General features: G+C 36.8%; 2 protein-coding genes across 5 annotated transcripts; both read right to left on the bottom strand.

Moving 5' to 3' along the window:
• Positions 1–52,112: 52,112 nt before the first annotated feature.
• On the bottom strand, positions 52,113–276,815 carry LOC122734301 (synuclein alpha interacting protein). 4 transcript variants are annotated; one of them, XM_043975013.1, is made up of 12 exons: positions 276,300–276,815; positions 169,052–169,154; positions 138,213–138,285; positions 106,402–107,267; positions 103,356–103,535; positions 93,108–93,221; positions 78,354–78,479; positions 75,393–75,562; positions 68,374–68,466; positions 66,079–67,144; positions 63,981–64,054; positions 52,116–52,651 (listed from the first exon to the last, which is right to left on the bottom strand). In XM_043975013.1, exons 2-12 carry the CDS (start codon positions 169,106–169,108, stop codon positions 52,567–52,569), a joined length of 2,904 nt encoding a protein of 967 aa, XP_043830948.1. In that variant the 5' UTR covers positions 169,109–169,154; positions 276,300–276,815; the 3' UTR covers positions 52,116–52,566. The 4 variants fall into 4 exon arrangements, with proteins under 4 accessions (XP_043830949.1, XP_043830950.1, XP_043830948.1 ...); XM_043975014.1 differs by lacking the exon at positions 63,981–64,054 and having other exon boundaries at positions 52,113–52,651; XM_043975015.1 differs by lacking the exon at positions 103,356–103,535 and having other exon boundaries at positions 52,115–52,651.
• Positions 191,044–192,018, bottom strand: LOC122751024. The gene has a single exon (XM_043997932.1). It carries the CDS (start codon positions 192,016–192,018, stop codon positions 191,044–191,046), a length of 975 nt encoding a protein of 324 aa, XP_043853867.1.
• Positions 276,816–288,358: the final 11,543 nt, after the last annotated feature.

Genomic DNA, 288,358 nt, shown 5'->3' with positions numbered 1-288,358 from the left:
CACAAAGCAGGAAGTGATGGTAAATTAGGTGACACAGTGAGAATTCAAGAAAACAAATCTAAAGAGATTAGATTGATAGGTCAAAGGTAACATGAAACATAATAGAAATAAAGCAAAGTTCTACAACTGGATTAGAAAATCAACTTCAGGAGCAGCTAGGTGGCACAGTGGATAGAGCACCGGCCCTGGATTCAGGAGTACCTGAGTTCAAATCTGGCCTCAGACACTTAACACTTACTAGCTGTGTGACCCTGGGCAAGCCACTTAACCCCAATTGCCTCCCTAAAATAAAAAAGAAAAAGAAAAAAAGAAAATCAACTTCACAAGTGCTAGCTTGGGAAGATGAGGCTAGACAAGTTCACATGAAAAATATCTGATGACTCCAAGCTCAATATGAGTAAATAGTGCAAGAGGACAAGCAAAGCAGCTAAAGTTATCTTGGGCAGTAAAAGATTCATGGTAAACACAATATGTACTTTACCCTGGCCACAGCATACTCTGCTGAATTCTACATGTCGCCTTTTAGAAAGGACACTGAGAAGCTGGAATATGTCTAGATATTGACTAGCATGGTAAAGGGTATCAAGAAAAATGGAGAAGATGTAGCCTAAAGAAAAGAAAACTTATGGGGAGGGAGGCATGATAGTTGTCTTCAAATATTAGAAGGGTTATTTATTTGGTAAAAGGTTCTGATTTTTTTCTTATTGCCCTAAGAGGGCAGAATTTGGAATAGGAGACAAAGTTAAAGAGAGGCAGATTTAGGATTATATAAAGAAAAATTTTTAAATGTAATACCCACTCTCACCTAGGCAAAGTAGGAGAGGGATAGCCTGATGTTTTGTAGATCAAGTGGTGGTTGCTGAATGGAGGGAAGGGAAAGGAGAGAGAGAAGATGGGAGAGGGAGAGAGAGAGAGGAGGAGAAGAGGGGGAGGAGAAGGAGAGGGGGGAGAGGGGGACAGAGGGGGACAGAGGGGGAGAGAGGGGAAAAGAGAGAGACAGAGAGAGGAGAACCTAGGAAACAAATTGCATCATCTCTTGCCCTCCAGAGCTTGTTACTCTAGAACTCACCTGGCTGAGTTCATTCTCTCTCCTAGTTTAATATGAGATCTTATCTTGCTGTTAGCTGAAGAGCTCATTGACATTTGTATATTCTTTCACATACTTTATTCTGTAGAATTTCTTCTACTTCTCTTGGATCTAATTTGCTTGGATAAATGGGCTTACTCATTATTTGCTCTTCAGGATGGTCTTTTACTTAACCAGCTTTTGGTGGAAAGGGTCTAACTCAGAGAATGTTAGCTAAAGTCTAATTTCTCCCTTAAGAATAATTTTTTGGGGGTGTGGGGAGCAGCTAGGTTGTGCAGTGGATAAAGCAGGGGCCCTGGATTCAGGAGTACCTGAGTTCAAATCCGTCCTCAGACACTTGACACTTACTAGCTGTGTGACCCTGGGCAAGTCACTTAACCCTCATAGCCCTGCCCCCTCCCCCCCCAAAAAAGAGTAATTTGGGAAACAGCTTTCCTTCTAAACCCAGACTCATATCCCAAGAGTAGAGGTATTTGAGGGGTCATAGATAGAAAGAATTAGATATAAGTATAGTTTGATGGTCCTCTTGGATCCTGAAGGAGAGATCAGTTGGTCTTGGCAGTCCTGGACCTTGCCTGCCCACCTCCCCATTTAGGCTGGTAGTAGGGCTCATATGGCACTTACTTCACCCTCCCAATCCCCCAACTTCCAAAGGAAGAAAAACAGTGCTTCTCAAGATGGGCTAGGCCAGATAGGATCTTTGATCACACAATCACCTGTGATATGCTCATCCTACTCTAAACAAGCAGAGCTATTCAAAGATGGAAGGGGCTGTTTTGGGAGGTAGGAAGTTTCCCTTCTTTGTAGATTTTTATGTGATGGCTGAATGAATCACTTTTTGGAGATGATGTAAATGTTGGGATTCTGTGAAATGTAAACTTATTCATCATCTCTCTGAATCCTGTATAAAGTGATGGAGTTGAGCTCTTTGGTACATCTCTGATATTCTATAATCTAGGTTATTGGACCCAGAAAAAACCTTCTTGAACCCAATGATGGATTACAGGAATTTCTACAACCTCTAGAGAGAAAAGTATAATTGACATTAGGATGTTTAAGTATTTGGATTCCTCTTGCAAATTCATATTGTTAGAATTTATGAAATTAATAGCATCAATGAAACTTACCACACAAGACACTTTGGTAGAGAAGATAGCCCAGTTTCTTTTGTTGCCCCTTTTGCATCATTATACATTACTTTTTTGTGAAAGAGAGCAAATCTAAAGTCCTTTGGCAGAAATTTTTGTGCCTTTAAAAATACATAGAATATGTAGTGGTTGTTCAAACCCTCTCCCTTATTTAAAAAGTCCTATTTATTTCTCCCACTTGTCCCCTTTAGGGAACTATGGAATACTCTACTAGCTATATTGTTACTATACTAACAACTTGCTCGTGTCAAGAATCACTTTCAGAATATAATAAATGTTTGCTTTCCAATACGTTTGGAATATGAAAAATTTGAGAAAACTCTATTTTGCTGCAATGTGAATAAGTGACAAAATATGGAAACATCCCAACTTTTTACCCAAAGGACTGATTTTTTTTGAGATGTGGGTCCACTTGGAAAGCAGATTACATACTACTGAATAAATTATAATTTGTTGTGCAGCACAGAAGTTAAGGTACTTGTGAAGAAAATATGGAAGAATGTATTCACTGAACTTTCCTGGTTTTGACTGCTTTTCCCTCCTGCTTCCATTCTTTTCTTCATCTAACATTTATTATGCACCTACGATGCCCAAAGCACAGTAGGCAGTCAGGGAGATTAAAAAAAATAGTTCCTGCCCTCATGTAGTTTGCAGTCATGAATCCTGGTAACTTTTGTTTGTCTTTGGTGAGGAAATGGAGGGGAGCAAAAATTAGAGGAATGGAAGATGGCTTTGACCCAAGAAACACTCTGAAAATGGTATCTTGATTTGGGGAATCAGCGATAAGCTGAAAAGAAAACTAAAGATCATTTAGAAACCAAAAATTAGAATGAGAGTCTGTGGGTATGGGAGAGGATATATAATATGCCTTTCTGAGCACAGAAGAAGAGAGAATTCCATCTACATCTTTTTCTGATTCTTCTTTTGGGTCAGATTCATAATGGCATAGTAACTCCTGACAACATTACTGTATCTTAATAAAGAAGTGGGAGATGCTCTGATATCTGTGTGTCGTGGAGTTCAGGTATCAGATAGGTATCAAGGAATGGGGTGAAAGGTGGGAGAAAGAACTGGAGATAAGAGATCAGAAAGTTGACCATAACTTCTATTGGGACAGGAGAAAAGTCCTGGCTATTATCCACTTGTAAATAAACTATATAGTCAAGATAATGTCACAAGGAAAACATTTTGGTTGCTTTTTGGTTAAATTCATTGGGTTGCAAATGCAGTATGAATTTAGATGGTGCGATCTTCCTGAGCAATGCCTTTTTCAGACTTTGAATGGTCTTGGATTTAAATGATTTCCCTTAGATATAGTGCCTGATCAGAATGGTAGTTTATAACTCACTCATAAATATTTGAAATATGATTCTAAGAGATATAGACAGAGACAAAGAAAGACACAAAGAGAAATGAAAGATAAAGGAACTAAAGAAAAATAAGTTGCCATCTCTGAGCTTTACAGAACAAACATGCACCTAACTACAATACTGAAACCTAACTTGACTCTCTTCTGCAATTGTAACCCATTTTTAGTTAATAATCATCTTATTCCAATCATTTAAAAAAACCCACAGCCATTTATTCTTCATCAAGTCTAGATGTCTAGCTCCAAAAAAAGTATAACTGAATAATAGAATTTTAGAGCTGGAAGAGATTTGAGATCAATTATTTCAATAAATAATAGATTAAAGAACTTTATAGGAGATTACAGCTAATGTATATTAATCTTTATGTTACTTTAAATTATCTTTAAGTCTTTTAATATTAATCCATCAATCATTTATCTATCTACATTTCTACACAGCTGAAAAGGGGTAAATATATTAGTATATGCCTTCATTTTTCATTTACTGTTATTGTATACACACACCCATATATTTCTATGTACCCACATACTTTTCTTTTTAATACCATTATATTTAATCTTTGTGTTAATATTATCATTAGCACAAATGGTTCTATTATTGGACATTTGGGTTATTTCCACCTGGTTTTGTCATTATAAATAATATTTCTATGAATGTTTTTGCATAAATAACCTTTTATTTCCTTTAGTAACCCCCTAATTTTGTTGATGAAGAAACTGGGGCCCATAAAAATAAGGTTAAATGAGAGACCCAAGGTCAAATGGCTAATTAGTAGCACAATCAAGACTACAACTGAAGCTTTCTTACTTCTAATTCAATGTCTTTCCTACTACATCAACCTTCCTACCCTGCTTTAAGAACATTTCTTAAAAGACAAGAATATTGGCCTCTAGTATTTCAGTGAAAAAAAGAGGCTACTGTCCCACAATGAAGGACAATATCTCCCTCTGCTGGCTGAAAAGGGAAATTGAAAAGCTCCATCCTCTGACAAAATAAGAATTCAAAGGTGGAAATGAATGTGAAGCTGTAGACACTATTATTAATGTACAATGAAGAGCTTTGTGTATATAGCTAAATATCTAGAGAACACTCTGTTTGCTTTTTAGTTGCTTTTTTCTCTCCCTCCACCCCAACCCCCAACTGACTCCTTGCTCACTGATCATTTGGAGGAGCATCAGACTTCGATTTTACAACCCCATTAGGAGAGAGCGAACCATAGAAATGCAAATAGAAGGATTGGAAAGTTGGAACTCCAGTCCAAATTCTTTCTCTCATCTGTATTCCACTGAATTGTTTCTACAACAGAAGAGATCAGGAACCCAGGAAGAGTGTCCTTAATGCATTCAATCAAGCAATCAAGTATTTATTAAGCACTTATATGTCAGTACTATTCTATGTGCTAGGGATACAAAGGCCAGGCAAAACAGTTACTCCTTTTACAGTTTAATAGGAGAGACAGCATGTACATATATAGGCATGCACAAAACATATGTAAAGGAGAAACAAAATAACTTGGAAAAGGAAGACACTGGAAGCCAGGGGGATCAGGAAGGGCCTTATTTTGATGGTAGCACTTGAGCTGAGGCTTGATGGAAACCAGGAATTACAAGAGATGAGAAGTGAACAGGGAGAGACTTTTAGACATGAGGACAGTGTTAAAGCACAGGGATGGGAAACCAAGTGGCAAGCATGAAAAATGCAAGGAGGCTAGTTTGTCTGGATAATTGAGCACATGGAGGGAGGCCATATCTTAAAATATTGGAAAGATAAAGAGGGGGCCAGTGTGTGAAGAAATTTAGATGTTTAAAAAGCTAATTGAGAGCCACTGGGATTTACTGTGTTGGAGAAGAGACATGTTCAAATCTGTACTTTACGAAAATCACTTTGGCCACTCTGTGTAGGATGGTTTGGAATGGGGAGAGACTTTAGGCAAGAGGATCAATTAGAAGGTTATTGCAATAGTCCAGATTGTGGATGATGAGGTTTTGAACTAGACTATGTGAGCAGAGAGAAGTGATAAGATGTGAGAGATTCAGTGAGGTTAAAGTTGCTGACCCGAGTGACTGTAAGGATGATGATGCTCTCGAATGTAACAAATTCAGAAGAAAGTCAGGTTTTGGAAAAAAATTATGAATTCTAGGGGGCAGCTACATGGCACAGTGGATAAAGCACCAGCCCTGGATTCAGGAGGACCTGAGTTCAAATCCGGTCTCAGACACTTGACACTTACTAGGTGTTTGACCCTGGGCCAGTCACTTAACCCTCATTGCCCTGAAAAAAGAAAAACAAACAAACAAACAAACAAAAGAAAACTTATGAATTCTATTTTGGACCCATTGAGTTTGAGATACCTATGGGGTATCTAGTTCAAGATATTCAGCAGCTAGTTGGTGATGCTAGAATAAGAATGTATACATCTGGGAGTTATCTGCATTGAAATAATAATGGAAAGTATGAGAATTGATAAGGTCACCAAATGTTAGTGTCTAGGCTGTCTAGGACATAATCTCTGGGGGTATACCCACAGTTAGAGTGATGAATAATAATCCATCAAAAGAGACTGAAAAAGAGTGGTTAGATAGGTAGGAGAACTAAGAGAAAAGAAATGAAAAGTAGTGTAAAGAAGCCTGGAAAAAAGAGAATATCCAGGAGGAGAGGGTCATCAAAAGTGTCAAGTGCTATAGAGAGGTCAAGAAAATTAGTACTGAGGAATGGCCAGTAGATTTGGCAATTAAGAGACCAATTAAGAGGTAAATTAAGAGAAAGAGCAGTTTCATCTCAGTGATAAGGTGAGAAGCCAGATTTTCAAAAGTTTGAAAAGAGAATGAGAGGAGAAGAAGGGGAAACGATGAGTGTAGATAGCTTTGTCTAGAAGTTTATCTAAGAAAGTAGGGAAAGATTTAGGATAATTATTAGAAGTAGTGGTAGGATCCAATCAGTTTATTTCTTTTTAATGGATGAGGGAGATATGGGTTTATTTGTCACCATTATGGAAGAAGCCAATAGATAAGGAAAGATTGATTATTAGAGAGAGGAGGGTGACGAAAATGGTGGCAATCTTCTGAACAAGATGAGATGAGATGGGATTAGGTATACATGTAAAGGGTTTGGCTATGTTAAGAAAAACTTCTATATGAATGTAATGGAATACTATTGTGCTGTAAGAAATGATAAGCAGATGGATTTCAGAAAAACCTGGAAAGACTTACATGAATTGATGCTGAGTGAAATGAGCAGAACCAAGAGAACATTGTACATAGTATCAACAACATTGTGTAATGATCAACCATGATAGACTTAGTTCTTCTGTGAGAGCCAAACTTAATATATGGAGAGTTAATTGAGTGGCTCACTGTAATATTGGGGTCCAGGAAATAATGAGGGACCTCTAGGTCTAAAGCTCATCCCCTCTGAACTGCCTCTTTAGATATTTCTCCCAGGCCGATAAGAAAGGAGCCTAACAGCCTCTTTTTCACAAACTAATCAGGTTTTATTAATAGGAATAAAATAAACAGCAAAGGTGAAATTAATAAAAATCAAAGATAAGGGAATAGGGAAAAAGAAATACAGATAATCCTCCTAACTCTAACCTAAGTCTATACTATCCCCAAACTCACTTCCAGTTCAGCTAATTCAAAAGGAAGCAGGGCTTTTATGTTAACTCACCACCTGGGGCTCATAGTTTCAATGAAAAAAACAGCTCATAGCCAGGGCCCGAAGGACTCCTCTGCTCCTGCTGCTACTCATGTCACCTGGAGGAAAGTGACTCCAGAAGGGACGGAACTCCCCTCAGCAAGCATTTAATTTTCCTCCCCCCAAAAAGGGAGGTCGTTCAAAACTGCCTGAGGAGAGTGATTTCTCCTTCTGATATCATTTCAGGGCAGGGCAGGTGTGGCTCATTCAATCACAGAGCCAAATTCTAATAATCTTACCACACTTCTCAGCAATACAGTGATCCAAGACAATGCCAAAAGGTTCATGATGGAAAATGCTCTCCACATTCAGAAAAAGAACTATGGCATCTGAATGAAGCATACTATTTTCACTTTTGTTGTTGCTTTTTTGTCATTCTTGTTTATTCCTTCTTGCATTCCTCCCCACTTTGTTCTGATTCTTCTCTTACAACATAACTAATGTGGAAATATGTTTAACATGATTCTCATGTATAACCTATATCAGATTACTTGCTGGTTTCAGGAGCAGGGAGGAAAGAGAAGGTAGGAGAAAAATTTGGAACTCAAAAATATCTTCACATGTAATTGGAAAAAATTTAAAAAGAAAATTAAAAAAATGTAAGAAGACCCCTTTATCAGAGTCTGGAGTAAGGAAGAGATAATAAGGGAAGATGTCAAAGGGATGTGAGGTGAGGAAAAGGAAAGAAGAGGGAGCTCTGAGTGAATAGCCTTGATTTTTATCTCATTAAGTATTAGGTGAGGTCCTAAAAACAGAAAGTTGGAAGTAGGGAATGCTGTAGGAGTCTTGAGAAGTTTTGAAACAATCTCTGCATCAAGTTGGATAGCAAAGAAGCCATCCAACTTGGCTCCTTTTCACTAAATCCTGGTTACACAAAGAATCACAAATAGAAAGTAAATCCATTCAAGCAAAACAGCAAACAGAAATAGAGAAGTTCTACAGGTTAGAATCAATTATGGAAGAGTAAAAGGGTTGCATTGCTACAATGATGGGCCCAGTTGAGTTTAGAAAGCATAAATTTGTAGGAGACCCAGTCAGCATGGTTAAATTACTTTTGTCATGCCTACTCATGGAGGCTTACCATTTACATACTCTTTTGAATCTTTTTTCATAGTTAAAGATGGGAGTAGTTTTCAGGTGGCAATGCTTAATAATATCAGGAGTTCTTCAGGAAGAGGAAGGAGAACTGGATTTATAGAATTTCTGTTTCTACAGACTTCTAGAAAGTAAAAGAGTAACTCCTAGCACATAGATGTAAGAGGTATATGTCTGTGTAAGATGGGTGGGTCTCCATGAGTTATCTAAATATATAAACATATGACTTGTGGTTATCACAGACAGATATCTCTGGAATCTGGCCCACCTTTCTCCAAATCAAATTATATTTTCCACCTTGAAGGATTAGGAAAAGGCCTGTAGCTAGGTACTTGTTCTTTCCCTTGCCTCCAAGAAGGTTATCAGGCTGGATTTATAGCTACCTGACTCCCTCATATAACTCTGGCATAGGGGTATGATTTTTTGGAGGGGTCTACAACAAGTTACTACCCTGGATGTTTGTAAATGGGAGAATAGAACCAAGATTACACCTACCAGCTTGGCTCTTTTCCACTAAATGCTAGTTACACAAAGATACAAGGAGTGAATATCAGGCAAAACAAACCACATAAGCAACACAACAAACAGAAATTAGAGAGGTTCTTCAGAATATACCAGTAAATGTACTAGAATGAATGGGCTGTTTAGATGTGAATGAGATAAGATATTAGTTCAGCCAAAGGAGAGGCCCAGTCTCACCCAAGGGAAATTTTCCCAGAGTCTCTAGGAAAGCAAGCTAGAAATCTGAGATATGTTGAGGAGCTGGCTTCTCCTTCACATATGTGGTTTCCAAAATCTTTTTATTTATCTTTCTCCCAATAATGTCTGGAATTAGGTTGCATCTCTCTGAAGAAGTTTTCCTATTATCTTTGCTCCTCATGGAAGTCCAGAGTGAACAGTTAGTTTTTTCTTCTTAATTACAAGCCATATCTCCTCCTGCAAATGAAGCAGCATGTAAAATATCCCAGAAATGTTCGTCAAGCCTGCTTATATACAATTACTATTTTTTCCTCAGATAGGGCTGTTGGGTCTTAGAGTTAGTGGGTATACAAAGTAAGAGAAAGCAAAAGCAAAAACAAAAGTCTCAATTCTAAAGGAATCTAATGAGAGAGACAGCATGTAGGTATAAACAAGATATATTCAAAATAAATTGGACATGATCAGCAGAGGGAAGGCCAGTGCATTAAGGGGGATTAGGAAAGGCTACTTGCAGAAGGTGAGATTTTAGCTGTGTTAAGGGCTAAAATTCTAGCTACTCTGTCTAAAATATCTAATGAGTGGTTGCCAATAAATTATAAGCTTTAGCAAGAGTTAGACTTTTAGGCATTTATTAAGGAGAATAAGAATTTGGTAAAGAGAGAAGGAAAGGCCTAGATTCCTATCATTAAAGGGAGAGCACATTTCTAGATCTGCTCTCCACCAGAGTCCAAAGGAAAGAGAGGGAGACCGAGCGCCAGCCTCTTCCTTCTTCCTCCCACTAGCCAACGTCACTTCCTGATGCCAAAGAAAAGACTCCTGGTCTTGCCCTCAAAGACCTTTTCTTCATGGGCAGAACTCTTCTACAGTAAGTTTCCAGCAGGTGGCGTCATTCCAATCGTTACAGTTGGAACTTGAAGTCAAGAGGTAAAGATGATGGAAGAGAGAATTCCAGGCATTGGAGTCAGTCAGTAAAAATGCACGGAGTAGAGAGTTCAAAGATCTTGTACAAAGAATAACAAGGAGACCAGTATTACTGAATTGCAGAGTCCATGGTGGGGGATCTGGGAGGCAGGGTGAGTATGCATATGCAGAAGTAATGGAATGATTTTTTTTTTCCTGACACATACAGAGAGCTTTACCTCATAAGGTAGAGAATTGCCAGGATGCATATCCGTGAACTTTTTTGGAGAGAAACTCTGAAAGACTGTATGGATAAATAGATGACTGTAGTTGGTCTCCTAAGCATTCAGAGAAGGAGAAATTAGAAAATGAGAAGTATTTTGAGAGGATATGCCTTGTAAGGCAGTGTTGCACATAAATATCAGTTGGGTCTCAAAAAAAAATCAGAAATCCAGAGCAAAAAATTTAGATATGTTTCTCTTATTTATTTTCAATTTGGTAAACATTTATTAAGTGCCTACTATGTGCCAGGTACTTTGCTAACCACTGGAGATACAAAGAAGAAAAAAAGAGATTGCCCCTACCCTTAAGGAGCTTATAACCTAATGGAGAAGAAAACACGCAAAAAGTTGAAAAGTGGGTGGGGGGACAAGGAAGGTGCCCTGACATTTTTTCCATAGAGTTGAAGCCAAGCAGAACTGCTGATGGAAAATGGAGTTACCAGAAAGGTTGTGAGCCCTCTATAAAGGAAGGTTTTGGGAGGAATTTAGTGCTTCACCCTCCAGAGAACTGAACTCTGAGAGTGAGTATCAAAATCTGTGCCATTCTTCGTAGTCATGAGATTTCAGGTGATAGGTTTATCTTGGAAGGGAGGTCATGTAGCTCTGTGGTAATGAAGCCAAGCAGAGCTGCTGATTGAAAATGTTTATGATAAAGAAATTAATTTTCAATAAAGAGGGTCTCACCACTCTTGTGTCCCTCCCTCCACCCTACCTTTTTGGTACAGAGACTCATGTGAGGAAAAGAAAATCAGAAAAGGGATCTATAAAAATTTAGCAAGACGGCACAAAAACCCTTTGGAAATAACGATTGGAAATTAATGACATAATGAAGAAATCAAACATTTCTTGGCATTTGATTTGCTAGAATAATCCAAAGGTGATAGCTTGTTCTTAATTCAACTCAGGCCATCATTTCCACCTCCATCAGAACCTTAAGCTCTATCCCCTAAAATAATCTGGGGTTCTGATAGACCAGTTTTGGTCTTATTTTGACCAATTCCAGATCTATGACATACTTTCCAACCAAATCCAGACTAATGCAGTATGTACTGGGGCCACCAGTTGAGTATAAGTAGGTACTACACCGACTCTTTTATTTTCTAGTATTTTTTTAAATTCAGTGTCTTCCTCCATTAGAATGTAACACTCTCTGAGTAAAAAAATATCTTTCTTGATTGTATTTGTACCCCCCAGTGCTTATATGTGTATCCTACAGTGCCTGTATAGTAAGCACTTAATAAATGCTTTATCTATCAATTCATCAATCAATCTATCTCCTATTGTATGAAAAGCATTGTGATAAGTGAAAAGTAATTTAAATTGTGGGGGAATTGTTTGCATTCATTCAATTAGTGTGTATCTAGGAGTGAGAATGTGAGGAGAGATATGACTAACTTGCCTCAGTTGATCTCAGTTTTCCTTTTACAGTGTAACCATCTTTCCCATCTCAGTGTGACTTTAAACTTGCCTCTTCATCATACCTACACAGACTGTTCATTCATTCCCCTTAGGCTGGGAGAACTAATAGACAGTTTTAGTTGACTTTTCTATCATTCCTAGTTATCTAGAGGGCCCTTGATGTACTCCTTTTGACTACCTTGTGTCTCTCTTGCCTCATGGTAACTCAGGAAAAAGAAAGTTAGGTAGTGATATGATCACTCTTTAATAAATTACAATCATGTGTGAAGCCCTTTTAGGTATATTCCATCCCCCTCTAATCATCAATTTTCCTTCCAAAAAATACTGCCTTTTCCCTCCTTTTATTTCAGTAGAATTCCTAGTTCCACCCTCCCTCCTAATCAATACTTAGCTGGGTATAATGAAAAATAAAATTTACATTAAATTGTTTCCATAACAATTCCCTCAAACCTATCTGCTTTCTCATACAGACTATCTCCTTTTACAGAGAACAAATCCCCTTTCTTATTACAATTTTTATTGCACCTGATGGGTGCTTTATAATGAGAGTAAGTAGGACATAAATGGACAGAGTTGGTCTTAGAACTGTTAACACCTAGGTTCAAATACCACATCTTCTACATGAGGGGCAAACCATTTAGCTTCTCAATGTCCTGGAAACTAGTTAAGACTATACATTTCAGAGAAGGTGCTGATGTATGGCGGGGAGATTTTCTCATATGGGATTCCCTGTACTAATTAAAATCATAAGCTCAAGTTCTTATTTCTAAGGATAATTTAAGGTATTCTTGAGGGTTAATTTTGGATACGTTTGTCTTGTCCACTGACTATAGAACCTAGCCATCATGTAAGATATGACTCCAGTGTACTTGTTTATTACTTTAACGTGTAGACAAACTTACAAAGCTTTCTTTTTCATCTCATTATATGCTCACTAATGTATAATATCCTTGAAGACAGAAGCAATTTATTTTTTTCTTCCCCAAACCTTCCAGAGTATCTTATACATAGTAGGTGCTTACTAAATCTTGGCTAAATTGAATTTAAATCAGCTCAATTGTAGTGCTGCTAAAATTTCAGTACGAACTAAACTGTTGGTGGTACTCTTGGGCCGTAATGTTATCATGAAAAGACTGAGTCAAGGACTCTCTTCCCTACTAGAAGAGTGTATGTCCTTTCTGGTGTATGAGATAAAAGTTATAGACTCTGGGATGGGGAGGATCTGGAGGCTCCCAAACAGTATATAAGATTACTTGAAAGAGCTCTACCAAAGAATACAGAGAGGAACACAAGCAATGCATGATTCTTTAATTAAGTGTCATGAATTATAGAGAGGAGAGTACTACTACAAAATCCTGGTATTCAGGGAAACCACAAAATACAGGACTGCTGAAGACCTACTCAATATCAAGTAGTTGAAAGAGTGAATGATCTGATAGTCTACAAGAGACCCAGAGAATGTTCTGGGATTTGTAAAGCTCTGCCAGCCATAAAGGAGTCAGCCTCTCTGTCAAAGAGAAGGACAAGTATCATGGAAAGCTGAGGCGCTAAGTAGGACTTAAACATTAGTTGCAGATAGAAACGTGGTTCCAAGGGAACTATAGGGGGAGGATTTGGATCAAGATCCATTTGAAGAGAAAACTGTATGTTGGTACCCGCCTGGAGGTTGCAGAAAATGTCTAAAACTGCCATGACTTGAGATAAACCTCTGTACAATTTGGGGGGAGGGGTGCTTGAATCCAGAGTATATTTCTTTCCTGCTTTATATTCTGTGGAAGCTCCAAGGGAACAGAAATCTCCCCCTCCCCCCCCTACCACTTTTACTTCCCCCCTGTCAATATAGTCCTTTTTTTTTTTTTGGTGGGGCATTGAGGGTTAAGTGACTTGCCCAGGGTCACACAGCTAATAAGTGTCAAGTGTTTGAGGCCGGATTTGAACCCAGGTCCTCCTGAATCCAAGTCCAGTGCTTTATCCACTGTGCCACCTAGCTGCCCACTCCTGTCAATATAGAGAGTCTGATCATCAGGGACTGGAGATAACACCATTCAGCCAGGGCCATTTACGGTCCAGAAAGGGTATTGTAAGCTAGAAGGAATGAGATATGGAGACTGAGGAGAGAGGTGGACAGATATGATAGTGAGTCCTCAAAGAAGTACTAGTACTATCCAACTAGTGACTAAGCTACCATATGAAATTATGAGGGGTAATAAGAGAAGATATTATGGTGGTGTTAATTTTAGAATTCCATGTAATCGAGCTGTATTCATTAATGGTGTATATATATATATATATATATATATATATATATATATAATATATTTTGTAAGAAATCATTGGATCATAGATTTAGAGCTAATGGGAACCTTAAAGACTCTTTATTCCAACCCTTCCATGTTAAAGATGAATAAAGAAGTCTAGAAAAGGTAAGAAAAAAGTCACACTATTATTAAGTGCTGGGGTATGAATTTTGTCTACAGTGGTCAGTGGGCTTAATAATAAATTAAGAGCCTATGATTAATACTTTTGTCTGTTATTCCTCTCATTTTTCTTATTTTCTTATTCATTCTTGCCCCAATTAAATGTTTTCCTATTTCAATGCTGCATGCTTAGGTCCATTAGGACACTCATTAAATACCTAGATTAATTAATTAATTCCAATTAATTTAATAATTCCAAGTTGTTGTTGTTGTTTTAACTGGGTTGAGGGGAAGGAACTGAAATAGATGAATTACTATTAAAGATGCCCAATTTAAGCTAAAATCTGAAAAGGTCAAGGGCAAGGTAAGGCCTGGTAGTTTACAATAATACTACTTGATACTGTTAGTGGACCTCTGAATTGGTCCAGTCATTCTGGAAAGCAATTTGGAGTTCTAAGAAGTGACTTACCCTCTGACCCAGAGATCCCATTGCTAGACAACGATTTGAAAAACCCATATACTCCAAAATAAATATATCAGAATTCTTAGCAGTAGTAAAGAAGAGGGAACACAATAGAAACTCATTGCTTGGGAATAGCTAAACAAGTTGTAGTACATGAATGAATGTGTTGGACTATTACTACACAATAAGAAATGATAAACGATGGGTGAATGAAGAGATGGCCTGATGTTCATCCCTCATCCCTCCCAGGATGCTGCCTTTCTTTATGCTCAAGGGTTGTAGGGGCAGGCTTTCCAGTTTCCTCTCTAGTTCATTTACTCCAAAGTATCCTCAATCTTACCAAGGGAAAACATAAACAAACCTCAACTTTTTTCCATTCATTAACTGAGTGTAGTCTCTTGATTATTTGAACAATGGGCATAAAAGACCTTGCCTTGGTCTTGGACTAATGCTAGAACCCTCTAATTTATATATAATGTAAATCATAGACATAGATCTAGAAGTGACCTCAGCAGCCATCTAGACTTCTATTTTATGGGTAAGGAAACTGAGGCCTAAAATTCAGTGACTTGCCCAGGGTATCTAAGGATTCAGGTTGAAATTCAACAATTTTTCTAATTTGAATTCAGTCATGAATGGTTTGGCATTTCCTCCCTCCAGCTCATTTTACAAATGAAGGAACTGAGGCAAATAAGCTTAAGTGACTTGCCCAGGGTCACATGGCTTCAGGTTGAAATTCAATAATTTTCTAATTTGAACACCATGTCAAGGGCAAAATGTGAAATCACTTAAGTTCCAAATTAACTGTGGGAATTTCTCCTTTTCTATGGTACAGGAACAAGTGCCCATGCCATTAAAAATCTATTCAAATTCATTAAGAGGTTTATAAATCTCTTCCTTTAAAATTTTGAGACCCTATAGACTAAGCTCAATAGCCTAGTCAAGGTAGTCCTTCAAACTCACATAACTCTAGATTATTTCCTAGTTGAATAATGCACAGCATAAATGCAATTATACCTCTGCCAATATATATGGACAGGTGGAGGTCAGAAACCAGAGATTTTGAGATGCTACAAACTAACCTTCTACAAACTAACTCTGAGGGACACAAGGGATGGAATATCTGATATTATATGCTTTATATCCCCTCAAAAAAAAAAAAACTAGGTGAAAAAATCCTGTTGGCTATTTCTATGGATCTGTTGTTTTGTTTGTCATCTTCCTTCCTTTTCTCATTAAATGTTGCATTAGATGTTGCCTCTAATTCATAGCAGAAACATCATGTAGATGATCTTATCTCATTAGAGTCCAAGAAAGACATTCTTGAGATGTTCCACATTTTCCTGGCTTTGCAAATCCTCAAAGCCTCACATCATCTGTCCTTACCCCTTATGATAAACTTTCCAAGGTCTGAAAGGGCCACACCCTCACACAAATAAAATAGAAAATGAGACTGAGAAACTACTTTCTTTTTCCCATTTGAACTCTTCTATAGCTTTTTTTTTGTGGGGCAATGAGGGTTAAGTGACTTGCCTAGGGTCACACAGCTAGCAAGTGCCAAGTGTCTGAGGCCAGATGTGAACTCAGGTCCTCCTGAATCCAGGGCCGGTGCTTTATCCACTGCACCACCTAACTGCCCCTCTGTAGTATGCCCTTAAACACAATCTAGGCATATAAGCAAAATCACAATTGTCACAAATCTACTCAGGCAAAACATAAGTCATATCATCAGAAGATACCACTTTAAAAAAAAAGTTGGAAAGGAGGCAAGGAGGAGGGATTTTGAGCTAATTAACTGAGAAAAAAAGAAAGACAGAGGAAAAGAATTAGATATCTAAAGTAACATTTAAACAAGAAATTAATAAAGTTAAATAAAATTTCAAAAAATGCAGAAAGGATTGACAAGTAGGAGACAGCATTGGGCTAAGGGGAAGCCTTTGGTAATAGGATTGCATCAAAATTAGATAAAGTAAAGCTAATCATGGGGCAAAGTAGTGACAAAAGACAAAAGGGGAAAAACTCAATTAAATTAATAGCTAGCATTTATATATAGCACTATAAAGTTTACAAACACTTTATAAATATGATCCCATTTTATTCCTACAACACTGGGAGTTAGGTACTATTATTAATCCCATTTTGAAGATGAGAAAACTGAGGCAGGCAGAAGTTCCTTGTCCATGATCACATAGTAAGTGTTTGAGGCAGGATATAAATTCAGATCTTTCTAATTCTAGGTCCTATGCTTTAGACATTGTATATCACCTAGCTGCTTCAAATACTAGAGAAACAAATAAACCTAAATCTGACTCTCATAGCTTTAAAGGTGAAGAGATTAAACAATCCAATGAAATGAGAGGGACAAATTGGATCAGAGAATAAACTCTATTATTTATTGCTTATGACATATATCTAAAATTAAATGACAATAAGTAGAATAAAAATGAGGGCCTAGAATAAAATTTTACTATGTATCAAGTAAATCCAAAAAAGCAGGAGTTGAAAACATGCTATCAAAGCAAAAAAAAATTTAAAAATCACACTATAAACAGATAAGCAAGAAAATTACATTGTGCTTAAAGGAACCAATAAACTATAAAGCAACATTAATATTGAATTTATTTATTCCATATGGTATAAGGGAAATTAACTGAATTATAAGAAGCTATAGATAATAACATAAAAATAATAGGATATTTAAATGCCCCTTTCTCAGAACTGGACAAGTTTAAAAGATATCAAAAGTGAAACATAGAAATGAACAAATTATTAAAGAATTTAGAGCTAATAGACTTAGGGAATATTTTGAATGGGACCACTAAGGAATATACATATTTTAATAGCAAATGGTAGTTTTACAAAAATAAACCATATACTATGTCACAAAAATATTTTAAATAAATGTAAAAGGGCAGCAATTCTTAACATATACTTTATAGACCATAATGCAATGAAATAGTAATCAATTCAGGAAACACAAACAAAATATTCAATCTTAAGTACAGAACTTAATAATGAAAACCTAAAAAATAATTAGGTCATAGAACAAATTATAGAATTAACAATTATGTTAAAGACAAAAATAATGATAGGACATATGGAAATTTATAGAATATAGGTAAAACAGTCCTCAGAAGAAAAATCACATCCGTAGAATAGATTAATAACAGAAAAAAAGATTAATTAACCCAGTAAATATTAATCCAAGATAAGCACAAATGTAAATCTTGAAAATTAAAGGAGAAATAAATAAATTGGAAGCAAAAACTATAAGAATTATAAACAAAACTAAAATGTGGTTCTTTGAAACACCTAACCAAATATTTAACCCACATGATCAAAAAGCAATCAGAAAACTAACTCATCAATAAAAAATAAACAAGGTAAAATAAAAAACAAGCAAAAAAGAATCCAGGAGAAATAAAAAGAATTATCAGAAACTACTACAAACATTTATATGTGGCAACAAAACTGAGAACACAAAAGAAATAGAGGGTTACCTTCAAAAAATATAAAGTATACAAACTTTATCAAATGCCAAGTAAGGGTTTTAAACAATCCAATTACCGAAGAGAAAATTGAACTAAATCAACTACTGAAAGAAAAAAAAAATTCTGATGTTGATGGATTAATAGAATTCTATCAAATTCTTAAAGAATAGTTAATACCAACACTACTCAGATTTTTTAAGGATCAGTTTTGCTATTTTTTTCTTTCTTTTTAATCCTTTATTATAAAGAATGGCTCTCTTAGAGGAAGGAAGGGGCAGGCTACAGGAGAAATTTAGGTGATGTAAAAAACAAAAGATTTCAACAAAAATCCATTTAAAATGAAGAAAATACTGAAGAAGTTATTGCATGGGGGGGAGATAAGGGCCTGAAATTGAATGTTGAACAAATGAGTGTAGAAAAATGAGTAGATTGTGAAAGGTGTTTGTAGAGGTGGAATGGATGAGACTTGGTGATTATTTAGATAAATAATACTTGCATTAACTTTTTCACACGATTGCTGTGAAGAAAACTTTTTGTATTTAAGGTATAACATAAATGAGTCATTCATTCTTCTTTGCCTTTTTCTTCTGAAAATATTTATTTAGTGTTGGTTTCATATTTAATGTTTCCTGTCAAATACCACAGGGAGAATATGTGATCTATTGCTGTTTAAACCAGAAATTGCTATCTTTCTCTAAAACTTATGGTAGTTTCCAAGCATTAGGAAGAAAAAAAAAAAAAAGAAACCCGATTTACTTTGTATAGAATGGAACAGCCTAGAATATTTAAAGCTCTGTCTCCCTCTGGTGATCATTGTTATCATCTTTTGGTTCCCTTTACACAAGAGGGAATTATCAGTCCTTTTTTTTCTCTCCTCTTTTTTTTTTTTTTTTGGTTTTGACTAGAAAGTAAGAGTTAAGTTCAACTTATGAAAACTGCTTACTCATTTTACTTTTGAAGATTTCAACACAATTATCATTCTTGTTAATAGTATCTCACCCCAATTCTGAGTCATTCTAAGGGATTTGGGATTATGCTGAAAATGGCTTTGCACCCTGATGGTTTCAAATCAGAGCCCAGACTGTTCAAATCTCATTACCCAGTAAGAGACTGTGTCATGACATTTGAGATTTTAAAGCTCCTTCAATCCATCTCACTATTAACAACCTTCAGGTGCCCATATCTCACATAGAGAGAGCCCGCCTATAGGAAATGTTTTACTCTTGGAACATTATCAGATATTTAATCACTCAGGGCTCAGCTGACTTTAATCCAGGCTGGACTCTGCTTTCTGGGAATTGTTGAGCCTTGTGCCAAGCAGGGAAGCCTGGGCGGAGATTTTGAAGGAGAGTTGAAATGGGAGGAAGAAAACACATTCCTCTTAAAGGTGCCTTTTCATGAAATCACAACCTGCTGGAGTTTCTTTGTGCCTTCTCATAAACTTTGTAGAGGGGCAAATACCAGGACCAGTTTCCAGAAAGCAAGCGGCTTTGAAGCCCTGCTTCTGGCAACAGGATGTGGGAGAACAACAGGCCAAGAAGGCAGAATTCCCACTGTCTGGTTTTATGAATGGTGATGCCCCTTGAGCTCAGGACATTTGGGTTTTACCCTCTCCCCCAAGTTTGGCTTTGTCATGTGGGCACAGTGGTTTTTAACTGAGATGTAGTATCATCCCCCAGGTGTTTAGGGTCTTGGAGCAAATCCCAATATGTTCTCTTTCTTTCTACCCCAAGCATTGTGAACAAAACAAGGCCTGAATGATGACTGTGTTGGTACCTCCTAAATTATTTCTAGGTAAACTTGGGCAATTCACTAGAGCACACCGGAATAATGTGAAATCCCAGGTTTTCCAAGATTCCCTCCTCTACCTTATCTTCAGCCTTTTATTTCTTATTGCTTGAGGCCTCATAAGCCCAGGGAAAAGGCAATTAGACTGGTTCCTACAACAAAATTTGCTTTGGGAGATAGCCAAAAGCAGGCTTTTCTGCTGGTGAATAAAATTAAAAAATAAATATTTAGGGGCTTACTGTGTGCACAGCCCTATGCTAGGTCCTATGATTGTAACTCTAGTAATATATGTGGGTTATTTTGAATCCTCACAAATGTAATGTGGATAGTTATAGTGGGGCCCCATCTAATAGGGGTCTTAATGTCTACACTATGAGTGAGTCAGTTTTTCATGGAGGCCTGTGAAATACATATCTTTTATGACTTCTTTTGGTTACCTATGACCCTTAAAAGGGTATTGAGAAAATGTTAGCTCTTGATTTGAATAGAAGTACTCTTTAAGGCAGAGAACTGCAAAGCTCTTCAAACTGGCTATCTTTGGGTTATACAGACTAGCCCAGATAGTTATTTACTTAATTAGATGCTGTGCTATTCAACCTAAATCGAGCTGACAGAAATATGGCTCCCTTATCTCTCCACCAGCTGGTGTCTTGTCTAACTTGGGATGGTGCTGCCCTGACTAGGCCTGTTCCTTTTTATTTGTCACTCTCTTGGTTAGGATTGCCCTTTCTTGAGAGAATCTTAGTCTTAACACTAGCTTCAAACCCAATTAGACTCACTCTCTGGACTGCTTCACCTCTCCAATAGCCTTGCCCCCAATCTTTCTTCCCACTCCCACCTCCTACTTTCTAGCTCCCCTTTGTATTTTCTTATTCCCTTATTAGAATATAAAGTCCTTGAGAGAAGGCACCATCTTGTTTTCTTGTATTTGTAGCCACAGTTAGCAGAGATCCTGGCCCATAGTAAATTAGTAAATGAGTAATAAATCTTCCTTTCCTTCCTTTCTTTTCTCCCTTCCTTCCTCCCTTTCTTTGCTTTTCCCACTCAAGCTAGAGGTGGCATCAGAGAGTAGCAAGGCCTTATCACAGGCTTCATCTTTCTCCCACTCTAGCTAACACTGAAGGGCCATGGCTCTCATGTGAGCCCTTCACCAGTGAAATCAATTCTCTGATGTTAGGAATCACCCAAGGGAAGACTTTTATCATTTGATTGCTTCTAAGTGTCATACCTCCCATAGAGTAGCTTTTCAGTCTCAAGGTTGTATCTTCAACTCTTCTTCCTCCTGATGCTCTGCTTTGCTGTACTTTTCCCATGCTCAGTGGCTTAAATGATAACTTCCTGACTCACAGAGATTCAAATTTTATGTTAAATTACAAGTAATCAAATTTTCCCTAACAAATTGATAGTTCTTTTAAAAATCATACCTAATTCTCCAAATGTTTATATAATTCTTCATTTTTTAAAAAGACTTAATGATCAAACATGTAAATATGCCACTTAGGGAAGGTATCCATTAAGCTTCCAGTTCTGAAATGTCCAAATAAGTCCTCCATATCTTCAATGCCCTTGAAATTGTGTTTCTTTTCAACCGCATTTTTCTATTTTTAAAAATAAATAAAAGAGCTTTCTCTGACTCTTCATAACACTGAATTATTCCCATACAAATGAGACAACATTCCACCTTAACAAAGAAATCTAATTCTTCAAATCTCTGCCACAAATCACTATTTTTCTCCAAAACTTTCCATATCCCATCTGAAAAGAGTATTTCTTCATACACAGATTTTAGTAGCAGATACTCAAACAAAGGGTTTTTTTCCTACTAGCATTCTGTATCAAAATGTTCCTAACAGTAGCAGTTAATATGAATCTCCTCCTTTACACAAAAATACTTTTTTGCCCTTTTCATCATCAATTATTTCTTTTTAAAAGACCTTGAAGGGAGAGTGGATCTCTTTCTTTTTTTGTGGGGCAATGAGGGTTAAGTGATTTGCCCAGGGTCACACAGCTAGTAAGTGTCAAGTGTCTGAGGCCAGATTTGAACTTAGTTCCTCCTGAATCCAGAGCCAGTGCTTTATCCACTGTGCCACCTAGCTGCCCTGAGAGAGTGCATCTCACATGGGGCATACAAGAGCAACATAAGATAGTCAATTAAATTAAGTAAAAATTCAACAAGCATTTTTTATATGAAAGGCACTTAGACATTAAAGGCTGCAAGAAGATGAATAAAAATGTGTCTCTATACTCAAGGAGTTTATAATCTAGTAAAAGGAAAAAGAAAGTAATCAAATAAACCTAATACAAAGAAGTACAATGTGCTACAAGAAGAAAAGCATCAACTCTGGCTGAGGGTGGTGGGCTTAAGGCAAGGCTTCATGGAAGAGATGGACCCTGAATGTGAGGTAGGATTTCAGGTAGTCGAAATGTGTTTGGAGAATAGTCTTGGTATACAGAAGAGAATGATCAAAAGCACAAAGATGGGAAAACATAGGATATGGTTAGGCAACTGTAAATGTTGAAAGTCCTGTTTATTTATAGCAGAGGGACAGGTAAAACACTGAAAGAATCAAGATTTTTTAAAAACAGCTTCACAAGTACAAGAAGGGGAATGTGTGGATAGATAACTGTTCTTATGGGAGAGAAGTGAGTGTTTTAGTAGATGGCAATCAGCTAGAAAGGAGTTAAAGTACCAAGGAACTACACTTAGGATCACACAATAATCAAAAAGGCAAAAGAGATAGGTTTACAACCAAGAATAATTAATTTAGCAAAACTGAGCATAAATCTCTGGGATAAAAACATGTATCTTTAATGGGAAATATGACTTTTCAGAATTTCTGATGAAAAGACCTAAGTTGGGGAAGAATTTTGAAATATAAAATAGTCCAAAGAAACACTACAAAGGAAAATTGAGCAATTAGAAGGATTTGGGTGATAATGTCGTCCTGTCCTTACAAGAGAAGGAGAAAAACAAGTGTATCCTCAGAACATTAATATCTTCAAAGGGTATTGAGGGAATTAAATAGAAAAAAAAACAACCAAATCCCAAGGAGTTGATTGATTTTTTTCTCAGAGCATGAAGAGGGGAAGGAGAAGGGAGAGTAAGAAGAAGAATACACTATTATAGGAAAGAGAAAGAAGGGCATGGAACATGCTGTTTTTCATAGCTGGTATGTATAAGAATGTAAATGTAAAGTTGAAGACACACAAACAGTCTGGTCAAGAAATACCTTAACCCGAACAAAGAAACAAGAAAGCAAGGGTTGGACAATGAGAGGGAGGATAAAACTGGGGAGGGAATGGTTACAAGCAAAACAAACTTCTTGAACTAAAAGGGAGAATCAAAAGGGGGTAAAAAGAAAAAAAAAACATAGAATCTAAGCAGATGTCTTAAAATACCTCTTAGACAATTCAAGAATGGTTGAGAAATTTGTGCTATATGTAACTGCAAGGGAATATCATTGTGCCATATGAAATGATGAAAGAGATGATGTCTTTGGGACATATGAATTTATGCAGAGTAAATTGAACAAAATAAGAACAATTTATACCAGGCCAAAAACATTGTAAAACAACAATTTTAAAGGCTTTAGAAATTTAATCAAAACAAGGACCAACTATGTTTCTGGAGGACCTATAATGAAATATGTCATCAATTTCCTGATGGAGAGGTAGACACAAGGCTCACTCAGAGGCATACTATATGTTTAACTATGCTTATTTATTACAAGGATCATACCCCTACCTTTATATTGGTTAATGGAGATGGGAATGGCATCAAAGGAAAAAGAGAGAGAGATTAGAATACAGGCATACTTTGTTTTATTGCTCTTTGCAGATAATTGTATTTTTATAAATTGAAGGTTTGTGGCAACCTTGTGTCAAATATGTTTATTGGCACCATTTCCCCCCAAAAAGCATATGGTTACAGTGATCTCTGATCAGTGATCTTTGATGTTACTATTGTAATTGTTTTGGGGCATCACAAACTGAGCCCTTATAAGACTGTGAACTTAATTAATAAATGCTGTGTGTTCTGGCTGCTCTATCAACTGGCTCTTCTTTTCTCTCTTTCTCCTCAGGCCTTGCTATTCCCTGAGATACAACAATATTGAAATTAGGCCAATTAATAACTCTACCATGGCCCCTAAGTGTTGAAAGGAAGAGTCAACTGATGAGGCAACTTTCATTGTTGTCTTATTTTAAGAAATTGCCATAGCCACCCCAACCTTCAGTAACTATTCCTCTGATTAGTCAGTAGCCATCAACATTAAAACAAGACCCACCACCAGCAAAAAGATTATGACACATTGAAGGTTGAAGATGATTATCATTTTTAGCAATAAAGTATTTTAATTAAGGTATATACATGGTGTGGGTTTTTTTTCTTTTTAGAAAAGATACGATCACACACTTAATATACTCTAGTATGGCATAAATATGATTTTTATATGCACTAGGAAACAAAAAAATTAATGTGACTTGCTATATTGAATGCTTTATTGTCTGGAACCAAACTCACAATAGCTATGAGGTGTGGCTGTACTTGTATAATTGAATAGGAGAAAGCACAAGTAAGTTCAGATCACAGATAAGGGGAGGGGCATAATCAACCTGGCTGAGTGAAATGCCACCATTGTTAAACCTCCTCCAAAAGCTCTCCTTAAAAATTAAAATTGCTCAACTGGAAGCTACTGATTTCATGAGACATCAAGAAACAATTTTAAAAAGTCAAGAGTGAAAACATTAGAAGAAAATGTGAAATATCTCATAGAAAAACAACTAGCCTAGAAAATAGCTGGAGGAGAGACAATTTAAGAATTATTGAACTACCTGAAAACCATGGGGGGAAAGGGGCTTAGATATCATATTTCAAGAAATTATAAAGTCAAACTTCCCAGATATCTTAGAACCAGAGGACAAAGTAGAAATAGAAAGAATCCAGTGGTCACTTCCTGAAAAGGAAATCCTAAAATTAAAATGCCCAGGAATACTATATCCAAAATCCAGAGCTTCCAGATCAAGAAGGAAATACTGCAAACAGCTAGAAAGAAATAATTCAAATGTTATTGAACCACAGTTAGGATCTGTTGAAATTTAGCACCTACCATTATAGAAAAGTGGAAGGCTTAGAATATGCTCTTCTAGAAGATAAAGGAGCTAGGATTACAACCAAGAATAAACTGCTTGGCAAAACTGAGTATAATCCTACAGGGGAAAAATGAAATTTAATGAAATAGAGGACTTTTGAGCATTCCTGATGAAATGACCAGAGCTCAGTAGAAAATAATTATATTCAAATAGAAGAGCCAAGAAAAGGATAAAAGGTCAAACAGTGAGAAATCATAAGGGATATAACAAGGTTAAACTCTATATTCCCATATGGGAAGATGATCATGCATCCTCTAATAACATTATCATCATGGATCTATTATGTTGGGATGATCACAAAATAAGAATGGAAGAGTGAAAAAGAGGGACGCACTGGGAAAGAGGGAAGAGAGAAGAAAAATGAGGAAAATTATCTTCAAGAAAGAGGTTTTGCAATAGAGAGGAAAATATTGGGGGAAAGTGGGCAATGCTTGAACTCACTGTCATTTCAGCTGGTTCAAAGAGGGAAGAGTACACACACACACACACACACACACACACACACACACACACACACACAGAGTTAGGTATAGAAATTCATATTACCATAGGAGGATAAGGGGCTAAGAGAAGGGGGGTAGTGGTGATAGGAGGAAGTGTAGATTTTTTTTTTGGTGAGGCAATTGGGGTTAAGTGACTTGCCTAGGGTCACACAGCTAGTTAAGTGTTAAGTGTCTGAGGCCAGATTTGAACTTGGGTCCTCCTGACTCCAGGGCTGGTGCTCTATCCACTGTGCCACCTAGCTGCCCCAGGAAGTGTAGATTAAGGAAGGCAGTGATCAGTAAGAAAACAGACTTTTGAGGAGAGGATAGGGTAAAAAAAGAAAAGGTTAAATAAAAGAGAATGAAATGGGAAATACACAGTTAGAAATTGTAGCTTTGAATTTGAATGGGATGAACTCATCTGTAAAATGGAAGAGAATAGCAGAATAGATAGGAACCAAAATCCAACAATGTTGTTTACAAGAGATATACTTGAAATCTAAAGACATACACAGAGTTAAAATAAGAAGCTAGAGCAAAATCCATTATTCTTCAGCTGAAGTAAAAAAGGGCATATTTAGCAATCATGATCTTAGGAAAAGCAAAAGCAAAAATAGACCTTAATTAGGTATTTAGTGAAACTACATTTTGCTAAAAGGTTCCACAGACAATAAATTAATGCAATACTGAACATATATGCATCAAACAGCATAGCATCCAGATTCTTGAAGAAAAAGTTAAATGAACTATAGAAGGAAATAGTAAAATTGTACTAGTAGGGGACTTCAATTTATCCATCTTAGAGCTAGAGAAAGCTAATTATGATACAAAAAAGAAAGAGAATAAAGAGATGGATTGAATTGAAGAAAAAATATAAATATAATAGGCATTTGGAGAACACTGAATGGGAATTGAAAGGAATACGTTTCTTATCTGTGCATTACATGCTCACAAAAATTGACCATGTATTAGGGCTTTATAAACCTTATAAATAAATTCAGAAATCCAGAAATATTAAATATATCCCTTTTAGACTGTAGTGCAAAAAAATTCAATACACGGTCTTTGAAGCATACATTAAAAGTTAATTGGAGGGGCAACTAGGTGGTGCAGTTGATAGAGCACTGGCCCTGGATTCAGGAGGACCTGAGTTCAAATCTGGCCTCAGACACGTAACACTTACTAGCTGTGTGACCCTGGGCAAGTCACTTAACCCCAATTGACACCCCCCCACACACACACACACACAAAGTTAAAAAAAGGTAATTGGAAACTAAACAATCTTATCCTAAGCATGTGTCAAAGAACAAATAATAAAAACAATAATTTCATTAAAGATAATGGCTGCAATGACACCACACACCAAAATTTTTGTAATGTAGCCAAAGCAGAACTTAGGGGAAAATGTATATCTCTGAATGCTTGCATCAATAAAAGGAAGAAAAAGCAGACCAAATTGGACATACAACAGAAGGAATTACAGATTAGCAGGGCAGTTTTGAAAATAACATGTAGAATGTATTATATACTTAAAAAAACAAGTGGTGTGAAATAGAGAGTCATGCTATCATGTAGAATTTTCTTTTTTATATTCTCATATGTATAAAAATGCCATTTATGATGTCAAACTTCAAAATTTTTAAAAAATTAATGGGAGGTAGAATTGACATGGGAAGTAATGAAGAGAGAGGAGTCAGAGATTACATTGAGGATTTGAACAGAAGTACATAGGAGAATGGTAATGTGATAAATAGAAATAGGGAAAGTCAGGAGGAGGAAAACAATTTGATGGAATAATGATGAATTCAATTTTAGATGTGTTGAATTTAGGGTGCTGGTAGAAATTTACAGTATAAAAGTTGGGGAAAATGAGACTGAAAATATTTAGTAAGGGGAAGTTAGTCAATAGAACAGAATAAATTACAAAGGACATGGCATATATAGAGGGAAAAGGCCTTAGCCTTAGCCTTGGAGAGCACTTACTTTAATGGGGTAGAAGAAAGAGGAACCACCAAAAGATAAAGGATTGATTAAAGAAGAAGGAGGAGAACCAAGTTAATAAATATCATGGAAACCAAAGGAGAGAAGTTTGACATTAACAGGAACTTTTTCAAATGCAGTGCCACTCTTCTTAGAGAGCAATGTTTTTCATTGTTTGGCAATATCAGTTACAGATCAAGAAATCTTTCTACTCTAACCATAGACTCTAAGAACTTAAGTCAGTCTTGTTTTTCCATGGACAAGTGGCTTCTCTATGAAAATCATCTCTATTTCTGCCATCAGTCTGGGTAGCCTGTGAAGGCTGTCCATTTGGGTATTGATCATTAAGCACAGATTGTACTGTACTGTCTCTAGACTTCCTCCAGTTCTGGTTCTGGTTCAGGTATGAAAATTGAAGGCAAAGCCCACGAAGTAGTATATTTCAGGTAACCATATTCCTAGCCAAACAACAGGGGATGACACAAGGGGATACTTCAATTCTAATTCTTTAGTGTTGGCAGACCAGTATTATGAGAATATCTTAGAGCAGTAATTTGTTGGACTGGAATGTGACAGTTTTTTTTTTTTTACACTGCTCACCCTCTATGGCCTCCTTCATTTCCCTTACTAGGTTGGTGCTCTATTGTCAACAACTGAATCAATTGAATAAATTGACATTTTCAGAAATGTATTGGCTCTACTTCTAATTCCCTGTTTGGTTGATGAATGAAAATAATCTCATTCTAATTTACTGGCTTCAATTTTAATTTACCTTCTCTCCTAAAGCAGAGTTTAGAATGCCACCCTACCCCCAGTGCAATAGCATGTTTGTGAAGCCTTGTTGTGTTGCTTACAGTATATTACTTAGAGCATGATAGAAGTGGCTTTTAGATGGCGTAACTATTTTATCATGAACATGAAAATGCCCTGCATTCTCCTGTCTGTGTGTCTTTTCTCAGAATGCTTGCTGTGCCTAGAATTCTTCTCTTCCCCTCTATACTAGTTAATTCCTTTATTTTTCATACTAATTATTCAATCTATTTTTAATATTTATTATTTATTTTGGACATTCCTTTCTTTATAAAGTTTGAGTTACAGATACTCTCCCTGTTTTCAACCCCTCCTTAACTCACTAAGAAAGCAAACAATTATATCAATTAGATATGTGAAATCATACAAAACAGATTTCCATAGTAGCCATATAACAAAAAAAACCCAAAACCCAAACAAAAAAAATGTAAAAAAAGTGACAAAAGTATAGTTCAATTTATATTCTTTTCTCTCTGGAGGTGGATAGCATTTTATTATTATTTTAATCAGGAGTCCTTTGAAATTGTCTTGTAATTCTGTGTTGATCAGAGTAACAAAGTCTTTCACAATTGATCATCATTAATAGTTACTATTATTGTTACTTGTGTTACTGTTCATGGTAATCTCTAGGTTCTTCTCACTTCATTTTGCATCAGTTCATATAGATTGTGGAAATTAATTTTGATTTGGGGACCCTACCTTTAGGCTGAGATTAGAAAGCCTTAGGCCCTCAGGGTCTCTCCCTCTCCTCCTCAGCTTCAGCTGAGTGAAAAAGCCCCGTGGGCTATACAAGACGCCAGGTCAGACAGCTGGGGGGGAAAAAAAGCCCCCAGCTCCCTCCGACCTGAGCGGAGCTATCTGAAAGATAGCCTGTGCTGAGGCAAGTGAAATGGGTGTGCACCCCCTCCCCCCAACCAGCTGCAGCCCTGGCTGGCAGATTAGCTTGGTCTGTAGGGGCGTAGGAAGCCCTGAGATTTGAGTAGAGAGAAGAAAAGGTTATATATAGACCTGGGAGTGAGACAGGAGGGAGGTCAGGCTGGAAGGCTGACTAGAGCAAGGAGGGATTAGATAGAGAGACAAGATTAAGGAGAGGGGCTGACTAGAGGATGGACTAGAAAGACTAGAGGGGAGAGGACAGAAAAAAAAAGGAGGGAGGACAGACTAAAGATGGACTGGGGGGACGGACTAAAGAAGCAGTGAAGAGACGGACTAGATAAAGAAGGACAGACTAGAGGACGGGCTGAGGACGGACTAGATAGACAAGACTCAGGGGTTCGGAGGGACAAGAAGAGGTCAAGAGGCGGCTGAGGAGACGGCAAAGATTGGAGACTAGAGACGGGGCTACGAGGACACAGGAGAATATGAGAAGGAGTAGGAGCAGGCAAAAGAGAGGCCGAAGGGCAAACTGACAGAGCAGACAGACAGAAGGTTACAGGCCTTAACACAAACCAGGGAAAGTGTAACGTGCCCTGAGGCCGGAGGTGGCTAAGGCCCTTATTGTATTCAAGAAGTTCCAAGCGCAGCAGGTGCGAAAGAGACACAGTAGAAAGAGACCGCAGGAAAACAGTCAAGTTCTACTTTATTTCCCTGTATTCCTAATTTGAAATAGTATCTCATAAATAAACTCTGCTTTGATTATTTGGTTAAGAGGCTTCTTAATCTTTAGTCTATCAGTTTGGGAGCAGTGTGGTGGAACTTTATAAACAGCCCACATTAAATTAACGAAGTCAGATAGCCAAATAGTCACAAGTCCCCAGATTAATCCTCCAGTCAGATTAGTCCCCCCAAAATTAGCCCTAATTAAAAAATATTTCTACATTTGAATGGCAACCATGGCAGGACTTACGGCCCAATTATAATTTTTCTAAATTTATCATTTTTCATATAATCATAATTTTTCATAAATCCAATTATGTATAAATTTCCAGGTCAGTTATAGTTATTAATAATTAATTTTTGTAGAAGATCTTGCCTTGTTTTTTTTTAATTTCTGAAACCACATCCTATGTAATTTCTTATAGCACAATAATACTCCATTACAATCATGTGACACAGCTTGGTCAGTCATTTCCCGCAACTGATGGGCATTCCTTCAATGGGCAATCCCTTCAAATTTCCAATTCTTTGCCACCACAAAGAGAACTGTTATAAATATTTTTGTCCAAGTAGGTACTTTTCCTTTTTCTTTGTTCTCTTTGGGATATAGACCTAGGAGTGATATTGTTGAGTCAAAGGATATATCTTTATAGCCCTTTGGGCCTAGTTCCAGATTATTATCCAGAATGGATGGACCAGTTCACTACTATACCAACAATTTTTAGTGTACCTATTTTTCCTCATCTCTGTCAGAATTTGTCATTTCTGATAGTTGTGAAGTGGTACCTCAGAGTGTTTTAATTTTCCTTTCTATAATCAATAATGATTGAAAGAATTTTTTCATATGATTATAGATAGCTTTGATTTCTTCTGAAAACTGCCAGTTCATATTCTTTGACTAATATCAATTAGAGAATAGTTCTTATTTTTATAAAATTGACTCAGTTCCCTACATATTTGAGAAATGAGGCCTTTATCAGAGAAACTTGATATACATTTTTATATTACTAATTGCCTGTGGTACTTTTCAGGAAAATATAGTTTTGCTGGTTATCCCTTTTAATTCCGTCTAATTTTCCTTTTGATTTGTTTGAGATCATGATTATTTGCTTGTCCTTTTCACTTCAGCTGAAGCATAATAGACTCTTCTCTAGCCCTTCATTTTAATTCTGTGTGTGTCTTTTCTGTCTCAAGTGCATCTCTTCTACACAATACATTGTTGGATTTTGGTTTCCAATATATTCTGCTTAATGCATCTATTCTATGAGTTAGTTCATCCCATTCACATTCACAGTTATGGTCACTAGCTGTGCATTTCGCTCCATCCCATTTTCTTCTTTTTATCCTTCTCTATTTCTTTTTATCTTTTCCCCTCTCAAAAGTCTGTATTGTTTCTGACTACTGCCTCCCCAAATTGCTCTCCCCTTCATCATCTCTACTTCCCTCCATGTACCTTATTCCCTTTCTGTCATATCTCCCTATTGGGTAAGATAGATTTCTATACCCAACAGAGTATGTATACATATGTGTGTATATGTATGTATGTTTATATATACATATACATATGCACACATACACACATATGTGTATTGTGGCATATAAATTATATGTAGTCACCTTATTTCTGTCCCAAGTTTAGGGAAAATTAGCTGGGGTTTCTAATATATTTGTCACTTATAAATTAGAAACTTTAGCACCAGTTTTGGGCATTAAGCATTTATTAAAGCATACCAAATATTAGTAAAGAGAGAACACGGCTCAGAAAGTTAAGAAAAAGGGGCAGCTAGGTGGTACAGTAGATAAAGCACTGGCCCTGGATTCAGGAGGACCTGAGTTTAAATCCAGCCTCAGACACTTGACACTTACTAGCTGTGTGACCCTGGGCAAGTCACTTAACCCTCATTACCCCGCAAAAAAAAAAAAGTTATGTAAAAGCCTATCTAGCCTAGAGCTCAGCCTGGCCTGCTTCTATATCCAAGTCCTCCTCCACAACCCCAACTGAGAGCCTGTCTGAGAGTGGAAGCTTCCTCTGGGTCCGGAGGAGAGGTGGCCCTTCCACACTGCTCAAAGCTAATTGGCTAGCATCATAGATTTTTGTTGGTTTACTGGACTTGAGGGTGCTCCATGAGCAGAAGGTGCCAAGGGCAGAGTTCAGAGAACACCCACCCCCCCCCACCCCCCCCCCCCCCCCCCCCCCCCCCCCCCCCCCCCCCCCCCCCCCCCCCGCTGAGGGCCAGGTCTTCAGATAGATGTGGTTCCAATCAAGTTAACTCCAAGTGAGCCAAACAGCAAAGTCAATTCAATCAAACTTAATATAATCTCCTTGGGGGGGGGCGGGGGCTAGGAGTCCCAGAACCCATTATTTTCTCATAGTATATATGTGTGTATAATTCTGGAGGATCAAGCATTGCCCACCACCTTTTTACCATTTCCCCCTGCACTATAAAAGATGTCTCTTGTGCACCTTCCTTATGTGAGAAAATTTGCCCCATTCTACTTCTCCCTTCACTCTTATTGCAGGGAATCTCTCTTGGATATCATCCCAACATAATTGACTCACACTCATGCCTTCTATGTAGACTCCTTCTAAGTACCCTAATAATGATATAGTTCTTAGGAGTTACATGTATCATCCTTCCATATAAGAATGTAACTCCATTGACTCACTTATGATTACTCTTTTATATTTACTTTTCTGTGTTTCTCTTGTGTCTTCTGTTTGAATGTCAAATTCTCTACTCAGCTCTAGTCTTTTTATCAGGAATGCTTGAAATTCCTTTATTTCATTAAATATCCATTTCCCCCTCCTGAAGGATTATATTCAGTTTTGCTAGATAGGTTATTTTTGGTTGTTATCCTAGCTCATTTGCCCTCTGGAATATATATATTCCAAGCCCTCCACTCTTTTAACACAGAAGATGCTAAATTGTGTGATCCTGAATGTGGATTCTTGATAGTCTTTCTTGCTGCTTGTAATATTTTTCCTTGACCTGGGAGCTCTGGAATTGGGCTATAAAATTCCTGGGAGTTTTCATTTGGGATCTCTTGGAGGAGGTAATCAGTGGATTATTTAAATTTATATTTTACCCTCTGGATCTTAGATGTTGGGGCAGTTTTCCTTTATAATTTCTTGAAATATGAAGTCTGGCCTTTTTAAAAATCATGACTTTTGTGGGGCAATGGGGGTTAAGTGACTTGCCCAAGGTCACACAGCTAGTAAGTGTCAAGTGTTTGAGGCTGGATTTGAACTCAGGTACTCCTGAATCCAGGGTCACTGCTTTATCCACTGTGCCACCTAGCTACCCCAGTCCAATAATTCTTAAATTATCCTTCTTCCATCTATTTTCCAGGTCAAATTTTTTTCTATTTTTTCATTCTTTTGACTTTGTTTTATTGTTTTTTGGAGTCATTAATCTATACTTGTTTAATTCTAATTTCAAGGAATTCTTTTCTTCAGTGAATTTGCGTACCTCCTTTTCCATTTTGCCTATTCTGCTTTTTAAGGTGATTTTTTTTCCAGAATTTTTTGTGTCTCTTTTACCAATATGTTAATCCTCATTTCACAATTTTCTTTCATCACTTTCATTTCTTTTCCTAATATTTTCCTCTACCATTCTCATCTCTTTCTTTAACTCTTTCAGGAATTGTCACTGGCCTTGTGTCCAATTGGCATTTTTCTTTCAGGCTTGGCTTATACCTGCTTTCACAATATCATCTCCTTTTAAGTTTATGTCTTGGTATTCCCTGCCACTGCAGTAATTTTTCATCAAGTTCTTTCTTTTGTTTGTTTCTTTGCTCATTTCCTCAGTCTATTTCTTGACTTTGAACTTTATAATAAATCTGGGCTCTGTTCATCTCAGGGTGGGGAGTTACTGTGCCAATCTTTAGGCTTTTTTGTGTTGCTGCTTTCAGAGCCAGTTCTGGGGGTCTGCAAGTTTTGCTTCTAAGGTGGTATTATCCTGAGAGAGGTGTGGTCACTGTTTTATTAGTCTGCATTTTGCTATTTACCAGGAAGCATCCTGCTGTCCTGCAGCTGCAAATTCTAGCACTCGTCTTGGTCCAGTAAGTGTAACCAGGGCTACTGCTCCCTTCTGAGTAAACAGACATGCTTCTCTCTATCCTAGAACTGCAAACCAGAATTGCTTATGGGCAATAGAGTTGTCAATCAGTGCCAGCAGTACCCAGTCCCGTCAAAGGGGCTTCTGTAATCTTTCTGACCAGTGGTCAGACCCCTTTACCATCTCTGGGCTGAGAATTCCTGAAGCTGCTGCTGCTGCTGCCGCCATCATGGTTGCTTCCAAGGCCCATTGTTGGTGTTGCTTTCACTGGGCCTGTGCCCACCTGCCTGTTAAAGGCCTCTCCTGTGAACCTCCTAAGTTGTTTTAGGCTAGCAAAGTCACTCCTCATGAACTTTTGTTGGCTCTTCCATGCCAAAATTTGATTTGAGGTATTATTTTAAAGGTGTTTGGAGGGGAATATTGGGAGAGTCCAACCTGTTCTTCACCAGTTTGGCTCTCCATTATTGGCTTTTTCCCTATGCATTTTTTTGCGGGGCAATGAGGGTTAAGTGATTTGCCCAAGGTCACATAGCTAGTAAGTGTTAAGTGTCTGAGGCTGGATTTGAACTCAGGTCCTCCTGAATCCAGGGCCAGTGCTTTATCCACTGTGTCACCTAGCTGCCCCCCCCAAGCATTTTAAAAGTCCAGTTTAAACATCATTTTCTTCAGGAAGCCTTCCCTAATGTTCCCCAGATGGTAATGACCTTCACCTCCAGACTTTATATAGCACTTTATTTTCACCTGTGTAGTGAACATGTCGTGTCATGTACATTATAGTCATTTGTATACCATTCCCCTAACAACAATAGAAAGAATTTATTAAACACCTGCTGTGCTCCAGGCTGTGTGCTAGGTGGTTGAGATATACAAAGGAGTAGTCCCTGACGTCATGGAAGTTATATTCAACCTATTAGATGCCTTGTGAGAGCAGTTGGAAAGGTCTTTTCTAAATTTTCAGTGGTTACGGTTAGAGCACAGTGCTGCACACACAGAAGATACTTAATGTATATTTGTTGAATATAGTGAACAAATTATTAGCTAGGCCCTGTCAGAATTCTAGAAAATTAATTGAACTAGAATGGTAAAATGCAATAGATCTGCTCAGTCCTCATCTCAACCCCATATACTCAGACATGCACTCCCAGGTGAGAAGGAATATTCTCCCCCCACAAACTTTGCATTTTATAGTACAAAAGAAATCTATTAAGTAATCTAATTAAAATATTAACTAATCTAACTAAACTAATTAATTTCTGATTATATTGGGAACGCTGGGAGATGTATTTTTCAATAGAGGCCATCATATGTTCCTTGTATTCTTAAGACATTTAGATATACAACCTCTGACTTTTTTCCTATGATAGACCAATTCTATCACTTCTTAACTTTTTTTTTCCAGTCATCAAAAATCTGCCATCTCCCACTCACACTGGCCCCTCTAATTGAGAACCAAAGAAAAACAAATTCCATATTACAAATATCCATAGACAGACAACAAAAAAGAAATTTTTGTACTGCTCAGGTTCAAAAGAAAGGAGAAAAAAATTGTGTGTGTGTGTGTGTGTGTGTGTGTGAGAGAGAGAGAGAGAGAGAGAGAGAGAGAGAGAGAGAGAGAGAGAGAGAGAGATTCTTTACTTACCTTTCAATCAGGAGGTAGGTAGCATATTTCATTAGTCCTCTGAAATTGATAATTATGATTGATTAGAGTTCCAAAGATTTTGGCTTTACAATATTATTCTTTTTATAAATTTTTTCCTGTTTTTTCTCACTTCCCAGGTTTTCTAGAAATCATTTCCCATTCTTCCCAGATTTTCTTGAAATCATTCCTTTCATCATGTCTTATAGCACAGTACTACATAAGATTCCATCACATTTATATACCACAATTCATTCAGCTATTCCCCAATTGATGACCACCCCCATCATATTTGAATTCTTTACCACCTCAAAAAAGAGTTACAAATAATTTCATGCCTCTTTAGTGTTAGTTTGTTTTGCTTGGTTGTGTTTTGCTACCCTCCATCTAATTCTCCTTTCACTTCTTTTTCTCCTATTTTTTTGATGAGTGAAATGTATTTCTGCACCCATTTCTCAATGTGTGCGTCTACATTCTTTCTTCCTTTACATGAGAGTGAGGTTCAAATGTCAGCCATTTCCCCCACCTACTTCCTGGTTTGTATAGACTTTCTCCTTATGCAGCAGAGTTATGTGAGATAATTTTCCCTGCCCCTACATCAAGTGTATTCTTCTTCCCCTTCCTTTCCATTTTCCTTGTAACACCATTAAGACATAATATGACCATTTCCAGGGCCTCTGTCTAATTCAACTCCTTTTATGATCACTGATGATAATGGGGATCAGAGGGGACATAGAACATCTCACCATATTCAAATTTAAGCAGTTTATCCTTATTTAGTACCTTAAGGTTTATGTTTATGTTTTCCTTTTCACATTGCACTTTAGTTCTTTGTCTTAACTTCAATGAAATGTTGGTCTTTTGATCAAGACTAAACCCTGTATGACCATATTCAGGCTTTATATTGGGCTAGAAGCTAGAAATGACAGCTTAATCTGCTCCTAGTGTCTGAATGAGCCACCATGCTACTGCTTGAATTTAAACATCTTCCTTGCTTGGTACACAAGCTAGAGCCTGGGTCTTCTCCTTAACCCCAGGCCCCTTCTCAGTCTAACCTGTATTTGTGACCAAGAGCTGGTAATAGCTGACAAAACAGACAATTGGTACCCATTCCCTTACCTTATACATAATAGCTTACATATAGGTTGGGAATCAGGACTTCATCTTTTTTCCTTTCCTTGTTCTAGAGTGTTCTACATGGCATGCTTTTGACCAGACACCATCCCCAGGGTCCACAAGATGCTCTATTTTTTTCGATATGCTGACCTTGATTGGACAAATAGCTCACTGTGACTTTTTTTGCATTTCTTGATCAGGATTGTCTGTTGCATTTTCTATGTTTGGAGAAGTTTTGAGAGGAATTTGCTGTACTTCTTCCTGCTATTCTACCATCTTGACTCCACTTTCTGCTCTGATTTTAAGCACTTTTCTTGATATTAATGGACAAAGGCTAAAGGTGAGGTTCTCCAGAGTGAAGTAGGGGTCATTTTTCTTCTGGGTAGTGAATAAGAGCTATGCCCTCTGGGAATTTTCTAACAATCTGCTTGTAGCTTTACCTTGCTCTGTCCTTCCCTCTAAAACTGAAGGATTTACCTTCAGGACTACCAGGCGAATATCCAGTTATAAGCATTGGCAACAAAGATCAGTCAGAAAGAGTAGAAAAGGACAGAATGTTTCATGTTCAATGGACATGGAAGAAAACCAATTTCTCCCTCAGAGATTCAACTTTACTTTGCAGAATATTGGTGTGGAAACAGACTTCTCTGTGATTCCATAAACACAGATCCTTTAAGTGCTCTCTAAGCATCATATGTCCACATAAAGCCCCCTTTTGTATCCAACTTTTCAGCCTTCCCTTTCAAGGGTAAGTCTGAGATAGAGATGTCCTGGCTTGCAGTTTTAATGAGTGGTATTATTAAAATGTCCTTCTGAATTAACCTCCCTTGCTTCTACCCTTCATGTCCTAAGCTCTGTTTATATATGTTTGCCGTTCATGGAATAGTGGTCCAGATAAGCTCTTTAGATATGTTCCAGATTTATTGTTTTTTATGGCCTGGTGTCTTATGTGTGCCCTTTGTCAGATGTCAGACATTGGGGACATATATGTCTGTTCTTCTCCTGTGTTTAGATTTCCCATTCCACAGTTCTATGAATCAGGGAGGCCAAGTTAGAGGTATTACTGCTTCTGGCGCTGGAATGTGATTTCTGAAACATAACTCAGGTCAGCTGAAGTGTTAGAGTTTATTACTTCTCTTCAAAAAACCCAAAGCCTGCCAACCCAAAGGAAAGAAGGCAATTTGGAGACAGATGGGCTTGATGCTCAAATTCCACATTTGTTGACATTTTACTGTTCATTGTAATGTCTCCAGAAGCTGCAGGGCATTTTGTATAATGGCATTCCTGGAAACAATGTGGTGAGTCTTTAAAAAAAAAAAGTTGTATTGATGCCTTTTCTTTTTATAACACAGTTATTTCTAGTTATAGCCCTCCACTTCCATCTTCCCAGCATTGAGCTTTCCCTTCAAAGCTGGCAAAGTTAAGCAAAAGTTAAGCAAAAGTTAAGCAAGAGAACCAATACAGTGATAGTGTATACAACATTCTATTTCTATAGTCCCTCACTTCTCTTCCTGAGGCAGCTCAGGGCTAGGGTGGATAAAATGCTGACCAGGCTATTATGAGTCAGGTAGACCTGAGTTCAAATCTGCCTCAGAAACTGACCGATTTTATAAGCCTATGCAAGTCATTTAACCTTTCCCAGCTTTCGTTTCATCATTTGTTAAATGAAGGGGGTTAGATTTAATGACATTTAAGTTTCCTTTTAGATCCAAATATATTGATTTAATGATCCTATGTATGGCTCATCACCTGTTTTCTAGGAGGAAAGCTATGTGGTGAACCTGCCCTTTAGGGCAGGTGGGGCTTGTAAACCTTGACAGGCAACCCACCTAGGGGAAGGAAACCCTGATTTCAAACCTCCATTGCCTTGCGGCTATACCCATATATGGGAAAGGCTTTGGGAATTAATCCCGAGGAAAAATCAGGAGTCAGAGTCCCTTAGGCAGTTGGATGTTGGACATCACATCCCTCTAGCAACTCCCGGGGCAGCACTGGTGCCAAACTGTATTAGCTCTGCCTCTCCTTTGGATCCACCAGTGTTGGGGAGAGGGAAAACTTGCTGCATGGGCAACAACTTGTTTTCCATATTGATCTGCCCAGGCCAGCACCCTGGAGAGGACACTCCAGCTACTCCTCATGGGGTATATACAACATGGGATGTGGCAGTTACCAGTTATAAGTCACTCGGGAGCTGTGACTCCCGTATCGGACTGCACAGCCACACTGTGGCCTGTGGCTCTTCAGTGTGCTGATCCATGGTTGAGACTGGTGGAGGCCTACTGAACCTTCAAAGCAGGCATTATATTTTAGCAGCAACTCTCCAACTTGAGTTGGAGGGAGTCATATTTAAGATCCTGTGCAAGTTGGAAAAATTTACATGAATACTCATTTTTTGTTAACAAAGAAAATAAGACATGTTGTATTAGCTGGTTCTTTCAGCTATCCCACACACTAACATGAAAATAAATTATAATTTAAATGTAATGGGCAATTTTCTTTTGGGAAAATATAGTCCTATCTAAAATAGATTTGAGTTGTACTATATTAAATGCATATAAGGGAACCTACTGTGTGTCTTACTAATTCAAGGAATTGGGGACCTACAATTGCATTTGCCACTGAAAAGTGGCTTTCTTGGTCAAATGTCCCAAGTATTATGCTATTTATTACTGTAAACTGTATTGTTGTAAATTAACATATGAATTTAATTTTTTCCCTTCATACTACCTTTCTGTTGTTTTACTGTCCATTAGTGCTTCAAGTTTAAGGGTAAAGAGCAATTTAGTACAATTATTATTTTTATAGGTCTACAGAGTTGTTCAACTTCAGTTTTTTGTAAATCAATGAAAAAAAACTTAGCTTATCAAGAATATGATTAACTAAACATATTCATCTAAGAGACTGGTTTCCTGAAAACAATCCAGGGTTTGGTAGATCTATGATTTTAGTCTAACTCTTAGGAAGAAATATCTGGCTATGATGGTTGTAATATTCCAGAAGTAGCTACCAAGACGGGTTGTGGTATTTCCTTCTTTAGAGCTGTTTATAAGTAGATTAGACAATCATTTGTCTGGGATGATCTAAGTGTGGTCTTGCCAGAAAGCAAGTGGTGATCAGAGAGCCCTCCAAGGTCTTTTAACGTTCTGTGACTCTTTGAACCCTCACTTGACTTTATAGCCTAAGAAAACAGGAAGGCATACTCATAAAAAAGAAATAAGAGAAAAATATTTCATAATGATCATTTCTGATAATATTGGCAGTGGCATGCTTCACTGAACACAAATACAGATTGTGCGTATCCCTATGCTAAGACCACATCTCTCTTTTCACTCATCTCTTTTTACTATGAGAAGACAGCTTATTTTCCAGAAGTAAAGCCTAGCAAGCAAGCTGTGCCTTGAGCTTGGCATAACAAAAATCCTTTGCACTCACCTTCTAGATGAACTCTGCTGCAGCTAAATCAAAGAATTTGCTCTAGCCAGCCCCAGGTAGTCCCTGAACTCCAGTGCCCACAGGAACCACATTCTGGTTATGAAGCCCTGTTATGAATAGACTTTTTTCATTAGGCAAATGCCTCATTGTTGCTGTTACCCCTTCCTGCTATGCCTTTACCTCACTGCTCAGTTCTTTGTCTAGCCACAACTATATGTATCAAGGCTTAGCCTTGCTGCCTTGGGTCTCCATGCATGTCCACTTTCTCTTCTCCAATGGAGTAAAGAAAGCTTTTTGCTTATAATCCCTGTAGCTCTTTGGTTTTATTTTGTTTTTCAGAGTTGACAGTTGGTATAAAACCTTTTCTATAACCTCTGTGGGTCTTTGGTAAGAGTTGATAGTTGGTATGATAACCTCTGTGCTTTGGTTTATTTTATTTCATTTTTCAGGGTTAGGAGTTGGTGTACAGCCTTTGTGAGCTCTTTGGTATTTTTGGAGTTAACAATTGTTGCATAACCTCTGTGGCTCTTTGGTCATTTATTTTCAGAGTTTGACAAGATCAAGGTGAGCATTAAAAGGTAATCAAGGCAGATGCAGGGTAGATTGGGGATCAGGGTTCTAAACCTGCTTCTCAGAAAAAGTTATATCTGACAGTTGTTTTCTAAATAATCATTGCACAACAGAAAACATTAACCTTGCTTTCTAACTTCTTTTCTTTTTCTTTTGTGGGATTTCATAAAGAGCTCAATATTATTTTAACTTAGTTTCCCAGAGGCAAGACAAATTACTTAATTAGATGGCCAAATAAAGAAAATCAGTTGCTCAGCATTTTTTATATTGTTGGCCAAGTGGTTCTATTTTCTGCCTTAAGGGCATGTGACTTATACTTAAGGAAAATTACTTTGGTAGTTGGAAAGATAGAATGGAGAACAAAGACCTGTCCAGGAAGCTATTGTCATAATACAGTTGAGAGCTACTTAGGTTCCTGTCTCTGTGAATGAGAAAAGGGACTTTTTCTTACACATTATTCTTCTTGACCTCTCTATGGAGAGGTCTCTGGAAGTGTCCATCACCTTATTCTCCTTGATACTCTTTTCTCTCTAGGTTTTCAGGATGTTAATTGCTCTTGATTCTTCTCCGACATATCTAAAACCCCTCCTTCTCAGTCTCCTTTGGCTCTTTCTCCAGGTCACGATTGCTAACCATGGGTATCCCTCATGGATCTATTCTGGGCTTTCTTCTCTTCACCCTCTATCCTCTGTCACTTGGTGATTTTGAGTTCCCATGGAATCATTTATCATTGCCATGTTGATAATACTCAAATCGATTTATTTACCTCCCTACCTAGTCTTTGAACTGCAATTATAAGAAATCTCAAACTTGACCTATAAGACATCTAACTCAACATGTACAAAACTGAGCTCATTATCTTCCTCCCCACCTTCACTACAGACTCTTCCCCTTTCTGAATTTCTCTGTAACTGTCAAAAAGACCATCATTTTTCCAGTACCTAGAGCTCACAATCTAGGTCTAATGTTCTACTTTCTCTCACCTACCATATCCAATCTATTGCTAAGACCTGTTGGTTTTACCTTTAAAACCTATTGTAATTCCCTTTCCCTCCTCTGATGCTGCCACTACCCTTGTACAAACCCTCATCATCTCATGCCAGGACTATTGCAATAGCCTATTGCTTAGTCTTTCTGCCAACAAGTCTCCGTACTCCAGTACACCCTTAACTAAACTCAGTTATCTTCCAAAAGTACAGATTTGACCATATTACCCACCTCCTCTCCCTCCCCACCTTGACTCCATAAACTCCCTATCACCTCCGGAATCCAATATGAAAAGCCTCTGTCATTTAAATCCTCCATAACCTAGCACCTCTTACTTTCTAGTCTTCTTAAGACTCATAACCCTCTTCCCCAATATACACTGAAGCTGAGCTCCTTGATAATCCACAAACAAGATACTCTATCCCCTGACAAGGACAATCTTTGGTCTTTCACCTTTTTTTTGTATCCCCAATGATTAGCACAGTGACCAAAAAATCTGAGAGATATAAAGGTAAAAATGACAATATTTGGCAACAGTATACAATCACTGTGTATGTGAGGTGAAGGATAATGAAGAATCAAGGATTGACGTGGCAGAGAACAAAACCTAGAACTGAAATAACTTAGAAAAAAGTTTATTAAGTAGTCTGGCAGAGAGGAAAGCTGAGAAAGGGGTTGCTCATTCTCCCTGAGTATCTAAGCTACACATTATTTAGGGCCCAAAGAAAGGAACAAGGGAACTGTAGCTTATTGGCCATCAGGGAGGCAATTTCTAGATAAGACACCATGGTTTTATCTGGATGTATAGCAGGAGGAAACTTCTTACATCAGTTTTCAGATAGGAAATGTTTCTGGTCAGCATAACCTAGGTCCTGCCTTAAGCATTAAACAAGTCTGGTTTCTAAGCAATAGATCTGCATTCTCAGCCTTGGAGAGCTAAGTTCAAATGATGCATAAAATTTTCCCACAGGATGCTGTTGCTGTTGTCATCCTGGGTACCCTAGAATGATGGTCATGCCCACAACAGTGACAGAGAAGTTTGAAATGAGATCAGTGATGCAAACTGCAACCCATGCATGCCTGCTCATCCTGTGCAACTCACTCTGACCCATGGAAACTAAAAAAAAAATTGGGGGGAGGATGGAGGACCTTACTGGCTCCTGCCATGGGGTAAAGATCCTTCCTCCAAAGTGTATTAAAGGAACTCTCCTATATATAGTTTTCCAATTTATCAAACTCTCTATCCGAATGTGCTATGCAAAATACAGGCAGTGTGAGAAAATAAGTATTGATGGTGGATTTGTTGAGGGACACGGGGACCCAGTCTTTGGTTGGCCTTCTACCCTCCCATTTCAGAGATCAGTTTTTAGGAGGGAGCTCTAATCCTGTGCAGAGAGTACAATAGAGGTGGAGAATAGACTCTTAAATCATACCTATCTGAATTCCCCTTTTCCCTCAGAGGGTTTTTCCCCTTAGAGCTTGATGTCATCATGCTAGAGCTCATTTTAATATGGAACACCCTCAGGTCATGTCAATGAATGGAATTGAATGATGCTGACCAATTGGCTTTGATCAATGGGTAAGGAGCCACCTATATGGAAGGAAGAAGGGGACTTGACTACAAGAGGCTTACTCTCTTTTTTCTGTGACTCTCTTGAGCTCACCATGCACCCTCTACTCACCCTCTTGGCCAAATGCACTGGGTATGTAGTTGTTTAGGCCTGTAATCCTGTGACTAGTGAAGAAATTAGGGAAATGCTTTGTGGTCAATTGTTTACTAATATTTAATATACTTTAATAATAAATACTTACTACTTAAATTGGTGTAGTGACCATTGACTTACAAGTAGCAATATTTTAGAAAAACCCAGTCTAGTTCCCCAATAATTATGTAGAAACAGCTAGTCCCACAATAATTTAAAAAATATAGCAGTCTCTAACTTACAAAAAAAAACCCCCACAGCTGTGCATGGCGGGGGGGGGGGGCAGAGATGCTAAAAACCCTGGATTCTTTCCCCTTTCCTATTAATCTTTGTTCCTCAAAATAATACCCAGAAAGGGTAATTTCTCTTAAGCAGTTATACAGAGATTTAACAAGTTACTGGAGGAAGCAGATGTTTATTCTTTAAGAAATGATCATGAAATGATGGTGGGAGAGCATCCCCTTGAGTAAAGAAATGTTTTGCATGCCTCTACATGTATAATCTATATCAAACTGTTTGCATTCTCCAGGAGCATAGAGGAGGAAGGAAGAAAATTTGGGACAAAAAAAAAGAATGTTAAAATTTTTTGTTTACATGTAATTAAAAAAAACAAAAACCAAGGGCAGCTAGGTGGCTCAGTGGATAAAGCACCAGCCCTGGATTCAGGAGGACCTGAATTCAAATCCGGCCTCAGTCACTTGACACTTACTAGCTGTGTGACCCTGGGAAAGTCACTTAACCCTAATTGCCTTGCAAAAATGCAAAAAAACCCCAAAATAAACATGTTCTAAAAAAAGTAGACTTGTCTTGACCAAGCTAAAAATGAAGAATGATGCCTTTTGGTCAGTATAGGCAGAAAGGTGTCAGGTAGGGAGGGTTTTGACATTTTTCTGTATTACTAGACTTGCCTGTGAGGTCTAACAAGGGAGTTGAAAGGGTGTTGATTAGTTATGAAGGCAGGACTAGCAGAAGAGGGATAATACTCAACCCATCTAAGGAAGAAGCCACAGCAGTAGGTGACAGTTTCAGCAGATGGTAGAAGTAAGAGAAGAAAAACAAAGAATGGCCACTTTAGAGGCAGAGAGGAATAGTTCGGCCAGACCCTCCCCTCCACATGCACAGCTATTAATTACACTAAATAAATGTTAGGTCTATCTTCAAAAGTCAGCGTTGGGGATGAATCTCTCACTCACTATGGTACATAGTACTTACCACTGAATTTTCTTTATTAACTATTCCTTTGAGAAATTATGTGGTGCATTTAATGATAGAAACTCCTAATTGCTGGAGAAGCCCATGGAGTTCTCATATTTAAATCTCCCAAATAACAGCTTAGGTTCAAGGCATGGAGAAACAAACATAAAAAACCACAGTTCATAAGCTACTACTGATGTTTTTCTTTTGCCATCCAACCAAAAAATAAATTCAAACAAAAGCCGTTTAATGAAATAGTAAGTGGAGCAACAAGGATTACTCTCACCATATATATATATATATGTATATATCTATCTCTAGATAGATATATAAAGAGGCCTGCTCTCCAAAGATTAGCATACTGCCAGAAATATGGTTCAAGTATAATAGAGCAGTCCTCTTTCTTTTTATTTCATATTTACTCTAATTTGATAAACCTTGCACCAAGAATTAGCCATCCTAAATACAAGTTGTTACTAGCTTACAAACTGCTTGTGGTGGGAGTCAGGTATGTCAGAGTCCCTAAATTTCATTCTCTCCTCCACCTTTCTTTGTTCCCCAAAACCTAGAGTTGGGTGGGAAATGCTTGACATGGAAAGGCTGACTTCTCTTAGGCAGATGCTGAGGGTTAGAGAGTTAACAAGATAATGGTATTCAGGAAAATTTTTCTTCTTAAGAGAGCCCCTGTCGGGGCAGCTAGGTGGCACAGTGGATAAAGCACTGCCCTTGAATTCAGGAGGACCTGAGTTCAAATATGGCCTCAGACACTTGACACTTACTAACTGTGTGACCATGGGCAAGTCACTTAACCCCAGTTGCCTTACCAAAAAAAAAAAAAAAAGGGAGCCCCTGTCTCTGATGCCATTGTGGGACATGGGGGAGAGGATGGAGTATATGTTCCTAGGTGACATTAAGGCTACATTTTCCTACAGAGCAATGTTACATATGCTGATTAGGATTACTATTAATAAGATATTTCAAATATATTAAGGGTTAGGTAGTATGATAAAATAACAGGATTTGGAATTGATTGAATTGGGTGAGACTGAGAGACTGTGAACCTAGTTAAGGTTGATTAAATTGAGACCACACGTGGCCAACCCTGAGTAGAGTGTGTTCTCAGAAGCCAAGGACTTTGAACTCAACTCAAGACCACTTTCAAGTCCAGTGAACTAATGGATTTGGATGAAGCTGACCAATCAGCTTGAAGCAGTGTGTAAGGACCGCCTAGGCTCCAGACCTATAAAAAGCTTCCACACTCAGTTTGAGGGGAGTTGGTGGTTGAAGCAGGTTCATGGCAGAGGACTTGAGGAAGAGCCAGACCAGGCTGGAACTCTAGGATAGATAGGCCTTTTCTTAACTCTACATGTTCTCTTTTTTTTCTAATACCTGGTATGTTTTAATAAATGCTTGATGCCCAAAAGACTGGTGCTAAAGCTTCTAATTTAAGGCAACCATACATTTATATTTTTAAACATTACAGTAAGTTTCTATGGGTTGACTTATAGAATCTATGTACTTAAATATGTAATATCATCTCTAATGGAAAATACATTTCTAGTTTCAGACAACTGACTAATAATTTAGGGGATACAATTAAATTGAGGATTGCCTATACTGAGACTATGTCTTCTTTCTCACCTCTCAGAGACATTTTAAACAAGGTGATAATCTTCAAGATCATTTTGATTAGCATCTTGTTTTCCACTTTGTAGCATACTCTATGGGATATCAACCCACCTGCACTCATCTTCAAAGTCTGGATTCCCCAGAGGGTAGATATTTTTAGTAAATGTTTTAAGACTGATCCTGTGGGAGCTCCTAACACTGGAGTTTCTGAGACTCCACTAGTGAGTTTTCCATTAACAATCAGCCAATAGATTTAATTCACTTTTAGCAAAAACATTTACTAAAGATAGTATGGTAAGAACAATTGAATAAAACAGTCATTAGACTTTCCCCATCTGTTTGTCATTGGTGTGTCTCTCCACTTCCAATGTAGGAGCTTCCATAGTTGTTCACTCCTGTTGCAGTAGGCATTATTATCACTGCTACAGCCATAAACCTTCATACCCTTTAAAATTCATGAGGTCTCTATCTGAACACTTTCATCTCAGGCTACTTGTTCACCTAAGATCAGGAAAGAACACAAAGAGAGTTGGCAATGTGTACATAGCCATCACAGAAATGTGGGAGACAAAGAAGCTCTGGGAATGCAGCCCAAAGTAGTCATTCCTTACTCACAGCTACAAAGGAGTGACTGAGGGATAGGTCACCCCTTTTGTATACCCACTGAGTTTTGGCTCAGCAACCCCTGAGTCATTCCTTTGGAAAGCTCAGCAGCCAATTAGAGAAATCCTATTTATCACACAGTATAGGCCCCTCAGTTACACATGACTGGAAGCAGGCCCCTAAAGTTCCATATTGTAGACTAGAACTTTGTAGGGAATATGAATGCATGCTTGGTATAAAGGGATAATAATCAAAGCATGCTCGACGTGGGAAGAAGAGTGTGATAGAAGCATGGAACATGCTGCCCTGGGGATTCAAACTGTCAGTGTGAATGTAAATTGGGGGAGTTAACACAGAAGGGGTACTATTTGCTTTCAAACAGATGACATGGCCAGGGTTTGGACTTTGGTTGTGACAGATGTTCTTCATTTAAGCAACAGTACACAAAGCCGTTTTGTATTAGGTTTATTGTGAGACACTCAGTTGAATTCAAGTTTCCAAGAACCACAACTAGCCCAGGTTCTCATTGGAAGAGAGGTGGGTAAACCCTATGTTTTTCCCCAAAATTGATGTGCACTTGGAAATCCAGTCTAGAGAAGAAAGATAATGGCAGTTATGTATGTATGTATGTATGTATTTATTTTAGTGAGGCAATTGGGGTTAAGTGACTTGCCCAGGGTCACACAGCTAGTAAGTGTTAAGTGTCTGAGGCCGGATTTGAACTCAGGTACTCCTGAATCCAGGGCTGGTGCTCTATCCACTGCACCACCTAGCTGCCCCCGATAATGGCAGTTATAAGACAGTAAATAGCACTATGAAGTCTAGACACCTGCTGGTAGGCGTAACATTGAGGGAAAGAAGAGGGGAGAGTGGGTACAATATACACATTCAATGAATATTATTTGGGTTGAAAGTTTGACTTTAATATTCTTACCAGAATAATGTCAATACAACCTATTTAGCATGGGGAGTTAGAGCTTCTTATCATTTATAAGATCTATTCTTAATTTCATGTGTTGGACTTTGAAAATAATATCCTTTTAGTTATGGAAAAGAAATCAGCCTTGAAAATATTATGGCAACTGTCTTTTTGTTTTGTGGGGCAATGGGGGTTAAGTGATTTGCCCAGGGTCACACAGCTAGTAAGTGTCAAGTGGCTGAGGCCACTTTTGAACTCAGATCCTCCTGAATCCAGGGCCAGCACTTTATCCACTGTGCCACCTAGCTGCCCCTGACGACTGTCTTGATATATTTTACAATGGAGTGAATTTTCTCATTCTGTTGTCTGAAGTGAATAGAAAATTTGACTTTCAAATACAGGACCCTGCAGAAGCATAAAAAGGTAAACAGGAAAAAGACTTCATGAGGGATATTAAAAGATCAAATTGCTGACAATAATTATGTATGGAGATAGACCTTTATTTAGTTTACTATCTTCCACAGCTTGGATTACTAAGAGAAAATTCATTCTCTTTCTTCTCTATCATTCCTCAAAAAATAGTCACACTTAAAAATACACAGAAGAAATATCACTTAAATAATTTTATATTACATGGGAAAATAAATACTATAAAATTATCCATACAGGTATTTATTGCTAGGACAATTATTTCTACCACCTCTAAGCAAACATAACCTGATCTTAAGAAATCTGAAAAATATGTGAATTTATTATAGAAACATGTTTTTCTACTGTTACCCTCATGATATCATTATTTTCAGGACTCAGTGTCTTCCAAGGAAGCTGATCTATAATTACGACTTTCCCCTCTGTTTTAATATTTTTCTTCCTGAACCTTAGCACTTACTGCACTGGCATATCTGCAATGCTAATGGCACATCCGATTGTTTGCATCATTGGATTGTCAGGGTTTGGTCAGAGATTTAGCATCATCTTTCCTTTCAAACACTTGAACTTTCCTATTTTCTGTTCAATCACCTTTTCCACAGCTGGCTTGTAAAAGCTTTGCAGGTATTCTTCGCTCCATAGCTTTAAAGTTTAAATATATAATCTAAGGATGAAAAGAGAACATTTAGGGAACAGGGAAAGTACATTCTTAATGCCAGCCTCCTTTCGTAGTGCTCTCCACATACACATCCTTTCCTCAGTGGTTTATTGGGTGCATCCCTCTATTATCTTTCTTGCCCAGCCCTCTCTGTACCACTAAATAGGAGAGATGGCCCAGCTCAGAGTGTAAGAGACTTTATTTAGGCTCTCTCTGACTTCCAAGGCAGGGCACTACATTGTACCTGCCACTGTCACATTTTACATCATACCTGTAAACAGTAAGAACTTTGTGGTAGGAAATAGAATCAAGGGACGGATCAGGAGGGGAAGAGGCTAGATTTATGTTTTCATTGGCATAGGTAGAGAAAAATTCCTTGAACAATGGATGTCAGGACTTTGTCTGGAAGTTATGGTCTTAGGCCCTGGGACACTGAAGTGACTTGTTCAGGGGTGTGCAACCATAATGTGTCAGAGGTAGGTCTTGAACACAAGTCTTTTTGATTTCAAGTTTGTCTATTTATGCTTTTTAGAATGGTGGGGAGAAAGATGTAGCTCCTGAATATGCATCGATAGATGAATGTGATCTTAATAATACCTGGCTTTTATATAGTGCTTTAAAGTTTGCAAAGTGCTTTACAAATGTTATCTTATTTTATTCTCAGTGGATGGGAGGTAGATGCTATTAATATCTTCATTTTACAGATGAGGAAACTGAGGCAGATAGTTTAAGGGACTTGCCTGTGGTCATATAGTTAGATTTGAACTCTAGTCTTCCTGACTCTAGGTCTAGCATTCCAGTCATGGTACCACAGATGAGTGTTATCTTGGGAAGGGATAGCATCACTGTTTTCTGCTCTGAGTGGACTACACTGGGGTACTGTTTTCTGTACTGGGCACCACATTTTCAGAAAAATAGTGCCAATGTCCAGAAGAGGATGACCACATTGGTAAAAAGATCTAGAGTTCATAACATGAAAATCAGTTGAAGAAGATAGAACTCTTAAAGAGAAGGGAGTGTGTGTGTGTGTGTGTGTGTGTGTGTGTGTGTGTGTGTTGGGGGTGGGAGTGGGAGTGACAATTGCCTTTCATAACTGACTCTAATCAGCCAATGGACATAACTAACCCAGAGCAAAAGCATTTAATGGATGACATACCATCACTAGGAGTACCAAAAAGCTTCCCAATTTTTTGTTGGTAGGGTCCACTATACCACAAATACATACAATGTTGGAGGGAAGAGGGGACACACATAGCATTCACCAGTGGGTTGGCACATACACAGGGAACACTCGTGGTCAGGGCACATGTGAGGAGAGGCAATTCATGCCTCCACTGATGCAGGGCTGCTGCTGTCTTTTTATTATTCCTGCCGATCTTGGTCTTGTAGCCTCCTCCACATGATGCTCTCCCAGATTCTGTTAGATGCTACTTTGGTGACTTGGTAGTTACTACCACCTCTCAGTTTGGGCTAAGCTGATGTCCTGACACTCGATTGAAGCTGGACTCCTAAACAGCGTTGACGTCTTTGCTTTTAAACTCTCAATCTCTCACATTTGTTTACATCAGTAAGTGGGCAAAGCTACAGGTTGACCTGTTGTCCTTGCTAAAAACTCAGATCTTTTCTAACCTTTTCACATGCAAGAAAGCCACCAAAATTTTAAATATTTGAATGGGATGCTCAGATGTTTGAAAAAGAACAATCTGAAAGAGGCTTTTCCAATAACACCTAGAATTTTTATAGCACCTAGAGGTACTATGCTAAGCAGTTTGCAAACATTGTCTCGTTTAACGCTCACAACAACCCTGGATGTAGGTGTTATTATTATCTCAATTTTACAGTTGAGGAAATTGAGACAAACAGAGGTTAAGTGACTTGCTGAGTGAGGGTCAGAGTTAAGAAGAGTCTAAGGTTGAATTTGAACTCAGGTCTTCCAGATTCCAGGCCCAGTGCTCCATCTGCTATGCCACCTAGCTGTCTTATGCATCTATAGTAGGTGCTTAATAAATTTTTATTGCCTTTACTAGAACTAAAATCCAGGTTTCCTTTACTTCCAGTTCAGTGCTCTTTTTATTGCATTAACTAACTCTCCTCATGCAGTTTTTCTTCCCAGGATTTGCTGGATACCTCACATACACAGGGTTATCTTATTTTGGTGCATTATCAGCTTTGCAGGAAATATAAGGGCCATGTATTTGAGCCCAGACACTAACTTCAATGTGTATTAGTGCACAATACTTTCCCTTTCTCAGAGTACTCCATTGGTCAGCTTGTATTTTGCACTGCCCAAAATGAAATGGGATAGCCCTTCCATTGCAGTCGTGCATGTAGAAACTCTTGGTGGTTCCAGAAACTTTTTTTTTACATGATGAAAGAAGGGTTTTATGGAACTTTTTCCTTATATGAGACATAGTAAAAATGATTTGTTGCCACTAGGAAGTATCAGAAATCCTGCTCTTGGAAATTATTCTCACTGTGAACTTCGGCTCCACACTGTCTACTTTAGGGATTAGAAACCCCTTGTCAAATGTTAGCAGCAGATCAAAGTGTTCTAAGAAGGGGATATATCCTCAGGTGCCATTAGTACATTCCCATGCCAACTTGGGGAATTGAGAAGGCAGAAACAATCGACTTTCTTTCCACTTGTCTGATTACCAAAAACTGGAACATATGAATGCTTGTATTTGATTCCATATAGAGAAATGTTTGAACTGGGCAGTTTGTACTCGGATGTTCTTATTCCTTCTTGCTTCAAATGATCACATTGCATGTTCTCAGTAGAATGTATTCTCCTTGAGGACAAATACTTTTTTTATCTTTGTTACTCTAGGGCTTAGTAGAGTGTGTGTCATATAGAAGGTGCTTAATAAATGTAAATGGAAAGAACAAAAACACCCAGTGGAATGCTATGTGATTATAAAGACCAGGCTTGGACCTAGAGAAGAGATGAGAAAATGCATTTCCTTTCCTTCTTGGTAGAAGTCAGATGTTATGGTATGGAACATAGGAAATACTGTCAGACTTGGTTGATACGTAGATTAGTTTGGCCAAACTCTTTTTTTCTTCTTCCATTTTTATTATTCATTAAATGGGATTGATCATTGGCTTGGGAAAGGGCAGGGAGGTATTCAGCAATGAAGGCAATGTTAAAAAAAAGATTTCAATGAAAATTAATTAAAAAGTATTGTTGGATTGATGTGATATCTAAAGTCAAAAACAGAAATAATCTAAAAGTTCTTTAGAAATCAAAATATTACAAGTTTATTGGAAAGGGAGGCACTCAGAGATTAGAGATGGCTGTTAATGTTTTATTTCCTTTTACAAAAAGTAGAAATGAGAGACAAATTATACTTGACAAAAAATAAAATAAAACCACTGGTCTTAAAGGACCTGAGCCCAAATGATTTATGTCTCAGGGAGAGGGAAGACCAATTAATACTTATATACTCATGCACCTGATGAAAACAAAATGGAATCAGTGGTCAGATGAACACTCTGGAGTTTTGTTGTATCCTTTACATGGTTTAAAAAATTGTTTGTTCAATCATGCCTTTAAACCATACATCTTTAAAAACAAGTTATATATACACATAGTGTAAAAAAAGATTTCTTATATAGTCTAACTGCTACAAATTTAAGGCATCCTATTAATCCATTCTTTTGCTGGTGAGGATTCTTTCTCAAGGTCCTGTTTCCACAAAGGATATTTAAGGGATTTCCAACTGTGTCCAAAGGTCAGCAGTAAGACATGATGAGGTGTGATTACAAGAAGAGTTCCTGTAGCTCTGGCTCATCAACACTCTCTTTGCTTTGAGATTTCTCAATTTTCTGATTTATGTCATTATGCCTGAAGAGAAAAGAATGCACATGGCCAAAATTAGATAAAATTGTTGTTACTTTACCAAATAGCCCTATGCACAAACCAATTTGCCCCAAATGTAAATTAATTGTTTTCATATAAACCACACAGTATACATTCCAGTAACCAAGTTACTTTTTTCATATAAACTTTTTAAACGATAAAAATAAGAGCCATACAACAATGCATATTTCATTAAGCATCCTAGAAGCACTTTCCCAATCTTACAAACAGGAATTCCAGCTCCCAATATTCAAATTAGCCCTCTTCAGAACAACAAGACAGGATATGTGTAACAATGCAGTCTGTTATGTCTAGTTGAAACCAGAATAACTCAGACAGTGTCTACATGGCACAGATTCACTGGTGAAGCCTTAAATTTTCAAGGAAACTTGGCTCCCATTATGAGATAATTGGAAATCAATTAGTCAATAAGAATTTATTAAGTCATGCTCTGTGCAAAACTTGTGGATACAAAGAGAGGCAACAATGGTCCCTGCACTCAGAGAGATTAAATTTTAGTGTGTGGGACAACAGATAAATAATTAGGAAGATATATCATATAGAGTAGATAGAAGAGAACCCCAAGAATGCTCTAGCATCTGGGGGGAATGTTTTGGGATGAGCCTGATTCAGGCTCAGGAGTTTGATATTGGAACAAAATGAGGCACTCAATAGGTCATGCCCATCAAAGAGTCAATAAAAAAATATTTAATTAGCAGTAGTACAAGAAGGTTATTCAACAAGGATAGGCACTGAGGACATCTTGAGTTGATTCCCTTGAGTGGAACTCCTTTGTCTGAGTTACTCATTGTGGTCCACCAGCCAAGTATAAATGTGCCTCTGGCTGCCTTGTACCCATGAGATGAGGAAATGATGCCAGCAGTCTGAGTCTTTAATCTCCTGAGCCAATCAAGTCTTGGGGAAATGTCTCAGTATTTTTAAAGGAAAAATTAGCTTCATTTGTATAGGAAGGAGGGGTTAGGATACTGCTTCTACCATAGAGGACCATCTGTGGGAATTAAGAAAGGTATCCTGTAGATGGTGGCATTTGGACTACATCTTGAAGGGACATGAAGAGGCTGAGCATTCTAGGCATAGAAAATAGAATATGTGAGAATTAGCAAATAGTACAGCATGGTTGGATTATAGAAAAGGTGGAAGGAAGAAAATTGTAAGAAGGATGGAAAGGTAGAAAGGGATCAGGTTGAGAAGAATTTGAAACAATACTTTGCAAACTTTAAAATGTTATGTAAATAAGAGTCATTAACCAGAAAGCCTGGTACAGTAGAATAACTGGTGCTGGAAGCAGAAGACCTGGATACAAAGTTTAATCTCTGCAATTTATTTTATCTTATTTTTAAATTTATTTTTATTAATTAATTTATTTTTTGTGCAGGGCAATGAGGGTTAAGTGACTTGCCCAGGGTCACATAGCCAGTAAGTGTCAAGTGTCTGAGGCTAGATTTGAACTCAGTTCCTCCTGAATCCAGGGCCAGGGCTTTATCAACTGTGCCACCTAGATGCCCCCATCTCTGCAATTGATTGATGAAACAATCTGAGGCAAGTCATTAAGCCCCTCTGAGAATGGAAACAAGAATATTTTCCTGCTCCCGTCAGAGGGCTGTTATAAAGATCAGAGTCAATGTCTGCAACTTTTCAAGGTGTATCACATAGAATATTGTCACTATACAGAAAATAGAAGGGGAGTGCAGTGAAATTTAAAAAATGACTCAGGTTCTCTTCAAAGAGGCAAATAAAGAAGTCAGTGAAATTGGTATTATTCTGATATCCAAAAGCAATGAGAAATCTTTCATGAGACACTTGAAACTCTGAGAACATTTTTTTGTTAGAGTAACAATGAACCTAAATGCCAAATTAGAAGAATAAAAGTGAGAAAATAAGATGTGTAATTAGCACAGCTCTAACATTTCCATTTAACAAGCTGCTGGCATTAAAAATAAGTAATGGATGAAATAAGGACACAGAGATGAACTATTGTTATTTCTAAAGGATGTTTAACTAAATAAACCAATCACCTAGAGAGCCAAGAAAACCCAGAAACTGCCTAGAAATGCTGACTCTCTTTGCTAAACAGAGAGCTACAGCAGCCAAGGGAACAGCATTTTAGAATATAAACTTGTATAAAATCTTATGGAGGAGTACAGCAGAAGATTATGAGTGTATTGTTTCAAGAAACAATAAGAAGCAATGGAGGAAAAGCAAGTTCGGTGAGAGGTGCAGCTACATCAAATAATTTGTGAGCGTTTAAAGATGAAGCTAGAAGGATAATGGAATGAACTAAACAAGGGAAGAAAGAATTGTCAAGAGTTCCATAACAAACCTGTTTCTACATGAGTAACAGAGGAGCAAGCATGTTTGAATGCTAACATTGTAGCCCTTAGCATACTGCATGAGGAAAAAGAAATCACAAAAAAACAAAGCTATTCATTCTACCTTTGAGCAGCTATCCTAGACCAAGATTTATGTACCAAAGGCAACACAAGTTTTAAGATGGTGAGAGATGGATTCTAAATATATCTGAAAGATGAGTAGGCATATTGGAAAAAAAATCATGAGTTTTGTTGTTCCTGGGGAAAAGGAAATAAGGCAAATATTAATAATTGTCTCATGTCTAAAAAAAGCTTAGAATAATGTACATGCATAATGAGGGTATTGCTGAGAACAGAGGCTTTCACAAAGAATATTATAGAAAAACCACATATTTATAGTAACAAATGACTGAAAGGTCAAGATCCCTTGCTATTGATTAAAAAAACAAGCAAATAGAATTTGACAGAGGAATTGTGGAAAGATGGCAGTGTGTTAGGAACTAGAGGAGACTGGTGCCCTACAAATACCCTTGCAAAAGCTTTTTTTTTTTTCCTGCAAAAGCTTTTAAAATGAACCAGAAGGAACAATGATTAAGAAAACCAAAGAGAAAAAGCTATAAGCTGCTTCATCTGGTCTAGGACTACACAAAAAAGACTGTCAGAATCCTGTAGAAGCTCAGAGCAGAGACACAAGGAAGGAAACAGTGAAGGAGCCAAAACCAAAACCTGAGTGGAGCTGTAGAAGACTGAGCCAGGGAGATTTACAACTGAATTCTATCAGACATTCAAAAACCAAATTGATTCCAATTTTACATATAAATAAGGAAAGAAGGGATCTTTCCAATTTTGTCTATGACACAAATATGGTCTTGATATTTAAACCCAAGAGACAAAACAGAGAAAGAAAATATAGACAAATATCCCTAACAAGCATCAATGCAAAAATATTAAATAAAATATTACCAGAGTCTACAACAATATGTTTAAAATATTATACGCTATGACCGGGTTTAATTTATTAACAGGAATTTAGATTTGTTTCAATATAAGGAAAACTGTAAGCATAATAAACCATATTGGTGGCAAAAATAATAAAACAAAATGATTTTTGACAAAATAACACCCACTTCTGTTAAGAATACTAGAAAATGGGGACAGTTAGGTGGTGCAGTGGATAAAGCACTAGCCCTGGATTCAGGGGGACCTTGAATTCAAATCCAGCCTCAGACACTTGACACTTACTAGCTGTGTGACCCTGGGAAAGTCACTTAACCCTCATTGCCCCACAAAACAACAACAACAAAGCAACCAAAAAACAAAACAAAACAAAAGAATATTAGAAAACTTTTAGATGAATGGGCCTTCTTTAGTATGAGAAGTAGTACCTATCTAAAACCAAAAGACAAAAACATATGTAATGGAGAAAGGTAAAAAGCCCTTCCAGAAAGATGAGGGATAAAGCAATGTGCTAGAAATTCTAGCTATAGCAATAAGATATAATATATAGGTATAATAGAATGATAATGAAAGATATAATATAGCAACAAGGAAAAGAAATTGAGGAAGCAAATATAAGCAAAGAAACAAAATTACAACTTTTTGCAAATGATACATACTCCCCTACTTATGCATATGTCAAAATCAGAAAATTTCATGATTCAATGGAACTTTCTTCTACAACTGTATGATTATAAATATCACGTGAGGTATAAAATAGAGGCATATGCTTGACAAACATGTTTGCTGTTGTCATGGAGAGTAAAATAGGGATTCCGTATAGTTGGCAAGGTTCTCCAGATGTTCCCATTTGTACTTGACATTAAGCTTATCACAGTAAGCCCCAGAACACTGTGGAACCTCTCAAATGAAAGCCATACTTAGTCAAGGGTATGGCTTAACTAATCACTTGGAAAATAACGAGTGGTTAAAGAATAGTCATTTCCCATATTATGACATGAAACCCACAGGGATAATTGATGAGTACATATATCTTAGAAAGATGCTGCAAGTATACAGAGAACTGGACTATAATTGGATAGAATGGAGAGAATGGTAGCATTATGTTTGGGAAACCGCCACACAATGATCTCAAGCTTCTCTTTTATATTAAATCCCATCCTCTCAACACTAATTACCTTCTAGTGAAACTCAATGGCTGAGAATCAAGGACTTAAGGAATCAGATTGTGGAATCCCCAAAGAGCAATGGAGAGAGGCAAAGTGGAATAGAAGACTTTACTTATTAAAATATATTATATTTTAAATTAAAAGATATCAGAGAGAGATACATGATCAGAAAAAGACATGAATGCACTTATTATGCCCCTTTTGAGAGCAAGGGATTATAGATAGACTACTCATGTGCTGGTCTGGTTCTCATGTATTTGCAAGAGAAATACAAGAAGGCCCCCAGCACATTGGGTGAACCCCTCACAAACACACACGATGGAAGATTTATTGGTAAACATGGACAAGAGTCACACAGGATAAGAAGCATCACAATCTGTACAAGTGAAGGGAGAGATTATCACTCCATTTAGCTATACATATACACTTGGCTCACACTGACAGCTGTTCTACAATGAAATCCAGTGAAGTGCCTGTGATCAATGTAAGATCACCCCATTAAGGATGTAGGTGGACACAGTCTCACTAAACTCATTTTTACAGACTAGAATTTTAGAAAAGATAGGTGACTCAATTGTTCTACCTTGGTAAGGGATTGTGGGGAACAGATGTTATGGTAGCCTGACAACATCAATGCTTTTTGTGGATAAGTGTGGGTTATTCTATGCAGAAATTCAGTCAGTCTTAACCCCATGGGTTTTGGCATTATGGGAAGACCCGGAAAGTGGCACAATGAAAACTTGAGCTTTTCAACTTTTCGGCCCCATCCAAACTGCAATGTCCTGATACTCATTCCCTAGGAGGGAAAGAGGATTTTTCTGAAGATGAAAACAATGGGGAGACAGCAGGAAGACTAGTTCTGCATTGGAAGGTTTGGAGTGGGCATAATCCACCCTCCAACTTCTGCTGACTGTCTCCAAACTTGACTATTACAGGAAATAAAATACATATAAATGACTTCAAATCAATATGTTGAACTTGAAACTATGGTTTTTTAAATAGTCTTTAATGCTTATGGTCTTTCTTGAGTACTCTGTGGTCTCTAGGCTCATAGAAGACCACACATTCAATAATTTGTAGCTGGAAGATAGCTTGGAAATCTCCTCATTGTATGAAGAAAAAACACAAGGAGGGTGTGACTTGTTCAAAGCCACATGGTTCTTAGAACAATGTCTGGGACAATTTTTGGTGCTTAATAAATGCTTTTGTACTTGATTTGAACCAAAACAAGTAGCAGAGTCCATACCTGAAGCCAGATTTTCTGACTCCAAATCCAGCACTCTGGATTATACCAGATTTCTGCACCACACCTTTATTTTTTTTTAAATTTAACATTCCTAATTCTGTTTTATTTATGGTTCTTATTCTTTATATACTTATTCTTTAAAGGATCTAATTTTAAAGGGTAATTTTCTAGAAAATTTTATGAACATTTTACAACACAAATAACTGACAACAGTGACTATCTCTAGGTCCGGAATAGAAGTCTTTGCAAATTGGTTGGATCTCCCGGAGCTTATGCTCTAACGACTCAGTTTTTGAGAATTCAGACATTTAACAAATGTCTGTTGGATTTATTTAAGGAACTCCATCCTGGTCACTAACCCATGGACATGCTTCACCTTGGCACCATCCTTCCTAAAAATGACAAAAAGGACTGAAATCAATACTCCAGATGTGATCTGACCAGGGAAGAGCACAGTCAATTGGTCACCCTTATTAAACTTGCAGTCTACTAAGAATCCCAGATATATTTTTAGTGAGGCAATTGGGGCCAAGTGACTTGCCCAGGGTCACACAGCTAGTAAGTGTCAAGTGTCTGATTTGAACTCAGGTACTCCTGACTCCAGGGCCAATGCTCTATCCACTGCGCCACCTAGCTGCCCCAGATGATCTGCTGTCCAGTCACATCTCCCACATTTTATGCTGGCAAAATTTGATTTTTTTTCAACTATAGTATGACTTCACATTCATCTCTATTAAATTTCATGTTAAATTTTGGCCCAGTGCTCTAGTCTGTCAAGATCATCTTGAATCTCATCATTCAAAGTGTTAGTTACCCTTTCCAGATTTGCATCATCTGCACATTTTATAAGACTATCACTTGTGCCTTTATCCAAATCACTGGAAAACATAGCACAGACCCAAGCAGAGATCCCTGGGGTACTTCATTAGAGATTTGCTTCCAAGTTGACATTGAACTATCAATAACCACTCTTTGATCTGGGCCATTCAACCAGTCCTAAACCCACCCAAGTGTACTATTAACTAGCTCATCTCTGCCTTTTCTACAAGAACAGTCCAAAAGACTGTCAAGAGCTTTGGAAAGCATACTAGTTTTGGAGTTAGAGGACCTGAGGACTCTGAGCAAGTGACTTCTTTAGGCTTCATTTGTAAAATGGGAATACAGTACCTTCCTCACAGGGAAGGAAATGAGGATGTAAAGACTAGAGAAGAGAAGACTTTAACAAGAGGCAAAAATCATAAAACTAAAGAGCTGTCACAGGGAAGAGTTAGTAGACTTATTTTTTTCCTGCTTACTGAGGACAGAGCCAGGAACCAGGAGGAAGTTTGCAAAAAAGTTAAATTTTGGTTGAAAATAAGGCTGGGGGGGGGGGGTTGAGGGGGGAAGGGACTAACTTCCTAACAGTTAGAGCTATGGAAATTGTAATGGTCCAACTTTAGAGGTAGTAAGCTTTCTGTTATTGTAGTTCTTCAGGTGGAGGCTTGATAACCACTTGTTGGAGAAATTGTAGAGGGGTTTTTTCTTCAGGTATAGGTTTAAAGATATGCTTTCTAAGGTCCCTTCCAACTAGAATATTCTTTGATTCTACAATTCTGTGTGAATCTTCCAATGTCTTGGGGTCAATTATTCAGTGATCATCAAATGATCATTAGAAGGGATTGCAAATATGGATTTATAAGGTGTAGATGACAGACCTGAATTGGTGGTGAAATTAAAAAATGCACCAGTCTGGGGCATGGGGAGAAGTGGCATAGAACTCTAGCATCAGCTTTTCTTTTCTCTTGTCTTCTGAGAGTCAAATATCAAGGGGGAAAAATACAACATTAAATGGGGATGTGGGGCAGTGGTTCCATTAGTTGGGCATCAATTAAGAATTTATTGTAGGGGCATCTAGGTGGCACAGTGGATAAAACATAGACCATGGATTCAGGAGCATCTGGGTTCAAACCTAGCCTTAGACACTTGACATTTACTAGCTATGTGACCCTAGACAAATATTTAACCCCTATTGCCCCACAAAAAAGAATTTATTTATTTATTGTGCCTTAAGAATGGTCCAGTATTTTTTTATAAAAGAAGTAGATCACTATCACCAAATACCACTACTAGACAATTTGAGGCTGTTGGCAAAGACAGGCTTGTTCAATGGGATTAGGATCACCTTTTGATGACACTTTTTCTAAAATATTCTCGGGGAGCAGATTTCAGCCATGCCCACATTCCAGTCTTTTCCCGCATCCTCCCCAAACCACTACACTTTAATCTACTTTCCATTGAATTGTTCTGACAATACTTCTCAGAGTATGAATATATGCATCTATATATGTAACACACATAAATATATGTAGACATACATGCACATATATATGTATGTGTGTATATGTATGCATACATGCATGTATCTCTCTCCCATGTGTATCAGCGGAGAACTTCCTGACACCCTCAAATCATCACCCCTTTCTTGATATTACTGTTGATCAGACTTTAATATCTATGAATAATAATGGATAGTCTAAGTCTTGGCTCTGGCTGCATAATTCCAAATGTGGCTAATTTCTTGGCAGGAAAATCAACTCCACTGATGCCCACTACTTAATGAAAATGCCTTTTAAAATACTGCACAATTAACTGCTTGGTGCTGGGATGAGGGATTTCTGAATATTAAATTCTTGGGTATGGTACTGAAGCTGTGCCCTCAAGAGAGAAAGAAACCTAGTGGCCAAGGTTTAATGCTAAACTTCTTATCAGTAACAGGAATTGGCACTCATTTTAAATAGGTCACAGACTGACTTAAACTGTATTAAATCAATGTTTCACTGGCATTTGAAGAAAAAGGTAATTGCCAACATTCCTTTTAAATTGTAATAATACAAAGCCAACTTGTTCTTTTAGAAAACAAAACACAAAAAGATTTATCTGCTCATTGTAAAAGTCATCCTCTGAAATTGAAACATACTGTAGTTATTCAATTGTAAAGTTGAATCGAATTCTAAAGGGTAAAGAGACTTTTTCCTCTGTTCTCAAGCTGTGAGCAATTTAGAAAAAATAAAAAGCAAACAAAAACCTCCTCACGGAGCTGACATTACTTTTAATTGTATATTCATTGTCCTTCTGACAGTCAGATACAGGGTATCTGTCTTCTTTTAACAGAGATGTTCTTGGGAACATCAAGTCCAATTCAAGTGCACTCCTGGAAGAGGGTCCCCCACTGATAATTCCTTCTCTTGGTTACAGTAAAGATTTTCACTAGAGTGACTGCACAGTGGGCTTAATTCAACTTCCATGTTCGAGGGGAATCCGAGTTTGAAAGCTGCTTCTCCCCAGCCTCCCTTCCTCCTCTTCCAGATCACGCTAATAACCACATTCTTCTGTATTTTGGTATTTTATACAGTATTTATCTCTACTACCAAATCATGAGAAAAGAGTCACTGGTCTTGCCCTGGCTTTCTAAATCCATAGGATTTTTTTTTTTTTAATTTAGAAAAATTTACCATGGAAATCCAGAAGATCTTCATTAACTGCAGCCATTTTAGCCATCATCTGAGGCCCATAGGCACGAGGCACATCACTAGGTGGATAGAAATGGCTATTTCTTCCTACTGCCTCGGGGCAGGTGTTCACAGGCAAAATGAAGCTGAGAAGTGAATGAATCATTTGATTTATTCTTTCTCAATTCCCCACTTTGGCTTGAACTCCTCTGAAAAATCTCCCATTCATCTTGGAACACAAAGCTTCCTCTAACCTGTATCTAACTAAGGCAATGTTCCCTTTCTTTCAGCGGGATTCTAAGAACAAGCCTGGGAAACTCTTTCTTTTGGGCAGGATTCAGTCATAAGAGCCTAACTCATCCTTCTCTAGCGGTTCCAACTATGGAGATGAGAAAACCATTCTTCCAACTTTCTAAGTAAAAGTTTTAGGAAGCTTAAAGGCTGAAATGAATCCCTTAAGAATCAAGAGTCCAGATGGGAACTGAGGAATAATTTAGCATAGAGAATGATGTATAATGTCTGGGAAATGCTTTATCTCCCCTCCCCTGCTCTTCATATCTCTCCTCATTTTTGTTCATGAAGAGAAACTGGGCCTTTTTCCAAAGAGTTGGAACTACAGTGAGTATTTTCTGGCTTTCCAGCCACCAGGAGGTGACAGAGTCACAGTGGATAGAAGCATAAACATTTTCCTTTGCTCCAAATATTTTTTCTGGAAGAGTGAAACTCAATTTTTTATGAGAACATATGTATTTTGATTAAAAATATTTCTTATGGGATATTTCTCTCCTTTATTATAAAAAAGTGCCTGGCATATAGTAAGTGATTTAATACATTTTTCTTGGTTGAATGAATTAATAGGCTTAGCTTCAGCTTCAGCCAATCAATAAACACTTATTAATCACCTACTATGTACCAGACACTGTGCTAAGTAAGCACTGGGGCTAAAAAACAGGCAAAAGACAGTCTCAAGGAGCTTATAATTATAATTAATTATATAATAATTATAATCTTATAATCAACATGCAAACAAATATATAACACACTATATACGAGATAAATAGGAAATAATTTATAAAGGGAAAGCATTAGAATTAGGAGGGGTTAGGGGAAGGCTTCCAATAAAAAATAGGATTTTAGCTGGGATTTAAAGGAAGTCAGAGACGTCAGTAGTAGATGTTCCAGGCATAGAGGATGACCAGACAGTATTCATGGAGCTGAGAGATGGTTTCTTGCTTGTGGAACAGCCAGGAAGCCAATGAATCACTGGATCAAAGAATACAAAGAATAATACAAGGTTCCTTGTCTATAAAAGGAGAGAATTGGACTAGATGACCTCTGAGGTTCTGTTTTAGCTCTAAAGCTTTATGGTTTGGTTCCTAATCTTAATGCATATAGCAAAAGAGGTTAGTCATTATGGTGTGGACCTCTAGGGAGCTGGCAGTAGAGTCAGCAAGACCAGTGTTTAAAGGCCTACCTCTGATACACACTGCCTACTTGGCCTTGAGCAAGTCAATTAGCACCCCCAAGTAACTTGAAGACCAAACTGCAGAATTGTTGAAGATCTACATTGGTAAAAAAAAAAAAAAAAGTTTTCTTACTGGAAGCTCTCTAGAACTTTGAAACCAATGATCCGGAAAAAAAATTGGGGAAAAAAACCCATTTTAATATAACAAAGGCTTTGTTGCTCCTTAAGATGGCATCATTGTGAGAAAACACTTCCAATCTTTAACTGGCAATCAAATAAACACAGCCTTTTTTTGAAAGTTCTGGTTCTGACTTGAGCCTGGCTCACTTCATGCATGACAGGAAATTTAATTTCCATACTCATCTGGCCCATGACTCTCTTTCATCAGAGACTGAAAATTTTGCCAAAAGCAACTAAGCAACAGAGATGATTTACGAACCAGGTTGCTTTCTGTGCAGCCTGTGCCCGGTGACAGCCTCAACTAAGCCTCTTTGCTCAGTCATTTGCAACCTTGATCAAAGCTTGATTGGCAGTTCTACATTTGTTTGGGGCTAATACAGTTGTCATTGATCTTTCTCCAGGATGGTTTGTTAAGAGCTCATGCAATTCAAAATTAAGGCGAGAGAAAAGTGAGCGATTTCATTTCATAATGCACATACCATGCATAGTTACGCAGGTGTTCTTCAAGCAGCAAGTTAGAAGAAAGATTGGTACAGCTGCTGCTGTGAGTCCCCTAGAGAAGTATAATGTCAAAGTCAGTGAAAACATGCAATGATCTGAGCACATGCACAAAACTCAGGGAGCTTTGAATGTGATGCACAAAGTTGAAAGGTCAGGAGGCACATGCTTAATAGTGGAAATAGAAGCTTTTTTGGAGATATCATTTGCTACCAAGGGACATAAACCTATAAGTTACTAGGATAAATACCATTTTAAAGTGTCTTAAGTTTTGATGCAACATTTAGGCAAAGACAAAAAGTCTGTTTGGGACCATTTCAAGGAATGTGTTATTATTTCACATTAATTAAAATTCAAGAAAAATTCCAACACATGATGTACAAATCTACACCTTAAGAGACTTTCCAGGCTCCAGTCAATGGGTTATTTAGAACAATAGTCAACGTGACTCAATTCATTACAAACAAATGCAGTCTTTTACCTTAAACAATAATTTGGAAAGCTGACAACCAGTTATTCAGGATCTGACTATTCAATTAATGTTTATTTAGATCCTTTGATTTCCCATTTCTTCCTTGTCTTACCTCCCCTTCAGTGCCCCTGTTACTGTCAGACTTCTCTACTCCGGATACCTCATTTCTCCTTAACAGGTCCACCAAATTTGGGCAGGGACAAGAACAGAAGGTGAAATACTAACAGGTTCTGGTGAATGTGGGTGGCATAGGTTGCTACCAGAATTTCAAATGATATCAGGCTGATTTCAGCTAAATGTGTTATCTAGACTTTCTGCTATTATAAGTTGATTGTATTGCTTGAATTTAATTTTTATCCTTTTTTTCCTCTCCAGTGGTATATACAGAGGGTTCAGAGAATGTTTTCTAACAGAATGTTCAAGATCTCAAACCTTTCTTTCTCTCTAGCCTCTCCTTCAACACAATATATACAAGAATCTATTCTAACACACTGACATGTCCCCAAAGTCTCAGTGCAATTTAAAGTGCACCCCTCCCCAAAGTTTAAATAGCCTTAAATCTGAACTCAGATTTTTAGGACACCCTATACTATATTTGTTTGTTTTTTGTTTTTTGGGGGGGCAATGGGGGTTAAGTGACTTGCCCAAGGTCACACAGCTAGTAAGTGTCAAGTGTCTGAGGCCAGATTTGAACTCAGGAACTCCTGAATCCAGGGCCAGTGCTTTATCCACTGAGCCACCTAGCCGCCCCCTATATTTGTTTTTAACAAAGTGTTTTTAAAATGCAGATTGTAGATCATTGCTTCAATTCCATATTATGCAGGCACTTTAGGAATATATATATATATGTGTGTAAATATATAAATATCTATATATTTATTAAAATGATAGATACATGTTTATATATAACCAATAAATATTATATAAAATAAATAAATAAATATAAATTTGCTAAATAATGTTCATTATTATATATTTATTAATACATATAAAATATATTTATGGGGTTATATATTTATTCCCTCAAAAGCCATACCCAAGTTTAGCAGGCAATTCTTTAGAAACTAAATTTCTACTTGTGTTCTCATATATTGGACTTAAGAGTCAATTGATCATGTAAAGGAGGATTCAGTGTCAGAAAGACAGCTTTCATGGGTAGGCAGTTTAGACTCTAAGTTCCATGAAGTCAGAGAATATGTCTTATCTAAGTTTGGTAGCTTTTCCAGCAGCTATAACACTGCACTGCACCCAGTAGGCTTTTAATAAATGTTGATGAATTGAATGTGTGGTATTCTTGGGAAGAATGCTCATAACTTCCCTGGAATCATGCCATTTTAGTAGACTAGAGAATATGAATCTGATTTCTGATGAATTTACTTGCTCTCTTTCAGAACATTCGCCAAAAAGGAATTTTTTAAAAAAGCAAAAACAAACATTCCCCTCCCCCGCCCCCAAAGAATTATACTTTATCTGTTTATATCCTTGTCTTGTTATCAAATTCTTTAAGGATTCCCTCAATGTAACGCAGGACAAGAAAGCTGCTCCATGCTGAATAAGAAACAAGATGTTAATCAAAGAGTGAAAGAGATTTTCCACATAGCACTCACTGCCTTATTCTTTCCTTTGCTAGCAGAGCTCACTGAATTTCCCTTGGCTTCTGCAGCTTTCCTTCCTAGTGAGGTAAAGGGCAGTGTTGATGATGAGGTCTTGGTCTGGTTGACCATCTGGTAGTTATTGTTATTGTTCTGGTTGCCGCTTAGTGTCTCCATTATGGACCTGAAAGTCCCAAAGGGCCTTTTCAGTTGATCGCTTGTCTCATTATTTGGGGGAAGTCGCTGAAGGACCTTACCCCGATCTTTGTCCTTTTCCCCATTAGGTTCAAGCTCGATTTGCTCCACCTGCACCACTGGCTCCTCAAAGGTTACTCGGAGTTTCAAGTTTTGGGAAGTTCGGCGCTTGGAAGATGGAGACTTGAGGGCACTTTTGGGGCTAGTAGCGACCTTTTGAGCAGTAGTACTGTCAGGGGGAGACTGTGTGATATCCCCAGGTGACTGGCCCTGAGGTGTACTCCCAGACGATGGGTACTGGGTTTCTACGTCTAGATCACTACTTTCTGAAGTAGGGGATGGGCTGTGGCCATCCACAGACTTGGAGGCCCTCATGCTAAAAGGAAACCTGCGTCCTGAGGCCAAGGTATGCTTTTTGATCATCAGGTGTAGGCTTTCAGCACTTTCCACACTTTCCACAATGGGCTGTGGCCTTGGTTTGTCAGTCCTTCTCACAGGAGTGTTCTTAAGATCCTCCGAATTGTTTGAGTCTGTATCAGACTCACTCAGTGACCTCTGCATCAGCTGCCTCAGTCGGGCAAGTTTCATCTCTCTCTTCTCTGGAGGAATCTTTTTCGTATTCCTTGAGGATGCCTGAGCATCCTGGAATTCCAAGGACAGCTTTTCCTGGGTACAGACATTCTCTGAAATTTCTTTTCCCAGTAATTGTCGGAGGATTTTATCTGAGTCTTCATCTTTTGCCCTGAATTTGGTACGGTTGGAGGCTGATATGCTTCCAAGAACCTGAATCCCATCTTGGGTGTTTGGCTTGTTTTTTGTAATACACAATTCATCTGCATCACCTGACTTCCACTGGGATTTTCCAGAAGCTGGGGAAGATGGGGAACTAAAAGGGAAGGCAAAAGAAAAAAGAGGTGTGATATATTAACTGTGAATTACAATGACTCATGTTAAGGACATTGAGTGCCTCTTTCTGTTGGAATAAGAAAAGGCAATGAAAATTAAAGCATTTTGCCAGTATAGCATAATACTAGCTATTCTTTTGACTACTCCCTATGAAAAATGAAGCAAAATAGGACCAAGGTTTTCCACCTTTTCTACTTCCTCATCCAGAAATCAATCAGTGTGAGAAATCTTGGGCAAGATTTACCTAGCTATGAAGGCTAGGATCTAATAAAAGACAGTAAAGAAATTCAAAGTTTAGGAAATGGCTGGATTCCTGCTCCTAGTGTTTACTTAAACAGGTCTGGGAAAATGTGGATTCTCCCTTTTGTTAGACCGGTGATACGGGTGTTGATAAGCCTCATAGATCAAAAACTGGGTGCTTAGTGTTACATACCTTAAGACCTTCATTGGAATAAGCCCACTTCTCATTATAATATTTCTTCTCTCATTACTTGTTAACCAATAAGTTGATTTTCACCATTAGGTGTATTCCCTTTTCAAAAGAATATAAATATTGAAGGTTTCACAGGCTTAGTCTCTAGTCTCTGCCAACTGAGGGGAACAATGAACCTGTTTTGTTGACTATTTTCTAGATGTAATCAACAAAATTGATTATAATTTTCCCATGAACTCTTGTCTCTTGGAAATTTTCAATCGTCATCAACCTAAGACTGGAATAATATTGTATAAACTTTGGGTTTCTTGTTGACTTCTGAAAAAGGTAACTGTAGAGACTGATAGTTTTAAACACTGTTTCTTTCCTTCTTTACAAAAAGAAATTTGCCTATCATTGTAATTTTTAAAGAAGTAAAGGACAAGGTGAAAAGAAGGGATTTAAAATAAAATGTCTGTATGAATTTGGGGCAGCTAGGTGGCATGTTGGATAGAGTGTTGGGCTTGACGTCAGGAAGACGCATTTTCCTGAGATCAAATATGGCCACAGACACTGACTGGCTGTGTGACTCTGGGCCAGTCACTTAACCCAAGTTACCTCAGCTCCACATCTGTCAGTTTCTCATCTGTAAAACGAGTTAGAGAAGGAAATGGCAAATCACTTCAGTATCTTTGCCAAGAAAACCCAAACTAGAGTCACAAAGAGTTGGACAAGACTCTTTGTAATGAACAACACACAACAAAAGTATTCCAAACACCAACATTTTTTGCTATTACCTGGGGGAAGAAAGGATGGATTTGCCCTCTGATCTCTGTGCTTCTAAAAGCTGCTGGAGTTGGTTCTGAAGTGTGACACGTTCCATTGTTTGCCTGAAATTAAAAAAAAAAAGTGCTGTTTTGAACTTTTCCTCTATGGTACTTGATATTCTCTCACTTAGAGGAAAACACAGTGTTGAACCATATTATTTCCTGCCTTGGCAAAAAGGATATCAGGAATTCTCTTCAAGTTAAGAGATGCAGGGAAGCCACTGGTTATAAGAAATTAAATCAATCTTTGAATAGTTTTATCACATCATATTAAGTACCATAAAATACGGTACTTGAACTAAATGAACCAGACTGATTGTGGTTGGGCAGGAATACTCAGTCTACTGATCTGGCTCATCAGTATTAGAAGGGAAAGCATGGAGTCAGGAGCATCTGAGTTAAAGTATGGCCTCAGAGACTTACTAGCTGTATGACCCTGGGCAAGTTACTTAACCCTGATTGCCTCAAAAAAAAAAAATGAAAACAGTTCAAACAGTGCAAAGTAAATGGCAAAAAAACCATACCAAGAAATGGCAGCTTCTCTGGGTATCTCCAGCACAAGGTATCTCCACTTGCATGTCTTGTAGGGACCTAAAACCCAACATGCTCAACCCCAACAACATTTCAATTTTATTCCTAAATGTGCTTCTCATCTGCCTCTTCCTCTTCCTCTTCCTCCTCCTCCTCATTATTATTATTATTATTATTATTATTATTATTATACTATTTTGGCAAATGGTATCACCTTGTATTCTGGAATCAACATTTGAAAACTTAGCATTACCTCTTTCTTTACCCTCACTTCTAATAACTAACCAGATACCAAGTCATCTTCATTTCAGATCTGCAACGTCTCTTACAACTCTCTTCTGTATTCCTACTGTCATCCCCCTAAGAGAAACCCTGAAAACAACTCTCTTTGTTTATTATAATAGCCACATAAAATATGCTCATCCCTGCCCATTTCTAATTCTAATCTTTAATGTTGTGGCTAAACTGACCTTCCTTAGGCACAGATTTCTGCATGAAATAACAACAACAACCCTTCAAATGCTTTTTATTGACCATCCAATGTAGTTAAACTCTCCTAGTATTGAATTTTAAGACCCTTCCCAATCTAAACCAACCTACTTTTCTAGTCTGATCTCACTTGACCGTCCTACCATTTATTTGTTGGCTCAGACAAACTGGATTGTCACACATATTCTACCTTGCCACTGGGCCTTTGCTCATGTCCCTTACCACTTCTTTTTTTTTTTCTGGGCAATGGGGGTTAAGTGACTTGCCCAGGGTCACACAGCTAGTAAGTGTTAAGTGTCTGAGGCCGGATTTGAACTTAGGTCCTCCTGAATCCAGTGCCGGTGCTTTATCCACTATGCCACCTAGCTGCCCCTCCCTTTCCACTTCTTGTAGCTATGTTTTAAAGACCAATTCAAATGTCACCTTCTATAGGCAGCCTTTCCCCTGGTCAGCAATGATCCTTCCTTCCTTGGTACTTACACAGAACTCCATACATCTTTGATGCACATTTATAATTATTATATGTTTATGCTATATTCCTCCACTAGAACATACTCCATGAGGGCAGTCATTGTTTTAAATGTAGTGCAAACTATGAAGCTACTTACCTTACACTGTTAAGTAGGGTCCCCATAAGGTGGCTACTATATCTCCTGTCAGGTTCTTGGGGAAGCCTGAGGTTCTGGGAGATGACTTGCTAGTATTATAGATTTTAAGCCCTCACTGGTGTGCTTCCCCCATTGATTATCAGTTTATATGAGTCAGCTAGATTTAATTAGCTTTTAGAAACAAAAATGGCACAAAACATCCCTCCAAACTCTATAAGATACTTTCCCATGGCAATATAGAGTACAAGGGGGAAATGCATTCAAAATTATAGAAGCACATCTGGCAAAGGGGTAACTCAAAAGTACTGATTTCTGTAAGTCCTTTTCCTCCTTTGTAGGGTATTCATGAAGGTTTCCTTAGATATGTAGTAGTTTTCTGCTACTGTTCTTTTTTTTTTTTAAATAGATTCTCTATAAAAGGTAGGCGACCACTACTACAATTACATACATAAAGAGAGGCACTTTAGACATTTTTTTTTTTCCTGAGTAGCATGGCTTTGCTGCTCATGTTAAAGTCTTTTTTTTTTTTTTGGTGAGGCAATTGGGGTTAAGTGACTTGCCCAAGGTCACACAGCGAGTATGAGTCAAGTGTCTGAGGCCAGATTTGAACTCAGGTCTTCCTGACTGCAGGATCAGTACTCTATCCACTGCGTCACCTAGCTGCCCCCATGTTAAAATCTTTAAGTTACTTTTCTTCAGTGTCTAGTTTGCCCTCAGCTCCCCATGTAGATACTGTTATCAGTTGCTGCTGATCCAGGAACATTGCTAGGATACTGCTGAGAAGTACAAATCATCTAACCCTCTGATGTTTATAAGCTCTTACTTTCCTTAAGGAGGGATAGAGAGGTAACAAAGTATCTCCCCTCCTTTCCCAGCTCCCCAGAAATTCCATCTCAGGGGCTTGGCTATTCTCTATGCTGTTAGATGGGCCAATGCTTGAAGATTTTGAATAGGATTCCTATTTTATATAAGACTCACATTATGCGAATGAGTTTCTTTAGGCAATCTAAATACAATTCCTGTACAGAATCACTCCATTTCCTCCAGTAGCTTTCTTTCAAAGACTCCTCAAATCTAGACTAAATGTCTTTGGTTCAATTATCATAACTACTTTGAAGGTTGGGAGAGTGACTGATTCAATAGAGATATCTAGGTCTTGTTTATACCTAGCTGATGCCTCTGATTGATTTGGCTGAAAAATCAGTGATTCCCATTCTTACACTACAACACAATTGGTATTTAATAAATGTTTATTGAACTGAAGTATTCCTATCCCCAGGATCAGTGAGGATTGATGTGTTATAATGGGAAGAACCCTGGACTTGAAATCAGAGAGTCTGGATTCAAATTGCCTCTCTATAAAATGAGGGGTTTGAAGTGGATGATCCCTAAGGCCCTTCCTGGTGTTAAATGTGTATGCGTGTCACTTTCTGAAGGTTCACACAATCAGTGATACCAGGGCATGAATCCAAGCTTTCTGATTCAAATCAAGTGCTTCTTCTACACTGCTCTTCTAAAACACAAAAGCCTTCCCTGGGGAAAAATGCTTTTTCTCACTTTCCTAGTGGCTAACTTTAGACCCTGTCTTTTTAAAGGCCACTTTTCTCTCTGTTCTAAAGCCAATATATGTGAACACTAAAGGCTGGTTCCCCAAACCTAATGCCATAAAAGCTAACCTAATGAACACAACCCCACAGCAATGTCACTATTCTTCTCCAGAGTTAGTGAGTCTGAGTTTGTCCCAGTAATGAAGGATTAAGAAGAGTATGGGGAGCAGCTAGGTGGCACAGTGGATAAAGCACTGGCCTTGGATTCAGGAGGAGCTGAGTTCAAATCCAGCCTCAGACACTTGACAGTTAACTAGCTGTGTGACCCTGAACAAGTCACTTAATCCTCATTGCCGTGCAAAAAACCCCAAAAAACCCACCAAAAACCAAAAGAAGAGTATGGACTTATTCTCATTTTCTCCTATTTGTTCTGTCAAGGCCATCTGCTGCTGGAGCAAAGGTGAAAACCTAATTGGTTAAAGAAAGGACAGAAGGTCAGCGAAAGCCTGAGAGGATAATGCTTTCTCTTTAAATCCTTTATTGCTGAGTGGTGATAGACAAGAGGCTTGGTAGAAAAAATGTGTAATGAGTGAATAAGGTAGGGAGCTTCAGTTCTGCTTTCAAAGGGTCTATTAGGTAGCTCTTTGGAGGTTGTGACTCTCTGAAAGAAGTAGTCAGAAATAATTGTGTTCAGTTGTACCATGGTATCTAAAGAGATGGGCTAAACCTTATGAAGGAATGACAGTCTTTACTCAGTTTTTCCATCTGAAAAAAGAGTATTTAAAAGGGACTAATATAGTTAATTACAAATGGACAAAAGAAAACCCTTGACAGAAAAAGCATTGTGCTTATGCATCAAGTTTTTGGCAAAACAGAAGGTTACCATTTCAAACTATCACTTCCATTCATTTAAAAAAAATTAAATTTTATTTTGTGGGGCAATGAGGGTTAAGTGACTTGCCCAGGGTCACACAGCTAATAAATGCCAAGTGTCCAAGGCTGGATTTGAACACTTCCATTCATTTTTAATTCTTGTTCCCCACAATTTGTGCCCCCATTCTGATAACTCTGGACTTTGAGGACTCAGAGCAACTCAGACATAAATATTTGGTAGTTTTATTCCCTGGAACTGGTTTCAGGGAAGGAGGCCAGTATGTGCTTCTAAATACAACTCAACTTTCTTTATCCATATAACACTATTCTCAAGCCCATACAGATACCACCTCCCTCATCTTTTTGTCTCTCTCTACCCTTTTTATGTTAACCACTCCTTGATAGATCCAATTTCCTCACAAAGTCAAATTCCCTTACAGAGTCCAGTTATCCTTAAGTTTAAGTTCCCTTACAAATTGCTAGGAACTTATAATAAGAGACTACAGCTTATCTACTGTTTTGTATGATATATTGCCCATTGAAAACCTGCTATGTGCCAAGCTGAACTTGGTCCACTTAATCCTATCTCAAAATTGAGATTCCCCATGCTCCTTAGGGATCTTGGTCCTAATCCTTTCACAGTATTAAAACCTACTCTGTGAATAAGAGGTTCTTGGCCTCTCCCCAAACTGATTTATGAGTTGTATTTCTTAAATAGGCTAAGTTGAGTGGGGGATGGTCATCTAGTAGAAAAATAATAGCCACACACATCCTTTCCCTTGACTCTAGTCCCTTCCCCTTGTTTGGACTTCCATCAATCTCTTTTATAGGAAAAGTTGAACCTCTCCCTCTCTTTCTTTCCTGCTTCCCCCTCCCCAACATGCCAGGTTATTTATTGGGTCTATGGGAACTAAAGGAAAGAGATAGCCAACTACAGCACTTGTGCAACAGATCAAGAAAAAAACAAGGCCACAGGGACTGAAGCTATGCCCATTAAGCTGAACCCTTTAAGTCATTTCATGTTTCCCAAACTTGACTTGTAGTATACTGTAATAAAACTATTCATCTAGAGAAGGCCCTGGGGTCATCACAGAGCCTCTTTTATTGATTTATCATAACATTAGCTACATTCACTTAAATACTTTTATTAAGCTGTTCTCACCAACAAGATCTGAGGGGAATTGAAGGGCTGCAGCACATTAGTGTGCATATATATTTTAGCCTAGGGCCATCAACAAAAGCCTGTAGCTGAATTACTGAACGTTGGCCATTTGCCAAAAAAAAAGAAAAGTTGAAGGCATCCCTGAATTCTTTAGTAGGTGATTTCTGTGTACCATATACTCTGAAGATCAGTCTAAAGAAGACACTAAAGAGAAATTGTCACTCTGACGCTTATTTTTCTTACCAATCTTGCTAAAGAAAATGGATGAATTCTTTTATGTATTTATTTGTCAGGAGGACCTATGCATGGAATTCTAAAAGCCACAATCAATAGTTCACTGTTCTATTCTCATTCTATTCTATTTGTCTGACCATTCTATGTGTGTGTGTGTATGTGTTTTGCAGGGCAATGGGGGTTAAGTGACTTGCCCAGGGTCACACAGCTAGTAAGTGTTAGTGTCTGAGGCTGGATTTGAACTCAGGTCCTCCTGAATCCAGGACTGGTGCTTTATCCTCTGTGCCACCTAGCTGCCCCCATTTTTGTTTTTCTTTGAGAGTTTATAGTCTTTCTTCTACCTCTTAAGTGTGAGTATCCCCAAGGTTCTGTGCCTGTCACCCACTATATACTTTCATTCTTGGTACTATCTAGCTACTCTCATAACTTCTATCACTGCTATTCAAAAGACTCCCAGAGTCTCTCATTTTCCAGTTCTAAAAGTCTATATTCACTACAATTTTTTGAAGGGCTGATGCAGTCCTGAATATTAGGAAAGTTGGGCAAACTCTCTGTGTATTTGTGTGTAATTTTGTCTAGTTTGCCTAGCTAAAATTAGCTTGACATATTAAATGCCAAATTTGTATTTTTCCTCTCCTTTGAACTTGTTACATGTAAAAAATTATGCATTTAAAGAAGAATAATGCCTGAATATGGAAAAGATCTTTGATTTGTAGTAAAGGGAACTGATAAGTCCTAGAAAGTGGTCTGAGCCACATAGAGGTTAAGTGACTGATTTGCCAAGGTTACACAGCTTTGAAACGAGTTCTTATTGATTTCAAACATAGAATTTTCTCCACTCTACTACTGCTTTAAAATTATTATGCATTTAAACTCACCCAGTCACTGTAAGAAAAAAACAACACTAATGGGTGAAGATTGTGGAAAACTTGTCTTCCAATTATTCTTGTAACCTCACCAGAATAATTTGGTGATCTATTACAGAGTTGTTTCCTTGCATTTTTAAAGGTTTGAATATGGGGAATGAATTGGGCAATTAATGCAGTATAAGCCTGAGTAAGATGTGGTAAGGCAGAAAGAGAACTTGGAAAGAGTGGACCTTGGTAAGTCACTGATTTTTTTGGCCTCAGTTTCCATCTTTAAAAAACTATAGAGGGGGCAGCTAGGTTACGCAGTGGATAGAGCATTGGCCCTAGATTCAGGAGGACCTGAGTTCAAATCCAGATTCAGACACTTGACATTTACTAGCTGTGTGACCCTGGGCAAGTCACTTAACCCTCATTGTCCCCCCAAAAACAAAATAAACAAAAAAAATTACAGAGAAAGTATTGACCAGCATTCATATGGTGATTTTCCTGTGTAACTCCATGTAGGTAAAATCACAGGTCTACTCTCTATCCCTTAATATAAAACCATACAAAAAATGAAAAAGATCCTAGAAATTAGCCACATGACCCATAAGAGGAAAAAGCACTCCAATAACACTTCAGATCAGTACTTCAGAAAGATCTATTTTTTCCTACTTGAAAAGGAAACAAAACTCACTCCTTCAGCTGCTTGGTTAACTTCACAACCTGAGATGCTAGAGACATGCAAGTCTCTACCACCACTAGGTAACGGGAACACATGGTATGCCCATGCCGCTCAGCACTCTGGGAGGGTTTCTCTCCTGCATGATTCTGCATGGTGACATTTGCTCCATATTCAACCAAAGTCTGCCAAAAAAAATCAGAGAAATTTATTTGGAAAAGTATTGTCAAAACTTTCTTGTTTTCATCACCATGATTGCCATTTGTCAACAACTACTGCCATCTGACATTAGGTATGGGATTGTCCTAGTTCATTTAAGGACCCCTGAACATGCCATAATTTTTCTATTTGCCAAACAAAACTTCTGGTTTCTAAATTCTTAGAGTGCTTAAAATCAAAGCTCATTAAGGGAAAATATTTTCTCTCTCAAGTTTATGATCATCCACTAGGCAAAGGGGAACCCAACAATTGCCACCCAACTACTTCACAGGAGTATTCAGGAAAGAATGAGCAACGGTCGACAGAATTCCCTACTGATTCTGACCTCAGCATTTTTCATCCTAGCACTTTCTTTCTCATCTTTGTCTATTTTCTTGGTTACTCTCTTTCCCCTTTTGCTCTCTTTTTCTCTCCTACCATCTGGAAACCTCTTCTTCTCAGACTATTCTATTACTGCTATTTTCTATAACTTGAGGACTAGTTATTATATATTTCAAGAAGAGAAATGTTTTCTCTTTGGTGATGATTAATCTTAAATTTTGCTAAAGAGCAAATAGACTATATCTAACAGGTAATACCACTTTATTCCCTTTGTATTTCATCTCTTGATAATTTTATTAAAGATTATAGGAAGTATGCCTATAATTCACTACAATTTTTTGAAGGGCTGATGCAGTGTTTGGTTCCTTTCCAATTCTACTTTCATTCATATGTCACATCCAGTCAGTTAACAAAGTATAATCTCTATGCACATCACAACAACTCTAGTTTAAGCTTTCATCACCCCTACCCTTAATTCCTACAATAGCTTCCCGATTTGGATCATATGCATCCAGTCTCTTCCTTCTCTAATATATCTTCCACTCAGTAAGTAGGCTGATATTCCATTCTAGTAGTAAGTAGTATTCTATTCTAGTAGTAAGTAGTATTCTAGTAGTAAGTGGGCCTCTCCATTCCTCTAATTAGAAGCTTCAGTATTTCCCTATTGCCTCTAGGATAAAATACAAATTTCTTTGTTTGGCATTTTAATCCTATCACAGTCTGGCTCCTGCCTACCTCTGGGGGCTAATCTCATGTTATTCCTCCTAATATACTCTTCTAACAAAATAGGTATACCTTTTGTTCCTCCTACATGACATTACATCTTGCTACTCCATGCCTTTGCAAGGCTCTATCCCATGTCTGAAGTGCTCTTCCTTCCTACCATCTCTTGGAGCTCTTGCCTCCCTACAAGGTTCGTCTCCAGTGCCACCTCCTTCATTAGGTTTTTCTTCCTGTCCATGATTGTTAGTAACCTCCTCACTTCTACCCAAAATAATCATGTATTTATTGTGTATGTGTGCACCACATGCATGTTCATGTACCTGTGAATGTGTGTATACCTATGCATTTACACATACAATATAGTACACATATACATGTACATATACTTACAATACACATATACACACATACATACACACACTCCAGCCCCCTCACTATTTGAGTTCAGAATTGTACTGACTTTGTCTTTGTACCACTCCTATCCTACCTCCCTGCATTGCACAGTGCCAGACAAAGTAAGCACTTATTACCTGCTTGTTGATTGATTGATGAGCCCTCAACCTCTCCCTACTTCTCTTCTCTATATTCTTCCTAATTTCTTGACATTCCTTTTAAAATGTAGTGTCCCAATGTAAAAGCAATAAATAATTGGAACTGTAATAGGAAGATGACTAAAATGTTTGCATATTTTATTCCAGATATGATTTAGCATCAGGCTAGCTTTGCTATAGCCATACTTAACACCACATTCTATTAAGGTACTTAGATTTCCTGCCACCTTACATTTTGCCTAACCATTTATTTGTTGTTGTGCTGTTTAGTTATTTTTCACTGGTGTCTGACTCTTTTTCACCCTTTTTTGGGTTTTCTTGGCAAAGATACTGGAGTGGTATGCTATTTCCTCCTCCAGCTCATTTTTCAGATGAATCAACCAAGGTAAAATTGGTTAAATAGCTTGCCAAGGGTCACATAGCTAGTCAATGTCTGAGGCCAGATTTGAACTCATGAAGATGTCTTCCTAACTTGAGATCTGGCACTCTATCTGCTGTGCCATCTAACTGCCCTAATCATTTATTACTTTATATAATATCACAAGTAGATTTTTGTGTACTCTGTTTTTCTTCTCTAGGTATAATTCTCCTCTATTATTTCAAACAGCTCTCCCTTACTGAACTTTATTATACTTATGACAGAGAATGAGTGAGTTATTACTTGTTTAGGGAAATATCCTATTATCCATATAATTTAATGTGTATACAATCCATTATGCATATATGCACATGGTTCAATACAATAATATACAGATTATTCTAGGCATTATGCATATATGTGGATATCACATGTATAGATTTGAAGTGATCTGCATCAAATGCTCTACTGACTATTGTAATGCTTGCTAGGGAACATTAATTTAACCCAGATATTCTCCCTTCATCCTTATGTTACCTATTTGCTTGTTATTATCAACACAGACTTTCACTATTTGACAGATTTTATTTTATTTATTTATTTATTTTTTGCGGGGCAATGAGGGGTTAAGTTACTTGCCCAGGGTCACACAGCTAGTAAGTGTCAAGTGTCTGAGGCTGGATTTGAACTCAGGTCCTCCTGAATCCAGGGCTGGTGCTTTATCTACTGTGCCACCTAGCTGCCCCCAGATTTTTCTCCCCCTCCAAGAAACTCTGAAGCTAGTGGAGTGAGAACCTAGCCTACCTGTATGCATCCTAGGTACCCGTGCTGTGACGTTACATGAACTGCACTGTTACCGTCTTGGTCAACTTCATCCAAAGAGATCCCCTGCTCTTGCATAAACTGAAGAAGCCACAGAAGGATTTTTTCCTACAAAATAACAAATCCCATGGAAATTATTAAAATTGCATGTAAAGAAAATATATGGAAATAATTGAAAAGGAAAAATAAAAGTCCAGGTAGAGAAGCTTAGAAACAAGTTTTGTTTCACAAAAGAACATTCTTATCAGGTTGGAATTGCAAATCAGTCAAACATTTTTTTTTTTTAAGTGAGGCATTTGGGGTTAAGTGACTTGCCCAGGGTCACACAGCTAGTTAAGTATTAAGTGTCTGAGGCCAGATTTGAACTCAGGTACTCCTGACTCCAGGGCCAGTGCTCTATCCACTGCACCATCTAGCTGCCCCTCAGTCAAACCTTTATTTAAGAGAGTTAAAGAGGCCTGTTACTCCTGTTTGAATAAATAAGAAATTAAGAAAAATTCCCAACTAAAAACCTGAGAAGGAATTTTAGTGCTAGAAGAGATATCAGAATTTATCTTGTTTAATTCCTTTATTTTACAAATGAAGAAACAAATGGAAGCCCCCAGAAGCAGGATAATTTGCCCAAGGTCACATTCTTGCTAGTAGGAGAGCTAGCCTAAAATCTAGGGATCCTGGTTTCTAGTTCTTAGTTTTCCAACTACTTCAAAATAGCCTTTAGAATTTTCTGTCATTACAAAATGTGAAAAATTAAGTAGCAAATACTATTTTGATGAATTCCATTTAAATTGTAAATACATTACACTTGAAATTCACCTCCATTTCTTCCCACTGTCAGTAGGAATACTAGAAGAGGTAGTAACAGAATGTCTTGGAGAAACAGGTTATGTAAGAAATCACTAGGGATATCAAATTAGAATCCCTTGTGGTTTCACTAGACTGAATGTCAGTGTTATTTTAAGGGTTATTTTTACTTTTTTTTTCCTTTCCATTATGAAATAGGTTAAAACTAAGCTATGAACACTGACCTCCATAGGCCAAGAGGTAAGATGGCAAGAATGCTTTGCTACAGCCCATTTCTGTGTTATTCTCATGTTATATTTGGCTCTGGGAGAAAGTAGGGGAATGAGAGTATATTACATTGGTTTAAAATAGAAAAATTCAATATAAAGTTTAAATAAATATAAAAGGGACAAGAACAACAGTCCACATTTGAGTGGGTGCAGTTTGACATTTAAAAAGATTGTGCATTTGAAACAACCTTGAACTTCTTTTTACTTTTGGGTTCTTCTCTGTCTATTCCCTCCCACCCCATTATTTGTTCTTACTGGTCATGAACTTTTATACTTTTCTGGATTAAATTTGTCTTCACCTTCAGCACATGCCAACTAATCTGCTAAAGGAATGTTGGATGAAAACAGCAAACTCCTTTAAAGTCATTTATGCAGGGGAATGGGGCAGTGTTTGAAAAGGGGCAAAACATCAAAAATGGACTGAACATTTCTGCACTGGAATTTTTCCAAATGAGCAAGTGGGAAGTGAGGTCCCCTACAGAGAAAGAAAATCATAATGAGTTCAACAGTACAGAAAACCTGCTATGAATGTACACAAAGAGAGTTAAGTGTTTGTAAGCCAAAAAAAAAAAAAGACGCAGAAAATGCTGCTGCCCTCCTGGGACCCTTTGGAGGTCAGGTGGAGGTGAGGTGAAAGGGCCTAGAGACTGGAGTTTGAAGAACAGTTAGAAAAGGGATCACAAGCTTAAACCTTCCTTTCTTCAGTGGCAAGGCAGAAATAATTTATTTTGGTCTGGACCAGGTGATAGCTAACAAACATGCATGGGGAGGGAGAGAATTTTTCCTAGGGTATCTTTATGTAATGATTCCTTTTCGTCTCTTTTGGGAATACTCTGGTTTGACAGCCAGTATTTATATGATAGGATCACTAGCTTCTGGGAAATAAGAATCGCAGCATCTTTGAACTCAACTCAGAAATCATTAGATTTACCCCAAATCTAATAGGACTCTACACTATAGCACCTCTATCACCATCACCATCATCACTAACAGTGATATGCGTTTTAAGGTTTGCAAAGTGATATATATATATATATATATATAGTCATTTAATCTTCACAAGAGAATGATGCTACTATTAACCTCTTAACTCATAATCCATAATCTATTTATGTTTCCTGTTCCACGTTTAGACATATGGCTTCCCTCTAATTTTGGGGAAGCTTTTCATTATACTCAATCTTACCTTCTTATGTAATTTCATTCCTTATTGGCTTTCTCCTTATATTAAATCACAGATTCACCGAGATAGAAGAGACCTTAGAGATCATACATTCATAGGATCTCAGCTCCTCCACTTAATGAGCTGTGTAATATTCCGTAAGTCATTTAACTTCTCTGAATTTTAGTTTTTTCCACCCAGAAAAGTAAGATAATGTTGTGAGGAAAATACTGAAAAGAATGGTGGAAATGACTGTGGAACCACTGTCATTAATAACTGAAAGACCATGGAAAATGGGAAAGATACCACAAGAGAACAGTCTATGAACTATAACGATAGCAGCTAGCATTCATGTAGTGATTTTAAGGTTTGCAAATCACTTTACATATGTTATCTCATTTGCTCCTAACTATGACCCTGGAGGGTAGGTGCTACTATTATTTACATTTTACAGATGGGGAAACTGAGGTACAAAGAGGTTAAATGGCTTGCCCAGCCATTAAATCACAAAGCTAGGATTCAAACTCAGGCCACCTGTAGGCCAGCAAGCTTGATTTCTAGGAAAATTCTAGGTGGGATCATTAATGAAATAGTTGATGAATATCCAGAAAGAGAAGTGACCATTTCAAAGAAGCAGCATGGTTTCCAACAAGAACAGGTCATGGCAGATTAAAATGATTTATTTTTCTTTCTTTTTTCCTTCCTTCCTTCCTTCCTTCCTTCCTTCCTTCCTTCCTTCCTTCCTTCCTTCCTTCCTTCCTTCCTTCCTTCCTTCCTTCCTTCCTTCCTTCCTTCCTTCCTTCCTCCCTCCCTCCCTCCCTCCCTCCCTCCCTCCCTTTCCTTCCTTCCTTCCTTCCTTCCTTCCTTCCTTCCTTCCTTCCTTCCTTCCTTCCTTCCTTCCTTCCTTCCTTCCTTCCTTCCTTCCTTCCTTCCTTCCTTCCTTCCTTCCTTCCTTCCTTCCTTCCTTCCTTCCTTCTTTTTGACAGGATTACTAACTAGTAGTGGATGAGGGGAATACTGTGGGTATAGTTACCTAGAGTTTAGCCACATTTTTGTTAAAGTATCACAAACTGTTCTTGTGGAGGAAATGTAGAAATATAGATAGGGGTTTGGAATTGATCGCATGGTCAGGCTCAGAGGAGTTAGTTATTAATGTTGCAGGAGGCCTCCACTGGAGTGTCCCTAATATCTGTGCTTAGACATGTGCTCTAAATGGTATACTCATCAAATCTCCAGATGAAACTAAGCTGGGAAGGATAATTAACATGTTGGATGAGAATCAAGATCCAAAAGGACCTTGGCAGCCCAGCTTCTTAAACTGTGGGTCATGATCCCACATGGGGTCATGTAACTAAATGTGGGGGTTGTGAAAATTTGCCATACACACATACAAAATTAGGTATACATAACCTATTTTATATACCTGGGGTCATGTAAAAAATTCTTAAGCAAAAAGGGGTCATGAGTGGAAAATGTTTAAGAAGCCCTGTGCTACAGCATTGAGGTAGATCTAAAACAATGAAATTTAATAGGGGTAAATATAAAATCTCATACATGGGTCCAAAACTACATTTCACTAGAACATAGTTAGATATCAGTTGTTGTAAACATGACTTGGGGGTGTTAGTAGGCTGTAAGTTCAAAATAAGTCAGCAATATGATGGGGGTAGGCAAAAAATAAACATGGTCTTGGGCTGCATTAAGAGAGACATAGCTTCCCTGTGGAAAAAAAAAGGAGGTAATAGTCCTTCTGTACTCTGTCCTTGTCAGACCTTATTTAGAATATTAGGTTTAATTCTGGGTAATCCAGAATATTGGTAAACTGGAGAGCAATTGGAATGATAAAGGGTTTTGAGTTCATTTAATATTAACATCTGTTGAAGGAACTGGACATGTTTAGTCTGGAAAAATGAGAACTGATAGTAGTGAGAAGGGGGTGGTGGTCCCCAATAACTGTCTTCAAATACACAAAAGGCTATCATGTGGAGCAGGGATTAGACTTGTTCTGTTTGTCTCTCCAAGGCAGAACCAGGAGCGATGGAGAAAAGTTGTCAAGGGCCACATTTGGCTTGAAATTAAGAAAAGCTTTTAGAACTGTCCCAAAGTGAAATGGGCTACCTCGGGAAGTGGGAAGTGTAATGGGTGACCTCTCTTGAGTTCTTTCAGGTAGAGACTGGATGAGCAATTGTTAGGGATGTTATAGTGGGGATTCTTTTCACCTATAGGTTAGATAAGAAGACTATTAAATTTCTTTCCAACTCCTGAATTCTGTGACTCTGACTTTATCTTTTACCAAGCTAAGGGGGTGGTGTGGGGATGCATATCTTTTTTTTTTTTTTTTTGGCAGGGCAATGAAAGTTAAATGACTTGCCCAGTGTCACACAGCTAGAACCTGTCAAGTGTCTGACTCAGACACTTGTTTTGAACTCAGGTCCTCCTGAATCGAGGGCCAGTGCTTTATCCACTGCGCTGCCCCAGATGCAAAATCTTTTGCAACTCAATTACTCCCCACTTCTGCCAAGTAATTATAAGGAAGCTGAACATTCATTTTGCCACTGTCATTAGTGTTTAAAATAGATTTATCAGTCCCCATCTAGTATCACAATGGTTGTGTCTATTCCACATTTTTAAAGTCCATCTGAAGAATTTGCCATTTTTTTTGAGGCAATTGGGGTTAAGTGACTTGCCCAGGGTCACACAGCTAGTAAGTTGTCAAGTGTCTGAGGCCAGATCTGAACTCAGGTCCTCCTGACTCCAGGGCTGGTGCACTATCTACTGCTTCACATAGCTGTCCCTTGTTTGTTTGTTTGTTTGTTTTTATAAAGGAAATAGCACATTACCCTTTATAGTAAGTTTTTTTATATGCCATGGATATATCTAGTGAGCTCTTATATTTGAGATTAAAATATGCCCCAGGTTATCCTAGCTAGACATTTATTTAAAATGTCTAGTTGAGGGGCAGCTAGGTGGCGCAGTGGATAGAGCACCGGCCCTGGAGTCAGGAGTACCTGAGTTCAGATCTGGCCTCAGACACTTAACACTTACTAGCTGTGTGACCCTGGGCAGGTCACTTGACCCCAGTTGCCTCACTAAAAAAAATAAATAAATAAAATGTCTAGTTGAACCCATTCATAAGGCCTAGTAATAATTATTATTTAAGATTTAATGTTCCCAAATAGAAATGGCTACCAGTAGTCAGAAAGCTTTACAATGTTCCTAGTCTTGGTTACAAAACAACAAAACAAAAAAACCTTAAGAATTGGCTTTATGTTTAATATGTATAAATGTTGAGAAAGTCAGGGTCTCTGATAGGAAATGTAATAGTGCAAATTTTAAACACTATGGGCATTTAAGAACATTATTTTGTTGACAGGTACTAATAATGAAGTACAGAAAAAGAGCTCATTTCACATTATTAGCATTGATGAAAGAATTACAAATGAGGTTCTATTTAATCAGGGTAGTAATTGTTCTTCCTTCCTAGGTACCTTAGCCTCAACATGTAAGTGAAGATTGATCAATGTATTCATTAGTTAGGGTTTTTACTTAAACCGTAAATTCTAGTCATTTGTTTATTTTAACTAAATTATCATGCTCTAATTGTTGAATTGCTAATTGTTTGTCCCTCTTTCTAGGTATTAACTGAATTTATACATAGTATTTATTTAAACCCTATACTTATAAATAGCAGACCAGATGTTTGGAACATATCATAACCTTAGTGCAGGAGCTCAGATTCAGTAGCTTGTTAGATAAAATGATTTGGCTATACTGCAATTGAACCATAAAGCATATTTTAAAAAGTCATAATAATTACAAAAAATCATTATCATGATTTTTCTTTTTTAGCATTTTACTTTATAATTTCTTTTAATGCAAACCATAAAGTATTATATGAATGCCATAAATCTATTATTAGTATCATTAGCATTAGCATTCATATTACATTTTAATGTTTCTATTTTATTTTCACAACAACATGGGTGCTATTATTATCCCCATTTTTCTGATGAAGAAATTGTGATAGAGGTTAAGTGACTTGTCCAAGGTCACATGGATGGTGTCTGATGCCAGATTTAAACTCAGGTTTTCCTGACTCTGGGCACAGCTCTAAGTATATGGAAAGAGAAAGATGAAGATAGAGGTATGTAATGTATAATGCATAAGTATGTGTATGTATACAGGGGTTTGGGGGCAGGGAGAGGTTTAGAGAAGGAACTAATTCATTAGGAGTCAAACTGATTGGTTCTTCTGGGTTCCTGCTATGCCTTCATAAATACCACAGCAATGTTATTCCAGGCAGAGCATAAAGCTATTACAAAGAAAGATGAGACAGTGATGTTGGGGAACTGACTTGCATTGTAATTAACTAGTATAAAATACTAGTCTTAATGTATAATTTGGGCATGGTCAAATCTACAGCAACAGTTGTAGAAGGTGTTGCCCTTCCCTCCCCCCACCAAAAAACCCACCCAACCAAACAAACCCAAGGCTTTTTTTTTTTTCAGGGCAGTGAGGGTTAAGTAACTTTCCCAGGGTCACACAGCTACTAAGTGTCAAGTGTCTGAGGCCGAATTTGAACTCAGGTCCTCCTGAATCCAGGGCCAGTGCTTTATCCACTGTGCCACCTAGCTACCTCCACCATGCATTTTAAACAAAGTGGGAGGTTTATCTTCTCAAGGCAGCTACAGAAAGATTAATAACTTCTCATCAAAAAGGAAGAAGAGAACTGATAGATATTTTTAGAACAAACGATAGGCTAAAATTTTATGGCTGTTGTTGTTTGTCCTTCATTCTCGAAGAGGACCAATGACATCTGGAAGGTGATGTCTTGACTTCAAGTGAATTGGATTTAAGTGAGGCAGGGCTGTGCAAAGTCACCAGTCTCACTTTTTTCCATCTGGGTCCAGTGGCAACACATACATCAGGATGACTGGAGATGACCCTGGATTCAGTGGGAGACCTTGGCCTTTTTAAGCTAAGGTCTTTCCCAGGTTTCAGTTTGTCTGAGACAAGACCCATCCAGTGATTAAAGCTGGGTAAGAAAAGAGGCAAAAAAGGCAAAAGAGAACTCTTTTATCTTCTAAAAAGAATTAAAATTAAAAAACAAGGATCAATCTGGGAGGGGAATACCCTCAAGGTTTCTGGCCAGAAGAGAAACAATTGCTATTTACAGTCACTCTGAGTCAACAAAACCCAAACAATGACTAACAGAGGCTTGGGCCAGGATTTATTATTGCCCAATAAGTGAAAGCCAGATTGCTTTGGGTTTAAGGCAGTCAAGTAGCTCCATTTGAATCCCGATGGTTTTGTTAATGCCTAGTTTTCCAGAGCTCTATTCCAAGAAATTTATATTTCTTCTAAGGTCCTTCCAAGGTCTCAGTTTGTCTGAAGCAACACCCATTCACTGATTAAGGCTGGATAAGAAATGAGGCAAAAGACAGCCTCGTTTAGCTACTTAAAAAAATCTGTTTGGGAGGTTAAGACACTGGGTTTCTATCAGAACAGAAACAATTGCTATTTACATTCTAGGCCATCAAAACCCAAATTGTGACCAACAAAGTCTCAGGCTGGGACAGCTATATGTTTTAACAAACAATCCTCTCTTCATCCAGTAATAATAAAGGCTGCTGCTGGATTCACTGGATGTAATTAAAAGGAGTTTATCTCCAAATAGAACTTAGGAATAGCTAGGAACCAAAACCAGAATCATAGGGTGCTTCCATGTACACCAACAAAATGTTGACGCAGAAGTTTAAAACAAATGACTGAATCATACTGACTTGTTTATAGAAATGGAAGGGTTTACAATGGTGATTAAGGATCACATTGTCACCAACAGAAATTAAAGAAAAGTTATGCTTATAGAACTTGTATTTATCAATCAGTGCAAATTACAGTTGTTGTTTGTCCTTCATTTTTTTTTTGGGGGGGTGAGACAATGGGAGTTAAGTGACTTGCCCAGGGTCACACAGCTAGTACGTGTCAAGTGTCTAAGGCTGGATTTGAACTCATGTAACGAGTGGAATGACGCCACCTGCTGGATACTTACTGTAGAAGAGTTCTGCCCATGAAGCAAAGGTCTTTGAGGGCAAGACCAGGCTTCAGGAAGTGACGCGGACTAGTGGGAGGAGGGAGGAAGAGACTGGCGCTCAGTCTCGCTCTCTTTTCCTCTGGACTCTGGTGAAGAAGGGAGCTAGAAATGTGCTCTCCCTTTAATAGATAGAAATCTAGGCCTTTTTCTCTCTCTTTACCAAATTCTTATTCTCCTTAATAAATGCTTAAAAGTCTAACTCTTGCTAAAGCTTATAATTTATTGGCGACCACTCATTAGATATTTTAGACAGACTAGCTAGAATTTTAGCCCTTAACACTCAGGCACTCCTGAATCCAGGGCTGGTGCTTTATCCACTGCTCCACCTAGCTGCCCCCTTGTCCTTCATTCTTGAAGAGGACCATAACATTGGTGTGATGTCATGGCTTGAAGTGGGAGAGGGCTGTGCAAGGTCACAAACTCTCTTCCAGAACCATCTGGGTCCAGTGGCAAGATATATACCAGAATGACTGGAGATGGCTCTGGATGTTTAAGGCAATTGGGGTAGTGGTAGATATTGTATAACATAACTGCAGGTTCTAAAAATGTAGAATATAATGAATACTTAGAGAGACACGATTAGGCACCTAAGGGTTTTACAACAGAAGCTCACTGTCTTTTCTAAATGAACAAAAAAGAACCCCCCCATATTACAAATCTCCCCATCCCCCCAAAATATACTTGTGAATTTAGCAAATGAAATGTACTGGACTTGTAGCATCATTAGAGGTCCAACTGTTATCCACAACTTCCCAGACATAACATGCATTCTTAAAAATTTTAAAAACAATGTTCATTCACCAAACTGCATACTCACAAATACATGGAATAAAAGACTATCAAAATATAGAGGCCTACCAGAAGAGATTAAAATGATGTGGAGACAAAGTCTGTCATCCCTGTTGTCCTATCTGCATTCTGAAGATGCTTTTAGTGACTACAGAGGATGAGCTTTCATGCCAATACACTTATTCAGCCATAAAGAGTGGTCATTTTAATTTACCTGCACAATAATATGTGGATCGTTTAATATAAATTAATATTAAAAGCACCTTGCCTTTAGGTTGTTTTTAAGTATCATCAGAAAAGATAAAAATGAGATGTTGCTGTTGATAATAACACATTTATAGTATTTAAAGATTTGCAAAGCATTATGTACACATACATATATGTATATAGTATAATATATTCTCTCATTTGATCTTTGCAACAATTCTGTGAGGTAGATGCTATTATTATCTTTATTTTACAGATAAGGAAACTGAGGCTCAGAGGGGTTAAGTGACTATCCATGTGACTCTGGACAAGGGATTTAATCTTTCTGGGCTTCAGTTTAATCATCTTCAAAATGGGGAATGAGGGTTGGACCAACAGTTGGACCCAGTGACTTCTAATGTACCTCCAAGCTCTAAATCTACGATCCTATGATTTACCTAGAGTCACATAGCTAATAAGTGTTTGAAGTGGGTTTTGATTTCTTAACTTTAAGTCTGGCAATCTAACCACCATATCATGATGTTATGTATCTACCCATTTGCATGAATATATGGATAGAATGTCATGTGTATATTAATATGTAATCTCATGTGTATATTAAAGAAGAGGTACTAGAAATAGCAATAATAAACAACCTCACACAGACTCTGTCAGTCCACATAAATGGCACTGTTACTACCCTTTGATAATTAACTGCAGAAGACAGTTTTCCCTTCCTGACTCCCTGGAACACAGGAATCACACTTGACTGCCCTGTCAGCCTTTGGATCCACAAAACTTTGTGAATTATGATTCCTGAAAAACTTGTCCTTGAAGATTAGAAGTGCTCATACATTAATCAAAAGATGATTCTTACTCTAGCTTTATATGTAATATAAACATTTGCAGCATTATTGATTTATGCCTGAAATGTGACCATGAAACAGTATAAAGAAGTGTTTCCTTTTTTTATAAGCTATCAAAAAAAATCCATGACCTATTTGTGGACAAATCCCTCATATCCCTATCATTCCCTATGATTACTAGGAAGGAATATTAAGTTTTTCCTTTGCTGACATGCCCTCCATCAGGGTAGCATAATAGAGTAGGGGGAAAAAAAGTAAAACAAGGAAATAGTTTTTAAAAATCCTCTTTGAATCTCAGATCTGATACTTACTAGACCATGGCCTAGCCTATGAGTTCTATATTCTTCATTCTTTAAATGGAGATAATAATATTTACACTATTTTCCTCAAAAGTTTGTTGTAAGCAAAGTGTGTATAATGTACTATAGAAACAGGAATTACCCTTTTCAATATTAAAACAAACTGCAAAAAGGAAAAATTGATTTTGTTAAATCATTAATCCTCTGATATAAATCTTGTTTAGTTACTTAGAGGCATAATGGATGAAAAACTAGGCTTGGAGTCAGGAAGACCTAAATTCAAATCCAACTTTCTACATTTACTAGCTATGGGATCCTGGACAAGTCATCTAACTTCTATCTCAGTTTCCTCAAGTTTAAAATGCAGATAACAATAGCACCTTACTCCTAGGGTTAGTGTCCTGAAGATCAAATGAGATAAAATTTGTAAAGGGTTTAAACACAGTGCCTTCAAAGGCATTTAGTAAATGCTTGTTTCCTTCCTTCCTTAGAATAAATATGACAGACAATTAATATTTCTGAGTTAGATTTTGTGGAATAGTAAGAGAATATAATATGGAGGACATATCTTTCTACTAAATTTATCAAAATGTTCCCTGAAAGAGCTATCAGGGTTAGTAAATATTATCAGCCATTAGTTTGTCTACTCTCCCAATGAAGATTTTAAGGAAGATTGGGACATTTCTGAAGGAGATATTCTAATAGCAGGAAGAAGTTAAAGTCACAGAATGGTAGAGGTATTAGGGACTTTATAGATTATCCAACCAAAATCTCTTATTTTATAGGTAAGAAAATAGGCCCAGAGAGCTAATGTGACTTTCTAAATATAACAATTAGTGGCAGAGCAGGGATCCAGGTATCCTAGGTCCCAGTTCATTGTGTTCTTGTACTCTCCCTGCCATGCTGCAAATATAGTCATGAGTATGAGGCCTGCATAAACTTAAACTGTGTAATGATTCATGATTCATCGGTTAGTAGACTCAATCAACTAAAGTGGCTTTTGTCCCAATTGTTTGGTCAACCGACAGCATCTCAAGGGACACAGATAATGTAAAGTGGGAAAAACTAGTAAAGAGTACTGTCTACTTGTTCCTTGAATGCTCTTAGAAGTTCTTGCTTTCACATCCCTTTTGGCTAGTTCCGCTCTGTACAAGCAGGCGATGAAGTAATTGCATCCTTTGAGACATCATCTGTCAAGATGAGGGAAATCAGTTGCCATCAACCAGCAGATGAGTCACAGCAGATCACTAAAAACTATTAGCTACTCCATGTGTAAACACCATGGAGTCTATAAAGCTAATTTTTATAAAGATACAAATCAGGTCTAGTCAGTTCTTTAAGAATATATATATGATGGGCAGAGAACCAGTAAAATAAATGAAGAAAGGAATTTTCCCCTGTACTATCTCTTAGAGAAGTAATTATTAAAAAAATAAAATCTGAAGGAGCACATTGAAATGCCTGCTTGTTGTAGAAAGAACCTCCGTAAGTTGAATCCATTAGAAAATTGCCCAAGAATAATCTTTGTGAAAATATTTCCTTTATTCTCTTTCCAATGAGAGAACATTTCCACAGATTATCTAGTGCATAAATGACTGTTTAGTTAGACTGGTTGAACAAAATTCACTAATGTAACAGGGCCTCTTATTTTCTCCTTTCATATTTTTTTCATAGAAATGACCCTTCCAAAATATTTATATACTCTGTTCCAGACTAATTTATGGTGTAAGGAGCCTTAATGTTTTTGAGTTCAAATGAAATAATATTTATAAAGTGCTTAGCACAATGCTTAGAACATAGTAGGTGCTTAATAAATGCTTGTTCCCTTCTCTTCCCTTCCCTGTAAAGCAACAACCTGAAAATTGATAGTCTGAAGCAAAGAAGAAAACAAAAAGAATCTCTTCAATGAGGCTTTTGATTTCAGTATTTCCCTAAATCAAGCCAAAGATGTTTCACCCATTACCCAACTAGTCTCAAAAAATATATTTTCTTTCCATTCCTTCCCAGTAGCTTAAAAATAATTAGAAACAATGTTCATTATTCACACTGAACATGACCTACAGAAGCCATATCTGTGAGATGAAGAATGCCAAATGCCTCCTTATTTACTCTACTTAAAAGTCTCAAAGTAGTTATGGGCTTTCTTCCCTCTTCTCATGTATGCCTAGCCAAAATGTCTCAAAAGCAGAAAGGCAGAATTAGTAAATTCATTCTTTTCACATCATGATTCAATAAAAATTACATGTAATAAAGGGCCAGGGAAAGATAGACCAAAAATTAATTGGTAACTAAATAATATCATTCTAAAGAACGAGTAGGTCAAACAACAAATCATAGAAACAATCAATAACTTCATCCAAGAGAATGACAATAATGAGACAACATACTAAAACCTATGGGATGCAGCCAAAGCGGTTATCAGGGGAAATTTTATATCTCTAAATGCCTACAAAATCTCTTCAAAGTTGCGTATAATTTTCAGTTAGTATTTATACAGGCAAAGTAAAGTGGAAAATTGAAACATATACTTGTCTTATTTGCACTAAGAATAAACTACTATAAAAAAGGGCAATATCATGTGTTAGAATATACTCTAGGATTAGTGATATACAATGATCAATTTCTTCAGATCATTGAGCATTATAGACTTAGAGCTAGAAGGGACCTTAGAGAGAATCCAGTCCACCTCTCTCATTTTACACATAAGAACATTGAGACCCAGTACAGTTATATGACTCAACACCACATAGTTAATAAGCAGAAGAGGCAGGATTTACACCTGGATTTTCTGACTACAACTCCAGTACTTCTCTCACTAGGCAGATAAGGTGATGCAATGGATATGGAATCAGACCTGGAATCAGGAAGACCTGAGTTTGAATCATGCCTGCTTCAGAAATTTCATCTTCCTCAGCCTCATTTTCTTCTTCTGTGATATGAGGGTAATAATATCACCTACCTCAAAGGATTGTCATGAAGATCAAGTGAGAATATATAAAGCACTTTTCTTAAAGTACTATATAAAATGCTAGCTATTACTAATGATTATAATGATGACAACAACTATCATTGTCATCACCACCACCACCATCATCATCCCAAATCACTTTTGTCAGCTCAATCTATCACTTTGTTTCTATAGACTGATGTAAATTAGATAACGTGGTTACCCATTCCCATTCCAAGGATAGTAGACTTCTGCAAATTTTTAGTTCTTCTTGCCTCTTTCTTTTTATTTTACTAGTAAGTTTGCTCATTGAACCAGTGAATTCTGCAAGTTAACCCTAATGCCAATAAAAAATGCACAGGAGATTATGTGAGGAAGGCATAATAAATGTGTCTCTGCTCTCCATGGCATTTTTTATATAATATTGGACATTTTTCTTGACCAATGTGGATTACAGCAAATAAATGCCATAGACCATTGTGGTAAAAGAAAATAGACTCAGCAGAAAGAACCACCAGTGAACCAGAAAGAATCCCTACTGAAAAATAATGATGTGGCACACATATTTGAGAATAATGATTTTTCTGGTTCATATATATGTATATATATTAAAATATGCAAATAATTATACAAACACATATTATATAACATTAATAATTTTATATTATAAAAGGATAATATTCATATATAATAAATGATATATTAAAATATAGTCTATGTAACAGAATATTACATATCAATATAATAGAATATATCACATATAAATATAGATATATATTCAATGTATATCAATTTAAGATTTTTATGCTCAGAAATCGATAATCTGTTACAGACAATACCACAATGAATTCCTATGGTATATCATCACAAAGTCAGAAAATATATGACTTCACATATAAGAAGCATACTTTTTTCTTTTTTTTTTTTTGCCACAAACACATCTACTTAAATCTGTTTGAATTGATTGTTGCTTTGGGGGGATTATAATATGGATCCTATAATTCTGTTTTTTTCTGGCTAGCTTAGATCTACTGCTCTCAAATAGAGGTAATGAGTTTTATCACTAGACTCACAATGACAATTTGGGCAATAGGTCTGCTATTGAATTCATAACTCCCCAAAAGAAAACTCATGTCACACATGGTCTCAAATAGACATATATATGCCTGCTTATCTGCAGAAAAGCACGTTTTCATTAGACTTCATACATTTCACATTTAGTAATATACCCTATAAGAAGATAGATGTGCACTTCAAGTGAAATTTTTTTAAAGGTATATTACTTGAAATAAAAAATTAGAATAATTTATAATACCAGCCTACCTGACCATAGCAGCCTGCATAGTGGATGAGACTTGGGAAGTCCTTCGAACAACTTAATTCTGCAATGGCTTCAGTTTCGCTCACCATCCATCGTACACACTCAAGCTGGCCATTCTAAATGGTGAAAAAGGAAGGTTAGAAATTAAATTGGTTTTTAATCTGAAAAACTTTTCAGAAATGGTAACCTTACTTCTGGAAGAAATCATTTGTGAACAATGGCTTTTGCATGTGGCTTAGTTTATTTACAAGACTGTTAAGCTTGCCTCATGGTCTTGGTCATATTTCATAGCATTCAGAGCCAGGAAAGACATTAAAAAAAGACAGACAGTCCAACCTTCTCATTTTTTAGATTAGTGAACTGAGGCCCAGAGAGGCAAAGAGACCTATTAAAAATCACTCATATAGTAAGTAGGAGTCAGAATTTTATACTGAGGTTCTCTGATGCCAAAGGCATGGGTTTTGCTACTTAGAACACAGGTGTAGATAGGTATGTAAATACGGCTGTCCCAGGATCTCTTGCTCCAAGGCTTATCCTAATCTTTCTTTCATTTTGGTTTCATTAGCTGGCTGCACTTTAAAAAAATATTTATTTATTTTTTGCTGGCTGCACTTCTACTTAAATGCATATTCTCTCACTTAATAATTCATGACTATTTCTATCATAGATTAGCTGTGTCTCTAGCTTATGGCTTATAGCAGGGCTTCTTAAAATTTTTCCACTCAGGAACCCTTTTTGCCTGAGAAATTTGTATGCAACACCAGGTATACATGTATATAAAATAGGGATCCACAACATTTTACTGTCGCCAAATTTTTTGTGACTTCCATATTCAGTTAAACAACCTCATGTGGGGTCATGACCCATAGTTTAAAAATGTTTGGCTTATAGTATGGAAATAAAATATTTCTTTATCATTTTCCTTGACAATAATGTTTCATTAAGTACCTATTTTACGGTTCAAGTTCTACCAAAGGGCTTTCTACTTACATTGTTATTAAATATTTAGGAATTCTCTAGAGTAGCAAGTGCTGTTATAAAAAGAAGAAGATAAAGTTTATGGCAAATATTACGAGACCCAACCTGAATCAACTATATATATATGTGTGTGTGTGTGTATATACACACAGATATGGGGATATATACGTATATATAATGTGTATATATAAACACATGTATGTATTTATAATATATAATGTATGCAAGGAATAGAAATATTATATATACATGAGATACGCATGCATATATATATAACCAAGTATATATGCATGTGTGTATATGTGTATGTGTGGGTATACACACAAACACCCATACACACTCCAGTCTCTCTTTTCATGATATAGATATTTTGCTTTTAAAACATTTTCCTAATAGGGATATTAATGACTCTGAAACAACAAACCTTAAAAGAGGTCTTCTTTCAGTCTTTTGAGTAAGGATTGTTCATGAATGAGGAAACAACATTTTTTAACAATCTCAAAGTTTGTATATTGACCTTTATAATTATTCACCTTAAAGTTTATATTCACCTTAAATATTTATCTCAAATTTTTTATCTACTTTTATAATTACTCAATGAATTTAAGTAGGGAAATGCATTCCTTTGTTTCACATGCTAGTGGAAGCTGGAGGTCACAAATGGAGATTTGAGTTTACAAGGACAAGGTTTAATCCTGAAGACCATTCAGGGATAATATTATTTAGCCTAGGGCAGCTAGGTGGCACAGTGGATAGAGTGCTGGTCCTGGTTATCAAGACTCATCTTCCTGAGGTCAAATCTGGCCTCAGATACTTAATAGCTGTGTGATCCTGGGCAAGTCACTTAATCCTGTTTACTGCAGTTTCCTCATCTGTAAAAAGAGCTAGAGAAAGAAATGGCAAATCCCTCCAGTGTCTTTGCCAAGAAAACCCCAAATGGGGTCACAAAAATCAGACACAACTGAATAATAAAATTCTTTAGCTTCAAAATGGCTACTAAATAGCAGCTGCACTAACAGTAACTCAGCATACCTATTTTTTAATCTATTAAAATAAACATTTATAAGGGGTATACTATGTGTCAAATACTGTGCTAAGTGCTGGAGATACAAATAAGAAAAAGAAAGAGTCCCTGACCCCAAAGAGATTATCATTAAACAAGACACAAAAGAAAGCTGAAAAGGGAGGAGATAAGTGCCAAAGGGTACCTGGCAAAGGGGTATGATGAAGAGGATGGTAGGTTCAAAAACAAGCAGAGCATGTGCAAAGCATGGGGGTGATCAAGGACCCCGAGCACGTGATGAGCATTTGAGTTTGACTGGATGACCCTGAGCGAGAGGATGCAGGGGAGAAACAGCAGAAATGGCCAATTCTTGAGCCACAGACAGGGCTCTAACACTGTGCCAGCCACTTTTCTCTTCTGAGCCCCCCAAAGGCAGAAGCAATAGCTTGAGGCCATATTTGGAGTAGATTTATTTTTGAAGCCATCCCACAAAGAGCTGATACTAGTTGGTGAGGTGGCTGCCTCTCCTACTCTTTCCCTGCTTCTGTTGTATGCTCCAACATAAAATTATATGGGAAAACACAGATAGAGCACAGGAAACGCCTACTGACTCATCCAGAGGTTCTATGGATAAGGGCACAGAGGATTACATACAAAGGCAAAGACAAAGAAACTCCAGGCAACCTCAATTAGACTACTGCAGAGCTGCCTGGTTATTTTCTCACTGAATCACTTGAGTAACACAAAATACTGGTTGACTTTGTCATCTGTACACTTGTGTTGACTATATTGTTGACCCAGTCTATACAGTCTCTCCTTTGTAACAGGTTGAACTAATTTCTGGCACATAGCAGATCCAGCTGTGTTCTTTTACACCTTCTCCTTCCTTCCCTCCCATTACTAACAGCTGTGTTTGTGCATGAACTTGTTGCTAATATTACAGTTTAAAAATATTTACTTTATTGTGATAACAACAATGATATCTCACTTGCATAGCATGTTATTATACTTCCTAAATGCTTCCAACATTCATTATCCCATTTGAGTCTGACAAAACAAAACAAAAAGAAAAAGCACCACATGTATATAGAGACTTAAGGTATATAAAGAGCTGTTCTTGCCACAACCACATGGAGTAGAAAGGGCAGGTCTCTACTGAACAGATTAGAACACCGTGAGAGATATTAAATGATTTGCCATAGGGGCACACAGCAAGCCAGTGATACAACTAGAATGACATGACAGAGTTTGTTTTCACCGCATCACCTTTTCTGGACCAATCAATGAATGAACTGACAGATGGATAAGTGAAATAATGAATAAGTAGCAGTATATTTTGATTTCTAAAAATGGATACTAGGCGGCAGCTAGGTAGCATAGTGGATAAAGCAGCAGCCCTGGATTCAGGAGGACCTGAGTTCAAATCCGGCCTCAGACACTTGCCACTTAGTAGCTGTGTGACCCTGGGCAAGTCACTTAACCCTCATTGCCCCACAAAAAAAAAAAAGATTTCCAAACTGCCTAACTGTATCCAGCAAACAGTTAATGCTATACTTTGTGTGGGCCTGGGAAGTAGATTCCAATTCCTTAACTCCAATAGCATTAGTTAAGCATTTGTATCAAGAGGGCACTCAATAATGACAAATTGCACAAGTCTATATTGCAGCCTTCTTGCTTTGGCAAGAACTACATGAAGGAGAGAACTATCATATGCTGCCTTCCTAAATCTCTTTCTCAAGTACTTTAAATATTGGTGTCCTAATTCTACTTCCTTTGAGCTACCTCAGATCATCCAAGTAGCTTATAAGTCTTTTGTGCAAAGTTTGTGTGACTTTACTAGCAGAGCCTTGTTAATTATGTGACAAAAAACCCCCCACCAACCCACCATCTGGAAATAAAGATTAAAATGAGGTCTTAAATGAGGAGAATCTGGCAAGGGACTTAATTGAGTATTTAAAAGATATCAAAGTCCACCCTTTGATGAATGAGTATCTTTTAAAGAGTATTCATTTGGCTGAGGTTGGTCAAGAGTAATGAGTTTCCTAGAGTTGTTGGCAGTGGGTCTGAAAGACCTAAGACCATATAATTCCAGAAATAATAAATGAACATAAGAACTATTCCATTTATCAAGTCATTTTTACTTAGCAAATGAAAAATTTCCCCTTTCCAATCTATCAAAGTTTTGGAAACACAGCATTTGCATGGTGATTGCAATGTAAAAATCAAGAAACTGTCCTTTTAAAAAGCCTAAAATTTAGACTTATATTAGTATCATAGGTTATAATGATGCAGGTTTAGTTTTATGTATGTGGCAGTCTCACAGTGATCATAAGCTACTCCTTGTCAGGAAAGCCCATATTTTCAACAATAATATACCTCCACTAATGCCACATGATTGCAAATCACACATCGATGTCCAAAGAATCAAGAGAACATTAGAAAGATATATAGTACATATAAGTAGCTTGCAACATATTTTAAGTTACAATTTACATGTCAGAAGTGATGACAATATCAAGGATATATGTGACTGAAAAAGGAGATAGGGCAGATAGGTTATGAGAATGAGGAATGACACATGGGCACCCTAAGTCTTGTACTGGTATTACCAGATGATTAAAAGACCTAGAGAAAGGTTCCCCATCCAACACAGTGAACAACAACAAATAAAACATCTTTATTTGCATAGTTTTGGAGCATCTATTAAATAGAAGTGCTCCATTACTAAAAGTATGTAGGTGTCAATGTCAGTCAGTTAATAAACATTTATTGAGCACCTACCATGTGTCAGGCACCATACTAAGTGCTAGGTATACAAAGAAACACAAAAGACAGTCCTGGCCCTTGAGGATCTCATAATGTAAAGGAATCTGTGAGTGAAGAACACATACATAAGTCCTCAAGGGATGATTTATGGAAGGACTTAGGTGAGAAGCATACAGGATAAGAAGACATGGATGGGTTGTAACATATATTGATAGAAGAAATATCACCATCAGTCAGTTAGGCAAGTCATTTATTAAGCACCTATTTATGTATCAGGCACTGTGCTAAGAGCACAGGATCCAGAGCCATGGATGTCAGTCTTATATCACAAACATTCAGAATATAGTTTACAAAAATTTATTCCAAGTTAGAATTTGCAACAGAAGTGGTTGATTTCATTTTAGGCATTCCACCAAAATCAGTCTTATTTGCAATGAAGTAACATTGGACATCATAGAGTTTTCTTTTCTTTTCTTTTTTTTTTTGTGGGGCAATGAAGATTAAGTGACTTGCCCAGGGTCACACAGCTAGTAAATGTCAAGTGTCTGAGGCCGGATTTGAACTCAGGTACTTCTGAATCTGGGGCCTGTGCTTAATCCACTGTACCACCTAGCTGCCCCTAGAGTTTTCTAAAATGCTAGAAGGGCATGAATTAAGATAGTAAAAATTGGAATTGTATTAATATTCCACAGAGAAAGGGTCTGCTGATAACATAAAAATCCACATGTTAATAACACATTAATATATTAAATCCACAGAACTACTACTTTTATTCTGCTTAGGGAGAACTACTACAGGATCTACTCATAACTGAACAGGGTCCTACTCATACTTAATGATAAAGACAAGCCAGGTTCATTAGGAACTATTTGTACCTCCATTTGGCCTGAGAATTTTTGGGGAGAGAACCATAGTTGCAATCTCCCTTCTCCTAAATTACTTCACTTTCCCTCATTTGCCACCCCTCTGTGAGTCAGATTTTTCCCCACCCCTTAGGTATAAGTGATTTAACTATGGTAATAATCAGTTTATAGCTTAAGTCAATTATAATAGAGTAAGTAAAATAGATGTTAGTAGAGCTTACATACATCCCATATTGTAAAATGGTTCTGAAACCACTAGTGGAATGGTTCTGAAACCATTTCAGCTGAAACCATCAGCTAAAATCCACTGTGGTTAGGCATCCACCAATCAGTCTAAAGGTCAAGTACCAAGAATAGTAACTCAGAGTTCAAGGAAAACCATCTCCTCAGTCTGCAGAAGGCCATGTAATGGAAGTGGATGGATTCTGATGTCTGCAGAAAGCCATTTAATGGAAGTTGAATCCATCAGCACTAGTGGTTTCAAGCACACTAAGTAAAATCCACTGTTAGACTTCTATTTCCTTCACTCATTCCACATGCACTACTTGTATTTCTGATAGAGATAATGTTTGTGGATGCAATGGGAGGAGTTTTTTCTAAAATAGTAGTGTATAAATACTTTTGAGCCCTGTATGGGTATAAAACCCTACTCAGGCTGAGGCTTCAGGATCTCTCAGGTCCTATATGTGCCCGAGACTGGCTCTATTGTGAGATAGGTACCCTCTCTCAATAAACCTAATTCCCTACAGCCTGGAGACTTCACTTTTTCTTTTTCTTTGTTGGACCCTGAACTTAGAAATTTTTGAGACACCTCCCTACTTCATAGTATATGCAGTAACAGCTCATATTTCTATCATATTTTCAGATTTACACCTTCCTCAAAATAATGCCAACGTGGCAGAAAGTGTAAGGAGTAGCCCAATTTTTAAAAGATTAAATTGAAGCTTGGAGAATTGAAGAAAAGGAGGTCCTTCTGTAAAAGTTTGTAGCTTCTGCTTAGGGAGTATAATCTCATTCAAAGTGATCTTAGAATCTTAGATTTTAGGATCATAAAGGACTTCAGAGAAACTTGCCTCTGGCACTTACTAGCTGGGTGTCCTTTAGTTCTTGATGTCTCATCTGTAAAATGACAGGGTTGGACTCAGTGGTCTCTAAGGTTCTGTGCTCATGTGATAGTAAGGTCATTGAATCAATTCCCCATTTTACACATGGAGTAATTGAGTCCCAGAAAAGGGGAGTGATTTGCTCCTGATTATTCAGCTACTCAATGATAGTAGTCTTGTAAAAAGTATGATGGTATATGAGTTCATGGAGACAGAAGATCTGGGTTCAAGTGTGAATTGTTCTATTACCTAGGCAATATTTTGTAAGTCAAATGACCTCTGAGACTCCATTTTTCTATAAGGATAACATAGAAAAAAATAGTTATTCATCTGATATATACTGTTTGTATCTGCATGTTCCAGGGAAAGCCAAAAGACTATCATTCTGCAGATTTACACCTACAAGAAAAACTGCACTTATTCATTTTCAGTAATGGAGAATATCTATTGTTTCACAGAAGCACAAAAGCACTCAAAATCAAGGATTTTTTGGAATAGTTTGTTATAGAGAAAATAAAATCATGTAAACTGGAATTGAGTTTGTATTTTTAACTTTACTTTTCCTTATGAACATAATATACAGATCAGATTTCATTTGTAGAGGCCTCACTCATAAAGCAAAAACATCTCTTGTGTATTCTTAGGGGTTCAATATGAACTCAAAGAAAAGCATACCTCCTACTGAAAAGGCAAAAATAGTACTTGTGCTGGTTTTAATTTTTTTTTTACAAAAAAGTTAAAACCAGCACAAAAAATAAAACTGTACCTCATTTCAAAGAAAGGCAATATATCAAAATCCAGATTGACCAAAGATATACTGTAGAGAGACACAGACAGACAAAGAAATACAGATACAGGGACAAAGAGACAAAAAGACAGACAGAGAGGGGGGAAGGTAGGAAGAGAGAGAGAGGGAGGGAAGGATGGGAAGAGAGAGGGAGGGAAGGAGGGAGGGAGGGGAGACATAGAGAGAGAGAGAGAGAGAGAGAGAGAGAGAGAGAGAGAGAGAGAGAGAGAAAGCACAAAATGGTAAAGAGTTTTCTTTTTACGGAAATACATAGGATTTACAAATTAATTTATATGAATGCTCCCTCATCTAATTAGGTCTCAACCTACTTTTGTCCTGTTAATAACTGATCTTTCTGAGGTTTTAATGGCCAAAATTAAATTCATCACTTGGTGACAATGAGTATTGCTTAGGCTAGCCTGAACACAACATATACAGTCCATTGCTATGCTTGTACTGTTAAAATACAATTTGGTAGACGCTTTCACACAAGAAGATGGTAGAGTAGCACCTTTAGTAGATAATTTGTTTCATAAAAGGATTCATAATAGAATATTTAAAAAGCAAACTTTCTGGCAAATTTAAATAAGATTCATTTTGTAAATTCAATTTACAAACTGGTATGCTTGCAATCTCTACTTTCAGGGAAGCTGAAGCTGATGGATCTTTTGAAATTGGGAGTTCTGAGTTACAGTAGGCAGTCTATCAGGTGTCTGCACTAAGTGTGACATCATATGGTGAACACTCAGGAGTGGGGAGTGGGATGTGGGGGGGGTGGGAGCAGGTGGACAGTAGCAGGTTACTAAAGGAGCAGGTTAAAGCTCTTATACTTAGATTTGGACCTGGATGCTGAGTAGACCTTTTACTTCCAACCTGAGCAAAATAAGTCCAGGTCTCTATCTTTCTTTTTCTTCCTTCCTTCCTTCCTTCCTTCCTTCCTTCCTTCCTTCCTTCCTTCCTTCCTTCCTTCCTTCCTTCCTTCCTTCCTTCCTTCCTTCCTTCCTTCCTTTCTTCCTTCTTCCTTCATTCTTTCCTTCCTTCCTTCTTTCTTTCCTTCCTTCCTTCTTTCTTTCCTTCCTTCCTCTTCCTGAGTCTCTTTTTAAAAAAACAAGTTGACTGATGTATTATCTCATGTATTGTATTTCATTGTTCTATACTGATGGCTGTTTAATTATGTGAATGCTTTTCTTTCTTTCTTTTGGCGAGGCAATGAGGATTAAGTGACTTGCTCAGGGTCACACAGCTAGTAAGTGTCAAGTGTCTGAGGCGAGATTTGAACTCAGCTCCTCCTGAATCCAGGGCTGGTGCTTTATCCACTGCACCACCTAGCTGCCCAAATGACTGCTTTTTATATTCATGAATCTTTCCCTAGCTTGCTTAAAGTCTCAAGTAAAATCCTACCTTCTATAGAAGTCTTTTCTGATCCCCCTTAATTCTGGTGCTTTCCAACACTATCCCCAATTTGTACATAGTTGTTTGCATGTTATCTCCCCCATTAGATTGTAAGCTCCCTGAGAGCAGAGACTGTTTTTCACCTTTCTTTGTATCTTTAGTGTTAAGCACAGTTATCTGGCTCATGTTAGGTACTTAATAAATGTTTAATGACTGACTGAAGAGTTAACCTTCCTGTAACTGAGGCACTATAGTGCTGTTTTCCTGAAGCAGATTCTGCTGAAGTTTTAATTTCTTCCCTGTTGACATTAATTTGTGTAGTTTTTGACAAAGTGCATGCTGTGCTCTGCGAGAGATCTGTACTAATACTCTCAACAACTCTTTATACTCAAGACATTTAAACTTCAGATGTGATCCATTAAGAGGTCATTTGATTCTCTGAAGCACTTGAATGCTATCATCTTTTAAAAATACACTTTAAAAAAGCATTCATTTTATTAGTGACACCCATATAAGGAACAAATGAGACAGTGTTTCCTATAGACCCATAAATATTAAGATCTAAACTGAGGCAACTATGAATAAAAAACAAACTAGACCAGCCAGATCATTTCCCTTTTTACTGGCTAACTGATATGAAATTGGATCTGAGGCAAAAAAAAATCCACAAAAACAGTTCACTGTAAGAATTGAAAGTTCTAATGTTGTGTAAACATTACCACATTGGTCCGAATATAGGTCATATCCCCAAATGAGATCTCTTTTGAAAAGAGAAAAAGGTTATAGGCATGCACTCAGGGAAAAATATAATTAAACAAAGAATCCACGTTAAATGAATTCCTGTGAAAGTTTTTTTTTTTAACATTATGTGCAGTTATCCACTTTTTTGTCATCAAAGCTTTCTATCTTCACAAAGACCATAAGTGTTAAATCTGAATTAAATATGTTTATAATTATTAGCCAAATGCAAGTTTTCTATAATTTGTGTTTATTAAAAAAGTACATTCAGAAAAATAAGATATTTTTTTTCCTTTGCTCTTTGTACTCTACTGCTTTTCTGATCCCTCCTCATTTGGTGAAGATGACATTGGGTTCTTGGGTACTGGGCCAGCAAAATGCTTGAGCTTTGGCAGGTCCTACCTTGAAGCCTGGGAAAGTTTCAAGTAAGTTTCGTCTTTGGTGACAGGCTGTGCCTGCTGTCCAAGGAACTGTCTAGCTGAATAGGGTGGGGCTCATCACTAGTGTCAGTGCCCACCAAACCCTGAATATTCTCTGAAACTTTGGAATTCTTCAAACAAAAACCCGAGTTCTATTAACATTGGTTATGAGCAAGTCCAGAGCTCTTGGTACAGACATACCTTTATTGCTAGGCCAGCAGGTGTTAGCTTGTCATTGTTTCTCTCATTTAGGCAGTCTTCTCCCATCAAAGAAGTAAGGTGTTGCAAACATTCTGCATGTCCCTGGGAGGCTGCAATATGCAACAGATTGTTCCCGTTTTCATCATGGATTTTATCCAGGTTGTCTGCAGCTAGGTGTGGCTATGCAAATAGAAAAGGCAGAAAAATTATCTAAGTGGTCAAAATGAGTTGTGAGTACCCTGAGGAAGGTTGTGTGAAGTTAGTAGCAGCAGAGAGGCTGTGCTCTTGGGATGGCTATGGGTGTTCTACAACCTTGCCTGTCACTTGTCCACTACTTGTTATTAGTTCCATTCAATTTATCAAACACTTTAAGATAGGGGTTCTTAGTCTTCTTTGTGGCATGGATATCATTGGAAGTCTGATGAAGTCTATGATCTCTTTCCAGAATTTCCAGTTTCTTTTGTTTTATTTTTTCTAAGTCATTGGAGTTCCCTCCAATGTTCAATTTCAATTAGAAGTGTGTAAAAATAAAGATGCAATTATTTTCCCCATTCAAGATAAAGGACCCTTTGAAATCTATTCAAAATCTGTTGAGGTTAAAAATCCCCTCTTTACTCTTTTTGTGGAGGCAAAGAATAGGAAACTGAGGGGATGTCCACCAATTAGGAAATGGCTGAACAAGATGTAGTGTGTGATTGTGATGGAATATTACTGTACTATAAGAAATGATGAGTTGGTGGATTTCAGAAAAAACATGGAAAGACTTATATGAACTAATACAAATGAGCAGAGCCAGGAGAACATTGTGTACAGCAACAGCAACACTGTACAATGATCAACTGTGAATGACTTAGCTCTTCTCAGCAATACAATTATCCAAGATGATTCCAAAGGACTCATGATGAAAAATACTGTCTAGCTCCAGAGAAAGAACTGATGGAGTCTGAATGCAGATTGAAGTACTCTATTTTTTACTTTCTGTATTTTTTTTCATGTTTTTTTTTTTCCTTTGGGTCCATGTCTTTCACACCATGTCTAATATGGCAATATGTTTGTGTGATTTAACATGTATAACCTAGATCAAATTGCTTACTGTCTCAGAAGGGGGAGATGAGGAAGGGAGAGAGAAAATTTAGAACTCAAAAAAATTTTTAAAGTGAATTAAAAATGACTCTAGATGTAACTGGAGGAAGTAAAATATTATTAAAAAAAGAACCTTGCTTTAGAACAAGAACTCCGAAGAGCGCCATGATTTTGGTCATCCATACTTTTCACCGTGCTTTTTGGTACAGACATACCTTTACTGCTAGACCAAGAGGTGTTAATTTGTCCCTGTTCCAGTTATTCAAGCAGTCTGTGGTCATGCCTCCTCAGCTTAGTGCAGATATATGTTCCCCATGCCTTGATTTATCATAGCTATATGGGATCAGGGAAGAGGAACTGATACATGAACATGAGGGTCTTCCATTTGTAAGACATAGAGAACGGGAAAAAAGAATGGGAGAGAAACAAAGGGAATAAAGAAAAAAACAGGAAGTTTTTAGGGGTGGAAGCCCATATTTGATTTACTACATTACATAATATCTAATATTCATATAGCACCTTGTTAAAAATGCTTTGCCATACATTATCTATCTCATATGACTCACAACAATCCTGTGAAGTAAATGGGGCAGGTATTATTATTGTCATTTCACAGATGAGAAAACTTAAAACACAAAGAAGTCAGATGATTTGTCCAGTATTATATAGCCAAGAAGTAGTCAAATACTCAAGTCTACTGTTTTTTTGTTTTGTTTTGTTTTTTTGCGGGGCAATGGGGGTTAAGTGACTTGCCCAGGGTCACACAGCCAGTAAGTGTCAAGTGTCTGAAGCCGGATTTGAACTCAGGAACTCCTGAAACCAGGGCTGGTGCTTTATGCACTGCGCCACCTAGCCGTCCCCTGTTTTTTTTTTTTTTTTAAGTCTACTGTTTCTTTATCCAATGGCATTTCTACTACTTGATATGTCTTCTCTTAAATTTTCCTATGTAATTATATGTATATAATGATATTTTCATATAAACCAAATGTAAAAATATAATTTTTGATAATGGATAAGACTTATTTTACTGTGACTGATACCAAAAGCTTGTTAAGTAGAAGCACATTACTAGGATACATTGTGAAGTTTTCCAATGTGATTTCTTTCTTTCTTTCTTTCTTTTTTTGCAGGGCAATGAGGGTTAAGTGACTTGCCCAGGGTCACACAGCTAGTTAAGTGTCAAGTGTCTGAGGCTGGATTTGAACTCAGGTCCTCCTGAATCCAAGGCCAGTGCTTTATCCACTGTGCCATCTAGCTGCCCCTCCAATGTGATTTCTATAATATCTTGTTATTAATACCCATTGACAACTATGCTTGTTTTAAGTTTAACCCTAATCTGGCAGCCAGTATGTAATATAGCATTCTGATATGGGTCTGTTTCATTTAAGATCTTTTTGACTACATGGTTACCTTGAATCTAGTTATTGTGGAAGTATTTTTTTTCTCTAGTTTCTAGCAACACAAAGGGAACTAAGGCAAAATTTCATTGAAGTCAAGGCATAATCAACCTTTGGGAAGAGAGAGGAAAGGAATGTCCACTCAAGAATGTCTAACAAATTGGTATAAAACCTTTGGAATACTTCTTCCTCTGGTGGGTCTGTCATCAGAAGGACCCAATGTCATCCACAAATAAATGAGTGGAGTTGTTCACATTTTGAAAGGCAGAGATTCAACCTCATGAATATACTAATGCTATTTTCAGAAAAAAAAGCATTTTGTTTGAATTCAGTTGAATGCTGGTATTATATGTAAATAAAATAAACTGGGTGCAGGATTCCTTCCTTGTGTTCACCTCCAATCAGATATTTTGACAACTAAATAACCCAGGTCTCTGAATTAAAGCTACAAGATCAAAACAAAAATAAAAATGATATGCTTGTTATTCTGGGGCTAATGAATTTAGCTCATTAAATACAATTTATAATCTATTTCTGTATGTTAGAAAGGAGATGACAGCACTTACCAGGAGAGATATTTGTCCTTCTTTAACAATGTTCAAGATGCTTTTAATTTTTTTCATATCCTCACTCCTTTCTTCCAGGCTTCCTGAATTCCAGCTCCCATGGCTATTCTGCTCATCCAATTTGGTCTCTGTGGTTGAGGATTGCAGGTGTAAAGTCCTAAGCTGGCTGCCGCTGGGCATGATGTTCTCAACTTTTAGCATGTTGGGGTCAGTAAATGCCTTGTTAAGGAAGCCCTTGCTCTGGGTTTCAGGTTCATGGACTGAGTTGCATGTCACCAGAGGTGGGGAAAGCTCCGAATCATCAGTAGAATGCTTTTGCTGATCAAGAACAAGAGATTGGGCCTTTTTCAAATGAGAGCTTTTTACTGGGGACAAGACACAAAAGGGTGTCATGCTAGCTGTCAAACTTTCAGCATTTCCTGTGGAGCTGTTCTTGCCAGAGAGGCCATTGACTGTTGAACAGATACCCAAAATTCTCTTTTCTGTAGCTGTCTTGGTAAAAGAAGCAAGCTGTTGACTTGACTTAATGTAAGGCACATCCAGAATCTCATCCATATCGAGGTCATAATGCTCCAACTCTCCCAATAAAACACTGGGCTCAAGGCTTTTACTTTTAAGGGCCTCTCCATCTCCAGGGCACAGCTCTTCAGTTGCAGGTGGTTGATCAAAAGCTCCTCCTTTCTGGTACTCCACCTTCTCATTCTTTTGGTCATCACTTTCATTGTTCTCAAGAGTCTCTGGGTGGTGTTTCAAGGGGGAAACTCTCTTCACAGGGCGAAATTTACTGTATACATCTGCAATTCCTGTTGGCTTTTGTGCATTTGCAATAAGAGTTGAGACTCCACAGTTCCAACTAGAATTAGAAACTAAAATATTAAAGGAGGGTTATTAGAAGGAACACAAAGTCTTGTTTTTGTTACACTGGTACCCTAAATAGATCTTCACCAACATACATCCCATTAAAATTAAGCTAAGATTAAATCTTCTTTGGGAGAATACTTCTCAGAGACCATCTTAGCCGCCACCCCCCATACACACTTACACACACACCCCAATCATTATCAGAGAAAAGGTAGAGAAAGATTTTGTGAATAGAGAGATTTTAAGAATAGGTTAGTTTGGTTATCTATTTTGGAGGATTATATTAAGTCACTTTACATTGTTTATTACACCCTCACACTGGGCAGAGGACTATTATTCTAAGTATTGGAGGAAGATACATGATAGAATTAGAAGACTTGGTCTGTTGGTCTGTCCTGAAATATATAATACAACTTGGAAAAACAGGACACAACCTAAAGAGACAATAATATTTAGAAAGCAACATCTAAACAGTAGTGTGATATGGTAAAAAGTGCAATGAACTTGAATTCAGAAGACCTAGGGTCGAATCCCATTTCTGACACTTGTGAGACCTATTTGTCACTTTATTTTTCTGGACCTCACTTGCCTCTTCTGGAAAGTATGGAGGTTGCTAAATTAGATAGCCTCTAAGTTTCCTTCTAGCTCTAAATCTATGATCTTGCATGTAAGTTGGTAAAAAAAAAACAGTTTGACTAGTATGGCACCACCACCATTATATATGTATACTAAGACTCAACTGAGTTGGAGACTGGGAATTGCTCCCTCCTCAGCCACTTGGCTTGCTGTAGCATAGAGTTATGTTTCCTGGGTTCTTGATCCTCATTCCTTATCAGGTATCTCAGAAAATACCCTGACTTGAGTGGTCCAAACTACTCTGATGCCTTACCTTATGAACGATGGAGTAGTTTCCTATCAGTATTATGTCAGTCCTTTGTATAAGACTTTATATAAGTTGGTATCCTGAGTGGCTTGGGGAATGAGTGTACGGTTTTCTAAATATTCACGTCACTGTCTGTCCATGGAGGTGGGGACAATGGAGAGGGAAAACCCCTGATGCTGTTCCCTGTTGGCATTTGTTCTCCTCTTGTAGCTGCCATCCCTATGTGGTGGTAGTCTCTCTTTGAGAACAGTTCCCTCCTGTTTTTCCCTGAATTAAAGGTTTTGAGTTAGTGAGTCAAGTGGAATAAGGGGTGGAATAAATGGAGATGGTCCTACCAGGGGATGATGAATGATTTAGTGAGAGAAAAGCATAAGAAGTGAGGTTTTGATAGTTACCACTATCTGATATTTTAAACTCAATTGGACATAGAGCTCACAACTTTCCCAGAGTAGTGGCTACTTATCCATCATCTACAGTGCCCAAACAAGAAAATATGACAAGCTCATTAGTTTTAAGCCCTAGTCCCTTATAGGATCTTGGTACTTATAAGTCCTTTGGAGCAAGTAACTGGAAGATAAAATCATGAAGAGAAAGTCAGATTGTGACTTTTGGTTAGGTTAGTTTTTTATATTGTTTTCAAACTTTGTTAAGATGAAGGTTTTCTTAGAAATAATAATTCAATGAATGAACTTTCATGGTCCATTCCAAATATGTGATTCTATGTAACCCTAGGCTAGTGTCTCAAAATAGAATAACAGTGTGAAGAGAAAAGAGAGTGTGGGCTCAGTTCTGAGTAGGTTCCTAGAGACAGATGGCTACAATCTATGGGTAAGTATTGTTGTGTAAATTCTTAGGCATTTTCCAATCCAGTAAAAGTGGAATGGGTGACCTCTTGGATACTTTTCTAACCCATTAAAAAAGACAAATTCTAAAGCCAGAACAAAGAATGTGAATTAGTTCAGGGTTTAGCAGATAGTCCCTTAATAAATGTTCATTAATTGATTGATTTTCTTAGCCTCATTCTAGTTCAAGTAGAGAATCTAGGAATGGTTTAGAGGAGGCCTGGACTATTGTGCTAGGAGTGGAAAATCATGAGGAAAAGATTCACAGAACAGTATTATCCCGCTACTGGGCCTCTTCAACTTTGCTGACTGGCACCTAATTTAGATTTATACTCTTACATAAAAATAATGAAAGCATCTTTCATCTTTTTTCAGGATTTTAATTATAAGTTATTTCAAATGACAAACATCAACAAACATGACCATTTCCAAATAAAAAGATCAGAAAAAATGGATTACTTTTGAAACTGAAATTCTATTCTGAAGAGCTTATTTTAAATATATATATAATAATTTGATATATTAGTGCCAAGGCTGTTCTGCTTGTCTGTAGCTCCCTTTAAACTTCCTTCTGCTCTCTTTTGTACAGTTTTTAATTATTTAATTGACACTCTTTTTTCTTCTTCTCTTTTTTTGGCATCATCATTCCTAGTATTTGTTTTCCTCCTCACAAAACATCTTCTATTCTAATAGATAAAGAAAAACAAAATAAAGCTATACATTGGTCATGTCTTGAAATGTATGTTTCATTCTAAGTTGATAGTCCATTACCTCTCTGTCAAGAGGTTGGAAGCAAAATATTTATCATTTGTCTTCTGGAGTCATGATTGATCACAGTATTGATCAGAATTCATGTGTCTTCTGTTTTTGCTCTATACTGTTTCACTTGGTGATTTCATCGACTCCCATGTGTTCAATTATCATCAGTATGTAGATGATTCCCAGATATATAGAGAGAAACCTAGTCTTTCTGTTAAGCTACATTCACACATCTCCAAATGCCTCTTGGAAGTCTCAAAGTGTATATCCTATATCCCTATATCCATCTCACACTCAATATGTTCAAAACAAAACTTACTAACTTTCCTCTCCAACCCTCCCCTCCCCAACTTTCCTATTGTTACTGATAGCACCATAGTCTTCCCTATCACCCAAACTTGATTCATTGCCAAATCTTGTCATTCCCCTTTTTACACCATCTCTCATATACACTGCCTCCCCTCTATTCATTCATACAGTCACAATCCTAGTTTGGGCTCTCATTACCTCTCAACTAAAATGGGGCAATAGCTTATTAATTGGCCTCCTGACTCAAATATCTCCCCACTGCTACATATCCTCCATTCTACCTCCAAGGGTATTTTTCTAAAGTGTTGATGTGACTATGTCATTCATTGCTCAGTGAGCTTTAGTTGCTCCATGTTACCTTCCTAAATCAACTATAAATCTTCTGGCATGTAAAACTCTTCAGAACATGGCCCCTTCTTACATTTCTGGTCATCTTATACCTTATTGACCTTCATAAATTATATCATTCAGCTACATTGACCTATTTACAGCTCCTCTAAAAAGACATTCTATCTCTCACCTCTTCATTTATGGGGTGAGGAATCTTTATTCAAAAAAATGTGCTGGGAAAGCTGGAAAACAATCTGTAAGAAATTAGGATTAGAACAATATCTCACACCATGTACCACAACAAACACCAAATGAATACAATGTCTACATATAAAATTTCATCATAAACATATTAGAAGGGCATGAACAGAGATGTATTTCACTAAGGTGGATAGGGAAAGAGTTCGCAAGTGAGAGAGAGGATCACAGGAGACAAAATGCACAAATTTGTTTATATAAAATTGACATGTTTTTGTAAAAATAATATCAATATTGTTAGAATTAGAAGAGAAGTTTTAACAGAACTGTTAAAAACCACTGTAGGAAATGTCTCCAATAAAGATCTTCTATCCAAAATATATGTGATTGATACAAATATGAAACAAAAGCCATTCTCCCAATGGAATAGGAACAGATAGTTCTCAAGAGAAGAAAGGTAAGTTATCAACAGTACTATGATAAAATGCTCTAAATCACTAATTATAAGAGAAATGCATATTAAGACAACTTTCAGGTTGCACTTCATACCAAACACATACAAAAAGTGAAAATGACTGTTGTTGGAAGGACTGTGGGAGGACAGGTACATTAATGTACTATGAAGTGGTCTAGCCAATCTGAAAAACAATTTGCAACTATGTACCCTGAAGTCACCCCGTAATTCCACTATTAGGCTATTCCCTTATAGGGGTCAAAGAAAGAGGAAAAGGACTTACATGTAGAAAAATATTTATAGCAGCACGTTTTCTTGTATCAAAGATTTGGAAACTAAAGGAATGCTTATCAACTGGGGAATGCCTTAGGAAATTATGATGAGATGAATGAAATGAAATTATTTTTCATTTTTAGAAATGACAAAATTGACAGATTCAGAGAAATTTGGGTGGACTTGTACGACCTCATGCATAATCAAGTGAAAACCAGAACAGTTTGTACAAAAACTATAACATTGTAAAGAAAAAGAATTGTGAAAGACTTAAGAACTATGATCAAAGCAATGACTAATTACAACTCCAAAAGACTTATAATGACCCATGCTTCCCACTTGGCACAGAGGAGATGGAATAGAGGTACAAAATGAGACATACTTTTTCAGACATGAAGGATGAATTTATTTTGTGTGAGTATGATTAATTTTTATAATGGGGAACTTTCAAGGCAGTGAGCTCTCAAACTCATGACACAATCACTCCAAAAAACATCCAAGTAATGCCATAGGACAATACTTGGAGCAGCAAAACCCACAGAAGAATGTGCTGAAATCATCTTCTAATCAAGAACGGCTTGGAAGGTCAGAAGGAGGGAGCTGCTGTGCTGATACAGGAGTGGAGCCCAATCCCACAGTCACCCAGATATAGATCCAGTCCCAGGAAGGTCTCACCAGAGAAGGAGACCCCCAGAGCCTCTGAATCAGCTGAAGCACCAGTGTTGTCTGGAACTAAGCTCACAGTCTGGTGAGAGGACTGAGCCCTGTGTAGGGGGGAGACTACAGGGGTCTATGCTGGTGCTGAGGCAGAACTTGGATTTTTCACCCCTGCTGAGAACCAGTAGGTAGGCTTTAGAAGCAGTGGCCCAGGTAGGGGAGGGGCACAGGCTCGTTGGAGCTGACAACCACAGCACACAAAGTTGGTTGATTAGCAAGTTGGGCTGGGGTCATCTACAGACCAGGGAACAGGCCAGGCAAGTGAAGAACCCGATCCTCCTTAAATCATACCACCTGGGACTTCTGAAGCTTGGGATACTACAGCCTGAAAGCAGTGCCCCACTTTAAGGTCCTAAAAGTCAAGTCAAAGAAAGGCAAGAGAAAGGTGAGGACCATAGAAAGTTTCTTTAGTAACAAGGAAGATCGAGGTGCACCTTCAGAGGAAGAAGTCAATATCAGGGCCCCAATATCTAAAGCTTCCAAGAAAAATATGAATTAGTCTCAGGCCATAGAGGTGCTCAGAAAGGACTTTGAAGATAAAGTTAGAGAGGTAGAGGAAAAAATGGAAAGAGAAATGAGGGTGATGCAGGAAAGACATGAGAAAAAAGTCAACAGCTTGAAAAGCCAAATGGAAAAGCTCTCTGGCAAAAATAATTGCCTAAGAATTAGGATTGAACAAATGGAAGCCAGTGACTTTATGAGAAACCAAGACACAATAAAGCAAATCCAAATGAATAAAAAAATAGATGGCAATGTGAAATATCTTCTGGGAAAAACTGCTGACCTGGAAAATAGGTCCAGGAGACATAATTTGAAAATTATTGGTCTACCTGAAAACCATGAACAAGGAAAGAGCTTAGACATTATCTTCCAAGATATTCTCAGGGAAAATTGCCCTGAAATTCTAGAAGCAGAAGCTAAAATGGAAATTGAAAGAATCCACTGATCACCTCCAGAAAGAGATCCCCAAAGGAAAACTCCTAGGAATATTCTAGCCAAATTCCAGAGCTCTCAGGTCAAGGAGAAAATATTGCAAGCTGCCAAAAAGGAAGAATTCAAGTACTGTGGAGCCCCAGTCAGGATAGCACAAGATCTAGCAGCTTCTACATTAAAGGACTGGAGGGCATGGAATATGATATTCCAGAGGGCAAAAGAATTGGGATTATAACCAAGAATCACCTACCCAGAAAAACTGAGCATAATCTTTCAGAGGAAAAAATGTGACTTGATTGAAAAAGAGTACTTTCAGGTATTTGTGATGAAAAGACCTGAATTGAATGGCAAATTTGACTTTCAAATACAAGACCCTAGAGTACCATACCTGGGGGGTCATACCTGGGGTCATGCAGTGTGTGACTGTCTTGTGTCTGAGGCTGAGTTTTGGCTGAGATCCCCCTGGGTCCAGGGGTGGTGCTTTGTCCACTGTGTCACCTAGCTGCCCCATGATGACATCTTTAGGGTTAAATTGAGGGGTGAGGGGAATGCACTGGGGGAGGGGGGAGGGCAGAGGTGAAATCCTACATGAAAGAAACAGGATAAGACTTATGGAGGGGGGAAGAGATGGGGGAGGAGCAGGTCAGCAAATGAATTTTACTTTCATCAGAAAAGTCTCAAAGACCTTAAACTCATCAGAGTTGCCTCAAGGAGGGACTAACACACACACACCCAATTGGGTGTAGTAATCTACTTAATCTCGGCAGTAAATCAGCCTGACACTCATCAGAATTGGCTCAAAGACCTCAAGTTCATTAGAATTGGCTCAAGGAGGGAATAACACATACTCAATTGGGTGGAATAATCTCTCTAACCCTGCAGGAAAATAGGAGGGGAAGGGGATAAAGAAAGAGGGGCAAAAGAAGGAAGGGCAGATTGGGGAGGGGACAGACAGAAGCAAATCCCTTTTTAAGAGGGATTGGGTGAAAGAAGGTAGATAATAGAATAAATATCATGGGGAAGGGAATAGGATGGAAGGGAAACAGGTAACAATAGTAATCATGAAAAAGAGAAAAGGCAGAACAACTGTACAAAAAAAATTTATAGCAACTCTTTGTGGTGGCTAAGAATTGAGAATCAAGGGAATATCTATCAATTGAGGAATGATGGAAGAAGCTGTGGTATATGATTGTGGTGGAATGGTCTTGTGCTATAGGAAATGACAAACAGGAGAATCCCAGAAAAATCTGGAAAGACTTATGAATTGATATATAGGGAAGTGAGCAGAGATGGGAGGACATTGTGCATAGTGACAGCAGTACTGTTCAATGAGCAATTGTGAATGACTTGACTACTCTCAGCAATGCAATGATCTAAGACAATCCCAAGGGACTAATGACAAAACTTACTATCCACTCGTATAGAAAGAGCTGATAAAAAGAGCACTTGTGGATTATAAATTTATAACCTGGTTGTGTTCTTGTGGAGGGGAGAGAAAAGGGAGGGAGGGAGAAAAATTTGGAACTCTAAATCTTATGAAAATGATGTTCATAACTACCTTTACATGTAACTGGAAAAAACAAAATAAATGTTTGTTGGGTAAAAAACAAAACAAAACAAAACAAAAAACAAGGGTGAACTTTCATGATTTTGTTTTTGGGGAGAGTGGGGGAATTTAGGGATAATAGAAATGATATTAAAAAGGGAAGGAAGAAAATAAAAATCATAAATGAATTATTTAAAAAGAAGAAAGCAAAATAAAATTCATAAGTGGACACATAAGCATGGTAATGTTGAAACTACAATGTCAAGTTTAAATTTTTTAAAAGTTGTAATTAGTGGGAAAAACAAATCAAACAGAAATAGCTTCTTATAAAACCCTTTTAATTTTTTTCTTTGCATACTTATATGCTCATCTATTGATATTTATTAAAATCTTAATGAGGGGGCAGCTAGGTGGCATGGTGGATAAAGCACCAGCACTGGATTCAGGAGGACCTGAGTTTGAATTGGGCCTCAGACACTTGACACTTAGTAGCTATGTGACCCTGGGCAAGTCACTTGACCCCCATTGTCCTACCAAAAAAACCCAAAACCAAAATGAAAAACAAACAAAATCATAATGAAAAAGAAAAAAATTTAAAAAATAACTTTGGTAACTGTGTGGAGAATGAATTGGAGTGGGGCGAGACTTGAAGTGGGAAGACCAATGAGGGGATCATTCCAATACTCCAGCTGAGAGGTGGTAAGGACCTGAACCAAGGTGGTGGGTATGTGAGAAGAGTGAAGGGAGGAAGATATATGAGGAAGATATTGTGGAATTAAGAAACATTATTTGACTACTGGTTGAATGTGGGAGATGAGGGAGAATAACGAGTTAAGGATAATGATGAGGTTGTAAACCAGGGAAAAATTTCCCTTGAAAGAAACAGAGAAATTTAAAAGAGGAGTGTTTTTTTTTTCCTGCGGGGGTGGGGGTGGGGGATGGGGGGGAATTAACAATACTGATAACTAGCATTTGTATAGCACTTTAAGGTTCACAAAGCACTTCGTATGTTATTTTATTTGATCCTCATGACAACCTTGTAATGTAGGTACTATTATTATCCCCATCTTACAGATGAGGAAACTAAGGCTAAGACAAGTTAAGGGAATTGCCTAGGGGTCACACAGCTAGTATCTGAGTCAGAATTTTAACTCAACTCATCCTAACTCCAAGTCACTTAATCTATGCCCTGTCATTTAACTAATGAGCTCTGATGATAGATCCAAAGTATAGAATGAGATACATTTTTGGACAAGGCAAATGTATGGATTTGTTTGACTTGACTTTGGCTATTATTTCATGGATTATGATTTTTTCTTTTTGATGGAGAGGGAAACTTGGATGTGGTGATGGTGGTGGGGGGAGAAGTAAGTAATAGTGTTGTCTAGAAAAGGGAGGATCCCAAACTGTTATTGAAGCATATTTAAAATGTTCAGAAGAGAACAAAAGGATTTCAGAGGGAAATACAGGCAAGCAAAATGGTTTCAAAAAGTAGCATGTTGAGTTTGTTTTATACATTTAAAAATCAGTTCACAATAAACAAAAATTAAAAAGATACTTAGTTGTGTTTTAGACATGTTGATTGAGATGTCCATGGGGCTTTCACTTCAGAAAATCCAATAAGCAGTTTGTGATGTGGGACTAGATCTGAGAAGAGATTCTAGGACTGATTATATAGATCTGGGAATCACCCGCTGAAATAAGAATTCAACCCAGGGCAGTTATGTGGTGCAGTGGATAAAGCACTGACCCTGGATTCAGGAAGACCTGAGTTCAAATCCGGCCTCAGACACTTGACACTTACTAGTTGTGTGACCCTGGGCAAGTCACTTAACCCTCATTGCTCCACGCAACCCCCCCCCCCAAAACAAACAAACAAACAAACAAAAGAATTCAAACCATGTGAGCTGTAGAGGCATCCAAGTAAGAGAATGTAGAGAAAAAAGAGGAGAGAGCCCAGGGACAAAGCTTAGTGTAAACTCAGAGTTAGCAGGAATGATATGAATGATGAGCCAGCAAAAGTGACTGAGAAGGAATGCTAGAAAGGTGGAAGGAAAATCAGGAGGAAGTAGAGTTATGAAAAGTCATAGAAAAGAAATTATCCAGGAGAACAAGAAGGCACAGACAAATGAACTTACTTGCCTTAGCACATACAGATAGAAAGCAGCATCACTGCAATCTGAACCCAGGTCTTCTGAATTCAAATATGGTATGTTTTCACTATTTAATGCTATCTTTCATAATAGAATCATCTAATTCACAGTATTCAAAGAAACCTGTTGCCTGTAATTTAAAGACAATTTATATACCCCAGCTAGGATAGAGTTCCAATGGATAGAGTTTCAGATCTGGAGTCAGGAAGACTCATCTTCCTGAGTTCCAATCTGGCCTCAGAAACTGAGGCTGTGTGACCCTGGGCAAGCTGCTTAACCCTTTTTGCCTCAGTTTCCTCATCTGAAAAATGAGCTGGAGAAAGAAATGGAAAACCACTGCAGTTTCTTTGTCAAGAAAATCCCAAATAGAATTATGAAGAAGCAGACACAACTGAACAACGTTATATCCCTATTTTCTATAGGGGAAAATAGTATTCACACACATTGCTAATATACATATTTCTACCTAAATATTTGTAACAAATGCTTTCAACTACTTTAACATTTTGGAAAATCTTGAAAATGTGCATCTCAGAATGTAATAAAAAAATTTTAAAGCACGTAACTCAGTGGGTCAACACAAAGAGCACATTGTACCAATATATTTATGTATTGTATAAGATCCTGGGTTCAAAGGGCTACACTTTTATGTTGGTTTTATTTACATGTGAAATTTTTTCCAAGTGATACAGGGAAATGGATACCATATGTTTCCTAGCTATTTTATTCTGACAGGAACCATTAAGAACACTACATGGAAATGGATTCTGTCTGTGCCTTATGAAAATATTTCTTGCTACAGAAGGGTCTAGACATTGCAAAAGAAGCATCAACATTTTGATTTTGTTGTCACTCTCCTTATTCACAAATCTATTACTCTGTCTGAAGCTAAAAGTGAAACATTTTTTCCTATTATATCCTTTGGCTTGATGAAGAAAAACGTGCAAAGTAACAGCCAGTAGTTGTTGATATTAAAATAGACCTTTTTTTGAGCTCCATTCTTCACAAGAGTGCTCAGATTTGTTGCTTCTTTACATATGCTACAATACCCCAACAACAACAAAACCCCCCAAACCCTAACGTTGATTTCTTTTAAACTGGGCAAAGATTGAATAAACTCATAGTTAACTTTTAAGTGCAATTCAAGATAAATGTACAGAAAGCTTGGTCCTCTCCTTTTTTAACATCAATCTCCAATATGTCTGTTATAAATTTCAATTATTCAAACAGAATACAACTTAATTGTTTAGAATATACAGAAACAGAAGACCAATTAACCACTTTCTGCAGTCTTCCCAGAAATTTTTCTTAGAAATTCCAAATTATTTTTGGAAATAACACAATAATCAAACTACCACAAATTTGTTACAAAACAAAATTGTATATTTTAGTGGAGAAATATAAAGTCCTTGAGGACATAAACTGCATCTTCTGTGGCCTCCTGTAGTGCCCAGATTAATGTTTTGCACATTAAAAACAAATAATAAATATCTATTGACAAAACGAATTTGTGTAAGGGGTAAAATTCTAGCTATACTGCCTAAAATATCTAATGAGTGGTCGCCAATAAATTATAAGCTTTAGTAAGAGTTAGATTTTTAAGCATTTATTAAGGAGAATAAGAATTTGGTGAAGAGAAAGAGAAAGGCCTAGATTCATCTATCTATTAAAGAGAGAGAGCATTCCTAGCTCCGCTCTCCACCAGAGTCCATACGAAAAGAAAGCGAGTCAGAGCACCAGCCTCCCCCTTCTTCCTCCCACAAGCAAATGTCACTTCCTGATGCCAAAGAAAAGACGCATGGTCTTGCCCTCAGAGACCTTCACCTCATGGTGGAGCTTTTCTACAGTAAGTCTCCAGCAGGTGGCATCATTCTAATCGTTACATTTGGCAATTCTTGACCTGAGTGAATTTGTTCAATATGTATGTCTGTCTCTATTCTTATTGAATTTTTTTATATTTAAAAATCACAATCAGTTAAACTTTTCTTTCTCATGTCCTCCCTTCTCCATCCTGCCCCAAACCTCACTATCTCAGATAATTTCTGTCTGTTACATTCTTGTTTTTTTATTATTATTATTTTTTTTTAGTGAGGCAATTTGGGTTAAGTGATTTGCCCAGGGTCACACAGCTAGTAAGTGTTAAGTATCTGAGGCTGGATTTGAACTCAGGTCCTCCTGACTCCAGGGCCAGTACTCTATCTACTGCGCCACCTAGCTGCCCCCTCTGTTACATTCTTGAAATCAAATGCAATGGATATTCTATGGTAGGTCCAAGATGCAACAATTCTCTTGTTTAGATACAATTTTCTTACAGGGCATAACCATCTATTTTGAATCTGGCCTATGAGTATCGCTCTGGGGAAAAATATATGCAGATTAATGATACTATGTAAATATGCACTTAACACAAAGGGTGACTAGTGAGCATATTTAAAAACTTAATGACTTAGAAATGAGTGCTGCACTAAATATATGCTAATAATTCACATTTGTCTAGCATGTCAAAGTTTGCAAAGTGTTTTTATAACTTCTATCTTATTTAATCCTTAAAACAAACATATGCTATAGATAATGCATTCATTTTTTTCCATTTTGCAGATGAGTAGATTGAAGTTCAGACTTTCCAAAGCTCCTAAAACTATGTAGTGGAGTCCAAACTTGAACCCATTTCTCCTGACCACAAAGCAAGGTAATTATTGGTAAACTATTGAAAGACAGTGGGTGGGACACATGAAAAGTTAAAGCAGATATTTAGGATAATCATATAGGTCCAACTGAAAACTGTCCTACATTATATACATCATACAAATGTATACTTTATTCTATATGACTCATGCTGGAATACAATACTTTCTTCTGAACCCTTGACTTTAATCAGCTGTCTACAAGTTTATAATTATGAGACTACATTAATTGCTGACAGAGGAAAATTATCTGGCTCATGAGACTGATAAAATAACATTTCCTTATGAAGATAATGTGCAGTTTGCTACTATAAGTGTGGGTCTTATTTTCAAGCCTTGATGCCAGTGTTGGCTGCCAAAAATGCCCATTCTTTGCTGTCATCTGTTTATATTGCCATTCTAATATGAAATGTGGGCTTTTATATTTGAAAACTAGCTTTGGAAGTCAAAAGAGAAAAAAATATAGGCTTCTAAGTTTTATTTCAATATCAAGCAAATTTTGGTTTCTAACACAAACAAAAAATTGATTTATACAGAATTCTTTACCAAATTCAGTTCCTATCCCAAACAGAGGCATAAGAAGGAACAATATATCATTTCATGCTACAGTATATAGCAGCATTTTAAAAATATCTACTCAGAGGGCCTTTGGGAATCTAAGTTCTTGTGAATGCTTTTTATTCTGAGTTTTGCATATTTTCTTCTATTTGAACACCTAAGTCTGTAACAGAAGTTAATGCAAGTTTTAAGAGTGAGTCCCAGGTGGGGCAGCTAGATGGCACAGTGGATAGAGCACTGGCCCTGGAGTCAGGAGTACCTGAGTTCAAATCCGGCCTCAGACACTTAACACTTACTAGCTGTGTGACCCTGGGCAAGTCGTTTAATCCCAATTGCCTCACTAAAAAAAAAAAAAAAAAGAGTGAGTCCCAGGTTCCCAAAGCTTTTATAAATAGACTTCAGTGCAAACTCCTCAGGCTCTGAAGGAAGTGGTAAGTGGCTTATACCTTTATCTGACAACAGGAAGGGGAAGATAGAGCCCATTGGGAAATAGGTCCTGTTTAATGCTCCCATGCCTGAGGACTAGATAGTAACCTTAAATTGAAGATGACTTGGGCTACCTCTTGATCCAGGAATGGGGTCCAGAATTTTGTGGTAGAAAAGGAAAATCTGTATTAACATACCTGTGGAAAGGGAAAAATCTAAGTGAATCTCCCCTTGAGCCCCTGCAACATCTGCTATTTTCCCTTTATTCTAGAATCTGAAAGATGGAAGATGAAGGCTCAACCTCAGCTACCCAATTTGGTTTTCTTAGAAAAGAAGATTGGAAGATGGCTATGATTGAAATTCACTAAAAAACTCCTTTAGGAGGGGTTTTGAAGAGTAGGAAAGACTTGGTGAGCACTACTTGTGTTCATTTTCTTCCTCTGTTCCCAAAGACTTCAGGGATCAACAGATGAGGAAATCCTGAAGTGTTAGTAGGAGAGGGAAAAGAAAGGGGATGCGTGGTTGGGATGGATTTTTATTTATCATGGAATAAAATTTTATTTAGAAAACATCAACCAATGATCTGATCACAACAGACTGTCTAATTGACATAGGAAAAGTTATTTGAATTAGATTTAGAAAATGTTTACCTTTCAGTGGCTAACAGGAAGAAACAATAAGTAATAAATGGTAATCTTATATGTGTGAATTCTTGGCTTTTCCCATTTCCTACCCCCTTTAAAAACCTGCTAAGACAATGTTCCTGACTTCTGTCTATATCCTTTCATTATGAAAACTTCCACAGGAACTGAATTACTTGAGTACTAATTATAAAAAAATGTTTTTCAGTCATTTTATACTCTTTGTGATACCATATGGGGTTTTCATGGCAAAGATAGTAGCATGCTTTGCCATTTCCTTCTCCAATTCATTTTACAGATGAAGAATTGAGAAAAAATAGGGTTAATAGGGTTGAGACATGAATGCATTGTAGGTAGAATTCTGAACTGATCTAACCATTCTGGCAAGCAATTTGGAACTATGCCCAAAGGGCTATAAAACATGCCTACCCTTTAACCCAGCAATACCACTACTAGGTCTATATCCTAAAGAGATTAAAAAAAACAACAAAAAAGAAAAGGACCTAAATGTACAATAATATTTATAGCAACTCCTTTTGTGGTGATATAAAATAGAAATTATGGGGATGTCCATCGCTCGGAGAATAGCTGAACAAATTTTTGCACATGATTATGATGAAATACTATTGTACTATAAGAGATGGTGAGTAGGATGCTTTCAGAAAAACCTGAAAAGGCTTCCATGAACTTATGCAAAGTGAAGTGAGAAAAACCAGGAGAACATTGTACACAATAACAGCAATACAGTATGATCAACCATAAATGACTTAGGAATTCTCAGCAATACAATGATCCAAATTCCAAAGAACTTGATGAAAAATGCTATCCACCTCCAAAGAGAATATTATGATGCAGCCTGAATGTACATTGAAGCGTTTTATTTTCTTTATTTTTCTTGTTTTTTTAAAATGTTTTCTTTCACATGACTAATATAGAAATGTTTTGCATGACTGTACATGTATAACCTATATCAAATTGCTTGCCTTCTTAATGGTGGAATGGAGACTAGGGAGGAAAGAAGAGGCTTTTGAATTTAAAATGAAAAAAAAAGATAAAAATTGCTTTTCCATGTATTTGGGGAAAACATTTTTAAAAGTAAGAGTTTAAGGACTTTGGGAAAGAAAGATCTTAAGGAGAAGCAGATGTTAGCTCGCAACTTCTACTCTTCTTCTCATCTGGCCAACAGAACAACAATGCTAACATCTGTCTTGGTCAAACATATTTATCAACCAGTATGACTGGCCAGAGAGCAATGCAGGTGCGACTACTAATACAGCAAAGAAAATGAAGAGCAGGGACTCTTACCAGAGCAAATTAATGTGAGTATCTACTAGGCCTTAGCTTAGTCTTAAGGTATTCAAGAAACAGCTGTATTTAGTTGCAAGGAATATCTAGAAAAATGAAACAGGGATAAGTCCTGGAATTGTGATTTCAATGGTAATGGAACTCTAAGGAGAGGAAAACCACTCTCCCAATACAGGTCAGCAAAGAAAATAGAAATGAAACTACCACTCTACTTACTCTGCCAAGAAGTATCATGCAAGAACCTTCCTCTAACCCATTATTAAATAGCCTCCCTCCTGCTTTTCCTATCATCCTGGGAACTAAAGGAAATCGGTTTTAGAGAGGAATGTACAACCTTCCTTCCCCAAAATGAGACTTAGTAAAATGGAAGAGAGAGGTTCAGCTACAGTAGGTTATTGTCATCTTTCTACAGGAGATCAATTTAATTTCTTTAAGACCCTGGATCTCATCAAACCCTGGTGAGCTGAGAAAACAGATAATAGGAAGCAAGAGTTAGTGGAGGAGCACAACTATGTTGTGCCTTCAGAAGGCATATTAACATCAAGAATACAATAATCAGAAGAGATATTGATAAATATAGATTAAAAACTGAATGAAGAGAAGAATTTAACAAACAATTGAAAGAAAGAGACATCCCAATGGATAAGTGCTTTATGGCAAAGGAAACTAAGTTAATATTCTTTGAGAAAAGTAAATATGAGATTACAGTGAAGAAACTTCATGAATATTCATATTGGTTCAGAAAGCAAGCAAAGAATTAAGTGAAAATATCAGAGGAATAAAAATAGAAGTTAAAGTTTTTAAGAAAGAAATCAGGAACTTGAATAAAAGATGATCAAATTTAGAACAAAAGACAAAGACTCCATAACAATGGATGCTCTGAGGAAGAATGGTAGAACTGGACTGCAGAATGGAGAGGCAGAAGAAAAAATAACAGAAGAAAATTAAACAAAAACAATATCAGTGGACACATGGGAGCTTGACCATTCAAGAATACTGAACATGAAAACAGAAGATAATATAATGCTGAAATAGTCTAATAATTATAGGAATTGCAGAAAATCATCAGGAAAAATGAAAACCTAAATACCATGCTTTGAGAAATCAGGCAGAAAAATTACCCAGAAATTTTGAAAGCAAATAGCAATGTAAATATATATATATAGAGAGAAATAAATGAAAGAAATTATAAGAAAAACAAGGAACATCATAACTGTAACAAAATTTTTCAGGCAATAAGATTAAATTTTCTTTCCCATTCAAGACTAAACTAGAATAGCACAGAATAGCCTATATATACTGGAAATCAAAGGAAAAATTTGGAAGTGAAAAAACTGGAACACAAATAAAGGTTGCTACTCCCCAAAAAGCATATCCTGCAAAACTGAGCCCACGCAGCCTATTTGATCATAGAAAAACTGCATGTTTGGCAAAAAGGAGGAAAAATGAATTAGTTCTTCAAAAGAATCAAGATGTAGCAATATCAATATCTAAAGTAACTAAAGAGAAGAAAGTTAAGTTCTTTGAGATAGTAATAAAAAATGAAGAAAGAAATGCTTATTTTCATGTGGTTAGGGCTAGACAAAGTCATGAATATGGAATGGGAGGGTGTATTTTGTTTATTTGATTTTCTTTAAGGAAAAAAGCACATTGTCTTGAAAGACGTTGAGAAATCAAAGGGAGTAGCAACTAACTAAAGAATCTATGGATTAAAGGACATAATGAGGAATTTCAAGAGGATAGCAGGTGAAGGACGTGGATATTTCAGGGGCAAATTCATTCATTCATCAGTAAGCTGACATTAAAGGTGATGGGATAATATAGACTGAAGGTGGGAGAGGAACAAGTTAGATGGGAAGATACAATTTTTAAAAAATTATCAGAACTAGATAAGGAAAGTCATGAGACACTTTCATTCCTTCCCCACACACACATTTAGGGTGACAGGAGGATAAAGGGAGATACCTGTAGAATGAATCACAAAGGGAGATAGGTACCACCAGCAGAAAGGTATAAAAACAATGTAACCTCACAGTGTAGTAGAGAATAAGACAGATATTTTTGCAATGAACAATGCTGGGAGGTGACAATACTTAAAGAAATCAACTTGTAAAATATGGAGTCATTCATGTCAATACTAATCTTAGCTAGGGATGTAAGGGATTGATTATCCCTTACATCCAAAGGGAACAGGGCTCTGAGAGGGTGATATATCAAAAGAGATGTGATGATGGAAAAGACAAAGAACAAGAGAGGTCTCCCTGAACTCAAGACAATTGAAGACTCCCCATAGCACATTTATGCCTCCATAAAAATTTAATGTTCATTAGAGAAGAAGTTATAAATGTAGAGGGCCCCATATGTAGTAAGACCATATGTGCAGCAATGGCTGTCCCCTAGACTATAGCATGGGTTTTTCTTTCTGTGACTTGAAGGGAATTAGAATAGACATCTCTAGCCTCTTCCTCCCTAACTCTTTTACTAGAAAGATTTTCATTCTTGTCAGGAAGGGAAACAGGAAGTTGGAGCTGGAGGCTATTCTATGTAGAGAGAAGGGATAATCAGATGGAATTATATCTATCTGTTCTCTTTAAATATAGTTAGTTTGGGGGATATGATCAGGTTCAATCTAACTTCTGATCACTGTGTAATTACTGGGGGAAGGAGGACTCCAAGTTCTATATCCAAGATGTGACAACTTTACTACCAAATGCCAGTTCCACAATAAACATGCATAATATGAATAGCAAAGAAATTCTTTTGTCCAAATCACAGCAAAACAGAAATCAGGGAAGGTATATATAAGAGAACATATATACCAGACAATATAGAGTGAAGGAACTCTCCCACTGGGAGAGAGATATCTCAACCAAGAGAGAGAAAATTCTAGATCTCATCCAAGGGGAAATTCCTCAAAGTCCCTAGTGTGACAAGCTAGAGGTAAAGACATCATAGAACCTACCAGCTCCTCTCATGTCTTCCCAGATGTTTTTCCTTCAGTAACCTGAAGTGGGGTTGGCCTCTTCCATTTTCTGCCTCAAGAAGGTTGGAAGTCAGAAACACCAGAAGAGATTTGATGCTTGAGGAAGATTTAAAGCTTGAAAAGTCCCTAAAAAGGACCTAAGAAGGATGGAGCTCTCCCATTCTCATCAACTCATCAACTTCTCATTCAGGGCAAGGTATCTATCTCCAACAATAAGGAGAGAGTTCCATACCAATGGGCTTTGGGACAGGGGTTACATAAAGTAGTCTAAAAAGTAAAAGTAATAAAGGGTAGATAACAGCACTTATTTGGAAAAGTACATTAAATTTCCTACTAGTTAAATAGAAGAATGGATGAGGTTGAGGGAGCTATAGGAACTGGAAGGATTGGGGAATGAGGAGAAGAGAGACAGAAGGAGATAGAGAGACAGAGACACAGAGAGAGAGAGAAACAGAGAGAGAAATATAAACAATAAAAATAAGCCCAAGGAGTTTGGAATTTGTCATGGTAACAAAGGAAAAGGGAATTAGTGGGGAAGGAAAAGAGATTAGGTTAGTAAAACAACCCCCAGCAATTAAGTGCTGACTTAAAAGAAGAGAAACAAATATACATTTACTAGAAGAAAGAACACAAATTTGAGAATTGTGACTAAATATGAATGGATTAAATTCCCCAATAAAAAGAGATTGGAAGAATGGGTTTAAAAATATAACAATTTGCTTCAGATAATAAACACATTTAAAATATGAAAACAGAGTGAAAGATGAGCGTATGGAACAAAATTTATTGTGTTTTAAGGAACTCTAAATATCAGGAATTGCATTCATGATATCAGATAAGGCAACAATAAAATTTAATAATGTCAAGACTTCTGGCAAGAATATCTAAATGAAAGATTCTAGCTAAGACTATTCCCCTCAGGCAAAATGGAAAACATTACCAAATGAAGCAAAGGATCAACAAACCAGAGAGATTACAAGTGATGTAACTCACACACACACACACACACACACACACACACACACACACACACACACCCCACCACCACCAACAACAACAATAACAACCAAGGAAATGATATGAGCCCCACATTTGAGCCAGAAGGAGTACCCGATCTGGTTCTTGATGGCCTCATTAAGAAATGTTGGTGGAGGCAGGTACAAGAGACTAGGATTTCTGATTTAAGGCCCCTGTCCCAGTTGAGAATCCCATTCCAGGATTTCAGTAAGAGAAAAACCTGGGCTCAGCTATCCTGTCTAGGACTGTGGGAAGGAATATATCCTGACTTTGGTTCAACATTCTAGTATATGACTGCAGCAATGGGCAGTGCATAGATACTATGATCTCAAACTCAGTTGCCCTATCTGAGACCATGACCTCTGTTTCAGTATCCCAAACCAAGACTTTGGAAGGCACAGAGCTAAAAACCTATTAACAGTCAGTCTAGTGGGCTGCACCATCCTGGCTGAAGGCTGAGAGCTCACTGTTGTTGCTTGCCACTCTCTCCAACCAACCTTAGGGACTGGAATGACAATAATTTCAGCAATTTCAGAGTCAGGAGAAGTTCAAAAGAAAAATGCCAATAGGGAATCTGCACCAGCCATACCCAAAGAAGAGATCTTGAACATTCTATTAACCTGACTTTCTTCCTGTCAACCCTAACCTCGATTCCCCATTCCATTTATTGGATTACCTTTTTAATATGCTCCCTAAAATTACATTTAAAACACACTTGTTCATTTTAGATATCTTCTTCCCATATTCCATCTTCTGCCTTTCACAGAGACTCTGTGTCCACCATCCCAAGGTTAACACAATTTCTGGCTTGAGAGAATTGTACCTTCTCTTATGCCTAACCTCCCCAACTCATTGATCCTACTGGGGGTTTTGGAATACTTCCAACTGTGTGCCTCTTCCACACTCCCTCAATAGTTTCTCCTTTGAAGTTCATGCTATATCAAATATATTGCCCAATCCAGATCTTAGCGGCTATTATATATTGACTCCCACAACATTCTTCTCTTTTTTTTCTCAATGAATTCAGTGCCTGGATTACAGTTTCCCTCTCCACCCCAAACTTTTTCCTTATATTAGGGGAATTATATTTTTGGTGTTCCATCCACCTCAGTTTCATATAGGGATAGTCATGTCCATATTCTTTTAGCCCATAGTAATCTGCTATCATTCCATTTCTCCCTGTGACTTCTAAACTTATTCTTAGTCCCCACACCTGATAAATATAAATGGGGTGGGGGTGATTTTGACCCCATTTCATTATATATTCAACTCTAGTCCCTCAGATCCATTCTCTATATCATGAACTGCCTACTGGAAATTTCAAACTGGATGTTCCATAAGCATTTTAGATTCAATATATACAGACCACAAGTCATTATCTTTTCCCCAAAACCACCCTTTCCCCAAACTTCCCTGTTTCTATTGAGGGTACCACCATCTTTCCAGTTACTTACATTCACAACCTCTACCCTCACTCTCCCATAAATTCAGTATGTTGCCAAATCTTGTTTCTATTTCAATAACCCCTATTACCTTCAATCCCTTCATTCTACTCACCTAGCTAGTTTTATTCTAGTTCATGTCTCCATCAACTTAATCACCACCTAATTGATCTCCATCCTTAAAATCTCTTCTTACTGAAATCCATCTTTCACACAGTCAACCAAAGATTTACCTAAAGTGAAGGTCTAGCCATATGCAGCAACCTCCATATCTCCTCCCTTCCAGTGGCTCTCCATAACTCCTAAGATGAAAGTTTTTTTTTTATTTTAAAGACCTTCAAAAATTGGCCCTTTCCTAACCTTACCATGATTATTCATTACTTCCCTCTACACATTTTACCAGCCAGCTATCCTGATCTGCTTTCTGTTTCTCACACATGATGTTCCTTCTCTTTAGTTCTTTTATACTGGCTGTCTCCTTTACCACCTTAATTTCTACCTCTTGAAATCCCTGGTTTCCTTCAAAACTTAATTCAAGTGTCACCTTCTAGATGGAGGATTTTTCTGATTTCATTTCCTTCCCTGCCCCTACCTCAATTGCTAGTTCTTTCTCTTTGAAAACTACCTCATAATCATTTTGCAGGTAGTAGCTATATACTTATTTTAGATATCCATCTTGTCTTGCCAAAATGATTATTGTGATCATAACATAGTGTTTTCTTAATTCTACTAATTTTATTCTATATCAGGATGATGATTACAAAGGGGAGATGAAGAATAAGAGTGAGAAAGGGCAACCCCCAGTGATCTGGGTCTTGGATGGGAAAAGTTGAAGAGGGGAGAAAAGTGTGATTAGATCTTTACAACTATATATTCTAGTGTTCATTTAATTCTCTTTCTGTACCTGCCTTATTTTTCCTTGTGGGAGAGTAAACATGATAATAAAATATGATGGAGGGAAGATCAAGTCTAGTAATCATAATAATTAATATGAATGGAGTAAAGTTTCCCATAACATGGGGGTAATTGGCAGAATGGATCAGAAAACAAAATCCTAAAATAGGTTGGTTACAAGAAACAGACTTGAAACATAAAGATTCACATGGAGTTAAAATGAAGAGTTGCAATAGAATTTATTATGTTTTAACTGAATCTAAAAATTTGGGAGGACACTAGAAATAGTCATGGTTAAAAAAAGTCATTAGATAAACCATATTACCCTTAAAGGAACTGTAAACAATGAATATACATTTGTGCATACATATATGTACATATACACACAGAAGAACCTTATGACATAACATATAAGTATTTTGCATAATGACTTTATCATCCCTAATAGATTTATATGATCTTTGAATTTAATGAGCATGTCAACTATGTCTTTATCCAAGATAAAATGGTTAAACAGCACAAGTTCAGGCACAGATTCCTTGGGGGACTCTTTCTGAGATATTGACAGTTAGGTAACATAGAATATAGAGTGGTGGACTTAAGAGTGAGGAAAATCTGAGGGATGGAAATTAACAAGAGATAAAAAGGTAATAAAGAAAATTGTTAAAAATTATTACATGTAAATATATGTTAAATAAATGAAAAATAAAATGGATAGTTACAGATCCATTTGAGTATCACAATGTATGCGACATTACTTCTACAGCCAGTCCCAGACTAAGTTGCTAATGAGGTTGTTTGTCTGACTTCTGTCTAGTTCCTTGAAGGACTTTTCTTCTCTGAAGTGGATGGAGCCGAGACTTGAGCCAGGCAGGACTCCCAGCCAGGTGTCATTTCCCTTATAACATATGATCTCCATGCTGCTCAGAAGGTAGAGGAAAGATGGCCATACATCATTGCACCTGTGTATACTTGCATGAGCAGAAACTGTCTCTATCTAAAAGCTTCTTTAATGGCTCAGAAAAGACTGAAGAATAATCAATGTGTCTTAAATGTTAGGTCATTGAGTGAGAGCCCACTGGGGCTGGAAGGGACCTTATGGATTATAAGGGCCAACCTGCCTCTGAGATGAAATGCTACCTACAGATTGGGTTCTTTACTTTTTTGGGGGGTCACGAGCCCCTCTGATGGTCTGGTGAAGCCTATGGACCCCTTCTCAGAATCATCTTGTTAAATAAAATAAATACGTAGTATTAAAAAAAAAGAAGGGCAGCTAGATGGCGCAGTGGATAGAGCACCGGCCTTGGAGTCAGGAGTACCTGAGTTCAAATCCGGCCTCAGACACTTAACACTTACTAGCTGTGTGACCCTGGGCAAGTCACTTAACCCCAATTGCCTCACTTAAAAAAAAAAGAAGAAGAAGAAATAGGAAAAAGAAATCTCATCCAAATTAATTACCAAAAAATGTATAAAATATCCAGAAGTCTATCTACCAATAAACATTCAAGACTTATATGTATACAAGTCCAAAACACTCTTTACAGAAACAAAGGAAAACATGACTAATTGGAGTGAGATTAATTTCTCATGGTTTCATTGCACCAATATAAAAAAATAACAATGGCACAAGCTAATTTACAGATTTAATGCTATATAAATCAAACTACCAAGGGACAAAATTATAACAAAATTCCTCTGGCAGAAAAAAATATCAAGAATATCAAGAAGATGGGGCAGCTAGGTGGCACAGTAGATAGAGCACCGGCCCTGGATTCAGGAGGTCCTGAGTTCAAATCTGGCCTCAGACACACTTAATCCCAATTGCCTCACAAAACAAAACAAAACTAAACAAAAAACAAAAAAAGAATATCAAGAAAATGATGAAGAAAAAGTATTCATGAATAAGGCATAACATTTTTAGAGTTCAAACTACATTTTAAATCAGGAATCATCAAAACTATATGATTCTCGGGGGCAGCTAGATGGCGCAGTGGATAGAGCACCAGCCCTGGAGTCAGGAGTACCTGAGTTCAAATCTGGCCTCAGACACTTAACACTTACTGGCTGTGTGACCCTGGGCAAGTCACTTAACCCCAATTGCCTCACTTAAAAAAAATTAAAGATAATAATTTAAAAAAAAACTATATGATTCTCCTTTAAAAAAACACAGAAGAAATATCCAATGGTAGGCCACAGTAATATTATAAAAATACACCTACAATATCAGGGGTGAGTTGGGCGAACACTCAAATAAAGGAGAAATAGCACTTCTACACTTCTAATTATATTATAAAGAAACGATCATCAAAGCTGGAGAGAAGAAATCATCATAAGCAAATGACTTCAATAACCCATTGTTTGAAAAACTTGAAAACATAAAATACTTAGAGAAGAATGCTCTAATTAACATGAATTGTTGAGGAAACTGGAAAATAGTCTGACATAAATTAGGGTTGGATCAACATGATACACTATGTGCCACAATAAATTCAAAATGGAGACTTTGACCTAAATATTAAAGGCAATAATATTTTTAAAAAGTAGAACAGAAAGAGATCAAGTATTTTTTTCATAGCTACGACTAGAGGGTGAATTCTTAACCAAGAAAGAAATAGAAGTAAGCCCCAAAGATAAAACAGTTAATTCTGATTACATTTAATGAAAAAGCGTGTGTATGAAAAAATTAATGTAACTTGTATAAGGAGAGAAATGATCAACTGTGAAAAAAAATTTGTATCAAATGTCTCTAATGATTTCCAAGGTATACAGACAACTAATGAGGAGGTTATTACAATAGTCTTGTCTGGCACATAGTGCTTAATAAATTTTTATTGAGTTGAATTAAAGAGATGATGGTGATAAGAAATTAATTAGCAGAATTACCAAGTACCATCATAGATATAATAAATATGATGAGCTTTTTACTACAGATAATATTCATGCAAAGGAAAGCTCTTTTAAAATATTTGTTTTTATTTAAATGAAGTAATCAACTGATCAACTTATTGGATAGAGGACTTGGAGTTACTTGGAGTTCAGGAATTCTGCATTCTAGTCCTGCCTTTGGTGTATACAGTAACTAGTAGAATGTGTAACTATGGGCAATGCAATCAGATTCAAAGACTATATGGTTCAGGGATATTTTTGACCTGGATTTATGGGTACAGTTTCTAAATGAGAAGGTCTCTAAATCAATGAAATCATAGGTTTGAATTTTTTAAAAATCTGGTAACCTTCATTATAATTTACCAGAAGTACTCCATGTGTACTATTTCTCAGTGATCTTGACTTCAATTACTGAGAAAATTCAAGAGCAGATCATTAAAGAGATATTTGGTGAACATCTAGAAAGGGAATAGGTAATTACAAAAAGCCAGTATGACTTCATCAAGAATAGATCATGGGCGAATAACCTGATTTTCTTTTTTTTTTTCAGAATTATTAAGCTCAGAATTGAGAATATCATAGTCTAAATTACCTAGATTTTACAAAAGTGTTTGATAAAGTATCTCACATTTTTATTGAGGTAAATATAGAGATATATAGACTAGAAAATAATATAATTAATAATATAATTAGGTAGATTCATAACAAGATGGATGACTATACTTAGAGAGTAGTTGTTGATGCTTCAATATCAAGTTATAAGCAAACTGGATGAAAGTCAGAGTCCCCAAAGATCTTGAGACAATAATGCATTAGGCAGAAAACTACATGAGATTTAATTTAGTGAGGTTCAAGGTAAAGTCTTACACTTAGATACAAAAAGAAACCATCTCCCCAAGGACAACATGGAGGAGGCATGATTAGATAGCAGTCTGTATAATAAAGTCCTGGTGAGTTTTATGAATTACAAGTGAGAGTAATATGATATGGCAGCCAAAAAAACTAATTTGATCTTGAACTACATTAAGATACATAGCTTCGGGGGTGGCTAGGTGGCGCAGTGGATAAAGCACCGGCCCTGGATTCAGGACTCCCTGAGTTCAAATCCGGCCTCAGACACTTGACACTTACTAGCTGTGTGACCCTGGGCAAGTCACTTAACCCCCATTGCCCTGCAAAAAAAAAAGAAAAAAAAAAGATACATAGCTTCCAGAAACAAAGTGACAGTCCCATTGTCCTCTATCTTCATCAGACTTTATCTGGATTATTGGGTTCTATTCTAAGCATGATAGATTAAGAAAAATCTTAATAAGGTGAAGGTATATGTATATCAATCATATATATATATATATATATATATATTACTGCTCTATCTACACACAGATTGATATACACAATATGTATGCATATGTGTATGTGCAGTTAGGGTGGGAGGCAATGGAAAGAATTCTTACTTTGGCTGGGAAGCTCTACCAGGCAGAACATAGCTGGGGTGGGATGACTAGAATTTTGCCTCACAGTGCTAAATCTAGACAGCACCAAACTTAGAGAGCTATGCCAGAACCTACAGGAATTTCTCAGTATAGAAACAGCAGACCTTAGCATCTATTTAACAAGAATAATAAATTATAGTAGGAGCCAGATGGTACAAAATGCCTTGCTTCACTTCAAATGAAGACATGCATTCATGAATCATGATTCATGGGCCTACCCACTTTGTGGTACTTGTCTCAGGTGCTAAAATTCCTAGTTATTGCTCTGACCATAGGTGAACTCTGAAATATTGACCATTCAAGACATTTTGTTATGCTATGTCTCTTTCCCAAAGTCTTAATTTTAATCTTTATTTGATTCCTGGTATTTTATCTACTTGTTTGTTTTTGTTTTTACTACTGTTTTTCACTTTGAGAGAAGAGAATCTAGGACAGAGGATAAATTTATGGAGGGCTGAGAAAGGGGGGCAGTCAGTTTGTATCTGGGAGATGTAGAAATAAAGAGTATTGAAATGAGTAGACCCTGAAAACCAGTATTTCTTCTTCCTCTCTTCAGTAGAACAGAAAGGTTTAGAGACTACTCTAAGATTAGCCAGATTGTAAATGGGACTAAACCCCAGACCATATTCTTGACTAACAAATTAGGTGTAAACCCATGGGGATTGTTTGTATTAAGACCTTACAATAAATGGATTAGCAGCAATAATGGATAAAAATGAAGTTCTTACAGTTCAATCAGAGATATGACCTTCTTTTTATGTGATTTTCCATTAAATATTTATTTAAATTGAAAACAGAAGATTTATATATTTAGCATCATCAGCTATGTCAGTGTTTCCTATAAGGTTGTCATGTCAATTTATTATTTTAAGTCCTGGCTCAAGGCCTACAGAAATCTTTGGAAACCATAGATTTCAAATTTATAAGTTCTAGGTTCGTCACAACATTGGCAAACACTTGGGAATAAGCACAACAGAATTGCCAAGAGTATAAATATACCTCCAAGATGGCATTTGCTGAAAATCAAATAAACACTTATGGTTTCGCCATTTGATGTCATTTGGCCTAGTGAGAAGAAGTGTTTCTTGTTATGATCTACGTGCTTCAAAGTTCAGCTCAAATGATACCTCCTCCATGAGGTTTCTCCTAAATTCTCCAGCAGCTAGTGCCCTGAAGTTATTTAGTATTGCTTTTGTATATATCTTATACCTTTTTGCTCATGTATTGTTTACTCATAAGAAAATGTAAGCTCCTTGAGGGCAGGTTCTATTTAATTTTTTTTTGTTTTTGAATAGGCCATCTAGCACAATGCCTGATATATTGCAGGCATTTAATCAATGGTTTGTTTTGTTTTGTTTTTTAGTGAGGCAGTTGGGGTTAAGTGACTCACCCAGGGTCACACAGCTAGTAAGTGTTAAGTGTCTGAGGCCAGATTTGAACTCAGGTCCTCCTGAATACAGGGCCGGTGCTCTATCCACTGTGCCATCTAGCTGCCCCTAATCAATGGTTTGTTAAATTAAAAAATGAAAACTATTTGTGTGCCCATAGAACTGTCACACTATTAATGTATTTCAATGTATCTAAGTTTTTAGCCATGATGAATTTTGCATCAAATACTACCTTGCCCTGTCTTATGAGAAAAATGCATACAAGTTTAGCACTTACTTTTAAAAAATAATGATCAACTGAACTTATCTTACATTAAAATGAATGTGTATTTGAATATATGCAAGCTAACAAAATGATCTCCAAACTAAATTAAATTGAATATATTTCATCTGAATAACATATTCCATATAATTTTAATTTATAATTTCACAAAGTGAAATACAGTACACTACTTTTCTGGATTTTCAGGTCTAAGCAAGTATTAAGCAACACTTACACAGAAATCATCCTCTTCACTGAAAATCATTATTCTTTCACTTTTATAGCTTTCAATGACCCAGAACTTGTCTTTATTTGCTGAGTCCCATGGCTTTTAAGCTGGTCAAATTTTTGCAAGTCTACTCAGGCCCCCTACTAGACAAAAAAGTTCCATGAGATCAGGGACAATGCCTTATCCAAATTTTGTATTCTCCCTTACACTGAGCCTGGAACAGTGCATAGCACAGAATAGATTAAAAACAACAACAAATAAATGTTTGTGGAATGAGTGAATAATTCAGAGGCCTCTGAGCCTACCCTGCAGCTATGGTTCTAGAAAAATTATGAGGCAGGTGAAATTTGTCCTCAGGGCTTTTCAGCTTCATAGTTATATATCCTGTCCCTAATGGATGATATAACCTTGAGGTACTTGGCATATTTCTCCCAAGTAAAATTTCCTCCTGTAAGAAGAATGGAGACTTATTCACAGTAAGATGACAACAAATTAATGTATTACCTCTCCCTGGGGTAAAAGCCTTAAAATCTTATAGTAAAATTTCAGCCAAATAATTAGTCATTGGGAAGATAATTATTAATCAGAGAGAGATTTTTAAGATTGGGTGGAGTCTTCCTGAAACCTTGACATCTCATATAAACCTACTCCAGCTTTAGGATATTGATTGACAATTGGATCTAGATGCATATTCTTGAAACTGGGCCTGAATATTCAATTTCCAAAGGTTAACCATGATATTTGTCACATATGTGTATATGCAGCTACATGTAGATTTGTGTGCGCATGCACATGTCTATACGCATACATATGTGTGTATAAATTATATATGTATAGACTCGTGCATATCACACATATACAAGTATGAAACTGTGCTGATTTTTATCTTTTTATCCTAGGCACCTAGTAAAGTCAAGTTTATATATATGTATATATGTATATATATATAAAGATGTATATGTACATATATATCAATATGGAGATACATATAAATAAAAGAATACATATAGATGATATAGATGTTAAATATTGAGTTTCTGAATGAAGGGCAGGTATTATAATACTTAGGGGGAAAGGTGCAAAGAAGTCCTACAGAATCATTTAATGAACAATGTATAATGATATAACATAATGGGAAGTAGGAAACAAAAATGGTTTAACAGGGAACTGAGACTCAAGAGAAGTACAAAAAGAAAAGTAAGCCCTTATTTATTTTCACTGAATTCAAGCTACCAGGACTGAGTAAACTTTCTCACAGGGCTGTGATAGCTGAGATATTGTTAAGAAAAGGAAAGAAGCTAAAGGACTAGAGTTGAGCAGATGATGCCCTACTTTTCATAAGGAAAGTGGATACTTCAAATTATAGGCCTGTTAACTTCAAGTCTTGGCAAGATTCTAGAATGTATAATATTTAATATTTAGAGAATGAAGTGGTGATCACCAAAAATCAGCAGCAGCAAACAAGGAGAGGGGATAGAATTCATTTTCTCTTTTGATAGAATTGCTAGATTGGCTCCTTATTATCTCTGCCCCTTCTGTGATTTCATCACCTATGGTGGGTGGGAAACTTCCCCCCTCCCCTAAACACATTCATTTTTAATTGTGTCAAACTAGTGTTTTTTGGTAATGTTCTGGATGGAAGGTTAAAAAGTCTTTGCTTTGTAACTACCAATAAATGCACCAGGAGAAATTATTTGGAAGCTTCTGTTTAGCCATCTACCTTGGTAATTGAGAGAAGATTTTATTAAATAAATAGATAAATGAAATTTACTTCTGAATCACTGAAAGGATTTGGGTTTAAGATTTAAGGAGTTTGTCTATCACTATGAAGTTCTACTGTCCCTACAGCTTATTTCTTATCCTCTCTTCACTCAAGTGATTTATGCATCTAGTCGTTCAGTGGCTCAACTTCAAGTCAGGTGATCTCTTAAAAGGAGAGGTCATTTTCAGTTTCAAATTGAGACTCTGTAAACAATAGATGGCATTAAAGAATTCATATCATTCTTACTATTAAAAAAGTTTAAATAAAAAATTAGTTGAATTTAATATATCTATCAATGTTATTTCTGACCCAAACCAATTCTCATCACAAGATCTAGAGTAATAAAACCAAAAAATACTAACTACTTTCACAAATTCAAATAAACGAATGTCAAAAAAATTTTTTAATAGTCCATATGATAATAAGATCATAGACTTAGAGCTGTAAGAGACTTTAGAGGTCATCAAAACCAACTTCCTTTTACAGATGAAGAAACAGAGGTACCAAAAAGTTAAGTGATTTGATCAGGATCCAATGGTTATTAAGTGAGGAGGTATCTGAATCCAAGTCTTCTTGACTCCCCCTCTAGCATTGTATTCACTCTTCCCCTCTGCACAGTAATCTATCTATCTATCTATCTATCTATCTATCTATCTATCTATCTATCTATCATCTATATCAGATTTATAGAAATCCTTTAACTATGAATATTGGTAGTACTACAGGTAAAGAACCTTAATTTATTCACTGCTAAACCTGATACAAATAATCTGAGTTTAATTTCAAGTCTTTTTTCACCCATGGATTTAAGGATTCAAATAGCTACCATGGAGGTTCCAGATTTAAAATGCTCTCAAATCATCACATGAAAGAATAACAAACATATCATAGCTCAATACTACACTCACACCCCACCAATCCCTTATTTTTTTTTTTTTTGCCCATCAGAGAGAGAAAAACAAAGAGGCTTAATTTGATTTACAGAGTGAAAAACAACACTGAATGTACTTTTTGTCAGAGGAGGGGGGCAGTGCAGGGAGGGGAGTTCATCCAGCTGGTTCTCATCTATGTGCTGTGATTCTCTGTTTAGTTTACACTATTAGACTCAAAAGCTTTGCTTTAATCTTAACTGCTACAGTATGCCTTATAGTAGATTCTATCATGTAGCTCCTTGATAGGGTTTCAGGCTTTGGCAAAGTCCCATCTTTCAAGCTGTCCATTACCATATGGGTAGTGAATGCATCCAACATTTTTTCATTGGCGCCTGGATCATTATGTCTTGTCACCAATGGTTTCTCCGATTTTCAGTAAATTGTTACATATACTGTGGTTTGGAGCTGATGAGATGATCTCCTACCTTTATAAATATATGGCCAATCCTCTTACATCCTCCCCATCCCTTCTCTTTGTGCTGATGACCTAACATCTGGGGGAAGGGAATGGGGAACCTTTGAGAGAAAAGCAGTGAAAGAATAAAATAACAGAAAGGAACAAGGGGAAGACAGCAGGCTGCCAGAAGCCTATACTCACTAAAGCAGATCTAGAAAAAGAGGCGAGGGAGCAAAAGAGATGGAAGGGTATACCTGATCTATCTTCATTCTGTGATTCACATCTCCGGCACAGTTCTGGGATGGTCTTGAGTGATGTTACCGAGTACTAAATGGGAAACCAGAAGAAAAAAGACATATGTAAATAATAGCAAAAAGGTAGATTAGTTTATTTGCTCAAATATTATCACAAATCAAGACAACAATAGTTATGCACAACTCCCTGTATGAAGAGGTTCAGATCACTTGGATGATTTGACAGAATCTTGGACATTATAAAAACACGGAGTTGGACAGAGAAACAATAGAGGTTTTGGTAGCCTGCATTCATTTCCTTCTAGAGTATGACCTGTGAAAATTATATTGCCTCTGCTTCTAATCCAATCTGGGTGCTGCTTAGCTTTGAGTATTTCTGTGTCTCCTGCTCCCACAGAAAATAACAACAAGCAAAAGGTTAGATGGGAAACATTCAAGAGTCACTTTAATTGACACACACAATAGAGAATTAGGGTACGCCATAGACTATCTGGACATCCATATTTGCACAGCTTTCTTAAACTGTCTTACTGTATAGCCTTAATCTGTGAGAGAAACACCACTGTAAAAGCAAAATAAAATCTTCAATAGCATGGAGGCTGTGGAACATTAACACCTATTTGAACTCTTTTCATAAACACATGAGGGAGGTTTCATATTTTAAACTAGTTATGTGGCAGGCAAGAGACTGGAATCCACAGTGACTGGCTATTAAGATAATGCTATATTCAATTCAGTTAACATTTTTTTTTCATTTTAAAAAAATATCTGCTACATTCAAGGAACTATGCTAGGAGCTGAATACACAAAGATGAACTAAAATATGGCCTCCACCTTCAAGAAGCTTACAAGCTAATGTGAATGAGGTATAAGAAATATACATGAAGAAATATAATGAGACAGAATGTAATAAATTTAAAGGAGAGATCAAAACCAAGTAGTCTGAGGAGGGAAACTATCACTTTTAGTTGGAGGGGGGAGTGGGCTCTCTGTGGGTGTGTGGGTATGTGTGTGTAGGAAAACTTCAGGAAGGAGGGAAAACTAAGTTGAGCCCTACAAGAAAAACTCTCAACAAGTAGAAATGAAAAAGTGAGTTGAATCTATATTATAGCCATAGGAGATAATATGAATAAAGACAGAAAAAGAAGAGATGAGATCATTAAATGAAGGTCACAGGAAGAAGCACAGAGGAGTGGTGTTTGGTCAGTAACTCCTCATGGGGAATGAGGCATCTGTTTGTTGACCTTAGAACATTTGAGAAGTTTGTTGTCTTTTTAGGGCATACATCTGAGCCATAACAAATAACCATCCAAGACTTATCAAAACAGATGACTACTACTGATATCTGGTGATTCATAGGGGCACACTTTATACTGCCAGAAGGAACACAAGAAGTACTGCCAACAATTACAAAGTGTTGGGGCACAGGCTGGGTGTTCCTTGTTGCTGTCCATTGAAGGAAAGGGTACTGAAAAGAAAAAAAAATTACCTGAGAAATAAACATTTGTTCTTTTTTTTGTGGGACAATGAGGGTTAAATGACTTGCCTAGGGTCACACTGCTAGTAAGTGTCAAGTACCTGAGGCCAGATTTGAACTCAGGTCCTCCTGAATCCAGGGCTGGTGCTTTATCCACTGTGCCACCTAGCTGCCCCCGGAAATGAACATTTGTAAATAACATAGGATCTGAGAATAGCATTTGGATTATTGGACTATGGCTTAGAATACAGGGAGGACAAACTCCTAGTCAGGAATGGAGTGCAACTAACAAAAACTGGCAAAAAATTTTAAAAATTATTTTGTCAGGTGTTTTGCAAATATGACCAAAAGGGTTTATAATTAAAAAGGATGGGGGGTTGTCTATGTTTCTCTATCAAGCTGGATAGGGTAGAGAGTAGATTTAGTGAAGAAGAATAACAGTTGAGACATCCAGAAGTTCACAGAAGACAATGCAAGAAAGGATGTAACAGAAATTTATACGGCCTCAAATTTCTATATAGGAATGCCAAAAGATTAGTTAATAAACTAGAAGACCTCATACAAGAAGGAAAAGTTGATCTCACAAAATATGTATCACTGAGACTTGAGAGGATGAATGAAACTCATGATTGGAATGGGGCTATAGAAGGGTGTACTTATTTAAAGAAACAGCACAGGTAAAATGGGGGGTGGGGTGAACAGCATTGCATATTTAGAAATATCATCATGAAGAAATCTAGGAACGAGAGAAATATGATGAAAAGCATTTGGATGAAAATCAAGGGAAAGAAATAAAATTACTTGTTGTTACTAGACCATAGAACAGACAACTGAGACAGAAACAAGAGACAGATGAGAAGTTTTGGAAATAAATTGACAAAGCCGAGTATAGAAGAATAATACAGAAGTGATGGGAGACTTCAATTATCTAGGTATCTGCTCTCTCTCTCTCTCTCTCTCTCTCTCTCTCTCTCTCTCTCTCTCTCTCTCTCTCTCTCTCTCTCTGTCTGTCTCTGAATCAGTCTGTCTCTTCCCTCCCATTTTCTCTCCCCTTCTCTCCTCTTTGCTCGAAGTAGATCATCTAACTTCTTGTGAAGGGCTTTTTTGTTTTGTTTTGTTGTTTTTTGGTGGGGCAATGGGGGTTAAATGACTTGCCCAAGGTCACACAGCTAGTAAGTGTCAAGTGTCTCATGCCAGATTTGAACTCAGGTCCTCCTGAATCCAGGGCTAGTGCTTCATCCACTGCGCCACCTACCTGCCCCTTATTTAATATCTTCTTAACTTCTCTTAATGATAATTGTATTCTCCAAAAAAATAGAGGAACTGAAAGATGAATTCTAAATCAGATCTATTGGGAAGAACCAGTTGCCATAATGGAAACTATGGGAACTTTTGGGGGGAAGTAACTATCTTCTCCTAGGGTTTATGATAAAGGCTACAAGGCAGAATAGTATGGCATACACCCTTAATATTGGGAGTACAGATTTCAAAGGTTTAATAGAAAGAATATATAGGACCCCACAGACTAAAATTCTATAAGGCAATTAACCCTGGAGGGATGGGAGATGCTCAAGAATGAAATTTTGAACCCTCAAAAGGAAGCAATTCTAATAATTAGGAAAAATTAGGAGTTAGCAGAAATACCTAAAATGTAAAGACAGGGAATTCAACAACCAACATAGATTTTTTTAAAAGATACATACAAAAAATAGAAGGAAAAACAGGTAATAGGGGATGAATATATGAGAATTACACAGTGCCTGAAAAAGGGTCAGAATCCACAAAGCAAAGAATGAGCTGAGGAAGGAAGGCCTAAACAAAAACAGGTGTGTGTGTGTTTTTTTTTTTTAAGTTGCATTGGGGGAAAGAGAAGGAAAAGGATTCTTGCATGGAGTAAATGTTGTGATGAAAAGTATCAACAGAAAGAAGGTAGAGCTACATTATTTTTATTTTGCAATAGTTTTTAATTTCACTTCCAAGATGAATGGTCTTTGTACTGAAAATAGCTGAACAAAAATGACTAATAGGAAATTTATATCTAAAATAATAAGGCAGTAAGAAAATGCCTATCTCTTTTGGATGAATTCAAGTCATTTGGCATAAAGGTAACTAAAAGAACTAGTGGGTGTGATTGCAGAGTCACTTTCTTTTATTTTTTAATTATTTATTTTCACTTCAAAATTATTTATTTTTTTTAGTCAGTCTTCTTGAAATTTAATTTCAATTATTTATTTATTTTGTTTTTGTAGAACCACTGTCAATTATATCTGGAAGAATGGAAAATAGACATTACAGGACTTGAGAAAGGCAAAGTACTGTCGGAATTTTCAAGGAAAAAAAAAAGAAAATATTCTGCAAACTATAGGTCAATGAGCTTGATTCCAATGTATTGTTAAAAAGCTGATGAAAAAACTTTTAGAAAAGAAAGCAAGGATTACAAAGATCCAGTATGACTATCAAAATCAGATCATGTCAGACAAATCTTATCTCCTTTTTGACAGGTTTATTAAACTGTTGGATTAGAGGATTGCTGTAGTGATAGCTTACCTGGATTTTAAAAAAGCATTTTATAGAGCATCCCATACTGTTCTCATGGAAAATACAATAATGTGTTCCATGACAATACAATATTCTGTTGAATGGCCAGACTCAAAGAATCCTTATTACTGGTTCAATGTTAAATTTGCTAGAGGTCTTCAGTCAAGTCTTCTAAGAAGCTGTGTTTGGCCCTGTGCATTTTTATCAGTGACTCAGATATAGATGATGTGCTCATCAAATTTTCTAATGACAAAAAAATTGAGGAGGGGTAGTTAATACATTAGGAAAACCCCAAAAGATCTTGATAGTTTTGAGCATTAAGCTCAAGGTAAGGAGATGAAATTCAGAAGGGACAGATGTAAAGCCCTATCTTGGTTTTGAAAAATCAACTTTACAGGTATAGGATGAAGGAGGAATTGTTAGAAAATAGTTTGTCCAAAAATATTTGGGAATTTTAGTAGATTATAAGCCCAATGAATTAACAGCATGTCAATGACTCCTCTCTCTCCCCCCAAAAAAAAAAGAAAGAAAGAAAGTAATACAATCTTGACTTGTATTAATGGATGCATAGCTTCAGGTAATGAGGGCAATATTGTCTCTGTACTCAATCCTGGTCAGATTTTGTCTGGAATATTTTGTATAGTTCAGGGAACTACAGTTTAAGGTGAACATTGATAAGCTGGGGAGTATCCAGGATTTCCTAGACAGACAAGGTCATCAAGATAGCAAAATAGCCTTGAGTTCATGTCAAATGAGGATGGGTTGAAGGAAGTAGTGATGTTTAGCATGATGAGGAGAAGACTTGGGTAAACATCTGGAGTGCTGTCTTGTGGAGGAAAGATTAGGAGTGCTCTCTTTGGTTCTTGAAGGCTGAACCAGGAACAATGGGTGGGAATTACAAAGAGGGAAATTTAGGTTTGATTTCTGGAAGGCTATAAAAAAATGAAGTGGAATATTCCAGGAAGTGGGGGGCTCCCCATCCTTAGAGGTCTTCAAGCAAAGGTTGGATAGACATTTTTTAAATATAATTTTAATTTCTTTGTAATACTGGTTCAACGATTTGACCACTAAGGGCTCTTTCAACTAGAAAATTATGTGATTCAGTGAAGAGGACAGCCATAGAGCACAGAGAAGAGCCTAGCTATCTCGAGTATACCATGTATAATGTGGATTATTCTGTGAAATTAATCTGGAAAAATGAATTAGAACCATTATTTTATACTTTATTCCTTATTTAATAGGGAGTGACTGAAATTTTTTAAGCAGAAGAGTGACATAGTCACTAGCATAGTAGTGTTGTGGAGAATCAATTTTAAGGAGGAAAGACTGGAAGTAGTGAGAAAGGTCAGGATTTCCTACAATTGTTAAGGTGAAAGGTGAAGAGGGCAGGGAGTTTGGAAAGGAGATAATGAATATAGATATTTCAAAGTGTGTTATTTAAAATTCTAAATCTGGGTTCTAATCTGTCCCCCCAGTTTTTGGGGGAAACTGACTAAAATCACCGATAAATGAGTTTAGGTTTTTAAGGGTTTATTGAAAGATAGTAAAAGAAAGAAAAAGATTGAGAACAGATTTCCTATAACCTGGCAATCCTAACCTTCCTAAACTCCCCCTTCTGAAGTCTTCTGCCACCACACCAATCTCTCCGACCAAAAGAGACAGAAGACTCTCCCCAGAGTCTGCTTCCTGCTTCAAGTTCCCCTCCCAGAAATGGGAGGTTCTTCAAGCTGATTGGCTAGTATCATTCAAATTCAGTGGTTCACTGGACCTGAAGGTGGTCTCAAGAAAGTTCAAAGTTTTTAGCTTCTGAGAACAATTACTTTCTTAAATACCCTTAAGTACCAGCCAGATGTGCTAACAATCTAGTAAGCAGTCAACAGTCAGTCACCTTATTCAATTCAACCAGTTTAAAGCAGTCTCCAGGTGGGCCCCTGAGTACCTGCTAAATATCATCTATCACTTTCCATTATCTTGTCACAAAAGGTAAAATCAACAAGGTTTGAAAATTGAGAGGATATAAATAATGAGGAAGAGGTAGGAGTTGAATATGCCGATGGCTTTGAGACTGAGTGACTAGAAGAATAGTGGTACAATAAAAAGAGTTAGAGAAGTTGGGGTCACTAGATAAAAAGTTCAGCTTTGGAAGTGTGAAATTTTAGTTATAGGCAGGTCATTCAGGTACAGATGTCCAATGGAAAAGTTGGAAAAATATTACATACTCTGATATTGGGAATAAATATTTGGGAGTAATTTACTTTCATTTCAGAAGGAAATGATTCCTTTTTATTTTAGCAAAATAACTTGAAAATTAATTTCCCACAGACTAGGTAATGGTTGGAGAAACTATGGTTTATGAATGTAATAGATAATTATTGTTCCATAAGAAAAAAAAACAAATACATGGAATTCAGAAAAAAATAAGCTTGTGAGAACTGATAAAATATGAAGCAAATATATTGTATACAATGATATATGGAATTATAAATGGATATAACATACAGATACAATAGTAAAAGACATAAAAATTCAGAGAAATGCAATGAGCAATATCAACTTTGGAAGCCTAACTATAAAACATACCTTCCTTCTCTTGGGAGAGAGGTGATGACAATGGTAGGGAATGAAGTATATGCTGTCAGCTATGATCATGTTTGTTTTCCTTAACTATACAAGGAAAGGTTCTATTGGAGGGTATTTTGGAGATGTAGTAGCAAAGGGGAAAAACACCTTAAAACTGTAAAAAAAAAAAAAGTCAATAGTTGTCTTGCTTTAAAAACTGGGGATAAAAATACTAAATCCAAATAACAAAATAGAAGAATGGGCTAGAATAAAACACAAGATATTCGGTATAATTTCCCTAGAAATAAAAACAGTTAAAATAAATGTTTATGTTAGCATTATGATTAATAAGGATAAGATTTGATGTCATTTGGATTACTCCTATAGTCAAAGATTTTATAAAATAGGAATGAGATGGTTAGGATGAAATTATCTATCTATTGATCTATCTATGATTAAGATACTATTATTTCCTTTTAAGTTCAGAAAATTTCTTCCTTCAATCATCTACATGGCTTAACCCATAAAATACAGTTTTCCATAAATAGAATCCTTAAGACTGTCACAAATGTTCTTTTTAAAATGAATACATATTTAGATCACTGTGTTTTCAGAAATTGATAGCCATCATTTAAAAAGGTAAAGAGGAAGGATGGCAGTGGAAAGAAAAAATGTCTAATCTACAAGAAAAATGACTGAAGGAGATCCTTAGGATTACTACAACTGCCATAGAATTTGAAGAATGTCAAATTACCACAGTGGGTTGTTCAACAAGGGAGATAATTTTAGCTATCTGATTATTGAGAGAAAGAAGCACAAAATCTTGAAAGAAATTGTAACGATTGGAATGACGCCACCTGCTGGAGACTTACTGTAGAAGAGTTCCGCCCATGAAACAAAGGTCTTTGAGGACAAGACCAGGAGTCTTTTCTTTGGCATCAGGAAATGACGCGGACTAGTGGGAGGAGGAAGGAAGGGACTGGCGCTCGCTCTCGCTCTCTTTCCTCTGGACTCTGGCGGAGAAGGGAGCTAGAAATGTGCTCTCCCTTTAATAGATAGGAATCTAGGCCTTTCTCTCTCTCTTTACCAAATTCTTATTCTCCTTAATAAATGCTTAAAAGTCTAACTCTTGCTAAAGCTTATAATTGATTGGCGACCACTCATTAGATATTTTAGACAGATTAGCTAGAATTTTAGCCCTTAACAAAATGTAGGAACCAATATATTGCTAAGGCTGGTGGTATTGTTACTTTCAGTTCACCAACTTTATGTTACAAGCAAATTAAATTTCAAGAACTTCCAGGGCATAAAAGTGAACTCTCAAGTGACTAATTACAAAAATTACTCTCATCTCTATGATGCAACAGGATTCCACTTTGGATCAGCATTCCACAAAGACATATATCTTAATTCAAACCCTCATAGATAAAGGCATCTCTTATACCTAAAATGAATCATTATTTTCCCCATCTTCTAATATATTTGCTTTGACATTTCAGCAAAACAATTAGAGAAGGTATTTTTTTTTTTGTTTTTACCTACTAGGTACCTTATGTTTTCAGGAGAAGAACTGGGTCCCTAAGGAATATGGTAGCTTCTTGAGACCAGCTGGTACAGGTTAAATAATTAGTCTGTAATTAAATTAGAATCAGTCATTCTGTACTCCATTGCCATATGTTTTACCAAGAAACTATTTTTTCTCCTCTTTTTTTCCTCTTCTTCTTGAAAGAAAAATTGAGGACTGAGTATGGTTAAGATTGCCTTCAAGTGTTGTTAAAGGGTAGAAATTTTATTAGGTTTAATCATGAAGCTCATTGCTAGAACATCATCTACATGCGATTACCAAGAAAAATAGTATAGAGGAAGAAGAGAAAAGGATTCAGGACAGAAAAGAGAGATTTGAAAGGAACTCTAGAATTCATTTTAAAATAGGGAAGGATTCTAAAATAATAGAAATCTTATGGAACAAAAAATCCCAAATAAACATGAATGAATGAATGAATAAAAGGTAAAGCATTCATTAAGTACTTACCATGTGGAAAGTACTATGGCAAGTAATGGAGAAATAAATAGAAAAACAAGACAGTCTCTGCTGTCTGGGAGCTCACATTCTAATGGGAGAGACAATATATTTAGGAGATTCCAGGAGCAGGGGAGAAGGAAAGGCTGAGTGGTCTATAAAGTACAGAAGCAAGACATTTTAGGTAAAGTGTCTTCTTATGTGTCATTTTCATTGAGAAGACACCATATCTGTTTGAATCATGTCACAGTGCTAAGATTTTGTTGCTGAGGTCTTTGGAAGTCTTCAGGAACTGTGGCTTCTGAGGAGGAGAGGGCTGCAGTTTGCCAGGTCAAGACTCTAAAAGGACTACCCCTTGAATTATAGCTGCAGGGCCTTGCTAAAAATTGGGTAAGTGGTCTGGGAGACATTGTTATTCCTGGTGATCATGGGATTTCCTGCCTGCCAATAGTAATGGTTGAGTAGCTGGCATTGGTGGTATTGGGGATGGTGGCCCCTGTTGCCACACAGTATGAGTAACTTTGGCAGTTGGGTGAAACCTATTGATTTCTTTTCAGGATAATGCTTTTAAATTCACAAAATGCAATACTTAGGATTATAAAGAAAAACGATTATATTGAAATGGATAAAATGCATTTTCCCCAGATGAAGACATGCAGCTGTATAGGAAGCCCAACAGGTTAATCCATCAGTATATATATATATATATATATATATATTTGGTGGGGCAATGAGGGTTAAGTGACTTGCCCAGGGTCACACAGCTACTACATGTCAAGTGTCTGAGGCTGGATTCAAACTCAGCTCAGGTCCTCCTGAATCCAGGACCAGTGCTTTATCCACTGTACCACCTAGCTGCCCCCCCAGTATATGTATATATATATATATATATATATATATATATATATGTGTGTGTGTGTGTGTGTGTGTATATATATATATGTGTGTGTGTGTGTATATATATGTATATATATGTGTATATATATATGTGTGTGTGTATATATATTTTAGTGAGGCAATTGGGGTTAAGTGACTTGCCCAGGGTCACACAGCTGGTAAGTGTTAAGTGTCTGAGGCCAGATTTGAACTCAGGGTTCTCCTGAATCCAGGGCCGGTGCTCTATCCACTGTGCCACCTAGCTGCCCCCATTATGTATATTTTTAGCAAATATTGTACATTTATAATTCTTTGGGCACAGAGGTGAAAGGGAAATGACTAGATAATATTGCGTTTAGAAAATTTTACATTTTCAATGATACCAAACAGACATCCACTACAAAAGAGCATTTCTTTAACATCAATATCCTTACAGTTCTATGATTGCAAATCATGTAATAATGCAATTTCAGTCAGACATGGAAACCCTTGCCTATAATCCCATCTGACAGGGAGACTGAGGCTGGCAGATCTTTTGAACTCAAGAGTTCTGAGATGCAGTGGCCTATATCAATTGGATGTCTGCACTATTTTACATTAATTTAGTGACCCTCCAGGATGGGGAGAGAAAGATTGCTTAAGGAGGGGCAAATCGGCCAAGGTCAGAAGCTAGTCAAAGTTCCTAGGCTGAGCTGTGGTGGGATCAGGCCAACAAGTATCCTTTGTACTATTAGCCTAGAAGAGATGAGGAAACCTAGTCTTTAAAAATGCAATATTATTTCAGTTTAATTAAAAATACAAACAACCCAAAAGTCAATAAAATGATACATGGCAGGCATAATTAGGCTGTAGTATAGTAGCCAGGAAAACACTTCCATAAAAAATTACTAAATATACATATGAGAAGCAACATGAGGTTAATAGATAGAAGTCTAGCCTTAAATTCAGGAAGACCAGGATTTGAATTTTCACTCTGACACAGATTGAATAGGTGACCGTATACAAGTCCCTGAACCTTTTGTTGTTGTTTTATTTTGGTTTTTTTTGGGGGGGTGAGGCAATTGGGGTTAAGTGACTTGCCTAGGGTCACACAGCTAGTATGTGTCAAGTATCTGAGGCCAGATTTGAACTCAGGTCTTCCTGACTCCAGGGCCAGTGCTCTATCCACTGTGCCACCTAGCTGCACCCCCTGAACCTTTTTGTGCCCTGGTCAATCTTCTGTAACTAAAAATTAGAAAGGAGTTGCTGATCTGCATCAGAGAAGGGAGTTTAAGTTCCCTACATTGATGAAATTACACATCTGAAATATTTTTTAAAGACTAAAAAGAGAGGAAGTCCTGGCAAGTAGTGAGAATAAGAAACAATAGATGGTCAGTGTAAAAAATAGAAATATTCTCAGAATAATAAAAAGCCTTAAATTTATTGTGTTAAAGGGTTCATTGGCAAACATGAACAATAATGAAAATGGATGTGAATGTGTTACAATCTTCAGAAGAGAAAATAAGTGCACACATGGATGAACTCCCCAATCTTTGAAATACTGAGAGAAGTTCAGGCATACCTCAGAGATATTTCAGGGTTGGTTTTAGATCACCACAATAAAGCAAGTCACATGTATATTTTGGTTTCTCAGTGTATATAAAAGTTATATTTACAGTATAATGTAGTCTATTAAGTATGTAACAATATTATGTTTAAAAATGTATATATCTTAATTTAAAATACTTTATTGCTAAAAAATGCTAACTATCATCTGAACCTACAGCAAGTCATAATCTTTTTGCTAGTGGAAGTTCTTGCCTCACTGCTGATGGCTTTAGTCTGAACAGGGTGGTAGTTGCTGAAGGTTGGGGTGGATGTGGAATTTTCTTAAAATAAGACAACAATGAAGTTTGCCTCATCAATTGACTTGAAATTTCATTTGCATACATAGAGTCCATCATAGGGTTATTAATTAGCTTAATTTGAATATTGTTATGTCTCAGGGAATAGGGAGGACCAAGGAGAGGGAGAGAGATGGGAAAAGACAGTTAATGAAGCATTTAGAATATGCACAACTTTTATTGATTAAGTTCATGGTCTCATATGTGTATGATTCATGGTGCTCCAGAACAATTATAATAGTACTATACCCATATGAAAAAAATGCTTTAAATCACTATTGATCATAGAAATGCAAATTAATACAGTTCTGAGGTACATTGTACCTATCAGAGTGATAAATATAGCAAAAAAGGAAAATACTGATTGCTGGAGAGGATATGGGAAAACTGGGACACTAATGCACTGTTGGTGGAGTTGTGAAAAGATCCAACCATTCTGAAAAGTAATTTGGAACTATGTTCAAAGGGCTATACAACTGTGTTTATCCTTTGTGGTATATTATTGTGATGGAATATTATTGGGTTATAAGAAATGACAAGCAGGATGATTTCAGAAAGGTATGGAAAGATGTATATGAACTGATGTATAGTGAAGTGAGCAGAACCAGGAGAATGTTGTACACAGTGATAGCAATATTGTTTGATGAAGAATTGTGAATGAACTTGACTATTGTCGGCAATGCAATGATTCAAGACAATCCCAAAGGACTAAATGAAGCACAGTATCCACCTTCAAAGAAAGAACTAATATTGATCGAACACAGACTGAAGCATACAATTTTTTACTTTCTTTCTTTCCTGTTTTTCTTTCATTTGAGTTTTCTTGTACAAAATGACTAATATAGTATTGTTTTACATAATCGCATGTGTATAACCTAATAAATTACAATATTAACATCAAAGATCACTGACCACAGATCACCATAACTGATATAAGAATAATGAAAAAAGTTTGAAATGTGACAGAGACATGATGTGAGCACATGCTATTGGAAAAATGGTTCCCACTGACTTGCTTGACATAGGATTGCCACAATCCTTCAATTTATAGAAACAAAAACATAATATCTTCAAAGCACAATAAAACATGGTAGCCTGTATGACAAACTACATTTTAAATGCACTACTTTTCCACCCTCTGCTTTTCAGTCTTTTGGCAGGTACCTTTTTTTTCTTATTCTCGTTGACTTTCATTCTGCTCCAAGCAGAGTCTTCCAGTACTTCCCCAACCCCCTTTATTCTAGTCAGAGTTTTAAATTCATTAGATCAAGACGTGAATACTAATGGAATTAGCAGTGAGTGGGAAGGAAATATAGTAGAGCAGGAGGCTCATTATTTCTCAGCAGGTTATGTTGACTTCTCTAGTCTTTACTGACTCAAGATAGTCATCATCCCTGAGGTGACCCTTAAACTAAGCTTTAAAAACTGTACATACTTCATGCAATACAAGAAAACCATGCATACCTGTCTAAGTTAGTCAGTTTTGTAACAGTGCCATTCAAAATAGCATTTATAGCATGCATGGGATTCACAAGTGCAATGACTTATTTTAAGAAATTCTGCATGGAGACCTGGACACTCTAACTATTCATTAGGACTGTAAACCTTTGGCCCATATTCCCCCAAACTAGAGCCAGTTGGGTGAATGCGCAGACATTACTCAAATGGAAATGAGCCACATAATCTTAAGAACGAAAAATTCCAAGCAGCTAGAGCCTTTTAAACATGCTAAGGTCCCATCAGATTTCTGAAAGAAAAATAACTGAAGTCATCCAAACAACCATACTAAGGTTCATGAATTCCTCCTACATAACATTCCTATGGGCAGACACAACAACAGGAGGGCAGTAACAAGAAGAGAACAAAATTAGGAATAGCAGTACTGAAAGATGGTGAAATTTTAGAAATGATTAAATTATTTTTATAACTTGACATAATACGTGTGTTTCTCTGGTTACACAAGCTGAACACCTTTAGATTTAGAGATGGAAGGTGGCTCAGATGCTAGGGAGTCCAACACTAATTCTACAGAAGGGAAAACTGAAACCCAGGGTAAGTGATTTTGTCCAAGGTCATACAGGCTACATGCTTCAGAGTTGGGATTTGAATTCAGGTACTTTGACACCAAATCTACTTTCCTCTGTACCTTATTACTTCCCTTCACCCCAAATTTGTAAGAATAGAAATCATTCTCCAATTGATAAAGTATGTAAATAGGTAGTTTTCAAAGGAAGAAACCCAAGCTATCATATTTTTTAAATGCTCCATATAATTATTAGACAAATGCAAATCAAAGTCTGAGGTTGGCATTTGATTAGCAAACCTGACCAAAAAAAAAAAGAAAAAGAGAAATGACAACTATTCAAGAGGCTACAGGAAAACAAGCACAATTATGCACTATTGGTGGAGCTGTGAATTGATTTGGCCATTCAGGAAAGCAATTTGGAACCAAGCCTAAAAAGTTATTAAACTATGTATATCCTTTTACCCAATGATACCACTGCTAGGGCTATACCTAAAGAGATAAAAGAGAGAGGAAAAGGACCTGTGAATATTAAGACATTTATAGCAATTCATTTTCTGGTAGCAAAAAAAACTGGAAACTAAGGGAATATTCACTTTATTGGGGAATGACTAAACAAATAATGGCCTATGAATGTAAAGGAATACTATTTATTGTGCCATAAGAAACAGGGAAAGTGGTGGTTTTAAAGAAACAGGGGGAGATGTATATAAAATAATCCAGTAAAGTGAGCATAGCCAGGAGAACTCTATGTCTGTCTATGTCTCTATCTCCATTATATATATAATAGAGATAGACATACATGTATACATACACACACACATATATATATATATATATAAACAGTAATAGTGTACAACTTAGAAAGACTTAAGAACTCTAATCTATATATTGAACTGTGATTCCAAAAGATGATAATAAAAAATGGGCTACCAACCTCCTCACAGAGAGATGTTGGACTCAAATTGTTGTTTGTTCTTCATTCTTTTTTTTTCTCTTTTTTGGTGAGGCAATTGGGGTTAAGTGACTTGCCCAGGATCACACAGCTAGTAAGTGGTAAGTGTCTGAGGCTGGATTTGAACTCAGGTACTCCTGAATCAAGGGCCAGTGCTCTATCCACTGCGCCATTTAGCTGCCCCTTGTTCTTCATTCTTGAAGAGGACCATGACAGATGTCATGACTTGCACTGAATTGGATTTAAGTGAGGGAGGACTATGCAAAGTCACCAGCCTTACTTTCTCCTCTGGAGCCATTTGGGTCCAGTGACAAGATATGTTATCAGGACAACTGGAGATAACCCCAAGCTGTTTTTAAGGCAATTAGGGTTAAGTGACTTGCCCAGGGTCACACAGCTAGTAAATATCTGAGGTGAGATTTGAACTCAGTTCCTCCCAACTTCAGGATGAGTGCTCTATCCACTGCACTACTTAGTTGCCCCATGACTCAAATTGCAGAATGAAACATATACATACATACACATACACAAACATATTATATATCTATATATAGATATATGTGCCTATATCTATGTACATTCATCCATCCATCCATCCATCCATCTATCTCTCTATCTATCTATCCATGGATGTGGTCACTGTGAGAATTTGTTTTGTTTGAAAAGTTGTTTCAAAAGTTTTGTTTTTCTTTTTCTTCCACCAGTGGCAAAGAGATGGAAGAGAGATAAACTGTATTTTTGTTAATAAAAAATCAAAGAAAATTTGTTTAGAAGAAAAAAATAATAAAAATTGATAAGCTGGAATTTGTCCCAAAGTTCTCTGGATCATGTTCACACATACCTCTCTATTAACAAGAACAACATATGTGTTGTGTAAACACTTTAAAGCACTAGCATAGTGGAACAGGATATGTGGGTTCATCTTATTTTAGCTATTCTGTGTAATGTTTTATCATATATTGTGATGTTTCACAGGAGATGACCTGACCCTTGAAATATCCAAGTTCATGCAAAAATGGACTATGTCATAACAGGCTTTTGTTGTCTATATTTTGTTTGCCTCCAGGCCCAGTTATCAGCATTCTATTTCCATAACTGAGCATCATTATGTTCTATTTGTTTTCACAATGGGGAAACTTGTAGAAAAAAATCAGTTCTTAAGTTAGAAGGTACTATGAAATATTATCTTTTTCTCCTTCTACTTGTTCAAGTTTTTATGCATATATGCCCAGAAGCTCTCGAATGTAAACTGTTTTTAATTCAATAAAGAAGATAAGGCATACTCAATTGTATATTATTGTTTTTGTTTTGCTGGGCAATGAGGGTTAGGTGACTTGCCCAGGGTCACACAGCTAGTAAATATCAAGTGTCTGAGGGCAGATTTCAACTCAGGTCCTCCTGAATTCAGGGCTGGTACTTTATCTACTGCACCACCTAGCTGCCCTATGTATTTTTGACCTATGAAAGATAGGTATTATTTTATTATTGGAATGAAGTTTTATACCTTTAAAAAATCTATTGCTCTTTAATCCTACTTATAGTTCTTGGTCTGAAATTTCTAATCACAAATGTAAAACATTAATGTAAAAATAAAAATAATATTCCTTGTCTTACAAACCCATACAGGGTCTGTTTTGGGACTATCACAATTTGTCGCATGTCTAGATATCAACAGCAAAAGAAAAGTTTCTAGTAGTTCTGAGCAAGCCCTTGGGTTAAAAACAAAACAAAACATTTAGTATAGCCTTGGTGTTATCCTTGATTCTTGAGTTTTCTTCAATTCCATATCTAAACAGATATTAAGTCCTCCCTCTTTAATCTCACAGTATTCCTTGTAACTTTTCCTTCTTTTCTCTTCCTTCTTATCACAGGTCTTCATTATCACTCTCTGAGAGTACCAAAATAGCTTTTTAAAAGTTTTTCCTGGGGGCAGCTAGGTGGCACAGTGGATAGAGCACTGGCCCTGGAATCAGGAGGACCTGAGTTCAAAGCCGGCCTCAGACACTTGACACTTACTAGCTGTGTGACCCTGGGCAAGTCACTTAATCCAAATTGCCTCACCAAAAAAAACCCCAAAACCCCAAGAAACAAAAATTTTTCCCTCCTCTCCTTTACCTTCAACCCTCCAACCTATGTTTGTATGAAAGTAACTTCAGTGACTCTGTTTTATGTAAAGTTCAAAAGTTGGGTTTTGGGGGGCATTCAAGACTTTTCATAATCTCAACAGCAACCACCACCACCACCACCACCTAGAATTCTTTAGATGTTTGTTTCATCTTATTACTATAGACAGATGCCACTACTGCAAATGCAGAAATTAAATTGTTCTTCAGAACTCAATTGATAAACTGTCCTAGAACTAGAGCACTATCACAGAACAAACAACATTGCCAAGGATCATCTATATATAACATTCATCCATAAAAACTAAGTAACAACATTCTAATAGGTACTGTCATCCCAAATACTCAAAATCTCTAAGCAACATGTAATGAAAAGCTGTCATTTAAATAGTACTTTGAGGTTTCCAAAGTAGTTGATGTATTCTACTCCCATAGAACATTAAATATAAAAGAATCATAGCCATAACAAAGAGCAGACATTGTGTGTGGGGGGGCGGACCGTGATTTTCTTGTTTCTGGGTCACATAATCTATTAGATGGAAGGGTAGACATTTTTTCCAATACTTTCAAAAGCCACCCTAAATAGGAATTATGCATAAGAGCTAAAGTAACTACAAATATCTCCATAAGCCAAAACAAGAAGTCTAACTTAGGTAACAACTTCATCAATTAACCATAGAGAATACTAGTCTCCAACTTTCTCATTTCGCCATCCTCCCTCCTCTAGTGAATCTGACCCTTGTATATTGCTACGAGATCCACTCAGGAATAATTTCCTTGATGGTATAGTAGCTTCTGCTGGCATATCCAGCCTTTTATCTCACCCAACATTCCACAACAACAAGCAGTACACTTCAATTCTGTCACACTTCCCCCTAAAAAAGAGGGGGAGGTATAGAAATGCAGGAGTAGGTTCTACCTGGGGCTCCAGTGCAGGGCAACAGGGCTCAGACTGGGACAAGATGCTAATGATATCTTGGGGGTGGTACCAGGTATAAAGGAAAGGGGTGTGGCATCCAGCTAGAACAATTTTTGTTCTTTCCTTCTCCCATTGATTGAAGCTAGCAAAAACTGAAATCCTCCACATAGGAGGCTGAAAAACCTTTGATTCATCATCAAGGGAGAAGGAATCAAGAAGTGAGCAATAACATGATGTAATTTGAAAAAGACTGAAATAGGAGGAAGAAAACTTAGTTAAAACCTTATAAGACAAGTAGATTAATCAACAGAGAAAGTATTAAAACAGAAGGTACTATTACCATCAAGACTTCTAAATTAGTACCTATATTTCTAAATAAATATTGCAAGACAAATGAAATTGAACTAGTATCAGATGAGTTAGAGGATCTTGTGATTCCTAAGAAAGAATACAACCATAGCAGAATGTTCCCAAATTGTTTAAAAGAGAAACTGGAATTAAAAAAAAAACTTAAAAGGGAACAAATGACATAATTTAAGGCCTGCACTGCAGAAATAAGTAGTAGAAAAGAAAAATGTGACTACACAGTGGTGAACTTCTCCAAAGAAGCAAGAGAGGAAATAACTGATGGGAAATTCAAATACAGTGAAGTGAAGGCTAACCTGGGAGAAACAAAAGAAGAAACAACATTATATATATATATATATATATATATATATATATATATATATATATATATATATATATATATATATATATATATACAGAGAGAGAGAGAGAGAAACAAAATAGTACAATAGTACTCAATAGAACTCAAAGACAGATATATAAAGATGGCTTAAGTATAATAAACCTTTAAGAAAACATGACATAAAAAACCTGAATATCCTAATGCAAGAAATAAGACCATAATCAAGTCAATGATAAACAATGAAGAGAAGAAAAACCTGTTGTCTCTTAGGAATAAGAAGGGTATAGGAGAATAAGTGAAGTAATAAAGAATCCTAATAGGAAAGAAGAAAAGGAGAAAACTTTTATTCAGTGGAAGGAAGTCCCACTGAATAAGACTTCCATAGGGGTAGAGATATATTCTGATGGAAGATGGCATGATATGCAGAGAAATAGTATCCTTTAAAAGAGTGCCTTCCCGGTGGCAGCTAGGTGGCACAGTGGATAGAGCACCGGCCCTGGAGTCAGGAGTACCTGAGTTAAAATCTGGCCTCAGACACTTAATACTTACTAGCTGTGTGACCCTGGGCAAGTCACTTAACTCCAATTGCCTCACTTAAAAAAAAAAGAGTGCTGTACCTACATGGATATTATTCTACCTCTAAAGGGAAATCAAAGCTCCTGAGGCAACCAGCATTCAAAGGGTGGGATGGCATGGACCCAGGGAGCAGATTCTATAGCAAATGGGACAATCAATGATGATAAGGAAGGCAGGTTGTAGAAGTAAAACATACAATCAGGAATATAGGGAAGTTTCTACCATGGGACAATAATACTTCTATCCTCTCTACTTCTTGCAGAATTTGATATCTTTAAGAGTAAGGCACAACAGTAAAAAAAAAGGAAGGATGGGGCAGTATCTATAAGGCAATAATATAGAAATTCTTTAGAAGATGGAACTCAAAACTGACACTTTAGAAAAGATAATCCCATGAGGAAGCAGAGAGACTAAAAAAGAATAAATAAGTATAAAGATTATGAATTAATTAGCCAAAAACATTTATTGACTATTATGTGCCACTGTACTAACAGAATAGTAATAGGGTATATTAATGTTCCTCTCTCAAATTTAAGGAAATCTAAAAGAAAGATTAAAGAAAAGAGAAAATATAGAATTGAATAAAATGCTGCAGAAAACAGAGCTAAAAGACTCATGACATATTGTTATGTGACCATTATGGAATACACACACACACAGAGACACACACACAAACACACATATATGGGTTTACCTATATATTGTAGCACCACATGGAACATTTACAAAAATTTACCATGTATAAGGGCACATAACTGTCAAAAGTTAGAATTACTAAACACATATTTTGCAATCCATAAATCAATAAAAATCATGACCAGTTAATGAAGAACAAACAAAAGACACACACCCAAATATATATCTAATAATGCAACCCTAAATAATGATTGGTTCAAAGAGCAAATCAAAGAAACAATACTTATGTGAAAGATAATGATAATGCCAAAAACAAAATACCAGAATTTTTAGAATGCAATAAAAGCAGTCCTCAGAGTCAAAATTATATCTCTGAAATCATATGATAACAAATTAGAAAAGATGATTAATGAACAAATATACATTTAAAAATTAGAAGCCAAAAAACAAGCATAAAGAGAAGATACTGAAAATTAGAGGAGAAATAAGGTGAAAATTTAAAATAATATAGAAATTATATAAAAATCTAAAAGATGATTCTCTGAACAAACTAAAAAATTGTCAAACCTTAACAGATCTGATTAAAAAGAAGGCAGAAAAATCAGATCAACAAAATGATATAAACAAGGTGAAATCACAACAAAATCAGATGAAATAATTCTCACAATCTATTATGAATATGCTAATAAATCTGAGAACACAAAAGAAATAGAGATTGCCTTGAAAAATATAAATTACTCAGACAAGTAGAAAATCAATTATGTGTTAAATGATTCAATATAAGAAAAAAAAAGAAATAGGGGAAGCTATGAAGGAACTACCAAGGAGGAGGGGGAACTCAGGTACTCCTGACTCCAGGACTGGTGTTCTATCCACTTCGCCACCTAGCTGCTCCAAGAAGTAAATTTTTTAAAGACAGGAATTAAAGAGGAATAACACTTCTAGATTTCAAACTGAATTACAAAGCAACAGTAGTCATTAAACCACTTGGTATTGGTTAAACAAAGGATTAGATCATTGGAACAGACTAGAAAAGGGAAAAATCACAAATAATGGAACACAATAGTTCAGGGTTTAATAAACCCCCAAATGTAAATTACTTAGGAAACAACTCTATATTTGATAAGAACTCACAAAATTGGAAAGCAGCCTGGATAAAAGTAAACTTAGACTAATGTCTTATAACATATTCTACCTGACATGACTATTAAAAATCATATCTGAACAAAATAGAAGAGAAGCAGAACTTTCATAACTGCATGTGAGATGTATTCTTAACCAAAGAAAGGATACAATACCGAAAGATAAATAATTTTGATTATACAAAATTGAAAAGCATATTTGCAAGCAAAAATGATGTATCTAGGATAAGAAGTAAAAGAGTAGACTGGAAAAAAGTATTTTTAACAAATATTTTTGATAAATGTTTGATACCCAGGATATATAAACATCTAACAAATATATAAGATGAAAAGCCATTCACTCATAGACAATTGAACAAAGGATATGATCAGTTATCAAAAGTAGCATTGTAAACTATTAACAATCATGTGAAATAATGACTAATAAAAGAAATGGAATTCAAAAGAACCTTGAAGTTTCATCTCATGGTCAGCAAATTTGTAAAGATGACAAAAAGATGGAAATTATCAATTTTAGAGGTGTTGTCAGATGATAGGCACATTGGCACATAATTAATAGAGATGTGAATCAGTACAATTTTGAAAAGCAATTTAGAATTATGTAAATAAAGTAACTAAAATGTCCCCACCCTTTGACCAAGAGATTCCATTACCAGATTCATATACTAAGGAAGGGAAACAAAAAAAATGTCTGCCTATATATCAAATATTTATAGCAGCATGTTTTGTGGTAGCAAAGAACAAGAAAAATTGTCTATAAACTGGGGAATGAGTACAAATTGTAGTACTTAAAGGTAATAAAACATTTCTTTGCTATAAAAATGAGGAATATTATGAATAAACAAAAGTATAAAAAATTATATGAACTGCTACAGAATGAAGTAAGCAGATTCAAGAAAAAATGTAGACAACTTCAACAACGTAAATACATACAATAACAAAGACAAAACAATTGAGCAATGTTGAACAATTACAAAGAACAAACATAGACTCAAAGAAGATACATGAGAAGATACCTCCCCTTACTCCTTTACAGAAATGGGAGCTCCACTAGTGAAGAATACCATATATATTTTCAAATTTTTAATGTATGGTGGGTTTTTTTTCTTTGTGGGGCAATGAGGGTTAAGTGAATTGCCCAGGGTCACACAGCTAGTAAGTGTCAAGTATCTGAGGTCATATTTGAATTCAGGTCCTCCTGAATCCAGAGCTGGCGCTTTTTCCACTGCGCCACCTAGCTGTCCCCTGCATGAGTCATTTTTGCAAAATTTTTCTTCCTCTTTTTGTTCTTTTATTATATTTTTGTTATTGAGACAACTCTTTGGGAATGGATAGGGAGATGGAAATGTGGGGAATTTAGGTGATGTAAATAAAAAAATCAATAAAAATTCATGTAAAAAAGAAATCTGGTGACTTTCTTGTGCCAACATACTTTATAGGGCCTTTAAGTTAAAAAAAGAATCTACCATTTCCCTCCCTAGTGATAATAATAAAGAAGAGGCAGATGCATTTCATTAAAACTTTCCTCCTGAAGGCTGTACATTTGGTGAATATATTTTTGAACAAAAAAATCTGAGGACTTTAAATAAACTAGTAGAAGGTCCACTGATACAGAAAGCTAAGTGACTGAATTAATGAAATAGAACAATGAATAACAAAATTTTTAAAAATAATAATATTTTGGTATATTTCTTAATTTAAAAATACCTGTCCTGAAAATGAAATAGAAGAAGGTAAAGACATGTCTAGTAAATATTTGACTATTCTATTGCAACAATTCTTAGTTTATCTTAAAGACCTAGATATTTTTAAATATGAATGGATAAGGAACCCACTTGCCAGGGAGAAACCTGATATTATCTTTTCTCTATATATTTCCTCACATGGTGACTTCATCAGCTCTTAATGGATGAATTATCATAGGTGATCATTTCTCTCCCAGTCCTAATTTCTCTCCCAAGCTCTACTCCCATATCACTAATTGTCTATTGGACTTTTCAGACTCAATGTCTCATAAGTATATTAAACTCGATAAGACCAAATCAGAACTTATCTTTTCCCACAAACCTTCCTTTCTTATGAACCTCCTCCTTCCCCTTTTCCCTCTTCTCCCCCAATCCCCTACCTCACTCTGCCCAACTCAGGTGGTTTGCTGCTCCAGGTGATGGTGATTGAAAGCTGAGAAACAACCCTCCACTGGCCTGCAGAAAACTGATGGGATTGCTGGATAGGGCATTGGCATAACCCCTTCCAATTCCCCCTAGATAAAAGATTTTAGTTGAAACATTATACCCTTACTAGATTGTTGGGAAATCTCCATGTCCTCTTACTCCCTAACATAAGAAGAAAGAAACAGAAAGAAAAATGCCATCTGTCCTTCCCAGGCTGCCAACAAAAAAAAAGCAGCCAAATGTTTGTCACCTTGCCTATAATCCTTTCAATTCTGATGTCATTCCTATTGTTTGACATATAAAAAAAGGACAAGTTGGCAGTAACCAAAAGATTGGCAGTTGACAATTCTTCCCTGATGTAATTAATGAGAGGAATACATAGTGATTGAGAGAGAGCTCCTTTTGCCCTTAATGAGGTGGAGGCATGGTTCCCTTTTAGAAGGAATAGATGAGGGAGGAGGAAGGGAGATCCTTTGAATTCCCAAAAGGGAAAGACACAGACCCAACCAACAAGTAAAAACTGTACACTAACTTAAGCTTCCTGGAAGAATAACCTTCCTTGGAGTAAGGGCTCTGAATTTTGACCACAGAGATATAAGCCTCAGTATTGCTTTCTGCTATTATTTTAGCCTGAGGCATTAGTACTGAGGTAGTTTAATTGCAGTTTGTTTTAACTGGTCACTCACTAGCTGAGTTCTCCCAGCCCCTATACAAGTGTATCATTCATCTCTATTATCTATTTACAAAGGATTTACTCACCCATGCAACCTCATTCTAACTTGGTACATGTATAACTACTTGCTACATCATCTCTAATATAGTTACATGTGGGAGGTCATGATATTGTTATGCTTGGAGAATTTATGCTTGGAATTTTAAAAACATCTTATTATCTCTGCTGCTATTAGGATTATGGTTATTATTTTTGAAAATACTATTTTATTTTCCTCATTTAATTTGATTCTTGTTGATAGTTTTGAATTTTGAGCCAAAATGGATATAAATCAGGAACTGATGTGGTTTTTTTTTTTATGGGAATGATTCTAAAGAAAATGCATTAACATCTGCCTTGCTACTGAACCCTAAGGACCACTGGGCTGCTTCATCTGATTTGCGGCTAAAATCTTCAATATATGTTATCATCTCATATTATAATGTGAACTCTTTAAAAGCATAGATCGCCTTATTTTTCTATTTATATCCCCAGGGCTTAGCATAATGTTTTATATCTAAGTGCTTAATAAATGCTTTTTTCATTATTACTAGTCCTAGTTTTATTGATGCTAGCTGGAAGAAAAGTCTATCCTTCCACTTTTGTTTTACCTTAATGTTTCAGATGTTCATTTAAAAAATAACTTTGTGTTTATTTACTGACTGTTTTATTTTGACATTTAAAATTCTGTTTTAAATTTTTGTCTTGTTTTATGTTTTGTTTTGTCTGCAATAGGATTTTCTCATCCCTAATATCCTCACCTCTGGAAATTTTATTTTAGTTTCTTTTTTCTTTTCACTACCTTGAGCAAGTTTTTAGCCTAGCTCCTTTTGAATGGATTTACCATTTTATTCTCAATTTCAACTTTCCAGTTATTCTTTATAACATGTATAGTTTTGGTAACATCAAAATCCTGCTTTTTTCCATTTTAGTTTTAATATTGTTTTGGTATAATTCTTATTTGCAGTGGGAAATTTTTTTTTCTCCCATAACAAATCCATTGTTATCATGGAAATACTGTTTATGCAAAATGTTTTCCTTGATGCTATCAATGCAGTATGTTGATGAAATTATGAGCTGGAACAAGTGTTTTGATTTACTTCATGCTCCTTGCATAGTTATTTGCTAATTAAAGGTATTACCACCACCCCCCCACCACCCCCCCCCGAAAAAATCTATTGACACTGTTGTTTATTATTTTGAGCTTGTTGTTACATTGGTAACAATTGGCATTTTTATTTATTATTTCTTTTCCATGTATTTACTGCATATAGGATCTAATGATATAGTGTTAAACTCTGTACGGTGATTACTTAAGTTGGCATTACTGGTTTGCTGAGCATTTAAACCTGGCACAGTTTTTTTTTAAAGTTTGGTGCTGAATAGGTTTTTTTTTTATTATAGGTGATTTGTACTGAAATTTCCAGATAAAGTCAGGTTCATATAATTTTTCAGGTCATGTTTACACCTCACAGTCTAGGTTGCAACTGTGATCTTATGTGTAGACAAATTCTTGGCCCAGTTGTTCCATCCAGGGTGAGTGTGGTCTGGCCCACAGAGCTCTACCTATGCAGTTGTAGTCTGTTGTTTCTTAGGGATTTCTGATGTGAGCAAAGGTTGTACTTGGTTTCCTTGTTCAATAGACACTTCTCTGGATCAGCAACACAAACCACAAAATTGAGGAAATTGGCAATTCTCATCAAACTGTCACACTAAATAATTTAGCATGGTTTAGAATTGTAGACCTTTTGAAACACTTACATTTCATGACAATCCTCTTAGTTAGGTAAGGTTTATTACTCCCACTATAGGGTTGAGACAGCTTTAGAGAAGAGCAATTAAATAACTTTCGTAAGATCACACTATCTGTTAGTAGTTTTTGAACCTCTGATCTCCTACTCTGAAGCTCTCTTCTTTATGCCAAACTGGCACACTTGACCCTGTGATGTTTAAAATCTATATTGTGTGTATCTGCGTAAATCCCATTATTTCATCACAACCCCCAAGTCAGTCAAGATAATCCTAAAAATGCATAGTTTCTGTTTTTTGCTATGGTTGACCTTGCTAAGGACAATCAATCTTGCCTCCAATACTATTTATGCTATGAAAACAGCTTGTCGATTTTCTGATTTTAAATATGAAAGACACACATTAAAGCCAAGCTTAGTTAACTATTAGGTAAACTGTATTACTGATAGAGATGCTTATGTATGTATATTTAACTGATTTGAAATACAGTTTTGAAGGGACTACATTAAAATGTGAAAAATTGTTTTTAGTCACATAAACTCACATTTTCAACCTTTATGTCTCTGCACAACCTCCTTTCCCCAGAATGAATCTTCAGGGTTATTGCACAATCTTCTTCCCTCTGTGCTGGCAGACATCCAGGAATATATACTTTCAACTCTTCATTGTCAGAAAAAAAAAGTGTGCTGTTTGGGAATCTGAAGGACTATTAACCCCTTCTACCACCTTCTGTGTTTTTTCTCAGTAGGTGAAAAATAATAATTTTATAGTTGTTGTGCACCATTACACAACCTGTATTGTAATTAAAACAAGAAATGGACTCATGACCAGAAGGAAATAATATGAATTACAAGCTAGGTTGAGACCATGTGCAAAAAGGATTAGGGCTGGAAAGCAAGAAACAAGCTTTAGACTAGTGTGTCTTCCTTCCTGAACATATTTTTCAAATGAAATGTGCATTTTCCTTCCCTAGAACAACACTTAACTAGTAAAAAGGCTTAAGTCCTGTCAGAGATGGAGGATTATGGAGTCCTAAAAATAAAGGCATGCCTAATGGGAAATTACTTTTATTTCTATAGCAGTGAATTTATAAGTTGAAACCCTTTTCATTTTTCAATTTTAGTGACTGATTGCTCCCTGTGTAACCAGAAAAACAGATGCACTCATTTGCTTCAGTTCAGATTTAGAAGGGATCATTTCAAAGAATTAGAAGTTACTTCAGTCTCTTTTTCCCATAAAATTCTTAACCGCAGTCAAGACTGATGGTAGTCAATTTGACAGTCACTTTTTATACTGAACCCAAACCTTAAGGACAAATTCTGAGTTGATAAACAGGTTAACAAATATCACACTCTTTTGCCAAGAATAAGTCAGACTAAACAGAGACGTTTGAAAGCTTTTTAAATGGCTGCATTGTTTTTAACCCAGCCAGGAGAGTTTTCCTTGCCCCTTGAAATTAATCTTCTCTTACTGTATATTTAATTTGCATTTTTGTGTATCAACATTTTTATATCTTCCTAGTAGAATGTAAACTCTTTGAGAGTAGAGATTATTCCATTTTTATCTCAGTAGTCCTAGCACCTAGCACAATGCCTTGGTCGCTGAAAATAATACATGTATATTGACTTGAATTCCTAAAAGGAGGTAGCATGTCTTTAAAACCTAGCCCTCCTGAAGAAAATTCAATGTGACTACCAATTGGTATTGAAATTGCTGTCTGAAATAAAAATGTTTAAGGCTTTGACTGATTTCATTAGGAAATTTAATGAAAGACTAAAAATAACGAACTCTGAAAAATTTCGAAGTATGAGTGATAGTAGAAAAAGGTAAAGTGGGGATATTGACTTAGTCTATCTGTACACATATATCTTGGATGGAACTCTGTAAATGTGGTGGGTGATGGAGGGAAGTATAGGGAAGGGGAAGAACTCCATTTTCTTTCTCTTATGTAGTGAACTGTCTTTTATTTTTTTCTTCAGAGTTTTGGACACAAAAGCCTGTCATCTCCACCAGAAGTATCTCCACCAAGTATCAGGCTTAAAAAAATAAAGTAAAAGGCAGAGGGGAGTAGTAACATTTCTACCTACCCAACAAATTTCCTTTCTCATTTTTACTTCTGCAAATGTTTTCTGTAGCTTATGGTTTTAATAAAGTTCATAGATCAGTAGGTAAATTAGGGAAGTGCTTGAGACATAAATTATGTAGATTTAAGCACAGAATTTAAGAAAAAAAAATACCTTTTGTGATATCCTAGTAGACAAAATATATAAATATATGCAGCATGCTAGTATATTTAGTCTTAAAGTCACCCTAGAAGGAAGTTTGTGCTACAGAGGCCACTCATCAGCTCTGTCAAATCTAAAATTTAGGGCAGCTAGGTAGTTCAGTGGATTCAGGAGGACCTGAGTTCAAATGCAGCCTCTGACAGTTAACACTTACTAGCTGTGTGACCCTGGACAAGTTACTTAACCCTCTTTGCCCTGCGAAAAAAAATCTAACGTTTACCTATGTTTTTGATAAAGGCATAACAGCCTTCCAGATACAAAGAATATATATTTTACATAGCGGAAACCAGGTGTTGCAGTGCATAGAGTGTTACACTTGGAGTCACAAATCCTGACTGATACTTACTAGCTATGTGACCCTAGGCAAGTCATTTAAATTCACAACCTGTCTTGGCTTCCATATCTGCAAAATAGGGATGATTAATAGAACCTAGTTCACAAGGTTGTTAAGAGGATCGAGTGAGGGGCGGCTAGGTGGCGCAGTGGATAAAGCACCGGCCCTGGATTCAGGAGTACCTGAGTTCAAATCCGGCCTCAGACACTTAACACTTACTAGCTGTGTGACCCTGGGCAAGTCACTTAACCCCAATTGCCTCACTAAAAAAAAAAAAAAGAGGATTGAGTGAGATAACATGTAAAGAAAGTCCTTTGCACATTTCAAAGTGCTATATAAATGATAGAGCTTATTATTAGAAAAACTACATGAGTATTTTAATATAATAATGTTTGGGAAAAATATAAGATTCATTTGTTTTTAAAATACCAAATATTAAAGTACATAGGAATATGTAAATCAAAAAGGTAGAATTATTTATAATAAAGAAATACTTTCCTTCCTATAAGATCTGGGGGAAAGCAAGGATGTCTGTTATAATGACTATGGCTTCTGGAAAAGCTAGCTATGACAATAAGAAAAGAAAAGAATTTGAAAGAATAAGCATGGACAAAAAGAAACAAAATTATCATTTTTGCATATAATATGGTATAACTAAAACAACTGAAAAATTAATAATTAATAGAGAAGGAGGTTATAAAATAAACTCATATAAATTATTAGCCTTTATAATTAGGTATATAATAGCTAGTGTTCTAACATGTAGCTTTTCTATATATAATACCAACAACAAAAAAAGCAAAAAGAGGAAAAAAAATCAAAATAGCTTTAGAATGTACATAATATCTGGAAGTCCAGGTAACAAGATCTACATAGTAATTACACAAACGCAACTCTAAAACACTATAGAAATAAAAGAACTACTTAAAGAATTAAAAATTTGTTAATGATTGGGTCATATTACAGTGAAAGCACCCTCTTCTTGTTTTCAGTTGTTTCAGTTGTGTTCGACTCTTTTTGACACCATTTGGGATTTTCTTGGTAAAGATACCAGAGTGGTTTGCCATTTCCTTCTTCAGCTCATTTTACAGGTGAGGAAACTGAGGCAAACAGGGTTAAGCGAATTGCCCATGGTCACACAACTTAGTAAGTGTCTTTGTTTGTTTGTTTGTTTTGTGGAGCAATGAGAGTTAAGTGACTTGCCCAGGGTCACACAGCTAGTAAGTGTCAAATGTCTGAGGCCACATTTGAACTCTGGTCCTCCTGAATCCCGGGCCAGGGCTTTATCCACTGAGCCTCCTAGCTGCCCCCTCTTAGTAAGTGTCTAAGGCTGGATTTGAACTTATGTTTTCCTGACTCTATGCCTGCCTACTGCTCTATCCACTGCATCACCTCACTGCCCTGAAAGCACCATACTACCTAAATCAATTTACAGATTTTGTGCCGTATCAATTAAAGTACAAAAGATTACTTTATAAAATGAGACAAAATAGTAAAAAATTTCATATGGAGAAACAAAAGGTCTTGACCTTTCTCCAAAGAAATGATTAAAATAATTGGGAAGCAAAGAGGCCAAGCCATAACAGATATCATACTATATGACAAAGCAGTAATCACCAAGGCTCTGCTACTTTAAAAAATCCAGATAACAGATGTCAGGTTAGATACACAAGACCAAGAAGCAAACAAATGGAAGGAATAGGAAAAAAGATACCTTTAAGAATTACAAATAAGAGAGAGAATTTTGAACAAGCCAGGTATAGGTATGATTATAAAAGGTAAAATAAAAATTGTGATTATACAAAACTGAAAAGAATTTTCACAAAATTAGTGGAGCTAAAATTATAAGTGAAACACTTAACTGGGCAAAATATTTTTGGAGTGTATTTCTCTGACAATGGTCTGATATCTAAGATACATAGGGAATTAATGTAAATATGTAAGAATGAGTCATTTCGGGGCGGCTAGGTAGCGCAGTGGATAAAGCACCAGCCCTGGATTCAGGAGGTCCTGAATTCAAATCCGGCCTCAGACACTTGACACTAGCTGTGTGACTGTGGGCAAGTCACTTAACCCTCATTGCCCCACCAAAAAAAATGAGTCATTTCCCAATAGATGAATGGTCAAAGAATATGAACATGAGGAAATATTAGTAATCAAAAACTATACAAAAATTTTCTAAATCCATAAGAATCAGAGAAATTTAAATTAAAAACATCTCTGAGATTCTACCTCGCATCCATCAGATTGGCAAGAGGAGCTATGGGAAAATAAGCACATAATCCATTGTGGGGGAATTCATGAATTGATCAAACCATTACAGAAAACAATCTGGAATTATGCAAAGATGAGTGACTAAAGTAATCTAGAGACTCCAATCTTATCTATATACCCCAAAGAGGTCAATGACCAAAAGAAGTCCCCATATACAACAAAATACTTATAGAAGACTTTTTATGTAGGAAAGACCTGAAAAAATGCTCATTAATTAGAAAATGGCTTAACAAATTGTGGCACATTAATATTATTGTATTTTATGAAACAATGAATAGAATGAAAACGGACAAGCATGCAAAGACTTACATGAACTTTAAAGTGAAATAAGGACAGCCAGGAAAATAATATACACAATGATCAACAAAATATAAATGGGAGAACAGCAACAAAACAACAGAAACTTAAGGTTGTAAAATTACAATGGCCAAGTTTGACTCCCAAAGAAGAGATATGAAAAGATATCTTCCTCAAATTATTTCCTCCGTTTATTTCATCCACTATGCATGTAGAACAGTGCACATAACATCAGACTTTTGACATGATGCTTGATTTTTCTGAACTTTTTTTCCCTTTATTGTAAAGAATGACTTTCTGGGAAAGAGTGGGTAACAGAATACTTTGGGAAATATAGTTTATGTAAAAATAAAATATATGAATAAAACTGATTTTAAAACATATGGGGAGGTTAGAATGTCTTTTTTTCAGGGATATTGAAGATGAGGTTCTTGCAGTGTATGAGAGATTAAACTAGATTAACTATAAAGTCCATTCCCAATCTAAGATTCTATGATTCTAAAAGAGATTTCTATCCAACATTGAGAAGATTGTATTTGAAGAATGTATGAATTATACACTACAAAGGAAATGATGGTTGATAAAATGATTGTACTTACAGATATCTCATCACTAAAATCGATTTCATCCAAATCAAGGTATTCAGGGGCTTCCATTATTCCACTATGGACATTTTGGGTAGACTAGAATGCTTAGAAATCCCTGTTTCAAAAGAGGAACAGACAAGAAAAAAAAATATTAGCCACTTAACCTCAAGAAACACATACAGTCTTTGTAAGAATGAAACACCAAAGAATTTCAACATTACAATCCCTCAAAGGCATATTTTGTTTCTTGTTAAGTTTTTATGATTCCAATGATGAGCAGAAAGAAGTCATCCTCTAGTCTCTGGCTTTGCCCCTCCCATACCCAAGGCTCCCTTCACTCTTCAACCTGGATGAGATTGGGAAATTGGGGACTAGAGATCCATCCCAGGAATTCTGTGAGAATTATGAGAAACAGTTCATCTTAAAAGTGTCAAATGATAACTCATAGGGGAACAAAATAACATAAATATTACATATACATATCTACATATGTATATGTATATATGAAGATGAACCAATCATAATTGGTGCTTCATTTGAAAAACTTCAGCAGATAATTAAAATGACCCAACATGTTCCCTGAAAAGAGTTGAGAAAATAAACTTCCTTCCCTTCTTTACAGGGATGTGTAACAGTGGATATATTATCAGATTTGGTTGATGTGTTTAATACTTTTTCCTTCTTTCTTTTGTAGAATCCTGTAGATTTACAGGCAGAAAAACAGTCTCCATTAATGAGATGCATGTGCTTCCTGGGAAATGTCATTCAGAGTTTCAAAAAGAAGTCTTTACATCCCAAGAAGAGATGAGATTTATCACACATTTTGGATTGAATAAGGAAAGTTTAGATGAGCAGTAGCAACAAATGGAGGGCATTGTTCGAGCAACTTTTTCTAACCCTGTACCTCCATTCTGCTACCTAAGAAAATCCAGAAGGGACCAAGATACATGAATTTCTTTTTCTTCTCTCTGCTTCTATTTGTTTTATTGCCAAATGCAAGCAAACTTATTTACTGCTATGTGCTTCTCTGCTCTTTTAAATTTATTTATTTTACTCAGTCAATAAACATTTATTAAGTACCTACTATATGCCAGGCACTGTGCTAAGAGCTGGGTACAATTTGCTTGTTTGTACTTTAATTATGGTTCTCATAGATAAATACGACATCACTTTAATTGTGTTTTGAGTAAGAGTCTTTGCTGTAAACAGTACGGCTGCCAGTGGTTATTTGACCACAAAACATTTAACTGGTTAGAAAGCCTCATTTCCAGTCATCAGAATAGAATCAATTGTCCTGGGGGTCAGAGTTTTTTCTTAATTTTTATTAAAATCTGAATTTAATAAGCATTATCAAAATATTGAGGAGGGAAGGAGGACAAACATATGAACAGGTAAACCATTGGCCTGGGCTAAATTAAACCATAAGCCCACCTGTAGCAGCAGGATCTCTTGGATTCTGAGGAGCCTGGGGCTCCCACAATTGGAGGAGGGAGTAGGGGATGTGACCAGAGGTAAGGTATAGTCAGTTCTGTGGTAACCTGTGTTTGGAAAGTGTGAATTTGTTCCTATGGGATTAATATATTAGGGAATACTTTGAGCATTGTGTGAATTTCAAGTTTGCTTCTGAGAGATTTATTCCACTAGAAAGAGTGAGAATGTAGAAAACTGAACCACTTCACAATATCTCAAAGGCTGCAACCCTTCTGAGCCTGCTTCCACCAACAAACTTCAGGTCTTTGTCAAAGTAAATTGTTGCATTTATCATATATCTTCTGATGCAGTAGGAACTGTGGGTAGAGGAATGTTGGTCTGCATCACCCTCACTCTTGCCTCCCTTCCACTGTAATTCACAGAATTGTGGTCTGACCAATTTGCTTGTATGGTCTGAGGCAGCACAACAGACCACTATTCATATAGTATCTATGCATTTCTTAACCATTTAACATGTATAAAACTGGCTACCATTTTTATTAGGTTCCTATCCTATTTTTATGTCACTGATGAAGTTTTTGAGCATTGTACCCCAACTCCATTTTTCCCATAAGCTCTGTAGTTTTTATTGTGAAATTTTGCATAGCAAGGTGATTTTTGGGAATGCATATGTAAAGTTTTATCAGAACTGACTATAGTGCCCCAAACCAAGCCCCATGGTTAGAGGCAGTTGTGATACTCAGCATCCATGCTTTACTGTTCGGATAGGAAAAGTCCTCAGCCACACAGCCCTCTGCTGCAACAGTTGTGGCTAACACTCTTTTTGTCCTTTGTCAAAAGGAATGGCTTATTCAAATAGAAGGAAGTAGAAGACTGTGTTAAGAAATAAAGGTCATACATAACCAAAATGATATCAATTATTATTTTTTTTAATTTAAAGAAAAATCTACAACTGAAAAGATACCTAAGTATTCTAAATTTTGAGTTTTTATAGTTTCCACTAACAGTTTTGTTGCTGAAGGTCTGATTTTTCCTGAGTGATCTGATGTAGCCAGAGTTTCCTCAATTAGCATCTCCCTTAGAGTTGCCTAAGGCTGTCTTCTAAATCTGTCAAGGTAAGATACATCATTTCCCAGTTCATTTTTCTGGCACTTATCACCATCAGCAGTAGCAATGGTACCCTGATACCTCAAGGACAAAAATATATCTCTAATGGCAGCATTCTGGTGGGCAGTTATATTTGACAGAGTTGAACCTTAGTTATCTGAAATAGGCTTTCATTTCCCAGTACTTGCCATTCTCATTATAAACTTGTCATGTACTTTAACTTCGTCATCTGAAATAATTCCATGGCCTCTATTCTCATCTAAGTAATGAAGGTCGGATTTTGTTGTCCAGAGGCACATTCCTCACAAGTAGAAATTAATCACTCATGGTCTAAGTAGAATCATTAATATTGGGTCAGTAATGTGAAATAACAATTTATAAAAGTAAAACCTGATATTGAGAGCATTACTTTCCAAGAGAACTATAACTCAGAATAAAGTTTTTGCTTTCTTAAATGACATTATACTTAGAAAATAAAATGTCCTTTAAAAATATTTTAATAAAGAAATGCCAACAATATACAAAGGCAAAATTTTTCATGAATTGTTCTTTATTTGAGTCTCAAAATATATTCCAGAGCAAGTAATTCAAGACATTAACATATCATTTTCCTTCCATCCTTCCAGAATTTTTCAGTAGGAAAAAACACACACATACCAGCACACATACATAGTACAAACTACTCAAAATGATTGTTATATCAAAATTAATAAATTTTGAGACATTCCAGACTTTCTTCATTCTATGTAGACAGATGGTATAAAATTCTTCCAATTTGATGTTATTTTAATAAATCTATAGTACATATTTACTTGTCAACTATCAGATCCTATTCTCCTACTATGGATAATATATTGATGGTGCTATTAATACTACAAAGCTAGGTGACACTATAATGTCTTATATAGCACATCAAATGTAGAAGTGAACTTTTGCATGAATAAAATCAAGACAGCTAAGAAAAAAGAAAAAATGTCAATTGGGGAAAAAATCTTTGCATCAGATACCTTGGGTCAAAGAAATATTGAACAGTTCTCAAAATTAGATTCTCAAATTATTAATGAAAATATGAAAGACCATTCCAAATCACTAATCAAAACAATTTTGAAGTTTCACCCACAAAATTGTCAAAGATGAAACAAAAGATAGGAATGGTCATTGTTGGGGGAGCTAGAGAAAGAAAAGCTCTTTTTGCTGCTTTTGGAGCTAAGAATTAGCTCAACCATTCTGGAAAAACAATTTAGGATTATGCTAAGAAGATGACTAAATATTCCTTTTGACCTGTGGTGCTGTAGATCAGTGCTAGATATATAATCCTTGAAAAGTAGACAGAAAGTTCCTCTATAGTGAAAAATATTCATAATAGCAACTTTTTTCATAGCAACCAACTAGAAACAAAATACCCCTTGACCTTGAGGAATGGCTAAACAAATTGCGATGCATGAATATAATGGAATGTACTAAATATTAAAAAATGATGGATATGAAGTATTTAGAAGAAAATCACAAGATTAATATAAATTGGTTATGAGTAAAGCAATAAGAACCAGAAAAACAAGGTATATGATGACAAAATCAATTTAAATAGAAACTAAGTACTGTAATTTCAAAAGAAAAGGCTAGGCTTGGCCTCAGAGAAAAATTGAGAAAATATACCTCCTTGGCTTACAGTTAAGATGGTGACATGAAAGGTTTTAGCCAATCCAACTCCTTCGACAAAAATGCAAGCAAATATTTAAAGGGAGAAAAGTGAACAATACAACCAACAGAAAAATTATAATTCATCTATCTGGTCTAAGACTGCATCCAAAAGACTGGGTACTCTCATAAGGAATAGTCTTAGGAGACAGAAGCAAGTTTGGGCTTTTGAAAATGGGGCCGGAAGTCTTACCAGAGATATACCAAGGGCTACTGAAAACAACTATATCCTCAGTAAATGGGGCTTACAGCCAGTGTGATCTTAACTTGCTCATCAGAGTTGTTGTGGAAGATGGAAACAGCCATCACTGAGTAGAGAGAGGTGACCAAATAGTTCTGCCATTCCATAAAGCAATTCATGAAGGCTCATCATTCCTGTTGGAGCCACAGCAAGAGAGTGGGACAGCAAGATTAAACATAAACGTCTTGGGTGTAAGTGAACTTAAATGGAAAAGAATAAGTAAATTTAACTTGGGTGATCATTACATACGCGTGTGCAGGCAAGAATCCCTCAGAAAGAAATAGAGCATTTCTGTCAAGTGTCTGCCAAAAAAAGAGAATATTGCACATTGCCAAGGCAGCTTGTGGTAGGGCTCCAGGAGACCTGAGTGTAGCTAGATATTTGGATTCAGTAGGAGCTTGTGAATGTCTTAGGAAGACCTGAGTATAGCTAGATATCTGAACTCAATAGGGGCTTGTGAATGTCTTAAGTGATGGAACACCAAGTTGTTGATTGATTAAAGAGAAAGAACTAGAAAAGAGCCAAGGAAGCTCCCATTTTGGGCCACCAAGTGATGGAGCTATGTAAAACCAGGGATTATAGCAGAAGGGACCTATAAGAGGCTTATTCAAGTCTCTTCATTGAGAACTGTGACAAGGCATTCACATACAGTGATGTCAGGGCCCACCCCATACAAGAGTATAGAGGGAGATGGAGCCTCGCCCTGGCATAATACCAGAAATAAGGAAATGAGACTAAAAATATGAGTAAACAAAAGATAACTCCAGATACATTTTTTAAGGTGATGGATTAAAAGGAGTCCAAGGGGAAAAAAACACAGGATACCATCTGTACTTACTTTGTAGTATATACTTACTATAAAGTAAGTACAGACAAAGGTTCAGAAAAAAGAATGGCCTGCTTGGAAACTGACTCCAAGAGGCAGCTAGGCACTTAGGCAGCTATGTTCAATGTTGGATAGAGCCCTGGGTCAGGAGTCAGGAAGATGGGAGTTAAAGTTTAGCCTCCAACATTTAATAGCTATGTGATTATGAGAAAGTCACTTAATCTTTGTTCACCTTGATTTCTTCATCTCGGAAGTGGGGATAATAGTAACACCCACACCAACCTAACAAGTTGCTATAAGGATCAAATGAGATATTTATAAAATGCTTATCATACACCTGTCACATAGTATGTGCTTAAGAAATGCTAATTTCCCTTCTCCCTTTTTTCTTCCAAGAATGAATGAAAGAAATAAAGCACAGGATAAAAAAATGAAATTTGAAATATGGAGAGAAAAACTGTAAGAAAAATAAGTGTTTTGAAGGGTAGAAAATAAGACATAAGAAGCAAATTCCCTTAAAAGTAAAATACTATAAATGGACTTCAATTTTTTACTGATCTGAGAAATATTAGGACAAAATCAAAAGACCAAAAAAATGAGAGGAATCTAGAAAGAAAAGAACAGAAACCACCTCATGCTTAATGGCTTCATATGTAAGGAAATAGTGTCAATAATATAAACATATATGTATTTGTATCCATGTATTTAACAATATATATCGATACATATTTGTCAAAATTCACAGCATCAAACTGTTAAAAAGAAAGCTAATTGAATTAAAAGTAAAATGGGCAACAAAACTATAATTGGAAGCTATATAATTAGAAACTATAGCATGTATCTTTGATACCTAGATAAATCTAAGAAAAATGATACATGAAAGAAGACTGGGGGGCTGCTGGTAGCATAGTGGGGCTTTGGAGTCAGGAGGACATGAATTCAAATTTGGCCTCAGACACTTACTGACTGTGTGACTCTGGGCAAGTAACTTAACCCCAGTTACCAAAAAAAAAAAAAGTGTGTGTGTGTGGGACCAGAATAATAGAATTGTAGAAATGTTATATATGATACATCTCTCTCTCTCTCTCTCTCTCTCTCTCTCTCTCTCTCTCTCTCTCTCTCTCTCTGTGTGTCTCTTTTTGGGTGAGGCAATTGGGGTTAAATGACTTGCCTAGGGTCACACAGCTAGTAAGTGTTAAGTGTCTGAGGACAGATTTGAACTCAGTTCCTCCTGAATCCAGGGCCAATGCTCTATCCACTGTGCCACCTGGCTGCCCCGATACATCTCTTTTTTAAAAATAAAACTTATTTTTTGTTATTTTTCAGGTAACAAGTATTTTAAATTATCTTTCCCTCCCATTGTCCTTATTCCATAAAATGATTTTTTAAAAATCCCTCAATACATAACTATATAGTCAAGCAAAATAAATCCCACATTAGGCATATCCAAAAACACATGCCTCTTTCTGCTTGTTAAATTCATCACCAATCTGTTAGGAAGGAAGTATCATGTTTTAGCTCCATTCTTTTGGAAAGGGAAAAAAGTCCAGAATAAAATAGATTTAGAATGGAATTTTTAAATATTCAAAACATATTAATTCTCATGTTACAGAAATTATTCGCAATAATATAGAAAGAGGTAAAGAAAGCATCTTAACCAAACTTTTTCCATCAGACAAACACAGTTCTAATAAGCAAACCAGAGAAAGATAAATAACAAAAAGAAAGCTACAGACTCTTATCTCTAATAATATCATTACAAAAAACTGAATAAAATATTAAAAAGGAGGCTATAGAAATACATAAAATATTAGACACTATGTACAGGTAGAATTTATGCCAGGAATTCAAGATTAATTTAATACTAAGAAAATTGTACACATGATATACAATATTAATAATAAAATCATATGAAGAAAGAGCTTTTGACCAAATATAACACTATTTATGTTTTTAAAAAAACATTAAAAGCATAGGAATAAATAGTATCATCAACAGAATTTATCATAAGACCAAGAACTATCATTTTCTCTAATAGATAAATTCTAGAGTCTTTCCAAGAAGATCAGGATAAACAAGGACATTTACTCTCATCACTCATTTAATATAGATGCAGAAATGTTAGTTAGTGGAATAAAATAAGATTTTAAAAGTTAAGAGAATATGTCAATGCAAAGAAAAACAATACTTGTTGATTTTTTTTGCAGGTGATATAATGCTCTACTTAGAGAACCAAGAACAATTAATGGAAATAACTAATAACTTCTGCAAAATAATTAAGTATTAAATAAATCCACAAATCAATTAGCTTTTTCTATATTAAAAGAAAAAAGGAGAAAAATAATTTCAAAATAACTACAAAACATATATGATATTTGGAGTCTAGGTAATAAAATAGACTTTTTATTAATGTAATTACATAGAAGTTTTATGAATATAATTTCAAAACACTATAGAAATAAAGGAATTACTTACAGAATTGATGAGACATTAATTACTCCCACTGCTACTACAGCAAAAGTAACCTTGTTACCTAAATAAACTTACAAATTATGTGCCACAACAATTAAATTAACATAAGTTCACTTTTTAAAATAAGAAAAATATTAACAAACTTAATCCAAAGAAAAAAACATCCAAGAATCTCAAGGGAAATAATGAAATTAAGTAGGAATAAAAAATGCCTTGTAGTACCAGATTCCAAACTTCTATGCAAATCATTAGTCAAATCAAAACTAGTTTTGGTTAAAAAAAAAAAAAACAGAGAAGTTTGTCAATGTGACAGATTAGGTACACAAGAAGATCCAGAAGCACATAGTAAAAATAATGTTTCATAAATCTAATGATATCAACTGCTAGCATGAGGACTTATTATCTGAAAAAGAAAAACTGTTGGGGGAAAAAACAAAAGTATTTTGGAATAAATTATATAGAGTAAATGGATATACATGACCTAAATTTAGAAAAGGTCACATCACAAATTTAAAAAGCAAGGAAGGAAATGACTTTGACTTTTAACACTAAGGATGTCACAGAGAGTGTCTGAACCAATCAAAGGAAAGAATTTATCATTTTAAAGAAGGAACTGTTTAGATTACCAAAAAAAAAATAGTATTTTTACAAGAAAAATCAGTGATATTAGAATTAAAAAGGAAACAAGTAATTAACTAGGACATTTCTCTTATTAAAGTATGATAATCAAGATATATAGGAAATTGATACAAATATGTAAAAATAATAGTCATTGCACAATAAATAAATGGTCAAGGATATGAATAGACAGGTATGAAAAGACAAATGCCAATATCACAAACAGTATGAAAAAGTGATCCAAATCACTAATAAGACAAATAAAAATTAAAATAAGTCTGACATTCCACCATACATGTACTTTAGATAGTTAGAACTAGTAAAGCTTTAAAAAAGAAAGAAATGAAAAGAACAAAGAAAAAACCAAGAACAGAGAAATATTAATATATTAAGTACTTAATATATTAATATATTACATTAAAACAAATTATTAGTAAATTGATATTAATGTATACTAATAATTACTATATATTAAATATATTCTCCATATCATATCATATTTTTTTAATTCTAAACTTGGGAAAGAATACAAGCATTTCCATAACATAGTAGAATAGAATAAAAGATGATTGCATATGAAACTGGAAATATATTTTGTACAACTTGCTAGTCCTTTTAAATATATAATAAACTTATTAAATAACTCTCTTTTTTTCCTCTCTTCACTAACCCACCCTAGAGATGGCTACCATTAGACACAAATATGTATACACATGTTATCCATTCTTTCTCTGGATGAAAATAGCATCTTCCTTCATGGGTCTTTTAAAATTAATCTGGGTATATATAATAGTTACCAAAAATTATTTTACTGAGTTAGAAAAAATAAGAAGAAAATGAATTTGGAAGAACAAAAGGTCAAGGATATCAAAGGAACTAATAAAAATGTAAAAGAAGGAATTTTAGCAGTACTAGATCTTAAACTATATTATAAGACAGTAATTATCAAAACTATCTGGGGGCAGCTAGGTGGCCCAGTGGATAGAACACCGGCCCTGGATTCAGGAGGACCTGAGTTCAAATCCGGACTCAGACACTTAACACTTACTAGCTGTATGACCCTGGGCAAGTAACTTAACCCCAATTGCCTCACCCCCCCCTCCTCAAAAAAACCCTATCTGATACTAAGGTATATCACTGGAACAGAGTAGACATAGTATTTACAGCAGCAAAGGACCATAGTAACTTTGTGTTTGACAAGTGTAAAGACAAGTTTTTGGAATAAGAATTCATTATTTCATAAAAAAAAATGTTGAGAAAACTGGAAAGCAGTCAGACAGAAATTGGGCATAGATTAATATCTTACACCCTTTACCAAGATAAGGTCAAAATGGATAAAAAAAAATCTAGATATAAAGGAAGATATTGCAAGAAAATTTGAAGAACATGGAAAATATTACTTATTGGAACAGGCGAACAATTTATGAGTAAAAAAGAGATAGAGAGTAGTGTGAAATGTAAAATGAATAATTTGATTATATTAAATTAAAAGTTTTCATACAAATAATATCTAATAATGTATATTAATACACAGACTAGAGCTGAAGGGAATTCAGAAGGAGAAATAGATGATCAGGGCTGTTTTGTTAATATCTTAATAATTTTAATAAGGCCTTTAATTTTTTTCACTCAATAGTTTGAAATATCATGGATAGTTCTTTCCTGGTTTTTTATACTGAAATCTTAGATTAAAAAAATAAACACAGAAGTGGAAAAATAAATCAGAAGGAAAAAACATGCTGTTGAAGAGTGGGGACAAATTTAAACAACCCATATGTTCAATTAGAATAGAAAATAAACACAAACCCCAAACTCAAACTATTCAAATATGAGGCAAAACGGCTTTATCTGTTTATATCTTACCATTATTTGTCTCTTTAAGTGTTCTCATATATTTAAGTTTCAGCCTCAGAGATTATCACTGCAGAATTTGCAGACTCCTCTACTATTCTCTGAAGAAAGTGACAGCTGTGGTTTTCACTTCCAATGGAGCATTGGGCAAGATCCTTGCTCCAATGAGAGCTAGTTATAGACTAAGTGATAATTGGGTGAGGTGAATTCTTGCTTTCCCTCCTTGCCTCAGAATTTGGAAAGCTGAGAAGTTCAGAATAAAAGTATAATATGTGTCCAGCACCTCACATGAGACATGAAGTGTAGCAACTTCAGAGTAATGATTCCTTTCTCTTTAGGGTGGAAGTGATAAAGCTGGGCTAAATTTTTCTGTAACCAGTGGAAAGTGATAAACAGAAGTTATCATCAGGAAGATATTAGAAATCAAATAAGCATTAAACTGATTTCTCTTAGAGAAGTAGACAAAATATTTTATGTGACAAAAGGGCCCTTGGTGGCATCCTTTATTAGGTATCTATATCTGGGTTACTTTTATTTCTCTCCCCTGAATTTAGCCTTAAAATGCTACTGGAAGTAAATGCAATTATTCCTTGAGATGTCAAAGTTCTTTTGAAAATAATTCCTTCTTTCATATTTTTCCCTTTGCATCATCTAATGTTTCATCATTCTCTTCTGAGGATTTAAGGATGTTCAGCATCAAAAGTTAATAGAAAGAATCAGAACAGGTCTCTACAAGTGTACCTGACCTCCAGTAATGAAGTTAGGTTCCTAAGTTCTAAATATACAGGTTGCTGATGATCCTACTCTTCTGCTCATCTCTTCTGCTGTTTTATAGTCCATACCAGACATGAACTGAATCACTGCTCAGAATGATGGAAAGGAGCAGAACTAGCTCTCTTTAGTAATGTGTTCATGTTTTCCCTGACACAACATAATCATTTAAACTTTAAAGCCTTATGAGCCTCACTAATAAACAAAGATCCTGCTTACATCAACAAAGTACTTAATTGGGGATGATGCATGAAAATGGAAAAGCTGACTCTCATGTATGCTATCCTTTAGTTACACTAATATTCCTATTGCATCACTATACCTCATATACCAATTTACACTAGACTAAACAGATTTACTGTCACGATGAAAAGAAAATAATTAAACAATCAAGAAAGAGTTCAGCAATATCAACTGCATTACCATGAAAAGGATTTGTATAAGGTTTGAATTTTCCTTAAATTGTCTCTCAATTGGTTTAGCTATTATTTTCATACTGTGAGTTTCTAAAACATAACACTAGTAATTGCCCTTTATACCTGTGATTTATTTTTACACTGGTAACTCTACAAAAACATTTACCAGTGATAGATTGGTGAAGAAATTCAGAGAGAATCTGAAACATGCTTCTATTTGGGACAAATTGTAGCTAGCATCAATCAACAAGCATTTCTTAGGTGCTTATCCTGTGTTAGGTCCTCTCCTGGATCACTGCCTTGTCATGGTGTAGGGACTTGTGTAGCTCAAGCCAGACAGGTTATAGTGAAGAGTTCTGACAAAAGATGATCCACTGAAAAAGGAAATGGCAAACCACTTCATTATCTTTGCCAAGAAATCCCCATGGACAGTATTAAAATGATAAAACATCTGATGCTGGAAGATGAGAAGGTGTCTAACACACTACTGGGGAAGAGGGGAGAACAACTATAAGTAGCTTCAGAAAGAATGAAGCAGATGGACCAAAGCCAAGAGGAAGCTCAGCTTTAGATGTGTCTGGTGATGAAAGAAAAGTCCAATGCTGTAAAGATTAATACTGCAATAGGAACCTAGAATGTAAGATCTACAAACTGAGGAAAATGGGATATGGCCAAACAGGAGACAGCAAGATTAAACATAAATGTCTTGGGTGTAAGTGAACTTAAATGGAAAAGAATAAGTAAATTTAACTTGGGTGATCATTACATACGCGTGTGCAGGCAAGAATCCCTCAGAAAGAAATAGAGCAGCCATCATAGTCAATAAAAAGATGAGAAAAGCAGTACTGGGATATAATCTCAAAAATGACAGAATGATATCTGTTCCAATCCAAGACAAACCATTCAACAGCATAGTAATACAAGTCCAACCACTAATGGTAAAGAGGCCAAAATTGGTCATTTCTATAACATCTTCTAGAAATAATACCAAAAACATGTCACAATCATCATAGGGGACTGGAATGCTAAAGTAAGAAATCAAAAAATAACTGGAATAACAAGCAAATTTGGTCTTGCAGTACAAAATTAAGCAGGCAGAGATTACTAGAGTTTTGTCAAGATAACTCTGCTGGTCATAGCAAACACTTTTTGCAACAACCCAAAGGGTTACTCTATACATGGACATCACTAGAAGGTCAAAATCAAAATCAGATTGATTATATACTTCGCAATCAAAGGTGAAGAAGATTTATTCAGTTGTTTAAAACAAGACCTGGAGTTGACTGTGGAACAGATCATGAGATTTTTATTGCAAATTTTAGACTTAAATTGAAGAAAGTAGGGGAAGCCACCAGCCTTATAGATATGAATATGAAATATAGATGATGAATAGATTTAAGAGATTAGATTTGGTAGACAGAGTGCCTGAAGAACTATGGACAGGGGTTTGCAGTACTGTATAGGAGGCAGCAACAAAAAATATCCCAAAGAAAAAGAACAAGAAAGAAAAATGGCTGTGTGATGAGGCTTTGCAAATAGCTGAGGAAAGAAGGAGAAAGGGAAAGATGTACTCAACTGAATGCAGAATTCCAGAGAATACCAAGGAGAGATAAGAAGGTTTTCTTTTTTAATGAGCAATGCAAATAGATAAAACAATAGAACAAAAAAGATAAGAAATATCTTCAAGAAAATTAGAGACATTAAGGGATGTTTCATGTAAAAATGGACATGATCAAAGAAAAATATGGTAGGTAGTTAACTGAAATAGAAGATATTAAGAAGAAGTTATATAGAAGAACTCCACAAGAAAGATCTTAACATCACTGATAACCACAATAGTGTGATTACTGATCTAGAGCCAGATATCCTAGAGAATGAAGTAAAGTGGGCCTTAGGAAGTATTGCTAGCAATAAGGTCAGTGGAAGTGAAGGATCTCCACCTGAGCTATTTAAAATTTTAAATCCTCAAAGATGGTACTGTTAAAGTATTGCACTCAATATACTAGTAAATTTGGAAAACTCAACAGTAGCTAATGGATTGGAAAAGATCAGTTTGTGTGTCAATCCTAAAGAGTAATGTAAAAAAAAGTTAAAATAACTGAACATTTGGACTCATTTCACATGCCAACAAGGTTATGTTTAAGATTCTGCAAGCTTGGCTTCAACAATATGTGAACCAAGAATTACCAGAAATGTGGGTTGGTTTTCAAAAAGGCAGAGGAAATAGAGACCAAATTGCCAATATTCATTAGATTATAAAGAAAGCAAGGGAATTTCAGGGGAAAAAATCTACTTCTTCATTGACTATACTCAACCCTTTGACTGTGTGAATCACAACAAAATGTGGCAAGTTTTCAGAGAGATGTAAATACCAGAACATTTTACTTGACTCCTGAGGATGTGTGAGGATATGTGGCCAAGAAGCAACAGCTAGAAATGAACATGGAAAAACGGATAAGTTTAAGATTGGAAAAGGAGGATGAAAAGGCTGTATGCTGTCAGCTTCTTTATTTAACTGGTATGCAGAGTGTATCATGTGAAATGCCAGGCTAGATGAATGAAAGGGCAGAATTAAAGTTTCTGGGAGAAACATCAACCATCTCAGATATGCAGATATCTCTGTGATAGCAGAAAATGAAGAGGTATTAAGAAGCCTCTTGATGAGGGTGAAAGAAAAGAGTGAAAAAGTTGGCTTGAAGCTTACTTAAAAAAAAAATAAGATCTTGGCAGTTGTCCCTATCACTTCTGACAAATGGAGGGAAAAGAAATGGAAGCAGTGTTAGATTTCATATTCCCGGACTCAAAGATCACTACAGGCAGTGACTACAGCTGTGAAATTTAAAAAATAGTTGTTTCTTGATGGGAAAGTTATTGCAAATCTAGATGGCATACTAAAAACAGAAATATCACTTTGCGGACAAAGTTCTGTATAGTCAAAGCTATGGTTTGTCCAATAGTAATGTGTGGCTTTGAGGGTAGGACTATGAGGAAATCTAAGCACTGCAGAATCAACATTTTTGAATTGTGCTTCTGCAGAAGACTTTTGAGAATCCCTTATGTAAAGAAATTAATTCAGGTTATTCACTAGAAGATCAAATACTAAAGTTAAAGCCATAATACTTTGGTCACATAACAAGATGGGACTCATTGGAAAAGACCCTGATGTTAGGAAAGATTAAAGGCAAAAGGAGAAGGGGATGGAAAAAATTGAGATGGATAGATAGTGGCATGGAAGCGATAAACGTTAGCTTGGACACACTTCAGGAGATAGTGGAGGATAGAAGAGCCTGGTGTGATATAGCCAATGGGGTCATAAAGAGCTGCACATGACTGAACATTGAAAAACATGTACCAGGCACACAGAATGTTTACTCATAGAATGTTTAAGTTTGAAGTGACTTGAAAGATCACTGAGTAAAAATTTAAGTTGTTCTTCATTTTGTGGGGACAAAGGGTTTGGGACAGAGAGAAAAGGAAGTGAGGTTTCATTTTACCATGGTTTGGTTTCATAAATTTATATAGAGAATGTGTTCAAGATGGGTAAAACAGGAGGGGAAATGGAAAGGGAATGAAATGAGAACCCAGGTGCAGCTATTAGAGCATGCCCAGAATACTGAGAAGCTGTTAAAACTCAGTCCCATTCATCTGAAACATTCATTGAAATGTTACCAAATACCTTCACAATGGTCCACATGGTAAGAGGAACTAGGAAAAGAAATGCCAACTAGATATGTCATTTTCTAGTGCTCTTTAATGATTTGCTACCTCCCAAGGTCCTTAAGAGATTATGTCAAGGACAGAAACCCTCAAAGATGTCTTCAAAGTGTGTCTACTAGCTCAGGTAATTATCTTCAGAGCTTACAGTGTTTTTAAAAAAAAATGTCTTCAATAATGGCAAGTCTGTATTCTTCAAGAAGGGTGGCTTTGGGTTTTAGAAGTTCGTTTAAAGAAAAGTCTGGAGAATAAAATGGGTGATCAAGTTAAGCCAAAATGTTTATGGTCAAAAAATGAGGTGTGAATAGCTTATAAAATAGCTCTCAAAGAAATTCCAAAAGAGGTGCTCCTAAAGGGTTTAGAACACTGCAGAATATGTGCATAGCCTCCCAAGGTGACTATTTTTAATGATAGCACTCCTTTAAATGTATAATTCTTATATGTTGGCACTTACAAATCTCATTGTTCTATAGTCAAACCTCACATATACTGCTCCATGTAGATAAAAAGTCTTCCTTTTCCTCACTTTACAAAGGGGAATGGAATTATACTGAAGATTCATGTTTTACTGTTACTGAAAAAACTACTCCTACATATATTAGTATACCCAATAGCATAATAATTAAAAGTAAGTCATATTCATAAAATGGACATACATTTTTGATGATGATGTAACTTTATTAATATTATAGCATTTTTCTAATATCTTTAATCCACAAAATATAGGAAACAACAGTGTGCCCAGTAACTCACATGCCAAATAGCTATCTGTTCTGAGGAGGGAGGGAGGTATAATATTCAATTTTTAAGACTATTCTAAGATATTAGACTTCATTCAGTCAAATGAGTTCAAAATCCATCATAATAACCGAATAACTTACTGGCTTACGTGGAAAAAATGAAGATCCAACATATAAATATTGTCTCCAGTTGGCAGTAGCTGTGTTGGCAAGGAAGCAACTCATTCTAAATGTTGAATTAAGTTTCTTTCACTTCTTGATTCAGTAGTGGCTGGAATCATGGCAAAAGCTATAAGCCTAGTCCCAGAGCCCTTAAAATGATATATAGAGCAAAAATGTCTGTTGTTAATGTGCCAAGGCACACAGACTGACTTAGAATAAAGAAACAGCTAGATAGAGGGAGTTTGTAACATTGTGACACTCTTTGAAAGCAAATAGAATAGTCTTATGTTTTACAGGACTTTGGTCTTTTAAAAACATTTTAATATACCTAGTATCTGATTTTATTCTTAATCATTCTGTGAAGCAGATAGCATAGACCACTTACATTTTACAAAAAAGGAAACTGCCCAACATTACAGTTCCATGACCTGATCTGATCACAAAACAAGTAAGTGCTGATTTCAGAATGAGATTCCAGTCTAATGCCAAGCAGCCATGGCTGCTTCCAATAGCCCACACTACTTCACTGAAGCTACTTTATAATTTTCCTCCCATCTAATGTCAGAATTTTTTAGTCTTGAATTACAGTTTCGGAAAGATGTAGTCTTTCCAAAGGCATTGCTCAAGATTGATTACCATTTTGTTTCTCCAGCCAGAGAATGAAATTTGAGTTCAATGTAAAATGTCAGCTGTCATTGTCACTATAAAAAAATACAGATTCGTTTTTATAAGTCACCTTTCTCTCAGTGATTATAATGATCTTAATGACAATTTGTAAAGGCTGTCTGACCACATTCCTCTTAGCAGAATAATAAATATTTACAAATCCCTTACCAATTTGACAAAGGTCACAAATGTGAGCTCCAGTAATATTTCTCTTCCCTGCCCCACCTTTTTGTTTGTTTCCATCTTTCTCAAATAGATATTTTAAAATTCTGCATTATGTCTTAAATGTATTTACCAAAGCTACCATTATAATGTATAAGCACTTCAGAAACAAAAATATTTGCTAATCCAAAAATAATACTATTGACCAACCTTCTATAAAACAAGTCCCTTGGAGAACATGTTGTCTTTCCAGTTCATGTCAGGAGAAGTGCCAAGCGTTATCACTTTGTTCCTATTGTCACCAATGACACAGATTCATTAGGTGGCTAGTGAATGTAGAGTTGTAATCTCTAGCCTTTGACATGAATTTCTGTTTCTGAAGTTACCTGGGCTATCATCCCAATCTCATCATTAGTAATATGTTCCAATCAGCTGAGCTCAAAAGAGCATACTATACCTTACTGTATCATTAGGATGAGTGTTGAGGATTAAGAGAAAATTGAAACCAAGGCTGAGAGAGGAACATGATGATAGACTGGCAAAAAAAAAAATCAGTATAGAAATATGGGAAGAACAGTGGAAAAGGAACCAATAATAACATCAAAAGACAGCCTGAGGCAAAATGTGGAAGGAATGCTTGGTTTCCATGTCCTCAGGAAATAGACTCTCTACAGTATAACTTGTCAATTCTAAATGAATAAACAATATGTTCAAAGAATTAGATGATACTTAAAATCTAATTAAAAATCCAACTCATAATATTTTATACCAAAGTGAAAATGTCTGGGGAAACAAAAAGGAAACAATAAATTTACAGGAATGGGAAAGCTAAGCATGAACTTTAGCCAATAGTGTCTTGCACTGTTTTCTGGAAAGAAACTGTGGAATAGCCTGGGAACTGGCTAACTTTCTCAGCTTTGTACAGGAAACTACCAAATCCAAATTTCACATTTTTGGCCCACCTGGAATGGCCCTGTTTTACACTGAATGTTACAAAGATTATTTAGTGTATACAGTTGCTTTCTTTGGCTATTAGTAACAAAAATGTGTGGATCATCATTGACTGGTCCAGGGCTCAGGTTAGAGAAAAGTAAACATTATAGTGATGAGTGAGGGATGAATCTAAAAAACATGTCATAGGCCTACTGTTCTTCATTCAAGCATAGCTGATTATTTGTGAGGACAAGACACTGATGTTAGTACAGATCATCTCCTAATCCTTTTTTAGCACTACTGAATAAAAAGATATTGACCTCCCTTCCCCCACTTTCCCCCCCTCCCCCAGATGTTAACTCACATCCTATAGTCTATGCCTGGTACTCTTCAGACTAAACTACCTCTGTGGACTCACTTAGAATTTCCCATGAAGACCACCCAGAAACTTCAGATGTTCTGAAGTCTGTCTGTTTTATTCACTGTACAATATAAGGTGTTGTCTTTGACCTTCAAAGCCCTGCAGAATTCAGGCACTGGTTACCTTGAAAATTCCTTCCTTCTTCACACCTCACAGCTGCAGAGATCTTCAGAGGCCCTACTTGCTTAATGAGATCCAGATTGGATGTCTGAATAACTGGAGTGTTTTTCTCCCACAGAGGAAACCTTGATTTGGAAATATCCTTTAATTAAACTGTAGTGTAACAGAACCCAATATTTAGAGCTACAGGATTTTAGAACTTCATATGAATTAGATAGACATACAATTAAAATAAAGATATTTACAAGCATTACAATGGATCTAATAGATACTAAATGATACATCTGAATAACCGTGTGAAGGGAAAATCCCACAATCAATTTTGATGAAGTAAACCCAATAATATGCTGTTCTTTTTAGCCTTAGTATATCCTCAGTTTTAATCCTTCACGTTCAATTTCCATGTCTATCAGGGTGTCCTGACATCTAAAATCCAACATGCCCAAAACTGAATTCATATTCTTTCATACCAATACTTTTTCTCTCCTCCTAGCTTACCTATTTAATAGTTTATAGCACCTTTCTTCCAATTATTAAACTCAAAAATGATGTTATCTTTGCTATTCTCTCTCTCCTTTTCCTCCCACATTCAATAAGGTGTCAAATGCTCTTGTCTACAGTTGAAATATTTCTTTGATTTATCTACTCCTTTCCACTCCCACTGCCACCAACCCTAGATCAAATTCTAACTCCCCATGGCTCAGGTGCTAGCCTAGTAGAATGTAAGCTCCATTGCAGCAGGGGTCATGTATAATCTTAAATTTGAATCTCTCTCCTAGCACATATCACAGTGATTTGCAGAGAGTAGTCATTAAACATTTGTTGAATTGAATTGAAAATTGGTCTTTCTGCTTCTAGTTTTTTTACTCTCCAATATATCCTTTATATAGTCCAGGTCTGAAAATCTGCTTCAATCAGGAAGACATGGGGTCATTTCCTACTTTTAATAACATACTGACTGTGTGAATCTGTCCTACAGGCTTCTAAGACTATTAAATTGCTGTTGCTGATCTGCATTGGTAGAGGAAGTTTCCAAAGCAACAATCTATTTACCCAATGCCCTGGAGGCATTCCTCTCCCATTTTTTGTTTTTTAAAGCATCATATAGTACTATTATGGTACTTAAGCTGACTGTAATCCCTTTCTCTGGAAACAAGACAATCCTGACTACCCTTTTGATCATACATTTTAGTGATGAATTTTTTAGATCATTTTTTCACAAGTCGTAGTTAATATTCTGCCACATACATATATGCACATTGCCCTCTAGATGCCCTGTAATTTTTGTTCTTTGACACTGTTTTATTCCATTATTCAAATTCAAATAATGTCGCCAGGAACACATTAGTAAAAATATGAGATTTTGTGCCAGCGAGCAGCTTAGGATTGTTGAAAGTTTGATGTACTATGTATGATGTATATAGTACATAGTGTATTATAACCAGCAGTTGGATAGGACCATTTTTATACATATCATGGTTGGGTATTATAGATGGACAACTTTAAAGGAGTCTGAGTTTGAACAGGTAGTAGAGCATGGCCTAGATTGCATAGGTAAAATTTCCCATAGGCCATGATATGTATTAAAATGGTCCTATCCAACTAGTTGCTGGTCATAATTTGGGCAATGAATACAAATTGTTTCTTTGGCTCTTCCTGTATGACTTTCTAGGCCCAACTCTTTCAAGATATTACTGAGGAACCCTTGTAGTATTCCAGGCCTTAATACAATTAGTAAGATAGGAATGAGGATTTGGGACTGAATATGTGATTTCCTCAATACAAAGAACTCTTAAGATGAGGAAACTTCTTCAACCACAGCAAACTGGTACCTTCTCTGAAATGAATAGTTTCAGACAGTTGCTTAGAGGACTACAGTGTTAAATGACTTGTCCAAGGTCACAAGATAGTTGGTGCTAAAGGTAGGATCAGCAAAATATCTACAAACAGGAGTGTCTGAAGGACCTCACCATCTATAAGGAATTACCTTTCATTTGGACTTGATATAGTACGTTCTCTCATATGGTCACATATCTTTGTTGAATATATGTGTTTTATTCTTTTGCTAATAGCAATAATCAGAACAGTTATCTCTTTGCACATATTAAGCAATTTTATATAATCTTAACATGCATGGGAGACCTGTCTTGAAGCTGAAATTTACTTTAGCAAGTCAAATAACTTTTTGAAATCAATTTACAAATTGAAATATTTTATTTGCTATTGCAGAAAAGCTCTGAAATTCTGCTTGTTAACTTTCTCATAGAAGAAGATAGTGTAGTGGATGAAGAGAAAAGAGAGGAAGGGAAAAGTAGAGAAGGAGGACAGGAGGAAAGAAGAGAGACAACAGACACATTTGTTTCTGAATATTTTTGGTAAATGTTTTGAAAATAGCATTGTAGCGGCAGCTAGGTGGCACAGTGGATAAAGCACTGGCCCTGGATTCAGGAGGACCTGAGTTCAAAACCTGCCTCAGACACTTGACACTTACTAGCTGTGTGACCCTGGACAAGTCACCTAACCCTGATTGCCCCACAAGAAAAAAGAAAAGAAAATAAAAAGAAAATAACATTGTCCATAGACATAGGAATAAGGTATACACTTAATAAATGTTTATGCAATTGAAACTACTTCACTGGAAATAAGTCTTGGCATCAAAGCAATGTTTTACTGTTTTAAATCTAAATAGCTAACATATCTTTCTAATTCATGAATTAACCAAAATAAGAAGGAAAAATATTTTGCAAATTCATTCCCTTATTTTCAAGGAGTAATTAGCTTTATATAATTGGATGAGCACAAAAGAATAAGAGATTAAAAATCTGTGATAACAACATATTTAATGGGGGAAATAATTTTTAGGAATTATAAACTACAACAGCAAATATTATTTTAAAATTATTTATTCCAATTCTATGCAGCATTGTTAGTTACTAAGAGGGCTAACAGTTAAATAAAATGAATAAAGACTGCATCAAATTTAAATGGAATATTATTTTGGTCAATAAAACCCCCAAGAGATTGCATTATTGATTTATTTCTTACATATGTGTTGAGACATTTCAAGAAATGTAATAGAGAAGAACAAAAAACTTATTACTGTTACATAACCTAAAGAGTAATGATACCTCGCAGAAGCTAAGTATCATCTCAAGCATTAATCCTATTGTTATTCTCTTGCAGTGTCTTACACATAGTAGGTATTCAGTAAAGTATATTGATTGTGAGTTTTATCATGGAATCCCCTTTAATTCCATGAAGATTAGTTTTATGCAGGGGTATTATAAGTATACTATGATAATCATTTTTAGAGTTAACCTAAAAACATAACAACAAATGTGATTTTTTTACAATTAGAATTTTTTTTCAACTTAGCACATTTTTCATCAATTAGAATCTAGCTCAGTTCCTGGCAAATAGTAGGCTTGTTAACCAATCTTCCCCCTGAACTTATTACAAAGTCATTGGTACCTGTACCTTCTTTGTTTCAGAGTTTTCTTGAGGTGCCTGTTTTATCTATGAGGTGTTTTGTTTTGTTTCCCTGACTGGAAAGAATTTTTCTGTCAGTTGACAATGAGTGCTGGGACATTTCTACTTCCCCTAAAATAGGAAGGTTTCCATGTTACTGAAACATAAAATAAAGCGGGTTTTTTTTTCATGATGCATATGGACAGGGAAGAACATTTGTAGGTTGTGTAGTAAATTTTTCTGTTTTCCTACAGCAGAAGGCCTCCAGCTTCACTTTGTAATTAACCAGCATAAGAACATATGGACTAACAGCAGAAAAACTTGAAGACAGAGCTGTGAGCAAAGCTGGAGTAAAGGGAAAGGATTCCAAGTTTTTAAGGAAACAAATAAAAACAAAGTGGGAAATCCACAGAGAGGTAATCAGTAATGTCAACAAAATACTGACTTTAGCTCCTCGAAAGATTTCAATCTCTGAAGCATCATCTCCCATCCAAATGCCACCATATGTTAGTCTCCTTTGCTCCCAAAGCAAGAAAACAATCCAAAAACAAACAAAAACTAAGATAGTCAATGGAAGAATGTCAATAAGGACTAAAAATATTTTCTCATAGTAATATTCTACCTGTCGGTTTCCAAAATCAATCTCGCAATCCATGTTAAGCCCTTTGGTATACAGCAATCCTGTGTCATTTGCTCCATTCAGATGTTGGAGCTTTTCAGTGAAAGCTAAAATTGGAATACAAATTCCAAATCCAGTGATCCAAAGGATGGAAACTGCCTTTAAATGCCTCTTCTGATGGTTCAGATTCAGAGTCTCATTTGCAGGATGGACAATTTGGTATAGCTTATGATGGTAAAGCACAGCAAAATGTAACATGAACCAGATAGCAAGCTGAGTGGACAGAGTCTCTGTGAATCGGAGAATTTTGCAGCTGACTGAGTCCAACATGCCACCAGAGGAATAAACAATTTTCATGATATTCACAACCAAGTTTTTCAGGAGGTGAACAAATACAAGACTGAAAATAATCATGAGAGATGGTTGCAAAGGTCCACTGATACATCTCCTTGTAGAAAAAAATAAACAAGTATTCCCCACAATGCTCACAAAAATGAGAATGGCACAAGTGATGATCTCTAGCATGTCTGCCAATGGCTCCATTGTCTCTGGTAAATATTTTCTCCTTGACTGAATCCCTTCAGGTATTTTTTAAAAAGATTAAAAAAATATGGCAATACTGGTAAAAACAAACAAACAAAAAACCCCTGTGTTCTTATGGCATCTCCTTAACAGACCAAACATAACATCATTCTGTTGCTCTGAGGATGTGGCTGAAAACAAATCTCCTAAGTGCTTCCTGGAAGGGCTGTATCTTATCATCTCAAGGGAACATTCCTATTATGAGAAAGCACTAGGTATCATAATTAAAAGTCATGGGAATATATCAATGCATTGTAACATGCACACTGTCCTTTGGTTTTCTGACAGGAATGAAGAGAGGAACAGAAATTCATGCCTAGAGAGTTAACAGAAATGTCTATTTTGAGGCCATATGCATATTAACCATTGAATCAACATTAATCCTCTTGACCCATGGTTCTGGGAAAAAGAATGAAAGAAAAATATTAGCACACATTTGTATATCACATTAAGGTTTACTTAATTTCTAACAACATTGTTACATAGGTACTGCAAGCATTATTATCCCCATTTTACAATGAAGAAACTGAGGCTCAGAAAGGTTAAATGATTTGCCCAAGGTTATACAACAAACAAATGTCTCAGTCAGAACCTAAACCTATATCTCTTCTGACTCTAAGTCAAGTATTCCTTCTACTATGTCCTGCCACCTGCCCCTAAAGCTCTTCAGTTGTGAAGTAGGTTTAAATTAGGAAGTTTGCAAAACAACAAATCAACAATTTTTAGAAATAGAAATAATTTTCTGGTTTATCTCAGGTAAGTAATGTAACAGTTAAAAATTTTTTTCCCAATGGAAAAAATACCACTTATTAGAACTATGTCATTTTCTGCTCAGCATATGATGAGTAATAAATCATATGATAAATGAAAAGCACTTCAGAAAATAAGTGTTATACAAATACACAACTTAATTGTACCTGACTCTCCAACCTGCTGATTAGACAATTATCTTGTTTGATAAGCTTTCTTGATAGTTAGAAGGAGTCAATGAAAGAGTTTTTGTCCTGGGTAGTTTTAAAGGGTGTGGAGCTCAACTGGGAAACTGTGATAAATTTTATTGTTCAGGTGATTCTAGTCCTTGATAAGGAAAATGGATAATAGACATATATTTAAGTACTTTCCTACAGAAGTTTAACAGATGTAAGTCAATTATCATAACAAGGAAATGAAAAGAACCCAAAAAATTCCTTATTCAAAAAACACTTGACTTGCTTTTCAGGATAAAAGAAAGGGCAACCAAAGTCAACTCCAATTAAGAATAAAAATTCATCTGTAAAGTATTATGGAAATTGGGAGAAAAAACAAAACAAAAAAACCCCAACTCAACTAGGATAATAAGGGAATCTGGCTGACTGAGAAAAAAATTTTTTTTCAAATATCTCTGCTATCAAAAATATATTGGCACATAACTTATAAAACCAAAAGCCATTCCCCAATAGATAAGTAATCAAAGAATAAGCTCCAACTGAACTCAAAATAACAACAAACTATTAATAATCAAATGAAAGATTGTTCCAAATCACTAATAATTAGAAAAAGATGCAAATACAAAGAACTTTGCACCTCTCACTCAGAAAATTGGCATACATGAAAACATATGCAAATAGTTATAACAGAGAGGCTGCAGAAAGATAGACATATAATAAACTATTGGTGGAGCTGTGAATTGTTCCAAGTATTCTGGAAATGAATTTGGAATTATGTTTTAAAAATGACTAAAATGTCCATATCCTTTGTCCCCCAAATCTCATTGCTAAACATAGACTAAAATGAGGTTAAAGCCAGAAATGTCTTACATATATGAAAGTATTCATAGGAGTATTTTTTGAGAATTAAAGGAAATGGGGGGGAAAGCATGCCCATTATTTCAGGAATGGACAAAAAACTGTTGCAATAAATATAATGAATATTATTTGATTGTAAGGAAGAGAAAAATGTATAAATTGTATCAGAACCAGGAAAACAATTTACAAGATGACTACAACAATGTAACTGGAAAGAACAACTAAAAACAAAAACCATGAAACTCAATGTTTAATAATTATAATGACCAGGCTTGTTCCCAGGGAAGAGATGAGACAATGTACCTCCTTTATTTCTTTGGGAGTAGACAGGTGGTATAGTAGATAGAGTGCCAGGCCTGTGGCCAGGAAAATTCACCTTTCTGAGTTCCTAAGACAATTTTAGTTGTATAACCCTGGGGAAGTCACTTAACCCTGTTTGCCTCAGCTTTTTCTTCTGTAAAATAAGCTAGAGAAAGAAATGGCACACCACTCTGATGTCTTTGGTGGCAGCTGGGTGGATCAGTGGATAGAACGCTGGGCTTGAAGCCAGGAAGACCTGAGTTCAAATCTGACCTCAGACATATAGTAACTGTGTGACCCTAGGCAAGTCACTTAGCCCTGTTTGCCTCAGTTTCCTCATCTATAAAATGAATTGGAGAAGGAAATGGAAAACTACTCTAGTATCTTAGCCAAGAAAATCAGACACAATTGAAGAATAACATCTCTTTATAGATGAGGTGGAACTAGGAGCACAAAATAGTGCATATACTACTATTAGATGTATTGCTTAATTTAGTTAGCTTTTTACCCTTTTGCTTTGATGGCCTATTGGGTAGGGGGCAGAGGAGAAATAAAGGTGATATAAAAATTAAAAACATGAAAAATGTTTTGGTTTTGTTTCATAAAATGTCATGGAGAAGATTATAGAAAAGTATGGGTAGTATTGCTTAAAAAGTCAGAGAAAAGCTGTAGAGGGTGATAGCAGTTTTAAAAAAAAAAATGTGGCGAGAGATCCAATTAAGCAAAGTCATCCCAAAAGATGATATGCTTAAATAGCTGAAAATGGAAGGAGGACAATAAACAGAAGAAAACCAGAAAAGATTTGCAAATATTGCTATAACAGACTTTTTTTTCACCACCATAGGGATTATAACCACCACATCTGAATTTTTAAAAATCATAATCCAACATGTGCTTATGGGGAAAGTAGTGATGGCACTAAAGTGAAAAAAGACAGGAAAAGCAGCTGGATTAGATCAAGTGCACATAGAATAGATCCAAGATTTAGGCAATACAATTGTGAGGGCACTAAGGGATCAATTCATGACATATTGCAAGGAAGGGAATATACAAAGTACATGTAATAAAATCTTGGATCTTATTTCTGATAACCTTATTAGAGAACATTTTGATCAAAAAGTGAAGCCAAAAAAATAGAGACATTCACCAAAGTTTTTCACCACTGTGATGGATGAGGTCCAGTATGGAATCCAAGTTGAAAAATTCCCTATGGTGGTAAAGTCTTCTAGATACTTCTTTGTGCAGTACAACATGACGGTTTCATCAAGCCCTGGAGCACTGGTGAACCTCCTGGGAACCTGACTGACCACCTCCACCACAAACCCAAGTAGATAAATAGTCCACCAAATTATAACATAGATTAGCAACCTAAAGAATTTAGTTATCAGTAAAAAATCTGGGGCAAAAAATATGGAAAATTAGTTGGGACCAGAATTAAGCAAGAGAAAAAGAGAAGGCTGGGTTGACTTTAGGAAAATCCAGAACTCCCTTAATAAATCCATGCTTCTTGTAGAAACAAAATACCATATTTTTTTAGTCTACTAAGAAGTAGCTAGGTTGCTCAATGGTTAGAGCCCTGGGCCTCGAAAGAGGAAGACCTGAGTTCAAATCCAGCCTCAGACACTTAATACTTGTGTGACCCTGGGCAAGTCACTTAACCTCTGTTTGCCTTAATCCATTGAAGAAGGAAATGGCAAACCAATCTAGTATCTTTGTCAAGAAAAACACACAAAGTGTTGGTGTGCTATAGTGGGTGGAGCCACAAAGGGTTGGACACGACTAAATGACTGAACAACAACAATGCTGTTGTATAGCTACAAGTCAAGGAACCTGACGGTCTATGAGGAAATAAAATGAGAAGCATACAGAAGACAATGAAAAGGCACATGTTGGGTGTGAATAGTCTGTAATACATAACAAACAAGGAACTTCAAAGAACTGAAGTAAAATTTTGTTTTTGGAGAAGAGTGATAGAAAAAAAAGGAGCTGGTCATATGCTGAGAACTAGTGATAGCAGATGGACAGCCTTAGTGCTCTATTGGTATCCTTGTGATGTCAGAAGAAGGCAAGGAAGGCTTCCAAGACATTAGTTGGATTTTTAGGACATGGGCAGGAGTCCCACAGGATGGGCAGGAATAAATGGGTTATAATCTACATTACTAGAGGGAATATCCAAATTAATAAAATCATAGGTGCATTTTTAAATAAACAATTAAAAGTCAAATAGTTAAGGTGACAAAAAAGAGTAAAAAAAAAAACCCAGAAGGAACAAAATAAACAATTCAACAAGTCAAAAACTTAAGTATGAAAACTTGAGAAGTAAAGAAATTAATGTAAGAGAGAAACTGAGATCCCCCCTCAAAAAAAAAAATGAAAAAGGAAGATGTAGATAACGGTCCTCCATAGGATCACAAGAAGTACAGTAGACTGAATATGAAAGCTGGATCAAGTGAGAAGCTTATGTTTGGTTTGCATAATAAATGACACATCTAGGAAGGTGACTGCAATTGTAGTTTCTCTGCAAAACTGGAAAATGAAAGGATTGTACAAGCTCAACAATTATTAGCTTGGATAATGAAGATCTTTTCCCGAATTGCCATCTGAAACTCCTATTTCCATAAACAAATTCACATGATCAACTATTTGTTCTTCACTTCTTTCTTTATATGTTGTCAGTTTATTTCATTAGGATGTTGCCCATGGAGGACCTTTGGATTATATTTATAGATGTTAGTAATTTCACAGACTTTATCCAGAATTAAAACATTTTAAGTAAAATTTGAAAAATCCGATGCCATGTACCTGTCATCATCCTTTATTTTTGCTCAGTGAAGCGGTCTGCTTATTTCATCAGGTTGTGGGGGATTTTTTGTGGGGGATTTGTTTATCATGTGATTTAAGAATGTCTTTTAATCTTTTCCCTTGTTTTTAAAGTCAAGGAAGTATTAACTTTGCTTTAAATGCTTTAGGGAGAAGGACCCTTTGTCTCATTAGTATTCTGTGTATTTTTATTAAGACACTTGCAAAATATGTTGTAGTCCATTTTACAGTTCCAAAAATACCTTAACAATGACATGACATAGGTATCGATTTAAACACGTTCTTCCCATTCAACTTTGATTTCAAGATACTAATAAATATCTTAATGCATTCAGCAAAAGCCTCCTCCTTGGTACATTTATGACCAATGTTTCTTCATGGACTTATCTAATTTGGTGTTATCTATGTAAAAAAGTGATTAATAAGATGATTTGTTTCAATTTCCTATTTAATTTGGAAGTGTGTTCCATTTCAAAAAAGATGATAATAGATTTAAGGCTACGCAGAACTCTTAGTACTGAAAATGCTTTTTCAAACCATGATCTATACTGGCCAAGACCTGATAGCTTTGGATGATAGGAAGCTTTTCATAGCTTGATATTCCATATGCAAACTAAACCTTTCATATTCTGAACTTGTCCTCTCCTATGATCCACCTTAGTTCGGCACTCACCACAAAGCTGATTGACAGGCTACCTCAAAGCTCAAAGACACTATATGTATTTTCTTGATCATGGATAGATATCCTGTTACTTCCCCAATTCAGAATGAGAAGTCATTGGTCCATGCTTGCGTTCCTGCTCTGCTGGTGAATTCCCTCAAACATGTGCTTTTGTTGTTTGTTTTACCAGAAATTAAAGGGAAAAAAATCTTATCTCATAGTGATGTAAAGGTGAGCCTATGTTCTCAAAGACTACAGTGATGAGGCTTAAACTCTGGTAGGCCTTACCAAGTGGAAAAGGATTTTATAAAAGGGCCCTAAAATGGATTGCTGTCTGAGAAATAGCCTAGCTAAATTAGGAGAAGTTTAGAGTTTATAATTCTGTGATGTTTACTACCAAAGATTGACCACTGAATAGTGAATATTTTGGCCTCAATAACTTATGAAGCTCAGACAACTGCTATCATGCCCTGACCCCAGAGCTTAGGGATCCACCCTGATATTTTAGGCCAGAGGTGTCAAACACCCCCAAGTGCAGCTGGAACCAAATTAAAATGTAATTGGAAAAAAATATAACAAAATAAGTAAAAAATACGATAAAACATAGGCAATGTTACATTGTAAAACTTAATCAATATACAACCAGCAGGAATCCTTATATAACCATTAGTGGCCCTTGTTTCTATTTGAGTGGGTATGATGCCATTGTTTTAGAGCATCATGGATTCCTTCTTCTTATCATGAGCTGGATCATCATGCCTGGGACTCCTTGGCAATCATACTTTATTTTAGTTCTGGCTTCAGGAAGTGATGGTATTGGTTGGCGGGGAGGGATGTGTATTAATAAATTGTCCTAATTTCTAGGTGTCAGTCCCAGTACCAGTGTAAGAAGATCGATGCCTTAGTTTGGAGATGTCAGGCCTAGTCCCAGTATGGAGGAATCACTGGGACTACCCTACTAACTTTTTATTATTTTCCTTGCTTCCTGTTTCCTTGGGTGTCTCCATTTAAGCCATATCTTCTTTTTGGCTTTCCATTAAACATGCCCAACAAAAAATGTTATTAGCATTGACTAATTCATCTAATTCTTCTGTAAAGTCCTTTTAGTCCCAGTGACAGACTCTAATAGCTTTGATAGATATGGCTAGAGTGCTAAGCAAGTAATTTATTTGAGCCAGAATAAATCAATCCATTAATCAAGTGTTCATTGATTACTACGTATTTAGCAGAGCAGCTAGGTGGCACAGTGGATAGAGTGCCAGGCCTGGAGTCTAGAAGACCTGATTTCAAATCCAGCCTCAAAAACTTCCTAGTTGTGTGTTCCTGGGCAAGTCATTTAACCTTATTTACCTCAGTTTCTTCTTCTGTAAAATTCTCTGGAGAAGGAAATGGCAAACCGCTATAGTAATGTGCCAAGAAAACTTCAAATAGAAGTCATGAAGAAGAGTCAGACACAGCTGAAATGACTGGACAACAACATTAGGTTAGGCACTGTGGGAGATAGAAAAATAGAAAAAGAAATAACCTTCTAGTTCCAACTCAAGTGTCACTTGGTCTATAAAGTCATTTACAAAGAAGTGATAATTAAATTCACAGATATGGAAGGAATAAAAGAAAACTTAAAGGGCTGAGGACAAAGCATTGGCAGACACCCACAGAGGAGCAGAAGGTGGAAGAGGACTGAGGAAAAGAAGAACAAGATGTAGTCACTGAATGAGAAAGGGAGTCAGGCAAGTATAGTGAAGGAAATCAAAGGTTGAGAAAATTTCAGGGATTTGGCTAGAAGTAAGTTATGGAACTGAACAAGAAATGCCCACTTCAAGGAAAATATAAACAGCAAGGAAGAAATGTATAGTTTATTCTGATCCAAATCAAGGATGATGTCTGTAAATCTTGCTAATCTACAGGGCTGGGTGAAAGAAGGTCATCAGCTAAGGGTTGGAAAATTATTACAGCATGTTGGAAAAAATTAAAGGATATTGAAAGGTATATCCAGGAAGAATAAAAGAGCAGAGGTGAAAAGAAAGGATCTTAGATTTAGGGACACAGAAAACCGAAATGTTCTGGTCCTTAAGCCAGAAAGCATATCACCCTGAGGCAGTCATCAAATCACAAAATATCAGTTGAAAGAGACCTGAAAATCTATCCCCTCCAACCTGTAATCGAACAAGAATCAGATCTTACAAAGTACCTAACAAATGGTCATCCAGTCCTTTTTGGAAGACAAGTTTGAAGTGAAGTTAAACCAACTACCACTAGAGAAACTCATTCCACTTCCTGGTAGCTCAAATTTTGAGGAAGTTTTCCCTTATATCAAGGATAAAATGATCTCTTTCCAACACATGTCTCTTGTTATTAGTTCTACCCTTGGGTAGAACTTGGGTCAAACAAACTAAACCTAATGACTCTTCCACCTAACAATCCATCAAACACTTGAACATAATTTTTGTGTTCTCCTCAACTCTTCTTTCCTCCAGGATAAACATACCCAGTTCCTTCATCTCATCCCCATGGCTGGTCTTTCATTCTCCTGGTTAGTCTCCTCAAGGCACTCTAGTTAATTATTGTCTTTGAACTGGGTTTAGTTCTTCTGCTTGCATCAGGAATGGCTTTGGAAAAGAGTGGAAAGAAATACTATTCCTCTTTTTCTCTTGCCACATTGGGTAACTGTGAGGTTGAAGCATCAAGGGAAGCTTCAAAAGAAAAAAATACTTCCACTGAAAACCAAATACTGGTTATGCCAACCAAACTTAGCTGAGGTCATATGAGAACTGAGGAGCTCAAAGGGTCTCCACTGTTTCAATTTACTTTGGCATGTGATTTCACACACACACACACACACACACACACACACACACACACACACACACACAAAAGGAAGATGAAGAAGAATGAAGGGAAGGAATGTATAGGGCCTAGGCTGTTTTCCAAATTTCAAACTGCTGAAGATATTTATAAATTATTTTAACTTGGTTCAGATGTAGATGCTTTTTTTGTGTGGCTTATAGCAACCCAGGTTTACTCAAATGCACATGGGCAGAGCTAATATTAAGGATTTGGTCTCTAAATCACAAAGTACCTTGGATTATTGCTAATTAGAGACTACTGTTTCTTTATGCAATTTTAGGTCACAGAAAAAAGGAAATCTTGCTTCTTCAAGTATCAGATTCTCACAGTAGCAGTAAGACAAACAAGCTTTGTAGAAAGAGGTATGCACGTTTGCATCTTTAAATTGAGTATATAGTATAAATAACTGCCTTCTAAAAAGAGATGCCTGAAACTTGATTCTTTGCCTACATTGGGACAAGGGCAATGCTTCATTTTAATGAATAACAGGATAGTGAGTATAGGAGGAGGCAATGCTTTCCTTACAGCTGGGCTGTTCTAACTCAATAAGATGATTCAGACTAAAATATTTTCTAAGTTGAGCTGATTTGTTCCCATCCAAGGAAGGAGTGGCATAGGATCCAATATTGTTTGCAGTCAAGCAGGTCACACACACACACACACACACACACATATACACACATACACACACAAGATTGTAATGGAAGAATTGTCATTGTTTTTTACTTGAAAGCAATGGATTCTTGTGGTTGCTCATACCTCTCTTCAGTTTTAGGATGATAGGATTTAAAGCTAGAAGGGACATTAGAGATAATTTAATCCAGCTCAGTCTTTTTTTTTTTTAACAGATAGGGAAAATGGAGTCCCAGAGGGAAAAGGTGACTAGCCCAAAGGTCAAGCAAGCAGTTGATAAGTGGCAGTGAGTAAATTCTAACCCAGTTCTTTTTACACTATTCTATGCTGTCTTCTTTAAAGCATTTTTTTAGTGACATGTAAAGGTGGAACCAAATATGCCTCCTGCCTTTACCCCACTTCATTCTCCTAACCCTAGCCCCACATAATATGTAGATTAAGAAAAATCTCAGTTTAGAGATAAACTTTTTTCACTGTAGAACAAGCAAAGTGCAACTGGGTTTAGAGTGTGTCTATCATATATACATTTAAATAATATTATATATACATGTATACACATGCGTATCTATATCTATCCATCTCTCTATCTATGTATATTTTGAAGGTACAATGGGAAATGTGAGCTCAGTGCCATTCAGACAGATTGGTGATACTAGAAGTATGGGATTAGGGATGGGGTGAAAGAGATGAGAAGAAGCTTGGAAATTTTAGAGCCTTTGTTTGGGGGGAAGTTTATGAGGAAGTTTTAGATCAGAAAAACCTAAGTGATGGAATATAACTCATAAAGACTGAAACAGACTTGCTCAGTGTCATTTGTTCTGTACTATGTATGAGAAAAGGGAAAGTCTAAGTCTAGTAAATCTCACAGGTAGCATACAGGGAAGCTATCCATTTAGGATTTGTTGGGTTGAGAAGAAGATATTTTCAAAAAACATGTTGTGGGGTATGAAGTATGGTTTAATGGAAAGGACAACAGATTAAGATTGCCAAATTAAAATCCTAGCTCTTTCAATATCATTAGACTTGTAGAAACTTACAAATCCAGTTAAGTGGACTTTAACCCAAAAATGGAGGTGAGAGAAAACTGTCCACATAAATCTGAAAAAGCAAGATCTCACAAATAATTAACAAGTATAATGGAGGAGGAACAACAGTGGATAGGTCCAGCTATTAATAGGTTCTCATATATAAAAGGAAAGAGAATAATATAAACAACTATGCAGAGCATGGATAACAAAAATGAATTAAAGATATTGCAAAATGTAGTAAATTCAACCTCACTGAGACTTGGTGGAATATAACTTATGACTAGAACATGGCAATGGAAGGGAATAACATTCAAAAGGATCAAATCAGACAAAGTACTCATATGATGTAGCATTAGCTATCAAGAAAATAGACTCTGGGGCAGGGGATGCCCATCCAAGATGGCAGAGGAAAGGTAGTAAACTCTCAGAGTTCCTGACACAGTCACTCAAAAAACCTCCAAATCATGCCGTTAGACAATGCCTGGAGCAGCAGAACCCACAAAAGGACAGGGCAAGATAATTTTCCTGCCAAAGATGGCTTAGCAAGCCGGCAGGAGGGGGCTGCTGTGCTGGTGTGGAAGTAGAGCCCAACCCCGCAATCCCACAACACAGATCCAGCCCCAGGTAGGCTGTGCCAGAGAAATTTACCCCAGAGCATCTGAATTTGATGCAGTACTGGTGTCTTCTGGAACTAACCCCACAATCTGGTGAGAGGGTCGAGTGGTTGGCTAGGAGGAGATTATGGGGGTGTCTGCTGGAACTGAGGAGGAATTTGGTTATTCAACCCCAGCTGGGAACCAGGAAGTAATCTTGAGTATTGGCCCAGATGGTGGAGAGGTGCAGGTTTGCTGGAGCTATCAACCATGCAAAAAACAAAACAAAACAAAAAAACATTCTTGCCTGGTTGAATAGCAAGTAGGCTTGGGGTTATTTACAGACCACAGGTCAGGGGAATGTAGAACATTCCTCTCCCTAAATCGTGCCACCTTGGACCCTCTGAATCTTGGTACAGTGCCTCTTGGAAACAGTGCCCCACTTAAATAAGGAGTTAAAACTCAAGAAATAGGTGGGCAAAATGAGCAGATGGAGAAAGTTGTAGACCATAGAAAGTTTCTTTGGTGACAAGGAAGATCGAGGTACACCCTCAGAAGAGGAAAGCAATGTCAGGGCTCCTACATCCAAAGCTTCTAAGAAAAACATGAATTGATCTCAGGCCATAGAAGCACTCAAAGAGGACTCTGAAGATAAAATAAAAGAGATGGAGGAAAAAAATGAGAGTGATGCAGGAAAGTCATGAAAAAAAGTCAATAGCTTAGAAGCCAAATGGGAAAGCTCTCTGAAGAAAATAATTGCCCAAGAATTAGGATTGAACAAATGGAAGCTAGTGACTTTATGGGAAACCAAGACATAATAAAGCAAATCCAAATGAATTAAAAAATAGAGGACAATGTGAAATATCTTTTTGGGAAAAAAAAAAGACTCTGTGAGAAGGAAGGAATTGAATGAGGAACACTGGAGGGAAAAACAAACAATGTTGTAGTGAAAGCATGATAAAGACCACCCAGGCAGGAGAAGGAAATGAGTAATGAGTTTCAGAAAAAGATTAAAAAATCAAACCAAACAAAACCTGGGACAAAGGCATGATATAATATTGAAGGAATATTTCAACTGTGCAGACATCTTCTGGAGTTTCAATTCTGCTAAAAGCACAACAGCTAGTAGTTTCTTAACTTGCCTTAATGATAATTTAAAGTAAAGGAAACAGTGAGGGGAATTGCTATTCTGGACCTGATTGTGACCAATAATGAGTCTGTCAAATCATGATCATAAGACCCTTGGCAAAGAAGTGAGTAAAACATTTAGCATTTTTAATAGATAAGAATAGTGAAGACAGACATTGCCTGATATGCATCCTACTTTTAGGGAGATATATTGAAAAGAATGCAGAGCGAGTCTAGACAGGATCCCATCTCATGGCTTAAAATTCAGAGGAATTCAGCTCAAGATAGATAGAATATTTTCTTTTTCTTTTTCTTTTTTTTTTTTTTGAGGTGACAAAGACTTTATTTTCTTCTCATGAGGAGGCATCCTAGTGTGCAGCTAGTGGGTGCCCAGAAAGGGGGCTCACAGGCCCTGTTTTATACCCTAGTCCCTAACACGAATGGACCTTCCCCTTTTTCATCACTCGTCAGGGTTAAAATCTATGCGCAAAAACTAGCTAATCTGAACGCAGTATTCCCACCCCTCTTCCTTGTATGGGCATGACTCAGGAGTGGACCTTATACTTCCTTATATGGACACACTCTGGAGCAGACCTTATTGAGATCAGGGCTCCTTGAACCATGTGACCTTACTAACCTGAGGGGGAAGAGGGGATCTGAGACCTTTGTCCTACAAACAGGTCAGGAGGAGTATGACTGACTTGTTATATCCACATTGAGAGGGGACAACTACCCATTTCTCACAATCCCTCCTCTTTATTTTTGACTATTTGGCTCCTCTCATTCTATTTATTGAATATCTCCTCTGGCTTTTGTTCTAAATCTGTGAATCCTATGCTATCTAGGCAGATTAGATCATCAGATGACCCTTTTTGCCCCTCTGGACTGTGTTTCTTTCTTGATTTAGACTCAGATTTGGAGAAATGCTCAGATGCCATGGTAAAGAGGGTGGCCAGCTGCACCAACCCACAAGTTCCAGCCCAGTTAGGGAGTAAGGTTGATCTTCCACCACAATGCCACCATAAGTCAGCTCAGGGGAGGATCAGGGATGAAAAATCTACTGAGTTGTTCTCGGTTACTTCCCATGTTTGGACACAACTCATATTACTCAAGACCAGAAAACCTCTCACCCATCTGGAGAGACAGGCAGGATGGTTTCCTGGGACTCCAACAAAAGTGGGTATGATCTTTTCTGCTATCCTTTTTATCACAGGGAAGAGAAGCTCCAAATCCCTGCAACTCTCACCCTTTGCCAACCCATTCTGGTATAATTGAAGAAGACACCAGAACCCCTCCAGGCTAAAAATCTGGACTTAGAGTATGGGCAGGTGGTCTTCCCAAAGCGCTGACCCATTCCATCCAAGCATTTGAATCTCCAAACCCAGTCTCTGTCTCCACTGTCTATCTCACATCCTTAACTCCACTGGCCTGTAACTCAGGAGTTTCAGGGTCTCCTAATTTCCCTTCTGGACTTGGAGAGGTTATTTCTGGAGTCTTAAAAGGATAGGGGGATGTAGCATCCATAGGGTTTTCAAAGGATATTACTATTCTTCCTACAGGATCAGTTCCTTCTTCAGATGCTCATATACCAAATCCTTTTTGCTCCTCCACTACTTGTTTGCCTGAGCAGCTCCCACTACCCCAAATTGTTACCCCCTTCCCCCTTTTTGTACCAGGCTTGGTATATTGTACATTAAAGTCTTTTTAAACTTCACCCTTGGTCGATCAGATTCCTTATTCACAGTCCACTGCTCATGTTTTGGCTCTGGTTTTTCTTCTGGAAAAGGTTCCCCTTTTACTTGAGAGTAGTGAGTAGTGAGTCCAGTTTTGCTCCTCAGTCCTCACTGCAATCAATGTCAGTGAAAAGTAACACCAGTAACAGCCCTTCCCAATCAGGTTCCAACTTGTTGCTCTTCCAGGCTCTTATCAATACCCAGTCTCCAGGCTTAAATTGGTGAGCTGGAAACTTCAGGAGGAGGAGTCTGGGCCAGAAGTCCCTTGCCCTTGGTGAGCATGCTCTACCCTACGTTTGCTACATCTCTGCTGAGTTCCTTGGACTCAGGAGTTGGGGGTGGCCCCCTCCGGGCTCTGACCATCGCTGGTGAAGAGCCTGGCAGTGCTGAAACCTAGAGGGCCCCGCAGCTCCTTACATCTCAGTGGGACCTCCAATTGTGAGGGAAAAATTCATCCTCTTCTCAATAATTCTCAGGAAGTCAGCAGTGAGGTGACAAAGGCTTTATTTTCTTCTCATGAGAAGGAGGCACCCTAGTGTGCAGCTAGTGGGTGCCCTGGATAGAATATTTTCAAGGACAAAATTCTGATAATGCAAACATAAACCACTCTGATGAGGAACAAAAAAAATATCTAATGGGATCAATGTGAATGCACTCACTAACTAACTTAAACTTTTAAGAGTTACATTTAAAAGATAGAAGAAGTATAATAAATACAAAAAAGTGACAGGTTGCTTGTGTCCAGAATGAGTTAAGGCTTTTGATGAATGCTTAGGACAAAAATAAACTGTTTTGATTATGTGAGGTCACCAGAGGAAGAACCAAAAAGAGACAGAAGACAATGATAACAGAGAGAAGGCAGAACAATCAAATTTTATTTTACTTCCATTTCCTCTCTTAATACCATTCTACCTGAAGACTAAAAAGTAAAGAAGAAAATGATTACTAGGGAATTGAAAGCGAAGATTAGTGAGGAGACAATAAGAAAGCATTAAACTTCCATCAATGAATTATAACCACCAAACTCAGAGATAGTAAGTATCTTAGGTAGGATTTGAATTCAAGTCTTTCTATTTCCACATCTAGTACTCTATTCATTATGTTAAGATGCCTCTCCTGTGTTCTAGGAAAATTATTTTTTCAATTTTGTACAGGATGAATCAGAGGGAGGAAAAACTGGAAACAGGAAGACCAATCAGGAAACTATTGCAATGCTCCAGGAAAAAAGTGATAAATGTCTCAATTCAAATAGCAATTATGTGGTTCAAGCAAGGGACTTATTCAAGAGATGTTGTAGAAGTGAGACTTGACCTCCAACTTGGGTTGGAGGATGGTGGGGGGGAAGAATCAAGATTGACATGATAAAGCACCAGCCCTGGATTCAGGCAGACCTGAGTTCAAATCCAGACTCAGACACTTGATACTTACTAGCTGTGTGACCCTGGACAAGTCACTTAACCTTCACTGCCCCCCCCCCCAAATAAATAAAAGAATCAAGATTGACTCTGAAGTTATAAAACTGGGCTGCTGGGAAAATGGTAGTGCCTACAAAGTAATAAGGATATTTGGAGCAAGGGAAAATTTAGTACATTAAGATTTTATAATGAGTTCTGTTTTGGACATTTCGAACTTAAGATGCATGGGAGGTACCTAGGAGGAGATGTTCAGCCAGTTGTTGGTAAATAGGTCTCAAAGAGTCACTATGTAAATTCCATGATTATTGAAGAGAGGAATCTTTAAACATCCTCCAAAAAGTTAAATAATTTTAAAAACCTCAAGAGGAAAGGGAGCAGCAATAGGTGGGTTATTTCATTCTACTTCAGATAAGTTATCTACAAGAAAAGGTAGCATGGCACCATGAGAAGTAGTGGGGCAAAGGATGAGGCTGCATCTCATGATGGATAGAGTGCTGGAAGCCTGCCTCAGATGCTTATTATCTGTGGAATCTTGGATAAGTCATTTAACCCCTCTTGAGTCTTGGATTCTTCATCTAATAAATAGGGAAATAATGCTCATGATTCCTACATCACAGAAGGTTGAGTCTCAAATGAAATGATATATATACAGGGATTCAGAAACTTTAAAGCACTTATAATACTGTTAGTTATTATTTGTCTTCAGTGAAATACTTTCCTAAAAATTACAGTGAGGTAACAGTAACTATTAATTAAAGGTAACAGTCACTATTTACAGAATTAAAAATGGCCACTTAATTGAGCCAAAACTAAATCTCTGCCATAGTAAAGCAGTGGTCTAAATTCTGTGCTGAGCAGAGTGTTTGGATACATAATATAGAGATGGAAACCTTATAAAAAGCTTTTCCTAAAAAGTACTCTTTTCATTTGTCCCCTAGCACCCCTGATTCAGACAAAGTTTGAATTTCTCTCAATTAGAAACTTTGTTTATGTGACCACAATAAAATATTTAAAGAAAAAAAGCTCCCAAAGGAATCAAGTGTCAGAATTATACTGTGCCCAGTTACAGAATTGCCGGGCATAGATTTATCATTATTATAAGCTGTGTCAGCTCTATCAAATTTCTGCAGACTTGCAAGTCATTTCTCAAGTAAGCACTAATCTACATGACTGGATTTTCAATCCAAAGACTATCTGACATACTGACTATTTTGAATGTTCTTTTTTTCCAGTTGGTGTAAAATAGCTAAAAATGATCATAAGGGATTATAAGGGTTCATCACCAGCAGTCCACTAGCATCATGAATATATATATATATATGTATTTATATATACACACATATATACATACATATGTGTGTATGTGTATGTATATATCTGTAAAAAACTAGAATTAGAGGAATTTCCCCTACCACCTTTTTTTCTTCTCTAAATCCTCAAAAAAAGCAATTATAAAACTACATTAGAAAACAGTTTATTTGTTCTTTTTTTTTTTTTTTTGCAGGGCAATGGGGGTTAAGTGACTTGCCCAGGGTCACACAGCTAGTTATGTGTCAAGTGTCTGAGGCCGGATTTGAGCTCAGGTACTCCTGAATCCAGGGCCGGTGCTTTATCCACTGCGCCACCCAGCCGCCCCCCTAGACAACAGTTTAAACAACATTGTGATGCACAGATAGACAAGAAGTTAGGCCTACAGTCAAGCATGAAGAAAAATTTGGGAAACTGCAAAGTGCTTTCATTGACCCCAAATTTACCATGAAATTGAAGGTCTATAATTTCAATACTAACAGTCTACCAATGTTGCTATTTGGCACGAAGACAAGGAAGACAACTGCATCTGAAAAACTTAAAATTAGTATCACACAGCAAAAGATGGAGAGACATATAGTGGATATGAGAAGACCGCAACATAAAATCAACCAGGAGCTCCAAAGGAAAACATAATCAAGGAACTGTTTATCAGGGAGAGATGATGGGCTGGTCACATGATAAGAGGGTTTGGGATTTTGTGCCAGGACCAGGTTCCATCTCCTCCCACATTTTTTGAATAAAGTCCCTATTGTGTCCTCTCCTCAGTTTCCAGTGCTCTTAAAGGTAGCTTCTTTTCCTACTATGTCTGAGCTCAGAGTGCTATGGGCTTCCAGCCCTTCTAATGTGTACTTTGTCAGAGTACTATAGGCACTCAGATAAGAGTGCTGCAGTTTTCAGGTCCTCAGGAGTGCCCCAGACAGAGCCTGGTCTTGGCACAGAATCCCAAACTTTCCTTTCACTCTTTTTACCCTCCCACAAATATCCCTGGTCAGAGAAGATCTTGGTCAGGGGATTAAGGCCAAGCCTGTTTACCTGGAGTAACACTGGCTTCCCTGGAAAGGCTCCTTTCCCAGTGCCTGTGGGCTTCTGGTTGCCTTTTCTGGCCTGGCCTGGTCTCATATGGATAGAGGAATTTACTGGTATCTCTCTTTAGATTTCTGGATTCTTAGATCTTTTTAGATCTTTGCCAGAATCTAGATAAAAGAGTGAGGTACCTCTTAAGACCACTTCACTGTCTAACTGGAAGTTCCATCACTTGACTTTAATACATTTTACTTCTTCTGGTAAATAAAATTCACCTGACTTTCTACTTATTAATGCACCTTCATTATATGAACCTGGAAAAGTAACTTAACCTCTCATAGGCAACAGCCTATGACTATAAATTAGAGAAAACAATCTTCATTGTAAAGAAAGTTCCTTGGGGGCAGCTAAGTGGCACAGTAGATAAAGCACTGGCCTTGGATTGAGGAGAACCTGAGTTCAAATCTGACCTCAGACACTTGATACTTAGTAGCTGTGTGACCCTGGGCAAGTCACTTAACCCTCACTGCCCTGCCCCCCCCAAAAAAAAAAGAAAGAAAAAAGAAAGTTCCTTACTAGAAACATCCTAAACCAATGAAATTACAGGTAAGTTTAAAAAAAAAACATTTCAAGAAACAATACACTGATTCATTTGCAGATGTGTAACATCTTTATCCAATGTATTATCATTATAATCCATAATTTAAAATAATCCAATATGTTTTATCTGAATTGTAACCAAGCACCACACATAAATATAAGCTCTGACATTTTAAACATTCAACTCAAATGGAATTTCCAAGTATAAAAGCTAGATCAGGACTCAAAATCACCAAATTAAATTGCAAAGTTTTGCAGTAGATGGAGCGTGGGGCTTGGAATCAGGAAGACACATGTTCAACTCCAACCTCAGATACTTTACTAGCTGTGGGACCCTGGACAAATTAACCTCTATCAGCCTCAGTTTCCTCATTTGAAAATGGGGATAATAGTATCTAATTTATGGGGTTATTGTGAGAATTAAATGAGATATTAGTAAAGTACTTTACAAACCTTAAAGCACTCTATAATTGCTATTAGTAATGGTAGTAATTTATTTTCCTTCAATTAAAAAAAGCACAGAGGACTGCTTCTACTATTGATGATCTCCCAGGACAAATGTCTATAAGTTTTCTAATCTTTAAAATTTATAATATATATGTAGATATAGTTTCAATGTCATGAAGGATACAAAAGAAGACAGAACAAAATATTTGGAAAATATGTTCTAGCATTAAAAGATAAAAGCAGCCGAAGTCTTGTAGATCATTCAACAGCCTCATACCTCTATATCATGAATATTTTCTTCAAGAAGAAAGTAGAAGATACTCACATCAGAGCATCGCAAAAAATGAAATTGATTATACATTAACAGTCAGGAAACAATTGGTTCCCACAATGAGATTAGATTCAGCATCAGCTCTGCAACTCTCACAACCATTAACTGGTTGGAATGAAGGTCAAAATTAACATCAAATTAGAAAAAAAGATGAAAATGAGAAGATGTTGTGGTCAATTAAAACAGCTCTGATCTGATGCTTTTATATAAGTGCTGACTGAAAAATGGAATATAGACAAAAGTAAATATGATTATCATTATCACCATTATTTAGAATAGTTTATTGGATGCAAAAGTCACCAAGCAAGGTGGCCAAAAGAATGCAGAAACCAGCTCATTCAACAAAACCCTTGATCTCCTTGCCAAGTGAAAAAAAGATATAGCAGCCAACATCAACACCAATTTAAAGTATAAACTCCCTTGCAAAACATTTCAAAAGAGCATCAAGAATATTACAAACATTATTGGATCAAAAATATAGGAAAAGCAGTGAAGTAGAAAATGGGCCTACAAGGGAGCTTTGTAGAAAACCCAGCTAAAGCAGGCTATGCCAAGAACTTTATAAATTAAACTGGAAGGAAGACAACAAATAGACATAACAGGGGAACAGATCCACCAGCATTTTATAACAATTTGTTCTCAACAACAACAGTGGAATCACCACATTTGAACTTGTAATATTTCCGTACCTGATGTATTCCATGAAAAAGTAGAAATGGTTCTCAATATGAAGCCAGGAAGAGATGCTGGATATAATCAAATATATACAGAAAAAAATCCTGGCTAGAGGTGACATAATTTTAAAAGTATTTAGGAGGGGCAACTAGGTGGCACAATGGATAAAATACTGGCCCTGGATTCAGTAGAACTTGAGTTCAAACCCAACCTCAGACACTTGGCAATTACTAGCTGTGTGACCTTGGGGAAGTCACTTAGCCCTCATTGCCCTGCAAAAAAAAAAAAAGTATTTAGGAATCAATTTTTAAAATCTCAAAGAGGAGGCAAGTACAGAAGAATGGCCTGTAATGTTCTCCCTCTTCATCTTGGTTCCTTTAATGCTTAATTCAAATTTCACCTTCTGAAAGAGGTTTTTTCCCATCCCCCTTCCTCTCTCTCCCTCATCTTTCCATTGCTAGTATACATCTTGTATATATAATTGTTGGCATATCCCCATTATTGGGAGGAACTGTGTTTCTGTACTTCTTTATATCCCCAGTATTTAGCACAGTGCCTTTTGCACATAGTAGGTGCTTAATAAAAACTTGTTAACTGACTGGTCCTTTATTGATTGGAAAGGGCAAAGCTGAGTTGCATTTGGGAAACTGTGTAGTCTTCAGTGACCGCAATACATTTCAAAACTAATACTTTTTCCTAACATTCCTATGATAATTTATATGGCTATAACACATGGAACAAGACATTCTCCAAAGAATCTAAATTATGAGTGACCCAAAGGCAATAGAGTGATACATAGTGAATGTAATTAAGCTGCTACACATTACCAATGGATGAGTCATGTACCAAAAGTAAAGGATAGCAGACAGAAAACTCAAGTGTTACATTGAATTTGATGAAAGAATCAGAGGATAAACTCCAGCAAGTTGTGTGACTTTTAATGGGGTATTTATGGGATGGCATGGACAAGAATTATACAGGACGAGAAGCAGTAGATGGTTTGGGATTCTCACTGATACATCTGAGGGAAAGCAGGGTAGAGTACATGTCATACTTCTGAGATGACAGATCCCTTGAAGTAACTTTATGAGAAGACTTTTTTTTTCTGTAGGCAATTTTAAAATACAAAAGAAAAATACAAATAAAGCATTCTTATGAAGTTACTTTAAAGATCTCAGATAAGTTTAAAGCATTTTTATTATAAGAAAAATGCAAAAAGGCAAGAATCAGGCTGAAGGATTTATTTCAAAGGAGGTAAAATTTCAAGCTCCAAATTACCTTATCCCTTATCATATTTATTCAGAAATTTTTTTCTGAGTTTAAAAGTTCACAGCAGCAATTTATAAGCATCTTAGTTTTTAAGCCAGCTAGAGTGAAAGTCCTGCTTTTAATCAGCATTCAACTACAATCATTGTTTAACAAGTCTCATTGACAGGATGTAGCATGCTGGAAGTTCAGACATTGTCAAGATTAACTTTTTTTAGGTTTGTGATTTTCCAAAAGAAAGCCAGAATGCCAACAACAATAACAAAATGAATGCCCACAAGCATTCTCCACTCCTCTCTTCTTTTTTTGGATCAGTCCAGATCAGTGTCACAATACGTGGGCACCTAGTCTGGATATATGAGAGGGAAGGAAAAACAAGTTATCTGTCTAAATAAGGTTTTGCAGAAATTGATTTCTCTAAAGGAAACCATATCAATTGATTAAAAAAAAAGACTTTAAGGAAGTGTTGTGTTATGTCAATGCATACTGGGGAAAATGGTTAATCAAAAGGGGATAGGCAGATTCCACAAAGCCAAGTGTTGCACTAGTATCATAGATTTAGAGATGAAAGTTACTTTAGGAGCCAGCTAGTCTGACACTTCATTTTACAGATGATGATATTAAGGTTCAATAAGAATAAGTGACTTGCCCAAAGTGACACAAGTAGTGAAAGGCAAGATTTAAACCCAGGTCCTCTCACTTCAAAGCCAATGTTCTTTCCACTGTCTCACGTGCCTCTCAACTATGCTTTCTCTTACTTTACAGGGCACTCCTTAAACTTTCTTGCAGATTTAAGGGTTATAGAATGAATGTTGAATCCATTTAAAACATTTATTATCTAAAATGATTATAACTTTTCTTCTACTTTTATCTTCAAGAAATTAAATATGGCCCTTGTGAGTAATAAAGTTGACACTAGTCTACTAACCACAAGGGAATGATTCTCAGCAACACATGGAGAGCAGGAAAAAGTAGTTACATAGTTCCAGAAAGATTCAGCCAGCAAAATATCTATAAATATATTATAAAACACAAAATATGCAATGTAGCATAAATACTTTTCATGGTAATTTGTGCCTTCACAACCCCTAGTTATGGCAAAGAATACTCTTTTTGGCTCTATTCACATAAAAATTTCTAAATAGGAAAACCAATTAGGAACACTATTATCATTACTATTATCATTACATTTTATAATGGCAATATACATAATTTATTATTAACTGCAGCTTATTTCCAATGATAACAGTATAATTAGTATAAAAACATCTTCTATGATGTTCATGATGAGAAAAAGAGTTAAGAGACTGGGGTGATAGTGGGAAGCCTTTATGTTTCATTGGAAATACTATTACATGAAATACTTCAAAGAGCTATGATTTTTTCAGCGTAGGTATTCCCTTTACCAACAGAAATCACAGCCCCACTATAATTAAAATGCATGAAGTCATTGGTATGGATGCATCATGCCACTTACCCAAGTACATTACCTCAACTATTCTTTTCTGAGCACTCATCCAGTATGATGCTCAGTGCTAGAGCCTAAAGCAAACATTTCAAGTCAACACAAGCTAGCAAAACTAGAACTACCACAGTAAGCACAGCCCCCAAAATTATTCTGTCACCAACCTGGTGATACATCCTCTGAAATTAGCTAGAATGGTTCTTTAAGGAAAGGAGATCATAGAATCATAGATCTCGAGTTTTAAGAGATCTTAGTAGTCACCTACCCTAACCCCTTCATTTTGTTTTTGTTTTTGTTTTTTTGAGGGGCAATTAGGGTTAAGTGACTTTCCCAGGGTCACACAGCTAGTAACTTCAAGGGTCTGAGGCTAGATTTGAACTCAGGTACTCCTGAATCCAAGGCCAGTGCTTTATCCACTATGCCACCTAGCTGCCCCACCCCTTCATTTTATAGAAGAGGAAAATGAGGACTGGAGAGACTGATGTGTCCAAGGTCATATAGGTAGAACTGGCAGAACTGGGATTTGAACTCAGATCCCATGGCTCTAGGTTGGGCATTCTTTTCATTGCACCATGTTGTCTCCTAAAATACTCTATTACCAAACCCATTTTGCTTCCTTCCTTTCTTGCTTCCTTCCTTCCATCTTTTCTTTGAATATACTTCAATCTTTCTAGACTGGAAGGTGAATTCAAAGTCACCTCCATGTCATGGTAAAGAATCATATTAGGACTTTGATAGAGATTGTATTGTTATCTACAAAATATTCAAGGATCATAAATACCCATCCAATGTATTAGGTAGATCCTCTATAGAAAATTTATGGAAAGGCATGGACAATTATCTCACAACATACAAAAGAATGGATGGCTAGCAATGTGTAGTGGTGAAAGGAGTTTCCACGTTGGTGAGATCATGGATCCATCAAAATATCAAAGTTAAGATGCTCACTTAATTGAAAACCTCATCTATTGATTGCACCTCATTATCAGACTTTTCTTTGTACTCTCCTGGTATGCTGGAGATATTTATTGTAAACTAGGCCATTAGCCAGTGCATTCTCCAGATGAATATTCCTGATATTATCACTTTCCATTAAGTATCTAGGAATAATTTTCTTTTCCTTCAAAGCGAAAACAGTGGGCTCAGATTTTATTGTATTGTTATATTTTATATATTTTAATTAATGAGCTAACAATTAACTATATTCATAAAATGGAGTATTTGGGAGTACAAGTCAATACTTTTTTGTTTTTGAGTAATAAAGAAACTAGGTTACTTTTATAACTAATGGTGTGATGCTATAGTAATGGGAGTAACTGACATGACTGGAAATTATGCCCTCATGGCCTAAAGACTTCTAGTTTTATTGTTTGTCTTGCCTAGCATTATTTATTGTATGCCCTAGCCCTGTGATTCAGATCTATATGAATATCCAGGAAGACATATCTGGGGCAATATACTTGGTGAAATGGCATGACCTATTCACATCAATCACTTCATAATTTGTATATACTTCTTATTTAGGTAAATCTGTAAATATAGCCCATTTATACATATGCTCATAACATATACACTTACATTAAATATAAATTCCTTGAGGGCAAGAACTATTCCTTTTTTTTTTTTAAATCTTTGTATCTTCAGTGTCTGGCATATAATTTTCATGTAGTAAAAGCTTGGTGAACTGAATTGAACAAATACATTATAAATATAATAGAGCATAAGTGGATAGTACCTTTGAAACCATTTAATCTGAAATATATCTAATATTACAGAACTTTTCCATAAGCAGCTGCTTTCAAGTATGTAATATAGTTTAACATATTCTTTTTTTTTCCTGAAGAAAGTAATTTTATATGCCCAAGGAATTATTGCAAGGTCTTCAGTGATATAAGATTATGGACTAATAGTTAGTCTAATTTTATTCATTAAAAAAAGACATGAAAACTTTAATATAAACTAACCATTGGAAATAAACTTGAAAATTATTTCATAAATTGTCATTGGAGACCATCTTGCATTTGAAAATGGCAATCCTGGGGGCAGCTAGATGGCACAGTGGACAAAGTACCGGCCCTGAATTCAGGAGGACCTGAGTTCAAATCCTGCCTCAGACACTTGACACTTACTAGCTGTGTGACCCTGGGCAAGTCATTTAACCCTCATTGCCCTGCGCGCGCGCACACACACACAGGGCAATCCAGGATATCCCCAAGAAAATAAAATTTTAGGAGAATAAGACATTGTGTAAAATATTTTAATTTTGTTTTATTTCTTGTTTGTATATATGTGTGTGATATATACACACACATATATATTCATGAAATGCAAGAGATGGGAACATGGAATGTGACATATGCACTGGGTCAAACATAAGAAACTTAGTAATCTGGTTCTCCTACTTAGTAGCTGGGTAGTCATTTCACCTTTCTGGGATTCAATTCCTCATTTATAAAATGTGAGAGCTGAATTATAGGGGATAAGATCCCACTGAGTGCTAGACATTGTGATCCTATATGTATAAATCTATGTATAATGATTAAAAGGCTTTTATGCTGAGCTTTACTGGCCTCTCTACACATGTAAAAATAAGCTCAAAGTACAAAGAATGTCCATATAGGCATATGTACATTTTATTCTCCAAAAGATTAAATGACCTCAAATCATAAACTTTTTCTTGGAGCATTAAACTAGAATTTATATACTGGCACTTGTATGCTTTGGGAGTTGTGCCTAGAAAAATAAACATGTTTTCCTTAATTAGTCCTAAAGAAAAAAGCAATATAACTGGAAATTAATATTTGTTATTTTAATATTGAAATGGCAAACATGGTTCACATATTAAGCAAAAATGAACACACCATATGCTTTAAGAAGAAGAAAGATTTCAAAATAAATAACAGGCCAGTTGATTTGCTATAAATAGGGAACTTTAGTTAATAGTTTTGATGAATTTATGCTTTTCCTCATTTTAAACTCGTACTATGTTGAACACTGAGAATATCATGTAACCCACAGTCATAGAATATTGATGTGAAAATTCCCTGTATTTGGGTCAGACACAAACTTCTCACTCAGGGTAACTTTTCCTTTCAATTGCCTTTGCTGGTAAGTGGCACAAACATTCTAATCTGGTTAATTCTTTCCATGGGCTTTAAGGCTCATTGGCATGCAGATGAGTGCCTGATCAAATAACAGCCCTTGGTCCCAAGTAACTTAATGTGTATGTATGGGCACATAAATGATGGGAGACTCCAGACAGCATTCTTGTTGAAACACACAGTAAGAATTCCTACAACTTCATTACAAGTCATCCATTCTATAAGATCAATGTCTTCTATATTACATTTTGACTTTTGTCCATTCCCCAAACATTCTCTCCAGAACATCATGCAATGTGTAAAATCAGTGAAGAACTCCATCTGGCATTGTCATAAAATATAATCTCTTATTCATTTTGATTCAATCCTACTACTAGTGCTTTTGGAGCAAGTCATTTAACCTCCTTGGGCCTGAATTTACTCATGTATAAGATAAAAGTGTAAGATTAAATGGATTCTAAAGTCCTTTCCAGTTCTTTATCTATGATGTTAAGAATTCAAACATTTAATTGTGTACTATTCCAAGGCAGCCTGGTATAATGTATAGAAGGCTACTCTTCAAGTCAGGAAACCACAGGTTCAAGTCTTGCATCCAATGCACATTCTGACTTTGTTACAATAGGTAAGTCACTTAACTTTTCATTGCCCCAGGCAATGCTCTAAGACAGTAAATTACAGAAGGGTAATTTATATTTTTTGGTGGTGGGAGTTGCTATACTCAAATTTTGCAAACCAATGAAATCACTAGGCCAGACCCACTGCCCCCACACCCCACCCCACCTCCCTAAAGGAAAAATATTCAAGGTACTGTATGGTCATTAAATGTCACATCTATATCTGTGTGTATAAATCTCTCTCTCTCTCTCTCTCTCTCTCTCTCTCTCTCTCTCTCTCTGTGTGTATATATATATATATATATATATATATATATATATATATATATATATACACACACACACACACACACACACGTATATATATATATGTATACATCTGTACATATAAATATACATTCACATTTGTTGTTCATACATACATACACATTTGTAGTTCAGCTATTTGGTCACATCTAACTCTTGTGACCCTATGGACTATATCACGCCAATACTGTCCATGGGGTTTTCTTTTAACTCCCAAATTGTAGCATGTACAGCAGCCACACCCTAGTAAAATTGTTTCTACAGACAAGCGGGATGTCCCTGGTGGAACAGGTGGATGAGAACAATTTGATCCAATGGCCATGAAGGCAATTGAAGCAGGTTTGGTGGAGTGCTTAGAGTTTGGTCAGACATTGAAGTTGCCATAGTTGTCCATTGCATCCTGAGCCACTGTCAGTTATTTTAATTTTAATTTTTATTTTTGTCTTGCCACTGGACTTCACTAACTGTGGAAGAGAGAATGAGGCTGAAAACTGTGCAACTCTGCCTCACTTAAATCCACATCACACACAAATCAAGACATTACCCCATGATGTTGACAGTTCTCTGAAAACAAAGGACATACAACCAATTGTTCATTGGGTTTTCTTGGCAAAGATTCTGAAGTTGTTTGCCATTTCCTTCTCTAGTAGATTAAGGTAAACAGAGGTTAAGTGACTTGGCCAGGGTCACACAGGTAGTAAGTGTCTGAGGCCAGATTAGATTTTACTGATTCCAAGCCCAATTCTCTATCCACAAAGCCACCTACCTGGCCCCTGCCACCATACACATATAATTACATATAATATTAATTCATCAAATATGGTGGAATGAGCACTAAAGTCAGAAAACCTAGATTTTAGTCTGGCTTTTGCCACAATCTAGCTGTGTATGACTTTTGGGCAAATCATTTAGACTCTCTCAGATCTCAGCTTTCTCAAGTATAAATGAATCACTATGAGCATTGTAAAATATACAAAGACAAGACATGGCCCCTGCCCACATGAAGCATGTAGTGGGAAGAAACATAGTGGGGAAGGGAGCAGAAGGGTATATACAACATATATCTAAACATATACTAGCTATACAAGCATATAGGGCAGCTAGGTGGTACAGTGGATAGAAAACCAGCTCTGGAGTCAGGAAGACTTGAGTTCAAATCTGATATCAGACAATTACTAGCTTTGTGACCCTGGACAAGTCATTTAATCCTATTTGCCTCAGTTTCTTCATCTATAAAATGAGCTGGAGAAGGAAATGGCAAACCACTCCAGTATCTCTGCCAAGAAAACCCCAAATGTGATCATGAAGAGTCAGACACATTAGGGGCAGCTAGGTGGCGCAGTGGATAGAGCACCAGCCCTGGAGTCAGGAGTACCTGAGTTCAAATCCGGCCTCCAACACTTAACACTTACTAGCTGTGTGACCCTGGGCAAGTCACTTAACCCCAATTGCCTCACCAAAATAAATTAATTAATTAAAAATAAATGAAGAGTCAGACACAACTGAAATGATTCAACAAGTGTATCATATAATAATGTACAAAACAGAACACAGAGTAGGAAGACAACAAGCATTTATGCTTACTATGTGTCAGGCACTGAGGATATAAAATACAAATAAAACAAAAAGCAGTCACTGATGGGTCTCAAGGAGCTTATATTCTAATGGGGAGAAGACAGCACAAGTTTGGGAGGGGGGAAAGCTAAAAACAGGTTTGGAAAATGGAAAGACAGAAGGTACCTATTCGGAGGCATGGTATGGAGAGTCAGAAGCTCAGCCAGGAGGGGAAGGAAGCATGGCTGGCCTAGGTCCATCCCCTAAAAAGTGGAACCTAGAGGAACTCACCAATGGGGGAAGGGGACTGGCATGGCAGAGAGATATTCCAAGATGAGAAGAACATAAGTACGAAGTTCTAGATGATCACTAGATCCTCCACTACCTGTAACCTTTATTCAAGTTATTAAATCTCAGTGCTAATTAAGCAGAAGGTCACCCTTCTAGTCAGGAATGGATGGGTTCAAGTCTAGTCTCTAACACACATTCTGGCCAGACCCACTGCCCTCCACCCCACCCCATCCCCAAAGAAAAAATATTCAAGGCACTCTGCCTGGAAGAACCAGAATTTAATAGTATCTACTAGCTGGTGACACAGTAGGTAGAGGAGCCCTGGGCCAGGAGTCAAAAATACCTATATTTGAATTTGGCCTCAGACACTAATTAGCGGTGTGACCCTGGATAAGTCATTTACCCCCTATTTGCCTCAGTTTCCTCAACTGTAAAATGGGAATAATAATAGCACCTATCTTCCAGGATTGTGAGGATCAAGTAATATGATATTTGTACAGTGATTGGCAAAATTCTTGGCATCATATAAGGACTTATTCACTTCCCTCTATGGAAGTACTGCTTGGCCGTAATGGGGGAAAGGACCACTTAGGTAGAATTCACTTTAAAAAGGGCTTTGTTTATATGAAAATTAAGGAAATTTTCATACTAATGGAGTATTGTATCTATAGGGTACTCAATTATCAGTTGGGGTGCTCAGAACTATCATAAACATCAAGAAATTAAATGAACTACTACTTAGTAATTTATATTAACTTATACAAGTTCTAGATAGACAGGGCACTTCTCCAACTTGGCACATTTTACTGTAATATATGGTTATTATTACTGGCCCATCTTTCATTCACACAGCAACTTCTTTCCTAAGAACTTGAAGCCATTTTTTGAGAATGGCTCATTAATCTTTCCTCCATGGTTGTTCCCTGGAATGTTTGAGGAATAAATGAATGAATGAAATCATGGGCCTCCATCTGTTCTGACTATTCAGGGTCTTTCTAAAGCCACACGGGGAATATAAGCTTCTGATGGCAAAATTATTCCTCTCCCACCCTCCGCATCCCAACCCCATACTCTACTCCCATCTTTGTTACACCTCAGTCTCAAATCTTCTAATGAAAAAATCAGGATGAAAATTTGTGGAGACTTTTCAAATTGGTATTCAAGAGATAATGCCATCTTTGTCCATGGAGTGATTTAAATAACAAATGAGATAGGTATTTTGGGAAAGAGAGTTAGGTGAAACCCAACTGAAAAGAGCAGAAATAAACTAAATGGTATCCAGGCCCTTAATTCTGTTAAAACGTTCAAAACACCAATGTCTCAAAGCAACTAATTGGTCATTATAATAATAGCTCATGTTTAAATATAATATTATGATATTTATATATGCTTATATATTATTTATGATGGTTGTCTATTTATCTACATAAATATAAATAGAAATTTATAAATTTATTTTATAGGATGTTTTCCTTAAGACAATCCCATGAAGTAAATAGTACAAATATCATATTCTTCATTTTATAGATTTGGAGATTAAGTTATCTACCTAGGCCAACCCAAATAGTAAAGCTAATATTTAATAGCGTTATACAAATAACCTTTATATAGGGTTTATAAAGCAATTTAGGGGCACCTAGGTGGTGCAGCAGATAGAGTGCTGGGCCTGGAGTCAGGAAGACTCATCTTCCTCAGTTCTAATCTAGCCTCAGGCACTTACTATGTGACCCTTAATAAGTCACTTAACCTTGTTTGCCTCAGTTCCTCATCTGTAAAATGAGCTGGAGAAGGAAATGGCCAACCACTTCAGCCAAGAAAACCTGAAATGGTGTCATGAAGGTTTGGACGTGACTGAAATGATTGAACAGCAACAGCAACACAAAGAGATTTACATATTTCATTGGAAACATAGCAACCCTATAAAATAGTTGCTCTTACTTATCCACATTTTACACATGAGGAAATCTAAGTCTAATATAAGTCAAAAGATTTGCTCAGTCACACAGCTAATAAATGTCTAAGGTAGGATTTTAACTCAGGATCTCCAAACTCCCAATCCAACATTCTCTCCACCATACCAAGTAACTTCTAAGTATTATCATGGTCATGACTTGAATAGTCAGTTTTTTTGGTGCCAAGATCTCATCATCAATAAACATTATTGAGAGCTATGTTCAAAATACTATGCTTTAGGATCCTGGGTTCTTAAAGACATCTGCCTTCTTAGGCTTGACACATACACATATCAGCATTGTTCTTCTGACAGACAAATGTCATTCTTTATCAATACATTTCTTCATAACTAAGCAATCCTGCTGTCTTTCATCTCAGTGTCTCTTGTATGCTATACGTTACTCTTTTGAATGATGTTATTTTTGTCTAAACTTGCTGAACAGCCAGCCTTCTCCAGTGAGGTCAGTATAAATATCACTGTTATAGGTGGGCCCAAATATACATAAATGATAATACATACTGTTGATTAGTACCCTCTATTGAAGCTTGAATAGGGTCTGATGACATTACATGGAAGACAAAAGAAGATGCCCTCTTGGCTAGGCAGAATATACAAATCACCAAAGAAGAAATGTTCTCTTTAATCAGTATTCATTTTCTCTTGTATTCATGTAAACAAAACAATTATTGAAGCTCTAAAAATAAGTGAGGGAAAATAACACTAGGTTTCATTAGAAAAATTCAAGAATTTAAATTCAAGAATCTTCTTTCAAAGATATACAGGAATAGGGGGCAGCTAGGTGGTGCAGTAGATAGAGCACCAGCCCTGGATTAAGGAGGACCTGAGTTCAAATCTGGCCTCAGACACTTGACACTTACTAGCTGTGTGACCCTGGACAAGTCACTTAACCCTCATTGTCCCTCTAAAAAAAAAAGATATATAGGAAGGATGTAGTCTGGTTAAATACTTCAGGTGAGAAAGTCACCTACTACTTCCTAAGAGAGCCCAATCCACTTTGAGGTAGCCTTAAATATTAGGAAAACTTTTCTTAAACCAAGTCTAATTATGCCTCTTTGCCATTTCTACTCATTGCTCCCACTTCTGCCATCAGGGGTCAAGAAGATAGCAGCTCTTCAAATCCTTAAAGCTGGCTATTATACCCCAATGTCCTCTCTTCTGTTGTTTAAACAGTATCAGTTACTTCAAAAGATACTCATGGCATATTCTCAAGGTCCTCCATCAATGGTACCAGCATATCATTTCTTAGAGCTCTACCATGAAGCCTGATCTTGCTTTTGTTAGGGTCCTGGCTCACTCAGATTAAGCTATTTTTTTCCTTTAAAAAAATGAAGTTGTCCTCAATACTTCATAACTAAGGCTCAACATGTTGAAATAGCTCCCTGGTCACCTGCAAGCATATGACAAGTCAAGGGTTACTCCATGGGATCTGGGACCAATAGACCAGAAACATGACCAACTATGGGAAGCTGTCATAAAGACATTGAACAGTGAAGACCAAACACAGATTTCTGAGCACCCTCCTCTCCCCCTCAAATACTAAATCATCAATGACTGCTTCTTGGATCTAGACATTCAACCAGTTCCATATCCAAGTAACTATGTCATGGTTTAGGCCAAGCTTCTCCATCTTGATGAAAGGAATAGCAGGAGACTTTGTCAAATGCTTTTGCTAAAATATAAGTAAAACATCATTCCCCTGACCTATGGAGGAACTCAGTAAAAAAGGAAATTAAATGACATGATCTCTTCTTGATGACATCATTGCCAGCTCTTTGTGATTACTGCCTTCTTAGAATCTTGTCAGTAATCAAAGTCAAGTATGCTGGCCTATTCTCTGCAAAGTTGTAGGGAAACCTAAATTAGCAAGTAGTTTATATTTTTAAAAGCCTAATCAATGCCTTTAAATACCATATCATTCAAAATATCTTAGATTTCCTTATGCTTAGAGAAAATAATTCAATAATATTCAATATTATGACCAGGACTACAAACCTAAAGCTTCAACTATAATGTAACCTTTGCCTTCCATACTTCCATAGCCCATGTTCTAATAATTATTACAATCGGCACCATCTACTTATCCTTCTCATGTCTCTATGGCTTCTTTTAATCAATCCTTTCTCAAATCTTTAATATATGTCCCTTATCCTTATGTCCTTGTAGCTAATCTATTTTTGTATTTTATATTGTTATTTAACTGCCCCCATTGGGTATACTTTGTACCAGAAAAAACAGTACCCAATTATAATTTACCACCAAGCAAAATTCAGCAAATACCATTTTGATATGTTAATAGTCCCTAATGAGTATTAGACCCACTGTGTATATAATACTTTTGGATTGAAAATTCTTTCCCATTTCTCCAAATCCAAACAATACAAATATTCTGGTAAGTCAGAAGATATGGAGGATAGAGAGAATTAGAAATAACTGAAAATATATAATAATTTTTATAAGAAAACTTTAAAGAGCAAAAGTCACATTGTTAGAAATATAAAATGAATTATGAATAAATTGGTTGGATTATGAAATTATAATATTTGGGAAAGATATGTTGGAAAGAGGAAAATAGAAAATGTGGATGAGGAAACTGGTTTTTTACCTCCTCCCCAAATCCTCACTTTTTTTTTTTACCTGAAATTTTTCCATTTTTTCCTTGACCTTCCCTTCCTCCTTTTCTTGAATCTGCCAACTCTGGCCCCTGATTCACATCATCAATTTCTCTTATACTCCCAGTATATCACAGCTGTATTCCTAGACAAAACAACACTATGACATACTACTCAGGGGTCAATAATTTATAAATAAATTCCTTACATAGATTGCATATATTGATGGGGATAAAGAGTTAATTTTTCCCAAGTTGTCATATGAAATGCTTTATTTTGTTATGACTACAAATGTGTGACAACAGTCATTGCTAGAAATTCAGAATTTAGTCTAAAGAGAAATGAAGAAGAAGCAAACACAGATGTATTAATAGATATTTTAAGACTAGTTGTTCCAACTGCATCAAATTAATATACCCACATATGTTTAATGCACCAAACACTTTGAAAGAATGTGGGGAAACTGTTTAAACAAGTTTGTATAAGGGGAATGCTTATGATTTCAACATGCTTGACACACACGACAGTTATCTTTGCAGTCTGGCCCCAAGTACAGAAGCCTGTCAGAAAGAAAAAAGAAATCATTCATTAAAGCACTGTTACAACTTTTCAAAGAAAGCAGAGCTGGTAAACAGATGTTCATTGTGGTAAGGATATCATGATTTCCATTTCACCCCCAACAGGCTCCAAAAGGCACTGTTCACATAGGCCTTCCAGAAAGGTATCACATCACAATTGATGAAGAGAGCATAATCCATAATCTATTTCTAACAATTTGTGGGTGAAAGTAAGAAAGGCAAATATTAAATGTTTTTTAAAGTTTCTTCTGAAATATCCTTAGTTCCAGGTATGTTAAAATGCCAGTGTCTCCCTCTGCAGTTTAATTCACACACATCTGGAAGTAATTCCTAAAAAAACTTGCCTCAAAACCTGAATGATAATTCTAAAATGTAGGCTAGTGTCATTATTTTAAAATGCCATGCAATCCACTGATAAATACTGTTCATTATATGCATTTACCAATAGCCTACCTTCCTACCACATTCCAGTTCAATTATTTTAAATGTCAATAAAGTGGTTACTTTTGATATGACTACTAAGAATTTTCAAAATTGACTCTAGTTTTGTGTGACTATTGCTAGACAGGTTAAAAGGAATAAAGACAGATTTTAAGACCATTGATTTAGAATTGAAATGAACCTTGGGGAGAATCTAATCCAACTCATCATTTAATAGATGAAGAAACTGAAGCCAGAGAAATTTAAGGGATTTGTCCAAGATAAAACAAACAGTAAATGGAAAAGTTGGTTTCCAAACCCAGGTTCTCTGAGTCCAAATCTAGAACTTTTCCCACTACCTAGATCATCCCCTGACAATTTTCATATAGGCAATTTATATGACTCATATATGAATTATAAGAATCAACATCACAAATAATTAGATAAGGAGTTAAAGGCATCCATGAAAACCATGTGGATCTAACAGGCTACCTGAAAAAAAAGGAGGAGGAGGAGAAGGAAGAGAAGAAAGAAGAGGAAGAGGGGGAGGAGGAGGAGGAAGAGAAGGGGAAAAAAGAGGGGGCAAAAAGAAGAGGGAGGGAGAGGGAGGGAATACATGTGTAAAAGATATTAGATAAAGATATTAGAGGATATATACATAAAATTTCACTGACCCAAGGTTAAGACTTCCTGATGTAGAGAAATAAAATTATTATGAGAAAGGAGTTTTCTTCAGTTCATTAAATAATGCTATGGGGTGAAGAATCAATTAAGTAATTAATACATGCAAAAGAAGTCGCATTTTTATGAAGAAAATATCAAAACATACCCCTGTATAAATCTAGATTTCAGGATGATTGTTGTTTGTCCGTCATTCTTGAAGAAGACCATGACATTGGGGTGATGTCATGACTTGCACTTAATCATATTTAAGTGAGGCAGGGGGTTGTGCAAATTCACCAGCCTCACTCTCTCCTCCAGAACCATCTGGGTCCAGTGGGAAGAGATATATATATATATATATATATATATATATATATATATATATATATATATATCAAGATGACTGAAGATGGCCCCAGATTTTTAAGGCAATTGGAGCTAGTGATTTGTACAGAATCACAAAGTTAGTAAGTGTCTGAAGTGAGATTTGAACTCAAGTCCTCACAACTTCAGGGCCAGTGATCTATCCACTACACCACCTTGCTGCTCCAGATCTTAGGATGCTAAAATTAAATAAGATAATGAATCAACTGAGAGTGGCAGATCCCATTTTACCTTACAACAACAGGTAACAATAGATTGGTGTGTGTGTGTGTGTAATGTCTTCTCTACCCATGTGAAAAGGTAAATTTCTTGAGGATGGGGCATGATTTCTTTTCATTTTTGATAGGGGATTGACAGATCCTTTCACATGAAATTCACTTAACCAATGTTCATAGAATCAAAGGTAAGTAAAATAATTGATAAGAAAAATCTTTAAAAGGTTTAAAACTATTAAAACTGTGCTTAACATTTCATGAAATAGTCTCAAGGATAAGCCACCCAGCTGTGACGATTGCATTTTATAATAAACATGTCTCTAAATTTGATTTCCACTCTTTTATACTCTGTAAGCATGATAAACACTATTTCTAGACTTTTCTTTGGCAAAAGAACTAAATATGAGAATTCAACGATCACAAATGGGTCAGACACAAACACTTTCTATTATGTGGTTTCAGACAGTGACACATTGGAGCAAGTGGGGGTGAGGAGTAAGTGGGGAGGGTGACTGATTTCAAGAGGAAAGTGGTAAAGTTATTCCCTCTACCAGCAGGAAATCTCACTCTGTCTAATTTAGGTAAATCTCAAGGAATTGTTAGAGGCACTTGAAAGTGGTGACCTGCCCATGTAACAACCGGTGTCAGAGGTAGAGGTTTTGAACACAGTTTTTCCTGAATTCAAGCCCTGCTCTCCATCCATTATACCATGCTACCTTTGTTTGTGCAACTTGTTTAAGAGAGAAGCACACTATTTTTTAAAGTGCAAACAATGAAATAGTTTCATTTGACATTTCCATTATCTCTATTACCACACTCAAAATTTGTAAATGATACCACATGCATACTTGTTTGTATGAGTATTTTTTTTAACCATTAGTTTATTCAGTTCTATTTTCTTGCTGGATGTTCCATTGACTGACCTTTCTAACCAATTTCCCATGGAAATATGATTTATTCTGGGAACATAATCAATAATACTTCTGGTTTATTTTATCAGATGTTCTTTCAGAGATTATATCAAACATTTATTTTTTAAAACTAGTCTTTATCTTGACTGTTGTGACATACACGGTATTAACTATATGGCACACAGTTCTTGATGTAACTAAAATAACCCAAAACCCCTTAAAGTCATGGAGGGTTCTAGTATGGAGGATTTAGAAACAAACACACACAACAGATCATTTTAAAATTATACAGGATAAGAAGATGTAGGGTTAGAGGGAATGCAATCTGCATGGATGGTGATAGTGCCCCATCAGATGAAAGCACAGATTCATCAAAGTATTTAAATATGGCATTCAACACATTGCTCATGGAAGGACCATTTTTCATCTTCCCCTACCAATATATGCTTCCAGTCTTTCATGCTTGAAAAAAAGCTGCTGGAATATGTCTTTACTACTTACTACGCACATAGTAATAAAAAAGAGACCAATCTGTGGCATATAAAACTAAGCCAAGGATGTTGTGTTCCATCTTTATGATGAAATGCAGATTTCTTATAAAAGGCAAATCCTTCAAAAGCTTGAAAAGGATAGTACACTTGAAAAAATCTCAGCTGGTTAAATTTAGGATATAAGGGAGGAAATCCACTGCAAGAAAAGGAGCTGGAACTAGGGTGTTTTTATTTTATTCTAAATGAATAAATCATTATGTCATTATTATTTCATTTTATTTTATTTTTTGCTTTGTCTTCTGAGATTTCAAAATAATGAGCCATAGGAATGCTGACCATGACAGCCCTGTTTCCTTTATTTAAATGATCTATTTCAATTATATTACCAGTTAAAGATAGGTCTGAGTTCAATAACGTCATCTGAATGACTGATTGTATAAGAAATGCTAACATTTTTCTGCTGTCTAGCATATGGGTATTCCCTCTTATCCTCTTGTTTCCCTTTTTTCCCTCTTTAAAACTTATGTAAGAGGGGTAATATTAGAACAGTATTATATCACTAAAGTAAGAAAAGGGCAATGCAGGAAAAGGTGAACCCCTCATAGAGTCTAGGCTTCTAGTGGTATTGACCCCAAGGCATCTCTCATTGCCCCTGGGGAATTAGAGAATAAATTCTCTTCAGGTATCTTAAAGTAATTGGGGAGTAATTGTCATCTTCAAGCCCTGCAACCGTGGTAAGCCTGAGTCCTTGCAAAGACTGGAATTGGAGGGTCATCTAAAATTTTTGCTGAGGGAATTGCTTGGGATTTTATATGGCATTTGAGAGGCCATTGGGAACTGTGCCAAATGGACTTTGTTGGGACTTTTTGGTGCAGGGAATTGGAGACAGGGACAGATAAGTTTATTTTTTTCTCTAGAACTATGTAAATTCTCTTTCCCTTACTCTCTCTGTCTCTGTCTCTGTCTTTCTGGATCTATTTCTCTTCCCCTTTCCAGTGAGGCTAAGGGTTCTCTGTGAACATGGCATATAAAACACATGTATTGACCTAGAGTGGTCTTTTTCTTTATCTTTTGGTTTTCTGGTATTAGGATATTGTCACCAGTGAGTGGACAATGATAGATGCAAAATCCTAACACCTTACCTCATGCAGACTAAGCTAGTTTTTATTGTAAAGATATTTAAATAGTCCTTGAGCCCTTAAATAACCCTGGTTTGGGTTATTGATGAAGCTTTCTCATGGTCTGGATACAAAAAACAGGGCACTAGGAATCTTTAACATCTTCCTCAGGCTTCTGACTAGCTGAACATCATGGACAACACTGGCAGGGAAGCAATGCCCAACTGAATCAGTATCTTTAATGAATAACCTTTCCTTGCTATGGTTAAGTAAACTTCTTGTTGTTAATTGTCTGATGTTCTATAAACATATCTTTTTGTTCCAATATAAAATCTGAATTATCAGGTTTGAATTTGAAACTTGATTTGGGCCTGGCTAGATACAAAAAACATTTGTGAGTCATTCTGTTTGGCATGAAAAATTAGCTGATTTGCTAATTTACAAGGGGAAGGGTGGGATGGGGAAAGAGGAGGATGGGGAGGTGTTTTCTCAAACCTTCATTATAGAATAATAAACTATAAAACCTTCAACTCAAGCTATCATTCTCTGAATATTATCCTTTTTCAATAAAAATTCTCTTTGCATTTGAAATGTGTGGTTTCAGATTATTCAAAGTAATTTGGATTGAATTCCTGAATCATCATACAGCAAGTATCTAAACAATAATTCTTATATATTTTTAACTGGGGCCTAACCAATTATTACCTATTTGAACCTTGGCAAGACATGAAATTATGATTATTCACCACCATCATAATGATAATAATAGCTGATTTTATATATCTAAAAGTATACAAAGTGCTTTATCCTAATTATCTCATTTAGTCCTTACAAGAATCCTGTGAGGTAAGTATTAGAAAGCTAAAAAACTGCCAATAAAAGGTTAAGGGACATGCACAGAGTCATAGTGTTAGAGGCAGAATTCAGGGCCAAGCCCTCCTGACTCTATGTCTAACATTGTTTCCTCTATACCATGCTTCTTCAGTTAGTCAACAAGCATTTATTATGCATGCTTACTATGCACCAGGCACCTAAGCATGGGGAATGCAAAAAACTACAAAAACATGGTGCCTGCCTTCAAGGAGCTTACATTTTAATATGGAAGGCAATGTATAAACAAGTAGGTACATACAAGAAAAATAGAGAGCAAACAAGTAATTTCAAGGGGACGACATGGGGAGAGAGGTGGGGTTGGAAAAGATTTCCTGCAGAAAGTGAGATTTGAGATGAATTTCGAAAAAAGTCAGAAAAGTTAAGAAGGTGGAGGTTAGGAAGGAGAGCATTCTAGGCAAAGAGGAAATCCAGTGCAAAGGCACGGAGTGTTGTGTGTGAGGAACTGTAAATAAGCTTGTTCATAGAGCACATGGATAAGAAGGTTCAAAAAAGCAGGAAGGGACCAGTGTTTGAAGGACTTTAAATGCCAAGCAAATGACTTTATACTTGATCATTTCCATAATGTGGAGCCATTGAAACTTATTGAATAGGGGTCATATCTGAACTGTTGGAAAATCACTTAGAGAGTTGAACAGAGGGGGCAGCTAGGTGGTGAAGTGGATAAAGCACTGACCCTGGATTCAGGAGTACCTGAGTTCAAATCCAGCCTCTGACATTTGACACTAGCTGTGTGACCCTGGGCAAGTCACTTAACCCTCATTGCCCCACAAAAAAAAAGAGTTGAACAGAGAAGATGGACAGGAATAGGAAAAGTCTTGAGGCAAGAAGCCCAATGAAAAGCCTTCTGCATTAGTTTAGGCAAGACATAATAAGGTACTGTACTACATTGATGGCTGTATGAATAGTGAGAAAGATGTTTATACAAGTGATATGAAAGCAGAAGCAACAAAATTTGGCAAAAGACTTGACAAATGGTATGAATGAGGGTAAGGAATCAAAAAGTGCACCAAAGCTGGAAGTCTAGAAGGATGGTGGTACTCTTGACAAAAAATAAAGATTGGGAAAAGGAAAGGATTAGCAACTGAGAGAAATAATGAGTTCACTTTGGGACATGTTGAGTTTCTAAGAAGATTCAAGTAGCTGGGATCCAGAGGAAAGAGATTAACACTGGAGATATAGACCTGGGAATCATGTGCAAAGAGATGATAGTTGAATCCATAGTAGCTGCTGAGATCACCAATCAAGAGAACACCCAGGTAAAAAAGAAGATGGCCCAGGAAAGAGCCTTGGTTAGTGGGTCAGACAGATAAAGATACAGCAAAGCAGGACCTCTTCTGGTGATTACTGTGTTAGCAATTTCACTATTTAGAGTTTTAAAACTGAGGGAAAATGTGGAAAAATGGAAAGAACATTGAGTTTGGAGTCAAAAAGGGCCTGGGTTTACTTCACACCTTTAACACCCACAAGTTGTATAACTTTGGAAAAGTTATATAACCTTTCTGAGCTTCAGTTTCCTCATCTATAAAATGGGAATAATGTCCATAACACTTGGCTTACTGTACTCTGAGGAGAATCAGATAAAATAATGTAAATATAAACTGTGCTGAAAACATTAAAGTGTTCCATAGTTTTCAATTACTAATGTGCCTTTGATTTTTTTAAAAAAATGATCAAATTCAGATTTTTCCATAATTTTAGCAGAATCTTTCCAATATCCTGAAACAATGAGGTTTAATTACATTTAGCAGTCTTCTTTACCAGCATGAAAGTCTGGGAATACTAAAGTTCCCTGGCAGAGAAGGGAGGAGAAGGGGAGGGGGAGTACATGAGGGGGAAGGGGAAAAGAGAGATGGAGAAGGGGAACACTACAAGAAACACATTTGGCAGGCAGCAGTTCAGTTTCACAAGCAAATATTTAACTCTCCACAACTGATGAGTAAGCACAAATGGGGATTGGTTAGATTTAATTTGAAGGCTGAGCACATAATTTAGTTTCAACATTTCAGTGTTTGGATTTTATATAAACAACAGTGTCATCAGAAAAAATTTTGTTTAGTATATAATTTCTACTCATGAATATATTGGCTGCAGCTATTTTAAAATGTCATCCACCTTGGCACTTAATCTGGGGCAATGTAATCACACATTTTAACAGGAATAAAAGAACATTCCATTTTATTTTATCTTGTAAGCAGGGAAAACAATACTGAAATTGAAATCAGAAGATCTGGGTGTGACTCTTACCTCTGCCACTTAATAACTACAAACTTGGCCAAGACACTTTACTTGTTTGGGCCTCAGATGGTTGGACTAGATCGCCCCTGAATTTCCTATCCAGCTGTAAATGTATGTTTTTTTTTTTAAAAAGCAAGGGTCATACAGGGAGTAAGTGAGAAAAGCAGAATTCACAGCACAAGTCTTTAACTCCAAATTCAGGCCTCTTTTCTAATGTACAATTCATTAGAGAGCTTCCTAGGGCACAGACAAGTTAAATGTGTTGCCTATGGTCAAACCACCCATATACGCCCAAGGTCACACTTAAATCCAGCTCTTCCTGTCTGGGAGGTTGTCTCTCTATTAGAAATCAGGGCAGAGAGGCAGCTAGGTGGCACAGTGGACAGAGCACCGGCCCTGGAGTCAGGAGTACCTGAGTTCAAATCTGGCCTCAGACACTTAACACTTACTAGCTGTGTGACCCTGGGCAAGTCATTTAACCCCAATTGTCTCAATAAAAAAGAAGAAAAGAGAAATCAAGGCAGTGAGGTGGTGCAGTAGATAGAGCACTGGCCCTGAAGTTAGGAGTTCCTGAGTTCAAATTTGACCTCAGACACTTACTAACTGTGATGCTGGGTAAGTCACTTAACTCCAATTGCCTTCTGGACTACATGAAACTAGGAACTCTCAGGGCAAGGATTATCGAAAGTATTCTGTTGTTTTGTGAATAGAGTATCACTGGCACATAGGGGATGTTTAATAAATGCCAGGGATAGATTGAACATTAAAGGACTATGAATCAGACTCAAGGAAGGCTAAGTCGCATCTTCCTTGTTCCTTGAGGGCCTCAGGAATCCTGAAGCTGTAACCTTTTTTGTGGGGCAATGAGGGTTAAGTGACTTGCCCAGGGTCGTACAGCTAGTAAGTGTCAAGTGTCTGAGTCCTCCTGAATCCAGGGCCATAGCTTTATCCACTGTGCCACCTAGCTGCCCCATGTAACCCTTCTTTGACCACAGGCTTGTGAGCTGGAAGCAGTAACAAAAACCCTGACCAGGGTTTCCCCTTCCCTCTGCTCTATAAACTGTTTTTCATTGCTTTTACTATTTCAATCCTCTTTTTCTCCAGAGCTTTTCTGATCAGATAGGGACCTTCTCAGCTGTATGTGAAGCAAAGAGAGTGAAAAAAACCTTCTTAAATGAAACTTCTACTGTGGCCATATTAATTATTGTCATTTTAAATTTGCAGAAGGAGAAGAGGAGAGGGGACAAGAATTTATTTGGTATGTTCTAGGTGCAGGTACCGTGCAAAGTGCTTCATGAATGTCTCATTTGATCCTCACAACCACCCTGTGAGATAGGTATTACTGTCATCCCCATTTTATCTAGTTGAGGAGACTGAGGAAGACAGAGATTAAAGGACTTTCCCGGGGGGGGGGTGTCACACAGCTAGTTAAGTATCTGAGTCTGAATTTGAACTCAAATTTTCCTGACTATAGGTCTGGTGTTCTATCCCCTGCTATATCTATGCTGTAAGGAAAATAGATAATATAGCATAGATTCTGTACAATATGCTTACCCTCCAACACATTTCACATGAGACCATCTAGAAACCTTAGGCTGCTGCTGTTTGAGATCAAAAAGTGTATCTCATTGAAATGTACTTGTCAATGGAAGTATTCCCAATATACTTTGGGGTCACATACACATCCCAACATATATATATATATATATATATATATATATATATATATATATATATATATATATATATATATATATACACACACATAGAGAGAGAGTCAAAGACATATATATTTATATATGTCTCTATATAAGTGTGTGTGTGTATGGAATTATTCCCAATATACTTTGGGGCTCTCTCTCTCAATACATACATATACACATAAACATACACATATACATATGCACATATACACACACACACATATATATACATATATAGAATCAAAGGCCAAGAAGGAAAACATATATGTTTATATATGTGTGTGTATATATATATATATATATATATATATATATATATATATATGGAATTATTCCCAATATACTTTGGGGCTCTCTCAATAATACATATACATATAAACATTTATATATACATATACACATACACATATATATACATATATAGAATCAAAGACCAAGAAGGAAAACATACCCATGTGTATGTGTGTGTGTGTGTGTGTTTTCCTTCTTGGCCTTTGATTCTATGTCACTGATATAAGAAATGCGGAAAGATAAAATATGGGGACAGACTCTCAAGATAAGGTCTTGTTCACATAAATTCTGGCTACTCCTACTATGCCTAAGTTATCCTCACTATATATCCTCATCCTATTCCAAAGAATGAAAGTAGAGGAGAAATTGATGCCATAATGCACTACCAAATATCACTAATTTACAGCAAATCAAGCCTTGAATTCCTCAGTGATTGTTATAGTATTGCTAGAAATAATTATTTCCAATGGTAACAAAGATTCAACAAATATTTAGTCAGATCCTACTACATGCCAGGCACTATGCTAAGTGCTGGAAATACAAATCTAAGAGACAAATAAACCAAGGAGCTTACTTTTTTACTATAGGAAAACAACATGTACATAGAAAAAACAATACAATGTAAATAAGTACAACATAACAGGAGGGTGGGAAGTATTAAACACTGAAGGGATCAGAAAAGGCTTCACTTAGGAAGCAGAATTTTAGCTGAAATGACTTGAAGGGAATTCAGGCTTCCAAGAGGTAGAGGTTAGGGAAAGTATTTCAGGCATGGATATGGGAGAAGGAATGTCACAGGATGGGGAACAAAAAGTAGGCCAGTTTGGTTAGATCACAGAGCATGTGAAGGAAAGTAATGTATAATCAGCCTGGAAAGATTATGAAGGGCTTGAAAGGCCAGATGAGTCTGTACTTTACTCTAGGAAGCCAACAAAGCCTTTGAGCAGATGAATAACAGTCAGAATTTTACTTTACTATATCAATATGGGGACAGCTAGGTGGTGCAGTGGATAAAGCACCAGCCCTGGATTCAGGAGTTCCTGAGTTCAAATTCAGCCTCAGATGCTTGACACTAGCTGTGTGACCCTGGGCAAGTCACTTAACCCTAATTGCCCCGCAAAAAAAAAAAAAAAAGATATCAATATGACTCCTGTGAAGAGGGTGTATTAAAGTGGGGGTGCTTAACTTGACTTGAAGTTCATGACCTGGTTATGTTTATGTTTTGATTACTGTGTTTTAATATAAATGGTTTGTAATTCTATAGATTTTATTTATGTATTTAAAGCATTATTCTGAAAAGGGGTCCACGAGCTTTACCAGACTGTCCAAGGCGTCCATAGCACAAAAAATGGTTAAGATCCCCTGGACTATGGAAGTAAGAGATGAGGTAGGAAAACGAATTACGTGACAATTGTAATATTTCAGTTGAGAAGGGGTAAGAGCCTGAACTAGAATGGTGATAGTTTAAGGAAGAGAAAGGGACAGATATAAGAAATGTGGTGGAGGTAGAGTAGGAAAGACTGGAGAATAGACTGAATATGGAGAGCTGGGATTGAGGAAGGAGAATAAGGAATCAGCAATGTTGCAAACCTGAGTGATAAGGATGGTGGTCCCCTCAACAAAAATAGGGAGGTTCCAAAAAAAAAAAAAAAGATGGACTTGGTGGGAAATAAAATCAGTTCTATTTTGCATCTATTGAGCTTGGCATACGCCAGGGATATCCAGGTGGAGATGTCTACAAAACAATTGGTGGGACGGCTAGGAGGAGCAGTGGATAAAGCACTGGCCCTGGATTCAGGAGGTCCTGAGTTCAAATCCAGCCTCAGACTCTTAACACTTACTAGCTGTGTGACCTTAGGCAAGTCACTTAACCCTCATTGCCCTGAAAAAAAAACACCAACAACAGAAAAAACAATTGGTATACTGGGATTGCTATTCAGGAGAAACATGATGACTGGGTATGGAGGTCTAGGAATCATGGACATAGAGTGATCACTGAACCTATGGCAGCTGATGATGTTACCAAGACACAGAATGTAGAGAGAGAAGTATAGGGCCCAGGAGAAAGCCAAAGGGTACAACTACAGAAAAGGAACAGGACACAGAGAATGGTTTTGAAAAGAAGAAACAGACAATCCTACTCAATTTTGTAAAGAAAATGTATTATTTGTTGACTAGAAGCATGTTTTTTTCAAATTCAAAGGATAAGTTGAAATCATTTTTAGGAGGTTGGAGCCTAAATACTAAAATACTTTTGTTCTACAGAAAATAAATAATAGACTTATTGAACATATATGTATGAGTGTATGTATACACATATGTATGGGTATGTATACATATATGTAGATATAGTCAGGTGTATGTATAAAATGTGTATTTGTGTGTGCATACGTGTGTGTGTGTGTGTGTGTGTGTGTGTGTGTGTGTGTGTGTGTGTGTAAAACCAATATCCCAGAGCCCATTGGTATGGAACTCTCTTCTTCATTATGAAGATGAATGCACTGCCTTGCATGAAGGGTGGGGCCAAGTTGGTGAGAGTAGGAGAGATTGAATTTTCTTGAAACCTTCTTCAAGTTTTGAGTTGCTCCAGGCCGAAGCTTCTAGATTTGGGGGGAAAGATGGAAGAAGCCAATCGCACTGCAAGTTGCTGAAGGAAAGGATCCTAGGAAGACCTGAAAGGAGCAGGCAGTCTCTATCATGTCCTTATTCATAGCTTGCTACTCTAGAAACTTCAGGGAGGTTCTCCTTGGATGAGATCTAGGATTCTTTTTCTTTCTCTTGGTTGAGATGAATTCTCTCCCTTCCAATGGAAAGTTTCTTCACTCTGTACTGCCTGGTATGTATTTATTATATACTGTGTATATAATATACACATCGCGGCAGGAGCTGCGGCTCCCGTATCGGACTGCACAGCCACACTGTGGCCTGTGGCTCTTCAAGGCGCTGATCCATGGTCGTCCGCGACTGGCAGAAGCCTACTAATATACACATACACACATACATATATAAAATATGATCATATATACATACATATACATACACACATATTATATATACATACAAATATATGCATATAAATACACACACATACATACACACACACACACACACATATATATATATATATATATATATATATAATATATACCAGGCAATACAGAGTGAAGAAGCTTTCCCATATATATTTTCTCTGATTTCTCTTTTGCTACTCATTTTGATAAATAGGTTTCTTGGCTAAGTGCTATGTGTGTTCATTATGGAACTGGTATTAGGTGGGGAAGGGGTCATGCCTCAGATATAGAGCTTGGGGTCCTTCTTCCCTCCACCAGTAATGACACAGTAATCAGAAATCAGCTTGAACCTAGTCATAACCCCATGACTAAGAATATTTAGGGGAGCAGATAGATATAATTCTAGCCTGGTACCCCCTCTCTCCAAAGAAAGTAAAGTGGACTCCAGCCCCAACTTCCTGCTTCCTCACTGGGCAGGAATTAAAGTCTCTTTTGGAGCAGGGTGGGAGGAAAAGAAGCTTGAGATGTCTATTCTGACTCCCTCTGCACCACACACACACATGCAGGGGGCAGCCCTCATTATACATGGGGTCTTACTACATATGTATTATCCTATTAGTACACAAAACTACAAGCTATAGGATATGAGAATTTGCATCAGTTCATATCCATTTTTATGCAGCTGACCATGCACACCTGCACAAAAGAGTAAAACCAAACAATTGGTATTCACATACCAGACTAAAGAGTACCATCCTGACAAAGGAGTAGCTGAAGTTTGAAAATCATCCTAAGACCCAGGGAATATAGAACTAAATACTTTATCAAGGTTATATCCCTTTCAAAATTGAACCCTTTTGAAGCTGAGTGCCCTCACTTATTAGACAAGACAGAAAGCAATCATGTTGGCAATAAGTACTCTGTTATCAAATCCATCCTTCCTTACAATCAGAAAAGTGTTCAAGAATGGTCCCTCTTGGCAGGGCTGAAGAAGGACTCAGAGAAGTCCAGCTGGGTGACTTCCCCAGAAGTCAGCCTGCATGCATCAAAGGCTGGGAGGAAGCAATTTGAGAACACCAGGAGAAAAGGAAGGACCACAAAGCCCTGTAGCACTGGACTCATGAGTTGTCTTTAGTCACACTCATGCCTTAAGTATATGACTTTCTTCCAGGGTACTATCTGAATGTGTCTTCTTTCCATTACTTCTATGTGTATCTGTGGGAAAGTGTACCTCAAGTTTATTGGAAGGAGAATGTTCTGTTGCTATTATTTAAGCCATTTCAGTAGATGTCTGATTTGAGTTAATCATGTGCTGTAGCTCAATATTAAAGAGAATATACCAATGGGGGCCTGTGAGCAATAGTTTTAGGGGTTTGTACCCACAGAGTGAAGGGCAGCTAAATGGCCCAGTGGATAGAGTGCCAGGCCTGGAGTTGGGAAGACCCTATCCTACATTCAATTCTGGCCTCAGACACTTACTAGCTATGTGACCCTGGGAAAGTTACTTACTTAACCCTGTTTGCCTCAGTTTCCTTATTTGTAAAATGAACTGGAGAAGAAAATGGTGAACCACTCTAGTATCTTTGCCAAGAAAACCCCATGTAGGATCATGAAGAGTCAGACATAACTGAAAAGCAAAAGTACAACTATAAACCCACAGAGTACCTTAAACCTGAGTTATTTGCCCTCATGGAACCCAACTTGCTAGTATAAATTGCAAGTGTGAGTCTGGAAGGGATACTAACCCCCCACTCGAAAATTGTAGACTTTATAAATAGGCCCTTCATCATCATTTATAGGTGGCAAATATATGTAGACATATACAGATTCAGGTAAAAGGCTAACAGTGTATTAATTTAACTTTTTCATAGTACACTGCAAGGGCTTGTTTTTCCTTTGAACATTTATATATAAATGTGCAGACATTTATATAAGAAGGTTTATTACAAAGAATCTTTTCCTCTCATTTGGCAGTGTGGCATAATGCTGTGGTTTTTTTTTTCAATTAACATGAAATTATGTGTTAATTTTGACATGTAATTTACCTCAGGAACCATTGTTAATAATGACCAGAACTTTCCAAGAGGAAAAAAATAACTGGAAGGTTTTTCTACATCATTCTTCACTCACTTTTCCCATCTCCTCTCCTATCTATTCTTCCTCCAATGTATCTGTGATCTTATCAATGATTTTATTCCCTCCAAGGATAAATATTGCAACTCATCCATGGCACCCTATTCGAAGGAACATTTGCCCATTTCATCCCATAAGTCTGTAGTTGAGGGTAGGGGCAGGAGTGGAGGATCCACTCAGTGTATTAGGATTCTTTCTTGAGATCCCTGGACATTTCAAAGAACAATCAATTATTGAACACAATTTATTAAGCACCTATTATGTACCAGGATAGTAACAGAGGATTCTAATGGAACACATTGGTTGAAAACTATTATTCCTTACTCAAACTAGATAACCAACTCATTTGCTTTTTCAGCCAAACATTTATTTGATGACATCTTTTACACCTTTTCTCCTTTGAAATTCATTTTTAAGTTGTTGGAGTCTGTTTATGCACACAATGCTCTCCATTGCTCTTCAAAAAATCTTCAATTTCAATTTCAGTTCTTCTTGGGTGACTGCTAGTGGTTATTATCCTCTTACTTAGTAAGTAGATGGTTTCCCAAATTTATGAGTTTGAAAAAATGTCTCTTGTAATGCACAAATATTTTATGAATTCTTTTTGAAGTACTGTCTAGCACCTATTCTTATTTGATTTTTAACCCATCAAATGGCTTCTTATTCTCCTCTACCTGTCCAACATGGCTGGCTATAAGGTTCCATAGAATTTTTATGTTCTCCCCCAAACAAGTGAATGAATAAATACAGCATGGAAAGATAATGCTGTTTACCATTTCCAATTCTGAGGAGGCTTCATAATCAGTTTCTTACTCTAAAAAGTTTACAAGAATAATTTATAACATCTTAACACACTGCTTTGCAAAATAGAATTTAGTATGTTGACTTCCCATTTTTAACTTATTTTTTAACTTTCTTTTTTTAACTTCCCATTTTGACAGATTATTATATCATTTTCAAACTATGTATTGTATGAAATGAACATAACTGAGGATGACAGATTAGTTATTTTCTTTAAACCACTGGAACCCTACAGTCTCTATCTCCCCCTCTAAAAAAATGTGTGCCAGATATAATTACAGATCAATCCACAGAAGAAGATAGGATCTCCAACAAGGCAAAATATTTTATGATTGCACAGTGATGAGCTCTAATTCACTACTTAGAGTTCTCACTCAGTATCCCTCCCCCATGAGCCTCCATGCATCATAGGAAGGAGCACAGACCAACTCACAGGTTTGTATGGGCCTGACCCTAGAGTAGGGGGCCCTGCTGCAGCAGTAACTATGAATAAACCTCCCCACCCCCAAGTGCTTTATCCCCCAAGCAGGAACAAATGTTGACTCTACCCAGTCATATGAAGGAAGAAATAGGTAGGCTAAAAATATATTACCTCCTGACCCAGGTCTATCCTAGGGTATGGCATTCAAAGCTGTGGTGATTCTGCACTAATATCCCTTACACTTCCCTCATGTTATGAAAAGTGTGACTTCCCAGTCCTGTGAAGGAAAGGAAAAGAGAGGAAAATGTAACTACATGGACTACTGAAGAAAGGAATATTGAAACACAGCTGTAGCCAATCCTGTTTGTCCCCTTGAAGTGACAAAGAGACCCAGGCTGTTGAGCCCTATTATCTCTCTACATGAGAGGGCTGAAATAGTCATTCAGCCCAGAACCTCAGAGCTTTATTCACCAGCAAAGAGGGAGGTGAATGAGTGAAGCGAATTTTTTTAAAGGGCTGAAAAAAATATCAAGAGAAAAAGTTTAAATAAAAGCCCACTATAAATCAGATGAATAAACAGAGAATATCTAAGCTAGAAGAATGAGAAATATTTTAAAGAGAATACAAAACTCTCCTAACAATTATATATGAAGTGATACAATGCCTGATAAAAGAAAGAATCCTGCATACCCCCAAGAAAGCTTAGAACAACAAAAAATTCCAGAATTATTCAAAAGAGAAATTAAATCAATAAAAGAATAAATTAGTTATGAATATAGGTCAAAAATTGGAGCCCTCAATGCAGAATTCAAAAACACAGCTAGCAGCTTAGAAAAAAAACAACAACCTGAATTAATGGAAACATCTGTCTAAAGAAATGAAAGAGAGCTTAACAGATTTGAAACACAAAAAATACTGAAGTGCAGGAAAATTTAGAGGAAGAGAAACAAAAGGCAACAACATTAAAATAACACAAAATTCTATAAAGGTCATGGTGATTGACCTTAAAGATAATATGTGCAGAGATAACTTATGAATAACAAGTCTCCCAGAAAAACATGACAAATCAAAAAACCCGAATACCACAATGTAGGAAATGATACCCCCAAAAACCATCCAGAACTTTTGAAAACAAACCAAAAAAAGCACTGATTGAAAGGCTATGTAGATTACCAAAAGGGGGGGGGGCGGATCACACTTCCAACTCCAAGATACAAGGGAGTTAAATTTAACAATTTCAAGTGTCCTGGTAAAATTAATTTCATTAAACTCATGGTTAGCTCCAGTAAGCTATTTTTCACTCTCATGGGGTTTCTTCCCTCTCTTTTTAATACATCCTTGAAAGAGGAAGGAAACCTGTATTCAGACATCCAACATTCATTTTTCATCCCCAGTCTTCTGTATTAAAAGCCAATGAATGTCAAATGTGAAAACAACCTGAGAAACAGAGGCCTTGAGCAATCTACCAGCTGGCACTCCATAAAAAGCACTTACATTTTACATTAAAAAATGTTATGAAAACATATCAAGGATATCAGATAAACAAATGAAAAGATAAAGGCTGACTGGTCACAAATGCCTGAATCAAGATGGGAAATAACTATGGTATATACCAAGATATGAATGGCAAAGAGACAATTTGGCAGCAAATCCTAGGCCAATCAATAATAAAACAAAATAGGACAAATACAAAAGCATCCATCTTGCTATTTTTTAAAAAAGAAATTGCATTGTTTACATTAGAAACCTGGCAGGTCATTTTTTTCTCTCTTAAGAAAATATTTTCTTGAATATTACTTACCAAGATTTGTTTTTATTATAATTATTTTAACACATAAATTAGGAATACTGCACAGCAAGGTATCAATAGCATTCCATAGATGTGAACTATGACAGCAAACATACAATTGGCAACTGAAGAGATTTCAACTGGAGGGCATTCATTCATTCATTGGAGGCTTGTCTTAACGGACGCTAAAGACTGAGAACTTATATCTAAGACTCCAGGGAAAACCCAAACTCTTGGTTGAATAGCAATTCCTTTGATACATGGGAAGTCTCTAGGTAAATATGACTTCAGCACTTAATTTGTGGTTTTACAAACAGGATACAATGTCTGTAGTCAAAAAGGAGAGGTAAAACTATCCTCTGCTGCAACTTGACTCCCCTGCATTCCTAAACTTTTAGACGTTGACATTGTCAGCCTGCCTTGCCTTAACATATGTATGTAGAGAAATAAAATATCATTTTCGAGTTTCCTTGACTGTTTTAATGCTGGAACTGATTTTAAAAACAGAATAAAAATCTGAATTCCCAGGTGGTTTTAAAGTAGCATATTGAGAGTGGCAATGGCTGCTTGTCTGCAGCCTCTTCTTTGTTAGATAAATGCTAACCAATCATGAACAACTATTTTTCAACTTATCTAGCCTATTATTTTTCCACTGCCTCATGATTATTGGCATGAATGAACAATAATACACAATTCATGGTGAGGCTCAGCATCTAAAAACTATATCAATAGACAAATGTGGACACGTGTATCTATGAATATTTCTTTCTTTGGGCAGATCCAATAGCAATGTTGTGATTATAGATTGTCATATTTTTAAACACTACAGTCCATGATAAGTTATAGGTAATGCTGTATCACACACACTGCATACATCATGCAGAAGTCTTCATGCTATCCAACTATTCTACAAATCCTCCATTAAATTAAGATTTGAGACTGAATCAAAGACTTACATAGATAGAAATGCTTATTTTAAACTGTGAAAGGGAGACATAAAATGCTGGATACTTAATATCACTATTATCTGCCATTTATTCCATTATTTCAAAGAATACCAAGGACTGAAATATGGTACGTTCTTTATTTTTTTTTAATTTGGAAGGCAGACTAATATCAAGACAGCCTTTTTACTGTCCTCTTAAATTACCTAACATAAGCAGTACCCTAATAATGTAAGCAAAGAAACAAGAGAACCTTGTCAAGTGCTTTTAATGGGCTGTCAAAATAAACCTAAGAAAGTCAGCTCTTTTGAATGCATAGGAAGCATTTTAACACTTCAGTGGTGTATGCTTTTGGGGTCTAATTTCACCTATCAGCAATTAGTCACAATTCTTTACTTCTCTCAGAACACACACACACACACACACACACACACACACACACACACACACAAAGAAAGCTAGGAATTCTAATCAGAGAAGAACCACACCTAAAAGTGGACTTTTCTTTAATTAAGATAGCTTCACACATTTAGAGCTGGAATGTTCCTTGGAGGTCACTGGATTCTACCATCTCATTTTATAAACAAGGAATATAAACCAAGAGAAAGACTCTTCTTCCTTTGCTTCTTCACAGATATTAAAGCAGTATTTGGACCTACATCTTCCTGACTTCAAGTCTGGGAATCAATCCACTAACTACATCATGCTGACTCTACATCATGCAGTCACTTAGGGCAGTGGTGTCAAACTCAAATAGAAACAAGGCCACTAAACCATATTTAAAGATCCCTGCAGGCCATAAATTGACTTAGAAAACCACATTAGCATTAGCTATATTTTATTGTATATTTATATATTTTATTAAATATTTCCTAATTACATTTTAATCTGGTTCCTGCCCCTCTGAGGAATAGGGTCACTGTTTGAGGCCTCTGAGGTAGAATCACCAAATGAAGTTCTAAATAATGTAAAAACATCTGCACATATTTTTATGAGAGCCAAACAGCACACAAAGGTTTGTTTTACCTGATATCTGAATCACTTCATCATAAACAAAATTATTATAATGTACATGACAACATTTAAAAGGTTGCATTCCTACATGATGTCCAATCTTAATGTGTAATTTAACAAGTATACCTGTCATGTTCAATTCAATGACTATTTATCAAGTACCTTTATAGGATAAAAACTGAGCTGGCCCTAGCAACCTACTCTGGTGTAGGAAAGTAATACATGTACAGAAAGAATAGGAATACCTTATATAAAATGATTAAGTTCATAGAAGTCAAAATGTCACGTTGACCTAAGATGTAACTTTAATAGTATACTGTAGGTTGTTGCCAATTTACAAATGTCCCATGTATACAAGAAATGTCATTATTCCACCCACCCTACCCTTCAGTCCCTCCCCCACCATCACCACTATAGCTCCTTCTGCCACCACAATGGAAGGCCTTTTGAAAACAGTAGTTTTTTCAAGCATCTCTAAGTTCAAAAGAAGAGGAAGGTAAGAAACTATGGAAAATAGCTTAAGAGGATTGATTATGGGGCAGATTCCCAGCAAAAGTTGGCATATGCCTATGTGGTATAGTCCTCTACTTTCCCTCCCTCACTCTCCAAAAATAAGAAAGGAAAGGAAAGGGAGTAAGGGAGAAGGGAAGACAGAAGAATACAGAGAGAGAGAGACAGAGAGAGACAGAGAGACAGAGAGATTGAGAAAGATAATGGGGATTTTGACTGAAGAGAAGAGGTTGGTAATTTTGGAAGGCTGGTAATTTGCAGCTTGGTAGACTTTGGGGTTAGGGTAATTGTGGGTAGAGTACCACATTAGAGGGTTTAGAGGAGAATGAGGAATTCACAGGCTGAAGGCTTAAGGAGAATGAAAGCACCAGGTGGGGAGAGGATGCCGGAAATGATTTGAGGATGTTAAAGAGAAAATTTACTTATTTCTAACTTTTGCTTAAGCCTGCTCTTGTGAAAAGAAACATTCTTGCTCTTCTTCGTCATCCCCTGCATGGCTTATTTCTCCCAGGACCCAAATCAGTCTGGTTCCAGTAGTACTACAAAGTTCAGCTGCATTATGAGGTCAACAAGCTGTTGCGGGCTGCCCTTGGAACCGAACCAGTATTTATAATGTTATTTCTATGAGGAAATTTATTCAGAATTCCAAACAACTGGTTCTCAAACAAATGTTGAGACTATAACCCTTTCATAAATTGTGGCCTTTACCTTAAATTCATAAAATATGTCCAAGATGTGCGTATGTATGTATGTATGTATATATATATACACACACCTATATGTATACATATTATATGTTATGCATATATATAAGGTGTGTGTGTAAAGAAGAGGAAGAGATATAGGAATATTACATTTTGACAGTTGTGAAGAACTTCTTTTAATGATTCAAAACTGCTCATGGCTGTAATATCCCACCTCAATAACACCAGTATTCCCTCATTGATTCTATTAAGGTCATTCAATCAACAAACATACATTAAGCTCCCAGCATGCCAATTTTTATACTATGTACAGAGGATAAAAAACACAATGAATGAAACAAGGACTTTACAATCTATCAGAAGACATGACAAGTACTTGTATGAGTATATACAGACAAAAAAGAATAAATACAATAAAAACTGAAATTAATGCAAGGTAATTAGGGAAAGTGGGGAGAATCAGGAAAGTCATCATGTAAAATGAAGTACTTGAGTGGCATGAATCCTGAAGAGAAGGACTCTATGAGGCAGAAGTGAATAGGAATAAGCTCCTTGAGGGAGAGCACTTGTTTCATTCTTTGTATTTGTACCTGTAGCACCTAGCTCAGTGCCTGGAACATAGTAGGTATTTAATAAATACTCCTTGATTTACTTACTGATTAGTAGTGCATTCTAGACAAGGGGGATATCCACACTGAAAGACAAAGTGATGGGAGAGGGATTGCTGGATGTAGGAACAGAGAAAAGACCAGCTTTGCTGGATTGCAGAGTGTAGATGGCGGAGTAATATAGAATTAAACTGAAAAAAAAAAATCTTAGGGTCAGATTGTCCAGGGCTTTAAACTCCAAACAGAGGAGTTTATTTTTTATTTGAAAGACAATGAAGAGCCATTGAATTTTATTGCCTGGGAAAGTGATATGGTTGGATATGAATGTAAGTAAAATCACTTTGGAATCACATCATATAAAAGATGAACTGGAGCAGTAAAGAGGTTTGAGGCAGAAAGACCAATTATGAGACTAGTGCAATAGTCTGAGTGAGATGTGATGAGGGCCTGAACTAAGGTGGTGCCTATGTGTGTAGATAGAGAGGATTGAATGTGAGAGATGTTATAAAGGTATAAATGGAAAGAATTGACAATGGAGTAAATCAATTCAGTGAGAGAGAATGAAGAGTCCAGTGTAACACGGAAGTTATGATCCCTGAAGACTGGGAGAATGCTTGAAACTTTGACAGAAATAGGGAAATTTGGAAGAAGGATAGGTTTCTGGGAAAAGATGCTGAATTCTATTTTGGGGGTGTTAAACTTGAGATGTCTTGGGGACATTAGTTAGCAATGTGAGGCTGAAGCTCAGAGGAAGGACTGGGGTTGGATATGTGTATCTGCAGTTAACCTACATTGATACAACAATTAAAACTATAGGAGCTGATGGGGTCACCAAAACAGTTTATCAAGAGAAAAGTACCCAGGACAGAGCCTTGAAGAACACTCACAGTAAGGAAATTATATGTATGAATCACCAAAGAAAATTAAGGAAGTAAGAGAGGTGGGAGGAAAATAAGAAGAGAGTGGTAGAATGAAATATAGAAAAGAGAGTATTTGAGAGGGACAGCACAGTGTCAAATACATCAAAGAGGCTGAGGGAAAAAATCAAATCTGGCAACTAAGAGATCACTTGGTGACCTTGGAAAGTGCAATTTTAGGTCACAATTACATAGGAAGCTAGAAAGAAAAGCGTAGAGAAATGAATGAGAGTAAAGTAAAAGAAATTTTTATTAAGCACTTTTTAAGGAGTTTTCCTGAGAAAGGGAAGAGAGATTTAGAACAATCTCTCAAGAGGATGGTAGGATCTATGAATTTTTTCTTAAGGATGACTAAAGTCCTGAGCAGGTTTGAAAGCAGTAGGGAAAAGATCAATAGATAGGGAGAAGTTGAAGATTAAAGAATGAGAGGAAGAGACTGAGGGACGGAACAATCTGTTGGAGGATATGGGATTGAAGGCACATGTAGAGGTTGGTTCTACTGTTGGCAAGAAAAGACCTCATTATCAAAAACTGGAAAAAAAATGAAAAAATCGGGGATGACGTCAAGAGATTTTGAGATGATAATGGGAGAAGAGGGTGAAAATAGTCTCAATTTTCTCTTTAAAGTAAAAAGCAAGCAGAGGGAGGAGACGTGTTAGAGGCTTTAGGAGAGAAGAGGTTTAGAATAGCTTCTATGGTTATGGATGAATATCATGAAATATCATAGGTCATAGGATCATGGATTTTAAAATTGGAGACACTTTAGAGCCCAATGAATCTAATTCCCTTACTTTACACATGAGGAAACTTATACACAAAGAGTTTGGGTGACTTGCCCAGGATATTACAGCTAGTAAATATATGAGGCAGGATTTGAAACCCAGGTCTTCTTGATTCCAAACCAATGCCTTATCCATTAGGACTAAAATTACAAATAACTCAAAGGGAAATGGAAAGCCACATCATGGGTATAATTAGGTTGCAGAACATTATGAAGAATAATTTGTATACCAAAAATGCATAAAGATTTCATCAAATAGATGTATGTACACCAAAAGGTATATATATATATATATATATGTGTGTGTGTGTGTGTGTGTGTACATATATATATATATATATATCCTCCATCATATAGGAAGAATGAAAGAATAACCTTTATGTAGTGTTTGCCATATCTCAGGCATTGTACAAAGTGTTTTGCAATTATCTCATTTGATCTTCACAATAATTCTGCAAGGTAAGTGATCTTATCCTTGTTTTGCTGCTGAGGAAACTGGGGCAAACAAAGCTTAAGTGATTTTTCTCAAGGGTCACGGCTGAGGCTGGATTTGAACTCAGATCTTCCTGGCACCAACACAAAGCCCATTCTATTCCCTGCACCACCTTTCTGCTGAGGAAGACCACCACTACATAGGGTAGATTCCCTATGGAGTATTTATGGGCAGACAGGAAAAAGAACTGAACAAGATGAGAAGGCATGGAAGGGTTACTTACACCAGTGAATTCACAGAACTATTAAAGTATCACAATATGTCCATGATGCACAAAGCCATTTTACATAACATTCATCATTGAATATAACAGCTGTAGGAAAGCTGTTTTTGAATTGCATAATGCTGGCAGATGAAAATAAAAACAGGTGTCATTTTTGGTAGTCCCAACTTCCCACAAGACTCTAAAATATTTACTGGAGTTCTTGGCCCAAAGAAAACATGCCAAAATCAAGTTTACTTGAAAAACTACTAATATCAGTGTGTTTATACAGACATATATATAGCTAATCTTGAAATACTAGTTTAAAATGTAAAGGAAATGAGAAGGGTGGAGATGGGTAAGGAAAAGGGAAAAAGCATTTTAAGCTCTACATGCCAGGCACTGTGCTACACTTATTAACTCATTTGATCCTCAACTATCTTAAGAGGAAAATGGTATTTTTTTATAGTTGAGGAAATTGAAGCAGAGAGAAGTCAAGAGAATTATCCTTAGATCACACAGGTAGTAAGTTTCACAGGCTGGACTTGAACTCAGTCAGATATTATATCTGCATTAATTATCAATACAAAAAAGTCAGCTAAAGATGGTTAAACTTAGACTGTACTTATATGTGCTAGTAGATCAACTGTTTTGATTTTCATAACTGATGGTTGTTTGAACTGATGAGTTACTCATTTCTGGTATCCTATAAACAAAACATGAAGCACACTGCATTAAAAAAATAGACGTCTAGATTCTTGGCAATTGTTCTTCTTAAATGTCTCACAAAATAGGATCTTTCTCAAAATTAAAATCATATTCCACTTCAGATGAGCACTAAAAGAATCAACCACATTGCATTTTTATAAAGATCATACTATACCCTGTTTTTCAGGAATAGGAAGCCCAAGAAGAAGGAAAAGGGAAACAAAATCTAATTCTGTAGATTGTAAATAATTCTGGGTTAGCTAAATCTTTCCCAAATCTGTGTTAAACTGTTGCCTAAACTCTGAGTTCAGGTGCCTTGTCAAACATGATTTAATCTACACTAGTTTAATAGTAATAGTAAATTGGTAATTTAATCTTCAAATCCGCTGAATTCACTAAGTCCAAGCCCGGATAGCCAATGTCACTTTTGTCTAACTTATCCTGATTAGCTGAATAACCCAAATTCATGAATAACTTGGTTTAACTGGCCAAACCTAATCAGCCTTATGGCTTACTGGGAAGCACTTAATATTTTGTAGGAAAATTAACCTTGGACTTCAGCAATCCTAAACAAAGTAAGCAAATCTTCCAATACAATATCTGGCAACTGTTGACATAGCTTTAAACAGGATTTCCTGCCTATTATTCTTCTAACATGAATGGAACAGGCTGGAGATACTCTTGGAACTTTTTATACTCTTGTATTTTTCTTCCCTTAATTTCACTAACTTCTAAAACCATAATCCTGATCATCATTTTACTTCCCTAACCACTGTAATCCTTTGAGTGTGACTTAATTAATCCTTTAATGAAGAAATGACTAGTCTGCACAGCTACTAACTAGAAACTATTAATTAGACTTCGGGAGTCAGGAGAAACCTGGGTTCAAATTTCACCTTTGTATTCTTAAGAAGCATCTGAACATAATAAAGAGCCTCATCCTCATTGAGCCTCAGTTTCCTCATATGTAAGACTGTCTTCTTATTAATATCTGTAATTCCTACCTCATAGTATTACTGTGAGACTGAAATAATACATGTGAAGTGTGTAGCCTGGGTTTTCATGGAATGAGATGCTCTAGCAAATGCCTCCCCAGAGTCCATCAGCTAGTGACATTTTGGAACTGAGACTTTTGGGAGGATCTCTGTGCTGTTCATTCCCCTGGTCCTGCCGCAGTCAAACTGAAACCTGGGAAAGACCTTAACTTAAAAGGACCAAGTTGCACTTACTGCATGCAGGGTATATCCAGTCATCCTGATGTACATCTTGCCACTGGACCCAGATGGCTCTGGAGGAGAGAATGAGACTGATGACTTTGCACAGCTCTGCCTCACTTAAATCCAATTTACTTGCAAGTCATGGCATCACCCTCCTGATGTCATGGAGAATGAAGGAAAAACAATAATACCTTTCCAAGAAGAACATTTTTGTCCATTGCTCCCTATCTCACAAGATCACCTTTTCTTTTAGCTGTGGGCATCAGCAACCTGGATCTTTTATTTCACTTTTGTGGCTCATGTTCAAGATTTTCTAGGGACAGTTGAGGCTGAGACTTTCTTTGAGATAATATTTATAAAGTACTTAACACAGTGCCTCATATATAACAGGAATTTAGTACATGCTTATTTCCTCCCTCCCTCTTTACTGAGGTACTGTGGCACTCCACCTCCATTGGTAATTGCAGGATTGTGTATCAAACCTTTATGTATTTGCTATGATCTGATCTTAACCATTTTCTCAGATTCTCCTGGGTTTTTCTATAGTAGCCTCTGCAACCAAACATCTACTCAACAAACATCAGAAATTCTTCCTCCTTTGCACATAAGGGTAGAATATGATAAATAAGGTAGTCCTTCCTATGAACTCTCACCATGACCAGAAAGACTTTGCAAACAAGTCGGTCAGGTTATTTGGCCTTTAGACCCCACACAGAGCCGAGAGTTATACCTTTGAGACTCTCTGTCAATACAGTCAGCATTTCTGACTCTGGCCTCAGCCTGACCTACAGGAGGAATGTCATGTTCCAACTTGAATGTGACTCTCTGTTTCTCTGTGGGAAAATTTTCCTCACTCAGAAAGACCCCCATTTTTCTAAGTATCTCTTCTTCTTCAGGGGATGGCATGTTGATTAGTTTCCAGGTACTATTTCCTATTTCCACTATGTCAGGAATATTTGAATGATCAAATGAGTCACAGAGAACCTCCTGAGTGACCACATATGGCTATACATTAGTATACTTTTCTCTGTAATTCTTCAAGCCTTTCGTATTTTGTAATATTTTGATGTCTTTAGACTTATAATCTGGATCTGCTCCTAACATTAAAAGGCCTCTATGATTTTATTAGATATAACATGACCACATATCTCAACCAATTAAGCAACCATCTTTTTGTTTGTTTGTTTGCAGGGCAATGAGGGTTAAGTGACTTGCCCAGAGTCATACAGCTAGTAAATGTCAAGTGTTTGAGGCCGGATTTGAACTCAGGTAGTCCTGAATGCAGGGCCAGTGCTTTATCCACTGTGCCACCTAGCTGCCCACACCCATCTTTTTAAGAGATTGCTCCAGGTGTAACATATTCAAGAAGACCAATAATTTTACCCTAAGCATAAACACAGTTTTGCCAAGTTATCACAAGAAGTAAGGTTGTATACAATTAATTCACAGTACATCAACAATAAGCACATATCAAAAGCACTGACAAAGAAATAAACTCAATATGATGAAAAATAGTAGCAATAACTTTTTCAAATTCCAATATATAGCAAATAATCATGCAAATAACATGCAGTCAAAACCTGCACATAGCTACAATAAAAATCAGCAATTAACAATTTGCATGACAATATGTCCACATTACCAGCAGACATTTTATGGGAAAAGTTTGTCTGAAAAAGGCTTAGAGATAGCACCATAAATAAAATGGAAAAATGGAAATAAACATAACTTTTCCTATAAAACAAATCACCATAGATAAACAGGAAGTATATGAAAATCTATGCAGCCAAAAAATTGAAAATAAAGAAAAATTGATTCGAAAGGCACTAGAGAAAAATCTGCTCATGGTGGTGAAAGAACAGGCAAAATAAAATGTAGTTTTCCAGAATGGAGGTGTAAAAGGCCCCCTTTTGGAGGCAAAAATAAATGAAAATGCTGCCAAATAAAATTCAAATAAGATGTAAAATTAAATCCAAATAATAGCTACTGCCAGAAAATAAGGGGGAGAAGAGGAAAATTTTCTTTAAAATTAATTTCCAAGGATGGAGCCCCCACATATTTCATGTAGGAATAATAGATATGTTTTATATATATGCATGTGTATATATACATGATAAGTGATATATGCAGTGAATGCATGCATGCTTGTGTTCTTGTGTAAGTATAGAATGTTTATAAAATATATTATATATTTATACAATTAATACATATGTGTATGATTCATTTATATATACATGCATATATAGAACACCCGAAATGTATGTTTATATATGTATATAGTATATAGTTATATACAATATGCTATATAAAAATATATATCTCATATGCATGTGCATATATGGATATATTCTTCATTTATTGTATATATGTGTGTTATTACATGGATGGTATACATATAAACATTTCTGGCATTTTATATGTGTGTATATATAACTATAATATACACATATGTGTACTATTTTCCAGGCACTGAGATAGGAGATACATGTGCATACATATATACATTTCTGTAATTGAATATGTATGTATATATGGTAGGTATACATACATATATACAATTACACATTTGTGTGCGGTGTGAATAGGTGAAAGTTTATTCAGAGACAGGGTTGACCTCAAAAGACCACTCAGTTGTCATCAAAGGGTCTGGAAGACAAATAAAGTTTAGCACAGGTTGAGATTAGTGATGTCACCCACAAATAAAATGAAGGGCATCTTAGTCAAGGGTGAAACTACATGAACACCAGTAATACACCCTCTTGTTTTGTTATTATTATATGGCTTACAAATTTATTCTACCATATCTAGAAGATTTGATTCACTTTAAGTTATTAATCTTCTGCTTACCAACTGGAGCTGCTTAGGGAATTCTATCACAAACTGCCTTCAAAGTGTTTGTAATTTCCATTTGGAATTACCTCTTTCACTTCCTCCATAACATGCCTAGGGATGGGATGTGTCTCTGCTTTCTACCCAGACTTACACATTTCCTGAGACCTCAGCCCTCACTGCCAACATTAACCACATTTTTTTTTCTTTATGGAAGGGGGATAAATGAAAGCCAAAGAAAGAACAGAGAGCAGAGGGGGAGGGGTACAATTCACGGATACTGATAGCCAGTGCTGGGCACTGCTAACTGCAGCAGGAATAGGCATTTCCTGCCTTTGGTTCTTTCCCTTTGTGGGGAGAAGGGCAAAATAAAGACCCAAGGGAGCTATTTGGTAAATAGGAGTTTCAAGAAACTGTATTTCAGTGGTCGCTGGAGTCCTCTCAACTTAGCATTGTCTGCACAAGCAATGCAATGCACTCATCAACAACCTAAGCAGCAGCCAGTAATCTCAGTCTGTCTAAGGAGGTAAAAGTCGGGGAACAAAATGGCAGGATACGTCCCAGCATCTGTGTACATGGTCCCTGGCGCCCCCAACTCCTCTCTTTTTGGCATTTTTCTCCAAGAAATCTCCAAAAATACCATCCCAGAAGTCCCACTTCCAAAACATCACTAGTTGTGAGACTCCATGAACTAGAAAGGCCTCACAAGTTCTTAAAAATCAGCTCTTCAAACAAAGTAGCAGTAAAACCGGTCTCAATCAATACACTCAGTAGAGAGGATTCAGAAAACACCCAAGGAACAAATGGGTTTTGCAATAATGTGACATGTTTATAGTCATTTTTTGTGTTCATAACTACATTTGAAGAATATATGTTATAGTATTTCAATTTAGCCATTTATCTAAAAATGAGTATTTTCTTAGCATACAAGCAAGCTATGGCATTCCAGCTGCTCCAAGCTCTTAGCTTCCCCTTGTATTGCAAAGCTTGCTTTCTATTAACGAAGATTTATGAGTACTGTCTTTTGGTGAGCTTATTACCAGGAAGTAGGAAGGCTTTGCATGAGCTCAGCTATTTTCTTCTTATTTCCAGTGTTAAGGACTCTATTCTCTTCACTGGCCAAATAACTTCCTGATAAAAAGTTAGAGAGGAAGCATTAACTCTTTCAGGCAACTCAGGTCCATTCAGTGCTCTTTCATCATGGTACTCTCAGACATGAACTCATTTCTAAAATCTGATTTCATCCATATGGGCCCAGCCTCCACCAAAGAAGATCCCAGATCCTCTATACATTCCTATTGTACATAATGGTAAGAGGCAATTGGTGGAGTGGATGAAGAACTGGCCAGGAAGACCTTGATTCACGTCCTCTCTCTCACACAAGCTGCTTGAGTGAACCTGTGGGACAAACTATTTAAACTCTCTGTATTCTAAGCAACTCTAGATTGCAGAGGAGGTACTAACATTGGTAGAAGGAGTTTCCTCTTCTGGGAGTTCCCTACATCCATAAAATCATAGGTCCAGGCTCAATCACAATTTACCAGCTACCATGACCAAAAACAAAGAAACAAAACCCAAAAACCAAAACCTGCCTCATTACTTTCTAGCCACCTGGTTATAAGCCTGTCCAAACATGGCTAGGTGGTCCATGAGATATATAATCCTTTGTCAGACATGTCCAAGGAACCACACTTTCTTGCTTGTTAAGACCTACTAAAATTTATATTGTTCTGACAAATTCTTCAGGAATCTGATGTAACTTCCAAGCCACAATAGGGAACCAAAATAGGACTTCAAGGGATTTATTTTTTAGCCTAAGGTAATCAATTTTACCTTCCTAAGTGCCTAATTTTTCCTCAGGCACATGGAAATCAATGGGAAAAATAGGTTTTACTTTAAATAAATCTGCTTAATAGCCAATTTTCCTGGAAAACTTCCATTCCATAAAATAAGGCATTCCATAAAAAGAGGCAGCCTGGAGTAGTTAGAGAGAGAGCCAGGAAGCTTTGGTCCAAGTATTACCTCTGGCTTTTACTGGCTATGTTGTCCTAGGCAAGTCATATAACCTCCCAGTGCCTCAAAGAATTCCCTAAGATGATGAATTGAAGAACAGTTGCAGATCTCTACTGGTAGATGGAGCTTCCTCACTGAGAGTGCCCAATACCTATTAATTCACAAATAGGAACCTTAAAATTAAAAAGCAATACCTGTTATTCCATAAAGTTAGGAACTCATGTAGCAAAATTTCACAAAAATCAGAATAATGGAAGAGGAAAAGAAAATTTGATGTAAAAAAATTTGAAAGATGGAACACTTATACACTATATTACATTCCTTCCAGTAGAGGAATAAAAAAGAGAATGAACCAGCCTTCAATGGTAGTGGGTGTTTCCTCATCTGAGAGTTCCCCATATCAAAGTGTTCCCCAAACCAGTCCCTATTAACCAGTTGCTGTGTTTGAAAAAATTCATACAAAAGTCCTACTTTTATGCTGCTTCCCTATCACATGAAAGGGATGGCATGTTCTGAAAACCTATGCAAGTAGACTGATCACAAGCCCTGTCCATGAAGAAATGCACTAGTTTAGAAACGTATAACTGGAAAAGTTCTAGCAAGTGCAACACCAAGTGGGTAAGATGGAAGACAGACCAGTGACTGGTGGCTGTTGTCCAGGGATCATCCTGGATCATTTCAGAGAAGCTCATCCTTGCTATAAGCCTGACCAACAACTGACATTTTTTTCCCTTGCTACTGAACATCACCTGATCCATCAACAGAAGGACTTGGATCTGGAGGGAGCACTCAAACCCAAGAAGTCACAAATCAAGTTTCAGTTTAGTATTTTCCAATTCAAGAAAATCCTGTTTTGAGACCATCCACTTAACACAGATTCACATTTGTGCATGTGCTAATGCACAAATGGAGCAAATATGATGTCTTATTTTTTGCCTTCAGCTAAGAAGCTATAGAGGGGGAACTTCAAAGGGCCTTTAAAGGGGTCAATACCACAAACAGTCTTATTGGCAAAGAGATCTATCAGAACCTCTTTGTTATCAATTAGTCGTTAGAATCCAACAAGCATTTATTGATAATTGGTCAAATCTATTTAAGGGTGGTAACACCTTTACCTTTAAAAGCAATTCAAGGACTACTCCTGCTCTCTTAGTTGTCTTTTAAAAAAAAAAAAGTCTTTATGGTGCTGCCAGCTAGAAAGTTTGGCCTAAAATAAGAAATAATTATTGTGGTTAATTAAAATTTCAGGTATTCAGTTTTTGTTTGTTTGTTTTTAGTGAGGCAATTGGGATTAAGTGACTTGTCCAGGGTCACACAGCCAGTAAGTGTGTCTTAAGTGTCTGAGGCCGGATTTGAACTCAGGTACTCCTGACTCCAGGGCCAGTGCTCTATCCACTGTGCCACCTAGCTGCCCCTGTATTCAGTTTTAATACTCCTAAATTATTCTAATATATATATATAGGGGCAGCTAGATGGCGCAGTGGTTAAAGCACCGACCCTGGACTCAGGAGTACCTGAGTTCAAATCCGGCCTCAGACACTTGACACTTACTAGCTGTGTGACCGTGGGCAAGTCACTTAACCCCCATTGCCTAAAAAAAAAAAAAAAAAACACAAACAAAAAAACAAAAACTTATATATATATATATATATATATATATATATATATATATATATATGCACTAAATAAGTGAATATGAAGATTTTTATCCATCTCGCTAACTTTTAGCTGGATTTGAGTGGAAGAATTAAATGGATTATGTCCTCAGGTAAACTGAAGCAAGCTGTGGTCTGGATAGGCCCCTTCCACTATCATCCCCACTTCTAACACAATAGGGAATCAATTATATGTTTAACATAGTTCAAGTAAGCTCCATATCAATAATGCTTAACTTTTTTTTGTGTCGTGGACTCCGTTGGCCATCTGGTAAAGCCTAAGTCTTTCTCAGAATAAGGTTTCTAAATGCATCAAATAAAATATATCAAATTTCAATTTATTTTAAAATACCTAAGTAAAAATATTTTCAAAACACATTCATGGACTCCAGGTTAATAACCTTTTCTATTAAAAGAAAGTCTAAGAAATGTTTTAGTGCATGGATTTAATGCAAAGACTAGTTTCAATCAATAAGGACTAGATCATGTCTGATTTTTTTCTTTGGTGAGGAAAATCAATACTGGCTCTATGGGGTCAGAATTAATCTGATTTCATTGTGTGAGTTCATTAAGGGCCAAGAGTGCTTTGCTTTCTCTTCCTTCTGATACAAAGAACTCATAGGCTGGGAGGGAGTGGGAAAAGAGAATGACCTGACAATGATCTTTGCTAAGTATGCTCTCCTAAGTATCACCATGTACAAATCTGAACAGTTAGGAAACCAAGTGGGTACCCACCAACTGTGAAATAGCTGAAGAAACTTTAACATAAAATGTGATGGAATATTATTGTTCGATAGCACTGCAACATTTTGTGCTAGATATTCCATATACAAGTCTTGTATCACCAATTGCCTACTGGACATTTTAAGTGAAATGTTCCATTGACATCTCAAATTAACTCCCAAATCCACCATCTAAACTTTCTTATTTCAGTCCAAGACACCACCAGGTCCTCATTCTTACCCTGTCTCCTTCCCCATATTCAATAAGTTGCAAATCTTTTCATTTCTGCCTCCGTGACATATCCTGAATCTTTTCTTCATCTCTCCACCCACAGCTATAATCCTAGTTTAAGTCATCATAACATCTCACATGGACTCCTGCAATTGCCTCAGAATTGAGTCCTTTGGCTCAAGTCTTTCCCTCTTTCCAATATTATCCACAAAGCAGCCATGCCATACACTCCCTCTCCACACCCCACCCTACTCAATAAACTCCAGAGATTCCCTGGACCTCATGGATCAAACATCAATTCTTCTTTGACATAGAGTTTTTCACATCATAGACTCAGCCTACATTTATAGCCTTATTAGACATTATTCTCCTTCATAAAGTCTCTTGTCATGCAAAACTGGTACTGTTGTTCTGCCTCACATCCATGTACTTTTTCTGGCTGTCCCCCATGCCTAACATACATTCCCTTCTCACTGCCACTTCTTAAGCTTAATTTGCTTTAAGGTTTGGTTCAAATGCCACCTTCTACATGAAGACTTCCTTAACCCTCATTCCCCCTCCCCCAGCCTCCAAATTTTTTCTTCCCAAAATTCTATTGTATTTATTTTGTTTATAATTTATGTACATTTTGATGTACTCATGTTATTTTCCTCCTTCACTGCCCTTTATTCCCAGAACATAACCCAATGCCTGGTGAAGAGTGGGTGATGTATTAAATGCTGGCTGACAAAATGATTAATTTATGATTAATTAGTGATTTATTTATGAGTAATGATGAATTTAGAGAAACATGGGAAGACCTGTATGAACTTATACATAACAAAAAAAAGCAGAATCTGAAGAATAACATCAAAATGAGATTGGAAATGAAATCACTAAAGAAGCTGACCTCTGAGTAACTGAAAAACCAGCAATGAGCCTGGTGGGGGCAGCTAGGTGGTGCAGTGGATAGAGCACCGGCCCTGGAGTCAGGAGTACCTGAGTTCAAATCCGGCCTCAGACACTTAACACTTAATACTTGTGTGACCCTGGGCAAGTCACTTAACCCCAATTGCCTCACTAAAATAAATAAATAAATAAATAAAAATAAATAAAGTGGGGAGGGGAAGGGGAGAGGGACTTGGAGAACAGAAAGATGTAGACGTGGTAAGATGTTGTCACTGTATCTCTGATTTTTGCTTAACTGTTTTTCATGGCTGCAAGGGAAGGTTCAATCCAGAAGTACAGGGAGGCAGTGAGAATATATCTAAAAATGACTATGTTATAAAAATGAAATATGTCCATAAGATTGTTCTTTTAAAAAATTGAACAGTTAAATAATAAACAGTAAGGCATCCTGGGGCAGCTAGGTGTCACAGTGGATAAAGCACCGGCTCTGGAGTCAGGAGGACCTGAGTTCAAATCCGGCCTCAGATACTTAACACTTACTAGCTGTGTGACCCTAGGCAAGTCACTTAACCCCAATTGCCTTGCTAAAAACAAAACAAAACAAAACAAACACACACACACACACACACACACAAACAAAAAACAACAACAGTAAGGCATCCTCCCAAAGTGACAGAAAAAAATTAAATATTATAGGGAGGTTGTTCACAGGGACCAGGTCTGTACCAGGGAGCCCAGTGCATGTTGAGTGATCCACATATGGGATGTCTTACTACACACCATCCACTGGTGATGAGGAGGCCTTTTACCTCTCAAATCAGTGCTTCTCTCCACTATGCCCCTAAAAGGCAAATGCTACATTTTTCTCCCCCTTGAAGAACACAAGGCCTCTCCTTCATGGCTTAGTGCCACACCACAACTCCTAGGTAAAAGGAAAACTGGCCATAAATATTTCCACTATATGAGATCAAATTTGGCTTGGTTCCTTTCAAACTTCATTGACTAGGACTTCATTTTAATCTTATGTTATTGGCATTTATATTATGGTAATCCAAATTTAAGCAAGGAGAACAGGAGTGGTAATTCAGAATATGACAGTACTTCCTCCCATTGTCCCAGGAAAGCACAGCATTTTACTCCAGATGGAAAATAAGAAAGGGCAAAAAATTTAAAAAAAATACACGTCGGGTTGGAACTAATAGATTAAGGAGGCCGCTGGACAATTTGGGAACTCTCTCCTAGCACATTCCTACAGTAAATTCTCTAAAGAAAAAAAAATAGAGATAGGGATAGAGATTTAACCTTTGATTTCACTGATATAAGGGACTCCCAGATGAAAAACATACCAATTCAGCAACTTCTCTACAGTATATAGTCTTAGAGACTTCCTTAGAATAATGAGGAATTAAGTGACTTGCCTAGAAATACAGTCAGTATTTATTAGAGATGGAACTTGAACCCAGCTCTTCCTGGTTCTGAAGACAGCTCTATCCATGAAGAGACATTTTCTTTTTTAATCTTTATTGTAAGAGCCATCTCTCAAGGGATCATAAGATCAATGATCACATAAACAGAATTAGAATAGACCTCAGAAGCCCAGTCTAACTGCCTCATTTTACAGATGAGCAAAATGAGTTTCAAAGAACCTAAATGCCCTTGCCCAAGGTCACACATAAAGCAGCAAAGCAAGGATTTGAACCCAGGTTCTTTGACTACAAAGCCTATCTACTGTGACATATTGTCTATCTTTATTACATCACCTAAAAAATATGCCTGACTTCATCTCTCATTGTTCATGACACTAGCAAACCCTCTTGAGTGAATTATGTGTTGTATTTGCTCCAGGCCCCATTTACTAGTTTGGGTATTTTTCTCCCTGCTGCTAGTTGTATATATAGACCTGTGCCAAGAGCTAGAAAAAAAGGCACTAGCTCATCAATCATGTGGAAATAAGCAATCATTACAACTCTCCTTCCTTTGTAGCAAACACACAGCCCTGGCATTACTTAAAGGGACTTAAATATTTAAAAATCAAGGCAATATAAAAATAAAAGATATCAATAACATTTTAATTTCTTTTAAAGTTGAGAAGCAACTGATGAGTTATGCAGTTAGTATTTATTGAGCACATAAAATGCACAAAATGCTGCATGAGTTGCAAGTAAATATAAAACAATTCTTCCCTGCTCTTATGAAATTTACAATATAGTGAGATATGAAGTATGAAGCATGGAAAGATAACAGCATATAAGACAAAATGCATTGTTAATCATCTACCTACTAGGTAGCTAAGTGGTTGATGTAGTTGGTTCTTGTTGAAAAACAGCTCCTTAGTAGACTACCACCTGAAAAGTTTTTTCAACTCTGGTAAGAGTTATAGGATGTATTCCAATGAAACTGCAGATCCAGTTTCTATCTTTAAGTCCAAGGCATAGTGCAGGTAAAATAGGAGCAAAAGGGACAAGGATGTCTTACCTATCTTTCTCCTCATGGTGATATAAGATAATGGAAAGATTACAACCTTTGGACACAAAGTATCTGGGACCTTTAGGGATCTTCAAGTTATAGGTTAGAAGATGGGCAGGGAAGAGTATAGCTTTTGGTACACATAGCATAGGTTATCCTTGTGAGAAGAGAAATAGTGTAGGGAGCCTCTATCTCTTGCCCAGATACATCTTCTAGGGTGTCATCGTGTTTTCTCTGCCCTTTTCAGCTTCAAGAGTTGGTAGATTTTCTGCCTTGGACAGCTTTCTTACAAATACTACTAGACCTAACTTAAAGCCTATTACTACAGGTTTCTTGGCCTCTGTTGATGAGACTTTGTCTTTTAACTTTCCCCCTTTGTACAAAACTTTTGAAAGGTGGATGTTTCCAAGTTTATTTCACACTCTTCTCTTTTCCCTTTCTTGCAGAAGCAACCTTCAGAGATGGAAATCCCAGGCCCAATGTGGTCCTCTCTTTTTCTAGGCTTCTTATTGATGCTTGTCTTTGAACCTGGAATCCAAATAAGTTCATATTACTCTAAAGAGATGCACCTCAATACTACCTACATCCTGTATGAATGCTTGGTGTTTGAAGAGATGATAACTATTTATATTGATGCTAAAATTCCCTATATGAAGAAGTTATTTGATAAATTGTCATTTTGGTGTTTTTTTTGGAGAACAATGAGGGTTAAGTAACTTGCCCAGGGTCACACAGCTAGTAAGTGTCAAGTGCCTGAGGCCAGATTTGAACTCAGGTTCTCCTTACTCTGGGGCCGGTGCTCTATCCACTGTGCCACCTAGCTGCCCCTTATTTGCTTTTGAGATGCTGAACAGAGCTAGAGAAAATCATGAAACTGCTAACTGGGTCCACTACAAATTTATGTTACATAATCTCAAATGAACCTTCAATGTGAAAAGGTAATCCTTTTTACACTTCCCTAATCAATGCATTATTCCACTCTCCAAGGAGGCTTTGTCATCTCTCTTTGAATCTCCCATGGCACAATTCTTTCCATCACTATCTCAAATGAGGGCTTTGCCTCATAGTCAGTGAAAAAATTGAGGCCACTTGCCATGAGTTCCCTCTTCCTCTCTCCTAAACTCACACCATTTAGATAGCTTCCCTCATAATCTCCTCCTTAACCCCTGTCTCACATGAAGAGGTAGCCCTTCTCTTTGCCAGGCAAATCCTAACCCAGCAGCGCTAAAATCATAGTCTAGAAAAGATAAGGACCAGATTGTTCTGGTCAAAAAGATAGGAATATAATTATGTTCCAGGCTCAGGAAGAGGTGGTACTATGCCCTAATTGTGCCACTTAAGAATAACATTTTCCTCCATTTCCACTTACTTACTAAAGATGAATAGCATCTTTCAGGATGGGTGATTTTTTTTCCTTTAAATTAAGTTTGCTTTGCAATACCACCTCTGTGGTATTATTAATGATTATCTGGTACTTCAAGATGCTATTAAATTACATAGAGCAAATTTCATAAAAGCAAAATTAGCAGGCACTAGTTTCAGTTTAGAAAAGTTTAGAGATTGATTTTCAAAGAGACTTAATGTAAAACTGCTTCTGTTTTTCTTTCTGGGTTCTACTTTTGAACCACAGCACCCTGTTATTTCATGCCTGATTTCTGCCTGAAATAGAACATACCAGTGATTCCTTTTGTTTTTAAGTGACACACTACCCCTTTCATGTTTGCATGCATTAGTTTCTTTTTCTTTTTCTTTTCTCTCTTTTGACTGCTATATACTTTGTCGTGCTACACAGTTTGCCAAAAGGGGAGGAAAAGAGCGGAGACAGAATGAAAAGCAAACTGGGATTTCTAAAAGTAGAACTTTTAGTAGTTTTGGAAAGCCATCAATGCGAATCAAATTTCCATCCCAACGACTTTGACAGCATCCCTTGAATGGGTAGAATGCCAAACCATCAATTGCCTTTATGATAATTAGATGTTAAAGAAAAGTCTTATTTTCTTGATGATTATATCGAATGGAAAAATACATTAAAATAAAAACCCAAATGCTGACTTCATAACACTGATGTCATCCCAAGATTTTTTAGGTAAAGGTTCATTAAAATCCTCTGCCTGTATTTACTTAGGTGCAACCTGTGTTCCCCACTGGCCCACAAAGGTAGGAATTCTGTTGCTTATAAAATGTATTTACATACATTATGAAATGTGCTCTAGAGGAAAGAAATGATCAAGTCAGTTATTTGAGGGGAGTTCACATCCACATTCTGGCCAAGTCAACGAGTAACTTGAGAATGGACCTTGCCTATTTCCTAGCAACCAGAGCAAACATTGTACTATATCCAATACCCAAGATTTGTAACCATGTTAATCTGTGAGTCCTCAACTTAATTAAACATTAGACTTTTAAATTGTGTTTTTAGTGCACAACAGCCATGTTAAATTACAATGTTCAACATCTAAGTGTGCTTGTGTCTGCATATCTGAGGAAATTAAAATGACTCATTTATTTCAATCTTGATATTGCTTTTCTGCACTCGGGCCTTGTGTTCTAAGTTTCCAGGTCTTTGGGTTCACTGGAATCCTATAGTTAAAACACAGTTTGGAGGCCACATTTATGGAAATTCTGTTAAACCTTTCATCACTTTGGCAAATTCAGTCTGGCTTTCCTGAACCATTCAAAAGTAGCTTTCAGTTTTTATATAGGTTTGTTACTCTGACTTAGAACTGCAGCGACAGCACAATGAAGCCATAATGTTTGAAGAAGAATATTACAGTTACAGGAAAGTTAGAGAGCCACAAGTTTTCTTTTTTAAGCCTCAAATCAAAGTAGCTATTTATAAAACTGCAGTAAACCACCTCGAAATTTTGTGTATCTACAGCTATTTCTTAGAGACAATGAATAATTTTTTTTGGTGAGGCAATAGGGGTTAAATGACTTGCCCAGGGTCACACAGATAGTAATTGTTAAGTGTATGAGGTCGGATTTGAATTCAGGTCCTCTAGGGCCGGTGCTTTATCCACTGTACCACCTAGCTGCCCCAATGAATAATTTTCATGGGGAAAGATGCATGTAGAATAAAAACTCCTTGAGGGGAGGGCAAGAAGTGTTTTTCACTTTGTCTTTCCATCCCCTGTGCCTTAAACATTTTTAGGGGAGTGAATGAGGAGCCAAACCAGTGATTTCATTGACTGTAGAAAACTCCAAGTAAGGGAATCCTTTTACCAATGGAATTGTGTAAACTGCCCAATAACTTTTTATTGTTCAGTTGTTTCAGTCATATTCCATTCTTTGTAACCCAATATGGGCTTGTGTTTTGTTGTTTTTGGTTTTTTTTGGCAAAGACACTGGAGTGGTTTACTATTTCCTTCTCCACATCATTTTACAGATGAGGAAACTGAGGCAAGCAAGGTTAAATGACTTGCCCGGGATCACATAGCTAATAAGTGTCTGATACCAAATTTGAACTCAGTTCTTCCTTCCCAGCCCCTTATCATCCACTGAACCACCTAGCTGACTAAAATAGTTGTTGAGTCCTTTTCAATTGTGTACAACTCTTTGTGACCCCATTTTTTTGGGTTGTTTTTTTGTTTTGTTTTGTTTTGTTTTTTGGCAAAGATACTAGAGTAGTTTGTCATTTCCTTCTCCATCTCCTTTTACACATGAGGAAACTGAAGTAAGCAGGGTTAAGTGAGTTACCTACGGTCACACAGCTAGTAAGGGTCAGATGCCATATTTGAATTCAGGAAGATGAGTCTTTGCTCTAGCCCAGTTTTTACACTATACCACCTAACTATCCCTAAGCAACTTGGAGATTTGTCTGAGCGCACTAAGGACTTAAGTGACTTGCCCAAGGTCAAAGAGCAAGTATCAAAACCAGGAACTGAAACTAACACTTCTAAAACTAAGGCTAGCTATCTATATACTATAAAGGTAGCTGGGTGACACAGTGGATAGAATTCTAGTCCTGCAGAGTTAGGAATACTTAAATTCTAATTTGGCCTCATACATTAACTAGCTGGGTAGGCAAGACACTTAACCACTTAATTTCCTCTACTATAAAATACAGGTAATAAAAGCACTTAAATCCCAGAGTGGTTGTGAGGATTAAATGAGATAATATTTGTAAAGCACTTAGCACAGTACTTGAAACATAGTAGCTCTTAATCAATGTTTCTTTCCTTCTTTACTCCCTTCCTTTCTTCTTTCCTTCCATCTCTTCCTCCCTCCATCTTTCCCTTCCTTCCTGGTTGAAATTAATTGAATTGGTAAAACAGCATAAAATATTTCATCCAGAAAATGTTCAAATAAAAATCGATGTGGACTAATAACATAGAGAAAACAAATTTCAACAAGTAGACACTGGAACAAAAGACCCAGAAGAAAGTTTCTGACATATCAAGTGGAATCTTCTTTGAGGACTCATAGACAGACAAGGAAAAGGATCACAAAGGGTGAGAACATATGTAGAAGTTGTGATCTCCAGTTCTGAAAGAACCCATATCAAGGAGATAATGGATGCATTGAACGACTGGAGAGATCATGATAAAATACAGATAATAACTATGTGATTATGAGCAAGTCACTTCATTAGATGAGCTTCAGTTTCCTCTTCTGTAAAATAGGGTTTATGCTATTTACTCTCCCACTCCCACAAGATCATTGTAAGGAAAGGGCTTTGTAATCTATCACCATGTGAGTTATTATTTATTATAAAATTCCATGACTTGTATGAACGTGCTTTAGATATAGTTGGGCAGTGTAGACAGAGAAGGGGACGAGGAATCAAAAAACCCATCTCAGCTTCGTCACTTAATACCCACATGATCTTGGATAAGTCATTAACCCCTCTGATAATAATTCCTATTCTGTCTATTTGAAAGGGTAGTTGTGTGAACAAAGTGTGAAACTGTATGTAAACTGGCTTTTGAAACCATGATGCGTTATTTATTTTATTTATTTAATTTTTTGTGGGGGTGGAGGCAATTGGGGACACGTGACTTGCCCAGGGTCACACAGCTAGTTAAGTGTGAAGTGTCTGAGGCCGGATTTGAACTCAGGTCCTCCTGAATCCAGGACTGGTGCTCTATCTACTGCACCACCTAGCTGCCCCCCATAATACATTATTTTAAAGTATGGCATCATCACTATCGTGTAGCTGATTTATACTTCTAAGTATATAGAAAAACTAAAATAACATACCATCAATGAATATTGATTGATTGATATATTGGACTATACTGATTTTATTTCAAGGACTTCACAGTTTCATCCAGAAGTCAATTATTTTTTCACATGAAAATGTTATTAACAGTGAAATGGGATGTTTTATTGGAAAAAGATTTCTTTAACAAAGTGCTAAAGCGGAAGCTAATTAACTACTTATTAAAGATGTTGCAGAATCCCACACATTGAGCTGTGGATTGGTCTAGATAACCTCTGATGTCCCTTCCAAATCCAGGATGCTATGATTTTAGGAACTGCTTTTTTTGAGGGCAAAGAACTTTACAAATTTCATTCATTCTTCCATATCCATGTCCAATTTCCAGCTCTAACATTTAATTCTTTGTGTGATTTTTGAATAGATCAATTCATCTCCAAAATGAAGGAATTAGACTAAATTTAGGAATAACGATATAATGGAAAGAATGCTGCATTTGGAGTCACGAAGACCTGGGTTCAAATCCTGAGTCTGCTGCTACTACCTGTGAGACCTTAGGGAAGTCACTTAACCTCTTTTTGCTTCAGTATCTTTATCTATAAAATGAGGGAATTGGCCTAGATGGTCTCCAAATCAATGCTCTTCTTAAGCCTTTTGACTCTAAATCCTGTGATCCTCTAATTCGAATAGTAATACTGTTGATAGCAAAGAAATGTGCCCCCATGACAAAGAAAGACACAAACCCCACAAAAGAGTAAATTATTTGTCTATGGTAAATTATTACCCAATGATAAAGCTGAGGTTAGATCCCAATTCTAACTCCCAATACAATGATCAGATTTTGTAAACCACAGCTGCCTCTGAAAGGGTTTGCATTAAGCACAGTTTCATCATATTTTATTGTTTCATGAGAGTAGAAGTCTTTTGAATGAAAGTGGATATCTTTTCAGTGGCAAATTTAAAATGTGTAGCACAGCATACAACCAAACACCTCCCCACCTCCCCTCCATGGTTACAAGAGTTCAGAAAACTCAAATACAATATATACATTTATATACATGTAGTGTGTGTATGTGCACCCACAACATATGTGAATATACACACACACATATAACATCTATCATGGAGGTTACTACAACCACTGGAAATATGGAGAAAAGGATTCCATCACAATTCTAACTAACAGCTGTTCACTAGTATGATTTCTTTCCTTAAACATTTCATGTAGGGGCAGCTAGGTGGCGCAGTAGATAGAGCACTGGCCCTGGAGTCAGGAGGACCTGAATTCAAATCCGGCTTCAGACACTTAACACTTACTAGCTGTGTGACCCTGGGCAAGTCACTTAACTCCAATTGCCTCCACCTCCACAAAAAACAATTTTTTTTCATTAATTAAATAAATAAATAATGCCTCACCAAAACCAAACCAAACCAAAACAAGACAAACAAACAAACAAAAAAAACCCCAACATTTCATGTATCTTGGTTGGTTGAGGAGGTTTTTTTGGGGGGGAGGAGGGTTGTGTTTATTTCTGGTTTTTGATGGCTTATTTTAGAAAAAGACTATTACAGTACAACTGTACGTACTATTGCTTGACTGTCCATGATCCCACCTCATATTTTAATGTTTGACACTAGAAGATAGAACCAAATCTTACAGAGCAGGGCTTCTTAAACTTTTTATACTAGTGATCTCTTTTCGTTCCAGAATCTTTTACATGATCCCAGTGTAGGTATTTAAAATAAAATTTAAACCTTTTACTGGTGCCAAATTTTTCATGACCCCTACATTCAGTTACACAACCCCATAAGGGATCTCGACCCACAGTTTAAGAAACTTTGTTATAGAGGAAGCACATGAAAACTTTTAGTACTGCTCATGTTCTTTCCATCAAGTCTCATCCAAGTTTGTTCTGCTACACTTTAGAAGCTAAGAGTGCAAAACCCTGTAGCTATAAGGAGCTTGGACCACCTGTTTGGCCAGTAAGGTAAGGCTGAAATACGTTTTTATTTCTGAAACAGAAACAGTGAAATGATGACTAATGAATGGAATTTAGACAACAGACCATAAATTCACCCAAAGGTAATAAACAACCTCTCTAGCGCATAAGACAAAAAAAGCACTGGAGAAATAGTTTATACAGAGCAGGGTGTTGGTAAGGGATGATATGAGACAGATAATGGGCCACGGAATATCAGAGTGAGGTAGAGAAGCTATGATGTTTCTAACATTAATCTGTACACACCCTGAAGATTCATAAGAATCATGGTTTCAGAACTGGAAGGGACTAGAGAGGTCAACTAGTCTAAACCCTTGGTGTTACATTTTGAGAAGCTGAGGACTACAGAAGTTAAGTGAATTGTCCAGGGTCACCCAGGGAAGGCCAGGATTCAAACCCTGGTTCCAACATTCTTTCCACTGTAGCACACTGCCTCAATCATAGCAGAGCCAAATTGTATCATAAAGATTCCAACACAGCTCACAATATGAATATTTGTGGTCTAGAGCAAAAAGTAGATTTGGGGGATATAAAAGACCAAGTTGTTATCTGCATCCACAGTAACCATAGCTCACCTTCCCCCTCTTCAACATGGGAGAAATGATGCTAGTCCTTCTTCCTTCCACTGTCTTTCTGAATATATTAATTCACTTTCATAACCTTTGAAGCCCTCAGAGCATCCTGGGGAGAGAATGACTACTAGAAAAGCATAAGGAGTTTTTGTTTTGTTTTCCTGTTTTTATTTAAATTTGGAAAGTTAAGAAGCTGCAAAGAAGCCAGAGAACTCAAGTAGAATAAGCCCTTCACCAAACTGTGGTCATCTTTGTTGCTGAATGCTAGCTGAGTCAATGTCTCCAAAGCATCTAGCTTACCCTCAGGAATGAGGTACACACTCAGGTCCCAGAATCCCAGTGGTGGTTGGTTGTCTGTTGTATACACCCTAGATAGCCAAAGAATGTGGGATGACGTGAGAGAAAGAGAGACCCCTCTGGTCTCTGGTGAGTGTAGTGCTTAGAATGACCATATTTAAGCACTATATGATGGCCCAGATTTCGGGACAATGAGTGGGAATTGGGGCCTGAAAGTATGGACCCTGTGGGTATGGAAAGTTGGCTTCAAGTTCACTCTGCTTGGTACAGCTTCATTGGCAATGGTCTTGTTATTCCTATTGGGAAATTGTATAAACTCATTCAGCCCACCCAATAGGCTATCACTTAACATTCAAAGAATGTAACTCATCCCCATTTTATACACAGGGAATCCAAATCACTGATTGCTAGTTCTTCATATTGATTTATTCCCTCTTTAAGAAGCTTGTAGATAGTGAAAAGTAGTAAAAATCTCAGATGCACCGAGAGAGATCCCATTATTTGGAAACAGTGGAAAAGAAGTAATGAGTATGATTTTTAAGACAACTCAGATCAATTTATGGAGTTGTATAATTTTGTCCTTTGGTTGGATTAAAGAAATGTCTTTTGCTTTCTCCAGACCTCCTGAGAAAAATGATGAGCAAGGACATCCCTCCTATCCTTTGCCACTGATAAAGTCAAAATTGTCTTTTCTAAGTAGGAGTTGTCTATAGACCAAAGAACAAAGCCAGAAAGAGCAATCTTATTCATAATCCTCCATTTCTATTCCACCCAGTATGCCAACTCTCTCTGTAATTCAGACCTAAACTCTTCCAGACATGGCCCCAATTTACCATTAAATCTTCCTAGGTACTCTTCCTTCCCCAAAACCTTACCTATTTTTTTTATTTAAGAAAAGGCAACTCCTTGTCTGGACTCTATAACAGTTATATTGGTCTAGAGACATACCTTGGTGTCAGTGTTACTTTTCACCTTTTTCCAAATAGTTGTAGTAGCATGGTTTATTTATGTGTGTGTACGTATGTGCATATGTGTATATACATACATGTGTATCTATGCATATATGCATACAAACATTCATAGACACTTACGTACATACATACCATGAGCTCAAAAATTATCAAAGGAATACCTCAGTTTTGCTTCAGTGTCTACTGGTCTAACATTTTAGCTTTCCATAACTGAAATCTGAGATTAAGATGAAAAAATATCTAAAATGAGTAGCACTTTAAAAACCTAGAGTTTATTTTTACATCTATCATACATAATTGTTAATTGCTTCAAGAATGAAGACAGATATAACACAATTCCAGCTCCTCTGCTTCTCATAACCACTCAACATGAAATCCTTGGTTTTATGTGGCCCTTTGAATTTTGTATCTAATATCCTAAAAATTCCTAGGTAGTTCAAGGAACCAGGCTTTTGAGCAATCACTTTCATAGGAGGGCCCCTTTTTATTATTCATCTGAGAAAATTAGATTCAACTGACATTAAAAATCTTGAGAAGATGGAAACAATGCTCCAAATGGAAATCAAAGAAGAAAATGACTATGAGCAAGCAGCAGAAGAACATCCAAGTCATTGTCTAGAGCAGGGATTTATGAGCCACTCATGAATGTGACTGTAGGAAAAATGTACTTTATTTCACTAAAATTGGTTTCCTTTGTAATCTTATGTATTTTATTTAAAATATTACTCTTAGAAGGTGTCCATAGGCTTCACCAGACTGTCAAAGGGAAGCATGACACAAAAAGGGTAAGAATCCCTAGTCTAAAGTCTGGGAAAGTAGAAGGATTTGATACAGGGAAAGAAGAAGGTTGCTGAAATACTGAGCATTAGTAGGTAGGTAGGTAGGTAGGTAGGTAGGTAGGTAGGTAGGTAGGTAGGTGGGAGGGTGGGTGGGTGGATGGATGGATGGATGGATGGAGAGAGATGATAAATTAAATGAGTGAGTTGAGTTGGTGAATGACTGAGTAAGATATAGAGAGATAGATGAGAGTAAAAGAGAGATAGGGATGATAAAGATAACTATAGTGCCTTTTGGAAACCTAGGTGGCACAGTGAATAAAGCACTGGTCCTGGATTCAAGAGGACCTGAGTTTAAATCCAGCCTCAGGCACTTGACACTTACTAGCTGTGTGACCCTGGGGAAGTCACTTAACCCTCATTGTCCCACAAAAAAAGAGATAGCTATAGAGATAGATATGTGCATATAGATATATAGATATTTAATAAAGCTCTTCTCAGTAAAAATGGAAACAACCTAGGGGGTTGTCCAAAGAGGAAGTAGTTTTCCCTACTTTACAAAAAAAGGATTAACAGATAATGCCCAGTAGTAAAGACATATGTTACTTGCTACAGGGGAAAAAAGTGTATCCTGGTGGTCAGTAACTCCCTGAATGAGGGATGTAGAGGTAACTGGATACTGAAGTGACTGTATATGTACTGTTTTCTATAGGCATATGTCCAGATATGATAAAAACCTTTCTCAAATTTGCAAAATCTAATGTTTAACATATCTTGTTGATGATTTATATAGGGATAAATAATATCACCAATGTAAGGGCCTAAAATTCTAGCTATCATGTCTAAAATCTAATGAGTGGCCACCTTAAATTAGAAGCTTTAGCAAGAGTTTAGACTTTTAAGTATTTATTAAAGTGCACCAGAAGTTACTGAGGAGAGAGAGAGAGGTAAAAATCAAACTTCATCTAATTATCTCCAAGAGACCCTGCATCTCACCCACCAAAGCCCAAGTCAGGAACTGAAAGGGACCTCCCCTCAGCAGCTTCTCCCAGAATCTCCCGTGAAACAGGAAAGAGGGCTGTCCACACATACACAACTCCAAGCTAACTGGCTGGTAACTTTGATTGATACAACTAATAGGCGGTAACTTCTGGATGCTAGTCACATGGTTTCCAAGTCACATGCTTTCTCCTCATGGAAGAGCTCCCCTGCAATATCTTTCTCAACAGGTTGGTAGTGCTCTATTCTCACATCAGAAAAAATAAACCTAGAAGGAATTCCTAGGAATTATGAGGTTCTAGGCAAAAAAGATGAAGAACTTGAGGATATATTACTACTAATTGAAGGTGGAGACTTTAGAAGAGAAAGGAGGAGGGGCAGTTAGGTGGCGCAGTAGATAAAGCACTGGTCCTGGATTCAGGAGGACCTGAGTTCAAATTCGGCCTCAGACATTTGACACTTACTAGCTATGTGACCTTGGGCAAGTCACTGAACCCTCATTGCCCTGCAAGGAGAAAAAAAAAAGAAGAGAAAGGACATAGAAAGTTACAGCTTACTAAGATGACGGTATCAGAGAATGGAATTTAGCTTTCTAAACTATTCCTGTAACTAAAATATAGAAATGATGAAATCTAATGACTGGGAAGAGCCACCTAACAGTAGGAGTGCTAGATTTCAAATCAGAGAACTCAAATCAAGACATAATATGGCATGCTTATATATACATGATGTGAGACTGTGTCATTAACATGCCACGAACACTTTTTCCAGACAGGAAAAATGAAATCAAAGGCAATGCCCCTTAATCAATTTCCCCAAGGTGTGTGTGTGTGGGGGGGACTATCATGAAGAGTAGGAGGGAAATCAAATATAGAGATATAGAGATAAATAGGTAGACATGCATATATATACACATAAATATATGTGTGTGTACTTATACGGGTTTATACATATATTATTGTGTATATTTATTTGTATTCTGTTTGGGGATGGTCCCATTGTTTTCCCTTGGAATAGCCTCTTTTCTCTTTCCAAAGGAGGGATTTTTATTAAAGCTCAGCTGAAGCTCCATCCAAACGTTGAAATTGTTCCTAATCTTTCCATTTAATAATGATCAATCTGTTCCTCCTTCAAGTGCTTTTAGCACTTCTTGTCTGCATTATTTTTTGGGTTTTTAAATTGTTTTTTGAATTTTTTACATATGTATATATTGTTTCTTCTACTGGATTTTAAATCCCTTGAGACCAGGGACTGCTTATTATACTCCTTTGGATTCCTCATCCACCTAGGATAGAGTTGAAATTCAATAAAAAGATATTGAAATAAATAGTTCTCAGCAATATGAGAAAAGGTCAACATAATATTGAGTTTCTCCCAATATTTCAATATTTTTTTCAATAATTGCTTTAAAAAACTGAAAAAAATTGATGTTAAATAAAAGACATGAATTAAGCAAAATAAAATTTGTCAATCAGATGTATTATCTTAGTAATCAATTTATTTATCAACTATAAGTTACTTCCTATTAATTGCAAATTAGTCAGAGAGTATAAAAAACTAGCAAGCATATATTTTAGAAAGGTTCTAAGCACGCATCTGTCTGAATTTCTACCTATTTTTATCCCAGGGTGTATTTTTCTAATTTTTTTTACAACTACAGATTGACAGACTACCAAATACACACTCTCTATTTTACTAATGTCATTTATTCTCTTGTTGATGTTCAATAAGATTTTGCATTTAAAAGAGAAATTCCCTTGTGTTTCTTATAATGATGCACCTGCTCTCTGTGAGATTTCCTCCCTTGACAAAGAAATGTCTTAAATCTGGCAAGCAAAACTGCTTCAGGCTCTTTCTGATAATATCAAAGTTCATTTGTTTATATTAGATGTTTGTGTGAGTTACTTCCCTTTAAACATCAGTAAAACATGCTACAGCTCCTTTCAAAATAACAGTGAACAAAAAGTTTCTTGCCATATAGTTTGTGCTTTGTCAGTGTATAATTACATTTGAACCATTGCCTGAAATTAGTAAGGCTGCTTCATAATGAAAGAAATTTGTTTGCTCTAACTACTTCCCTATGCACAGAACATCAAAGTAACACAACAACTTTAATTCCAAACTATAATCCTGATATTTATCCCTTTTAACACCATGACATTAAGTCATTTAAAGTCCATGTTTATATTTCTCTTGCTTCCTTTAAAAAAAAAACTGCAAAGAATAAATGTTTCCCTTCTACATGTTTTACATCCCTAACAACTTAAGGAAAATCAGACCTTTTCTTTCCAGTGCATGATGCATACTTTCTTGTATATGTAAATCCTCAATCAATATTGTCTTGCTAGGGAATGCTGTAATTGTTATTACAATGTAACATAAAACCTTTTCCAGCAAGCTTTAAGGACACTGTGCAGGGACTTGGTAGAACTAAAATAATATTGCATTTCATTTACAATTAATCAAAGATAGAGCAGACTATCTTTTCTCCAAAATACACACACACACACACACACACAGAGGCAGCTTTCTTAGCTTGTTGTGGCTTTTGAAATTCCAGTACATACATGAAATGTGGGTTTCTATTTAGTCTCAAGAGAGAAGTCTACTTCATAATAAGAAAAATAGATTCTACCTGGTTACATATTTAACAGAGAAACTTCTTGGGTATTCAAAGTGACACTTGGAGAATTAATATAATTTGTATATATGTAGTTCTAATAACACTCCCTGATATTGCACCAAGTTCATTTAGAACACAGCACGGTGGACTGGGTTCCACTTCATATGGAGTGTGATTAGACAGTCCTGTAACAATTTTTTCCTTCCTTAGAGGGTTACCTGTCAGTCATAATAAGCTGGGAGAAGTTCAGGGCTTTACTTCAAGCAGGAGAAAAATTACACTAACAGTAATGCTTCCTTCCTTCCTCAACTTTCTCAAGGCAAACAACATTGTGTGTGTGTTGGGAAGGGGGTGATGTGTATGAGTGGGTATATACTCACTAATGATCTCCTGAAAAGTAGTCACAATGCTGTTGCTCTTTTCCTAAAGGCTTTCTTCCTTGCAAGTGAGTTCAGCAAAGAATGCTAGTATTTCCTGTGGAAACTGTATGGCTGCCAGTAATGTCTCAGTATTTCCCCCCTTTTTTCTTTTCTTAAAAAACAAAATTAAGCAAACAAAACCTGGCATTTGACAATAGCCGAACTACAATTTTACTCCACTTAACACCTGCACGTGAAATTCACCAGGACAAAACATTTGCGAAGTACAAAACATTTGAGCAAGCTAACACAAACAAGCCCCCAGAAGAATGAGTTATGAAGATGTCAAAGTCGGGCTGGATTGGGGTAGAAAGGGTATATAGTGTGGTACCCAGGTTGTTTCAAGACTAAAAAGATTCTGATTTTCTCTCTCTCTCTCTCTCTCTCTCTCTCTCTCTCTCTCTCTCTCTCTCTCTCTCTCTCTCTCTCTCTCTCTCTCTCTCTCTCTCTCTCTCTCCTCCCTTTCTCCTCCCTCCTTTCTTCCCTCCCCCCTAATTTTGTCAGACCTCTTAATTGTATACCTTAAACAGTCCCGAGGAACATCGTCCTCAGTAATAGTAGAGGTAGTGTTAGTGCTCCTAAATACAAAACGAGCTAATGAAAAGAGAACAATCAATTGAAATCCGCGGGCAGAGATTGAAATTCCTGTGCTGGTGCATTTTCCCCCTTGGTTAAAACAGTCCCTTTGGCAGCGGCCACTGTTACTATAGATACATCTTCTCCTCAACCCTTTCAAGAGAGAGCTGCTGCTAGCCACTCTGGCACTGGTTCCACTGCCCCAAGCTACCTTTTCTTCCCTTGCAAGCAAAGGATGAGAGGCACAAAAGGGAAACATTGAGAGACAGAGGGAAGTGGTTGGTATGGTGGGGGTCGCACACATGCAAACTTGTAGGAGCCTCTAGCAAAGGCCTTTGCCTCCCGCTTTGGGACCTGGGTTCAGAGGAACTTGAACTCACCCGAGGTGCCCTAGAACTCTCCTTCTGAGTGGGGACGATGATGTTGAAGACGGTTGCGGCTCCAGCGGCTACTCGCTCTGGCTCCCGTGGAAAGGGCCCTCACCGGCAGGCGAGACACAGCCACCGCAACAGCAGCAGCAGCAGCAGCAGCAGCAGCAGCAGCAGCAGCAGCAGCAGCAACCGCCGCTGCTGCCTCCCTCCCTACGTCACAATGCGGCCGGGACGCCGTTCTCTTTTTCCCAAGCTCTGGGTTTAGGAGGGGGCTGGAGAGAATCGTGAAAGCGAGATGGGAGTAAGACAACGGCGAAAGAGAAGGGGGACCGCCACGTGACAGCCACAGCCAAAAGCCACCTCCAGGCGCCGGGAAGAACAGGGGAGCAGGGGCGGGGACGCAGCTGGAGGGATTTGCTGTTGCTGCTGCTGCTGCTATCCTAGCCGCTGTTGCTCTTGCCGCCTCTGCCTCCTCCTCCTCCTCCACGGATCTGCAAGCGCTGTGTTTCCATTCTGACTGACAGCGACCCTCCCCCATGGTGTTGAAAGATCCCCCGTACCACTCCACCTCCCGACAAGCACAAACACACCCCTCTCTTTCTTCCTCTCATGCTGCTCTTGTTCCCCTGATTCTTTTTGGCTCTTTTTCTGCAATCTGCTTCCCCCCACCTTTTTAAGCTTTCAACCCCCCCCCACCCCAGCATTTCTCTGCCCATACACTTGCTTTTTTTTTTTTTTCCTCTCTCCTGTCTTAATCGTTTTCCCTTTTTCTTCCCCTCTATGGTTCGGCCCCTTTGGGGCTCTTCTTTTTCTCCCCTTTCTCTTCTCCGCCTCCTTGCTTTTTTTGCTACTCTTCTCCTTTCCTAATTAAATTAATCTTTTGTATTAGGCTCATTTAATTTCTTAATTCTGTTGAAGGGTTTCAGGGCTTCAACGATGCCAAGTACATAGAGTGTGGGAAGGAGAAAGAGGAAATGTGGAGAAGGCATCATTCCCGGAGCAACATATTGCTTGAAAAGTACCTTAAGATAATAATTATCATTGGCATGGCATTTGGCATCCCCAAAGATCCCCGGGGGCTTCACAAACATAGAAGCTTCAGTGTTTAACCATAATTCTCTCTTTGGGGAAAGAACAGCTTGAACTCACGTGCTAAAGAGAGAAAAAGAGGGAAGGAGGTTAGGAGGTCGACTTTCGGTTTAGAGACTCTTTTTAATATACTCAAACTATTACAATCCTGAAAAGTCTACCATAATAATCAATGCCAGCATGCTGCTGCTTTCACAAAGGGAAAGGGGAGGGTTGGTAGAGAGACTAATTCCTATCCTTCCTCCTTTATTTCTTAAAGCTGAGAGTGAAAGCATTTATACTAACATTGGCTCACAAACATCTCATTATTTTGCCTGTTGGAAAGGTTTAAATGATTTTTGAGAAATTATTTCTAGCCAAGACAGTATAAGGAAGTTCACATAACTTAACTTAGATATATCATCTAAAACTAAAGACTATTTATATGCTATTTGTTGCTCCTCCATTGTTTGGCTGAAGCTACTCGCCAGAGACACATGTGAGGAAACCACTCTTTCTCAGCACCAAGGACATTATCCTTTTACTATCCCCTAAAGACAAAAGTAAAAACAAAGGACTTTCCTGGATAACTTAATAATGTAGTTAGTGATAATCATATCATTCTTTTCAGATATGAAATCCTAATAAGGTTTGAAAATCAAAGTTCATCAAATTATTCATTAAGTGTACTACTAAACACTCTGAGTGTTAAATAACCATCCCTAGAATGAAAATTAGGGAGGAAATGCAGGCTCCCCAGATCTCTTTGAAAATCACAGAAGGCATTTGACACTAGGATAATTCCATTTGCTACTGGAAATTTCTGGCTCTTTGCTTTTTGTCAAACACATCCAACAATTTATTGTCTTTTTAAAATTTGTCATGTACAAAAATGTAAGTATATACATAATGATAGTTTTACTATTCGGAAAATACACATTATCCATAATATAAAATATTGTCATATGACATCACACAGCACTAAAATACTTGAAAATATTGGGTTTAATTCATTCACATCTGTTTAAAATAAAACTTTTTTGACAGTGTAAGAGGCAATACACAGTTCCCTGCCTGCTCCTTGCCAACTACGAGTGCTTGCTGCACTATTTGGCTCTTTGGAGGATGATGAAGCAATCCCTGTATTGGACACTAAGCAAGAAGAGCAGCTGACTCAGTGGATCTTTAAAAGGGAATGTCTTGCTCTCATTTTCCTCTTTCCCTCCTGGCTGCAGACCATGTCATAACTATTTGAGCTTTTCCTATGTGGGATGGTTGAAAGGACTGCCTTTACTCCCACTCCAGACACATAGTGATGCCACCATATGGGCTGCCAGATCAGATATCTAGGTGAACTGAGACTGGCTGTCAGGTAACCTGGCTGCATTTTCCATAATGCATTTTTTTCTCTGAGTAGAGATGACCAAAAAACTATCCCCAATTACACATTACTAATCTTAGAGGCTGTATGGGCAGCTATGTGGTGGAGTGGATAAAGCACTGGCCCTGCATTCAGGGGGACCTGAGTTCAAATCCAGCCTCAGACACTTGACACACTAGCTGTATGACCCTGGGCAAGTCACTTAACCCTGATTACCCCACCAAAACAATAATAATAATCTTAGAGGCTGTGGGATCTGGGACATTAAAAAAATGGAATATGTTTGATACTGTGGAACCTGGATCCCTTGGTTGGAATTGACTGATGCCAGGGGGAGTTGCATCTCTACAGAGGGTACTAGCAAAGGAAAGAGCTCAGTCCCTTGACCCTACTTGGCAAAAGACATGGGGGAATTATTTGGACAATGCAGAACCAGGGTGAAATTTTAAAATGCCTATTCAGCAGTCCTCAAATTACATTATATCTAGATATTTTACATAGCAATGTTCTGAAAAAGTATAACAGTGGTTATTTTATTGTTATGGTAACTAAGTTTTCAGTCAGTTTACACTTATGGATTTTGTGAGTTATGTGCATTGTGTATGCTATCCCATGCCTAATTAATATTTAATATTTATATTTATTTTATACTTATATTTGTTAGTACCTAGATATGAATCAAACCTACTTTTTAAGTAAATCATCGCCCAAATAATAAAAGAGTGAGGAGTAATGAGTCAGAGAGAAAAATGGAGTCTGGACTCTCTATAGTAGGATTCACAAGGGTTGAAGTTAGTTTGTACTAAACTGTGGGTCACGACCCATATGGGGTCATGTAACTGAATGTGGGGGTCAAGAAACATTTGGCAACAGTAAAAGGTTATAAAAAACAGTAAATGGTTACAAATACCTATTCTATATACCTATATATCCAGGATTGTGTAAAAATTTCTTGGGCAAAAAGGGGTCTCAAGTGGAAAGAGTTTAAGGAGCCCTGGTCTAGATCACACATACTGATGGGTCTACAGTAGGTAGGCTCCTAAGTAGAGAGGGGGACAGCAAAGATCCCTAGCCTCTTGGATACAGCAGTGGTTCCAATTGTTAGAATAGCTTAAAATGTATAAAATAATAATAATAAGTTGGCCATCTTGCTTCCATCCAATAAGTGTAGAATATTTGGTGGTACATTTGGCATATTCTTTATTGAACATGACTCTACTTCTATTGTATAAAACTAAATTTAACACCTTCTACTAAAAAAATAACCTTTTTTGTGAAATTATAAACTTCTCTCTCCTTTCAACTGCTTCGACTATCCAAGACATCTAAGAATGGGTCAGGTGTTCACTGAGTTTCTTCAAAGTACCTCATGCTTCTGTTCATACATCAAGAAAAAAAATGTTATTTTTAACTGGGAATTTGCATGAGCAAAAATGAGAAATGAAGCAGAGTGGTCAATGTAAGAAGGGTTCCTAATAAGTAACATCCAATAGTGAAAAGCAACTATGTTGGAGACGTACTTTCAGATTTTTTTTTCTGTCTTTTTATAGTTCATTTTTATTGTCTCTTGCTATGTTCTGGTGCTAACATGGTTTTCATTATATTTTCACCATTGTTTCCACATGGTTATGTTTATACTGTTATTTACATTTTTTTTGGTATACACTTTTCCATATATACCATCAGTGTGATTGCATATTTTTAAAAAAGTGTCTCCTAACACATTGCCAAATCCCAAAGATACAGAGTAGACTTCACATTTTCCCACAATGAATAAATAGTTGGGTCAATTGAGTAACAATATTAAGTTTTCTTAGAAGAATATCAATATCGTACCAAAAAAAATTTTTCTTCTGCCCTATTCCTCAGCTACCATAGGTAGCCAAGTCCCAAAGAGTGCAATCTTTCCAAACCAGGAGTTTTTTTATAATGGTTACTATTTAATATAAGCATAGTATAAGCATCATTTTCCATCAATTTCCAGACAGTCTCTAGATAATTTTAAAAATGGGTTACTTCTTATTTTTAAAATACATGTCTGTCCTTTCTTTCTACTCAGTTTCCAGAACAGATCTTCATTGTGTCAGAAATGAATAAATCTGCTTCAAAGTAAAAATGGCAGTAGCACAAAATAAATCACTGCCTTAAAAAATGGAGGTGGGAGGAACTGGGCTTGTACTACTTTAATAAAATCTATTATATTCAACCTTCCATGATGGGCACAGAATAAGGGAGGCATGGGCATAAATAGTCACAAATCAGATAATCTTCCTGACTTAGCTTGTGTTATGGAAGTGAGTTCTGTGTGTCTGAGTGGAAAGTTTTTTCAGTTAAGCCTAGGCTACTAGTAGTTCCACTCTTCTGAAGGGAATTCCCTTCATTTAAATGTATGTATATTTTTTAATTGTGTGACAGATGTTGAATTGCCTGAAGCACCTTTGGAACCTTCAATGGATTCCAGTAACATGGTGATTCAGTTACTTGGATCCTTTGGAAATGCCAAACTTTCCAGCTGCTTCTGGCCATGCAGTAGGTCAGTATCAAAAGGACTCATTGCTTTGGTCTGGTGGTGTAGAAAATTCTGATTGGCTGCTTGGTCTTCTCCTCATCCCATGACAATGTCAGGGTGATAGGATAATATATTAGTTAAAACAAGAGCTAGCATTCATCTTTGTTGTTCAGTTATGTCCGACTCTTCATTACCCTATTTAGGATTTTCTTGGCAAAGATACTGGAGTGGTTTGCCATTTTCTTCTATAGTTCGCTTTACAGATAAGGAAATAGGGCCAAACAGGGTTAAGTGACTTGCCCAGGATGACACAACTGGCAAGTGTCTGAGGCCAGATTTGAACTCAGAATAATGAGTCTTCCTGACTTCAGGCTGTCACTCTATCTACTATATCACCTAACTGGCTCTCTTATTTAAGTGCTCCAGGTAGCACCATGTAACTTTAAGACATACAGTAACAAATGGGGGATGGAACACTCTCAGGTAGTAGAAGAGAGATTGAAGTAGGCAAGCTTGCAGTTGAGTCACTTGTTGCCTTTTCTACTTAGTGCTTCCTTTCCTGGATAGGCAACTTCCATGTGAACTGGAAGTACCCAGGCTTAGAAGAGAAAGAAGTACAGAGGTCCTGGGTCCTCTGAGTGAAGCTGATTGACAATAAAGGGGAATTTCTTCATCAGAGAAGATGACCAATAAGAGGAGGAGCCTGAGTTCCTATCCTGTTAGAAGACATGGACTCTGATGGAGACAGTAAAGAAGAAATATAAAATACCTAATCAGCAATCTACAAATTATGTTCTGATGGTAGCCTCCCACCAGATTGTTATAGAAATTATAAGTTGTTAGTAAGTCCTGTTTTAAGTTGTTCTGTCAGTGTATGCTATATTTTATGTTGAGCATTTCTTTTATTTGTAGTAATAAGAGACTTGTATCATATCTGGTTTATACTATATATTAAATCTCTTTTTATTCCTCACTTTGGGGAGATATTAATGTGAGTAAAACCTAAACTTTAAATCTTTCCCCAGGGTGCTAGGGCAAAGGACTTAATATGGCAATGTGTATGAAAAGGAAACCTCTCCTTCCTTTTATTAGAGGCCTGGTACCCCCATTTCTAAACCTTGTCAAGATAATTTACTTGAGTCCAGAGCAGAGGGACCCCATAGTGGAGAAGGAAGAGGGGTAAGTATTCCAACCCCTCGAACTTTTCAGTAGTTTATTATTGTTAGTGCAGCATTTAGAAATCTCACATGATTGGATCATCTGTAGTAAACATTGAAACTGATATAGTTAAGATTACTACAAGATGAAAGAATAGAAATGCTGTGATCTGCACTGGGAATATCCACATTACCTAAGTTTTTATATCATTCATCTGTTGAAAGGTGTATTTAACCCAAAAATATTACACAATTACACTTTGTATTTTAAAGTATAGGAATAAAAACTTCCCTATAATATAGAACATTCTATAACCTTTTTGATTATAAACCTTATTTAGTAGTCTGTGAAATCAGCACACTGTCTTCTGCAAATAGGAACATCTGGAGGACCTCACCATCTGTAGAGAATCTGATTTTGACTTGGACTTGGCTCTCTTCTCCTCAATGACAGTGAGGAACACCTCTGATGAACCCATGTCGCTGTTATATGCTCTAAGTTTTAGGATCGGTTTGGCTTAGATATACCTGCTAGTTGAGGTTCAAAATTGAAATGGAATGATATATGCATAGATCATTTAGCAGTTAATGGAGGAACCTCACTATATCAGGGAGAGGATATTCAGTGGATGACTGCCCCTGGCCAACAGCATGTGTTGACTAAGGGGCACCAATACATAGTGAGTTGGCCCCTTTTATGCCCTTAGTTGACCAAGAAAATATTCAAGAATTCAAGATTTAATAACTGAACTAATTAAGTCTCAAAGATAATTTTAATATCCTTAAGGAAAAAGTATCCTAGTTTGCATGGAGAGACTCTAAGAAAAGTTAGCACAGACCGCATACCAAGGGTCTAGGAAATAATGCTTTTATAACACCCCATACTTTGATAGTAAGGTCCTAAAGGGCCTGTGGAGGACTTTCTACCACTTAAATGGCCATAAACCTGCTACTGGACAGCCCTATTCTGGGGGAACAAGAAATGCTTGGAATAAACAGCCCTAGAGGAGGAAAAGAAAAACCTAAAGCAGACAAAACCAATAAGCAATGGAATAGTCCTCTTAAGGACTGAGAGAATATGAAAGAGAACTAAGATAAAAAATCCACAGCTATCCACTGAATGTTGTCTCTTTTGTAGGCTTCTACTGAGGACCTTTCTATAACCTTCTTCTATAGGGACTGGATGAAAACTCCCATTCATTTTTTTTAATTTTTTTAATTTTTTAGTGAGGCAATTGGGGTTAAGTGACTTGCCCAGGGTCACACAGCTAGTAAGTGTTAAGTGTCTATGGCCGGATTTGAACTCAGGTACTCCTGACTCCAGGGCCAGTGCTCTATCCACTGTGCCACCTAGCTGCCCCCCCATTCATTTTCATCCATGGAAAATCACCACCTATTTAGCCAAAAATTTCCCCTTTCCTTCAGGTGAACTCCTAATCACTATGACTACAAAAATATAATTCCACTACCACTCCCATCATTAAAAAGCAGATCCACCAAACCCTTTCTAGGAAGGAGTTGTCCAAACCTAAGGAAAGAGACCTGAATGGTTTCCTCAGTTTTCACAGAGCCTTTTAAAGGACATAGAAATATTGAGGTCTGGGTGACCTCACAGACAGGATGGAATAAAGAAGGACTGGAAAGGGTTGATTGGCACTATGTCTAAAGATACTCCATTCTGCTCAGGCTAGTATCCTGAAGCCTTGACCCAAGAAACTTATGGAGTAGAAATCCTTCCTCTTTCTGGGATAGTACAAATTTATTAGGCATAGCTTCTAGAAGGTAGAAAACCCAACATGTTATAATGATGAACTTTTGTTCTAAAAGTCTATATTAGCACTATACAGTGCTAGCTATCTGAAATTGTTATGAATGGAAGTTGAAAATCTTAGAAAATTTGAAGGTGATGAGTTCAGTAGCAGACCTTCAAAGTAAAGTCAGTTCTCTGATTAAAGGTACAAGAAAATTCATGAGAAAGAAGATGTTCTATACGGACCTTAATAGTGACTGCATTGTTAGCAGACTTAATTAAATGGCACCACTTTTCCATATACTGAGTAGACATTAAGTACAACAGTAACAAACTTCTTGCCCCTCCATGGAATAAGAGGCCAATGTAATTATTTTACCAATCAGAGGTACACTGAGAAGCACATGGGATGACGTCATACTTTTCTGTGATGGGCATGCTGAACAGAAGCATCTGCATCCTCTTTATATATAAAAGGTTCATATGTCTCCATGCCCATCACAACATATCATCATAGCTCCCATGTCCAGGTTAATATTGGACCCAATATCCAACCTATGCTTTTCTCATAAAATCATCAACGTGATCATTTGGTTCAGCAGAAAGCATATGATGTCTCACAAGCACCACAAAAAATAATCTGTGGTGACAGGCACCAGAAATTTTTTTTCAATAATCCTAACCCCAAATGGCGAACCTTAAATTGTCCCAATGCATTTTCTCTTCAGCTAAATTCATAGCCACAACCTAAGAACTAATATAAATTAAAATTTTTCCTACCCTGTCCCTTGAAGAACTTTTACATATTAGTCATGAAACTTGTAGCTTGGTCCAGCATACCTTAGAGTCTCCCCAGTTACTGAGTTGATAGGTACCAGAGTCCAGTTGCATATACCTTTCTCATCTGGGTAGAACCATCAGAAAACCAAGCAAAGGAGTCTTCCTCAAGAACGTAATCCTTATAGTCAGAAGCCTATTAGAAGCAAAGCAATGGGGCTAAGATCTCCAGGCTCAGCCTCAGGGGATTAATACCTGGGTTACCTGGCATGTTCTTTAAAATACTACTTCCATTTAATAATGGAAGGCTATCTATATTGTTAGAGGATCCATCTTACATTATCCAATTTATAATGGGCATATAAGCGGTAATATAATCTTGAGCCATCTGTTTAGTATTAATTAGGGCCCAATAACATGAAAGCAATTGTTTCTTAGACATATGTGAGTAGCCATTTCTGGTAGCTTACAACTATAAAACCCCAAAGTCCATTTTATCTGGCCACCCCTTAGTACCTGCCAGAGGCTCAGTCTAGTCTTGGATAAAGATCTCCAAAAACATTAGTCCCACAGGATCATAAGGGTCCAAGGAAAGTGACTACTGGATACATATTTTAACCTTCCAAGGGTACAGTTTGTCCTAGGCTCCACTCCAAAGATGTCCTTTTGAGGGTGGAAAGATATTGTTCTAGACTCGTTGATGCCAACCAAAGCTGACAATTTCTTGATCAAAATACTTTCAAAATCTCTGTTTTATTCCAAATGGATACTGAGTGGAAGTCCATATATTTAGAAATACTTTGCCCATGATACTTTAGCAACCATGGAAACTTTCTGGTTCCTGGCTGGGTATTCTTGTACATACCTTATGAAGTGGTCAGTCATCACCAATATATAATTTATATTCTTGCCAACTCCTTTTAGAGATAGGAAATCAATTCGCACAAGTTCTAAAAGTTTATTAGTGCTTATATTCTCCATATATGAAAAAAAAGTTTGCACACACTGAGTATGTCAATCAATCAATCAATTAATCAAAGGTTTTGGACTAAAGGCAAAAAATAACTTGGATCTAGAGTGGTATTGGATGGGAAAATTTGTATTCATGCTCTCAGAGTCATCTATAAATTATCAAGCTAATTTAGAACCTGAGAATGGAGCAATTATGGCATTCTAGTAAAACCTCTGAGGAAGAATTGCCTGGGAGGAAGGAGAATCCTTGGTTTCAGCCTTGACCTGTCTTCTTCCTCCTACTTCTGTATGAAAGAATAACTTTCAAGTTTTCATGGGACTAGAGCAGTGCTTCTTAAAAATTTTCCACTCACAAACCCTTATTGCCCAAGACATTTTTATGTGACCCTGGTTACATAGGCATATAAAATAGGCATACATAATATTTTATTATTGCCAATTTTTTTGACTACCACATTCAGTTATGGCAGCCCATGTGGCATTGTGACCCACAGTTTAAGAAGCTTGGGACTAGAGCAGTGGTGTCAAACTCAAATAGAAATGGGGGCCACTAAACCAACAAAAGGATGCCCATAAGCTCTATGTTGGCTTAGTTTTAAGATATAATGCCATCTATTTTTATTTTTATTTATTTTGTTAAATATTTCCCAATAATTAATAATATAATAACTAACATTTATATAGCATATACTATGTGCCAAAGCACTATACTAAGCATTTTATAATTATTATCTCATTTGATTTCTTTGGAGTAGGTGCTATTATCCCCCTTTTGCAGAGGAGGAGAAGTTAAATGACTTGTCACAGGTCATACAGCTAGTAAAAGTAGTTAAATCCAGGATTTGAAGTCAGGTCTTCATGACTCCAAGCCCAGTGCTCTATCTACCATGTCATCTAGCCAGTTTCAGCTGCATTTAGGAGTGTCATGGGCTGCATGCAGCCTTGTTTTTGACATCTGTGATGTCAAACCAAAGTTGGATTTCCCATCTTTCTATTCTTAGAGAACTGCATCCAACACATCTAGCTCCATGGACTGAGACTCATCTAGGAGAGACGGAGTTAGGGTAAGGATCTTCAGAGCTTATAAGGAGTGCAAACTAATTTTCCCTATTTTCTTCAGTGTGTTCATCTTGTGAGCTCTACTCTCTGCCCTTAATCCATAGCTTCCATTTGTCAATTAGAGAGAATGGTTCCCTTCAGAAATCTCCCAGTGGAACCATGATACTACTGCACCTGGAGAAGAAAATAAATGCCAAAGAACTATAATGGATGAGCAGAAGCTGATGGCTGTGGAATAAATGTTCTTTACAAATCATCTGGGGGGAATAAAAAGTGATTGGGGAAATGGTAGGAAGAGAGGGAGGAGGTTGTTTGAAATATGAACATTAAGTAGGTAAGTATTGAATGCTTCAAGCACTGTTTACATTTCTTTTGATAATTTATGTTTATTCATGTTCAATAAAAAAACTTTTAAAATTTTTTGTTCAGGACCATGTACAAAAGTCTTGTATTCACAGAGTCCCAGAAATAGGTATGGGGCACAGCAAAAAATTGTAACTAATGTAAAAAGCGGGGAATGGCAGACTTCCATCTGGGTACAGGCATTTACAAAGGGTTAGATGTTCCCAAATGCCCCAGTGTGGTTAAAGCCCTTTATATTCATGTATTTAAAATCTTCAAGCCTCTAGAGTCTTGGCACCATGGGGACCTTAGAGTTTATCTTATTAGCTCCACTAATTTCACAGAAAAGGAAACTGAAGCCTAGAGAGGTTCTATAACTTGCTCAAGGTCACATTATGATAGTCAGGATGAAAACCAGAAGTGTGTGAGAGCCAACTCAAACTGACTTGTAAAAAAGCCAATTGTGAAATTTTTAGTGTGAATATTTACACCTCAGAAATTAGCAAATGTTACAACTCAGGACTGATATATTTATTGTCTTGATTTTCTAAATTTAAGTGATGAAGTTAAGATGGATGATGGACTTAAGAAAGTGATGGAGAAAATGTTAATAATGAAGATTAAACTTAAAAGTGTGTTGTGGGTACCTTTTTAATTCCCCTTCCCAGTTCTCCTTCCCCGCCTCACCCCTACCTTCAGCCAGTTGTGTGAAGAGCAGGGTTTTGTGTAGTACAGTGGAAAGAGCAATTATTTTGGAATTAGGTTTTTGGTAGTATCTGGGTTGAAGTTACACTTCTCTGTAAAGACCTGGAGCAAGTCATTTAAGCTCTCTGGGTCTCATTTCTCTCATTTGAAGAAGGATTAAAGTAGATGGCATTGAGAACCCTTCCAGTTTTCGAGCCATAATCTCAAACATTTTTTTTTCATAATTGGGCTGGACTTGGGACCAGTGTATTTATCAGGAAAATGAAATCCTGGAGACTTCCTCCACCAAGTTGGTGCAATTCATCAGTCTTAAACAGAGTCACATATATAACATGTGCCAGAGGCAGG

Source organism: Dromiciops gliroides, chromosome 1, assembly GCF_019393635.1.
Source record: "Dromiciops gliroides isolate mDroGli1 chromosome 1, mDroGli1.pri, whole genome shotgun sequence".
Classification (NCBI taxonomy): Eukaryota; Metazoa; Chordata; class Mammalia; order Microbiotheria; family Microbiotheriidae; genus Dromiciops; species Dromiciops gliroides.
This window is presented reverse-complemented; position numbering and strand designations above follow the sequence as displayed.

What these genes read in the sequence shown, in the direction of transcription:
- LOC122751024 (XM_043997932.1), bottom strand. Translation starts at nt 192,018, where the DNA reads ATGGAGCCATTGGCAGACATGCTAGAGATCATCACTTGTGCCATTCTC.
- LOC122734301 (XM_043975013.1), bottom strand. Translation starts at nt 169,108, where the DNA reads ATGGAAGCCCCTGAATACCTTGATTTGGATGAAATCGATTTTAGTGAT. An exon ending in GGTACCTAGGATGCATACAG is followed by an intron (nt 75,563 to 78,353) that starts GTAGGCTAGGTT and finishes TTTTTTTGGCAG; the next exon opens with ACTTTGGTTGAATATGGAGC. An exon ending in TCCATCCTTTCTTCCCCCAG is followed by an intron (nt 67,145 to 68,373) that starts GTAATAGCAAAA and finishes CTTCCCTTTTAG; the next exon opens with TTCCCCATCTTCCCCAGCTT.